This window comes from Balaenoptera musculus, chromosome 15, assembly GCF_009873245.2.
Source record: "Balaenoptera musculus isolate JJ_BM4_2016_0621 chromosome 15, mBalMus1.pri.v3, whole genome shotgun sequence".
In the NCBI taxonomy this organism is placed as follows: Eukaryota; Metazoa; Chordata; class Mammalia; order Artiodactyla; family Balaenopteridae; genus Balaenoptera; species Balaenoptera musculus.
In genome coordinates, this window is record NC_045799.1 from 30,342,380 (window position 1) to 30,630,737 (window position 288,358).

General features: G+C 43.0%; 5 protein-coding genes across 12 annotated transcripts in view; 2 read left to right on the plus strand and 3 right to left on the minus strand.

The window, feature by feature from the left end:
- Positions 1–4,895: 4,895 nt before the first annotated feature.
- DDRGK1 (DDRGK domain containing 1) lies at positions 4,896–15,412 on the minus strand. Its single transcript, XM_036827152.1, has 9 exons — positions 15,229–15,412; positions 13,804–14,010; positions 12,729–12,841; positions 12,399–12,500; positions 9,145–9,267; positions 8,775–8,813; positions 6,105–6,161; positions 5,527–5,575; positions 4,896–5,196 (listed from the first exon to the last, which is right to left on the minus strand). Exons 1-9 carry the CDS (start codon positions 15,317–15,319, stop codon positions 5,030–5,032), a joined length of 948 nt encoding a protein of 315 aa, XP_036683047.1. The 5' UTR covers positions 15,320–15,412; the 3' UTR covers positions 4,896–5,029.
- A 4,735-nt stretch (positions 15,413–20,147) lies between these two features.
- ITPA (inosine triphosphatase) lies at positions 20,148–36,733 on the plus strand. 3 transcript variants are annotated; one of them, XM_036827583.1, is made up of 8 exons: positions 20,148–20,266; positions 29,542–29,599; positions 29,688–29,752; positions 30,369–30,442; positions 31,404–31,435; positions 32,001–32,116; positions 35,000–35,076; positions 36,258–36,733. In XM_036827583.1, exons 1-8 carry the CDS (start codon positions 20,201–20,203, stop codon positions 36,379–36,381), a joined length of 612 nt encoding a protein of 203 aa, XP_036683478.1. In that variant the 5' UTR covers positions 20,148–20,200; the 3' UTR covers positions 36,382–36,733. The 3 variants fall into 3 exon arrangements, with proteins under 3 accessions (XP_036683478.1, XP_036683480.1, XP_036683479.1); XM_036827585.1 differs by lacking the exon at positions 35,000–35,076 and having other exon boundaries at positions 20,169–20,266; XM_036827584.1 differs by lacking the exons at positions 29,542–29,599; positions 29,688–29,752 and having other exon boundaries at positions 20,169–20,266.
- A 1,483-nt stretch (positions 36,734–38,216) lies between these two features.
- Positions 38,217–48,821, minus strand: SLC4A11 (solute carrier family 4 member 11). The gene is made up of 21 exons (XM_036825924.1): positions 48,682–48,821; positions 48,288–48,384; positions 47,266–47,310; positions 44,814–44,966; positions 44,631–44,677; positions 44,117–44,348; positions 43,954–44,038; positions 43,591–43,714; positions 41,963–42,178; positions 41,793–41,886; positions 41,568–41,693; positions 41,375–41,488; positions 41,152–41,284; positions 40,812–40,885; positions 40,113–40,377; positions 39,930–40,036; positions 39,669–39,837; positions 39,405–39,578; positions 38,997–39,192; positions 38,742–38,911; positions 38,217–38,613 (listed from the first exon to the last, which is right to left on the minus strand). The coding sequence occupies exons 3-21, from the start codon at positions 47,294–47,296 to the stop codon at positions 38,550–38,552; spliced, it is 2,574 nt and encodes an 857-aa protein (XP_036681819.1). The 5' UTR covers positions 47,297–47,310; positions 48,288–48,384; positions 48,682–48,821; the 3' UTR covers positions 38,217–38,549.
- An 8,332-nt stretch (positions 48,822–57,153) lies between these two features.
- On the minus strand, positions 57,154–204,560 carry C15H20orf194 (chromosome 15 C20orf194 homolog). 3 transcript variants are annotated; one of them, XM_036826165.1, is made up of 37 exons: positions 204,385–204,560; positions 180,440–180,519; positions 176,279–176,398; positions 173,154–173,278; positions 172,043–172,139; positions 170,993–171,099; positions 156,345–156,422; positions 147,553–147,651; positions 142,118–142,173; positions 139,713–139,848; positions 135,061–135,142; positions 134,050–134,086; positions 128,109–128,193; positions 126,901–126,977; positions 124,895–124,939; positions 124,484–124,529; positions 120,816–120,927; positions 119,735–119,805; positions 118,755–118,805; positions 117,923–118,010; positions 107,421–107,524; positions 101,137–101,283; positions 99,974–100,062; positions 99,452–99,553; positions 99,076–99,193; positions 97,094–97,182; positions 95,116–95,274; positions 89,990–90,115; positions 82,503–82,540; positions 72,233–72,368; positions 69,629–69,715; positions 66,243–66,349; positions 65,842–65,916; positions 63,663–63,868; positions 62,448–62,513; positions 61,106–61,199; positions 57,154–60,529 (listed from the first exon to the last, which is right to left on the minus strand). In XM_036826165.1, exons 1-37 carry the CDS (start codon positions 204,465–204,467, stop codon positions 60,417–60,419), a joined length of 3,531 nt encoding a protein of 1,176 aa, XP_036682060.1. In that variant the 5' UTR covers positions 204,468–204,560; the 3' UTR covers positions 57,154–60,416. The 3 variants fall into 3 exon arrangements, with proteins under 3 accessions (XP_036682060.1, XP_036682059.1, XP_036682061.1); XM_036826164.1 differs by having other exon boundaries at positions 128,109–128,196; XM_036826166.1 differs by lacking the exon at positions 95,116–95,274 and having other exon boundaries at positions 128,109–128,196.
- Positions 204,561–253,926: 49,366 nt separating this feature from the next.
- The window catches only part of ATRN (attractin), a 159,985-nt gene continuing 125,553 nt past the window's right edge, over positions 253,927–288,358 (plus strand). For 2 of the 4 annotated variants that reach the window (XM_036824232.1, XM_036824230.1), the window contains exon 1: positions 253,927–254,481. In XM_036824232.1, coding sequence (XP_036680127.1) covers positions 254,099–254,481 — 383 coding nt within the window. In that variant the 5' untranslated portion in view covers positions 253,927–254,098. The remainder of the gene's footprint in view (positions 254,482–288,358) is intronic. The other 2 variants (XM_036824229.1, XM_036824231.1) reach the window with 2 other exon arrangements.

Below are 288,358 nucleotides of genomic sequence, written 5' to 3' on the forward strand. Positions count from 1 at the left end.
CATTATTAGACTATATTCTCTTTTTTACCACTATTCTTTACTAATGGCACATTTTACCTAAGATAGAAGATGGTTTTATGTTCCCCAGGAATTTTTCTTTTCTGTAACATTTTTCTTTTCTGTTTTTACATAATTGATGCTTTGTTTATATAATACTAACAGACAGACTTATCTGTACCTATATGATATAAACCTCACTGCAAGATATTTAGAAACAAGGTAAAAAGGAATACAAGTCACCACCCCACCTGCCATCTCAGGTGAGTTTTATGTACTCACCTCTATTTGTGAAGCATGTTGGTCCTTCTTAAAGCCCCAAGCAAAACAATATTTTAAATGATTATTGCATCACGGAAATTATGGTCATGCCCAAACCTCTAATCAATTTTATGGAAACTTGCAAACTCCAAAAATGTTACCAGATTTAATTTTTGTAAAATCTGGGGTAAATTTGTCCAGCAGAAAGTCTTCTCTGTAAACTCTGTACATTATCATTACAGATAGGTACACTGGTGGTTAAATGAAACTTTTATAACCTGCCTTGGGGGCCCACATTTCCCATGTGTCCAATACGCGCAAACTAAAAAGGCATCAAGACAACTGTCAAACTAGACATCAAGCGTGTGTCTACACAACTACTATGCGGTTTAGCTCAACAAAAAAGTGACTTGACTTACCTCATTGATGAGGAATAAAGGAAAATAAAACAACAGAAGTATTTATCTCAGTTACTCAGTTACGATACAGTCATAACATTACTGGTTTTAGTTCTGGTGTAATTATTATTATTATGGATGCATTTTTTGTATCATGTTAGAAATTTAAGTCAAATTGTAAAATCATATAAGAAAGTTAAAGTGACTAAAATTGGTCAGAGTAAATCTAGCAGGTTATATAAAGGGATATATTTAAACAAGTTTAGTGTTACAGTATCAGTATTTGGTAGGTTCTCTTATGAGGTTCCTTTACACACTTATCTGTAATGAGTAATCAAATATTGCATTAACCAGTCAAAAATTATGTACGGTGTCAGAAGAAACCAAGCAAAAAAATTCTTTTCAATGTCCCCACTATAGTCTACATTGCTTTTGGTACAATTCTGTGACTACTAAAAGTTATGTATGATACACAACTCTTCACTCAGATACTGCCCTGTCAATACAAAAGGAACAAGCTCCTTAGAACCCTGGTTTTCAAACTGTAGGTCGAGATCTGTGAGTGGGTTAGAGAAACAGGGAGTTCCCTGGTGGTCTAGTGGTTGGGATTCTGCACTTTCACTGCCATGGCCCGGGTTCGGTCCCTGGTCGGGGAACTGAGATCCCGCAGGCTGCTCGGGAAAACAAAAAAAAAAAAAAAAAAAGAATAGAGAAACAAATATCAACACGCATCAAACCGTGACAAGCAAAGGATTACTGTGAAACTTTAGCCTGTTCATTATCTCTATATATGCACACACACGTGTACCAAGTCCTTGATGTAAAACGGATTTCTTAGTAAGAGATACTGTCAAAAATTTTTGAAAAACACAACATTGGTAGAATAGTTGTCTCCAATCTTGGGGCCAGGGCTTAGGACTGGAGGTGTCTGGGGCATGCACTTGTGAAGTCTTGCTGCAGTGCCCTCCAACAGTACAACGGCGGCATGGAGGGAGGAGGTAATAGAGTAATAAAGATTTGTGGGATATGAAGATTGCGAAGAAGGCTTAAGAAATGAGTTAGTGATTTAAAACACTAATTAAACATTCCCCCGACACTTCACCAAATACAGCCCAAATCTCTGGGCTCAGTATTTACCACCCTTCCCAGCTGGGTCCCAAGCTTCCTTTACACCCTGTCTCACCTTTGCCCCCACCCAACACTCCATGCCCCTCAGTGAACCACAAACCTTTACATTCTGCACACCTGGCTTCTCCTCAGCCCAAAGGCCTCATCTTGTAATTACAGGCCGTGCACCTGTTGGCTGAATGATGGGCGGTATCCCTGCTATATTAATAGCATTGCCCTGCCCCCACTTGTGGATGGGGCCATGTTTTGTTTACTGTGATTCCCTGGGGTGCTTAGCATCCTGCCTCATACTTAGTATTTAATAATTTTCCAACTCTTGACCAATTTTGTAAACAACCATTTTGATAAGACAAGTTTATTATATGGCTCTCCAACCTCTGCTTGTCAATATACCTTGAAGGTGCCTTAAAAAAGAAAAGTTGTGGCACTTCCTGGCAGTCCAGTGGTTAAGAATCTGTGCTTCCACTGCAGGGGTGCACGGGTTCAATCCGTGGTCGGGGAACTAAGATCCTGCATGCTGTGCGGTGCGGCCAAAAAAAAAAAAACAGTAGTGATAGAACCGAACTGAACCACACTGGACTCTATTGGGAGCAAAATGCTTTCAAAATAGACCTGTTGGGATGGGCTGTGAAGATAAGGCACCTAGAACTAGCACAACAAGCACTGTGTAATTTAGGGGTTACAAAAATCAAAACTTATCTGATTGGTTGAAGCCATCAGTCTAGAGTTCCTGATGGAAGGGGGGAAATTTGTGAAAGAGGAGCCACACAACAGGTTGAGGACTCAGATAGGTCCCTGGCTCTGAATCACCATCCTTCAGTCATTTATATTCTCAGCCACCTGAAATAACCACCCTGGTGCTCCAGGATAAGTAAAAACTGTACCCTCAGGAAAAAATAAAAATAAAAATGGAGTTAGTGAATAAGCAAATGGAAATCCATGGTATTTAAATGTTTAAAATCAGTTTTAGCATTGCATGTACAGATCAGTAATGTAATCATTATGATACCTTGTGTGTTTGGTCAACTTTTTAAGGTATAAAAGTATGTAAAATAATTTCATATACAGCTGACCCTTGAGCAACATGGGTTTGAACTGCTTGGATCCACTTACACACAGATTTTTTTCAGCAGTAAATACTACAGTACAGCACAATCTGTGGTTGGTTGAATCCGCAGGTGCAGAACCACAGATAGGGAGGAACTTCCGTATAGAGAGCCAGCCATAACTTATATGCAGATATTTGCCTGTGCAGAGGGCCAGCGCTCCCAACCCCCCGTGTTGTTCAAGGGTCAACTGTACTAATTTGGGGGTTTAAATGCTTAGAAATATTTAAGTAATAATTAATGTTTACACACTTGAAAATTTGTCTAAGCGGTTAAACTTGAAAGTTTTATTAGTTGTTAAAACAGTTTGTACATATTTAGAAAAATGTTAATCGCTTACTGTCTGAAGAACTATTCATTTGATACTTTTATTAGACTAGTGGATTGATTACTAAATAACGCACAAAGGGTTACAGGTTTTCCCCCTCTACACTAAGCCTCTGGGACATTAAGAGTCTTAGAAGCCTTCTGGGATATGAGGAAGGGTTGTGCCTTTTTCTCACTCCTGGCCTGTGGGCAGTGTCCTGAAGGTAGAATGTGGCGGCTTGGGCCGCCATAGTCATCTTGCTACGTGGATGGCAGTGGCTGAGGATGGTTGAGGGAAAGGATGGAAGAGACCTGGAGCTACTGTCTTGCTCTTCCAGAGAAGCTCCTTCCACTGGGGATTTTAATTACTTGCAACTTTACGGCCTGCCTTTCCACCCCACCCTCACTTCCTTCGCTGGCTCTCAACCTTGGCTACACATTGTAATCTCTTACTTATGTTCACTGGACCCCAACCCCAGAGATTCTGATTGAACTGGTCCAGGGTGCAGCCTGGCACAAGACTGCAGTAAACTCCCCAGGTGATTCTAACAAGCAACCAGGGCTGAGAACCACTGCTCTAACTGTAAGCTCTTCTTTTCCCTTTGGAATTTTATCTTTCTATTTCATACTGTGGTTATCTATGTCTATTTCTTCCTTCTTCCTAGACTGTGGGCTCCCAAATGGCCTTCCAAACAATGCATGTGGCCCTTCCCAGCTCCAGGGGACTTCAAGTGTCCATCGCTGATAGAAGTAGCAGAGTTATGCCTTATTTGGAATTTAGGTTCTATAGTCTATGTTTATGGCATCAAATGAGTCAAAATCACCCTTGACAATCCCTCAGGAAGGCTCTGTTCTGGGAGTCTGATGTGCTGTCTCCCCATCACCATCTACATAGACCGTTTCCTCCTAGACCGGAACAGAAAGCTGCCTCCTCCTCCACCAGGCACCAGAGGAAGTAGGTGGTTGTGTTTAGGCGCCATCTTGCATAAAAAATACACATTTAAACACATGCCTCACCGTCAGCACAGCAGGAAGCTCATGCCATGAACAGCCCACAGGAACCAGAGTGCTGACCCTACAGGAGACACACATCTCCCATCTCAACCCACTCTCGAGCATATGGTCCTTACATCCACCAGTGCGTGGAATCACCCACACCATTCAAACTTTTTGTCAAGGATGTAGAGCTGAATTCATGTGAGGTACTATATGAAGCAATGTCCCTCCACTGCACAATTCTATCCAGCTCAAACAGGTCTTCCCCTTTCTTCTCCCTGTCCCACAAGCAGCTGGCCCAGCCTCTCTCCTCCCTGACCTCCCTTCCGTCCCTCTTAAGGCTGATGTTCCCTAGGACTCTATCCTTGGCACTTCTCATTAACTCTTCTTCCTAAGGGCTCTCATGGTGAGAACTCCTTCCTCAGTTCGGGGAGATGTGGCCCAAGAGGATTCCCACTTTGGCTCTGGTAAGGTAGGGGAGGAGGAGTAAGACCTCATCCAGGCCTTGGGGGCTGGGCTTGCAGGACACAAAGGAACAGAGTAAACGCTTTTTTTTGAATGAATGAATGAATGCATGCTTGATAAGAACGGAACTTGTATCTGCCTCCAAAGGACCCCACCCCCACCCCCAAGATATATTCTGAGGCTGAGATTTTCACCTGCTCATCTAGCACCTCTTCTGCCACACCAAGCCACACCAAGCTCACCAGTGCTCATAGACCTTTAATCTTTAACTGCCTGGCCACACTCCACCACTGCCCCAGGATGGAAGGGAGGGATAAAGATGTATAGCCAGCTAGACCATGCCAGCTCTGAGTCCAAGAGGGAAGGGCTAGGTCAGGCTGGGACCTGGGCAGGGGGCTCCCGGCCCCAGGCGATGAGGGAGTTGCTGGCCTGGGCAAGCTCGGTGATGGATACCCGGCCCCGCTGTCGGATGAAGTTAGCCATGGCAGCCAGTTCCTCCGGGGTTATGTAGATGAACTTGCCCCGGTCGTCAATCACACCTGTGGGGACATGCAGGTTGTGGGGCTGAGCCCTCCCCACCTGGCCTGAGGATGCCCACCCACCCACCCCTCCTGCCTGCCTACTTGGCCTCTCCTGGCTGTATCCAATCTTGGCTAGGTGAGTCAAATCAGGCTTCCTTGCCTGTCCTCGTCACTCAAAGCCATCCCCAGGCCTTAGCGTGTCCTCCTTGTAACTGCATCCCCCTCCTCAGTACACTGCTCCCCCAACCCGGGGTGGTCATCCTACCTCTGCAATAAGTCCCTGCAGCACCACGTGGCTAGATACTCCCCAAGGCCAGGGCCCGTAATGACTGATTCTTATCCTCTCACCTGTAAGAGTTCCCTCAGTCAGCAGGTCCTGGATGCGGTTTATGGTGTCCTATGAGGAGAACAGTTCTCAGAGCAGAGATGGGTGCTGCCGTCCCCAGAAAAGGCACTCGCAACCTCCCTCCCACCACAGCCAAATCTACTCCTCTCCTTCTCGTGGCCACCCTGCAATGTGACTCCATGTTTCTCCTTTGGAGGGACCGAGAGAGAAGGGGCTCTGGTCCTGGGACCCTGCAGGACCCCTGAGAGAGGCTCTCTTCCAACCAGGGCAGAACCGTTGGTGACATTTGACCGAGAAGGCTGGTATAGCCTGTTGTAAGACAGCTGTCAAGGTAACTGGATTTGGGCTGCTAAGAGTGATGGGGTTTAGACATTTTTCTTTTTTCTCCCTGCCTGTTTTCCAACTAGTTAGAAAGGCAGGATTCCTGGGGTGCCAAGAGATTCCTACACTCTACTCATTCTTGGTTGGGGGCAAGGTGGAAGGGGCATTAAGACTTTCCATCTTTAGGGCAGGCCCTCTCTTACAACCACACAGACCCCATGGCCACACTCCATGTAACAGGCCACCTTGTAGGGCTTACCTGAGTCCGCAGGCCCACCTGGGAAGCCAGGTCTTCCAAGAGCACAACCTTGGACTGCTACAAACAAAAGGAGGAAAGGGAATGAGGCTGAGCTTGAGCAAATCCTTCTCAGCACTGGAACCCTCTGAAGTTGGCATTCTGATCCGATCTGCTCTGGGTGGCTGGATAAACACTGTGTAGATTCCTATGGGAGAGCCTTGCTCCCTTCACACACGACTCACGCACTCTCCCAACTACCCATATGGAGAGACACACACATTCATAACCTCTCTCATTCCCTTGCTTGTGGGCAGAGATCTGCCCGAAACTACCACCTGCCCCCCAGGCTCCTGGACCGAAGACCACCCTGAGACAGACTCACAAGTGGAAAACCAAGCACAGCTGCCACCTTCTTCTCTGCAACCAGACGTATCTTTCTAACATCTTGGGCAAGTTGGAAGGGGAAGCACCATAGAGATGAAGGGGAGGGGTGACAGTCACCAAAAGCTATTTAAAAAAACTTTTTCTAGGACTTGTATTTGCTGAGAACCTGCCAGGACAAGGTACTGAGAAGGTGTTGGGGAAGCAATGTTGAAAAAGACATAGCTCACAGCCCCGCCAGGAGGAAGGTGAGAATGTGGAGAAGAACAGAGCAGATAAAAGGCCCCAATAAGCCAGGGCCTCGGTAGAAGCTCATTCTTGCCTCGCCTTTGCTCAAGGACCCCTGGCCTGGAGAGTACCACAACCCTGACACGCCCATACTTCTTTTTACCCATCCTCTTCACACCGTAGGAGCCCCCCCTTAAAATAACTGTTGATAACACTGCTCAGTGCTTTCCACACACAGCCATGTGCCACGTGCCTCCCTCACATCCTCAGGAGAAACGTTAGTTCCCAGGGATGCAGCTGAGGGTCCACTGCTGGATCCTACACATGCACCTGCCCCCGCCTCCCCCGCCTCTCTCAGCATATGACTTGAGAGAAGGCGGTCTTTTGCGTTTCTGTGCATCTTCCATAGCAAATGAGCTGGGGTAGGAGTGACACGGTGACACCGCCCCAGCTGCAGATGGCATGTGACTGTTTGAAATGCCAAACCGAATACGTAAGCAGGGAGGCAAGTGAGCAGCAGTTGGGCCACAGTGTGGGCAAGCACAAGGTGACCTGGCCAGCCTGCCTCTACCTACAAAGCAGGGAGTGGGTGCTGGGCTCCGAGCGACAGCTCGGAGTGGGAATATGGAGTCAGAGACCAGGTGGTCTCTGAAAACCTGGCCTGAGGGGCTGCTGGAGCCAAAAGTATGTTTGGCAAAACAAACCAATCAACCCAGCCTCAATCAGAGAGAAGAGTGGAGTAACAAGAGCAAGCTATGCCTGTGCACATAACTGCTGCGCACAGAAATGTCCCTCCAGTACTGAAACCCTAAGACGAAAGGGCCCATCCCCTTGGAGCCAAGAGGAAGGTGGGTAGGCTGAATTTTGGAAGTTCTCCTTCTCCCTGCAGACAGCAGCTCTGGGAGAATCAGCTAGCATAGGCTGGAGAGACTTCTAAACTCCAAAAGAGTTTGGAGAACCCCCAGAAAATGGCCCCTCCAGAGAGGTACTGAGAGCGAGGGCTGGCACTGCCCTGGGTACCTTTTCTCAGGCCTCTGCCTTGGAGAGAGGGACCTGAAGCTGATGCAGGAGGGCTTCCTGGAGGAGAGACTCAGGACTACATTGCTGCCCACCGGGTAGGTGGGGACAGTGAGCTCCAAACAGCAGCAGGAAAATGAGAGATACCCTGCCCAGGGTTGCAGCCCTCAATCAAGTGTGCCAGGGTGGAGAATGGGCTCCATCAGAGGGGAATGGCGGCAGTCTGAGGGAGCCTTCTCCCTCTCGGGAGCCCTGGCCCCCAGCTGTGAGCCTAGCCCCTCGCCGGCTGGGAGGTGTCTAAACCCCGCTCTCTTCTGGGAGAGGTGGGGGAGGGTTAGCAAGCCCCCAGCTCCTTGGTGCCCCTGGTTACCACTCCCACTACCGCCTCCGCTCCCTCTGCATTCCTTCCCTCAGCCGCCTCTGCACCCCTTAGCTGCACTTGAAAACCTCTCCCCTCATCGCATCCTTTGTGGGAGAGGAGAAGTTGCTTAGCAGCAAAGCAGAGCAGGACGTGCTTATGCAACACAACCCGGAGCAGTATCCGGGAGGCCTGCGCTGCAGCTGTAGACAGAAGGGGGCACACCTGCTGCCCTGCCCCAGATTCCAAAGGAAACATCATCCTATATCCCCCGGAAGACCCAAGTTCCTGGTTGGGAACACACGGCAGGGGATACTTGTTTCACCTCAGTAGAGCCTCAGTATGACAGAACTGGCAGAAAACACACGTGAAGAAACTTGAAAACACAGTGACTCACTGAGCATGGGGTCTGAAGATGAAGAGCAGGGAAACTGTCAAACCCTAAGCGTGAGGAAGCGATCATAGACTCGCACCTCCCACACAGACCAGGTGCTTCTCCACCTTTGGGGTCAGAGAAGAAGGGACTCTCCTGTCGAGGACCCCAGCAGCTCAGCCTCTCTTGGTCCACCTGCCCACTCCTGCACAAGCTTGAGTGAAACGCCTGCAGCCCCCGCTCAGGCCTACTCCCTCCAGGTCCTGAAGATGCCTCCAACATGCACACAGGAAGCAGGCAGCTGACACCCAGGTTCTGCTCTGTGGCTTCTTACCTTAATGTAGTTGATGAACTCGGCCAGGAAGCTGTGGGACTGGAGGAGCAGAGAAATCAAGGTGAGTGTCCCTCTGGCAGGGGCCACAGGGTCTATGCCTACACACCTGCCCATCTGAGTGCCACTTGCCTGCCCTGCCTGTGTGCCTGTCCAACCACCTGCGTGAGCAGTAGAGCCTCCTGTGGTGTGGGGATCAAGGCACCACTTCTCCCAAAAACAAGGTCTCAGCCGCTATAGCCTGCTGATCCTGATGCCCACCCGCCTCTCACTGCCTGACTGGGGAGGCAGGTGAGGAGCAGCGGGGTGTCTGGGATGGGGTGGCTCGTCTTTTTGGGCACAGGGAGGGGTTTCCTAGGGGTGGTGGGCCCACCTGCTCCTCAGTCATGGTCTCGCCCACACCCTCTTCCTCCACCACGAAGGCCTCCTTCAGTTTCAGATACTCTTCATGCTCCCGCTGGGCCTGCTCCTCCCGGGCTTTCCTCTCCTCCTCCTCCTGTGGACACAGAAGAGGCAAGAGTCAGATATTTTAGGGTGAGTGCCCACCCTATCCTGTTCTGGTCTCTGCTGCCCCCACAGGGCAGCAGAGCATCCAGCCCAGCCCTTTCTCAGGGACAGAGCTCCGTTAAGACCTTGATCCCTCTGGCCCCTAAGCTGAACAGCAGGATCCCTCTTCTCAATCAGTTCCATCACCTCCCAGAAGAATGCTGCTCAGCCCCCCTATCCCTGAAAATCCTGCCATGAACCCCCCCATAATATCCTCCAGTCACCCCCCTCCCACTTCCTGTCCTGTCATGTCCAAACTTCGTGAACAAACACCCAGTTTCCCTTTCCCCCCAATCATCCATCCATCCAGCCCACTCCAATCCGGCTTCTGCATACTCAGCTCCACCAAAACAAGTCCTGCTATGGTCTCACCCATGTCCTCCAACCACAAAAGCCAAAGGACAACCATCAGGCCTCATACCCCTGTCTTCTCAGTGGCCTGGGGCAAAGCCAACCATCCCTTCTTCCCTCCCTTGGCATCCAGACCCTACCCTCTCCTGGATTTCCTCCTGTTCCTTGGGCCATTCTTCCCGCCTCCTCCATCACTCAGCCCTGTCCCTTCTTTCTCCTTCACTCTCTGGGCCACCTCACCATGCCCACAGCATCAACAATTATGTCCTTGCCAGTGGCTGCCACAGTTGTATCCCCACCCAAATCTCTCCTTGCAAACGCACGACTGCCCAAGTGGCACACCCACTGGGCTGTCTCACAGGCACCTCAAATTGATTATGTCCCAGAAAGACCCTGTGATCTACTCCCCACACATCTGGTACTCCTCCTGGGCCCCTGGCTCAGTGAATCACACAACCATCTGGCCAGACGCCCTGGTCAGAAATGAGGCCCCATCTACTTCTTTCTTTAACTTCTGGAAAACTTGATCCACCCATGTCACTCCATCACCAGCACAACCTAGTGCAACAGTCTCGCCCCAAATCAACCCATTTTCCAGAATTCTCAGAACGATCTATTTTAAACATGAAGCTAAAGCTGGGACACGGAATATACAAGATGAGCCTGGAGCATTTTGCAGTGTCAAAAGTAAGAAAGTACTTAAAAAAACAAAACAATAAGGGTATGTCAAAGGTACACAGGAGCCAACTAAAAGAGCTCCCAGTGGCCAAAGCTGGAACAATCTAAGCAAAAAAGTCAATAAGATAGCATTGGATAGGACTTCCCTGGCGGCTCAGTGGTTAGGACTTTGCACTTTCACTGCTGAGGGCCCAGGTTCAATCCCTGGTTGGGGCACTAAGATCCCACAAGGCACGTGGCGTGGCCCAAAAAAAAAAAAAAAAAAAAAAAAAAAGATAGCATTTGGATTATAATACTAAGTTCAAATAAATATCCATAAGTCCATGTGGATACAAATAAACAATTGGGGACTTCCCTGGTGGCACAGTGGTTAAGAATCCGCCTGCCAATGCAGGGGACACGGTTCAATCCCTGGTCCGGGAAGATGCCACATGCCGTGGAGCAACTAAGCCCATGCACCACAACTACTGAGCCTGCGCTCTAGAGCCCACAAGCCACAACTACTGAGCCCATGCACCGCAACTACTGAAGCCTGTGTGCTCTAGGGCCTGTGCTCCGCAACAAGCCACCGCAATGAGAAGCCCGTGCACTGCAATGAAGACCCAATGCAGCCAAAAGATAAATTATTTAAAAATAAGAAAAAAATTTTTAAAAATTGCTTTAAAAAAATAAAACAATTGAATAAAGAAAGAAGAAAAGATAAATCTGTACAAAAGAATTCCAAATACTTTATGTAAATACTCTCCTCTTAAGAAGGTGGAACATAGCTCCCTACTCCGTAAGTGTGGGCTGTGCAGTGACTTGTTTCCAAAGAAGCATGGGAAATGGGGAAATCTGGCAAATGTAACCTTAGCCAGGTGATCAAGGTTAACATACTAGTGATAAGTCAAGTTGATAACATGTACCCTTGCTATGTTGTGGTGAGGATGACACTTCACCTCCGGTCTTCCTTCCAGAAATCTATAACCCCCAGTCTAACCGTGACAATAACATAAGCCAAATGCAAATAGAGGGACATTTTACAAAATACTCGCCCAACAGTTCTCAAAACTGTCAAGATCATCAAAAGCAAAGAAAGTCTGAGAAACTGTCACAACCCAGAGGAACCTAAGGAGATATGACAACTAAGTGTAATGTGGTATCCTGGATGGAACCCTGGGAAAGAAAAAGGATATTTGGGGAAAGCTAATGAAATCCCAATAATGTGTCAAATTCACTTAATAATAATGTATTAATATTAGTTGTGAGAAATATACCACAGTAAGGTATGATGTTAATAATAAGGGAATCTGGGATGCAGGGGAGAAGAGTCCCAGAATATTTAAGGTGCATTATTAGGATCAATATTCAGAAAGGTAAAAAACTCTCTCAACTAATGCCTCCCCTCTGCTATGTTCCAGCCCATCTGCTATAGCACCCATAGCCAGGCTTCCTGCCATCCAGTGTCCCTGGACAATAGGGCCAGTAGAGGCCAAAGGCACCATGCTATGGGGTCTTCCCAGCTGGGCAGCCCTGGCTCTCACCCTATATACCCCACATCTTTGTGATGTTGCCTTTCTTCGGCACCTGATTCTCAGAAGGAAGGAAGCTTCTGGCAAACAAAGGTTGATTCACCGCCCTTATTGCAGTGGCATCCATTCCCTGAGCATCTTCTCTATGCCAGGCCCCAAACAGAACCTGGTACAGATACGATCCACCATCTCTTACAATGTCCTTTAACAGCCTCAAGACCGTTGGGATCCAGAACCCCCACTCCGCCACCTTACCTCTCTGACCCCTTTCCTTCTTCCTTCCCCTGCTCTAGCCACTCTGTCTCAATGTTCTTCAAATGCTTCAGGTGTGTCCAATAAATCACATGCATAAAATTTCAGTCTCAGGCTCACTTTTCAGCAGCAGCTTTACAGAGGCTGCACCTAGAGCTCAGGGACCAAATAAACCAGGGCCTGCACCTAGCTCAAGGCCCCTCTTCCAGGCTGGAGGTGTTGGGAAGCGGCGTGGGTATCAAGGCTGCCTGGGCAGCTGTCAGAAGTCAGCATCGGGGGACTGGCTCACCTTCTGTTCCTCCTCCAAGCGAAGCCGCTCCTCCTCCTTTTTCCACTCTGCCTCACGCTGCGACTCCAGGCGTTTCCGCTCCTCACGCTCAGCCTCCTCTGCCTGGAGAAAGGCCTTCATAGGGGGCACATCTCCACCCCCAGTTAGAGCTTGCCCACCTCCCAAACAGGCCAGGCTAGGCCAGGCCTGGCCACAGATGAAGGTTGCAGGAGACGGAGACAGGCAAGCATCAAATACCAGCCCAGCATGCAAAGAGCCTCAAGGGGAGGGTCTGCCATTTAGAAGACCCTTTCCCACTTCTCAGAGCTGCACCCCATCCCTCCTGCTTGCCTCACGCTGGGCTTTTCGTGCTTGTTTCTCCTCCAGCTTCCGTAGTTTCTTAGCTCCAATTTTCCCTAACAGGTGAGTTTCCACTGGCTTCTCGATGTCTTCTTCCTCTTGGGCTGAGTATGGTCAGAGAAAGACACTGCAGGTCCTGACCATGGAAGACTGATGATGATGGATCCACCCTACCCCTTGTCCCTCTCCTTATGGGCGGATCTCCTTCCACTCACTTGCAAATACCACTAGCCCAGCTCTGTCCTCTAGAGGCCTCTGCCACGCAGAAATTCATCTGGGTGTGTGTGTGTGTGTTAGGTGTGGGGGAGGGGTGAGGGAATCATGAGGCAAGAAAACAGACGATAACTTTAGATCTGCATAGCCATAAAGAAAGCACTCTAACCCAAGCGTTAAGCCCTCAGGAAATGAGGAGAGTGGAAGAGAGAGTGTCCTCTCCAGCACAAGGAGAGTGCTGGAATAGAAGGAGTGGACTGAAGAACTCTCTAGGTCAATCTAAAGACTCCTGCCCTTGGACTTCCCTGGTGGTGCAGTGGTTAAGAATTTGTCTGCCAATGCAGGGAACACAGGTTTGATCCCTGGTCTGGGAAGATCCCACATGTCCGGAGCAACTAAGCCTGTGTGCCACAGCTACTGAGCCTGTGCTCTAGAGCCCGTGAGCAACAACTACTGAGCCCACGTGCCGCCACTACTGAAGCCCACGCGCCTAGAGCCCTTGTTCCGCAACGAAGAGTAGCCCCCGCTCGCCGCACTACAGAAAGCCCGCACTCAGCAACGAAGACCCAGTGCAGACAAAAATAAATAAATAAAAAGACTCCTGCCCTCCTGTTTGGACACTGAGAGCCACAATGAAGGAAGAGGGGGTTGGCTCAATGGAATAGGGATCAGGGTCCAGAGCTGCTAGTCCCCGGGAGCAAAGCCTGGGTCCTAAGTCTCCCCTAACTACATGCTATGGCTCCCAGATATCCCTCCCACACTATGGCTTCACACCCCACTCTTCTGCCCAGCTTTGGAGGTCCCCTCACCCTCTAACCCAGGCCCTTTCTCCACCAGGCTGGGCCCCTCTCACCTGGGATGACGGCCTCCCCCTCATTCTCAACTTCTTCTGCCCAGGTCACCCGCTGGGCTCGACGCTGGGCCTGCAGGCGGCTGCCCAGGTCCCTGCGGCGCCGGGGCCTGCCCCCAGTTCTCTGCTCCTCGGGCTCCAGGGGCAGAGGCTGGGCCACTCGGCCTGCTACTACTGCCTCCTCTTCATTGTGCAAAGGCTCTTGGACAGCTGTAGGGAAGAGAAGAACCATGATTCTGTCCGGCAGCCCAAACCACCTCATGACAGGGGGAACAGCGTCCTGGAAGCCTCACCCTCCTCTGCTCAACTTCCTCCAGGCTCCCGCTGCCCATAGCACAAAGTCCCAATTTCTCAGTCTGACTGTGGAGGCCTTCATAACCTAAACCCAGACCTTGGTCCTATGCAGCAAGATCACCCCATCCCTCCCACCTGTGCTGATATCTTTCTTTCCTCTCAAGGCCCCACTTTTCCAGTTGACCTGTCAGGAAACTACCATCCTGCAAGATGGAGCTGAAGCTCTACCTCCTCTAGGAAGCCCACCTTGACCTCTCCAGACCTCATCTGAATGCCCACGGCAGGACTGCATTTATCTGTTGCCTAACACCACCTGGCATGGTTTTATCTGGCACCCCAGTCATAGAGCACACCCGAGGGCTGAGTCTCTCCTCTCAGGAAGATTTCTTGGCTATTTGCCTTACCTCAGCTTCTCTGTGCCCACCCCCCTCCCGCAGCTGCTCTGAAGTAGCTTGTGGGCCCAAGGAGGGGGAGAGACATATACACAAACCCATATGCTGATAAGAAATGATGGGGAGGGGGGCAGGATGGAGGATGACAGGTGTATCTGTTCTGTGCCCTGGAGGATGACATGGCCTTCCGGGCGGGGTGCAAAACAAGGAGGAAGGTGCATGGCCACATGGGTATTCTCCCTGAAGGTGAAGGAGCTTCCTGGAGCCACCTCATGCTCTGTTCAGCTCGTGGGTAGGTAGAAAACTTAGGTTTCCCCTTCTCGTCAGCTGCTCTGGAGCCCGCCTGGGAGGGATGGGAAACCCCTGTGGATCCCCCAACGGGCGCAGAGAAGGGCTGCCCGGATGAGGGATGGGAGTGCCCGCCAGGGCCTGGCCCTTCTGCAGTGCCAAGGGACGGGGGGGAGAGGTGAGGCGAAGCTCTCTTTTGGGGCCAGGAGAAAGGCGTAGGTACCCCGCTACTCAGTCCGCGAGCCGCAATCCTGCTCTGCGGCCTCCGCGCTGGTTCCCCTTCGCGCACGTATGCGCATGCGCGCAGCCTGCCTGCCGCGGAAGGCGCGGTTATCTCGTCAGCCCAGCCAGGCAAGCCGGCGCATGCGCAGGAGTCGCGGCTCGACGGCCTACAGAGGCTCTGGAGTCAGAGGACGCGCGGCCCCACCGGCCATGGCGTGGCGACGTCTCCTACCTGCTACCACCCGGCTCCGGCTGCGAGTCAGGAAGAGGATAAGGCCGACAAGCAGAGCCGCCGCCACCAAGTACACCACCGGGGCCACCATGGCAACGCCTTCCAGGTGGAACCAGCGCGTCCACTCTGAGGCCCGGGATCTCCCAGGCCCCGCCTAACGCCCATGTGGCCCCTCCCGTTTCCCATTCTAGGCTCCGCCCACCACTCGGCCCCGCCCAGGCCGCACACTAAATTTAGAGGCCCTAATTTTTTTCTTAATCTGCTGTACAGCAATGAATGAATGAATTAATTAGCTGTATAGCAAAGTGATTCAGCTATACATATATATCCTTTTTTTTTGGCCTTGCTGCGCAACTTGCAGGATCTTAGTTCCCCAGCCAGGGACTGAACCTGTGCCCTTGGCAGTGAAAGCGCAGAGTCCTAACAACCGGGCTGCCAGGGAATAACCTACTTTTTTTTTTTTTTAATATTCTTTTCCATTATGGTTTATCATAGAATACTGAATATAGTTCTCTGTGCTATAGGAACACAGAAGGTAGGAGCTTGTTTATCTATTGCATATATACCAATAATAGCTTACATCTGCTAACCCTAACCTCCCACTCCATCCCCCCCAACCCCTCCCCCTTGACAACCACAAGTCTGTTCTATATGTCTGTGAGTTTGTTTCTGTTTCATAGATAGGCTCATTTGTCATATATTAGATTCCACATATAAGAGATATATGGTATTTGGCTTTCTCTTTCTGACTTACTTCATTTAGTATGATAATCTCTAGTTGCATCCGTGTTGCTGCAAGTGAGAGGCCCTAATTTTTAACTTTAAAATGAATTCTGGGGGAGTAAAAAATGTTAAGTGGAAATTATTGCAAATAGTTATGTGCAGCGTGACATTTATGTATGTTTAAAAAGCACTAAACAATACCACAGTGTTTATGGAAGCATACATATGCAGAAAAAGTAAAAAAGTTGCTTGGGAATGATACATACCAACTTCAGAATAGCAGTTACCTTTGGGGAGGGAAGAAGTTGGATGGCATTAACAGCAGAGATTTGCCTATATCTGTGACATCGATCTCATTAAAAGTGGAGACCAAGGGCTTCCCTGGTGGCGCAGTGGTTGAGAATCTGCCTGCTAATGCAGGGGACACGGGTTCGAGCCCTGGTCTGGGAAGATCCCACATGCCACGGAGCAGCTGGGCCCGTGAGCCACAACTACTGAGCCTGCGCGTCTGGAGCCTGTGCCCCGCAACAGGAGGGGCCGCGATAGTGAAAGGCCCGCGCACCGCGATGAAGAGCGGTCCCCGCACAGCGATGAAGAGTGGCCCCCACTTGCCTCAACTAGAGAAAGCCCTCGCATGAACCGAAGACCCAACACAGCCAAAAATAAAATTAAAAAAAAAAAAAAAAGTGGAGACCAAATCTTCTATATAAATAAATTGTAATATACTTTTGTACTCAGACTTGCAATTTCATACCATTTTAAAGTAACTTATTGGGTTGTACAAGAATTATTGATCCAGTTTTCCATAGTGAGCACTAGGAAATTAAATACAGGGAATTTAAATTTTCTTTTAATTCTTGACACTGTTCAAAAAGAAAAACAAAACTGGGACTTCCCTGGCAGTCCAGTAGTTAAGACTCAGCACTTACAATGCAGAGGGCGTGGGTTCGATCCCCGGTCTGGGAACTAAAATCCCACATGCTATGTGGTGCGGCCAAAAAAACCCCAAACAACCAAACAACAAAAAAAAACTGGGGACAAATTCTACCTCAATAAAGTTGTTTAAAAAAAAAAAACCTAGGGACAGGATGTAAACTCAAGATTTTTTAAAAAGCAAATAACAACTAAACTACTAGGAATTTGCTATTACAGTAGTATGAAGATTTTGTGTATATGATGACATAAAGATCCCAGGACCCATGATGTGTGTATAGGGGAGGATTTGAAAAAATATGGACACACGTTAACACTTTAACATGTTAAATTGGAATGGTGGGAACTTGAGCATTTATGATTTTCTGTAATTTTGAAATAGTTCATAATTTATAAACAAGCAAAAAGGGCAGGACAGTGCTTTTAAAATATATAAATGTTGATGATCGTTGAAGCTGGTCAATGGTTATATAGGGGCTCATTATACTGCCTTTTTTTTTTTTTTTGGTAAGTTTGTCATTTTTGTGCAAGTTTGAAATTTTCCATAATAAAAAATATTGTTAAAAAGTAAAAATTAAGACTTGATACATTTTTGTGTGTAATTTGCATGTGCATAGAAAGTTGTTTGGAAGGGCAAAACAAGAAACTGTCAATAGATATAACTTCCTTGCTGCCTCAGATTATATCACTTTCACAGCTTTCATTTGGAGTTCTCAGATTGTCAGGGTCCTGGACCCTAAGCATGTTGCTTAAGGTTTGTGGGCAGACTGAGTGGGGTGGAAGATGGCAGGGAGAACAACAGTGAGACAGCTGCTGCCCTGGTCCAGGTAAGAACAGAACAAGGCTGGATTCATGACAGTAGCATTGGAGTGGTGAGGAGGGGACTGATTCAAGAACTATTTCAGAGGCAGAATTGATAGGACCTGACAATCTCCTTCGAGGGCATGAATTGTCCTTCTTTGCTTAACTTGGTTTCCTCCACATGAGGGAAGTGTAATTCCAAAGAGATTTTCTGTCATATTCCTTGCTAAAGGAAATAAAAATTTACATTTTAGGGACTTCCCTGGTGGCGCAGTGGTTAAGAATCCGCCTGCCAATGCAGGGGACATGGGTTCGAGCCCTGGTCCGGGAAGATCCCACATGCTGTGGAGCAACTAAGCCCGTGTGCCACAACTACTGAGCTGTGCTCTAGAGCCCACTAGCCACAACTACTGGGCCCATGTGCCACAACTACTGAAGCCAACGCGCCTAGAGCCCATGCTCCACAACAAAGAAAAGCCATCGCAATGAGAAGCCCGCGCACTACACTGAAGAGTAGCCCCCGCTCACCGCAACTAGAGAAAGCCCGCACACAGCAACGAAGACCCAACCCAGCCAAAAATTTTTTTAAAAATTTACATTTTAATTCTAGCATAGGCTACTTAATGAATGAATGATGCAGTCCCCTTCCTTTCTGCTCAGAGAAACTAAGAACCTATCTACGTTGGCTCACCAGTTAAGTGAAGCAATCGATACATTTCTTTTTTGTTTTGTTGTTGCCTAAGAGGATTTCTGTCACTTGCAACCAAGGATCCTAACTGAAGATCACACATACACAAACTTCTGCATACAATTTTAGGTATTCACACATCTCCTTCCTCCCCCCCCCCCCCGCCCCCAACCCTGCCAAGCTCTTGGGCTCCAAGACCTTCAGATTTATTTATCTAACTATTTACTATTTATTTATTGGCTTGCGGGATCTTAGTTCCCTGACCAGGGACTGAACCCGGGCCTTCGGCAGTGAAAGAACAGAGTCCTAACCACTGGACAGCCAGGGAATTCCCCAAGACCTTCAGATTTAGAGTGAGGTCTATCTAAAGTGAATACTCATTTCCAATACTCCATGCTTAATAACTCTGTAGCTGAAGCTTTCAACAGTCAGGAGGTCGGCTTTGCTGAGGGGAACCTCTTCTGCCCCTCCACCTCCCTGAAGATTCACCATGACTTCATGAATTAGGAAGACAAATGACATAGAGGGAAGGCAACCACTTCCTGATGTAACCCACTACTTCTCAGGTCAACTCCAAGGAGCCTCGCAAATCACATGGTAGAAAGGGATCACATGGTAGAATGGGAAACTTCAGGACCTGCCTTAGGACACAGTGAGGCCTTTTGGCCTATGCAATACTCCCGCTACGGTAAAGTTGAGCAACAGGATTTTTTCCCCCACGAGGACAAATTCTGGGGTCTAAAAAAAAAAAATCATCCAGATTATTAGAGGTCTTTAACATTAACAAAAATAACTCATCCAGGCATTGACAGCCCTCCAGACTTCCGATGACACTCCTCTGACAGGAGTTGCCTCACCAGGAGTAGAGCTGGCCCTGAATCTGCCCTTACTGTTAACCTTCGGTTGCTGAGTCCATGAAGGAGGGAGACAGCTGAATTGCCCAGTGCGGGTGTCAGCAGTGGGTCAAGGCCTATCGCACAGGTGGGTCTGCTGGGGCACTTTCTGCTCTTTGCTGTGTTGGGGATGAAAAGATGTGGCTGAGAAGGGATGATGGACTTAAAGGACTGGAGGGATGAGGTAATAAGGGAGTCGAAATACTGAAGTCGCAAATCTGGGAGATGGGGGAAAAGACCGGGCTAGATTTAGGCTATGCCAAGTTTAAGATCACAGTCAAGTAGATCAGAGCTGGCAAGCAAGGAGGAGCTAAGGAAGCGAGGCTGAAGGTGAGGTCAGGATAAAGTCCCAGGTTTGGGGGCCCTTGTCCAGAAGGAAACAGTTTCCAGAGACAGCTTTAGAGTGCCCGCGGTTAAGGCGAATCGTCCAGAGCCTAGGCAGTTCATCACCAGCCTCGAGGTAGCTACGCTGGGCTTCTTTGCTTCCTCGGTGTCCCTGTCCCAGAGAGGGGCGAAAGCAGGGGTGGGGCAGGTGGTTGGAACGGTCTCTTCTGGCCTTGAGGAGAGCGTCTCTTTGCGGGAGGGACTGGTCCCGGCGTACGCAACCTCCAGCGTTGGGAAGACCCCAGCAAATCCGACGCAGGAGGGCCGAGCCCTTCTCCTCCCTTCTAGCGCTCGGGGCCCCAGGCTGCTCAAACGGAAAAGGGCGCTGTGCTCCCGGGGATCTGAGCAAGGATTCTGGGCGCCCAGCGCAGCCTTCCCGCCCCTAAAGTGCCCATACTACAGCTGCCGCCGCCACCGGAGCGCGCAGCACGCAACAAAATCCACAGCCGGCCTTCCTGGGACCCCCGGCCGGAAACCGGGCCACCCCCTTCCGCCTCCAGGCGGAAGTAGAGGGGCTTCCGCTGAGCCTGCCAGGTACTTGTGGCTCACAATGGCGGCCTCCTTGTCCGGGAAGAAGATCGTGTTTGTCACGGGGAACGCCAAGAAGCTGGAGGAGGTGACGGGAGGGGTGGGAAGCCGAGCAGGAGGCGGTTGGGGGGTAGCGTGTGGCAAGGTTGGCTGGGGAGAAGGCGGAGAAGTGGCTTCCAGGCGGAGGGAAGCACGCTGGTGGGGAAACAGAGTCCGACCCGGAGGGATGGGTTGGATCGGGAAGGGGATGGGCCGCGCGGAGTGGACCGGCACATGTGCGGAGTGGGGGCGACCCGGGGTTGGACTCGATAGAATGAGGGCCTTGACAAATCCGGGCACGGGGCTTGTGAGCTTAGGGGCATCGGGAGCTGAAGGAGTGGTGGGGTCCTTAACACTTCTCCCAAAGGTCACCTCTTAAGCTAGGTCCCAAACCGGGACCCTGACACCCCTCTGGAGCTGATCCAGACCCCGCTGCTGGCCTGGGGTTGGCAGGGGTCGGACACGGTGTGGGGCCAGGCATCCAAACTGAGTTCCACACCCCACCACGGTCCAGAAATGTGGTCCTCAGCCTATCCCAGCCTCTTTCCGCCATCTGTTAAATGGCCATTATGCAGGAGGTCTGCTTCACAGCGCAATGGAGAGGAGGAGTGAAGGGGGCAGTGGATCCAAAGTTCCTGCCTACAGGGACTTTGTGGCCAGCTCTGAGAATTCTGGGGGTTGATGGAACCGCTTTGGCTGCAAATAGTAGAGAGACACAGGGAGCTCATGTAAACAACCAGGTGACAATCGTGGGAATACAATGGTATGCTGTCCCACAGGGCTTGAGGAGTCTTTCTTAGGAGTCCCTATCGAGGGGTTTATTTGTCCTTCTAGTTCTCTCTGGATGCTCATCCCTTTTCCTTTTGAGGTCTTTCTGCATTTTTCCCTTCTGATGGAGGAGGCAGTAAGGCTTCTGCCAGACATCAGCTCTGATTGGCCTTGCTTGGATCAAAGGTTTGCCCTTACTTAGTCAGCCATGGTCAAGGAGGTGGGTCATGTGTGGGGAATCAGGATGACACCTACTAGATGTCTGAGGCAGACCAATGGGGTGCAGTCATTAGGGTCATTTGTCTACAACATAGGGACCAATGACACTTGCACGCTGTTACAGGGTGGCCTCAGAAGTCAGAGCCCTGTGCTGATAAAAGGTTTGTGATCTTGAGGCCAGACCAGACAAGCAGACAGGCAGTGCCACACTGAACAGAGCCCCATGCAAGATGGTGGGTGCCAGCTCCCAAGGCCATCTCTACCTCTGGTTGAGAATGTGGCCCTCCCACATTTAAAGAAGAGGGAGGGAATTCCCTGGAAGTCCAGTGGTTAGGATTCGAGCTTTCACTGCCGGGGCCCGGATTCGATCCCTGGTCGGGAAACTAAGATCCTATAAGCCATGTGGCACGGCCCCCCAAAAAAAGGAGAAAAAAAAAGAAGATGCTGGAGTGGCCAGAGGAGGCTCACTGGAGAAAATAGACTTGAAGTTGGCCTAAAATAGGGAGTTTTAACTCTTCATCTCATGGTACCCCATTGGCAGAGTGACGAAGCCTCTGGACCCTTTCTCAGGAAAATATTTTTAAATGTACAAAATAAAATACATAGGATTACAAAGGAAATCAAGTCTACTGATTTACAATTCTCAAAATATTATAAATATTTGTGATCCAGTTACATATGCTTTATTAATGCGTACCGAACTGATCTCCCTGTGCTATGCCGCTGCTTCCCACTAGCTATTTTACATTTGGTAGTGTGTATATGTCGATGCTTCTGTCACTTCGCCCCAGCTTCTGCCTCCCCCGCTGCCGTGTCCTCAAGTCCATTCTGTATGTCTGTGTCTTTATTCCTGCCCTGCCACTAGGTTCATCGGTACCATTTTTTTTTTTTAGATTCCATATATATGCATTAGCATATGGTATTTGTTTTTCTCTTTCTTTACTTTTTTTCTTTACTTCACTCTGTATGACAGACTCTAGGTCCATCCATCTCACTACAAATAACTATTTTGTTTCTTTTTATGGCTGAGTAATATTCTATTGTATATATGTGCCACATCTTCTTTATCCATTCATCTGTCAATGGACATTTAGTTTGCTTCCATGTCCTGCCTATTGTAAATAGTGCTGCAATGAAGATTGTGGTGCATGTCTCTTTTTGAATTATGGTTTTCTCAGGGTATATGCCCAGTAGTGGGGTTTGCTGGGTCATATGGTAGTTCTATTTTTAGTTTTTTAAGGAACCTCCATACTGCTCTCCATAGTGGTTGTATGAATTTACATTCCCACCAACAGTGCAGGAGGGTTCCCTTTTTACCACACCCTCTCCAGCATTTATCGTTTCTAGATTTTTTGATAATGGCCATTCTGACCGGTGTGAGGTGATACCTCATTGTGGTTTTGATTTGCATTTCTCTAATAGTGATGTTGAGCATCTTTTCATGTGCCTCTTGGCCATCTGTATGTCTTCTTTGGTGAAATGTCTATTTAGGTCTTCTGCCCATTTTTTAATTGGGTTGTTTCTTTTTGTTTTAAATTTATTTTATTTTATTTTATTTTATTTTTATTTTTGGCTGCATTGGGTCTTCGTTGCTGTGTGTGGGCTCTTCTCTGGTTGCGATGAGTGGGGACTACTCTTTGTTGCGGTGCGCAGGCTTCTCATTGCAGTGGCTTCTCTTGTTGCGGAGCATGGGCTCTAGGCGCGTGGGCTTCAGTAGCTGTGGCATGGGGGCTCAGTAGTTGTAGCTTGTGGGCTCTAGAGCGCAGGCTCAGTAGCTCGGTAGTTGTGGCGCACAGGCTTAGTTGCTCCGCGGCATGCGGGATCTTCCCAGACCAGGGCTCAAACCTGTGTCCCCTGCATTGGCAGGTGGATTCTTAACCACTGTGCCACCAGGGAAGCCCGGGTTGTTTCTTTTTTTGATATTGAGCTCCATGAGCTGTTTGTATATCTTGGAGATTAATCCTTTGCTCGTTATTTCATTTGCAAATATTTTATCCCATTCTGAGGGTTGTCTTTTCGTCTTGTTTATGGTTTCCTTTGCTGTGCAAAAGCTTTGAAGTTTCATTAGGTCCCATTTGTTTATTTTTGTTTTTATTTTCATTACTCTAAGAGGTGGGTCAAGAAACATCTTGCTGTGGTTTATGTCAAAGAGTGTTTTTCCTATGGTTTCCTCTAAGAGTTTTATAGTGTCTGTTTTTACATTTAGGTCTTTAATACATTTGGAGTTTATTTTTGTGTGTGGTGTTAGGTGGTGTTCTAATTTCATTGTTTTACATGTAGCTGTCCAGTTTTCCCAGCACCACTTACTGAAGAGGCTGTCTTTTCTCCATTGTATGTTCTTGCCTCCTTTGTCGTAAATTAGGTGACCATATGTGCATGGGTTTATCTCTGTGCTTTCTATCCTGCACCTTGATCTGTATTTCTGTTTTTGTGCCAGTACCATAATGTCTTGATTACTGTAGCTTTGTAGTATAGTTTGAAGTCAGGGAGCCTGATTCCTCCAGCTCCGTTTTTCTTTCTCCGTATTGCTTTGGCTATTCGGGATCTTTTGTGTTTCCATTACAAATTGTAAAATTTTTTGTTCTAATTCTGTGTAGAATGCCATTGGTAGTTTGATAGGGATTGCATTGAATCTGTAGATTGCTTTGGGTAGTATAGTCATTTTCATAATATTGATTCTTCCAGTCCAAAAACATGGTATATTTCTCCATCTGTTTATGTCATCTTTGATTTCTTTCATCAGTGTTTTATAGTTTTCCAAGTATAAGTCTTACACCTCCTTAGATAGGTTTATTCCTAGGTATTTTATTCTTTTTGTTGCAGTGGTAAATGGGATTGTTTCCTTAATTTCTCTTTCTGATTTTTCGTTGTTAGTGTATAGGAATGCCAGAGATTTCTGTGCATTAATTTTGTATCCTGCAACCTTACCAAATTCGTTGATTAGTTCTAGTAGTTTTCTGGTGGCATCTTTAGGATTTTCTATGTATAGTATCATGTCATCTGCAAACAGTGACAGTTTTACTTCTTTTCCAATTTGTATACCTTTTTTTTTTTTTTTTTTTAAAGAATAACATCAAGGAACCTCTAGAGTAGGACCCCTTTAATAATTTGTATGAGAGGTGATTCTTTTTTTTTTTTTTAATTATTTATTTTTCGCTGTGTTGGGTCTTCGTTTCTGTGCGAGGGCTTTCTCTAGTTGTGGCGAGCGGGGGCCACTCTTCATTGCGGCACGCGGGCCTCTCACTATCGAGGCCTCTCTTGTTGCGGAGCACAGGCTCCAGACGCGCAGGCTCAGCAATTGTGGCTCACGGGCCCAGTTGCTCCACGGCATGTGGAATCTTCCCAGACCAGGGCTCGAACCCGTGTCCCCTGCATTAGCAGGCAGACTCCCAGCCACTGCGCCACCAGGGAAGCCCCAATTTGTATACCTTTTATTTCTTTTTCTTCTCTGATTGCCATGGCTAGGACTTCGAAAACTATGTTGAATAGGAGTGGCGAGAGAGGACATCCTTGTTTTGTTCCTGATCTTAGAGGAAATGCTTTCAGTTTTTCACCATTGAGTATGTTTGCTGTGGGTTTGTCATATATGACCTTTATTATGTTGAGGTAGGTTCCCTCTATGCCCATTTTCTGGAGAGTTTTTATCAGAAAATGGTGTTGAATTTTTTCAAAACCTTTTTCTGCATCTATTGAGATGATCACATGGTTTTTATTCCTTAATTTGTTAATATGGTGTATCACATTGATTGATTTGCATATATTGAAGAATCCTTGCATCTGATGTATGATCCTTTTAATATGTTGTTGGTTTCTGTTTGCTAGTATTTTGTTCAGGATTTTTGCATCTATGTTCATCAGTGATATTGGACTATAATTTTCTTTTCTTTTTTTTTTTTTTTAATATTTTATTTATTTATTTATTTATTTATGGCTGTGTTGGGTCTTCGTTTCTGTGTGAGGGCTTTCTCCAGTTGCGGCAAGTGGGGGCCATTCTTCATCGCGGTGCGCGGGCCTCTCACTATCGTGGCCTCTCTTGTTGCAGAGCACAGGCTCCAGACGCGCAGGCTCAGTAATTGTGGCTCATGGGCCCAGTCGCTCCGCGGCATGTGGGATCTTCCCAGACCAGGGCTCGAACCCGTGTCCCCTGCATTGGCAGGCAGATTCTCAACCACTGCGCCACCAGGGAAGCCCTAATTTTCTTTTTTTGTGATATCTTTTTCTGGTTTTGGTATCAGGGTGATGGTGGCTTCATAGAACGAATTTGGGAGTGTTCCTCCCTCTGCAGTTTTTTGGAAGAGTTTGAGAAGGATCGGTGTTAGCTCTTCTCTAAATGTTTGATAGAATTCGCCTGTGAAGCCATCTGGTCCTGGACTTTTGTTTGTTGGAAGATTTTTTTTATATAAAAATTTATTTATTTTTATTTATTTATGTTTGGCTGCGTTGGGTCTTCATTGCTGCGCGTGGACTTCTTCTAGTTGCGGCAAGCCAGGGCTACTCTTCATTGTGGTGCACAGGCTTCTCATTGCAGTGGCTTCCCTTGTTGTGGAGCATGGGCTCTCGGCAGGCAGGTTTCAGTAGTTGCGGCACATGGGCTCAGTAGTTGTGGCTCGTGGGCTCTAGAGCACAGGCTCAGTAGGTGCGGCACATGGGGTTAGTTTCTCCGTGGCATATGGGGTCTTCTCGGACCAGGGATCGAACCTGTGTCCCCTGCATTGACAGGCAGATTTTTAACCAATGCGCCACCAGGGAAGTCCTGTTGGAAGATTTTTAATTACAGTTTCAATTTCATTACTTGTGATAGGTCTGTTTATATTTTCTAATTCTTCCTGGCTCAGTCTTGGAAAATTGTACATTTCCAAGAATTTGTCCATTTCCTCATGGGTGTCCATTTTATTGGCATATAGTTGTCTGTGGTAGTCTCTTATAATCCTTTGTATTTCTGCAGTGTCAGTTGTGATTTCTCCTTTTTCATTTCTAATTTTATTGATTTGCGTCCTCTCCCTTTTTTTCTTGATGAGTCTGGCTAAGGGTTTATCAATTTTGTTTATCTTCTCAAAGAACCAACTTTTAGTTTTATTGATTTTTGCTGTTGTTTTCATTTCTGTTGCATTTATTTCTGCTCTGATCTTTATGATTTCTTTCCTTCTACTGACTTTGGGTTTTCTTTGTGCTTCTTTCTCTAGTTGCTTTAGGTGTAGGGTTAGATTATTTATTTGAGATTTTTCTTGTTTCTTGAGGTGAGATTGAATTGCTATAAACTTCCCTCTTAGAAAAGCTTTTGCTGCATCCCATAGGTTTTGAGTCGTCGTGTTTTTGTTGTCATTTGTTTCTATGTATTCTTTTATTTCTTTGATTTCTCTAGTGATCTCTTTGTTACTTAGTAGTGCACTGTTTAGCCTCCATGTATTTGTGTTTTTTACAGTTTTTTTCCTGTAATTGATTTCCATTCTCGTAGCAGTGTGGTCAGAAAAGATGCTTAATACGATTTCAATTTTCTTAAATTTTCCGAGGCTTGATTTGTGACCCAAGATGTGATCTGTCTTGGAGAATGTTCCATGTGCACTTGAGAAGGAAGTGTACTCTGCCACTTTCGGGTGGAATGTTCTATAAATATCAATTAAATCTGTCTGGTCTATTGTGTCATCTAAAGCTTGTGTTTCCTTATTTATTTTCTGTTTGGATGATCTGTCCATTGGGGTAAGTGAGGTGTTCAAGTCCCCTACTATTATTGTGTTACTGTCGATTTCCCCTTTCATGGTTGTTAGCATTTGCCTTATGTATTGAGGTGCTCCTATGTTGGGTGCATAAACGATTATAATTGTTATATCTTCTTCTTGGATTGATCCCTTGATCATTATGTACTGTCCTTCCTTATCTCTTGTAACAGTCTTTATTTTAAAGTCTATTTTTAAATAAATTTATTTATTTTATTTATTTATTTTTGGCTGTGTTGGGTCTTTGTTGCTGTGCATGGGCTTTCTCTAGTTGCGGCAAGCAGGGGTTACTGTTTGTTGTGGTATGCAGGCTTCTTATTGAGGTGGCTTCTTGTTGCAGAACACAGGCTCTAGGCATGCAGACTTCAGTAGTTGTGGTACACGGGCTCAGTAGTTGTGGCTCACGGGCTCTAGAGCGCAGGCTCAGTAGTTGTGGTGCATGGACTTAGTCGCTCCACAGCATGTGGGATCTTCCTGGACCAGGGATCGAACCTGTGTCCCCTGCAATGGCAGACAGATTCTTAACCACTGCACCACCAGGGAAGCCCTAAAGTCTATTTTATCTGATATGAGTACTGCTACTCCAACATTCTTTTGATTTCCATTTGCATGGAATATATTTTTCCATCCCTTCACTTTTAGTCTGTATGTGTCCCTAGGTCTGAAGTGGGTCTCTTGTAGACAGCATATGTACGGGTCTTGTTTTTGTATCCATTCAGCCAGTCTGTGTCTTTTGGTTGGGGCATTTAATCCATTTACATTCAAAGTTGTTATCAATATGTATGTTCCTATTACCATTTTCTTAATTGTTTGGGTTTGTTTTTGTGGGTCTTTTTCTTCTCCTGTGTTTCCTGCCTAGAGAAGTTTTTTTAGCATTTGTTGTAAAGCTGGTTTGGTGGTGATGAATTCTCTTACCTTTTGCTTGTCTGAAAAGCTTTTGATTTCTCTGTTGACTCTGAATGAGAGCCTTGCTGGGTAGAGTAATCTTGGTTGTAGTTTTTTCTCTTTTATCATTTTAAGTATATCCTGCCACTCCCTTCTGGCCTGCAGAGTTTCTGCTGAAAAATCAGTTGATAATGTTATGGGGATTCCTTTGTATGTCATTTTTTGCTTTTCCCTTGCTGCTTTTAATATTTTTTCTTTGAACTTAACTTTTGTTAGTTTGATTAATATGTGTCTTGGTGTGTTTCTCCTAGGGTCTATCCTGTATGGGACTCTCTGCGCTTCCTGGACTTAGGTGGCTATTTCCTTTCCCATGTTAGGGAAGTTTTCCACTATAATCTCTTCAAATATTTTCTCAGACCCTTTCTTTTTCTCTTCTTATTTGGGACCCCTATAATTCGAATGTTGGTGTGTTTAGTATTGTCCCAGAGGTCTCTGAGATTGTCTTCGATTCTTTTCATTGTTTTTTCTTTATTCTGCTCCTTGGCAGTTATTTCCACCATTCTGTCTTCCATCTCACTTATATTTGTTCTTCTGCCTCAGTTATCCTATTATTGATTCCTTCTAGTGTATGTTTCATTTTCAGTTATTGTGTTTTCATCTCTGTTTGTCCTTCAGTTCTTCTAGAACTTTGTTAAACATTTCTTGTATTTTCTCAGTCTGTGCCTCCATTCTACTTCCGAGATTCTGGATCATCTTTACTACCATTACTCTGAATTCTTTTTCAGGTAGATTGCCTATTTCCTCTTCATTTATTTGGTTTTATAGGTTTTTACCATGCTCCTTCATCTGTGACATACTTTCTTACCCTCTCATTTTTTCTGATGGGTGGGATTGTGTTCCTGTTTAACTGGTTGTTTGGCCTGAGGCTTCCAACACTGGAGTTTGTAGGCTGTTGGGTAGAGCTGGGTCTTGGTGCCGAGATGAGGACCTCCGGGAGACCTCACTCCAATGAATATTCCCTGGGGTCTGAGGTTCTCTTGTTAGTCCAGTGGTTCAGACTCAGAGCTCCCATTGCAGGAGCCGTTCACTTGGGGGTTCTTCCCGTCTCCTTGGGCGTCAAGGTCCCCCACCAGCATCTGGCAGGCGCCCGAGTTGTAGGGTGACACAAACTCTGCGTCTTCCCATGCCGCCATCTTGACTCTGCCCCTTGTAAATGATATTTTGAGATATCTGCTACAACTGTAATGGGATATGACAGCATCTGTGATTTTAATAGGTTTAAATATCACAGGAGATGCTGATGCTATTTGTGTTTGTTTTCTATATTCACTATTGAAAGGGATGCTAAATTTCAGGTAGGGGTTAGTGAAAATAAAGCAGTTTTTTTTTTTTCTAATCCAAGTCACAGACCTCCTGAATTCTGGGTAACCCCTGATAGAAAATTCCTGGCCCAAAGGATAGGTTTTGGGAGCACTGAGAAGGGAAGAGGTTGTTCTAGGTGGGTGGTTAGCATGAACAGAGACCTGAAGTAGGAGGGAGGGATCGGAGAGTAAGCAGATGGGGGAGCTGACCTGCTGGGGTGGGACCCTGAAGGCTGGGGTGAGGCTCGTGGGCCTGACTTGGTAAGCTTTAGGGGACTGACAGGAGAGTTACCTGACGAGAAAGGTGGGTGATAGTTTGTGTAGTAATGGGGAATAGTTAAACAAATGGTGATAAATGTTCTTTCATTTTGGAACAGGTCATTCAGATTCTAGGAGATAAGTTTCCATGCACTTTGGTGGCACAGAAGATTGACCGTATGTCTCTGTTTAGTTCTATTTTTAAAAGATGATTCAATTTCTCTCTCTCTCTGTGACCTGACTGTGTGTCTGTTTCTCTGATAAGTGCCAGAGTACCAAGGAGAGCCTGATGAGATTTCCATTCGGAAGTGTCAGGAGGCAGCTCGCCAGGTGCTTGCTTCACACATGTCCTGTGCTTGCGCCTCTTGTCCTGGTGGCTCCTGGGGTCTGTGCCTGCTGGGGATGGGTAAAGAATATGGTGGGCCAGTTTATAATGACTTGAAGGACCTTTCCAGGCTTAGCTAGGCTGGAGTCAGTTAATGTTGGCTCTGGAATACTGCCTTCCTTTCTCAGCCTTAACTGCATAGTATCCCCCTAGATGACCACACACACATATAATTCACTCTTCCCAATTCTCAGGTACATACATTCCACCCCTGCATTCTCCCCACATACATCCACCCTGCACTCACACATCTCTGTGGAACTGAAAAAGAGTGCTTTGTAAACAGTCAGGCTGCTTGAGTATGAATCCCAGCTCTCCTGTCACTGTACCTGGAGCAAACTTTACAAGCTGCCAAGGCTTTGATGTCCCTACCTTTAAAATGAAGATAAGAGATTAGTCAACGGCTGTTACCCAGAGCAGATGGACCTCTATCTGATGCTGCTCTTGCACATCCCAGCTAGCTGTGGGTATGGCCTTGGCCTGGGTGGCCGGGGAATTCAGGGTGGAGATGGGGCCTGCTGCTGGGCACAGGTCTCAGGGCTGCATGTCCTTGTGCTGCAGGTGCAGGGCCCTGTACTGGTGGAGGACACCTGTCTGTGCTTCAACGCCCTTGGGGGCCTCCCTGGCCCCTACATGTGAGTGCTCCCCCATCCTTTTGCAGGGCCCTGGCCACAAAACCACTTGAACTTTGAAATGATTGGTTACTTGATACTGCGGGTCATTCACTGTCTTGGCATCAACACCAGTATGTCAGATTGTCTTGAGGGAGGATTAGGGATGGGGAAGAGGCATACCTTTCTTTTGTAAAATAAGAGAATGTGATTGTGTAAGTTGAGATGGGCAAGGGGAACTCACCCATTGGAGAGGTACATTCGTGGGCAGATCAGTTTCAGGAAAGAGGAAATAAGTTGAGATCTGCAGATGGATTTCCTTAAAGCTATCCAGTACCCTGGACCCCCTCAGAAGGTCTTTGTGTATCTCTAGGGTACAAATACCCCAATTTGTTAGGTCTTGGGTATGTATACAGTTGACCCTTGAACAACTCGGGGGGGTTAACCTGCGTTTAACTTACAGTTGGCCTTCCATATCAGTGGATTCAACTGTATACTACTGTAGTACTTACTACTGAAAAATATCCATGTATAAGTGAACATATGCAGTTCAAACTCACGTTGTTCAAGGGTTAACTGTATCTTTAACTTTTGGATTGCTAATTTGTTTGCCAAGGCAGTAGCACCGCTACACACTTATAGTGTACATTGCTCCATATTCTTACCAGCACTGTTTTATGACTTTTTAGTATTTTGTAATGGCGGGAGTGGGAAATGTTACCACATGCAATTTTAATTTGCATTTCCCTAATTACCAGTGAGATTGAGGGCTTCACTGGTTTATCGATTCTTCTGTGGATTGCCTCTTTGTCTCCATTTCCTTTGTCCTATTGGATTATTTCTCTTCATTTTGAGTTGAGACATTCTTTATCTTTTCTCCTTGGCTGTCCCAGGGCTCTAATCCCTGGGGGACGCAGCCCAGAAACAAGGTGGTAAGAATATCCATCTGCTTGTGGTGTCTGACTCACCTTTATTTCTCTTGCAGAAAGTGGTTTCTGGAGAAGTTAAAGCCTGAAGGTATTATCCCCATTTGTCTCTTTCTTTAGACCTGTTTGAAATTAAGAATCTGTGGGTTCTAGGGGAGGAGCTCCAACTAGTAATCAGGAATCTCAGGTTCCATCCCCTTCACGGAGTCTCCATTCACCTCAATTTCCCCATCTATAATCTACAGCTCACACTCTCCCTATACACCCGGTGCCAGGGAGCACTGAGATTTGGGAGGAGTGGATGGGGTGGGGGTGGGTGGTGAGAGCATTGAGTTTGAGGGACAAAGGGGCTCTAGTTGATTCTGGCTCTGAGAGGGACTGGCCCCACTGCTTGCTGTCCTTGCATCAGTGGGGGGCGGGGAGGAGGACACCCTGCTGCTCCTCCTGGTCCCAGCAGCGCATACCCTGAAGCCCACAGTGGTAGAATAAGGAACCCCACGTCCCCATCACCCAACTTCCTGGGTTATCAGCGCAGGGCCTATTTGGTGATATGTATAACTCCCCTCGCCACCTGGGCCCCTTGAGTGTGAAGAGGGGGCTGGGGCTGAGGCTGGGCAGCATAGAGTGCGCTGAGCCCTCACTGCACCTGCCCGCAGGTCTCCACCAGCTCCTGGCTGGGTTCCAAGACAAGTCGGCCTATGCACTCTGCACGTTTGCGCTCAGCACTGGGGACCCGAGCGAGCCTGTGCGTCTCTTCAGGGGCCGGACCTCGGTGCGTACCCATGCTCGTTCCCCCGCGTGCCGCCAGAGGGCGCTGTGACTCGCGATGATGCTGCAGGACTATGGTGGGGAGGGCGCGCCCCTGGGTACCACAGCTAGAAGTGCTGTCAATCCCGACACGTATTTGACTCCTGAGTCTGTTGTTTGGAAACGTACAATGGCTTACAGCTGTTGGGGCCTGGTATACCCAGAGCTCTGCACTGTATGCTCTCCTGAGAAGCAGATGTGGAAACTGAAGGTGACAACTCCTAGAGCTACATCTATAGCCCAGACTTCTCCAAGCTTGAATCTCCTCATCCCACTGCTGAGGCAACAGCTTCCCTTGAACATCTCACAGCCTTTCCAACTTCTTATGTTCATATAGAATCTTCCTTCTCCCCCCAACTCATTCCTTTCAGAACTGCCCTTCAGTGCCCCCATGCTTACCTATCAGACCATAGGTTCAGCTGCTTCTCACAGGGTCCAGACCACCCTCTGGGCTGGCCTGCTCCCCCCCCCCCCCAGCCCATCCATCCCCTCCCCGTGGCAGGAGTGTACCTTCAGGCACATCATTTCTCTGCTTTGTCCTTTCTGCTCAGGATAAAATCCAGAGTCCCACCATAGCTCACATAGCCCTATGCCAGTGGCTGCACCAGGGACTGTCCACAGATGTTTTACTTTACCCTCCCTGATTAGATTTTTAATTTTTGTGGTGAAAGAACAGGTAACAGAAATTATCATCTTCATTTTTAAGTGTACAATACAATAGTGTACACTGTTGTGCACCAGATCTCTAGAACTTTCTCATCTTGCAGAATTGAAACTATGCCCATTGAATAACGACTCCACCTTCCCCTCCTCTCTGCAGCACCTGGCAACCACCATTCTACTTTCTGTTGCTAAGAGTTCAGCTACCTCAGATACATCATATAAGTGGAATCCTGCAGTGTTTGTTTTTTTGTGACTGGCTTATCTCACTTAGCATAATGTCCTCAAGTTTCATCCATGTTGTAGCATGTGACAGGATCTCCTTTTTTAAGGCTGAATAATATTCCATTGTATATATATACCACTTTTTCCTTTATCCGTTTACAGGCATACCTCGTTTTATTGAACTTCACAGATATTATGTTTTTACAAATTGAAAGTTTGTGGCAATCCTGCATTGTCAGATGATGGTTAGCATTTTTAGCGATGAAGTATTTTTAAATTAAGGTATGTACATTTTTTTTTAGACATAATGCTATTGCACACTTAATAGATTACAACATAGTGTAAACATAACTTTTATATGCAGTAGGAAACCAAAAAATTCATGTGACTTGCTTTATTGTGATAATTGCTTAATTGCAGTGGTCTGGAACTGACCCCGCAATATCTCCGAGGTCTGCCTGTATTCATCGATGAACACTTGCATGGCTTCCACTTTTTGGCTCATAATGCTGCTATGAACGTGGGTGTGCAAATATCTCTTCAAGATCCTGTTTTCATTCTTTTGGATATATATCCAGAAATGGGATTGCTGGATCATATTGCCTGGTTACATTTTTAACAGTTAGTTTTAGTTGTCTGCTACTTTCACAGAAATGTTCTGTCAAAAATCAAAAGTATGAACAACCACAGGCCCAACTTCCTGCACCATGACTGACTAGCAGCTATGCTGCTGACGGGGCCTGATCACTGCCATCCGACCATTCCCTATTGTCTCCCCGGCTTGGGCTGCTGTTTGTACTTTGTTGCTGCCAGCCCCGACTTTAACTGAGGTAGCCTTGTTTCTCCTTGTTCTGTTCTCCCCTGTGCTTTCTAAACCCCAGCCACATTGCCCTTTCAGCAGTGCATATGCTAAGCCCTTCTCCATCTCTGGACCTCGGCACAGCTGTGTCCTCCACCTAGAATGTTCCTGCCCTAGTCCTTTATGTGGCCAAAGTGTCCCCTCCTCACTGAGGCCTTCCCTGAGCTCCCCATCTTGTTATTCTTGAGCCCAGCTCCCAGTTTGTTGCCTCTAAGACACTTTGCATTTGGTAATCATTAATGTGTTTACTGATGTAATGCTTGTTTTGCTTAAGAGATCCATTCTGTGAAGGCAAGGCTAAGGCTTTCTGTTTTCCTGGTGCCTGCTTGGCTGAGGTGTTCAAAAAACAGTTGTTGCATGGGTGAAGTTCAGAGTGGTTCAGTAACTGGCCTCAGTCACACAGCTCCCCATTAGCAGAAGCAGAATTTGCCTTTGGTCTGAATGACTTGGAATGTATATGGCTAATCCCCATCCTCTAGTACCCCCTTGTATTTTATAAGTTTTGTTTTTTGTTTTTTTTTTAAACTCCCAAGGTAGCCTGACATCTCATGACACTGGTTGTCTTTGTCACATTTTCCTTTTGGAATTTGCCTCTTACACCCTGTATTTATTGAGCTCATTTTTGTGTTGAACATTGTGCAAAGTAATTTCTATTTTGTTATTTCATTTAATTGTTAGAGCCTCCCTTGTATTTTGAGAAATGCAGTAATAGTAGCAGGCACAGGGCTTGGCTGCAAAGTTCAGGGCCCTCAAACTTCCTATTAGGAGAAAATGTTTTCTGTCAGTCTTTCAAAGTTGATTCTCTTCTTCAGTGAGGTCACAGTTTGTCAAAGCTTCAGAGAGGGAGGCTGGTCCCAGGGGTATCGGTGGGCTGATTAAGCATGTGGTTCCTCCCTGTCTGTGGGCAGTGAGCCGTCCTGCTCTGCATTTTATCTGTGTTCAGCAAACATTTGCCGGCACCATGGACCCCTTGAAATAATATATTTTGAGTAAATAGGGTTTAACCAAATTCATAAACTAACCAAACTCAAGCTGGCTACTGCCCTCCTCATAGTGCATCTCCTCCACACCCAGTGGCACACCTGTCCCCCTTTCCTCTGGCAGGGCCGGATTGTGGTGCCCCGTGGCTGCCGGGATTTTGGCTGGGACCCCTGCTTTCAGCCTGATGGATATGAGCAGACGTAAGGAGCCCCAGTTTCTTTCAGGGGTGTGGGGTCGGGATGGCCGTGGTCTGGGTTGGGTCAGTGCCCCGCCCAGGTGCAGGCACGCGGATACAGGCGGGGCAGGCTCTGAGGTGCCGTTCTGGCTGAAGGCAGCTCTGCTGGGGTGGATGCAAGGAATCTGGGCGGCCCGGTCCACAGCTGGGAGGCAGCTGGGCGTAGCTGAAGTCCTGGGCTCTCGGGCTCAGCTCAGCGCAGAGCAGCTTTGTAGCTTCAGTGGCTTCCCCCCTCTGACCTGGGCTTGTCAGATTTGTTGGATGATTATCTGACCCCCATTTAGTCTGGAAAAATGTTAGCACTTGGCCACCACGTTACACCCCCACAGTGCCAGGTGTTTTCAGTATTTCATGCTAGCCCCCGCTTATTTACACGGGACATGTTGGCCATTATTGGAATCGGGCTTGTCAAGCTGGAGGGGGGCCCTTAGGGAGTGTGGCCTGAGGCCTCACAACAGCCAGGCAGGGCTGAGGACAACATGAAGCAGCACTTTGGTGACACAAATGCTCTGTACCTGCGCTGTGCAATCCGGTAGCCATTAGCCACATGTGGCTGCGGAGCATTTGAAATGTGGTTAGAGCAACTGAGGAACAGAATTTATTTTTATTCAGTTGTAATTGGTTTAAATGGCCACAGTGGCTGGTAGCCACCATACTGGACAGCATAGATGTGAAAGTGACAACTGGAGTAGGGATTCTCAGCTCACTGGAGTCCTGCCATGGATGGCAGGCCACTGGCTGGCTGTTCGAGGCTCACCTGCTGCCCCCTGCCCACACCTGCCCGCCCCACAGTGCATTGGAGGAGATTGCTGTGTTTGACTGTCAGGCCCCACTGCTTCCCGTCAACAGATGACAAAGCTGATCAAACATGCAGCTCGTCCCCCTGTCCCCAGCTTCCCTTTGATGACTTTTGGACACACTAGAACAAGTTTAAGATCCTTTCACACTCATTAATATGGGTTTCTACCTACAGGGGAATTTAAGACTCTGATTTTTAAAAAATTAACTCTGGTGGCCAGGAGCTAGTGGCCCCACTACCCTTTCCTGGGGACTCTTTGAGCTTTGGGCTCCAGGATGAGGTGAGGTGTACCTACCCTCCCTGAATCCGGGCTCCCTCTTCTCTGAGCTGCTACTGTTGCCCCTTAGGTACGCAGAGATGCCCAAGGCTGAGAAGAACACCATCTCCCATCGCTTCCAGGCCCTGCTTGAGTTGCAAGAATACTTTGGCAACCTGACTCCTCTTGGAGCTAGTGATGACCACTCTGGCTGAGGATCCGGGGAGGGCTAGCCGGAAACCGCCGCTATCAGGCAGGCACCCGTCCAAGTACTGCCTTCAGGGGTACCACTTCCTGGGGGTGTTACCAGCCGTCAGGAGCAGCTGGCTCTGCCTGGAGAAACTTTGGCCAAAGGACACCATCCTCCTGCCCTCAGGGATTCAGTGGCTTCCTACAGCCTCCAGGCCTGGAATCCGGAAAGGACCTTGGGTGTTAAAACTGGCCTTGGCAGGGTTGAGGGTTTGGGGAAGAACCACACAAACAGCCTTAGATGTTTTTTAAATGCAGCAAATAAAAATTCGGGAGGGTACTTGCTTCCAAAATAAACTGGGTATATTTGCTTTGAAACCTGCCCCAGGCAGGCGTCTTGTCTCCTGAGTCCCCTTTGACACGAGCAGGAAACCTCTCAGGTCGGCGGTGGGGTGAGGGGGGGCAAAAGGGGTTGGGGGGGGTGGCTGGACGAGGGCAGTGCTGTGTCGAGGCTGTTCGTGTGCCCTTGCTAGCTGGAGTATTATATCTTTCTTTTTGTCCTTGAAGTCTCTGATCATGGGCTGAACTTTTCCGTGCCACATCCCTGCTGCCTGCCCACCCACCCACTGAGCAATGCCACCACCCAGCTGGCTTCTATTGTGTTTGCTGGGTTGGGGGGCCGGGCAGTGTGGGATGTTGAGTGCTTTTGCTTTATTCTGGTGTACATTAGAGCAGCTAAAATGTTGGTTTATGGTTATAACGCCAGGTTCATTTTTATGGCAGGGAGGAGGGATGGAGTTCTTGACCCCAGTTGGGTTGACATGCCACGGTTCAGCCTGGGGGGCCAGCTGAGTTGAGCCCTTCAAGCGGCCCGGCTCAGCTACCCCAGACCATTACTGTGTCCTGGTGAAGCCCTTCCCTGGGAGGGACTTCAGAGGCCCGGGGTGGCTCCCTTGCCTTCCTGCAGGTGTTACTCTGGTAGAGAGGAGGTGCCCAACCCCAAGGACAATCAGAAAAGCGTGTTGTGTGCAGCAGGTTGCGGGGTGGGGGTCCTTAATGCTGGTGTGTCACTCCCAGGCTTAAGCTACATCCCCTCCTCAGTCCTAGCAGCACGGCCCAGGGCCTAGATTTAACAGTTGTTTCCTCCCCTAAAATTCATCAGCACGTGTGGGTGAGGACCGGACCTCATCCCTTTGCTCCCCTCTCGTCTGTGAAGCCCAGCTGGGTTGTTTCCTCAGGAAGTGCCGGTGGTGGTGCTCAGCCTCCGCTGAGTTGTCTGCTTGGGGTGGGTGGTGTCCGGCTGGAACTCAGGTGTGGGGTGCTGGGGGGCCTGCCTACTCCTTGCCTGGTGATCCTGGACACAGCCCCACCTGCAGGAAACACACAGGCTACTGGGGTGGGGGCCCCAAAGAAGGATCACTTGCCACGTGGCACTTGGAGCAGGGCACCCCTCTGTGTCTGCTCCTCAGCTGCTTCCTCAGAGTTCTGTCCTGGATGCACAGTACACTTTCTGTCCCCTTTAAACTTTACCCATCCTGCAAGCAGCACCGTGAATGTGCTCATCCCACCGTACCAGCCACTGGGCTCTTCACTGGCCCCAAGCCCACTTTCCCTGCAGGTTCCTGGCAACATGGCAGAACAAAGGCCTCCTGGATCTTCCACGTTTCCCTGTTGAGCTACTGTGTGGAGCTGGAAGTAATAGCCCTTAGGCGGCACTCAACAAATCAGTCCCTTTTATCCCACTTCCCCTGGGAGGGTTTCTCCCTCCTCAGGGCCCTCAGGTGGCCTTCAGTGGCTGGGGCAGGGCAGCATGGATGGAGGCGGTATGTAGAAGCATAGAAACAGGAGCTTTATTCTCTAATGCGCATACAGCAAGTTCCTTACACAATCAAGGAAATGGTTTCTCTTTCAGGCTCTTTTATCAAAAGAAAATCCGTCCTGCTTAGTCCCACCCTGGGCAGAAGCTGCCCTGAGCAGAGTTCCGGACCCAAAGCAAAAGGCTAATGGGAAGAGGAGCAGACACACACCTTGGAGCCCCCTCAATGCCCAGACACCCTAGGCCAGTTGGGACAGCTGTGAGGGGGTGCAGCACAGAGCAGCACCCCAAGATACCCACACACAGCCACAGAGCCAGCCTGGGAAGACCCAGAGGGATGGGCGGATGGGGTGTGGCCAGGGCCTGGTAGCCAGGACCTCAGTGCTCAGCGTCCATGGCGTCCAGGTACTTGGCTTCAATGATTTGGGGCAGCAGGTTGTAGCTGAGGGGAGGGGGAACAGGCAGGAAGATAAGCACTGGGTCAGGGAGGAACAGGCTGAGGGTAGCCACTCCAGCCCACCGTCTCCCGCCCAGCCTAGTCCCTCCTGCCTGCTGTCCACCCTCCCGTACCGGATGGGGATCATGGCGATCATGATGAGGGGAAAGATCATCTTCATGTAGGGCAGGGTGCTCATGCCAAAGGCACAGAGCAGCAGCAGCTGCAGGACCTGCAGGCCTGTGAAGTAGTGGATCTTCCTCTGGGGCACCCTCCGGATGTAGTGGGTGGGTGGGTACGAGGTCTGTGGGTGGCAGGGGCCAGGTGTGGGCAGGTCTGCAGCCAGATTCCCCCACCCCCACCCCTCACTCTCAGGGCCAGACACTCACTTGGTCCTTGAGCAGCAGGACCATGCGTGCAAACAGCTGGTTGCCGTCGATGGAGGTGAGCGCGATGTAGAGAAAGAGGCCGTAGAGCACAGGCTTGGGGATCCACTGTAGCGGGAAGGGCAGCAGCAGGAGGGAGAAGCCCACCAGGATGCTGGCGCCCAGGGTGGTCAACCGCGTCTCCTTCACACTCACAATCCTGCGAGGTTCCAGTGCACTGGGTCACCTCCGGCCTGGTCCACAGGGCCGTGTCCATCCCAGGTCACATGTGCTTCCTGGGCTCTGTTACTTCTGGGCCCTTATCCCACGAGCCATATCCTTCCTTAGGTCATATGTGGCCCAGGGCTACCCCCCACCTCAGGGTCCACGTGACTCTGGTCTCACGTCTCAAGGGGCCACTTTCACACTCACGTCTCATAAATGTGCCCATTCTCCACACGCTCCTCCACCAAAGCTAGTGCCCGCACGTGCAACGGGGAGTGGGGGTAGGCAGCGTGGATCCAGGGCAGCCCAAACAGAGACAGCCCGGTGTTGATGATGGCGACGAGCAGGAGGTCCCAGTGGTAGGCAGTGCCCTTTACCAGCCTGCAGCAGGCAGGGTCACATGTGGACAAAGCCCCGTGGCCCCTGGAGGGCTGGACACATGCTTACCCCTCCCTCCCCAGCCCTGCGAACCTGTTCTCCGGGGCATTAGCCAAGGCAGCCACCAGGTTCTGCTCGATGAAGAAGAGCATGGAGAGGAGGAAGCCGAGGCCCATGGCGCCGCTGACGGCCACCAGGGATAGCGAGTGCATCTCGGCCATCTCGAACAGGCTCTTGCTTGGGTTGTAGCGGAACTTGCCCACTGCAGCCGGGTACAGGCCCCTGCTCAAGCCTTCCTCCCCCACAGAGCGACCCACCCCACCCCACACCACCCCACGCCTAGTCCCAACTCACTCTTAATCTCCTGGAAGCCGTAGGAAGAGATGAGGGAGAAGGTAAGCACTGAGATGGGCAAGGCACAGTCTGACAGGATCTCACGCATGTAGGGGTGCAGGTAGGGGCTAGGGAGGCAGGTGGGTGTCAGCGTGGCCTGCGGCTTGTGCTCCCTTCCCCTCACCCTGAGGGGGCACCCCTCACCTCTTCTTGAACTGGTAGAGGGTGTAGCTCAGCCAGAGTGTCCCCAGCATGATGAGGAGGCTGAGCACAGCCGTGTCCCGGGCCAGGGGCTCGGGGCCCTGGCTGCCCACTGAAGGCAGCTCTGGTGGGCCGGCCAGGAGGCTGGTGTTGAGGGCAGCGTGGAGGCTGCTGTTGAGGCTGGGGCTGAGGCCCAGCAGGCTCACCGGGGAAGACCTATCTTCGTAGTAGTTCCCGGGGTTGTGGCCACAGTAGTACTTCTGGAAGACTATGGATACAGGCCAACAGGACTCAGCCATCTGGGCTCTGGGAGCCTGGGGCCCAGCAGCTTCCTCCTGGATGTGGGGGTGAAGGAGCCCCGAGGGGAGGAAGGGATTCTGGGGGGAGGAGGGGAGAGAGCTGGCCTTCTGTCAGCCAGGACCCCTTGACCTGCCTGTCTACCCACCACCCCACAGCCTGCCCTTGTCCACTTCTGACAGCGAATCCTGCTTGGCCCAGTGCCTCTGATCCTGCCTAGGGCAGCTCTGTCATCCTCTAGCATGTGGGCCTGCTGCTCTTGGCCAGTCATGGCTCCCAGAGCACCCTGGGCCATGGAAGCAACCTTAGCGCTTGCATGCTTCTTGGCTGCTCTGGGCACAGTCCATAGCCCCCCATCTCAACCCAGCTTCCCCTGCAGCAGGTGGCCGCCAGCAATACACTCACTTTTGACCATGCCCTTGACAGCATCCAGCACGAATGTGATGGAAATGAACAAAGCAATGATCTCCTCCGTTGACCTGCCAGCAGGGGATATGCCTCATAAGAAGGGGTGAGTTGTTACTAGGGGGGAGGCTTCCCCGAGCCTCAGCATGGCCCCCTACCTCCTGCCATGAAGAGGACCAGGGTCCCAGGCTTTCCCCTTGGAGCAGTGATATGGTGGGGGCACCCCATCTGCTCTAGGGTTAACAGGGCCTCAGAGGCTGGCATGGAGGCTGACCCAGGCCCCTGGCCTTGGTCTCCCTCCTGCTTGCGAGTCCCAGCAGCTTAGGGAAGGCCCTGTCACCTCTTGAAGAGACTCATGACCAGGCTGAGGTTGAAGAGGGCATAAAGCGTGAGGAAGAAACTGTTCCACAGGCCTGTCCATGCATAGAAGGTACTGAAGTCCAGATCGTAGTCATCACAGATGCCACGGATCACTGCAGGCGGCGGGACAGGAGTGAGCAGTCAGGGCCAGGCTGGGACCAGGGACCTCAGGAAGCATCTCCCCGCTGCCGCCCCCACTGCACCGTGGATGTAGAGGGCCAGGGGTGCGGTCGTCAGCAGCACCACCAGCGGCTGCCCAGAGAAGAGTGCATACAAGAGGCCTCCGATGCTCTGCCCAGCTATGGTCTTCTGTACATCTGAGGAAGCGGGCTGGTCAGGGGGGAACCGTGGCCCTGGGCTCCACCCGGCATGCCCCACCAGGCTCCAACCCCTCACCAATGGCCCCATTCGTGTTCTCATCGTTGAGGGACCCAAAAGCGATCGTGGGCAGGAGGCAGGCGAAGTAGAGGAACAGGGTGGTGGTGATGTATTTGCCCACAGCTTTGTTTTTCCCGATAATGCCTAGGAATGGGAGACAGGGCGGAGGGTGTGTTGGGGACACAGGACAGGCCTGGGGCCTGAGCTACAGGCTGAGCTCCAGGAGGGCCACGGGCCACTTACCATCAGTGAAGTCCAGCGGGTACACAGGGAATCTGCGGGCGATGTCTTCCCGGATGCCCCTCCCCATGGGGAGAAAGTCCTTGTGCCGTGGGGGCTGGGAAGAGGACATGAGCCCATCAGCCCTGTGTCCCTGCCCCGTGCTGCCCGCCCAGGCCACCTCTGCCCTGCACCTGCGGGGGTCTGTGGGTGCAGGCGGAGCTCATGCTGTAGTCCTTCATGCTGATGCTCGGACAGTGGCTCATTACGGTGAGCAGCTGTCTCTGATGTACCAGGGCCTCCTTGAATTCCTCCTCCGTGCGGGTCTTCAGGAGCTTCTGGCGGAAGGTGATGTCTAAGAACATGGTGGCAAACGTGCGTCCCACCTCCGTCGCAGTCTTGGTGCTTTTCTGGGGATGGGGCAAGAGAATCACATCTGTAGCCACTGTAGAGCGAAGGGTGCCCAGCCCCGGCCTGGCCACTCACGGACAGACATTCCCACACACGTGGCAGGTGCTCTCCCCATGACCTGGGTGTAGTCCCCCAAAGTTCAAGCATAGTGGACCCTGCCACGATTTCCACCAGGTCAGCAGATCACTAGAACTACCATCAACCTAGTATTTTTTTTTTTAATAAACTCAGGTATTAAATCTGTGTAATTGTGGATAATGAAATCATGATGATGGAAAAAAATGTTCACCCAGCTACTTTACACTGGTGGCATTTGCACGGTCGGCTGGTTTATGATTTGCAGAGGGGTTCCAGGCCCATCCAGCCTTCTGCCTCTTGCCTGGCCAAGCTCAACCCTGTCCATGAACTCAATGTTCAACCTCTACCACAGCAGCCTGTCTCACCTCCCCAACCTAGGTCCCCTGGGGGCAGCATCCACCCCCTCCGTGCTGTCCAAAGCGAGTCCCGGGGCTGCACCGTGCACACTGTGCTTTCTGGTAGCTTTAGAGCAGGCTTGTTCCCCCAAGGAGGAGCCAGGTGTCAGGATGGCTGGTCTGTCTCAAGGCACCAGTCTAGCCACTCAATCCTAGGGATTCTATTCCTTCCAGCTGTTCTGGCCACCTTGTCAGCTGTCACTCCCTCTGACCCATGAGCTGCCCACTGCCCTAAATGCCCTTCCTCTCTCCCCAGCACAGTAACATCTGGAGAGATTCACAGCATGTCTATGAAAGCCCTGGGAGGGACGATCCCGTTAGCACCCCCTTTGCTTAGAGAAAGCCTGGGGAGGGGCCATCCGAAGCTCTGAGTCTACACCAGAGGCAGGGGCAGAATCATCAAGAAGCCAATGGATTCTTAAGCATTAAGGCCCTTCCCAGGCCTGGGGAGGGGCCCTAGCCATTTTCTATTCATGATTTTAAAATCCTTTTCCATAAAAGAAGATTCCCCCAATTGTATAAGTCTCAGCCCCCACAAAAGCGAGATGCCCCTGGCCAGGGGGTAAATGCCCCAGGAAGGAGTAGGGATCTTTGGTCAACAAATCATAGCCAACTAGAAGAGTTAGGGTTGGGCAGGCCAAAGAAAGGCCCCTATGTTTGAACAGTAATAATCTTAAAAAGTATCTCTTTTCAGTCAGGAAAGAAATACAACTTTTTGGGCAACTTCTGGGGAAATTAGGGCTTGATGAAGACCTAGCAAGTATGCTTCAAATAAACCCCAGTAGGGCGGAGATGAACAGAGGGGGTGAGAATGTGGCCTTCAGAGGCCAGGACTGTGGTGCCTCCAGCACTGGGAGAGATGCCCCCAAGAAGAGGGCAGGGTAACCTGGAACCCTCCTTCCTGGGAAACAGAGCAGCCACCCGAAACCCCTCCTCACCATCTTGGGTGGGGCCAGCACCAGGATGACAAACCGCACCTCACAGGAATTCTCCCCCCAGTTCTGCGGGCGAACCAGGCGGCTGATGCACACATGCCGCTTCAGCAGGGCCTTGGAGGTACAGCTGGCAGGGACAGAGAGGGCACATAGCACACAGTTGCCACCCTTGGGAGCTGGGGCCCCCCCTCCCCTAGCCCCCAACTATGACCCCAGTGACCTCTGTTAGGGAGGAAAAAAAAGACCAAAGGGGATGGATTCCTCACTCTCTCTCCCCCCAAACTGAGCGGACCAGCCTCCACAGGGACTGGATGCCTGGCTCCAAGGTGACGTGGGGAGGCCAGTTGTGGCGGCCTGGCAACTCACATGATGCAGAGCCACGACTGCTGGTATTGCACCCCCGTTACTGTGGCAGTGACCCCTTGGATGGTATCTGACAGTAGGTGAACTGCTGACAGAGTGGAGGAACAGGAGGGTCAGATGGCCCCACCTCTCTGACCTCCCACCCAGGCAGAGGGACAGCCCTTACCTTTACCCTCCGTGGGGGCCCCAGCATCAGTGAAAAGCATGGCCATGAGCGGGTCCAAGTTGCAGTCGGGCTCGGTGTTGTGGGAGTCTTGGGCTAAGCGGCACAGCATGGCCCGTAGCACGTCATCCAGGGAGGTGGCTGTCTCGTTCAGGATGATGCTGGCCCGTGCCAAGAAGCCGTCTAGGTCCCGGTGCGCTCGGATCTCTTCCTCAAAGTTCTTTAACTTCAGATACTGTGGGGACCCCACACACAGAACCACACAGGCCCATAAATAAGAAAGACCTCCTGTCGCTGTCTGGGTCCTTCCTCTGTGGTGGTCCCCGGCTGACCCTGCCCACCAGGACCCGACACCCACTTCCCGGAGAGAAGACCAGTGTGGCTGGCCCCAGCAGCCGGGCCCTGGGCTAGTGTGAGATCCAGCAGCAGCGTGAGCTCTCTCAGGGAAGCAACCATCTCCACCCCCAGCTAGTGGCCCAGGACCAAATGTCTCCCATCCGGTCGAGGGGCCACTCACCTTGCGGGAGGTGTGTAGGAGCCCGTAGCCGCCAGGCGATTCACCCTCTGCTGGAGGAAAGCGGGAGGGCTCAGGGGGCGGCCCCAGCCCTTCAGGTCTCTCTTGGTGGAGCGGGGCCGTATCTGCCCAGTTCCCAGTCCCCTGCGTGCCTCCCCTGACCCGTCCCTGCTACAGCCCCCATACCGGACTGGGTGGGCTGCACCTCGAGGTTGACGTTGACAAAGAAACGGATGCTCTCGCCAGACACAATGGAGGAGTTGACCGTGTCGAAGGCCTCATCCCCCAGGCTCTCCTCACGGGTTTCAGAGGCATCATCCGCGTCACACTTGAGGTAGCCTGGAGCCCCAACCACCACCAAGAGAGACCCCCGCAAGAGGGCCTGGCTACACACAGGACAAAGGGGCTCCAAGCCAAAGGAGCAGGGGTCCCTGGGCTGTCCCACTTGGTGCAATCTCGGTGAGTGGTAAGGGAGGCCTCTAGCAGGCTAGGAAGTAAGCCTCAGCTAGGCCCAATATCTGGTCCTAGCCCAGCCCCCTGAGTATGGCAGCCAGCTGGCACCCCCCACCCAACGGTTTTCTCCAACATTCTTCAGCAGCGGGAACCCTGCACTGTTCTGTGCCACACATATCCTTTAGCTAGAGAAAGAACATGTTCATTCCACAGACACTGAGCCAGGCACATGGTACAATGATGTAGTTAAGACTGACTGGCCCCTGCCTTCTCAGAACCTCCAGGTTGCGGGACCTGGACCTGTCTGGCTCCCCAGAAGCGACTCAAGGAAAGCCAGAGCCCTGCAGTATGCGGACCTCATTGGCACAGGGAGGGCATGTGGGGCAAAGCATCGAGGCTGAGAGACCTTAGTCCAACATCAGACAAGGCCCAGGAAGCAAGAGAGCCAGACAAACAGAGCCAGAGACAGAGGTGACAGGACCCCAGAGGAGGCCTCATCTCAGGCCTCCACCCATGGTGGGTGAGGGGCATGTTATGGCACCTTGGGACTCCAGAGCACAGAGCCTGCTGCCCCTTTCTTTTGGTCTGCCTCTCAGTTCCTGCAACTGCCCCCCAACACAGGCCCCCTCCTATAGGAAGCCTTCCTGATGACATGCAAAAGTTCCAATCTGCCCTGAGTCCTGCTGGGGCTCCCCACAGCCTCTGGGATGACAGCCTGAGCCAGCCCTGTTTCCCCTGGCCCCTCAGGCCCAGTCCCACGCCGCCCATCTCAATCTCTCACTCCTCAGGCCAGGCGGCCAGCACCCCAGGCATGCCAGCTCCTGTCCTCCAAGCTGAGGGCTTCCCTCCCTGGAGGGCCTTCTTCAAGGCTTGACAGACCCTTCCTCCTCTGGCAAGTCCACCTAGGGCCCTCCTTGCCTTACTCTTGGCCCAGCTGACACCTCTTCCTCACTGTCTTGTGGGTCCACTGTGGTCCACCACTTGTGATTCACCCAGGAGCCCTTGTAGCTGAGACCCCCACCAATGCCTGAAAAACACCTGTGCAGGAACAGGGACGGGTCAGCAGCATGCCTCCACCTGCCAGGCAGTGACTCACCCTGACTCACTTCCACTCCCTCCCACTGGTTTCCTCTGCACATCCCAGGCCCTGTTCCCCCAATGTGCTGTGCTCAGCCTGGGCCCTTTCTGGGTAGGAGGCACTAGGCCTCCTCTGTCAAGGCCCTCATGGACTGGTGACCCCTAACTCCAGGTCTGCACTGCACCCAGAGCCCAGAGAAGAACTATTAAGTCAAAAGATGTCATTCCCCCATTTGTCATGGAGCTCATGTCCATGAAAAACACCTTCCTCCCCAATTCTAGACCTGCTTTGCTTAGAATGCTTGGTTCCCCAGCCCCAACCTGTCCCAACCTCCCTTCTGTCACCCCCACCAGCACCCACTATTCCCCGGCATGCCTCTCACACTGTCCCTCTTCTCCCCTATCCTGGGCTCTATCTAGGACCTACCCAGCAGACACTACCGGCTCCCTGCAAGGCTCCTGGGATGCCATGCGTGCCCTATCTCCACCCTATAGCCCAATCACATACCTAACCTGCCCACCAGCAGCCTGGCACATGCAGTCACCATGCTCTGGGGACCCTGGGTAGGAGCACATCACCACTGTGTCCAAGCACTGTCCCACTAAACACCCTTCTGAGGCCAGCTCCCGAATCCGGGCTCAGGAGAGCCAGCCCAGAGATGTGGGGAGGGAGAGAGCCAGGCTGGTGCAAGCAGGGAAAGCTGAGGTGCAGAGAGGTTACAATTCTTTAGAGGGACAATGGCAGCTCCTCCCTCACAGGGCTCAGCGGGGTCTGAGGAATGTGGGCACACACAACACTTAGCCTAAAAGCTGGCCAGACAACCAGAGCATTGTAACAGCAAAACCATGGGCTATCAGATGGTCCACATAGTGCAGGATGGGAGCAGCTTGCCCTCCCAGGACCACAGGACCACCAGAGATCTGCCAGAGTCCAGGGCAGTGTCAGCTGCCCCTCTGACCACATCACAACCTTCTGGAGGGTAGAATCCAAAGGCATCCCAGCCCCAGCAGAGGATCATGAGTACCCAGGTGGATGGACTAGGTCCCCTAGAGACTTTTGACCAAGGAGCTCTCTATATACACACACCCATACCTGAAATGTACTCACCTGCATCCTCAAAGTATCCATTCTGCGACATGATAGAAGAGTTTTCTGCAAGGCAAGCCAAAGAATTGTCACCAGCTCCATGCACCAGCCCCGGACAGTCTCCAGGGCACATCTGCTGCCCACCCCACACACCAACCCTGCTGAGTCTTTCTTACCCTTCCCAGAGACCCTGGGAGAAAAAGGAGCAGGGGACAGTACAAGACAGGGGCTCCTTGAGGAGCCAGAGGAAGCCAGGCCTGTTATTCTTCAGCCCATCTGCTAGGGGCTGCCCAGGTGGGAAAGGACCGAGGCAGACGGGGAGATGTTCTCAGCATGTTTTCTCCAGGAGTAATTAACAATACCCAGGGAAGGAAGGAAGGATTCGCTGGTTGCAGGAGTCTGGAAGGAGACCTGTCTGGCCACCTTCCCTGTGGAAGCCGGCCTCCCTCTCTCAAGCCTTCGCTGCCAAGCCCAGTAACTGGGCTGGGGCTCTGCCAGCACATTTCGGCTCTCACTCTCACGTCCGTCCCTGGTGCCATCAACACCCATCACACGTGCAGTTGCCCCCAACCTCACGCGCCAGGGGTCAAACGGGGGCGACCCGGCAACGGCCTCCTGCCCTCAGCACCACCCACTTTCTCCTGGGAGGCGGAGCCGTTGGTCCTCTTGGGAGATGCCGCAGGGTGGGGGGCGGGTGGGGGGGGAGGAAGAGAGCTGTCCGCGCTCTCAGCGCCGGGCCCCGGATGGATGGTCCGGGCTGTTTGTGCCTCGCTGTGCGAGGAAGGAAGCGACAGGAAGGGCCGCGTGCACGAGAGGAAAGCGCCTCCAGACTCGGAGACCCTGGGGGTCGGGGGGCAGGATGCGGACGGACTCCCGGGGCGGGAGCCCGGGCGGCATCCAGAAAGGAGGGGCGGGGTCAGTAAAGCTAGCACCGGAGGCTGCAGGGATGGACAAAGGACGAGGATGACGAGGGTATGGAAGGGTGGAGATGCTACTCCCATGCGGGGCGGTTCAAGTGCACATAAATAGATGGTCGTACAAACCCCGGGCTGGCCCTCAGGTGTCAGGGCGGCGACGGAGAGACTGCTGCGGCCGCGCAGGGGACCGTCAGAGGCCCAAGGATCCCTAAGAGTGGGCAGGCTGCCGCGCAGCGCCAGGGGCGAGAAGGTGTCGGGTAGAACGTAAAATGAGGCTTTCCGAGGTGGCTGCACGCCCGGCCGCTAAGACCCTGGCGCTCGAGGTGCTAGGGACCCCGCAACTCCGCCCCGCCATTTGCAAGCCCCCCACCCCTCCACCAGCTACCTCGTAGGTTCAAAAACTGTTAAGAGTTTCAAAACGGCGTTAAGTCAAGCGCGCAGTGCCCACGAAGTCGTCCTGGGCTTCCCCCAGCCACCCGCGTACCCACCCGGGCTCCCACTCCCTCGCGGCTGAACTCACCCCGGGCACCCCCGTCCCGGTTGGGAAGCCCCCACGACCCTCTCGCCCACCACGCCGGGGGCCGGTGCAGGCCGGCGGCGTCCGCATTCCCCCCAGCGCCTCGACGGCTCCGCGTCCCAGCTTAGCACGCCTCTGCGACGGAGACCGGACGGCCTTCCAGCCGCAGGCACCCACCGCATGGCTGGAGATGGAACACGCGCCTGGTGGCCGCGGCCATGGCCCCAGCGATCAGCCGCGGGACGGCTGCACACCAGCGCGCACGCCCTGGCTCCTCACCAGGTGCCGCGGGACCCCAACCTCGGCGTCCAAGGCGGGCCGGCGGCTGGAGCCGGTGACACAAGCCTGCGCCGCGCCTGGGTCCTAATGCCGCGCCGACGGTCCTCCCCAGCGCGGCCCGGACGAGGTCCCGTCCGCCCGCCCCGCGCCCTCACCCGCGCTCCTGTTCAGCCCGGGCGGGCTACTGCCGGGAGCCCGCGGCGACTTAGCCAGAACGCGTAGACCGGGCTTCTTCGGGCCCGCGCGCTGAGCGTTAGGGGCTGAGCGGGGCTGCGAAGTTTCCGGGAAGAAGCTCGGTGAGCTCGGAGACCCTCAGAGTTGAGGCAGTGAGGCGGGTCTGGGTAGGGCCTCCCTGCCGTCGGCTTTAAGCTCTTGGCCGGGCCCCCACCTCCTCCTCTCGGCAAGGGGCCTCCGCTGGGCCCAGCCCTCGTGGGCCCCGCCCCCTCCATTCATCCCGGCTGCTCGAGCGGTAAATCCTCCTAGTCCTCCTCCAGGAAGCGCGCCCCGACTAACTACACGGGCCGGCGCGCGTTCTCTGGGCTACGCCCTGCCCCGCGGAGCCCGCTGCCCTCCCGGCTCGGCGGCGTCGGGTTTACTGGCAGCGCGCCTCGAGGTTTCTCTCCCGGCCTCGTTGCGCCCTCGGCCTTCTCTTCGGTCAAGGTCTTGGCTTGCGGCTTATTTCCTTCTCAAGATGGCCCCGCCGCCCGGTTTTCCTTCCCGGACACGAGGGAGCCCGGCCCGGGGACGCGCCTTCTCCGGCGCCTGGTCCTCTGCAAGCAGAGTATGTGTTCGGGGGGAGGGGTGCGGGGTGGGGCGCGAGCTCTCTTGTGTAGGGAGGCGGTGGTGCGCGCGGCCAGGCAAATCCAGCCCATGCGATGAACCCCTGGTCTGACCCTTGGTGGCTTCTCAGCAAATGATCACACAGCCCTCAGGCCCCGGATTGACCCAGGAACTCTCCCCATAACAAAGTGTTAACCCCCCCATCCCCTCCACACTGGCCACCAGCCCGAGGAATAGCAGCAATCCCCCCATCTGACCTCCTGTTGGAAAGGAGTTCTCCGCCTCTGTCCCCCAGGCATGGAAGAGGGCAGGCGAAGCAAGCCCAGGGTGAGCCCACCTCTACGGGGGGGGGGGCTTCCCTGCGGCCCCCAAGGGTTCCTGGTGCGTTGGGGCAGCCCCATGCATAGATCCGGTGAGGCTGACCTGGTTTCCCCTCCCAGCGAGATAAGAGAGCATTAGGAGCAAAGCTCCATGCGGTGCCCTCCTTGGCAGATGAAGGCCTGGGGGTCAGGATGGCTCTGAGAACCCTGCTCCCTACTGCTGCAGAAGATGCTGCAGAACAGACCTGTGGAACTCTGACCACGACTGACTCGGGGCTGGCCACATGCTTCTCTGGTTGTGGTGAGCAGAGCTTGGGTGGAGACATGGGGTCTCCTCCATTCAGGGGTATCCCCTCCACTCAGCCTAGGGACTGTCTCTAGGTCACCGTTTAGGTAGACCTGCAGCCCATGGCACAGACTCCCCCAGACAGCGGGGTGGGGGATGGAGGTTTGAAGGGGAGCTGAAGACAGGCAGGCTGATTGCCCAGGAAGCAAAGTTCCATGTGGGAGGTGCAGGGGCTTGGACCCCTGAAAAGACACCCATTTTGCCCTCAGCCCCTCTCATCTCAGAATGCCTAGGCTTCTACATCTGCCTCCCCATGTCATCAGCAGCTCCCAAACACCTGGACATTCCAACCCAGCTGTTCCTGGAAGCCACCGTGGAATGGAGGGGACACCTCTCATCCCCTTACTGCAGCCTCCTCCCTCATCTGAGGCCCTCACCACTGAGCTCACTGAGGAAAGAGGAGCCCACAGTCAAGATCTCCTGCAGTGGTCTATGGACCTGACTCTCACAGAAACTGACACCAACCCCTTCTGACCCCTTCCCCACTATAGCCTCCTGCGCTCTGCCCCTGTGGTTTCTATTCCCCTGGTTGTCCTGGAGAGAGCCCCTGACCCCCACACCCCTGCTGCAAAGTGAGAAGCTGTTTCCTTTAGTCCTCCCACCCACCACCTGCCCTCTGTGGACCAGAGGCTGAGGGCAAATACAGGTGCTCCAGGTCTCCCTCCCCCCACACTCCCCATCCTACCCCCCCACCCTCCATGCCCCAGTGGGTCCTTACACAGGGGGTTTAGGGACCTGGACATAAACACACACATTCCCTCTCATTCCCATCCTTGAAGTCTCAGACTTTACTGGGCTGTGGACACAACCTTGAATTCTGGGTTCCACAAGGCGCTTAATGGCTTTCCGAAGTACTTCCAACTGAGTTTTCTCCTTTAGCCACTATGCCTATAAATTTTAGAACCTGGAGAAGTAACTCTATAGTATCTCATTAAAAAACAAAAACCAAAATACTCCCTTGAACTCCCCCCTCCAGGTACCACCCATTTCCTCAGCTGCACTTCAGAGCAAATTTCTCCAAAGAGTTGTCTCTAGTTCTCTGTATCCATGCCCCTCCTACCTCTCTTCCACCGATGCATACAGATCTTTTGTCCCCACTACTCCACTGAAACTGCTCTCAAGATCATCCTGCCTCAGCTTTCTGCCAGCCCCTCCCCCACCCCCTAGCAGCACCCAACACCACCAATCCCTCCTTTTTAAAAAAAATATTTATTTATTTTGGCTGCACCAGGTCTTTGTTGCAGCATGCATGAGGGATCTAGTTCCCCGACCAGGGATCGAACCCAGTCCCCCTGCGTTAGGAGAGCAGGGTCTTACCCACTGGACCGCCAGGGAAGTACCCTTCCTTTTTTCTTGCAACATTTCCTTCTCTCTCTCTCACCTCCTCGGACCTAGGAGTGTTGGCCTGCCCTGGATCTTTCCCTGGATCCATGGCTCTCTACCAGCCACAGCTGGCCACCAGATTTCATGACACCTGTCACTGAGCTCCTGACTTCAACATGACATAGCCTACTTACCCCCTCCCCCTTACCTGGATGACTAATAGGGAATTCAGATGATATTCAGGCAAAATAGAGCTCCCGAGTCCACTATCCGCCACCATCCACCTGGCTGCTCTGGACCTGGGAGTCCCCCTGACTCATTCACCTCTGATCCATGAGTAAGTTTTGTTGGGTTTACCCTCAAAATAGAGCTCAGTTCTGCCCACTTGCATCCCCAGCCTGGTCCATCATCTGGCCCTCTGACTTGCCCCCACCCACCCAGGGCTCTCTGACTTGCCCCCACCCACCATCCATTCTCCACCTCCAATGGCTTCTCATGGCATTTAGGAAAAAAATAAAAGCAAACTCCCTGCTATGGCCTAGGGGAGTAGGGGTGTGGGGTAGGGGGTGCTGTACAACCTGGCACCTGACTATTTCCCATCTCGTCCCAGACCTCCTGCTCCCAGGGGAGCACTGTTCCAGCCATGTGGCTGCTAACAGTTCCTTCAACACAACCGGCCTCCACCTGCCTCCAGGCCTGGAGAGTCTGAGTGCCTGGAAGGTGTGTCCACAGCTCTTATTGTGGCTCAGTTCATCCTTCAGCTCTCAGAGAGGCCTTCCCTGGTCACACCATCTAAAGTAGGTTCCTGTTTTCTTCCATCACAGATCCTCATGGCCCCTAACTCTGCAGCACAGCCTTCTTACTTTACTGCCTGGGCTGTCTCCCAGGCTAGACTGGGATCTCCCTGAGAGCAAGGCTATGGTGTCTTTCACCAGTGCAGCACCGGTGTAGTAGGTGCTCAATAAATCCATGACATATTGAACGCATGACCAACACCTCCATGTACAGTTCCTGGAGGCTTTCAAGCCGTGAAGCCCCCCAGATGACCTCTTCAGCCACCATCCTCCACTCCCACTCAGGTTTTCCAGCCAGATACTCCTGACTCCGTCTGCCTACTTCCTGTCACCTGGACTCTTCAGATGTCCAAGTCCTTGTATTTCTACTTCCAATCCGCCCTCTCCTACTGCCCTCACCTTCCTTGGACCCTTGGCAAGCATGGCTTTCCACACCTTGCAGCCTTAGGCTTTCCCTGGAGTCACAAGCCTCTTGGGGCTCCTTGCTGCCCAGGGCAGGCAGCCTTGACCAGCATTCCCAGCCCCTTAACAGCCCTTCTCCAGCTGCGGCTGTACCGCCCCCTTGCTGTTCCTGGGAGGAGAGATGATATTCCCACACTATCCCTCCAGTGGTGCTGGAGGGGGCTGAGGGAGGGAACAGGGCCTCCACTGGCCTCCCCTCTTTCCTGGGGGACTCCTCCAGGCCCCCTGGGTAGGTGAGAGGAAGACCTTTTGGTGCTCAAATATCACAGCATGAAGCCTTCTCCCAGTTGCCATCTACCCCTACTGAGAGGAAGATCCAGGTTCCTATAAGGGCAGCCAGGAAGGCAAGGAGCCCTGTGGAGGGCCAGAAGGACCTGCTCCCCTCAGGACAATATCCCTCTGTGCCCCCCATACTCAGAGTCAGAATCTAGTGCTAGACAGCAGGCTGTTGAGCAGGAAGGTTCCAGAGCTGCGCCACTGCCCTCATGCCTTCTGACCTGGGTTCCAGTTCCACAGCCCAGCTTCTCAGCTAAGAAACCCCTGGCAGATTGACACCACTAAACACTGACCTACTTTCACTCATCCTGCTCCAGGGTATCCCTATGAGGGGCCAGGAATCTGCATTACCAGCAGAGCTGGCCCCAAACTTCCCCTCCCTCATCTACCCCCAGGCCCCACTTCATTTGAACCCCATCAAAGGCCACCTGAGTCCTTCCAAGTGGTAAGTCCAGGTGGCCTATCACCCTCCTTAGCCTTTATGTGTACCCCACATCCTCCTTATCCATAGCTCTCATTCTCACTGGTCCCCTGTGTCAAGGAGCTGCCCAAGGTTCTGCTTCGAGCTCACTATTCAGGGCTGACACTGCCTGCCGCCCCACTTCAGCTGTCTTTCAAATGACCACCAGCTCCTCCCAGCTCCTGCAAGGAAGCTGGATGCACAGAAAGGAAAAGTTAGTGGAGAAGGCATATAGGGCAACACCCTCGGGCAAGACGTTCAGCCTCTTTGGGTCTCTGATCCTTTTTATCTATAAAACAAAGAGGTTGAAATTGAGTCTTTTTTTTTTTAAATTTTTATTGGAGTATAGTTGACTTACAATGTTGTGTTAGTTTCTGCTGTGTAGCAAAGTGAATCGGTTTTACATATATATATACCCACTTTTAAAAATTCTATTCCCATATAGGTCATTACAGAGTATTGAGTAGAGTTCTCTGTGTTATACAGTAGGTTATTATTAGTTATCTAGAAATAGTTTTTTTAGTTAGAAAATTCCATGAATTTTTGGTTATCAAACCATCTTTCGTCTTCCTGTTGTCCTTATTTTGCTATTATTTGTACATTCACCCAGGCATGAAATTTCAGAGTAAAGATGTAAAGTTTCTTAAAATTTTGAAGCTATGAAGGAAAAAAATTAAACTTGTTTATTGGTATGGGAAAAACAGTAGTAATGGTAGGATAAAATGGAAATATAGTCACACTTTATTTGGTTAGCTTTTTTTTTTTTTTTTTTTTTTACTGATTTATAATCATTTATTAGTTTGACATAAAATTTGTTGACCCTGATGCAAGTTTTTTAACCAAATTATTTTGGCTAGTCAATTTAGCAATGCTGAGGCCTGGGCAAAACAGGAATAATTTGTGGATAAATTTATTTTTCTTCAAATTTCTGGAGAATGAAACAAAAGAATTTTGGAATTGTTTCAAAATGTTGGGTTTTTTTCCACTTTGGCTTTTTCCACTTCTACCTTGAGGTCATCCCTTTGGCTCTTGTCTAATTAGTCATTTCGTCTTGTCAATTGCTCCTTCAGAATCACTCTCTAGTTGGTCCAGTTCTCACCCCCACCAATGTGGAGTAGCATTACAGTCTACATGATCTTTTTTTTCTTTTGGTTGGGTCATTTCCCTGACCAGGGATTGAACCCGGGCCACAGCAGTGGAAGTGCAGAATCCTAACCATTAGACCACCAGGGAACTCCTGATCCTTCTTTTATTTAGGAAAAAAAAGTATCAAACAGGCTCCCATGGAACACTGGTGTCCCTGGGTATACAGAGGCAGTAGGGAGCCTTTTCTCCATCTTCAGGGGGGCAATTATCTTCGCGAATAGAATATTTTCAAGTTAAAAATTTTCTTCCCTTGTTTAAAAGTCACTACTACCATCACCACCACCACAACAGAACAACTATGTTTGCTATCACTTGTACTAGAAAAGACTAGCAGAAAGCAAAAAAAAATTAAATCAGATAGGTATCTGACTTTAACAGAAAAGCTCAGAAATGGCCTTCAGGTGGATGTGCAATGCTGATCCAGGGGAGCAAACCCCTCTTTGGGAACCCAGCTCCCAAATGATGTTGAAACGCCCTCATGTGTGTGCAGTGACCCCTGGCCAGGCCAATCAGAATACTCCTGACCATTGTGACTGATTCAGGGATGAGAATGTGACCCCTGATTTTGGGCCTGCCTTTGGAGAGAGAGGTCGGGTCTTGCCTTTGGGGTGTTGGGGCTGTTGGGTGGCACAGAGGAAGCTTACTACCAGGGGAGAGTGAAGCCATTAAGGATAGAGAGGGGGCTCTGATGACATCTGAGACCAGCTGAACTTGACGCTGGTACCACCCTGGACTCCTCTTAGAGCAACTAAGCCATTCCCTTTCCGTCATGAGCTGGCAGTAGAGCCGTGGTCAGATTTTCTTCGGGCATGACTGTTCCCTAGATTATATGATAGAAATTAATACATCAGCATTTCTCTGTGCTCCTCAGAGAGCCTTGTGACTTTCAGCAGCTCCACCTTCTGCTTCAAATCACTTTCCACATGTCTATCCCACCAGGATTCCTTGATTCTGGGACTCTGTCTTGGTCAAGCATGCCCTCAGGGTTCAGTTCAGTAGTCCCCGGCCCCTACTGTGGGCCACTGGTGGGGAGGACCCCTTTCCCCATCCCCAGACTTCTTGGCCTCCAAGTCCTCCTGTCACTCAAAGATCATCCAGTTCTGGAGCTCTTTGCCATTTACTGTCTCCCCCTTCTCTCTGACAATCCTTTGGGGGTAATCCCCAAACCCTGGCGGTTTCTGGGAAGTGCAAGCACAGGAGCTCCTTCAAGGTTCAAGCCCTGTAGGATGGCGCGTGTGGTGGTGTGTCTGGGTGGGGGGGGGGCGCGTAGCGGGGAGGGAGGGGGCGTGTTGGGAGGCTCTGGGTAAGCCGGTGCTGAGGAGGGTGTATAGTACTGAGGCCAAGACCCCTCCCCCAATTCTCTCGGCTCCTCGCAAGGTTTTGCGATCACATAGAGCCTCCAAACCCAAGACCACCTTCCCAACCATTTGAGGGAGGCTGCCTGTGGAGCCTGCACCCTCCCCCTCGGGCCAGCTCCCAGATCTTCCCAGTGGGTCACTTCCTTCGTCCGGAGGCCCCTGCATTGAGGGTGGGATAGGAAGCAGGGTCTCTGTGGACGCCGGCGGTGCCCCTCCTCAGTCGGCCCTTTTTCCGAAACGACAGAAGCCCCTGCACGGGGTGGGTCCTTGAGAGCTCCGGGGATTCCGGCCGACCTCTCCCTTAGACCGTGTGGTTCCAAGGCCCGCCGGCCTAGGGAGCGCCAGGAGGGGTGCTCGGATCTAACCCGGCGAGGGCAGTGACTCTGCCACCCGGGCCAACTACTGTCCCTTCGCGCCTTGCTCATCCCCCGACTGTAAAGCGGGACCGAGTGGCCACCTGACGGAGCTTTGGCCGGGATTAAACCAAGCTACCAGCCTGTGAAGCAGTGGTTCCTATGGCAGCCTGGCGCAGGCGGGGTGCCCCGCAGGCCAAGCGCCGGGGCTGCGGATGCGGCTTCTCTGGGTGAGGGTGGGAGAGCTTATCTCTGGGGCCCCGGGAGACCCCCGCGCCCACAGCCAGCTTCCTCGAGCCCCTCCTTGGGATCTGGGACTCCCAGAGAGTGCTCACTGCAAGCCACGGTGGTCTCCTCATATGAACTGTATTCTCCATGGCCGCTCAGGGGTCTGGCGAGGGGAGTGGAACTCCCGAGGATCCCTCCTGAGGCAGCCCCAGCAAACAGGCGTCCCGGGGAAAAACTGCGGGGAGGTCCCCAGTCCCAGGGGGAAGGCCACCTCCTGAACCCCCAGGGACACTTCGGGAATACAACAACAGGCAACTACTGGAGGCCCTGCTTGTTCAGTGATAAGTTTATTGGTCCTCAGCATTACATCTCAGGTAACAAGATAAATTCACATACACAACTGCAGGTAAAAAACATGAAAATAATATAAAAATAAATTGAAGGCTACTTTTATATATTTACTGAATTAAGTAGTGTAATAAATACTATAATAAGCAAAAAGCTTCAATCACACAATTGTTTCACTGAAGTTACAGTAGTGTTTGTAAATAGGAGTTTTAAAATTTAAGTTATGAATATTAAAGCACTGAAAAACTAGTATAAAAGTGAATTTTGGCACGTAAGTGAGCTCTTCTGTCATTAGTATTTGACAACCTGGAACAGTGAGGAAGCGATTTCTCACCTACTTTTTGAGGTACAACTATCCATCTAGGTCAGCAACACGGCTGGAATACTTAATAGCTTACAATCTTTGAGTTAACTTTTCCCTTTTGACAAGCCCAAAGAGCAAATCCAGAGCTTATTACTGTGCAAAAAATTTCCGAAATCCTAATAGAATTTAGGAGGGTACTTTTTTTTTGAGACCCACAGGGCCTAGTGTCCAGGCCTCAGGTCACAGCCCCCAGGACTCTGTGGGGCCAACTCCACTCCTTGCCAGTGGCCCCTTCCTAGGGTGATCCCTTTTCTCCAATTTCTGCCTCCTTCCAATCAAAAACAGAAAAATCCCACATCAAAATGTAAAATAACCTATAACTTCAGCGACTTCAACACTATCACACTCACTCGGGGTGATATAAAACTGAAGCTGCTAATAGAAAAGTGGGCAGAAAGCATGTAAGACCCTGGAGGACTTCTGCCTATCCCTAGGAACCTGATGTCTTTGGCTGGATCCCTGGTATCCACTTCTAAGGTCAAAATTTCAAACACAGTGTCATGGCCCTTCCTCTAGAGACAGTCTAAGACCCCACACCTCCACCTGGAGTGTCCAGAGGAATCAAGTGGATATTAATGTTCACATCCAAGACCCAGAGGCCCCAAAGGTTACAGAAGGGGCAGTGTGGGGAGGAAGCATCCTCCCAGCCTCAGTCCTCAAAGAGCTCACACAGCGCACCGCTAGTGTGCCTCTTCACCAGGGGCACAGCAAGTACGCCCCAAGGAATGCCCTTTCGCCAGTGTGCCCTTCACACTCCCAAGCAGGCTGAGGAGTGTCTATGGAAGCCTCAGCCAGCTTTGCCTTTTTGGCTTTGAAACTTAACATTTTGACTTTTTTCAATCACAGTTTCATATTCAAGTTGAGGTAATCACAGTTTCCCCTCTAACAGGAGAGGAATTGGGACAGTGGGGCAAGTTGGTGAGAGAGCATTTCTATGGACAATGGTCAGAAACCAAGACCATCAGGAGGTATAACCCCATGCAGTGTTTAAGACCCACTTTTATGGCGGGCTCCGACCCCTCTTTAAAAACTCTTTTGTGCAGCAGCCAGGAAATGGCTCGAGCTCCTAGAAAGAGAGCTTTTATTTAAATGTTCACAGCAACCCACCTGGAGGAGATGGCCTGTCGTCTCCCCCCCGCCACCCTCCCACCCCTGGCTCCCTTTTCTAAGGCTGCTTGAGTTTTTAAAAAGAGCTCGGCAGAGCTAAAGGAAGCTACAGTAACTCATTATTATTTCATCAATTGCACTTAAGATCTCTGTTATTGATTCTGAAGCAGAGGCAGGCCCACTGTGGACCCCAGCCTCTGGCCAGCTAGAAGTGAGGAGCTCCCAGACTGGGGCTCCACACCTGGGCCCTTGTCACCAGCAGCTTTGGGAGCTGGGACTGGAGCACATGGGCCTTTCAGAAGCCTTTCTTCAAGCAAGAGTTCTTATTAAATGGTATTTGGAGTATTGTTCATTTGGCTTCAAATGAAAAATTTTTTTCTAACATAAGTACATTTTACTAACAAGCCTTTAACAACTGCTTTACTACTTGCATGCAGGCCTCTGTGTGACAGACTACATGTGCTCCATCGGTTTTCTGTCTCTCCTCTGTGCCAGGATCCTTTCTCAAAAACCCCTCTACATTACTAGAAACTCTGCTGGTTTTGCCTATGTGCTCCTTCCTAAGGCATGCAAAAAAATACGTGAAATTCAGAAAGCATTTACAATCTAGGCAGCTGAGGCGCTGAAGTCCTAACAGACATCACCTAAGTATCTGTGCCTGCGACCTTCCTCTTCCCCACACTAATTCTGGAGGTCAGGCATGGGATACACTTGAAATTCCCCTCTGCTTTTTAGTCCAGCTGAAAACAAAGCTACTAGAAGGAATTCTAACTTGGATATTGGAAATTCCTGGTCCCCTGGAGCCAAACAAATACAAGGCTAGCAACGATACTTGGAGACATGAGATTCCTGAAGGTTGGGCTGAAAACCAGGCCTTCCCTGGCAAGACTGAGGGGAGGTATGGGTGCTGAGACTGAACCCCCTTCAAGTGAAGATGCCCCATAAGCGACCAGAACCCTGGGCCTAAGACTATGCAGTTGCAGGACACTGCCCTTAACAGTGAGGCAAAGCGTCACCAAGGAGGCCTGAGCAGCAGTTTTTCTCGTCCCCGAATGAGGTAAACCAGAGTGATGACATGAGGAGGCTCAAAACCAGTCCCAAGGGGGGCTGCTTGTGTCAATTCAAAAGCCACATACTTCTGGAAAGCAACAAGTCTTTCCCCTCTGTTTAGTCCGTAAGTGAAATTCCCTCATTTTAGAATAAGCTGCTGATCTCCGCCCAAGCTGTTGGCTCTGTGGGTTGGGACTGACCAGGGCTTGTGCTGTTCCCTCTAGGACTGGGAGGTCCTGGGTCAGCAGGGCCCAAGCCTTCAGTGGAAGGGGCCTAAACAGGGAGGCAGGCACTCCACTGGGGTGAAAGGCTCTCCTGGGGTGATGTCTGAGGCCCAAGGCCTGTGGTGGCCTGGGCCCCCAGGCATGGCCACAGTTTAGCAGCCAGAATTCTTTATGTCCCAGCAGTCACTCTGTGCAATCCAAACGCTCCTCCCCACCCTCACACACTGCTGCAACAGCCCAAAGGAAATACTGTTATCAGAGACCCAGAGGTCCTGGACTGCTGGCTGCACACAAAGGGCAGCCCCTGTCTGCTCATCCTCCATGAGGACCCCCCTCCCCCGCCAAATCAGTGGTGCAGGTGATGCTCTTCAGCGCTGTATGGAGAATAACGACAACATGCACTCAAGCCAGCACACAAAGGCCAAGGAGAACAAAGACAGCCCCTCTAGGGAGAGGCCTCTGGAAAAGCTGAGGTTAAGACACCCCGTTTTAAAATGTCCATCTCCAGGGTCTTCTTCCTCTAGGGCTTCTGCTCAAAGAGGTCATGATACTCCTGCTGCTCCAGCTCGCGGTTATACTTCTCGATTTCCCGGTTGGCTTCTTCCACGTAGTCATTCATGAACTGGTCCATGACTGGCACCTCATTAAGGAAGAAGGCCCTGAGCCTGGGGGCCAAGGGAGCTGCCAGGCCAGAGGAATATGTGGACAGATGAAGTAGGGGACACTGAGGTAGTGAGTGCTCAGCCTGCACAGAAGGTACCTGACTGGCTTTTTTAATATACTGGCAGCACCACAGCTGCAAAGAATGTGACAGGGATTGACAAAGGGCCCATCATGAGCTCTCAGAACTGAGCCCTTCAGCTTTCACTAGCCCACAGCAGCACCCCATCCACCTTTTCACAAATTAACTACTGTAATCAGACCCAGTCTCCAACTTGTAAATCATGACTCCCTGATGACCACAGGATGTCACCACAGCTGCATTTAAACTACAACCCACAGAGTAACCTCAGCCATCATTGAATGAAGAATAAATGTAATTTTAATGACTCTAAGAGGACAAAATGAAAAGTCAGCCTCTGTGGCTTGCCGTGTATTCCCAAACCCAGCCGGCACCAGGGGCTGGGCTATGATGGCTCTAGCAGATACCCTCTTTACAGCCAGGTTTTCACACATCCCCAGCCTCTCTGCCCCAGATTCCAAGGATACGTGGGTGAAAATCAGTCTTGTCACCAAAGAAGTTGACAAACTGGGTGCCATTATAAAAGTAACCTGCAGGTAGGGGGTCCAGGTGGCGTTTCACCTGTAGGAGAAGAGTCCTGTTAGAATTATCTGACCATTTCCTATCATTCACTCACTCATTAAAAACAAAAACAGGGACTTCCCTGGTGGTCTAGTGGTTAAGACTCTGCACTTCCACTGCAGGGGGCGTGGGTTTGATCCCTGGTCGGGGAACTAAGATCCTGCATGCTGCGTGGTGTGGCCAAAAAAAAAAAAAAAAAAAAAAAAACCCCAAATCAAACAAGCCTATTACCCTAGCAAAATAGCCCACTTTGCCCTGTGGAAGGCTAGGTGTGCCAGGGAATTAACACCATCCTCACAGCAGCCATCAAACAATGACTGACGGAGGTCCTCCCACCTTTCAGGGAGGAACTCTGGGATTATTCATGGGACTAAGCCCCAGGTGCCCACAGTGGTACTGGTTTGACAATACACGATTCCCTTCTCTTACTTTCCCATTTTCCTAATAGTGTTTTCTAGAATCACTTCCAAAATAAACTACCTGTGCTCAAATCCTTGTTTAAGGTGTGCTTCTGGGGAAACACACACTGCCTGCCTTCTGAGGTGCCCATGGTGTTCTCACCAGGAACACCCAGAGATGCCCAGGCCCTGGAGTCAGAATAAAGGGGCCCTCCTCAAATCCACATCAGGGGCTCCTGGAGGCCCAGAGTCCTGCCCCACCTGCTCATTACTGGGACTTGTGACACAGCTCATGCTGAGACCTGGACTCTCTGTCCCTTTTAACCTTTGCCCCCAAACCCATCAGGAAAAGGCCTCAGTGGGTATGGGAACTGGGGTAGACCCTGGGAGTCAGCCTGGAGTCTGAGAGGGCTCCTCAAAGGGCCTCTCGTCCTGGCCTCAGGATTTCACAACCTGCCCATGAGCAGCTTCAGGATCTAGAGTTTTTACCTGGGCCCTCGCTGGTTTCTCTGTGGTTTATCTAGGACAGAGGAATGGGAGGAAAGGACTTCTGCAGCTGCTTGAACACGGTGACAAAACAGACCTCCACGTCACCTGTTTCTCCCACAGGCACTAGTTCTCCTCAATTTCATAACCACATCACACCAGAGGTCACCCCGCCCTTCTGAGGTTGCAAGGCCAGGTGAGCTGAGGTTTCTCTTTACCCAGCTTCCCTCTGTGGCCTGAGAGAAGCAGGACCTCCAGCATGCCCTACAAACAGCCACCTCACGCAGGAATCCTAAAGATACAGCTGCGCAAGAACAGCCTTGGGACACCGAGGGGACTTAGGCCTCCAGGGCAGGGTACTCACATGGATGTTCCTGATCTCCTGCTGGGTCAGCATCCCCCTGGTCTTCAGGGCCTTCCTCTGAGGCTTCTGTGCAGAGATGTAAGGAGGCGTCAGTTTCCAACAGAGCTGATGGGTACACGGGAGGGTGAGGGCTCAGGGCTCTGGGGGCCAGTTACATGACTGAGATGCCAGCAGAAGGGGAAGCACAAGCATCGTCATGGACTGGATACAATATCCTGCCTGTCTGCCCCTGAGAAGACCACTTTCCCACCACAGAGCCCTGGGGGCCAGGGGGGAACAAACGGCAGAAGAGAGACTGATGCATTTGCAAATAGGCATGTTTCTGCCTCTTCGTAGATTCTCAATCCTAAGCCCCACCAGTGACAGACATGCAGACAAAAGAACTGGAGGTCTCACAGTCAAATACCATTTAAGAGTTTATCTAATGAGTCTGAGAAAGACCCAGTCTGCAAGCAGTCATTCCTTAGTATAAAAGACAGGTCCCAACTGAGCATGTACAGAAGACCCAGGCCCCAGCCAACTCTATTTCCAGAGCTCTAGAATAAGCTTAAGCTCAGACCGTGCTAAGAGACTTAGAACCCAAAGCTAGCAGCATATTAGAGGATTTTAACTCCAGTCCGGATTTTTTTTCTTTGTAGTATTGGACTAAAGATGCTTGTGTGGATCTATAGGCAAGCCTCCTCTTCCCCTGTACATCTCTCCAGGGCCTCCAGGCTCACTGCTGTCTATGCTTGGAGTCTTGGTTTGCAAAGGACTCTAAGCATATCTTTGTTGTTTTTCCTTTCTAGAGAGAGAACCAAAGTACAGGAGATGCTGGGCTCAGAAGACAGGAGAGCCTATGAATTAGGTTCAGCTAAGAAGACATTTTTGAGTTTAGAACACTAAGCTGATCCAGGGTCCACATGGAAGAACTAAGTTTCACCTAGGTCCTGGTTAAGCCTTCTGATAACTCCAGTCTGCCTTGGGAAGCAGGACTGGAAATGGCTTTGAGAACCTGGGCTTGCAGGGTAGGCAGCAAAACAAGTCTGCCTGGAGTTTGCCCCAGGGGCTTCCTCCCACTCTCAGAGTCCCTGAAAACACTGGCTGAGCCTGTGAGGGGTGAACCAGTGGGGAGAAAGCAGGGAGAAGGTGGAGAGGCTTCTGCCTCAGGTCCAGTAGCAACTCTGAAGTGTCTGGTCATATCAGTGCCAGGTCTGTCTGGGCTTTGGAAACCACCTGCTTAGCTGACTGCCGCAGCCAGTCCTTGACACTTTCTTCCTTCAGGGAGCAGCCTATGAACACGAGGTAGCATTCCTGCTGCCCACTGCTGCCTTGAGGTGTGCTTCTGGAGTCAGGCGGTGGCGTGGGTCCCTCCAAAACTGGCACGATGCTCAAGGAATTGGCCAGAGTGTTGTGGCAGACCTCCATGGTCCTCTCAGAGTCTGCAAGGAGAACACTTTAGTCCCTGAGACCCTGCCCCGAAAGGAGAAGGTTACACTAAGACTGGATTAATGCAGCTGTGGGGGACAGATTCACAAGATATGCAGGAGGGAGAACTGACATGACTGGCAGCAAATTATAAAGGATGAAGTAAGAGAGGGAGGAACAATGTAAGTTTCTAGCTAAGCTGATTGGGTTATCAGGTAGACACCATTAACCCAGAAGGGGACTACAAGAGGAAGAAAAGGTTTGCAAGTGGGAGAAGAAGAGTTTGACTCTGCATCTGTGGCATTTGAAAGACTGCAGGACCCTGAGTGGGAGACATCTACACAGTCGTTAGAAGAAGGGAATGGCTGGGGTCACCCCTATGGAAGAGGTAGTTGAGGAGAAGCAAGGAACGCTCCTTTGGTAGAGGTGGAGGGGGTGGGTCTCAGCTGAGGCCTGAGAGTCCATGGGAGGAGGGCAAGCTCAACAGTACAAGTGCTGCAGGAGGGACACATGGGTGGGAACAGAAAAGATGTAATCGGGTTTATAAGCTGAGGAGCTGGGGGCTAAGATATACTGAAGACACAAGAAAAGGGTAAGGTTCCCCAAACAGGCATGATGAGAAAGAGATCTAAAACAAAGAAAAGTTTACCTTTAACAAGAAAGGGGTCAAGAGTCAGTTTAAATAAAAAAGAAAAGGAGGTGATGATAGGGGAGAGGGAAGAGCAGGTGGGGTCTGTCAGAGCCTGAGGGAAGGAAGTGGGCTTGAGTAAGGGGCTTGTAGAGAGGGGCCAAAGTTTCAGATTCAATAACATAAATTAAGCCAAAGGTTAAGGACCTTGAGAGATTCTTTTATAGAGGCTCTGCCACCTAATTCTCCTATCTGAACCCAGATGATTCCATGCTTACAACTCTCAGTGGCTCCCTGCTGCAGACACCCCCAGTTACCTGCCCAGCCTCCCCTTCTTCCTCCAATACCAATTCCCCATGGGCAATGGCAACTTGATCCTGGCCAATGAGAAGTCTGCTGAGGAACTGATAAAGACACCCACAGAAGAGCCAGCTTCTTCCATCAGCTGGCTGTTGTGTCTGGATGTGACACCTAGACCTGCAGCACTACCTGGCAACCATGAGAGGTGGGAACCTGAGGAAAAGCTGACACCAAGAATGTAAGAACACAAAAGCCATACATTACCTGGGTCTTCAGTGGCCTTGCTATGCTGCCAGATCTCTTGACTTCTTGCTATGTAGCTAACACCTGCTAGTTGAGCTGGGGTTTTCTGTTATAACTGCCAAAGATGCCCTAACAGACACACTCCCTCACTTCCTCCCCTGGGACCCAGACACAGTAAACCCTTTTTGGTTCCTGAAACGTGCCTTTTTTTGCCTCACATCCACAGCACGTGCTCTGCCTTTTCCCTGGAACATTCTCCCCTTTCTCAATGTTGAGTTAACCGGCTCCTTGTTTTCACACCTTCCCTGAACCCCAGCCCAGGACTGACAGACTTCAGGTTGCAAGGGCTCCAGGGGTCAAAGGCTGATAAACAGGTTTACTGAACAGAGGGGAGGAGAAGGCAAGTGGAAGGCTTGAAGACTTTGGCAGAAACGGATCCAGAGTTGGAAGGCTCAGCATTGGGGTAGCTCCTGGTGACAGGTCTAGGAGGAGGCCATGGATGGCTCAAGAGGGGTGGAGTGTGAGTCTCTAGAACAAGGAAGTCAAGGAGCTGTGAGGAGAGGCCCTGGGCAGGTTCATCCAGGGGCAGGAAAACAGATCCTCCACTGCAGAGCAGAAGGACCTGGAGAAAGATTGGGACCCTGACTGAAAGGGATGACTGGAGGAGCCTATGGTGTAAGACCCAGAGGGGAGGGTTTTTTGAGAGAGTCTAAGAGGCATCAGTGGTCTGCAAAGCACCAGCAGAGGCTATGAACTCACATCATGAGATGTGAGCACTACACAGAGTAGCGCTCCCAAATCCAAGCGCCCAGTTACCTGAAAACTTCACTTTGCCCAGGATGTGGTAGATGTTTCCAGAGAAGGGACTTGGCTTGATAGAGGACTGAATTGCTGGTGGAGGAAGAGGACAGGGTTGTTACTCACCTGGGGGCAGAGGCCAAGTCCAGGGTGGCACAGCTGGGAGGGTTAGGGACTGGAAAGGCACCTCCTCTAGGGTCCAGGGTTCACAGGTACCCCCACTAGATCCTCCCCCAGTGGCTCTGCCACTATTCCCAGGGGTAAGGGACTCCTGGGTCCTCAGATTCTTCTGCCTGCTTTCAGACCCAAATGGTGAGAAGAGACAGCACACACAGAATGCTAAAATGGTGCCAGGAAGTGGGGACAACTCTGGGGCATTCTTTTACCAGTGTCTGGGACACGTCCCGGTCAAGGCTTACCTTTACACTTGGCCACAAAGCGAGTCTTCTCCAAGGGACGACCAAACCATACACAAATCTGAACCATTAATGGAAAGACCGATCCAACATCAAATTTACCTTCATACCTTAAAAGGTTTAAAAAATTATAAATACAAGTAATTGGGGCTTTGAGTGTTACTACATACTACATTGGAAAGAACTACATATCACTTATCATATTTGAATTCTCCCTTAATTGTACGTCATTTTGTGTACAAAGCACTTATTTGAAAGCATTTATGTCTCTTTCATCTTGAGACTGAGAAGCATGTTTGTCCCCTTAGAGCAGGAAGGTCTTACCTTCTTTGGACTAGCAATTCCTTAAAGTCAAAGACCCCCTCTACCTTTGAAGCTTGCCAGTATCCCAACTGGGATTAGGGGTCCCTCCTGGTACCCTTGGAGCTCTTCCTCAGGATCCCCTCCCACTCTCTTCAGGGCTCCCACTATGCCCCACCCTCACTGAGGGCAGTTTAACAGACTACATTTGGATGTGCAGTCTCGCCAGAAGGAACTAAAGGGCTGGGGCATCTCTGATCTATTTTCTCAGTTTTGAGTTCAGCAGACATACTGACTGCCAAAGACTCATTAAGAACGCAGCATTTTAAAAATTTAATTTTTTATTATGGAAAATTTCAAAGATATGCAAAGATAGAAGGGTAGTGTAATGAATTCCTACCACCCAGCTTCCAAAGTTATGAAACTGTCATTCCTTCTTTTGAATGATTTCATTGAGATGAATCCCTTGATTGGAATCAGTCCAGGAGGGCATAACATCTCATGGGTAATTTATACCACCACCAGCAGTAGATGAGTGTACTAGTTTCACAACAATTCCCCCAGCAATGAATTTTATAGATATTTTTGCCTAAATGTAACAGGTGTCAATCAAAGCAACAGTGAGGCACCATTTTGCATTTGAGTATTACCTACATGGAATTCTGTTACCACAGTTGCCATTTATACTTGGTCTCAAGTGGACTGTTCACAGCTATATAATATGGGTTACTTTTCTTAAGTATCTAAACAAGCTTCCCAAATACTATATTAACCCTTCGTCACATTTGATGCAAACACTTCCCTCCAGTCTACTGTATTTTCTTATTAGTTTCCTTTGTTGAAAACTGCACTGCAGTTTTGAATTTTACATTGTTGAAAGTATCTTACTCTTTAAAGCAACTTCTTTAAAGTAAGGTGGTGGCATAACATTTTTGCAAGACTGACATGTTCTTTTTGTTCTCTCCCCATCCAAACATGAGATTTGGAGACCACGGGCTTCTCAGGCTTCTGTGTTCAGAGGCTGTATCCTTAGGGGAATTTGGAGGGGCCAGGGGAAGAGTACAAGGTTTCCTTACAGACTAGGAACAAGCCCTTCTACCAGGGGAGGTGGGGGTGGGGTCGATGACAACAGAGGGCTGTGGGAGGGGAATGGCTGAGAATCTGCACAGCACAAAGCTGAGCACATCCTGCAGCTAAAGCCTGTTCACTCTGAGGTGGTGGCCCTCACCCAAGGAGAGAGGGGAGTAATGTATAGCGATGAGCAAGAATCTGATGACTGCCATCTTGTTAAAAGAGTAAATCATCTGATTCCTAGGAATGAACTTGGAAGGGAGGGCCTGAAGGGTGATTCTGAGGCCCCTCCATCTCTGATTCTCTACAAGGACTGATCTTCCTGATAAAGGAAGATTTCAGACTCTAGATTCACAGAGACTTCTAATGAACTCCCTCATACCTGGCTCTGTCCTAGATCGGTCTGCCTCCAGAAAAGTCTGTGCCCTGAACTAGGTTAATGTATGCCATGCCCACAATGAGTTGGTATGGACTGGAGAATAGGTGCTTCCCTAGGCACCAGGTGGAGATGACAGAAGTCTCAGGACCAGGCCCAGAGGTGTGGGCAGCAAAAAGGTCAGTAGCTGCAGCCACTGGAGAGGAGAGTTTCACCCCAGAAACTCCATCTTTTTCTTTTTAGCTAAGATATTATTGTCTTGTTCAGGCATAAAGAATGATCCACTTACTCACTGTTTAAGTATGATGTGACTCAAACCAGAGGTTCCTTCTAAAAATAAGCCTGAAAACCTTCAATTTTACATATTGACCTTTTTTTTTTTTTTAAACAGGATAGTACAATCAGTTTTTTGCTGGTACAAAATACTGGTGATGTAAGGGGTGGTTGGAGGACACACAGAGGTAGCTGAGGGAAGTGAGTGAGGATAATAAAGATGATCCAAATCAACATGAGGGATCAATTTTGGCTAAGCTTTAACAACTGTCTTCCCCTGAACCTTCAACAGAGCAAAACTAGTTATCCATTCCATACAGGGACAAGTGCAGCATGGTGGTTAAGAGTACAGGCTCTGCTGTACAGCAGAAATTAACACAACTTTGTAAATCTATTATACTTCAAAAAAAAAAAAAATACAGGCTCTGAAGCCACACAACCTGGGTTTGAAACCCAACTCTTTCATTTACTTGGACAAGACATTTAAGTCCTTGCTGCCTCAGTTACCTTATCTCTAGAATGAAGAAAATAATGGAATCCACCTTGCAGGCTTGGTTTGAGGATGAATGAGATAACACAGGTTGAACTCTTAGAGTGGCACTGTGAACAGAACTTTCTGTGATGATGGAAATGTTCTGGATCTGAACTGTCCAAGACAGTAGCTGCTAGTCACAGGTAGCTGTTAAGCACTTGAAATGCGGCTTGTGTGACTAAAAGGCTAAATTTTAAATTTTACTTTATTTTTATTAATATACATTTACATTTTATTAAGTAGCCAAATATGGCTAGTGGCTGCCGTACTGGAGAGCGAAGTCTTAGAACAATGTGTAGCACACAGTAAGTGCTCAAGTGATGCTGGAAATATGATTACAGTGTACTTCACACTCTCTTTTCTCTTCCTCTCCTATCTGGAGGACAGGTTCAGGCTAGGAGGCCACCTGCAGAGCACAGAACATCCCCTGGGCCACAACAGCAGGGAACCTACCTGTCAGATGGGAACCCTAGAGGACTGACTATTCTCAGGAGAGACTCTCTCACCCGGGAGGGTCATAACTCCTTGGTTCCATGGCGGCCACCTCACCCTCACTAGAGGCTAGAGGAAACAAAGGATACCATTGTGCTTAAGGCCTATAAGATGACTCCTTAAGTCTCAACATCCAGCAAGGGTCTCAATTTGGACCCCAAGATGTGGATCACTGGGCTTCCAGCAAGGCCAGTGGTTACTGGGACATGGCAGGTTGTTGCAGCTGCCATTGTCACCCTCCTAGAGCACACCTGGTATTTTCACTTTCTCTTTTTCTGTCCTGTAAATAAATAAATCACTGAGTTTATAAAGAAATCTTAGCTACTTTTCAATGATGATACTTGCCAGCCAGGGTACATTAGATATCGAGATCGTAGCATCTGAGGACTCGAAAAACTATTTTCTGAGAGAATCAGTTCAATGTCTTCATTCCTTTGAAAACATACAGAAAATCCAGGTTAATTAGACCTATTAACCTTAACCTGTACATTCTGCTTACTCTCTACACCCCCATACACACATACAAGTACATACATATATTTTTTTTTCTGTTATTTCACCCCTAAATACTTTAGTATGCATCTCTAAGAACAAGCACATTCTCTGGAAGAACCGCAACAGTATTATCACACTGAGGGAATTTAATACTGAGGACAAGCAGCACTGGTACCACATGGGAGCTTGGTGGAAATGCAGGATCTCCAGCCTACTCCAGACCTACTGAATCAGAACCTCGTTTTAATAAGATCCCCAAGAGGTTCATATGCACATTAAAGTTGGAGAAGTATTGATCTAATATATATCCATTTTCAAATTTCCCCTTTTTGGGGGGATAGGGCACTCAGGATCCAATCAAGAATTGCTCATTAATTTATAATCTTTATTTTCCTTCAGTCTGGAATAATTCCTCCAACTTTTTTTTGTTTGTTTGTTTCTCATGGAGTTGACATTTTTGAAGAGTACATGCCAGCTGTCTTGTGTCCCACAACCTGGATTTGTCTGGTTGCTCCTCATGATTAGATTCAGCTAAACATTTCTGGCAAGATTAATGGCCAAGTGATATTGTGTCCTTTCCACAGTGTCACAAAGGAGGCACATGACGTCAGTTTATCCCATTAGTGGTCTTGCTAAGTTTAATCATTTGGTCAATGTCATGTCTTCTAGATTAGAGCTCTCCATTGTGAAGGTACTTTTCCCTCTTTGTAAGTAGTAAGTAGTCTGTGGAGTGACAGATACTTTTTATTTATTCATTAATTAATTTAATTTATTTATTTATGGCTGCTTTGCATGTTCGTTGCTGTGCACGGGCTTTCTCTAGTTGCGGAACAGCGGGGGCTACTCTTCGTTGCAGTGCGCGGGCTTCTCAGTACAGTGGCTTCTCTTGTTGCAGAGCATAGGCTCCAGGTGCGCAGGCTTCAGTAGTTGGGGCACATGGGCTCAGTGGCTGTGGCTCGCGGGCTCTAGAGAGCAGGCTCAGTAGTTGTGGCACATGGGCTTAGTTGCTCTGTGGCATGTGGGATCTTCCCGGACCAGGGATTGAACCCGTGTCCCCTGCATTGACAGGCAGATTCCTAACCACTGTGCCACCAAGGAAGTCCCGTGACAGATATTTCAAGACAAGTGAGTATCCTTTTCCTCAACAATCTGTCATCCACTGCTTTTAGCATCCATTGATAATTCTTGCCTAGATCAAGTATTATATGAAAGGTTACAAAATGCTGACTTTCTAGTACTATAAATCCTTATTTATTCATTAGCTAGCATTCTTCTATAAAGAAGAGTTTTACTGTTCTGTCCCTCTCCCTTTTTTTAGTATCACCACAGACTCATTTTACTCCACGTGCTATATAATCCATTATTATCATGGTTCTCTCATATACTCAAGTTGTCCCAAATTTGCCTAGTGGGAGCTTCTTAAGCTAGCTTCTGTATCCTTTCGACATATCTCCACTAATCTTTGAATACTTCCCTGCTTTTCTGTCATAAAATGTACTAGGCTCACCTTGTACTTTCACTCCCTAAACCTGCAATCAGCCAATTCTCCAAAGAGTGCTGATACCTTGTAGCGGAGATTGGTACTTAGAAATTAAGATCTAGAGGTAGAAGTATTAATTGTTATTATTATTTCTAGTCCCTTTTAATGGAAAGAGTATTATTTCTGGTCCCTTTTAATGGAAAGAGCTAGGGAATATACTTTTTTTTTTTGAAATAATGAATTTATATCGAGTCCCCCAATTCAACTCCAACATTTGCAGGGTTTTTCCTTACCTTTCCCATTTCATATTTATAATCTCCCTTCTCTAATCAGTGATGTTGTTTGGAATCAGGGTTCCAACAGAGGATTATGCTCAGAAGCTACTTGAATTATTTTGCATATGTACGGTTCTTATTACTTTGGTATACAGATGGATTCACTTTTTTGTTTGTATTTTTTCCCTCCTTGTTGACTTAATTTTTGAATGTGTAAAATATGTGCAATGCTCAAAAGTCAAAACTATATGAAAAGTATACACCTTTTAGCACCTTATTGAGCAAACAAAACTGCTATATGACAAGATGTTTTCATACATACATACACACAAAGTCACTAATTCTCTATTTTTAGTTTGTAATTTGAACCCAGGTCTATGAAGTAAAGATATAATTTCCCTATGTTTCTATGCCATTTCTCTCACATCTTAACACAAAGAACATTGAGAGAGTCTTGACTTCCATCCTTTAATGATGAGAACGTGAATGCATCAAAACAAAACATCTCAAAACAGTACAGGATATTAACATGTGGGGTCCTCTTGGTGATTTTTACACAGTATCAAAAGCACTTCAAGACCTGACTTTTATAAATGCTCAGGTCTTTGATACAGTGGAAAGACCCAGTGGGCCATAGCCAGACTGCTGCATCTGAGAAAGTGGCTGGTCCTGCAGAGTGAAGTGAACTGGTAAGTTTACCTGGTGACAATCCCATTTTCTGCAAGAATGAAGGCTGCGGAAGGATTGGCAGCTCTGATGAGGCTCTGCAACTGAATGAGGAGAGGGTGCCTCTGCTCTGTGGTGTGACTGGTGAACACAACATTACTCACCAGGCCTGGGGAACAAAACCAAAAACAGTTCAGTCTTTATAGAGTCCTGACTGGGGCTGAGGGTTTGCACAAATGTGAGCCCTTGCTCCCTCCCCTGATCATCCCTTCTAGCAGCCCCCTCATGTAGACACCCCTGACACCCAACACTGATATACATAGCCATCATTCTGCTCCTCTTTCTGCCACTGCAACCTCTTGGAGTGAGTGGCCTCAACTCTGTAGCTGCCTCACCTCCTAACCTCCTCTGTCTTCTTAATTCCGCTTTGATACCTGGAGCTTTTTCATCTAAGGGCCCTTTCTATATCCCACGTACTTAACCTCATCAGGAACTGGTGCCAGTGACTTTTCACCAGTTCAGAACACAGACGTGTACTAAGCACAAACCATATGTCAGGTGCTAACCATTCTCAAAGACTGCACAGTCAAGAAGTCTCACCCATGGACCCACAGTTCCAAGGTAAGTGCTAACAAAGATATTCACAGAGTGACACAGTAAGGAAGGGTGGCGCATGTAAAGAGAGGTTGTGGAGTGGGCCACAATCACTCTCAACCTTCCTGTGAAAATATAGAAGTAAAATCCACAGCACTACAGATAATTTCGAAATCAGAGAATTTGCCACATCCCACCATGCCAACACAATTGTAATACCTCTTCCATACTTATGTTTACATGGCTAGGATCACAGCATATACACCATTTCTGCTATAGTATCATTTGCATTTGTGCTATTCAACCATTTTTATTCACTTAATATTGTGAAAATTTCAAACATATACAAAAGTAGAAAAAAATAGTATAATGAACGCCCACGAGCCCATCACTTGGCTTCAAGAAAGATCAACATTTGGCTAACTATTTCTTCTATACCATACCCCAACCTTTTCTCCTTTCCTCTCCTTCCCCACTGGATGATTCTGAAGCCAATAATAGGCATCCTATTATTTCATCCAAAAATATTTCAGTATGTATTATCATAAGATAAGGACTCTTTAAAAAAATGAATGATTAACAATAAATTCTTTAATATAAAATATCTAGTCCATATTCAAATTTTTCTGTCTCAAGAATATTTTCTTAATTTTTTGGAAACAGGAACCAAACAAAGCCTATACATTATATTTCACTGATGCATCTCATAATTCTCCTTCAATCTATAGTTTTCTTCTTACTTCTTTGTGATTTATTTGTTGAAAAACTGCATCTTGTATATTTCTCTCAGTCTAGATTTTGCTGATTGCATCTCCATAGTGTTGCTTAACATGCTAGATATATCTGGTTTATAGATTCAATCCTTTTTATTATAATCTAGCTTTAAAAAAGTTCTTGTTCTTTTTCTAGCTTCTTAAGTTGAATGCTTAATTCATTATTTAAAAAAGCCACAATGAGACAGCATTTCACACCTGTTAGAATGGCTGTTCTCAAAAAGACAAGAAATAAGTAGTGTTGGTGAGGATGTGGAGAAAAGGGAAACTTGTACACTGTTGCTGGGAATGCCAATTCCATAGTGGTACAGACACTATGGAAAACAGGATGGAGATTCCTCAAAAAATTAAAAATAAAAGTACCATATGATCCAACAATTCCACTTCTGGAATATACCAGAAGGAACTGAAATCACTATCTTGAAGAGCTATCTGCACACCCATGTTCATTGCAGTATTATTCACAATAGCAAGATATGGAAACAACCTAAGTGTCCATTAGTGGATGAATGGATAAAGGAGATACAAGATAGATATATCTTATATATTAAGATATATCTATCTTATATATGATATGATACATATATGAATGTTACTCAGCCATAAAGAGAATGAAATCTTGCCATCTTGCCATGGATGGACCTCAAGGGCATTATGCTAAATGAAATAAGTCAGACAGAGAAATACCATATGATCTCATTATATCTCATTTATATGCAGAATCTAAAAACAAAAACAAAAAACAAAAACAAAAACCAAGCCCACAGATACAGAGAACAAACTGGTGGCTGCCAGAAGCAGGGGGTAGAGGGTGAGAGAAATGGGAGAAGAGAGTCAAAACGTACAAACTTCCAGTTATAAAACAAATAAGTCATGGAAATGTAATGTACAGCATGGTAACTACAGTTAATAATACTGTACTGAATAACTAAAAGTTGCTAAGAGAGTAGGTCTTAAAAGTTCTCATCATAAGAAAAAAATTGTTTTGTAACTATGTAAGCCAATGCATGTTAACTAAACTTATTGTGGTTATCATTTTGCAATGTATACAAACATCAAATCATTCTGTTATACACTTGAAACTAATACAATGTTATATGTCAATTATATCTCAATAAAAAAAAATTATTTCTTGTTTAGTAACATAGTAACTTAAAGGTATATGCTTTCTTTTGAATTATTTGGTACAGAAATATTCATGACAGGTTGTAGATGGTGTCCTTTATCATTAAAAATTGCCCTTTTATTTATTTATTGGCCGTGTTGTGCAGCATGCGGGATCTTAGTTCCCCGACCAGGGATTGAACCCGTGCACCTTGCAGTGGAAGCACGGAGTCTTAACCACTGGACCACCAGGAAACTCCCAAAACTGCCCTTTTTAGACTCTTCAATATTTTGCCTGGTATTCAACCCTGCTGTTACTAATATCAACCCCATTTCTTTCGTTTGTTATATCTTGTCCGTTCTTTTATCACCATCCTTACTTAGTTTTAGATGCTCCTCTTGTACAGAACATCATATAATTAGATTCTATTTTTTGGTTTAATCTGAGATACTTTTCCTTTTAATAGGTGTTTATACCATTTATATTTACTGACACCTTGTTTCTGTTACCTTGTTTATGTGGAATTCTATTCAAAAAAAATTTTTTTTTTAACTTTTAGCAGTATGATTTCTGCATTCTGTTTTCTGCTTTCCTTCTGATAAGTGGTGGGCTTATAGTCTGTTTTATGTTCTTACGATAGCTATCCTTATGTCACCTTTAGACAATGTCTTTTGACTTTTCCATATGACAGACAAGGAAGTTCATATACCCTTAAATTTGTCCCACTTCTCCACTATCACGTTCTGGTTGGTTACATTAATAATTTTATAGTTCCTCTAGTGGATACTTACTTTTTTTTTAAAGTTTTACTGTTCTTATAAATTTATTTATTTATTTATTTATGGCTGTGTTGGGTCTTCGTTGCTGCGCGCGGGCTTTCTTTAGTTGTGGCGAGCGGGGGCTACTCTTCATTGCGGTGTGTGGGCTTCTCATTGCAGTGGCTTCTCTTGTTGTGGAGCACAGGCTCTAGGAGCGTGGGCTTCAGCAGTTGTGGCTCGTGGGCTCTAGAGCACAGGCTCAGTAGTTGTGGCGCATGGGCTTAGCTGCTCCACGGCACGTGGGATCTTCCCAGACCAGGGCTCACCCCCGTGTCCCCTGACTTGGCAGGTGGATTCCTAACCACCATGCCACCAGAGAAGCCCGAGTGGATAATTTTGTATCTTTAAAGAGTATAACTAACTCTTTACAACTTGACTTAACAGCTTTGAAATTTACTGATCTCCCACTTGAGAAGATGTAGAGGTAATATCTCTCTCTTGTTGCCTCCTAATTTTTTATTAAATATAATTTCATTTATAGGTTTTTGAGATTTTCAACATTTATATTCTATTTTGTAATAGCATTCTCATAGGTGTTATAATTAAATTTTTTTCTCATAAATTTATTTATTTTATTTATTTTTGGCTGCATTGGGTCTTCGTTGCTGCGCGTGGTCTTTCTCTAGTTGCGGCAAGCGGGGGCTACTCTTCATTGCGGTGCGTGGGCTTCTCACTGCGGTGGCTTCTCTTGTTGTGCAGCACGGGCTCTAGGCGCACAGGCTCAGTAGTTGTGGTTCGCAGGCTCTAGAGCACAGGCTCAGTAGTTGTGGCGCACAGGCTTAGTTGCTCCGCGGCATGTGGCATCTTCCCGGACCAGGGTTTGAACCCGTGTCCCCTGCATTGGCAGGCGGATTCTTAACCACTGCGCCACCAGGGAGGCCTATAATTAATTCTATACCTAAGAAGACTCAATGCTCATCATCAATCTTTTTACTAATAGAGACTAGTTTTATAAACGATTAGTTCATAAGTGAATGTCTCTAAATTATGAGACTTCAGCTTTCCTAAGTAACCCTGTAATTGTAGGATCCTGAATAATGAATATTCAGTACAGAGGACTCTTACTAATACTGTTTACTTCAGTCAAGTGTTTTGTTTTTTAAAGAATTAGCTGTACTTAGTTTTTGAGGGCAAAACTCATAATGCACAGAAGGGTTCACAGAGAAAGTAAATTCCCTTCCTATCCAGCAACCTACTTCTTTCCCTGGAGGCAACCATATTTATCAGAGTTTTCTTCCAGATATGTGCTGAGTATTTACAAGTAAATGTGTATGTATACATTTTTCCCACAAACAGTGGCATACTATACCATTCTGTACCTTGTTTTTTCACTTAAGCCCTTTTAAAAAATTTTTTGGTAAAGCTTACTTCTTCCTTACAATCTTCTCTAATACCTTACCATCCCAATCCTCCCCTCATGCCACCTTGCTGTCTCTCTTTCTCTGAGCTACGAGAGCTCCTTTGAATAACACAGGCAGTGCTTAAAATATAGGGCTTATATTTTTATTTATCTTCTTCATGTATGTAAAAAGATAGCATAAGGTAAAGATTAAAGCATGGGTTTTAGAGCCAAGTAAACCTGAGTCTGAATTTTCGGTTCCACTAATTATTCATAGGTGACATTAGGCAAATTGCTCAACTTTCTCTCTGAGCCCAAATTTCCTCCTCTGTCAGATGGGAACACATATCTCCAGGTTATCTGTGAAATGCTTTATCACAGGCTACAGAGAGTAAGAACTCATTAAATGCAACCTGACACTACTACCACCACCATCTCATCATTTGGGAATGGGACCCCTACATGTACACCAAGGAGCCTGGACCGATCCATTCCTCAGACTGACAGAGGTGGCTGTGGCACACCTTAGCCACAGCAACAAGCAGGAAGGTAAGTCACATGACTCTCACCAGCCTAGGCTGCTGAGCCCATGGTTTAGATGAGTGGCTATCACTGGTTTGAAGGCAACTTCCAGGACCCCTGGCCCCTGCCTCTGGTCTGAGGCAGAAGTTAGTGATACTTCCTTCCTCTCACCAATCATACTTATAAAAAGTGTTCCAAAACTCTAAAGACTGAATCTAACCTCATAAACACATTCCATTCGCAACCAGGGAACAGGGGTTAGGAGCTTCATGTCAATGGTCGTGTGTAACAATGGGGACAGGGCACACACAAAGGGTATACAATATGCCTAGGATCATAGATGTCAGGAGGTAGGGCTCGACTGCTGAGCACACAATCTGCTTCCTGAGTGCTTACACACTGTTTGGGAATCTATTGGTTCCTTGGTTCTGAGACATGAGTCCTGCTCTTCGCAGGTATCTGTTAGTGCTCCACAGCAAGTCAGTCGGCCTTAGGTAAATATGGCCCATATGCCTCTGCACAGTGCTTGAGAGACCTCTGAGGATTCAAGGGTGAGTTTCCTCAATGGCTTCCCCTGACATCCAAGTGGTCACTTGGTGAAAGGCACACCGACTGCCCAGTTCCCCAAACCTGGGCCATCGTCCATCCTCCACTCTCAGTCCCTGCTACCATCTGCCTGGTTTAGACCACTGCTCTCTCTTCACTAGGTTACTGCTCATTCTACTTCCAGGCTTCCTTTACAATTCATTCTTCCTACTGTAGTAAGAGTAATCTTTCAAAAACATAAATCTGATCAAGTCACTTCTCTACTTAAAATATTTAATGCATTCCAATTATTTTTAGGCTGATATCTAAACTTCTTGGCCTGCTTGATCTATCTGCATGCTGCACTTCCTCAGGGCCCTAGTCGTACTCTAATCACCATCAGGCCTTCAATCTTGCTGTTTCTTCTGCCTGGAGCCATCTTTTCTCTCGTTTTTTGGAAGGAGGGCCAACTCCTCCTTCAGGGTGTAGACAATCTGAATAGCACCTCTTCCAGAAGCCTTTCTTAATCCCCCAGGACTGGGTTACAGCAGGCATTAGATAAAGATTTGCTGAAAAAATGAAAGAATGAATGAAGTGTAATAAAAGACACATGCAACCTGACCTCCGAGGCAGCTGCCTAAGAAACTAAGCTGTGGGTGCCCACATGCCAAAAATTCTCCCACTTGCAGGTCTGAGCAAGTACCATTCATCAGACAGCCATCTGGAAAGGTTTCTAAGATTTATTAGTATATATATATTTTTGGTGCAAAATTGATAAGGTACAAAAGGGTGTTCAAGTTTCTTCTTCCTTTCTCTGGCACCCTGAGCCTTATTTCTCCTCCCCAGAGGCAACCACTAATAACCAGATTTTGGGTATGCCTCCTCAGATAGTCTATGCATATACAAGTATATAGGAATATACAGAACCACATTTTCTTAACAGCTTCTCCTACACTTAAAACTTCTATTCTCAAGGTCTTCAGGTATGGCCTAGATGTGGTAACAGCACAAGACTTAGGAATTCAAATGGAGAATATGTCTGCATTTTGTTTATTCTATTTTAAAAAGGTTCCTCACATGCCTTCCTTGTTCATAAGCTTTAACATTAAGATGGACCACCTGCAGTTAGAGTTTCAGGAAAGCCTCCTAACAAAGGTGACACTGGTAGTGCCTGTGCTCCCATTCCCATTTAGAAAGGTCACTCTGGAGGCTGTGGGGAGGCAGTGAGGACAGCCTGCTGAGCCTACTGCCAGAACCCCATGTCCTGGTGCAGCCACAGGAAGTGGCTGGGGCCTTTGGAAACTGAGCAAAGCAAGGCCAGGCAGCCAGGCCCAGAATGTGGCACAGTGGGGTAGCAGGCAGCGTTCTAGAAGGCTCAGCACATTCCAGAGATGGCAGTTATGGGAGCCGGCTCCTGCAAGAGGCCCATGACATTCCCAGGGGTGGAAGACAAGAATAGCTGTGGTGGATCTTGCAGTGAGGAGTAAGGAAAGGCTGAGAGAAGATCTATAAAGGCCCTAGGACACTACTTAGCATCTTCTTGGGCAGAGAAACTGGAGAGTCAGACTACTGCAAATGTGCCAACCTGAGTGGCATGCAGCAGGGTCACAAGCACAGGCTTGGCCTGCCTGAGAAAAGGCTAGGGTCTGAGTCTCTGACAGACACCTTGCCCAAAGTCCTGTCTGCCCCATGAGTACCATGTAGACAAACACTGTGAGCTTTGGATTCTAGGTCAGGAATTGGACATAGAAAAGGGGCTTTGCTTTGTGGAGAAACAAGCAAAAGGATTATCCCCAGCATTCCTTAGGCCAGCTATGCAATCTGCTACCTGCCAAGAGGAAATGCCATCTTCAAGACAAGGTACAGCAGTTATCTGGAGCACAGGGTGAAGAGGCCATCATGAGCGGTTTCATCTTGCTTGGGCCGGGAGCTTCCTTCTGCTCTGTTATCAAGGAGTGGATACTCTGATTTGGCCAACGTCTCACCAGTCTGGGCTGTGAGTGAGCAGGCAGCCTGGACTGGCCCGTTCCCAAGAGTGGAGAAACATCTCTGAGGTCTGTTTGACCATCCCAGTCTGGCTAAAGACTTCCAGCAGCCCAGAAGAATACAAATCTCACTTCTTTTGTCTATCTACAGATACATCTAAAAGCAGGTCATGGTAGTAAATTATCTGCGCTCTGTTTTAAAGCCAGCATTATAATGAGCCTTGCTTGTTGTTTAAGGATTGAGATTATTTCCTAATCCTTGGATTTCTGTAATACACATCATCTTGTGGCTGCAATACAGTGCTTTTCTCATTGTAAAATAATCCTTTGTTGTAAAAGCAATGAATCAGGGAGCTTGACTCATGAACAGGAGCGAAGGGAGGCAACTGCTCCCTTGGGACATGAAATGTTTGTCTACCAGTGGCAGATCCTACCTCTAAGAAAGCCACCAAATCTCTGAGGAGGAAGAAATACTTGCATTTTATCTCCTCTCTCCCCAGAGGGTCCATGCCCATGGTGAATTAGGTCAGATCAGTCTATAGGGTCCTCTTGGCCCAGATGTAAGGGGAAGATGTCTACTAAGGCACTATCACTTAACAAGCCCTTTGCAGTTCAGAAAACAGCATATATGGCCTCAAGGTTACCTGTCTACATCTGATCACATTCCCAGCTTTCTTTTTTTTTTTTTAGTCCTCCGACCAGGGACTGAACCCGGGCCGTGGCAGTGAAAACGTGAGTCCTAACCACTGGACTGCCAGGGAATTCCCCCAGCTTTCTTTTTTTTTTTTTTAAATTCTTTTTTTATAAACATGTTTATTTATTTATTTAATTTTTGGCTGCGTTGGGTCTTAGTTGCGGCACGCGGGATCTTTTGTGGTGGTGCACAGGCTTCTCTCTTCTTGTGGCGTGTGGGGTCCAAAGCGTGTGGGCTCTGTAGCTGTGGCATGCAGGCTCTCTAGTTGTGGCTCGCATGCTCAGTAGTTGCAGCGCATGCGCTTAGTTGCCCCGCGGCATGGGGGATCTTAGTTCCCCGACCAGGGATCGAACCCGAGTTCCCTGCATTGGAAGGCGGATTCTTAACCACTGGACCACCAAGGAAGTCCTCCCACCCCCACCCCAGCTTTCTTTATATAAGCACAGAATTGACACACATTGCCTTTGAACAATGAGTTGGAAGGCAATGTTAATGAAATATGCCTACAAAATCCCAGACAGAACTCATTCTGTCTTTGCCTAAAAGAGCTTTCCTCTTGTAATGCTGGCCCAGGTTCATGGACAGTAAAGACAGAACACTTGCTTAAGGTTCTTTGCCAAGGTAGCCTGATCATCTTTTTCCCACATGCAAAAAAAGCAGAGGGGCACTGAAGGAGAAAGTGTCAAGAAGCCAAGGGGCACTAGGGTGGCAATCGTCATGTGATCGATCATGTGATCGATCACTATATGATCGATCATATAGTCAGAGGGGCTGACTATAGCCCACACCCTTGGCTTTGATCATGACTTCCAAACATTTATCGAAGGACCAGACAGCTCTCTTTGGTTATCTCCTGGACCTACGTTTTCTTCTATGTAGTCTATTTCAAGGATAGGTACCATGAACCTTCCCAGTCTCCCAAGCTAGAAACCTAGGAGTCATTCCAGATACCCCCTTTTGCAATGTCCCCCCATCTAGTCTGTTACCAGATCCTACTGACCCAGCCCCTATAAAATCTCTTTAATCTACCTGGGGTGGACACTGTAGATAGACCCAGCCAACCTCCATTCAACTCTGCTTCTGGGGTGCAGTGCCTAGAAAGCAACAGGGGCCTCTAAAAGCTAGACTCGAGACTCCCTGGTGCAGCAGTCCAACACACACATTCTTCTCTCCAGTGACCCGGCCTCCTGCCCTGCACAGCCTCCAGCTCAGCTCTTTCCCAAGACAACAGCTCTACGAATGCTCTATTGTCTCCATTCCCTGTGGATTGGCAATGGGATCAGCAGGGCAAAACTGTGCTGGTGACACTGAGTTATTTTCTTCCATCTGATTTCTACTTGCTGGGCTGTTTCAGGAAGCCCAGACCCCAGGTCTTCTGACAACAATAAGTATTTTATCACTAACTGTAGGAAACTTAGAATTTATTCTGGGTCTCCAGCCATCATAGCTAATATGACTAAAAAGTGCTGCTCCCAGGCTGCCAGATGGTAGGACAATGCAAGGTTGAGTATAACCTACAGGATGGGTGGATTTTTCTAAATGTTATAAAGGAGACGTGGAAAATTTCAGTATATGTAGCAGGGGACTAAGGGAGAAGGTTCTACTCAGCCATACTCTCACTCATGGGACAGGAGAAATGCATCAAAATCTTGCTAATCCACAGGCTAGGAATACCTATTCAGTCCACTGACATTAGCTGGAAGGCCAGGGCAGACTTAAGCCCAGCTCAGAAGAGGTGTTGCCATGGCAATTTATTATCATTAAGAGACAAACTCTTGGAAGAAATCTGCCTATCAAATAAGATAAAAGCAAAAAATGCGCAAGTTTTCCCTGGATCAGTTTTATTTGCTTTAGATTTCAGAATGGTAGGTGGGAGCATGAAGAAAAGTCTGTTGCATCTAAACATAATTTGAAGGGCATGCAAGCGAAAATAGAGCATATTGCTTACCTTGTGAACACTGGTCGAGACATTTAGGAAAGAGAAATCTAGGGAGAAAAAAGAAACATTTTAAAACCATTGATCTCAGAATTTTCATTGGTTATTTCTCACAAAAATGTGAATATCACTAACATACAAGATGACTTACTCAGTGGGGCAACTGGCAGGCAACACTGAACATTAAGGATAGCCATGATTATACAAAAGGTTTTCATAGCTTTGAACCAAAGTTCCCTAAGCCAGAAACCCCATAGAAGTCCCAAAGTGGTCAACTCTTGGTGGAATGTTGAAGAGGGGATACTGAGGACAGGGCCAGCTCTCAAGACTATAGGAAATGGAGAAAGAGAACTTGGTCTTCTTTTCCACCCTCCCAAAGAGATACTGTCCTGACAGTAAAGGGGAAATTTCAAGGGAAAATGAGAATTATTTTGCCTAATTGTGCCAAGGGCCTTCAGTACCAAAGTTGCCATATTTCCCTTTATGTGCACAACAGAATCCTGGTTTCCCTTTAATCCTATTCTGAGCTCAAACAGTGAATGAAGTGTAGGAAACTGACTGATTGGATTGAGGATGACTAATCCGAAGTGTGAGTTAACAACGGTAGCTCTGCAGTAAGCTCCAGAGAAAAGCCCATATTCTCAGTGCTTTAAAACTTCTAAAACACCACAGTGCTCTTCTTAGAGAAGAAAGCTAACACTAATGAGAATAGCTGCCTTTTATCAAGTTCTTACCATGGGCTGGGCACTGTGCAAGCAGTTCATATGTACAATTTTATTCTCACATCCACCCTGTGCCTTGGGTACCTAAAAACCACAAGGAGTGGGTTTAGGTTGGCTAAGCAAGCTAAGCACTTGGCCCAAGGTCCCACATGCAGCTAGGAAATGGGAGAGCTTATACAGGGAGCCAGGTTTGTCTGGCACCACAGAGCTCCTGTGTCTTCTATCCCTGCAAATAAGATGCTTGATGAAGCCACCCTCTGAACTGTTGCTGGTGTAGTTGGCAGGTATTAATGCTGTTCAAAACACTGAGGGGAGTTTCTCTCCTGCAATTCTCTTGGTGGTGGCAAATCCTCATCTTTTAATTTGATTTCTGACAACAGCCAGACACACACCGTTTGGAACCAAATTTGGTGGATGAGTGAGCTGGATGAATACAACTTTGGGCCGTGGATCTAGTTCACGTGCCTGACTCCTTCATGGTTTCTAAAGAATTCCATGGGAGAATCCCCACGTGCTATGACCGAGCAAGGTCAGGAGCCCTGGAACAAAGGAAGAGACATCCGCACCAGAGTCTCCCAAGAATACAGCTCACTGATTTCACTGCACTCATAGTCCACTGAATGGCCAGCCACACAGCAAACGCATTCTTAGAAAAATGTCTGTCCCCATCAAGTAAGTGCCTGTGACTTTAGAGTACATGCCCTTAAAAGCCCTTCTCAGCGTCCTGCTTCCTTTCTTGCAGCAGCCCACAGCAACTCACACCAGTGGCATCTTAAGACAAGGTTGAGCAATGTTTCCCCTCAAGGCATCTTATACAATCACAGGTTGGATGCTCATGTTTTAAACTTCTGACAGGGTAGAGGGCCACTAAGCTGCTCACTTTAAACAGCTGCAAAGAAAATACTCAGAACACATGGACTTGCACATACACGCAATTTCTTCTCATATCTTGGCATCTCTGGCATCCCTGTCCTTCAAATTCATATGCTGGCTTTCTTTCCTAATCCAACTATGAGTTATCATAGCTTTTTTATAATTCTTATAAAATTACATGAATCTTTTATCACAGCACTTCCTACCCTATATCATGATTAATTGTGTACATGTCATGGGTGTGGCATTTGGAAAATTATTTAACTTTTCTGAGCAACAGCTTCCTCATGGTAAAACATGGTAATGATGCCTACCTTAAATGCCTGCCAAAATACCTAAAGGGGATTTTGAGGTTTGAAAAGGGTAAAGCATCACAGTGTCTAACAAACAGTGGAAAACAAATGTTGGCTCACTCCTTTCCTTCTCTACATATCGTCCTCCCTACTAAACTGTAATATTATTGAAGACAGACAATAACAAGTATTGGTGAAGATGTGGAGAAATGGGAACCCTCATACATTGTTGGTGAGGATGCAAATGGTGCAGTGGCTTTGGATAAGTTTGCAGCTCCTCAAAAAGTTAAATATACAGTTACCATATGACCCAGTAATTCTACCCAAGAGAACAGAAAACATACAACCATATGAAAACTTATACATAAACATTCATAGCAGTATATTTATGATAGCCAAAAGATATAAATAACTCAAATGTCCATCAACTGATGAACGGATAAAAAAGATATGATATATCCATACAATGAAATATTTGTCAATAAAAAGGAATGAAACACTGACACATGCTACAACATGAATGAACCCTGAAAGAAGCCACACACAAAAGGCCACATATTATATGATTCCATTTATATGAAATGTCCAGAGTAAGTATATCCACAGAAACTTCAATAAAGCTGTTACATTAAAAGAAGCAATATACATGATACTATAAAATATCAAATGGTTTCCCTATCATCCAACATTTGCCCCCAAGGAACTGGTCATTTCCCAGAAGGAACAACTAATCACAGTTTGGCATGTATCCTTCTAGATATTTTCTCTGCGTATACAAGTAAACATTTAAAAAATACACATTGTTTTGGTAATTTGTTTTTCTCACTTCATAAAATATTATGGCCATTTTCTATGTTAGAAGATAAAAATCTACTTGATTTTAAAAAATGCCTGCATAGCAGTCCATGATATGAATATCCCCAAATTTAACCAGTCACTTACTAATTGAGCATTTGGATTATTTCCAGTTCTTTGATATTATTAATAGTGTTGTCTTGAACATTGTAGAGCACATCTGTCATATTTCAGACTGCCCAGTACCTTCTAAACACCTTTCCCAGACTTGGAATTAGGAAGCCCGTCCCTGGTGTAAATGGCAGAAAACTGCTTTTCCAGCCTTTCTTGCCATCTGGTGCAGGCATATGGCCGAAGTTCTACCAACTAGACTCCAAGTGGCAATGAGCATGGTGAGTGAGGGAATGTATGGTAAGCAGACTCCATTTTCTGGTGGAGGAAGTGGCTGAGATATCCCCTCCACTGGGGCAGCCCTACAGGAAGTTTGAGTGTTCCACCTGGCTGCCTAGCCAATACAGCCTGACCCTCCTAGAGACTCTGCAAGCTATAATGTACATTAGTAAATTCCTCCCCAGCTAGACATGCTGGAGTGGGCTCTACTGTTTGGAATTAAAAATTCTGCCTGAAACAAACACCCCTATACATATATATCTTTGCACATTTGTAAAAATATAACTGTATGATAAAATTTGAGCAATGGAATGGCCATATTTGTTTCCAAAGAGATTAAATCATTTTACATTCCTATCAACAGTGTATGAAAAAAAAAAAAGAGTGTATAAGTGTACCTATTTTCTTACACTGTTGCAGTATAATAAATCACCCCAAAACTAAGTGGCTTAAAATAATGATGATTTATTATTTCTCATGATTCTATAGGTTGAATGGGCAGTTGTTTTGGCCTGGGGCAGCTCAGCTGGGGCTGATGATTATCTAAGATAATCATCAAGGTCTCACTCACAGGCCCAACTGGGGTCTCAGTCCAAATGGTAGGAATGGATGGCTGGGCCTCTCTCTCCACATGGTCTTTCATCCTCCAGCAGCCTAGCCCAGGCTTCTTCATATGGTGGTCTTAGCTCCCAGAAGCAAGAGAGGGCAAACCCCAACGTGTAAATGCTTTTCAAGCCTTGGCTTGTTTCATGCTTCTTGATGTCCCACTGGCCAAATCCAAGTCACGATGCCCAGGTGAGTAGATTCGACTCTTCAGGTCTTGATGGGAGGGGCTGTTTCTGCTGTGGCCATAATTTTAATCCACCACAGTTGGCTAGGTAAGGATGGATGGATTCCTTCCTTCCTTCCTTCCTTCCTTCCTCCCTCCCTCCCTCCCTCTCTTCCTTCCTCCCTCCCTCCCCCTCCTTTCTTTCTTTCTTTCTTTCTTTTGGCCATGCCGTGCAGCTTGCAGGATCTTAGTTCCCCAACCAGGGAGCGAACCCAGGCCACGGCAGTGAAAGTGCCAAGTCCTAACCACTGGACTGCCAGGGAATTCCCAGATTGTTTTTGCTTTTTAAAAATTTATGGGCTTAACACTGGCCCACTTAATTTTTTTCTTAATGAATGGGATTAATGTTATTTAATAACTTTCTATTCTTTTTTTTTTAAACCAGATTTTTAAAAAAATATATATTTATTTATTTACTTGGCTGAGCCATCGGGTCTTAGTTGTGGCACACGGGATTTTCTAGTTAAGGCATGTGGGATCTAGTTCCCTGACCAGGGACTGAACCCGGGCCCCCTGTGCTGGGAGTGCAGAGTCTTAACTGCTGGACCACCAGGCAAGTCCCAATAACTTTCTATTCTTGATCATGAGTCCCATAATTCTCTTATTCTATTCCACATGCACCCCCATGCACATGAAACAGAATAGCTCCCCAGCCCATGCACAGGAGCTAATCATTAGTTTTCCAACAGAGAATTAGTAAACCAATATAGTAAATTACTTTCTGGAATGGATTCAAAAGTAAATTTGGAAATTTCTCATTAATATCTAAAAAATGAGCAAATCAGTAATTTTGATTTACTGACAAATATTATTAGTGATCTCTTATACTTTTTTTTTTTTTTGGCTGCCTTGGGTCTTCATTGCCGCACGCGGGTTTTCTCTAGTTGCGGTGAGCGGGGGCTACTCTTCTTTGAGGTGCGCTTGCTTCTCATTGCGGTGACTTCCCTTGTTGTGGAGCACAGGCTCTAGGTGTGCGGGCTTCGGTAGTTGTGGCTCACGGGCTCTAGAGCGCAGGCTCTGTAGTTGTGGCGCATGGGCTTAGTTGCTCCACGGCATGTGGGATCTTCCTGGACCAGGGCTCAAACCTGTGTTCCCTGCATTGGCAGGCAGATTCTTAACCATTGCACCACCAGGGAAGTCCCAATCTCTTATACTTTTTAACCCACCTGATTTTGTCATTTATATTTTTATATTCCATAACTATAATTCATATACTTTACCCTTATTTCTATATTTAAAGAGATTATATACTTATCTTTAGCTTGTTTATTGATTTATTTATTTAAATTCTCTTCAAGGACACTTATTCCTCACATGCTGGCACACTCATTTATTCCACAGACACTTCATGAGCACTTACTATGTACTAAGCATTAAACAGAAATGATTTCTGTCCTCGCAAAAGCTAAATCTGTATTCTATAATTCCTCTCTTTTCTCTAATTGTCTTCATTTCTTTGTCTATTTCCTCTGAAAATTTTTTTTTGGCCGTGTGGCTTGTGGGATCTTAGTTCCCCGACCAGGGACTGGACCTGTGCCCTCTGCAGTAGAAGGGAGGAGTCCTAACCACTGGACCTCCCAGGAATTCCGTATTTCCTCTCCATTTTGTTTTAGCAGTGTCTACTTTACTTCTCACTGCTTTGAGATTTTCATTTCTATAGTGAAATTTTTATTTTCTTTCTAGGACTCTAACAGTTTATCTTTCAGCTGCTTTTGTCAGCTAAATTCCTTTTCCCCTGATCTTTTCTATTTAACTGCTTTATTTATAACCTGCACAAAATTTACTCATTTAAAGTGTACAATTCAATGATTATTTTTAGTAAATTGTTTACAGAGTTGTACAACCATTGCCACAATTCCGTTTTAGAACATTTCCACTACCCCAGGAAGATCCCTCCTCCCCATTTCCCCAGACCTTTTATATCTCTTCCTTGAGCTCTTCCCTTACCACCCTGTTAGTTTCTCTTCTCCTTAACTTTTTCTTGATGGTGTAGAAGAGAACTTGTCTAGAGTGTAACCTTTGTCTGTTCTTTGTTTATTACTATCTTTTCTTACCTTTCTATGTTAATATCTCTGGTAGTGTCTAGTCCCCTGTTAGACCCCTTTCTGCTTTCATTCATCTTTAAGTGAAAACTTCAGAACAAGAAGAGACATGGATGGTAGAAAGAGTGGCATGTAAGACTCAATATGGCATTCTGAAGTAGAATGGGGATGCTCAGCATTCACTACAATAACCTAACCTAAGGCAGAAGGAAAAATAGACCACCTTAGCTTTATTATGGGAGAGCAGAACCTAGGTCAGAGCTAAAGAGAAGGGAGAATGGTGAAGACATTTCTTGGGATCAGTTAAGGTGACTAGGGAAGTAACTTCTAATGTAAATTCTATGTGAAGTCTAAAGATATCAACTTGGGACTCAAGAAGGGAGCTTTTTCAGATGAAGATCTAAGGATAGATCAATCAGTTACCAGGAGATGATAATAATATGGACTAGCCAGAAAAACCACATGATTACAGACCTTGGATACATTCTACTAGGCTAAAGGGAGAGGAAGTCAAATAGCTCTATGAAGGGACACTATAATGTTTGAAACTTCCCAGTGAGGATTTCTCTCATGATGAAATAGGTACTTCCAGACACCACTGGGGCAGTATAAACTGCAAAACCCACTCAGAAAGCAATTTGGAAATATGAATAAAGAGTAATAAAACTATCATACAATTAATTAATAATATATCTTTGAGGAATCTATTCTAAGGAAATTATCTGAAATTTGAGAAATTTATATGGATAAAGATGTTCTCATAGCATTATTTATGATAGTGAAAAGTTGGAGTCATCCTATGTGACTAATAGTGGGGAGCTGGTTAAGACTATTATGTCCATACATGCACATAATTATTACATACCCAATCAAAATGTAATTACCACTGTAATTGCAGGAACATATATATGTTCACTTACATAACATGTCTATATGTTAACCTAAGAAGAAGGATATAAAATTATATGTATACCACAACTGTAAAAAAGCATGCACATAAAAGACCAGGAAGGAATTCACAAAAATTATAATAGTTAACATTGAGTGAGATTATGAGTGAATTATACTCAATTTTCTTTGTTGTTGTTATATTACTTCCAAAGTAGAAAAAAAAATTACACCTGTTTGTAATGAGGATAAGTGTCATTAACTGAGGTAAGATGCTTTAAGATGGCTTAACCACATGAAAAAGTATCTGTGAGGTACTCCAAGTGCCTTGGGACACAAAGTCCCTCCCCTGCAGTGAAGAGGAAAAGAAAAGCCTGCCATAGGCATTCTTTTTTTCTGGGAGAAGCTATTTCAAGTCCCACTGTCCTAGAAGGGTGACTTTTCAGTGCACAAAGTGGTGAGAAGCTGCCAGTCCAAACAGTAGCTCTGAGGACCTAGCACTAATCAAATGACAACTGGGCATTTATTACATATAAGGTAGACTGATGCATTTCAAAACATAAACACACATAAAGATGTGTCTCCTACTGGCAGGTGGGAGAAAACTGCTTCCTGTACACTTAAACACAACACACCCTGTGGGCCAGAGGTGGTCCTAAGTATGTACCTGTGCTCCATGTAGCAGCTCAGGGGCTCCACGCACACTGTGATGGCACCAATGGTGAAGGAGGACTTGACATTTGAATCTGGATGTATCTGCAGGGCCTGGACAACATCAATAACATCTGTGTAGCTGGCGGGAAAAAAGGGAATAATTAGTTTACTGATTGGCGCTTTAGAGTGTGGGAAGAGGGGTATGCTTGCTGCGTGGCTGAGTGAGCAAGGTGGAAGGAAAACCAAAAGGGGGAGACTGCGACTGGGTTCCTTGGGGTCACCCCACTTCATGATTTAGAGCCCCTGGAGTCCACAGTGGTTCTGTATTTCCGAGTTCCATTAGTTCTAACTGCAATAGTGAGTGGAAGAAAGAACCCTACTGCCCACTCCCCTTAGAGAAGACTGCAGGTGACCCTGGGGCTCTGAGGGTGGGATTTGGTGTTTTCTAATCAAGTTAGGAGCTCCCGCATTGGTATATTTTCTTTAATAGTTCTTTCCTCTCCTTTCATCTCACAGAACATGCAGGCAAGAGAAAGAGGGATTATGAGACATATCTCCAAGTCAGTAGACACATGTCAAATACCAACTGCATTTGTATCTCCTGCCTGGAACTCCCTCCAGGGCCAATTTGATGTTTTCAATTACAACTTAATATGTTCCTGATCCAACTCTCCCACATCTGCTCCTCTTGAGGTCTTGTCCTTCTCAGCAGAGGAGATTCCACTCTTTCAGCTGCGAGGCCAAAGGTTTGTTTGGCATCTTCTTTGACTCCATTTTTCCTTAATCTTTAAAATATAACTATGCTCATACTCCCACTCTACCACTGAGTCCAAACTGCTTCTGTCTTTGTATCTCCCTAACCTGTTTTCAACACAAAAGTTAGAGGGGTCATGCTAACCCCATCAGGTAAGTCACTGAGTGAGTGGCTTCCATACCCCTCAGCCTGAAAGCCAAAGCTCTTACAATGGCCCACACAGCCCTCTAAGATCTGACCCGCACTGCAGGGATGAGTTTCATTTCTTACTATTTCTTCCTGTACCTCAATCTAACTACTTTGACCTCCTGGCTCTTCCCTGAACGTGCCAGGTATACTTTCACCTTTGCACTCTCTGTCCCCTCTCCTGTAATGCTCTTTTCCTCAGATGTCTGCAAGCCTCACTCCCTCAACCCCCTTCGGGTCTCTGCTCAGTTGGCATCTTATGAGAGAGGTGTCCTCTTGACTTCATACAGCCTATGGGATATAGCAATCCTCTCTCTTGATACTCCCCACCCCCACCCCAATTCTTCTCCAAAGCACTGAACATCAGCTACATACACTGTATTTTCTAATTTGTTTATTGTGTGTCTCCACAATAAGAATGTAAGGTAGTTGCTGGGTGCTGTAATCAATGGTGCCTAAAGCAGGGTAGGTGAATGAACTGGACACTGAACTCCAGGCAGACCCCTGGCCACTCCAAGAACATTTTCCTGACTGACCCAGCCTATCACAAAAGGTCAATTCTTACAGAGGAAAGGCAAATCTGATGGGCAGCCTTGCTGATCATACAGACCTGGGTCTTAGCCTGGGGCTGGGGGGATAGGTACAGCCTGCCTGGGCTATTTCCTGAGTTCCTACAAACAATTCATCTGTACAACGGTATTTGATTTTACTCCACACAACAACATTAGCACCCCCAACCCCAGGTCTGCCTCAGTCCTGACCAAACAGCAGTGGGTGCTTCAGTAGAGAACATGGTGTGCTAGGTTCTACAAAGAGCGAGCCCTCTGCTCCCTGGCTTCTCTTGGAGGCTTCTCCCACTGCCTGGGCATGTGTGTATATGACCATGTGGAGTGCTTTCCACTGGTTCTGTAGTGTCTGGATGGTCCTAGATGCTAGGAGAGCCCCTCAAACTGCAGCAACACTCTGGTAAGCAGGCCTGAAGCTTACAAACTGCCCTAAATCTCTTTGTAGTTGTGTTTAATGGCCTTAATGCTCATGGTGAAGTGCCCTAGCCTTGCTCCTCAGCATCAGCTTTTTCCTCCTCTTCTAAAAAAGTGTCTGGGGGCTTTTTACTTTCCATGTTTGGTACAAGCTGTAGAGACTCTCATTTCTTAGGGTTAAAAAGACTTCCCTGGTGGTGCAGTGGTTAAGAATCCTCCTGCCAATGCAGGGGACATGGGTTCGATCCCTGGTCTGGGAAGATCCCACATGCCGCGGAGCAACTAAGCCCGTTCACCACAACTACTTAGCCTGCGCTCTAGAGCCCGCGAGCCACAACTACTGAAGCCCGCGCACCTAGAGCCTGTGCTCCGCAACAAGTGAAGCCACTGCAATGAGAAGCCGGCGCACTGCAACGAAGAGTAGCCCCCGCTCACTGCAACTAGAGAAAGCCCGTGCGCAGCAACGAAGACCCAACACAGCCATAAATAAATAAATAAATAAATAAATAAATAAATAAATAAATAAATAATCTTATTTAAAAAAAAAAGAACTGAAACATTTATAAGTCAGTCCTGAGGATTTTGGCAATTTTAATACAATAGATTTCCCTTAGACAGGGTGACTGGGGAATTCACAAGTTTTCAGAGCATTACATTAATTTTCACTGATTTTAATGGAAAAAAGTTAGAGTAAAAAACAGGCCCCAGGCTTCTTGGTGAGGCCAATGTATCTAGGTGAAGCATCTGGGCACTGCAGCCAGGAGCCACTGAGGCAGACAGCAGGTCTTTGGTGTCAATCACTCTACTTGTTAATGGGGTGCCTGCTAATGCCCTCCCTTATTGCCCAGCCCCTGCCTTATAACCATCCTGGGCATGGCTTCCAGACAGCAGGAGGCAGCCCTCACCTCAGAAGGATGCACACTGATGCAGCTGCTGAAGCCTGTACCTGGCCACTCTGGCTAAACTGCCCCAACTGCATGATGAAGGCAAAAAACTAACTCTTTGTGTTGCCTCTTTCTTGTCAGTATTCTCTTTATTAAAAACAAAAACAAAACAGAAACGAAAAAGCCAGCAGGGCTTTAACTTTCTTTCCTTTGAAACAACAGATATTCCATACAATTGTCTTTCGGGCTCTATTTTACATTTGCAATTTAAGCCTACAATTTTACCTCGTTTTACATTAATTCAATTTTTGTTTTGAGCAATACTGTTTTAAATGTAGATAATGTAAAGAATAATTTTACAATGTTCCAGAGTATGAACAAATACAGCCCCTCAAATTCCTTAAAATTATTAAAACTCAGATTTCTGCAGTTTTACTTATTTGTGTATGTATTAAGTTCTATACAATTTTGTCACCTGTGTAGGCTCCACCACCACGATAAAGATACTGAACAGTTCCGTACCACAAAGCTCCCTCGTGTTGCCCTTTTATAACCACATCCACCACCCTCCTGCCCCCAACTCCCACCCCTAACTCCTGGCAACCACTAATCAGTCCTCCATTCCTAAAATTTTATCATTTCAAAATACATTAATTTTTAAAACAACAACCTAATAATCCACTTGATGTCAAAGCTCAGCACCACTGCCCACCTGCTGCAGTAAGTAGAATGGGACCAGGCCACTCTAGGGGCGAAAGAAAACTCTGCCCTACAGCACAGAATCCTGTAAATCAAAATAAGGCCACATTCAAGGAATAAAATTCTCAACTTGAGAAGCCTCTGGGGTGTCCCCTCACCAACAACCTCAATACTGGGCTCTAAGGCCCAGCCCCAAGGAGATGGACATGCTACAAAGAGGCTGCCATGTGTTCCCTGCTGAGCCTCAAGAGAATGGGCCCAGCCTGTAATAACGGTGTCATAGTGAGCACCACAGCAGGAAATCCATCTGAGGTTCCTAGTGTCCTGGGGCTATGACTGGGCAAGAACTGGGTCTGAGAGTACAAGTGGGCTGGCCATACACTGTCACTGCAGTCCAGAGCAGCCAGGACAGCTAGCACTTTTGCAGACTTGTACAGTTAGAGACAAGGAGTCAACAATGCTTTCTGAAGTAATGGAAGACGGAAATGACCTCAGCTGCACAATGTCAAGCTACCAAATTTGACTCCAGGTCCACACCCCCAATGACTCTCAACTCTGGAGAAGCAGCAGGAGGTGATGAAGCTAGGCCAACCCATTCCTTTGACCATTAGAGGCGATGGAAAACAAGTGGTTTCTAGCCTTCTGGCTCTGTGGCTTCCACAACCTCAGTCCACTAGTAGGACAAAAGGGTCAACAGAAGGGAAGCCCAAAGCAGGTGTAAGAACAAGATCTAAAGAAGAGGAAAGATGGCCTGGCAGGGCACATACTCCCACCTGCCTACTGCAGCACCATCGGCCTGGCTTTCCTCCAGTTCTCACCATCACACCCCAGAGACCAAACAGGGCTTTGGATCCAGGCCTATTCTCTACTGGAAACAATTAGCCAGTTGCAAATACTAATTATTACGAGCACAAAAAAACACAGCATGGCACAAAAGCACTTTGTGAGAACTGCCAAAAGCTTCTTTATCACCAACTATAATGACAGCAGCAAAGAGCACACCCTGTTTTCCTGATCTGGCACGTTCTCCTCTGGGCCCAGGGGATGATGGGCCTGCTTCCTCCCTGGAAGCTCTTAGAACAGGTCAAGGGAAGCTCCTTGCAGCCAGGGCTCCCCAAGCAGTGGTACACACTCCGAAACTGTCCTCACAGGGAGCTCCTTGCCCAACTGGATTATTCATGCTCCTCACTGAGGGTCCAAGGAAACCCTCCTGCACTAGCCATTCCGTGGATGATGGGGCTCGAGACTAGAGTGTGGGGACTGTCTCTGCAACTCCACAGGAGGGAGGACTGAAAACACTGAAGCTCTCTTGCCTCGGTGGCAAAGGAAGAAGCTTAGGGACCACTACTGTTAGAAGAATTATCAAAGAATCTTGCCCAGAAAACCGCCTCCCTAACTCTCTGCCTTCTGAGGATATTATGATGTTGAGGCCAAACTTAAAACTTGTGTGCAATCTTCACCAGTCACTCTGGGCCACAGGATGGCAACGGTTCTTGTTGAAGGCATATCTGTGTAACACAGACACTTCTCATGCATGTGTGTTTGTTCTGTGCCCCAAGTTAGCCACACATGAAATAACAATAATGGCAAGGTCACCACCCTACCCCACTATCCCCAAAAGACTTCCAGTGCTCACCCTTGTAACACCACCAGTAGTCTGGTCTTCTTGCGGATGTAGGCTGACTGGCGGGCAGAGCGGTTCTGTTGGGCCTCCAGGGCACTGGAAAGGTATCTCTGGAAGTGGGCAGCATGAAAACATTCGGAGCTGTCCATGACTTGACGGTATACCATCCACCTGGAAATGGCAAGTGTAATCTCAGCATGAGGACCAGGCCCATAGGCTCTGCCAGTGGATTCAAATGTGACCAGTACTCCCACAGACTCTCTGTCCAGTGAACCCATACAGGAGAAATCAATCCTGGCACCACAGAAACAGGAAGAGTGCACTGGCTGGGTGGGGAGCCCTGTATCCTGCAATCACTACCACTGGAGCTTCTGGCAGGAAATGCCTTGCCACAGGAAAAAAGGTCAGATAAGCACATGACCAACAGATTTCAGAGTCGAGAAAGACTCCTGAACAGGCAGTCACTTCCTGAAGGATCATTCAGTAAAATGGCTTCAGTCCAGTTTTCAGTAAAATTCTTGCTAAGAATAAGTAATGGGGGGAGGGGGAGTTCCCTAGGGGCCTAGTGGTTAGGATTCGGCACTTTCACTGCAGTGGCCCAGGTTCAATTCCTGGTTGGGGAACTGAGATCCCACATGCCACATGGCACAGTCAAAAAAAAGAATAATGGGATAATGGGTAGGGTGAAGAATTCAGATTCTTTACAGAACAAAAGCAATGGAAATGAGGGAGGAACTGGTTAGCTATTGAGTACTTATGAAGGAGGCCTAATATGTCCCCATATCTCTCCAGAACTCACCTCCCCACTGCCCCCCCCACAATCTCCCACTCTAAACTCCCAAACTTCTAGGTGATTTCAGTCTTCTCAATTCTGCTATATGGCCTCCTGCAAGATGCCTTGCCTTTTTTTTTTTTTTTAAATAAATTTATTTATTTTTGGTTGTGTTGGGTCTTCGTTGCTGTGTGCGGGCTTTCTCTAGTTGCGGCAAGCGGGGGCTACTCTTCGTTGTGGTGCGCGAGCTTCTCACTGTGGTGCCTTCTCTTGTTGCGGAGCACGGGCTCTAGGTGCACAGGCTTCATGAGTTGTGGCTCGTGGGCTCTAGAGCGCAGGCTCAGTAGTTGTGGCACACGGGCTTAGTTGCTCCACGGCAACTAAGTGGGATCTTCCCGGATCAGGGCTCGAACCCATGTCCCCTACATTGGCAGGTGGATTCTTAACCACTACACCACCAGGGAAGCCCAGGATCCCTTGCTTTGAGGTAGACCAACTAGTTATTAAAAGCCTGGTCGGCAAGGGTTGTTTAGCAATCTGCCAGCCAAATGGAAGTGATGGATGAATGATTTCCCCTATTTTGCCTAAGCCAGCATGTCCCAGTTCCACCTGAGCTCACGCAGTCCCCTTGTGGTCACAGAAGGATCACATCCACCAGCTCTCAAGTTCTAACCACCCTGGTCCTGAATTCCCCTGCTGACCAGGCATATTCCCAGGCCTCTGCCCATGCTGGTCTTGCTGCTACAGGGCTCTTGCCCAGATATCCAAGGGTTCATTCCTCCATTTCCTCAGGCCTTTGCTCAAATGTCACCTTCTCAGTGAGGTCTTTCCTGAATACCCAATTTAAAAATGGAATCCCTCCCCCAGCCCAGCACTCCCTATAGCCTTCTCTGCATTCATTTCTCCATAGCACTTTTCACTAGCTAATACACTGTTTTCCTTATCTGGTTAACTGTCTATCTTGCCAAACTAGAATACAAGCTCCATGAAGGCAGAGATTTTCTAGTCTGTTTTGTTCATTTGTCCCCTACAGTTAAAACAGTACCTGGCATACAGAAAGTACTCGGTATAAATGTGTTAAATGAATGGATGGATGGATGACCACTGCGCCGATACCAGTAACACCAAAGGTCAGTGCAAGTTGAAGGTTTCCCAGTGCCAAGGCAGACCCAGACATAGAATCCCTTTCCCCAAAGCAAAGGCAGCAGCCATACTAACCTGCCGTATTCCTTATGCAGAGTGACCAGAAAAGCACAGAGCTCGCTAGCATGACAGCCTGGGAGGCCAGTTACAATGCTGATAATTACCTACATGAAAGAAAAGCCATGTGGGTTTGTGATTCAACTGGGAGGCAGCGTTGTGTAAGAGGTTAAAAGAACTGACTTCTTGAGCCAGGTTCTATGGGTTTGAACCTCAGCACCAGCACTCACTAGCTATGTGACCTTGTGCTCACAACAGAACCTACCTTGCAGGGTGGATGTAATGATTAACTGAGTTAATATATGTAAACAAAATGCGTGCAGCAGTGTCTGGCACATAGCAAACACCATATACAACAATGTAGTGTTACTATAATAATTTCCATGGAGCAGGCTGTGACTAGATCAGTCTATGTGTGGAACAGATAACTAGTGAGAGCCTGCTGTATAGCACAGGGAACTCTACTCAATGCTCTGTGGTGACCTAGATGGGAGGGAAATCCAGAAGGGAGGGGATATGAGCATAAATACGGCTGATTCACTTTGCTGTACAGCAGAAACTAGCACAACATTGTGAAGCAACTATACCCAATAAGTTACAAAAAAAAAAAAAGTATAATGGAAAATACTGGGCAGAAAGGAGGTTTGGGACAAAAATGCCACAGGCTAAATTGCTGTCGTAAATTCAGCGAAGGAGGGGAGTGGCCTGTGCCTTCCAAGCCACAGGGCCTGAGCTAAGGAAACAAACTGGGTGGAGGAAGCACTTCTCAATCTTGATGGGGAGAAGAGGTGCCAGGCTGCACTTTCCTAATCTTGGCACATGACCACATGAAAACAGGGCCCTCTGCAGGCAGACACTCCAAAGCAACTCAAGAAATTCACCGACAAAGAAGGGGTCAAGCAGAGGAGGAAAGGAACCATGCATTTGCTGAAGGATAACGATGTCAGTGACATAGCATGGCAAGGGCTTCTTTAAGTATGTTTTATTTCACAGTACACAAGACTCACTGGGACAGGTCTGGAGTGAAGTTCAACTTGCTGGCACTCATCACTTGAGCTAGTCCCATCAGGACAGAGATGGCTATGGATGCCTCTTTTATGGGAAACAGTTCTCCCTCCTCCCCTCTGACCAGACCCTTAGTCTGTATCCCTTTCTGTGCCTGTGGGCAGTACTCCATGTAACTGACTTTCTGTTTATACTCTTCCCATCCAAATTTCTCCATCTTGCTTCCCATTCCTCAGCACCCACGCCTCAGCCTCTCAAATCCCAGCAAACATGCTCACAGCCAGATACCCTCTTACTTTAAGGCCAGTCCTGTAGCACTTTGTTATATGAAATATCAATACCTATATTAAAAAAATATTTAAAATATGTAAAATATAACATTTTCATTTTTAAACTCTTGCTTAAGGGAAAAATGAGGCTTCTGACTGCTTAATGTTTCTATTTCCTTTTGCAGCTGAGTGTCTTCTAGATTTGCGCAGAAATAAATGCCCTCTTTGAGCATATTATGACATATGGTTCCAAAGAAATGTTGGGGGGAGTCAAGAGGAGAGGCGTGTGAAGCAGGAGCAGATGAAAATCCACTCTTGGGAAGACAGTGTTTATAAAGTGTCACCTTATCCTGGTGGTGCTAGCAAGGTCTCGCTAACACTTCCCCTTACGAAGCTCAATGTGCCAGGTAAGTCCTTGCAAACCAGAAAGAGCTGATGGCATGAGAGTACTGAGCAGGAGTTTGGAAGACCTGGAGGAGCAAGGGGAAGGCACAGCAATATGCCAGGGTTCATCACTGCTATGGGGCTCAGCTGGGGTTAATGCAGATGCCTGTACACAGTCATTATACAGAGCAGGTTTCATGTGTATCATTACATCAGTATCCAGGGAGGTGGAGAGTCTTATAAAAGGGACTCCGCCTGAGCTCCTTTTGTTAATTGACACTGAAGATTAAGGGCAGAATTATCTTCCCATGAATTCCCAGCTTATTTGGTGAGCTGCTGTACCTTGTCATTTTCTACTCTGTGAGTAGGGTTGATTTCAGCTTGCTGCAGCAGGACAGGGAGATGGGTCCTCATCACGGGTTCCCGACTAATGCTGCTGACGGCAAAACGCTGGAGAAACCTAGAAAAAGAAAGACAATGCTATTATGTTACCATCACCAGCCTTGCCTGAATGTGCCCATTCACATGATAAACTTATTTCATTGCTGAAAAGAAACCTTAGTGAATATCTCTAGAGAATAAAATTGTATATGGTGTGTCACTACTACTTTTTATAATTATTCTTAAGAAGCTATAAAGAAAGAAAATGGAGCTTAGAAAGCACCAACTCTGAGGTTTCTGACATTTCATAAGTCAGAAACAGAAAAACAGAGCTCACCCATCCAGCTCTGGGAGTTCGGCTGAGAGTAGCTTTAGAGGACTCCGTTTCTCCCCAGCAGAATGGCTCAGGACACTGAAGAGCTTCTGTGCACTGGAGTGTCTGGAATATCAAAGGCTCACAGATTAGAATTCCATGTCTCTACAGCAAACATACGTTACATAACTTGTTCTGATATTTTCAAGCCAAAGTCCCGTGACAGAGTCAATACTTCTAAAACAAGCATCTCACTGACTTAAGCAAAATTCGGCATTAATGCCGGATGATTGGTTTGCCCACATAGGAAGCCTGGCCTAAAACCTTTGGTAATACTACAGGTTTCTGATTCTTGGTGGATTTCATCTCTCTTGACTTTTGTTCCCCAAGGGCACTGGCTACCTGCAAGTTGGCAGCACTGGAATGATTGTGTCGGCCCTTTCAGAAGCCAGGACCCCTATGTTACATAACACAAGTCATCCTGCAGAGAGAGCAGACACACACAGCCTAGGGAAGCAAGCATAAACACTGAAGGCAGCCACTTACAATCTCTTTTGTTCCACAGATAATCCATCTTCCTGGATCACTTTTAAAGACAGCCCTGAGTTAGCCTGCTGTTGCCAGGGGGAGAAGACCTAAACAAAACAGAATTTGAGCAAAGAACACTTTAAACCCAACAACAGGATATAGAATCCACATGGGGATTTGATGGCTGTTGAAAATCTAGACTGTCAGTACAGAGAAAAACTATCATAACAAACAAGTTTGTTCCAAAAATATAGAGGCCTGAAGCAATTCTGTTCTGTATTTTTAAAAACTAGAATTTCTTTCTGGGTTCTTCTCCCAGGGATTCTGCTCCTTAAGAGGCCAGGAAGCACAGAGGAAGGTATCAGGTAACACTGTTCTGGCAGCAGGGGCATGTCTTCCCTGGTGATAGGGCCAGACAGAAGGAGCAGTTCAAGCAAATTCTGCCTAGAGGCAGAGGAATAGCTGAAGAGAATCTCTAGGTTCCTAGACTGAAAGGACAAGCACAAGGAGGTAGAAGGACCAGCTGGCAGTAAGATGGAGACACAGACAGGCCCTAAAAGCCGCTCTGCAGCCAAGGCCAGTTCTTGCCTCTTCCCTGTTCTACGAATCTATCCTGAGGGAGGGACTGTCCTCTCAAAAGCTGTTGCATCACACCTTTCCAAGCATTTACACCAGAATAAGACTGGCCATTTGTATGACTCTGGCTACTGCTTGGTCTCTAAGTAGGCTGTATAATTCTTGGTGAGCTCCCTCACTCGTAAAATCTGTGCTGAGAGCCTATGGTGTGCAGCCTGCCAAGTGGAACCACTTGCAAGGGCAGGGCCTATGAACCATGGGGAGGGAGATTTTGGGGTAGGGTAGAGAGCTCTGACCCAGTAGGTAGGGCCCAACAACTCAATAAAGTAGCTAAAAGGAAAATGAGTCTAATTATGACTTATAAGGGACAAAGAAGATTTTTCTTAGAAGTTAAAAAGCCTTTTGTTCAGTTCCTTTAGGTTCTCACCCTTCAATGGCAAGAGTACTATTCCAGGACCCCAAAAGATCAGAAGCAGCCACACTCACACCAGCCCTCCCAACTCTCCCTCTCAGCACCTCACTGTTAGCCCTGAAACATTGCCTTACCAACTAAATTACTAGGAAAAAGGGTAGTAATTGTTTTGCTGAATAATGATTGATGTTACCTCTGAGTAAAATGTCTGGTATATCTTGGATTTGGGGAAAAGGGCAATCATCAGAAAATTGCTTGATCCACAGAAATGAACTGGAAGATGGGGAAGCAATGAACTTTTGAAGTCTATCAGAAGGGCAGCAACAATACTGGTGGAATCCTAAAGAGAAAAAGAGGGAGCATCACTGAGAAAAACCATATGCATGATACAAGCCCTCACATCTACTGTCAGAACACATATGGTGAACGTCAGTCCAGTTATTTTCACATTACGTGGTTTACTGGGATTCAGTTATAGATGTGCTTGCCCACACCCAGTTTTAGGAGATACAGGAAGTGCAGGGTCTTTTCTCCTAAACTGAAAATATCATCTCTTCCTAGGATATTAATCCCTTATCAGATAAATGATTTGCAAATATTTTCTCCCATTCTGTGGGCTGCTTTTCACATTCTTAATAGAGTCTTTTGATGCAGAGAAGTTTTAAAATTTGATGAAGTCCAACTTATATATTTTTTCTTTTGTTGTCTGTGCTTTTGGTGTCATATCCAAGAAACTGCTGCCTAATCCAAGGTCACGAGGATTTACTCCTATGTTTTCTTCTAAGAATTTAATAGTTTTCGTTCCCATATTTAGGCTTATACTCCATTTTGAGTTTTTTTTTTTTGTATACAGTGTAAGGTAAGAGTCTAACTTCATTCTTTTGCATGTAGATATCCAGTTTTTCCAGCACTGTTTGTTGAAAAGACTGTCCTCTTCTCATTGTATGATCTTGGCACCCTTGTTGAAAATCATTTGACCATATAAGCAAGACTTTCTTTTTGGGCTCTCTATTCTGTTCCACTGGTCTACATATCTAATCTTACACCAATACCACACTGTTACAATTATTGTAGCTCTGTAGTTAGTTTTGAAATTAGGAAGTGTGAGTCCTCCAACTTTCTTCTTTTTCAAGATCATTTTGGCTATTTTGGCAGGGGGGTCCCTTGAGATACCATATGAATTTCAGGATGGGTTTTTTCATTTCTGCAAAAAACGCCATTGGGGTTTTAACAGGAATTGCCCTGAATCTATTGATTGCTTTGGGTAGTACTGTCATCTTATTTTAATATTAAGTTTTCCAGCCCATGAACGTGGGATGTCTTACCATTTATTTAGGTCTTCTTTAATTTCTTTCAGCAATGTTTTGTGGATTTTGGTATCTTAAGTCTTTCAACTCCTTGGTTAAATTTATTGGAATTGTTTCCTTAAGAACCTTTTCGGATTATTCACAGTTTGGGTACGGAAATGCAACTGTTTTTTTATCGGTTTATTTCGTATTCTGCAACATTGGTGAATTCGTTTGTTAATTCTAACAATTTGTGTGTGTGGGGGGGGGGAATCTTTAGGAATTTCTACATATAAATCATGTCATCCATGAACAGAGCTACTTTTACTTCTTTCGTTCCAATTTAAATGCCTTTTATTTCTTTTGCTCGCCTAATTGCTCTGGCTAGGACTTCCAATGCTATGTTGAATAGACGTGGCAAAAGCAAGTATTTTCGTCTTGTTCCTGATCTTAGAGGAAAAGGTTTTTTTTTTAAAGTTAGTTTATATATACTTTAAAATTTTTATTTACTTTTGGCGGTGGGCTTCTCTAGTTGCAGCACATGGGCTTAGTTGTATTCTGTGGGATTTTAGTTCCCCAACCAGGGACCAAACCTGGGCCCACTGCATTGGGAGCATGGAGTCTTAACCACTGGACTGCCAGGGAAGTCCCTTTTTTTTTTTTTTTTAAATCATTTAAGATTTCATTATGAAAGTCATATGTTCATTAAATAAAAATTTGAGAAAAATATAAAAATAGAGAATAAAGGTTAAAAAAATTAATCCAAGGTCCCATCACCCAACTCCAACTACAGCTAACATTTTAGTACTTTTCCTTCTAGTCTTTTCTTCCTACTCATTCATTGACTTCCCTTTTTTATGTACTGGGAAATCATATTCACTTTTACAGTTTCATATCTTGCTTTTAAAACTTAATCTACCATTAGCACCTACCATGTTGTTGTAAACTATCTGTAAACATTTTCAAAGGCTGCATCCGACTCCCCTCTTAGCCCACCCCTATGACTGGACATTCATATTATCAATTCCACTTCACTTTTTGTCTACTTCACTGTACCTTTTATCTACTCTTTACTAATTTACTAATTTACTGTTATACATGGTAGCATGCATCTGATGTGCTTCCACGTATCTGTTAACTAACCTCACGTCCTCTGAACACCCATGACCTGGCACTCAGTGTTTTCATGTTGATAAAGTTAGAGCTCTTCATAGAAAAGAAACAGCAACTCATTTTTTTTTAATCACCAAAAACAGTTTTCCTGGTTTGTGTTTTTGTCTTTTAATTCCCCTTTTGAATATTTTTTAGAGTTTTAAATTATTAGTGTGATAAATTTTATGCTACATCCATACAATGGAATACTACTCATCAATAAAGCAATAAAAAGGAAAAACTATTTTTTTTAACATCTTTATTGGACTATAATTGCTTTACAATGGTGTGTTAGTTTCTGCTTTATAACAAAGTGAATCAGTTATACATACACATGTTCCCGTATCTCTTCCCTCTTGCGCCTCCCTCCCTCCCACCCTCCCACCCTCCCTATCCCACTCCTCTAGGTGGTCACAAAGCACCGAGCTGATCTCCCTGTGCTATGCGGCTGCTTCCCACTAGCTATCTATTTTACATTTGGTAGTGTATATATGTCCATGCCACTCTCTCACCCTGTCACATCTTACCCCTCCCCCTCCCCATATCCTCAAGTCCATTCTCTAGTAGGTCTGTGTCTTTATTCCCACCTTGCCACTAGGTTCTTCATGACCTTTTTTTTTTTTCCTTAGATTCCATATATATGTGTTAGCATACTGTATTTGTTTTTCTCTTCCTGACTTACTTCACTCTGTATGACAGACTCTAACTCCATCCACCTCACTACAAATACCTCCATTTCATTTCTTTTTATGGCTGAGTAATATTCCATTGTATATATGTGCCACATCTTCTTTATCCATTCATCCGATGATGGACACTTAGGTTGCTTCCATGTCCTGGCTATTGTAAATAGAGCTGCAATGAACATTTGGGTACATGACTCTTTTTGAATTATGGTTTTTTCAGGGTATATGCCCAGTAGTGGGATTGCTGGGTCGTATGGTAGTTCTATTTGTAGTTTTTTAAGGAACCTCCATACTGTTCTCCATAGTGGCTGTATCAATTTACATTCCCACCAACAGTGCAAGAGGGTTCCCTTTCCTCCACACCCTCTCCAGCATTTATTGTTTCTAGATTTGATGATGGCCATTCTGACCGGTGTGAGATGATATCTCATTGTAGTTTTGATTTGCATTTCTCTAATGATTAATGATGTTGAGCATTCTTTCATGTGTCTGTTGGCAATCTGTATATCTTCTTTGGAGAAATGTCTATTTAGGTCTTCTGCCCATTTTTGGATTGGGTTGTTTGTTTTTTTGTTATTGAGCTGCATGAGCTGCTTGTAAATCTTGGAGATTAATCCTTTGTCAGTTGCTTCACTTGCAAATATTTTCTCCCATTCTGAGGGTTGTCTTTTGGTCTTGTTTATGGTTTCCTTTGCTGTGCAAAAGCTTTTAAGTTTCATTAGGTCCCATTTGTTTGTGTTTTTATTTCCATTTCTCTAGGAGTTGGGTCAAAAAGGATCTTGCTGTGGTTTATGTCATAGAGTGTTCTGCCTATGTTTTCCTCTAAGAGTTTGATAGTGTCTGGCCTTACATTTAGGTCTTTAATCCATTTTGAGTTTATTTTTGTGTATGGTGTTAGGGAGTGTTCTAATTTCATTCTTTTACATGTAGCTGTCCAGTTTTCCGAGCACCACTTATTGAAGAGGCTGTCTTTTCTCCACTGTATATGCTTGCCTCCTTTATCAAAGATAAGGTGACCATATGTGCATGGGTTTATCTCTGGGCTTTCTATCCTGTTCCATTGACCTATGTTTCTGTTTTTGTGCCAGTACCAAACTGTCTTGATTACTGTAGCTTTGTAATATAGTCTGAAATCAGGGAGCCTGATTCTTCCAGCTCCATTTTTCGTTCTCAAGATTGCTTTGGCTATTCGGGGTCTTTTGTGTTTCCATACAAATTGTGAAATTTTTTGTTCTAGTTCTGTGAAAAATGCCAGTGGTAGTTTGATAGGGATTGCATTGAATCTGTAGATTGCTTTGGGTAGTAGAGTCATTTTCACAATGTTGATTCTTCCAATCCAAGAACATGGTATATCTCTCCATCTATTTGTATCATCTTTAATTTCTTTCATCAGTGTCTTATAATTTTCTGCATACAGGTCTTTTGTCTCCTTAGGTAGGTTTATTCCTAGATATTTTATTCTTTTTGTGGCAGTGGTAAACGGGAGTGTTTTCTTAATTTCACTTTCAGATTTTTCATCATTAGTGTATAGGAATGCAAGAGATTTCTGTGCATTAATTTTGTATCCTGCTACTTTACCAAATTCATTGATTAGCTCTAGTAGTTTTCTGGTAGCATCTTTAGGATTCTCTATGTATAGTAGTATCATGTCATCTGCAAACAGTGACAGCTTTACTTCTTCTTTTCCAATTTGGATTCCTTTTATTTCTTTTTCTTCTCTGATTGCTGTGGCCAAGGAAAAACTATTGATACACACAACAACATGGATGACCTAAAAATCATGCTGAGTGAAAAATGCCAGGCTCAAAAGGGTACAGAATGTATGATGTCCATTTATATAACATTTTAGAAAATGCAAACTAATCTACAGTGACAGAAAGCTAATAAGTGGTTGCCTGAAGCCAGAAGCTGGGGGGAAAGATGATCTGCAAAAAGGTATTAGAAAACGTTTGGGGGGTGACAAAAATCTGTATCTTGACTGTGCTGGTGGTTTCATGAATATATACATCTGTCAAAACTTTAAACAGATACAGTTAACTGTATGTATGTATGTATTTATAATATATTTTATTCAATCCAACATATCCAAAATATTTTAAATGTAATCAGTATAAAAATATTATGAGATATTTTACATGCTTTTTTTTAGGTATAGCTGGTGTACAATATTATATAAAGTTCAGGTGTACAACATAGTGATTCACAATTTTTAAGGGTTATATTCCATTTATAGTTATTATAAAATATTGGCTATATTCCCTGTGTTGTACAATAAGTCCTTGTAGCCAGTTAATTGCACTTAAAGTATACTTCAATAAATTATCAGCAAAAAGTTAAAAAAATCCTTAAGTGGTCAAATCTGACAAACTTTTTCTTTAGAATTTCTTGTATCATTTCTAAGCTTAGATTAGAAAGTCTTCCTGTCCCTAAAGATTTAATAAATATTCATTTTTATATACTCCTTAACCGGACTTACTGTGGTGATCATTTAATAATATATATATGTCTAAGACAGTAGATCTTAAAAGTTCTCATCAGAATCTGAAAAAGAATGGATATATGTATATGTATAACTGAATCGCTTTGCTGTACACCTGAAACTAACACACTGTAAATCAACTATACCCCAATGTAAAATAAAAATTAAATTTAAAAAAGTTCTCATAAGAAAAATAATTTGCAACTATATCCTTCTTTTTACTTATGAAATTTTAAAATATTTAATTTTCTCAGAAGTTTATTTTCATTTTTGATATGAGTTAAAAATCCATCCCCACCCACCCCAAAACTAGGTAACTTATCATTCCAGCCCTTAAGTCTCACCCTTTCCTTCCTGATGTTGGAAGACTCTTTAACCTAATTAATATCAAATATCAAAGCTTTCACCTAATATAGCCATCTAACCTGTCTGGTTGGTCTGCCTGCATTTTTGAACAGCCTTTAAGGAACCAGGTTCTATGTGGAAGAAAGACATAACTCTTTCTGACTTGCTCACAGAATTCATTTTCAGAGCTATCTGACCAAACCACTTTACCCGGTCTCTGTCCCGGCTCCCGAACAAGCTGGTTTTGAGGCTGAGACCACACAGGGTGGAGGGCCTGCCCTCTGCTCTGGTGTCACACTGTGATGAGCTGTGCCCTGGCCAAAGGGTATAGGCTAGGGGAAACTCATAGCTACCTCTATGGCTCACAAGAGCCTCTCCATGACTTTCTTGCCTGCCTGCCTCAAGGGCAGCGCTGGTTCCTAACATCCTGCCCTGTGGTGGTAGAGGGAGGACAGGGAGTTATCTGATTTTCCCTCAGAAGTGTGAGTATCTTTCTGAACATCAAAACCATGGACTGTAAAACACCTACCCCATCATAGAACAAAACGGAATTCATGTGATCCTTGGAAATGATGATATTTCCGTGATGACGGTCAGAAAACAGAAGTCCACCAGAGAAGAAATGTACTTTCCCTGGAAGGAAAAGAGAGCTGGTAAGAGCTGGAGGGCTGGATTCTGGGGGCCAATATCACAATGTTCTTCCTGCAGGTTCCAGGCCAAGACAGAGGGGTAGCTAGAGACCATCTGAAGTGGTTAAGTTAAACAATCTTTATGCTGAGCCCTGTGCTCTGAGAAAGCCAATGTACCCTCCTAGGGCCTCAGAGAGAAATGAGGCATCAGATACAGCCTTTGCATAAGAATTAGAAAAAGCAACAAGTGAGTAAGTTATCAGCTGATGGAGAGAGGCAAAATTCACATTCACTTATGGGTTTCTTTCAGGGAAATACACTAAAAAAGACTTTGGGTATGTCTGCTCCATTACTGAGTTTATAGATGCTCCTTTCTACTATTTTGGCAGAAGCCGGCTCAGCTCTGAAGTGACCACATCTCTCACATAAGGCCCAAGAAAGAGCACTAGGGCATCAGTTGTTGAAAGACTGGTGAAGGGTGCTTAAGGGCCCCTTGCCAGGAAAGGAACATGTGAGTTAGGCAATAAGTGAATTCTACAGACACTGGAGGCTGCTGTTCTGTAGTTCCCAAAAGCAAGATGGGTGGGACATGGACACTGAGTGTGGGTTCCTTAGAATAAGGATTCAGGTTTAAGGAGAGCTGCTTGTTTCCTGGGTGGCCAAGGTTACACAGCAGCTGAATATGGGCCCTAGGGAGTAGATGACAGAATTGATGGACACTAAGGTGACAAGGGTTAAGGCTGGGCCTGGGCTTGCTTTGGAAACCCAAATGAAGCACCCAGAGCACCCATAAGACCCCTAGGTGAAGCTGCTCTCTGGAATGGTCCAAGCTGGATCCTTCCTATTCCTGTAATAGCCTTTCTTTCCATGTTTTCACAAACAGAGAAGAGATAAAGTATTTCTTAGAGCTCAAGGCACAGGCTTGGGGAAAACCGCCAATATCTTATTGCTAAGGCAGAGGACATGAGACCAAGAAGAGGGACTGATTCCTTGAGCTGTAGTTCTAAAAAGGCAGCCCCAAAGCTGTGTAAGTTGTAATGACAAGAAGAGCAAAGGCCAAGTTTTGAAGGTTTCCTGAGAAGGTGGGGTTTCAGGAGGCAGAGAGGGGCCGAGAGAGTATGTGTGCTTGTGTGTGTGCATGTTAATGGGGGGTGGGGAGAAGTGGGGGAGGTGGAGGCAGTTTTTAGGTACTAGAGGACGGTTTGAAGCCTGAATATCAACAAAAGAACAAGACAACCAGTCAGAGGGAACTAATGCCAACCTTACCAGCCAGCCCAGTTCAAGGCACTCAATGGTTCAAGTCCTGTAAGGCTCCTACCCTCTAAGAAGTATAACCTAGCCTCACCTACACACAGTCTTGCCCTATGGCCCTCTTGAGTGGAGGCTCCTCATGCCCCAGCCTCATCCTGCACCCATGCCAAGGTTCATCACTGCTGTTCCCAGACCATTCCCTCCCACAATGGCACAATATTTTCATTCCCTCAGAGACTCATGCCCCTCCTTTCCTTCACTGCTCACATCTACTGCCCTCCTAATTATGCTACAACACTTCAAACAGCTTCTGAATGTGTTCACAGTCTTCTCTTCCAAAGCCGAGACTCCCATTCCCTCTGAGAGATCAGGGGGTGGGCCATGCCATGCTCTGGCCTTGCTGCTCCTCAATGCCAGTTCCATACCAGTAAAGCAGCACCCAGAATGTCTTAACTTCTGAAATCTTCAGCTCCAGAACCTACTCTCTGACTACAAAATGCCATCATACTTTTAACTATCTCACTCCCCAAACCTCATCCCGTGATGTCACTGAGCCTTTGAAGCCTTCAGTTCCCCCATTTTCCCTTATTGCTCAGAAATTTCTGACTTTCCTCTCATCCACATTCAGGGCCAATCCCCAGGGACAAGACAAACGTTTGATCTCTGTTTTGTCAGGGAAAGGGATGGGAACAGATTTTATTTAGTATTTACTAAGCACCAACCATGTCATATACATTACAGTTTTCCATCTTTGCAACAATTGTAAGAGGTAGTATTATTTTTAGAGGACTGATGGGAAACTCAAGCTTAGAGAGATCTTCCCAAGTACAGAACACAGGTTTGTCTGATGCCAGGGCACTGTACCATGCTAGCCACTTCGGTTCTCTTTTTTCCTTTACCTCTGCTCTCTCCACAGCCCATTTGTGGCTAATCTGATGAGGTACCTTCTCTGCTTGCTCAACCTCAACAAGCCCTCAGTGCTGCCTGGCAGTCCCACCACTGCCATCTCCTTCCATCAACTCCTCCTGGGCCCAACCAAAGCCCTTAACACTCTCCTAACACCACAACTTCTTAAACTCCAGCCACAAGATGACTCTACCTACTGTTAGAGGAAAGAGGGGTCAACAGGTGTAATCAGGTAGAAACTGCTCCCCTACCTACTGCTTAGTATCTGGACCCTTCCATGTCCTGGGCTCACCGTCCACCTGTATACCTCTAACATGAAGCTTCTCAGGAACAAGTACCACTCAAAGGCCTCCTGGACCCAAAATCACTCAAAAGCTTCCAGAAAACAGCCTCAAAATCACTCCAAAGCTTCCAGAAAACAGCACATATCTGAGAGTTGGTACATTCCAAGTAGTCACTGGGAAGATGGGAAAAGAAGTGGATCAGGGAGGTCATCTCCAGCACTTCTTCTCCCTCTAGATTCTAAACCCTCAAAACAAAATGGAAAAGAGGCAGAGAGAAATTCACAAGGCAGTGCTGGAAAAACACTCACTATGGGGCCTGGCCCAGGGCAAGAGCTGATTTTAGTACTGGTGCAGACTGTTCTGTGTTGCAACTACCCTTTGCTCTGGGAATAGTAACTCTGTTATTATTCTCAGGGCACACATGAGATAACTGAAGTCTCTCACTGGGTGGTCCAATGCCAGTGCCCCAGTCTCTTAGATCCTAATCCACTTGAAGTAGTAACACTTCCAGTACCTGTTCTGGACTTGTGACTGTCAAACTGTTGTCTGATAGGACATGTCTTTGCAAGGGCTTCTCAGTGACTGGGGGAGCCAATTCCTGATGAGATCTCTCTGGCTCCTTAACCAATCCCTGGTGCCTTGCTTAATGGGCTCTTTCATTCCTTCTCCATTCTGTGAGTCTGAAAACCCAAGGTAAGAGGAAGTTCCCCCTCAGTACCCAAGAAGTAGCAGGGGACTACAGCAGGGCTGTCTTTGAGTGACCTCTACATCCCCGGAAGTCTAACAGGAATGAGCCCTCAGGGCAAAATAAGACACCAAGTGTTAATGAAGAATATGGCTTTTCCTCCTTCAGACAACTGGCTGTACAAATAAAAACGTTTGGACTTCCCTGGTGGCGCAGTGGTTAAGAATTCGCCTGCCAATGCAGGGGACATGGGTTCCATCCCTGGTCCGGGAAGATCCCACATGCCGCGGAGCAACTAAGCCCGTGCGCCACAACTACTGAGCCTGCGCTTTAGAGCCCTTGAGCCACAGCTACTGAGCCCACGTGCCTACAGCCCATGCTCCGCAACAAGAGAAGCCACCGCAATGAGAAGCATGTGCACCACAATGAAGACTAGCCCCCACTCGCCACAACTAGAGAAAGCCCTCACGCAGCAAAGACCCAACACAGCCAAAAATAAATAAATAAATAAATAAATAAATAAAATAAAAATCCTCCAATGGTCCAGCCTGTGTAAAGAGGGAACATTATCACTGCTGGGAAAATATTATGATGCAATGGCTGGATAATTTTCATTCTGTGTGTGTGACAGTATGTGAAGTATACACACATGATTTAAAGAAAAAAACCTAAACAACAACAAACCCTGATGCCTGTATATGCACCACTCAGCTTAATAAATCAAGTATTCCTAGTGCCTTTGAAGCCTACTCAATGCCCTTCCGCAAAGGCCCTCTCTCTTCCACCCAGAGGGAACCAACATCCCAAATTTTATGTAGCTTTACCATACTTCAATGTATCTATAAACTATATATGATTTAGTCTTGTCTCTTTTATTTTCATACAGATGGAATCTTAATACGTGTGTTCTTCTGTGACTTGCTTACTTCTTTCAGCATCCTGTTCCTGAGAGTCATCCATGCTGTAGGTAACACGCAACTGTGGGTAATATGTATGTTGTAGGTATATGCTATATAATTCATCCATGCTCAGTGCTGCAGAGAACTTTCTCTTTTAAAGTGTCCCTCAACAGTTTCATATCAGCACAAGGGAACACATGAGAGGGTGCAGAATGAAGCAGATGGCCACTGCCTGGGCCTTCCCATCACAGGAAGGTGAAACTCAGCTTGGTCACCAGAGTTCTCAGACTTTATGTGTCAATGGTACCAGCATCTCTGCTCCTCAGTGCTAAAAAATCTCTGCCTGATGGAAAAAATACTCTGGAATCTGTAAATTGCTACAGGGATAATGAAGGTGCTGCCTGAGGGCCAACCATTCACTGAGGCTTGCAGGAAATAGTAGATATATGGTCAACTGATATTCAACAAAGGTGCAAAGACAATTCAAAGTAGAAAGGAGAGTCTTTTCAACAAATGGTGCAGGAAAAAATGGATATTCCCATGTAAAACAATGAACATCAATTCATACCTTGCACCAGATATTCTGCCCATTCGCACCAGCCACAGTGGAAAACCTCATACTTCATAGGGATGGCAGGTAGAGTTCTCAAGATGATTTTGCCTCATTACCGGGGTAAAATTAGTCCTAAACTAAATGCTGCTCTGCTTCCTGCCTAACAAAGCTTAAAAGAAAGGCCCAGAAGATAAGAGTAGAAGAGAAATAGAGCAGTTATTATCACTGTATTCCCTATGTTCGCGGCTAGAGAAAAGACTGAACCATGTTAACCTGAGACATGAAAGATGTAAAAAATGTCTAAATTGAACTTCTAGAGATGAAAAATACAATTTCTGAGAAGAAAAAAACACTGGATAAGACTAATGACATGACAACTGTTGAGAGCTTAGCTACTCCGTGGTACTGGTGCCTCAGCATCCATTTTGTTTGGCCAAGCGGGCTGCACAGGCCTTAAACTGACACTAGCCCCCTCATGTGAGCACATGCCCTAGACAACAGCCTGCAGAGTCACAAGCAAATGTAAGTTCCTGATATGACTTTCCCAGCAACCCTTGTCATCAACAGTCTCCCCTGCCTCCTTAGTGCCTTCCCCTTGTGTGCCCCTTATATAAGACCTCCATGGAGCTTACCAAAACCCCACTCTTTTTGGTTTGAATTGACCAGTTTGGCCTTAGTCAAAAGGCTAAGGAATCCCAAAGCACTCCAACCCACAGACCTTAATAAAGGCATGTACCCAGGTCCAGCCTGCACCTTGCCTTGACCACTGCCCCCTGCTCCCCGCACCTCTGTGTAGCCCCTCAAGGCATGCCATGTACTTCCTCCTGGACCTGTAAGTAATAAACTTCTTTATTTCAATTTCTTTCGTGGTCTTTTGCTGAATCTGGCTCACCATTCAGCAGCCTGTGTTCCGTTTAACAAATGTTAATTTAACAAACTCGTAACAACAATGCAGAACAAAAGATTAGTAAATCAGAATATGTAGAAACTATGCAAAATAAAACACAAAGAGAAAAAAGACTAAAAATAATTGTACAGAGCATCAGGTAGCTGTGGGACAACTTTAGGCAGCCAAATGTATGTAATTGGAATCCTTGAAGGAGAGGGGAAAAACTGAAGAAATAATGGCCAAAAAAATTTCCAAATTTGAGGAAAACTCTAAATCCATCAATTCAAGAAACTAAATGAATCTCAAGCATAAGCAACATGAAGAAAACCACACCAGTCACAAAAAGATCAGATTGCTTAAAAATCTGTGATAAAAAGAAAGAAAATCTTAAAAGCAGCTGGTAATAAAAGACACCTTATATAGAAAGGAACAAAGATAAGAATGACCGTAGATTTCTGCTCAGAAATAATGTTAGCAAGAAGACAGTGGAGTGGAGCAACATCTTTGAAGCACAGAAAGAAATGGTCAACCTACAATTCTTTACCAAGTGAAAATATCTTTCAAAAGCCTCAGGGTTGGGACTTCTGAAATGGCTGTGAGGAGTCTGGAAAATTCTCTCCCCAGGAAGCAGCCATAAAACTGGACTGTCAAAAACAACTAGTTAAGGACTCTGGAAATGGACCAAAGTTATACAACAAAACTGAGAAGCATTTAAGGAATTCTACTGAAGCTTGGTAAGAACAGTGGAAATCTATGGTATTTTAGCTTGGGGCTATTCACATTACCTCCCTTCCAGCTCTGTGGTGCAGAAGTCTTATGAAGGAGAGAGGCTGGCCTGTTGGAGTGGCTGACTTTATTTGGGGGCAAAGCACAGAAAATTCCATACATAGAGATATCAAAAACCAAAGCAATCCAAGTGGCAAACATGGGACTTCCCTGGTGGCGTGGTGGGTAAGACTCTGCGCTCCCAATGCAGGGGGCCCAGGTTCGATCCCTGGTCAGGGAATTAGATCCCACATGCATGTCGCAACTAAGAGTTCATATGCAACAGCTAAGGAGCCGGTGAGCTGCAACTAAGGAGCCCGCCTGCCGCAATTAAGACCTGGTACAACCAAAAAAATAAAAAAATAAATATTAAACAACAACAACAAAAACAAAGTGGCAAACATTCAGAGAAGACCAACATACCAGAGATCTCAATGCTGGCTGGTACAACCAGACAGAAATGTAACAGGAAAATCAGAGGATTGAGACCATAGATGACAATTTTGTCTTTACATACCACAAGAAAGATGTGTTGTAAGGCACTGTCCTGGTGCCAGGTGCACCAAGAGACATGTACAAGAATGCTCATGAGAGCACTGTCTGCAATAGCAAAAAACTATAAACAACCCAAATGTCCATCAAGAGTCAAAAGGATAAACAGCATATTTTCATACAAAGCAATCCTATGGAACCACGAAAATGAATGAGCTATAAGGCTACACACAATAATCTGGATGAATCTTAGGAACAGAACACTGAGCAAAAAGAGCAAGTCCCAGAAGAACACGATAGAGTATAATCCTAATTTGTGTTAAATTCAAAAATAAGACATTGTTTAGGGATATAGGCATATGTGGTAAAACTCAAAAGCAGGCTCCTGAGGATTAGGTACTGGGCAGCCTGCCTGACCAAGGTCAGCAGGGTAGGGAAGAAAAGGGCATATAAAGGAAATGAATGAAAAGGAAGCTGCATAACAAAAAGTCTTTTGATAGCAGAAGTCACTAACTGGGAAAGGGAAAAGATACCAGAGCTGGAAACATTTCAAGGTAAAGGAAGTACTATTCTTTTTGCCCATAAGTAGTTCACTGGGCCATCCCTAGACCAAAAATCAAAAGACCTGGACCACCCCCCCAAGTGTCACCACTAACTTGTACTATAACCTCAGACCCATTTTTCACCTTCTATGGGGCTCAAGATACGAAGATCAATCAAGATAATGCATGCTGATGAGCTCTTTAAATGCCTTCAGAGGATGGGAACAGATAAATCTCAGTCTCAACTCCAGGCAGATTTACCTAGACCCTAATGACATTTAAGCTTCAGGACCCCTCACCTGCTCAAGCCCCTTTTTCAAGGCCCAGAGAAGAGACCTAACCCTTCTGTATGTACTATTTTTCCTTAAGAGAGCCCTGAAGTGGTATAAACTTCAAGCCCTATAAAACTGACCTGAGCCCTAATGCTTAATACACAGCCAGAGGATACTCCTATTTAAATTCTCTGCTCTATTGAAATTTCCTGCCTCAGAAAACCATCTCCTAAATTCAAACTACATTTTCCTCAGGAACTAAGAAAGTGTGAAATCTAAGCTCTCAAGTGTGTGACTAACAAGGCCCCAGAAATTCCTGGCTTTATTCGTGTGTAGAGACCTCAGGATACACTGAATCTTGCTGGATAACTCAATACAGTGTAAGATTATTTTTCTAACAAGGACTTTTGCTAAGAAGGTGCAAACTAATTTTGGCAAATATCCTTGCTAAATATTATAACTGGCTCAACTATGACACAGCACAACCACCTCTGTGTTGTGTCTACAAGCTGATTTTAAAACATTACGCAGCTTTGCCTCAAGGCTGGGAGTACTGTCACACACTCTCCTGTCTTTAGCAAATGTTCCTAACTTCCTGGTTTTTTGCACCAGGATCTGGAGAGGCAGAAATGCAGGGGGCACAGCATGATAAAAAATGCTACCTGGCATTTTGTGGATCGAAAACCAGGACTCCTTGTGCTTTATCTTCTATGACAACAGAGGAGCCAAGTTTAACCAGTGATCTGAGACCATGGAGAGCAACTTATCACTGGAGAGAATATTTTCAAGAAGAACAAATTATCCAGAGAGGGAATTTGCTTAGTAAAGGATGAGGAATTTGTAGAGTAAGTCACAACTCCTCTTCCACAAAAAAGGCTTATCTAACAGGGAAAGAATAGGACTCATAAGAAAATGTTATTTTGAGGAAACCAAAAAGGAGCATGGAATGAATCCCCAGGAAATCCATGTAAGACCAACACAGTTCTTGAGAATTTTACATCAGCAGAAACACTGCCAGCTTGGACTGAAAGGGATAGAGAGAATAGAAAAATGAAAGGAAAAAAAAAAAAAAAACAAGAAAAATGAAAGGAGACTGTTGGACCCCCAAAATTCTAGCGGCAAGAAGCAGGCTGATAAAACTAGTCAGCTACAAAGCGCCACCTTCATGAAAAGGAAGGACGACAGAGGCATAGCCACAGACAAGAGGGCAGAGTCATGAGGCTAGAGGGCAAAACTAAGAGTTTAGAGGGTAGAACCAAGAGCCCCGGGGGCAGAACTAAGGGCCATGGAGGACTATTCCTAGGCCTTGAAACCTAATCTTGGAACTGGAGTTTGTCTAGCTGAATTTCAAAGCTGCCTTGGGGTTCGGACTCCTTTTTACCTTTCATTCCCCCCCACCTTTTTTTTTTTTAAATTAATTAACTAATTAATTTATTTTTGGCTGTGCTGGGTCTTCATTTCTGTGCGCGGGCTTTCTCCAGTTGCGGCAAGTGGGGGCCACTCTTCATCGCGGTGCGCGGGCCTCTCACTGTCGCGGCCTCTCTTGTTGCGGAGCACAGGCTCCAGACGCACAGGCTCAGTAGTTGTGGCTCACGGGCTTTGTTGCTCTGCGGCACGTGGGATCTTCCCAGACCAGGGCTCGAACCCGTGTCCCCTGAATTGGCAGGCAGACTCTCAACCACTGTGCCACCAGGGAAGCCCCCCCCTTTTTAATATGAATGTCTATAACTGTTATCCTATGCCAGTCCTACCTTGTATGTTGTGAGGGCTGGGGCAGATAACTTGCCTCTAATTTCACAGGCCTACAGATGGAAAGGAATTGTGTTCAGGACCTGTACTTTATGAATTAGCTCCAGAGCCTCACCTACAGCTGATTTAAACAATCTTGATGATGAGATTATGGATTTTTCAGTTGGTGAGATTTAAGACTCTGAATTGTTACCATAATGGAATGAGGCTCTTGGGTGGGGGTGATTATATCTTGCATGTGAGAATCGTGGGGCCCAGAGGGCACACTGTTATAGGCAGAAATTTAAAACAGCCCCCATGATCTTCATCCTCTTAGGTTACTCCTGTATTCATGTAATATTATATGGCAAAAGGGAGATTATTTGATTGGGCCTCCTCTAATCACATGAGCCCTTTATAAGCAGACTTTTCTCTGCCTGGTAGAAGAGGAGTTCAGAGAGATTAGAAGTGTGAAAGAGATTCAACACAATTAAGGTTCTTTGTTGCTGAGATGGAGGGGGTCACAGGGCAAGGACTCCTGGGAGGAGGAGCTAAGAGTGGTCCCAGTTGATAGCCAGCAATGAAAGAGGCCCCTCAGTCCTACAGTCTGAAGGAAATGCACTCTGCAAACAACCTGTATGAGCTTGGGAGCAGGTTCTTTCCCAGAGCCTCCAGATATAAGCCTGGTTAATGCCTTGACTTCAGTCTTATGAAACCCTAAACATGAATCCAGCAAAGCCTTCCTGGACTTCTGACCACAGAACTGTGAGAAAATAAATGCATGTTGTTTTAAGCTACCGAATTTGTGGTAATTTGCTACACAGCAGTAAAAAACTAACCCAGGTTTTGTTTTGGCCCAACAGAACCTATTTCTGGACATGTTGCTGCTCTAGCCCATTCTGAGAGCAATCCTCAGGCAGCAGCAAGAGGACCAGGTGCAGTTCTGGCACCAGTCCTTTCTAGCACAAGTTTCCTCATCTGGAAAATGGACAGATCAAAAGAGAAAAGCTGTAAGAAAACACTTCTACACCAACAAGTTTTTTCAGATATCAGATGTATTATTACAACACTCATGTTGAAACCTATGAAAGAGGTACCCAGACAGAGTCAAAAACAGATAAGTCAGAGCCGCTCACCTTCCTCAGGCCAAGACTGTGGATTACTAGAATAAAGATACGCCCCTTCTCCTCTAGTTAGAAAAGTGCCCAGGAAACACTCATCTCCCTTTAAAAAACAAACATAAAGAGCAGGTGATTTACAGCATAAACATTCAGAGAATCAAAAGTCCTGCCCAAGTTAGTCTGTCTACAGAGGCTGCTAAGTCAGCCTCAGATTTACCCAACTTCTTTCATGGCCTTTGGCACTGCTTGGCTCTTTGCCATGTTACTGGTATTCGTGACTCGTGCTGAGAAAAAGAATGTTAAGGTCCTCTCTGAGTCTAGGCACCATGGTCTGCAATGCTTGTTCATGTTCCCATAGATTTATATCCTCTGATAAAAGAGGCAGCTTCTCCTTGGCCTAAAGCCTTGACCTCTTAGCTCTACATGTCTAGGCCAATTTGAGATCTGCATGTATGTATGTATGTAATTTATTTATGCCGCACCACGCGGCATGTGGGATCTTAGTTCCCCGACCAGGGATTGAACCCGCATCCCCTGCACTGGAAGTGGGAAGTCTTAACCACTGGACAGCCAGGGAAGTCCCTGAGATCTGCTTTTAAAAGTACTGGGAGATTTTGAAAAAACATCTAAAGGTTTAAGTGGCAGAAAGAATCCCTCTAGTTTGTACCCCATACATGGTTATTTCTAGAGCTCTGCTGGGAAGAGGAAGAATACAAAAAGGAACTGAGACAAGAAGGTACAGAACCTTTAGATTAGCAGTAAGAGGAAATATTTTAAGTTGTTTTTATAAATTGTTTACATTTCATTTTGATATGATGTTAACATTAAGAATAAGAAGGCTGCTTACCATAACCGATTGCTGGGTTTTCTCAGAAAATTTTGCTTCAGTATCTTCTACCTGTGTCCAAAAGGAGTGCAGATTTTCAGTTTACTACTTCAAGGGCAAAACTCTGCTAGGTCTCCCTTGTGTTCACATATTTCTAAGAGAGCAGTCCCTCCACCAAATCCAGTGTTCTCAGGCCCTGATGGCTGGCAGAGCTGGCTGCTGGTCACAAAGCTCAGAGCACCAGGCCATGATGGGCTCTCTCATGGGGACCTGAAGTCCAGCTAAATGACCCTATGATATGTGGAGAGGATATGTTAGTCTCCACTTACATTTCACTTAGGAGAAAACTATTTTTAGGGATGAAGGAAAGAGAACATTTTAAAGTATTTTGAATGTGTTCTCATTTAAACATGTTCACATTAGAGGATGACTCTTGCTCTTCTCTATTCATGTCAGGATTGTAGAAACAGAATATAAACAGATTCTGAAATAGGTACTTAGACCATTACTAGACTCACTGCTGTCATATTTTCTGTGTCCCAAGGCACCAGAGTTTCAGACCAAGTCCCACAGATGAAGATGGGACCATTCCACATGTAGAGACGTGGTTGTAAAAATTCAGCAGCAACTACTCTGACCAGAAAAGCGAGCACATGATCCACTTCTCACCTTCCGTGTGACCTTGGACAGGTTGGTCAATTTCTAAACCTTAGTCTCCTCATCTGTAAAATGAGGGTGTTAATTTCTTCCTTTCACAATTTAACCGGGACCCAGATAACTGAGTTCCTTTCTTTTGGAACTTTTCCAAGATTATAAGAAAGTTAAAGAAACTAGATTCGTCTGTATAAAGAAAAAGAGCAGAGATAAAAACTTCTATTCCTGAAAAGTGGCTAGGTAAGGATCTGACATCCCACCAGGACCCAATGAAGAGGCTCTTCCTTAAACGTTCTCCCCAGTTTCTCCACGTTTATGTCCACTTTCACCTGATGAATGACACTAACCAGCCAGGAGCAGAATCTGGGTATGGCAGCTGTCAGGATTATGAAGCTGGTTTCTGTGGTAACAGTGCCATCTGCAGGAAGACCACAGATATGCCGGTTACTGCCCACCACCAGAGCCCACCATGCAGGCCCCAGACTACTTCCCTTCTCAGGAGTGAGGGCTCCTCTTATTAGTATACAGAGTCTGAGGCCTTCAGAAAATGAAAACTTACTCATCTGGGTACAGGGAGTCTAATGAGGGGATGGAGAAAGGCTTCCCCATGTGATTAACTCTATTCTTTTTACGCCAAATAGAAATACATATTTAAATAAAGAGTCCATTTTATCTATACTTTTAATTTTTGTCAAGGTAGTACAGATGTATATATTAAAAACCAAACAAAACATTATCAAGCTCATCCTACTAGCACTGGATATTATCATTCTCTAGAATTTTTTGCTAACATAATGGGTAAAAAAACCAGATCTAATTATTATTTCAAATTGCTTTTTTCCTACTAGTAAGGCTGTACATATTCATATATATATATATATATATATACATACACATACAGTGGACCCTTGAACAATGTGAGGGCTAGGGGTACTGATCCTCTGCACAATTGAAAATCCATGTGTAACTTTACAGTCAGCCCTCTGTATCCACAGTTCCACATCCACGGATTCAACCAACCATGGAACATGTAGTTCTGTAGTATGTACTTACTGAAAAAAATCTGTGTATACGTGGACCTGTGTAGTTTAAACCTGTGTTCAGGGGTCAATTATGTGTGTCTGTGTATGTATAAACATTAAAAAAAATATATTTTTAAAATATTAAAAAATTTTTTTTGTTTTCCACTCTGGTAAACTGCCTGCTCATATTTTTTGCCCATTTACCATGGGGTATGTCTTTTTCTTATCAATTTATAAAAGCTCTTCATAAATTAGGATATATACCCTTTGTTTATTTTAAGTATTCTAATATTTTCACCAGTTTGTTGCTGGTCTTTTGATTTAGTTTATGGTTTATTTTGCCAAAAAAATATATATACATATAAACAAGTTCAAGTTTTGCCTTCCAAAGACGACATACACTTACCCTTTTCTTTAACCAAGATCTGAGATGTCAAAAATGATTCTGAGAAGACCACAGATCCTAAGCACCCACTTCCTCCCAGCAAGTCAGGAATGTCATAGATGGTCATACAAGCCTGTATCAAATAAGAAACCAGAGTTAGTCCAGTTGTCAGTCCTAAACATACAGGGAAAGATCCATAAGAAACAGACCACAAAATACTAAGGCACATGGCAAAAGAATACTGGAGAATTTCTAAGGAAAACTCAAGTATATCTTGAAATACATCTCAAACTGGGAGATGACTTCAGGATCACCCAGGCTTCTTGCTCCTTGGTCAGAGGCACACGTGGGCTAGATGAAGAATATCTTTATGTTTCTGTAAATTCCCTCAAATTGCTTATCCTCCCTAAAAGGCAATGCAACAGCCTTCCTTCTTAACCATGACCAGTGTCACATCCCAGTGTGTCCACATGCTCATCCACTCATTCTTTGGTTTGGGCTCGAGTTCTAAACAAATCTGGAAAGGGGGATACATGTCTTCATGGATATTTCTGGGTACCTGTCAAAACATGCAAATGCTCCTTTCAGTACCAAAAAATTAAAAGAAAGCTGTTTGAGCTTTAATGGCCAAGACAAATAAAAATAGAGGCTTCAGTAGGCCAGAAAAAAACTAGAGCAACTCAGAGAAAGCTCTGAATGGCTGGTAAGAAGGCTATAATTTAGTTAAAAACCAGTGAAAATGGAATAATTCTGAGATGAATCTAGCAGAGGAAATGCAGAAATTGGTACAAGCCAGAGTTAGAGTTTGAGATGACCATGAAGATCTGGTGAAGGACATAGGATAAGCTGCACAATGAGCACTCCCAGGTCCCTGCCCTTCCTGGCCTGACGATGCTGAATGGCCAGGTATAGAGCTCCTAAAGCCAAAGCTCATTTTCACACATTGTTGTCCTCATATGGGATCCCTGCTCTATCCTCAGTACAGAGATAAAAGACCTAGGCCTCTTGATGGGACTGCTAGATTCTCAAATAAAAACAGATGGCAGGGGAACTCCCCTGGTGGTGCAGTGGTTAAGAATCTGCCTGCAAATGCAGGGGACATGGGTTCAATCCCTGGTCTGGGAAGATCCCACATGCCACGGAGCAACTAAGCCCATGCGCCACAACTACTGAAGCCTGCGCGCCTAGAGCCTGAGCTCTGCAACAAGAGAAGCCACTGCAATGAGAAGCCCATGCACCACAATGAAGAGCAGCCCCCGCTCTTCACAACTAGAGAAAGCCCGCGCAGCAATGAAGACCCAACGCAGCCAAAAAGAAATAAATAAAAAATAAATAAATTTATAAAAAAGAAAAAAAAAGATGGCAGAAGAGTTGAAAGGAAAAAAACCATAGTTAAAGTCCTTAATCATCCATGTTGTCGTGATAAAGGAAAGGAATGTACAAAAGTGACAGATAGGCTTTATATTTCAGTTAACTTTCTGATTAGGCATGACAACTGGAAGGTTTATTTAAATTTGTTTCAAAGAATTTTGAGTATCTGAAGACACAGAACCTTCCTGGGCTACATGGTTCCTCTTAAGTGACAATGATCAGTTAGGTTCCCAAATCAATTAGGAAGACAAATCCTGTGGTTTCCTAATCCCCCACTTCCCTATTTGGCCTCTGGTGTTGAGGAAGGGGAGAGAGGACATTAAAAAGAATACATGTAGTAGTTTTTAGACACTTGCTATGTACTTCCCACATGTGGCATGGGGAGAGAAAAAATATGAAGCATGGTTCCTATCTTCAGGAAACCTATAATGTATAGCTGGGGAGACAAGAGCATTCTTACATAGAAGTCATCATGTGACACATTACTATAGAATTACTCCCTAATTTATGTAATTTACTCCCTAATTATGTATTCCTATAGGAATACAGTACTTGTAGGGAGAAATCAGTAGGGTAGGCTTGGAGGAGGAGGCAGAACTTCATCTCTGCCTGGAAGGGAGGATAGGATTTGGACAGAAAGCACCAACATCCTATCTTTTCTTTCCTACTTCATTAGCTGCTGCTGAATGTGTACTTAACACAGTAGTATGATTCTACTGGACCGCTAATCACCTTCTCCAGTGCAAAGCATATTCCAGAGCACTGCACAAGAGTCTAAGAAGAGAAGTCAGGGAAACTAAAGTCCAGCAAGGAGACAAAGTATTATTACCTAAATATCAGAAAGTATTTCCCAGTGTCTTAATAATGTCACAAAAAAGTCTCCATTAGTTCTAAAAGAACATCACCACAAAATACTGACAGAGACAGGGAGCAGGTATGTCATAAACACAGAAACTACTCACAACCTCAAAAAATTACCCATGTTGTACTACTCTCTGTAGATGAGATAACACTATGCTTGTCCCCTGGTGATGGCAGTGGGCATGCATTTGCACCAAGTCATCCACACCTGCCCACCCAGTTCCCTATGACCAAAAGCTCACTGAAATTAAGGTTCAGGCAGTAGCCACAGAATGGACTGAAGGTACAACTTGTACCATATATACTACAACCAGAATCTTGGCTGGAAAAAAAAAAAAAAAAAAAAGAATCTTGGCTGGATGTCCACCATCCTCTTATGCATTGCTTGCCAATTTTCTTCATATCAGGATACACTGGGGTAAATAGAGGATTTGGATGTGGCTGGGAGCAACTGGTTTAGAAACCCTGGCTCCCCAAGACCATGCCAGCTCACCCCAGGGACCAATATTTCTGCATCTCTAAACCCATTTCCTTGGCCCATTAGTTCTGCCTTCAGCACGTAGGTCAGAAAGCTCTGCTCTCACTACCCCACTTCACAGGAGACTCAGGCCCGGTTTTTTTTTTTTACGTTAGTTTGTTTTTATTTTCATAAGCGCCTGTTAAATAAGGGCATAAGGACTTCCCTGGTGGGGCAGTGGTTAAGAATCTGCCTGCCAGTGTAAGGGACACGGGTTCGAGCCCTGGGCCAGGAAGATCCCACATGCCACGGAGCAACTAAGCCCGTGTGCCACAACTATTGAGTCTATGCTCTAGAGCCCAGGAGCCACAACTACTGAAGCCTGCGTGCCTAGAGTCCGTGCTCCACAACAAGAGAAGCCACCGCAATGAGAAGCCCATGCACCGCAACGAAGAGCAGCCCCCACTCGTCCCAACTAGAGAAAGCCCGCACGCAGCAACGAAGACCCAATGCAGCCATAAATAAATAAATAAATAAATAAATAAATAAATTTATTTATTAAAAAAAAAAAGGGCATCAACACAGGCCTTGGAACACAGAGAAGCCACTGAAAACTTGGTCTGTGTTGAGGTAGGCTTGTCATCAGCTCCCATATAGCCTTCCATGTGAGGTCAGAGAAACCTCAGTCACTTGGAGGAAGCCTTTCTAATCTCAGGAAGAGGTGTCTACCACCCCCACCCCCTCACCCCCCCAGCTAAGACTCTGCACCCAAGGGGCGCCTAGACATGGGAGTGTGGATGTGGTAAGCCTTGTACAGCTGCTGGACACCCTCAGAAAGCACAGGCTCACCACCACTGCAGCTGGAACAGTCCTGAAAGTAGACTAGTTTTCTCAGGTAAGGGGTGGGCTGCCTAAGACTCCCACCCACTCCTACCTCACCCCTTGTAGATGTCCTCTACAGGCCATTCCCTGCCAGCTGACCTGTAACAGCTCTGCTTACCGTCTTCACAAAGTATAAGCTATCTTCACTGTCCAGAGGCACAAGTCTACAAAAGGAAATTGATGGGAGAGACATATATTAAATTTACAGTGTTCTCTTTTTTTCAACTTGGAAGCAACTCACACTCAGCTCTCTCTCAGGGATTTTCAAAACACTGGGTTGCATGTATGCAGAATTCCACTTGGAGGGAACTAGGTCCACCCCCCAACCCACCCTAGTCTTTCAGTGGGAAGCATTCAGGGCAAAGGGTCTCATCTGAGCACAGCCACCTCCAAGCCCAGCCCTGGAGTGATGCCACTGCCAGGTGTAGAAGGGTGAAAAGATCATCCATGCCAGCAGTTACAAGGTAGCTGCTCTTCTTTTTGCTCCTAACTTGCCCCCAGTGAGGACACACCATAAACATATACTTACCTTCCCTGATTATTCACAGCATGTATATGAAAAGCCATCTTGGAGCTGTAGACCCAAAACAAAATAAAACAAAAGTCAGTCTGCTTTTGTGACCACTGTGTTGGCATCCTCCCCAGACACCTGCCACTGCAGTGCACCTGGGCTGTTCTCGCACAGCCACCAGTGCGGTGTGTGCCTTAGGGTATCATGCCATCAGCAAACATGGGGTCAGTGTCTGACTCCAGTCATGGCCCTGCCTCTGTGCAGATTCTCAGGGCTATCTTGACTCTTGGACAGAGCAGGAGAGAACTATGTGACTGCTGTCCATGGCAGATTGAGAGTAAACCTCTACTTGCCCCAGGCCTCTGGCCCACAGCTTGACATATTCTCCTGCTCCTCCTCCTCTTCACCACCTTTGAAGTCAAGCTGCCATCCCTGCTCGGAGTCAGACTGCTACCCACAGTCAACTGCTATGTAATAACGGGCATGGTCAGGACTTCAGAACTGAGGAATAACCAGGAAACCCTTTTGGCATCAACTCTTTTTGTAAAAGAAAGTTTCTAAATTGAATTAAGTTTAATTTTTTTGCCTTAACAAGTACTGGTCAGTCATATGCTAACTTCCCATGTTCCTCTTGGGAGAAGATTTGCTAATTTCGTGCAGTTTGAGGGAAGTGACCACGTGAAGAGAAGGAAGTGGGGCTCTTGGGTGGAGGACTGGCCCTGGAAGACTCTCCTCCTATTGCCTGGAATGTATTCTCTCCTTGTTCTTTCCTCCAGCCAGGGTGGTACACCCCATGCATAGGAGGCCATGGGATTGAGAGTGTGGCCTGCCCTAGAAAGGCAGAGTGGGTTAGGCAAGGCCCCGAGGACAGGAGGAATGGAATGACTTTGTCAGCCATGCTGATGGTAAGAGAGGAGAACCCACTGAGACAGCAGCTACCATTCACTTGCCCAATCACTCTACAGGGCAGGAAGATGATGAAGCAGATGCACAGAGAGCTCCCTATCTTGCCCAAGGTCACACAGCTGGAAAGCAAAGAAGCTTCCTTAAACTCAGGTCTGCCAGGAACAGACAGTGCAGGTCAGCACACAGTCTTAAGGGACCAAATTTCCTCTAGCCCTCCCCTCTCATGGTCAGAGCTACAAGATTCAGAAGACCCAGAAGAAAGGAAAAGAAACCTGAAGCAAGCCTACAGCTTTGCACCAAAGAGTTCTGGCTCTTTCCTACACTCCTGGAGCTATAGCAATAGAATTCTTCTTGTTAGATCATAAACTAACTTAGTTTTCCAAATGTTCCTTCTCACTACCCAGGGCTGCAGATGTAAGAAAATGTGGGGTATGGAACTGACGTACCACAGGGCACATCCCAGAAGTGTCCTTAAAGAAACTCTCTGATATTGGTGTCTTTTGTCTCCTTCACAAAAAAGTACACCAAGTCGTCCTCATATGGGACAGAAGGTTGAGAGGACTGGGTTCAAGAAGGTTTAGCTATGGACAAAGACTACACAGAGATCCATTGTGATATGCCAGGAGATGTGTGATGGGAAGACTGCCAGGAAGCCAAATTCCCAGACCTTCTAGACCCTGAGACATGGCCAGGCTCAGGGGTTTCTACCATCTGAGAGGCAGATGAGGCCCAGGGCAACTCTCTTCTAAGCAGTGACCATCTTCATGTGCCCAGGGCCCCTAATCCTAACAAACCTCACCACTCATGCCCCCAGCTTCATCTTTCTAACCTCTGAACTGTCTGTCAGAGGTCTGAACTGTCTGAACAGTTCTAATACTGATCTGCCTCCCATTCCAGCCTCAGGCAGTGTGTCTGACTCTCAAACAGTTCCTCCATCCTTGGCTCCTTGGCCTCTCAAATAGAACCCTGATCATGAATGACTCTCCTTCACATATCTTATTGATTTACTGGAATATTTCTCAAAGGGGAGACAGAATATCAAATACAAAGGACAAAAGGGTTTTTAAAACACAAACATTAAAGAAAAGCTTTTATAAACAATATCAGCTATTGCTTACCGTAGGGCTGCCTTAAACTGCATCAACTCAAAGGAATTTAACCCAGATCCAAAGGTCTGCTCAGCTACCTCCTTGGCCTGTAAAATCAGTAACGAAACAGAGACAATTAGCTTTCACAGCAGGAAAGAATACACTTAGAAGGGCCCTTCTCACATATGGCCAGGAGAACACTTCCCATCCCCTCTAAGTGACTATTTTGTATACATCAATAGATTAAAGTGAAAACATCTTGTTAGGGGAAACAGGAGCCTGCTTTCTTCGGGCTGGGTTCACATGAAAACACTTCATTCAGGCAGGTGGGCATTGGAACCTGATCTGGTGACCTGTAACCAGCTGGGACGGTGCCATTATGAGGCCTGGAAAAGTGCTTTCTCCTCCCCTCGAGAGATCACTGCCCTCAGTGTTTCTGCCCAGATGCTAAGCATATTCAAATAACTAAAGTTATAAAAAATCAGTTAAAAAACAAAGGTGCAGAACTGATACTGAAGAATAACCTACTGTTTTGCATAAGCTTTCATCTAAAGGGCTGAGAAATCCCAAGTACTGGGGGAATCAAGTTCAGTGAGGAGGGAAGGTGACAAGGAACTGGTGACTAGGCGATAGTCTCTTTGATATCTACAACACAACCTTTCCAATGTCAAACGGTTTGCTTCAGGAAAGGTCCTATTGGCACTGGGAGGCATCAAGCCAACTCGTTCTCATCTGTCACTGGGTCAGATATAGAATCCAACTCAGCACAGCAGGTTAACCACAAAACAGCAAGGAAGTAAACGGTCAGAGAAAGGAAACACATGTGCCTGTCTAGGAAAGACAAGTCAGAATTTCTAATCTTCAGTTAATTTTTTAAAACACAAAATTATAGGAAATCAAACTATGTAGCTCAAAACAAACTTATCTAACTTTATTAAAATTCACAGTAGAACAATCTATATTTTTATTTTTTAACTTTTGAAAGCCTTTTAAAAAACTACTAAGTAAAACAATATACTACAGAATGATTTTTTTTTTTAACACAACCAGATATCTACAAAGAAGTGCTGATTAGCTGTCATTCATAAGGCAAGCTCAGCACACTAAAGGCATCTCTTTGGTGCCCAAGTTCACACACAAAATTAAGTACTATAAGGTGTCCAAATTAAAAACAGATCGATAAAAAGTTTCACATTAAAATAACTACTAAGGAAAGAGAAATGCGGTATTTAAATTACCTTTGTTAGACTGGAATTTTTAGCATAACATACAATGGCAGCCAAAACAGCCTCAATAACAGCAGCATATACCTGTGACAAGAGCCTACTTTAAAAACAAAAAATAAGGGTTAACTACAGCATCACAAGGTTTCATCATAAGCTGCGTGCACATAAATGACATTCTCTAAGAAACAGATTTTTAAACAGAATGAGAAAAGTATAATAACAGAACTTGTTGATTTCTAGACCTTTTAAAAGCTATGTGCCCCATTCCAATTTTTACTTTGCTCTTGTTAAACCATGATAAGAATCACCTTTTCTTAATTCTGCTCAAAAGACCAACCCTCCCTGTTCGTGATCCAACAGAAGAAAACAGTGTAGATTCCCTGACCCTCTATGAGGACCCAAAAGGTATCATGACACAGACTTGCTGCTTTTCCAGGAACCAACCACAGCACACCTTCAAGTTGTCTCCTCCCCAGGCCTGCTAAGGGCTGGCTGCTACTGGAACCTCAGGGTGGGAACCCTCAGGGGGCAAAAGAGATTATCCAATTGAGGAGAAGACTCGCTCCACTTAAACGAAAATTTTTTTTTTTAAATTGGGGTATAGTTGCTTTACAATGTTCTGTTAGTTTCTGCTGTACAGTGAAGTGAATCAGCTATACATATACATATATCTCCTCTTTTTTGGATTTCCTTCCCATTTAGGTCACCACAGAGCACTGAGTAGACTTCCCTGTGCTATACAGCAGGTTCTCATTAGTTATCTGTTTTTTTTTTTTTATTTTTGGCTGTGTTGGGCCTTCGTTGCTGCACACGGGCTTTCTCTAGTTGCAGCGAGTGGGGGCTACTCTTCGTTGCAGTGCGCGGGCTTCTCATTGTGGTGGCTTCTCTTTTTGCAGAGCATGGGCTCTAGGTGTGCAGGCTTCAGTAGTTGTGGCACGTGGGCTCATTAGTTGTGGCTCGCAAGCTCAGTAGTTGTGGCTCATGGGCTCTAGAGCACAGGCTCAGTAGTTGTGGCACATGGGCTTAGTTGCTCTGCGGCATGTGGGATCTTCCTGGACCAGGGCTTGAACCCATGTCCCCTGCATTGGCAGGCGGATTCTTAACCACTGCGCCACCAGGGAAGCCCTAGTTATCTGTTTTATACATATTAGTGTATATATGCCAATCCCAATCTCCCAGTTCATCCCCCACCTTCCCCGCCCCCCCACCCCGCCTTGGTGTCCATACGTTTGTTCTCTATGTCTGTGTCTCTTTTTCTGCCTTGCAAACAGGTTCATCTGTATCATTTTTCTAGACTCCACATACACGTGTTAATATATATTTGCTTTTCTCTTTCTGAGTTACTTCACTCTGTATGACAGTCTCTAAATGCAAATTAATAGCCGGAGACCACTTTCTAAATAGCTCACCTGATCCAGAGAATAGAGTATGCTTTTGAGGGGAAGCATCCCCTGCTCCTGCCCAACCTTGCTCTTCCTATCTGACTTCACACTTCCCAAAGACATTATAAGAAGGTTTTTTTCTTGGGACTTCCCTAGTGGCGCAGTGGTTAAGAATCCGCCTGCCAATGCAGGGGACACAAGCCCTGGTTCGAGCCCTGGTCCAGGAAGATCCCACGTGCCGTGGAGCAACTAAGCCCGTGGGCCACAACTACTGATGCTGCACTCTAGAGCCCGCGAGCCACAAATACTGAGCCCGCGAGCCACAACTACCGAGCCTGCATGCCACAACTACTGAAGCCTGAGTGCCTAGAGCTCGTGCTCGGCAACAAGAGAAGCCACCGCAATGAGAAGCCCACACACCACAGCGAAGGGTAGCCCCTGATCGCTGCAACTATAGAAAGCCGGCGAGCAGCAACTAAGACCCAACACAGCCAAAAATAAATAATAAATAAATAAATTTATTTAAAAAAGGAAGGTTTTTTTCTTTGCCAGACAGGGAATGCCATGAAGATTCCTAGAAAATCCAAGTCTGGTTCCCTTTTGGGCAGGGTTTCTCAATCTCTGCATTTTGGGCCAGCTAATTCTTTGTTGAGAGGTCTTCCCTGTGCATTATAGGATGTTCAGAAGCATTCCTGGCCTCTCAGTAGTAACCTCAGTTGTGACAAGCAAAAATGTCTCCAGACACTGCCAAACATCCCTGGGGGTGGGGGGTTGGGGAGGAACTGGTGGGAGTGATGTGGTAGAACTGCCCTCGGTTGAGAACCATTGCCTTAGGGGAAGGAGACCCAGGGTCTTATTAGGATAATTACAGAGAGAAGGGGCTCATCCACAAGGCCTCAAAGGCAAGGGAGGTGTTTGGCAAGTAACTGCCTCATCTAAGAATATGTTTATTTTTAAGCCTGAGAATCTCGTACCAGGTAAAGGAAGGCGAAAGGACTTTTGTAACAGGGAAGAGCAAATTCTGACTCCACATTGGTTCTGTTTCTTTTACTTTAACCTTTGCTTTTCATTGCTTTTGTTATTATTATAATCACTATCTATAGCTGTAAGCATACATAATGGCCTGCCACAGGGAACCCTGACCCTCTGCCTGACTGTTAAACTAAAAGGCCTTTGTTCAGCTCACAGAGAGACATTCTGACCCTGCCCACCTGTGAGTGGCTGCAGAAAAGAAGAAATTAACACAACCCCTTCCCAGTGCAGGAGATATTCTGCAAGACAAATGGCCTTTTTACTTTACTTCTTCACCACATCTCCCTCTCTGATTCTATAAAAGAAACTGGCATCCAAACCCCGGTAAGATGGTTTTTTGGGTACACTAGTTTGCCACCTTCTTGGTCTGCCGAATAAAGTCTCTACTCCTTGCCTCAACACCTCATGTCCCGATTTATTGGCCTGTTGTGCGGCGAGCAGACCGAGCTTGGACTCGGCAACAGTTTGATAGCAGGAAGAACACAGAAATGATCTGGTCTAACACTCTCATCTTACAGAAGAAACAAGCAGGGCCTGTAGAGGAACTCAGGTCTGCTCTCAGCCTGGTGCCTTTCCATTGCGCCACACCACACTGCCAACACCTTCAATTTCCTCCTTGGCTCTCACACCACACCTCTGCATTGCAGGTAAGAGATTTGAATAAGGTAGAAGAAAAAGAGAAACAACACATAACAAAATGACAGCTCCAAGGTTCAACATATCCTGAAGATTGTTGACCAGGCCATGGCAGAGGGGTATGTCTTGGCAGGAAAGTGCCCGGCAGGGACACTGCCAAAGAGCTTGGCCACTTCCAGGTATGACAAGAATCCTCCACATCTCAACACTAAGGGCAAAGATTTATAGACGTCAAAGACATATAAAGAAACCCTTACTCCCTCCCTCACCCAGCTTAATTCAAACATCACTCAGTACCAACACTGGTCAGGCCAACCCCCTGCTTGGCCTTGTCCTATACAGACCCTTAGGCAAGAGTTCAGTACAAAGCTATCTGGCTTCTGACTCATAAAAAGGCCTGGACAGGAGGCCTGAGACCCATGATTGGGGAAGGGCCTGCTCTATGCCTGGATGGTGCTGCTGTTGCCTTCAGTAGGACTCCATTAGGCCCCAATTCTACCAGCCCTGTGATTTAACAAGTCTCCTGATGTGGGCCCAAGCACCTCTCAACACCAGTCCCTGAAGTGGAGCACCAGTGACTTTGGTTTAAGCAAAATGTCTACGGGTCTAGAATGAGGATCCAGGGCAATGGCTAAGCACAGATGGCATGGAAACACAAACAGGTACAAAGCAAGACTATACATATCCACCAACACATGAGAATGTGGTTGACTTGCTGCTAACGTAAAGAAAACCCACACAGAAAAATTGTATACACACTACAATTACAGCTACACAAAACCTAAATGTATAATTTAAAAAAAACAACAAAAAGATACACATTAAGATACTAATGCGTGGGGCTTCCCTGGTGGCGCAGTGGTTAAGAATCCACCTGCCAATGCAGGGGACACTGGTTTAAGCCCTGGTCCGCAGGGGACACGGGTTTGATCCCTGGTCCAAGAAGGTCCCACATGCCGCAGAGCAACTTAGCCCATGTGCCACAACTACTGAAGCCTGCGTGCCTAGAGCCCATGCTCTGCAATGAGAAGCCACCGCAATGAGAAGCCCGCCCACCGCAATGAGGAGTAGCTCCCGCTCACCGCAACTAAAGAAAGCCCATGCGCAGCGACAAAGACCCAATGCAGCAATCAATCAATCAATATATTTTAAAAAAGAGATACTAACGGGTGGTGTCTAAGAAGAGGAATTATGGTTAATCTTATTTTTTCCCCTTATTTCTCAAATTTTCAAGTGTGATTATATTACTTTATATTTTTCCAACAGAGCCTTACGGGTTCTACCCTAGAGATTCTGATTCAGTAGTTCTGAGAACTACTATAGCCTGGGAAATGTATCTTTTTAAAAAGATCCTTAAATGATTCTCTGTGGCCTGTCACTGTTAGCCTTTGGGAAGCACAGACCTAACTAGTTTATGCTAGGATATTTAATTAGGTAATAACAGAACTCTATTACCTTCATAATTCTGAAAGAAAATCCCTTTATGGAATTCAGAAATTCCTGCATTATTATGGACTGATTACATCTTCCCAAAATTCATATGGAATCCCTAATCCCCAATGTGACTATATTTGGAGATAGGGCCGGGCCTTTAAAAGGTAATTAAAGTTAAAGGAGGTCATAAAAGGTGGGTTCCTAATCCAGTAGGATTGGTGTCCTTATAAGAGGAAGAGACACCAGGGACTTCCCTGGTGGTCCAGTGGTTAAGAATCCATCTTGCAATGCAGGGGACACTGGTTCCATCCCTGGTCGGGGAACTAAGATCCTACATGCCATGGGGCAACTAAGCCCACGTGCCACAACTAGAGAGCCCGTGTGCCACAACTAGAGAGAGAGAAGCCCACATGCCACAACTAGAGAGAAGCCCGTGCACCTCAACGAAAGATCCCATGTGCCAATGCAGCTAAAAAATAAATAAATATTAAAAAAAAAAAAAAGGAAGAGGCACCAGAGATCTTTCTCTCTCTCCATGTAAGCACAACACTAAGAAGTTGGTGGTCTGCACTCAAGGAGAGAAGCCTCACCAGAAACCAACTCTGCTAGTACCTAGATCTTGGACTTCTAGTCCCCAGAATTGTGAGAAAATAAATTCTGTTGTTTAAGCCACCCAGTCTGTGGTAATTTGTTACGGTAGCCCAAGCAGACAAGCATTAATGAGTTTACTTCTTGTCTTTGGTTTCCTGCTATATTGGGGGAAGGGGGGGAGAAGTCAACACTAGGCCCTTTCTAGACAGTTGCATGGCCTGAGTTGAGATCCTAGCTCTGTTCCATAAGTCTGAGTGTCAAATTCAGAGAAAACACCTCTCAGACCAGATGTGGTTTCACACAGGTTCTACCAATGGGTTTCAGGATGTTTTATTTTTTGGAAAGCCCCTATTATAAAATGCACTATATAGAAAATATATTAAGAAGCGTTATGCCACTTAAATGCATGGGTGCGCAGGCAGGAAGTCTCTGAGTCTGGAGAGAGGAGCAGATGGCAAACCTGGCAGAGTCTCTAGCCTAGACTTCAAGATGAAAGACAGGGGCTGGGACATCCTGGGAGACTACACAGCCCTACTTTACTTACTTATTTTACTTATTTATTTATTTATTTATTTGGCTGCACTGGGTCTTAGTTGCAGCAATGTGGACTCCAGAGAGCATGGGCTCGGTAGTTGTGGTGCGGGCTTAGTTGCCCTGCAGCATGTGGGATCTTAGTTCCCCAAACAGGGATCGAACCCACGTCCTCTGCATTGGAAGGCGGATTCTTAATCACTGGACCACGAGGAAAGTCCCTCTGCTCACCTCTTAAGCCAAATGTCCTACCCAACGCTGATCTCAAAAGGAGGTAGATGGGACAATCTCAACATCTGAGTAACTCAATGTGAGGAAGAAAAAATGTAATAGAAATGAAGACTTACATTTGTTCAGTTTTCTTGGGCAGCTTGTTGTCATCTCCTGTGAAAGAGGACCATGTATTAAGAATGTGACAAGATTACAGGAGATGCAAACACTTCACAAGGAGGCTAGAATTTCCTAATTTGAAGGAGATGTCAAGAACTACATTTTTTTCTTTTGAGTTAAATACTGTACAAGCACAAACAACAGTGAAACCTAGCTTCTGCCAGTATCTTCCCAGACCATCATCCCTGACACTGACCTTGACAACCAATCAGCATCACCACTAAACACCAGAGAAGACATGTGGAATCTTCAGCTCTGGAATGTTTTTGCTTTCATTTTTAAATTTTTGAATTAGGAGGTGTAAGTAAGCAGGCTCAGTTCTGCCTCTTTCTTCATCTCCTTAATTATCCAACCCAAGTCATGCTTCTTTCAGAGTTTCCTGGTTTATATAACAATGCTCAGGAGAAAACCTGGTTTCTGATGTATACTCCTCTGTGGAACAGTGCTGGGACCCTCATTCATTCAAGAGTTCTTCTCTGTGTCTCTCTGGATGTCTGCAGCTTCTGGTTACCACAGCAAAGAGGATAGCCTCAGTCAGCCTAGCCTTTCTGAATGGCTCCTCAGCATGGAGCACTTGCTCCTGTCAATGTTCCCAGCTTATGGGTACCCTTCTACCATGGCTCTTCCTCACCTTCCTCACTAGAACAACAGGCACCTGGCTGAGTCATCCAAACTCCCCTTGCAGCCCATATCTCTTCCTGCTATCTCCAACTACAGCTGACTCATCTTTGCCTTCCCTCTGATACCAAGCACATGGTCTCACACATGATTGGACCTAATATATACTGAGCTGATAGTTATTCCTCCTGAAATACACTCTGTGAGAAATGTGTTAGGCACATCAACAGGGAATTACAGGCTACAAAATGAGTTTCTGAGGAAAGTAGTAAATCTCAAGTCCACTTCTAGTTCATGGGAGAAACTTTTCATTAGGTAAGTTGATGAGATGACAACTTACATGGACTTACCCAAGTAAGGAACATGAGTAGCTCCAAAAAAGTATGTTCTTGAACAAGCAAGGGGTCCCTTTGGTGAAACACACTGTACTACCTGGATGTCAGAAAAAAAAAAAGTAAAAAAGGAGCAGGGACTTAAGTGTGTACTGTTAGAGAAACAAAAAGTGTATAGTTAATAGAAATCCATTTTATTTTACCAACAGCTGATTTATTATTTTTTAAACGCATAGGGGAAAAGGTCACCTTTAATTGTTGTTTTTTCTAAGGTATCTTGTGTGTGTTTTATAACTTTGGCTACATTGTGAGGCTGCTGTTGGGTCAGCCCAGGATGCTAAAGAATTAACAACTTAGAAAGAAGACAAAATGTGCTTGGATTTTGACTGTCATTAATGTTTAGTGCAGAACTTTCAAAGTTTGGACCTTGGCTGACATGATATGCAGATGTGGGAAGGCAGCTACAAATTCAGGAAAGGAGGTGATACCCAGGTCCCCACCTTCACTTGTATTTCATCTCTGTACATAGGCCATCCAGAAGAGAAAATAAGTTCTCTAGATTTTAAAATTCTTATTTTTCTTCCCTGCTTAGTTGTTCATTTATACAGATGGAAATGGATGTCCTTTTCTCTTTTGAAAATCCAACAATCTCATCAGGGGTCCTAGGATAGTAGGTACAAAATGCAAAAATGCTACCACAAGAAACAGAGGAAAGGAAATTAGCACAGTATCTTTTTTTTAAAATTAATTAATTAATTAATTTATGTCTGCGCTGGGTCTTTGTTCCTGCGCAAGGGCTTTCTCTAGTTGCGGTGAGTGGGGGCTACTCTTCGTGAGGTGTGCAGGTTTCTCATTGCGGTGGCTTCTCTTGTTGCACAGCACTGGCTCTAGGTGTGCAGGCTTCAGTAGTTGTGGCTCACGGGCTCTAGAGCGCAGGCTCAGCAGTTGTGGTGCATGGGCTTAGTTGCTCCGTGGCATGTGGGATCTTCCCGGACCAGGGCTCAAACCCGTGTCCCCTGCATTGTCAGGCAGACTCTCAAGCACTGTGCCACTAGGGAAGCCCAGCACAGTATCTTAAAAACAGCTAAATATGACACAAGTATTCATTCCTTCTATTTTACTCTATTAAGGAAGTCACAAGAGAATATATGGAATTTTTCTGTAATCCAAGTTATAGATTTGAAATAAAAATTTAATTCTGACTAATCTAAACTATACCATAGTGAATATGATCAATACTGCCACGATCCTAAATGAAAAATCATGTACATAATTCTAATTGTTGGTTAATAGGCTTATTTCCTCAAAATATGTTCCTTGGATTTCCAAATTTTCCCTAACTAAAGGCTTTTTTTTTAAGGTGCCATGTATTTCAAACCCACTTCCTTAGATGAGGTCACAAATTTATGTAAGCCTATATTAACATCAAATTTATTGATGTTTAGATGCAACTGACAAGGGATTAATCTCCAAAATATACAAACAGCTCATACAGCTCAATATCAAAAAAACAAACAACACAATCCAAAAATGTGCAGAAGACCTAAATAGACATTTCTTCAAAGAAGACATACAGATGGCCAAAGGGCACATGAAAAGATGCTCAACATCACTAATTATTAGAGAAATGTAAATCAAAACTACAATGAGGTATCATCTCACACTGGTCAGAATGGCATCATCAAAAAGTCTACAAATAATAAATACTGGAGAGGGTGTGGAGAAAAGGGAACCCTCCTACACTGTTGGTGGGAATGTAAATTGGTGCAGCCACTATGGAGAGCAGTATGGAGGTTCCCCAAAAAACTAAAAATAGAGCTACCATGTGATCCAGGAATCCTACCCCTGAGCACATACTGGAGAAAACCATAATCTGAAAAGATACAATGCACCCCAATGTTCATTGCAGCACTATTTACAATAGCCAAGACATGGAAGCAACCTAAATGTCCATCAACAGATGAATGGATAAAGAAGATATGGTATATATATACAGTGGAATATTACTCAGCCAAAAAAAGGATAAAATAATGCCATTTGCAGCAACATGGGTGGACCTAGAGATTATCATACTAAGTGAAGTAAGCCAGAGAGAGAAAGATAAATACATATGATATTATATGTGGAATCTAAAAAAAAAAGATACAAATGAACTTATTTCCAAAACAGAAAGAGATTCACAGGCATAGAAAACAAATTTATGGTTATCAAAGGGAAAAGGGCGGTGAGGGGAGGGATAAATTAGGAGGCTGGGATTAACATATACACACCACTATATATAAAATAGATAACCAACAAGGACCTACTGTATAGCACAGGGAACTATACTCAGTATTTTGTAATAACCTATAAGGGAAGAGAATCTGAAGAATATGTGTGTGTGTGTGTGTGTGTATACACACACACACACACACACACATATATATGTATAACTGAATCACTGTGTTATACACCTGAAACTAACACAATATTGTACATCGACTATACTTCAAAAAAAAGGTTATTGACATTTACATTAAAAAGGAAATTGGTACAACAGAATTTGCATGTGTAATGTAAAACTGCTCAGATAATCTGGATTTTCAGATTTAGTATCACCTATTAATTTGTAAATTATTCACAAATGGCACAGAAATGGAAAAGATAAGTATGTCACCTAGAAACAGAGCTGAATGAAGATGAAAGTTCATAACTAGGGCCCCCACCACCCCAGGACCAGGTCTCCGTAAGTTCCTTGACTTCATTAGGTTTTCATGTTTGTAAAATAAAGAACCCCAATTATTACAGAAAGTTGTATAAATAACCTGCTACATTTTTGTTTTGTTAATAGACTATTTTTTTTTAGAGCAGGTTTAGGTTTACAGAAAGACTGATCCAAAAGCACCGAGAGTTCCCACATTATCTCCTGTCCTTCCCTCTGCCTCCACAATTTCCCCTATTATTTGTCTTGTAATATTATATTTGTTACAACTGATGAATATTGATAAATTATTATTAACTAGAGTCCATAGTTTACATTAGGGTTCACACTTTGTATTGTACATTCTATGGGTTTTGACAAATGTATAATGACATGTGCCCATCGTGACAATATTATACAGAATAGTTTCACTTCCCTAAAAATCCACTATGATCCATCTATTCTCCCTTCCTCGCACTGCGTGGCTTGTGGGATCTTAGTTCCCTCGACCAGGGATTGAACCCAGGCCCTCGGCAGTGAGAGTGGCAGTGAGAGCATGGAATCCTCAACCACTGGACCGCCAGGGAATTCCCTTTACTGTCTCCACTGTTGTACCTTTTCCAGAATGTCATGTAGTGGGAGTCATATACTATGTAGCCATTAAAGATTGGCTTCTTTAACTTAGCAATATGCATTTTAGGTTCCTCCATGTCTTTTTGTGGCTTAATAGCTCTTTTTATCACTGAAACACAGTCCACTGTATGGATGTACCACAGTTTATTTATCCAGTCACCTGCTGAAGGACATCTTGGCTGCTTCCAAGTTTCCAAGTTTTGGCAATTATGAAAAGTGATGTTATAAGAAAAAATTCCTTGTCTAGGTTTTTGTGTGGATGTAAGTTTTCAGCTCATTTGGGTAAATACCAAAGAGCATGACTGATGCTAAAAGTATGTTTAGTTTTGCAAGAAACTGCCAAACTGTCTTCCATAGTGGCTGTACCATTTTGCATTCTCACCAGTAATGAATGAGAGTTTCTGTTGCTCCACATTTGGTGTTGTCAGTGTTTCAGCCATTCTAAGGTGTGTAATGGATGGCTAAATTATTGCTCCAAACATTTCACAGCACCATCCTCACTGACCCTTCTACTAGTCTGTGAGATCCTTCAAGGAAAAGACTATGACTATATTTTCCCTGCACCTAGCACAGTGATTGGCACACAGTAGACACTCAATAATGATTACTGAGTTAATGACTGAAAGCCCTTGGCTTTGGAGTCATACAGACCTAAAATCAGAAATTGGTTAAGTCATCCACAATGTGGGTGTGCACTGGGGTTGGGTTCTTTTTTTGCAATTTTTTTGAGATAAAATTCACTATTTTAAAGTATACAAAAAAAATGTACTGGTTTTATCATTGTGTTCTTTTGTCCTCCTTATTGTTCCAAGATTCCTTCTTTTTTTTTTTTATCATTTCTTCTTTGTTTTGACCAAACTTCCTTTAGTCATTCTTTTAGGGTAGGTCTGCTGGCAACAAATTCTCTTAGTGTTCTTTCATCTGAGCATGTCTTGATTACCCCTTCATTACTGAAGGAGGTTTTCACTGGATATAGATTTCTAGATGATAGTTCTCTTTTAACACTTGAAATGTAACAGTCAAGACATAACAAACTTAGGCTTGGAATGACTGCCTATTTTCAAGTTAATTTAAAATTCTTATTCTACTGTTGATACTACTTGGATAACTAAAAGTTTGGTTCGTGAAAGTATTTTTTTAACCTTTTCCCTTCAAATATTTAAAAATTAAATATGATACTTTCAAATCGTGTCTAGTACTTATATAAAAATACAGAGTCAGTTTTTAATCACTTTTCACACCAAAACAACTTCAAGGTTAAATCAATACACTAGTTGGAAAGGTTCCATTTATCCAGCTCCCCTCCTCCCTATTTGATAATAAAACCAATTAAGCACCAGGTAGTCAAGCCACTCACCATGTGTTTGGCAAAGCTCCCGCTGGGACCAGTGCTGCGTACCAGGTGCCCTTCAGAAGGGAAGTTAAAGTTGCCAGCATTCAGGTTTTCTCTTGTGGAATGATTACCAAAGAGAACAAATGGCTGCCTATTAGGGCTAGAGTGGCAAATCAAAAACATGTGATTAGTGAAGAGATTACTGGCTAGGGAAACTTCCAAATGACTGAGTTCTTGGGCTTCTCTGACTGTCATCCTGCAGTTTGAGCAAGGTGATTAGTACAGTCCACCTAATGCTCCCTGCTGGTTGGGAAGAGATACCAGATTATCTTTGACTCCTCCTACTGACCCATAGGGATCAGTCATTTAGGGACATAACTAAACCCAAGCCATGTTTATATTTTTAGCTTGTCCTGCTGCTTAAGGAGAAAGTTATGTAAGTTTGCTGTCCATGATGCAGAGATGGAGCAAAATCTCAGTTTTATACAATAGCATTTTGATAGAAATATACATTTTCAAGAATGATAGCAGTTGTGATACTCACACTGTAGACAAACAATAGAGCTGTTAACCATTCCCAAGTAGCTTTAGGAAGGAAGGAGGAAAGCAGGGTTGCAAATGTTCTCACCACACCTACCCGTCCCTGCACCCATCCCTCTCTTCCCTCTTTCCTCTTGGCTGCAATGCTTCCTCATAGTTTCCCTACTTTCCACTCGGCTTCCACTCTGCCCTCCTATAATCCATTCTCCACATTGCAGAGAGGATAATCTTTTAAACATGCAAAGGCTTTATTTTCAGGAGACGGGCTGAAATCTTTCACATGGCCAACAAAGACTAACATGGTCTGGCCTGGCCAACTTCTTTAGCTCCATATAAGGCCACTCTCTCCCAACTTCCACACTCCAGCCAAACTCATCTTCTTTTATGTTCCTCAACACACATTTCTTTTATGTTCCTTACATTCTCAAGACCACTGCTTTTGTCCCTTAATTATCTTTACTAATCATTCACATCTCATCTCCCCCCAGAGGTCAGCTCTCCAGTGTGGTCTTCACAGTACCATGTTCTTTTCTCCTTCAAGGCATCAATCAGAGTTTGCAATTACATATTTCTTTGTGAGGTTGCTTGATTAATGTCTTATTTCTCCACCACACTATTCACTCCATGAGGGCAGAGACTGTGTCTGGTTTATTTTTTAATCATGTATCTCTTGCTTAGTATGTCATACCTATTTGTCAACAAATAGTCAATGACTAAAGGATATTTTAAAAAGATAGTTTCTGCTATGGACTGAATGTTGTGTTCTCCCAAAATTCAACATGTTAAAATCCTAACCCCCAAAGTGATGGTATTAGGAGGTAGGGATTTGGGGAGGTGATTAGGTCATAAGGATAGAGCCTTCATGAATAGGATTATAAAAGAAACTCTTATAAAAGAGGTTCCAGAGAGATTCCCCCTTACCCCTCCTGCTATGTGAGGTTAGAGTGAAATGACACCCATCTATGAGAAAGTGGGCCCTCACCAGACACCAAATCTGCCAGTGCCATGATCTTGGACTTCCCAGTCTCCAGAACTGTAATGGAGAATTAAATGTTTGTTGTTTATAAGCTACCCAGTCTATGGTATTTTTGTCACAGGAGCTAAAACAGACTAAGACAGCTTTCTTTATCCCATACCCTTTCCTTAAATTGCCCTTAGAGTACGTTATGTTGAAAATCCTTTGTATTTCGTTTCATTGTTCTCAAACATACTTCCTTAAGCTTCAGGCAAACTGGGGCTCTTAAAAGTAAAAATGACTCTGATTCTATTCTGATGCTTGATTCAAGTTAAGTGAGACTCTGAGCAGAAAAAGATGACTCTGAGTCCCAGGCAGGGTAGTCTGTCTCATTACCAGATTGGACTGCAGTTGGGGAAGAAAAGAAAGGAAAGATCTACTGCATTCATCCATCAGAGGAACTATCCCCTGCTGGGCCCTCCTGATTATCATGGCAAGAGAGGTACTGAAGGAAACACTTCAAGAAAACAAATGCAGCAACCCTCATTGCTCCCATGTCTTCCTGGGGCTGGACCTTTATGCCCAATCCCTTTTACTCCCCAACAAGCCACTGTTGATCCCTGCCCAGCCCTTGGACACTCTGCTTCCTCTAGCTTTGCTGGGTTACAGATGGAATAAAAAATTCCTTTCTTTAGATTTTAGCAAGTTAACAATGTTTTAAAAGCCACCTTAATATAAAACTGTTTTTAATACAAAAATACAAAAGCAGTGAAACAGACAATTTTATAGAGTATGGATTTCTTACTCTGTGATGACTAAAGTCAAACCATATTTTCCTGACTCCAGCTTCTGTACTTAGATTCTCCCCCATTTCCACCACCTTGTCAACCCCATTTTCTCTATTACCATTCAATTTCTTTCCCAAGAATCTTACCTATTTTCAGTTATATGACTGGAAATCATTCCATGACTAAAGTAACTTCTGAATGGCTGAAAAAGAAGCCAACATTATATATATTAAGATCACAATTTTATAAAACAATCACAAACCCCTCATATATGCATGTATGTATGTATATAGTGTGTGTGTGTGTGCATGTGTGTGTGTGTGAGAGAGAGAGAGAGTGAAAGAGAAAGAGAGAGAGAAAGAGGGAGAGATGCATGTTTATAGATTGTTATAAGAACATGGGAGGACATATGTGGTGGATAACAACATGAATTTTGGGGATAGAAAGCAAACAAACAACAATTAGCAAAGAAAAAAAAGACAAAAGTCTGCAAAAGAAAAAGAAAGGAAAAGGAAGGTAAAGAAAAATCCTTGTCAAGTTTTACAGTTTTTAACTACTGAAAGGAAACTGGACAAACCACCATCTGTGTTCTAAGTTACTAACCATATAGGAATCTTTTTCTTCTATTAAATTTTTTTCTACATTTCCAATAATTAGAATTATGTTAATTCTATAAATTATAATATATATTAATTCTAATATACTAATTTAAAATGAGTAATGAGGGAGAATCCAAGGGACTTAGAAGTACTGACAGAAGTTTCCCAGGAAACCACAGAAGCACTTCTCAGCTTTGATGTGCATAGTGCTAGGCTAAACACTAATCAAACATTGATATGCAGGGTCTTTGTCAAGAGTTCAAAACTTCAAAAGGCGATTCTAATCCCCTTAAATAATACTGATTGTTTTTCCCCCCAATTAAATAAATAATATATGCTTATTTTAGAATACAATAAAAACCACCTACAATCTCTAAGAACTATTAACGTTCTGGTACATTTTCTTCAAATCTTTCTTCTATGGTATATTCATAGAATATATATAGATTGTACCAAAGTTTGTTAAATAGTCCTTTATTCTTGGAAATTTATATTGCTACTAACTCTTATATCATAAATAATACTGTAATGAATAACTTTTCATAAATTTTATCTACAGCTCTGATTATTTCCTTAAGGCAAATCTGGAAATGAAATTATAGGGTAAAAAGGCAAAACTATATTGCCAAATTGTTTTTCAAAAAAGTCTGATCAATGTACACTTCCACTTACAATATCTGAGCGTGCCTATCTCAGGGTAAGCACTGTCCAATAAATGTCCTTTTAAAAATATATTTGTCAAGTTGACAAACGAAAAATGGTACCTCGTTGTTGTTTTATTTTATACTCCTTTGATTTTTAATGAAGTAGAATATTTCAGATATGTTCAATGGCCATTTGGATTTCCCTTTGGTAATTAACTATTTATTTACATCCTCTGTATGTTTATCAATTGGAGTTTTGGAGTTTGTCTTACTGATCTGTAAAAACTCTTTATATATTAAAGGAATAATAGCTAAAGTTTATTGAGGGTTTACCATGTGAACTGTGACAGGCATTTAAATGTATTATCTCAAGTACAGTTGACCCCTGAACAACAAAAGTTTGAACTGCACAGGTCCACTTATATGTGGATCTTTTAAAATAGTAAATACCACAGTAATATATGACAGGCAGTTGGTTGAATCTGTGGATGTGGAACCGCGGATGCCAAGGAACCGCAGATATGGAAGGACTGCATATAAGGAGGCGTTGTGTACACAAAGGGCTGGCTATAAGTTAAATGCAGATTGTCGACTGTGTGGAGGGTCTGGAGGGTCTGGGTCCCTAACGCCAGTGCTGTTCAAGGGTCAACTGTAATCCTAGTAACAACCTATGCAGTTCATTCTTCATGATCCCCTCTTTACAGATGAGTTGGCTAATTTAATTAACTTGTCCCAGGTCACAGAGCTAGTGAGCTGCATAGTCAGGATTCTAACTGGATTTGGGAAAAAAAGATAAAATTAGATCCATATCTCACATCATATACACAAAAAATCCCAAGTGAATTACGGATCTAAATTTAAAAAATTAAACCATACAAGTACTAAAAGGGTAAAATTCCTCTTTAACCTTAGATTTATAAGCCTTTCTGTATATGACTCAAAATCCAGAGGCAATAAAAGTAAATATTAATAAATTTACATAAAGATAAAAAGTTTGCATGGCAAAATACCACCATAAACAAAGCAACTGATAAATAAGGAAGAAATATTTGGAATATATATCACAGACAAAAAGGTAATAGCCTAAATATATAAAGAACTCGTAAAAAACAAGGGACAAAAGACCTAAAACCTGTGCTCTATAGCTCAGTTAATAATATTGTACCAATATTAAAATGGGAAAAAGACATGAAAATAAAATATAAAATGGCCTTCAAACATATGAAAAAGTGTTGAAGCTTAGTCATAATTAGAAAAACACAAACTAAGATAATACCAAGATACCATTTCTCTTCGATGAGACTGTCAAAAATTAAAAAGTATGACAACACATTCTATTGGTGAGGCTGTGGTAAAACAGGCACTCTCATATGTTGCTAGTGGGAATGCAAATCAGTACAACCTTTCTGAAGGGAAATTTGGCAATAGCTAACACAACTACATATGCACTTACCTTTTGACCCAGCAATCCCATTACTAGGTATACAAACCTCCAACAATATGAAAATACATAAGCACAGAGTTATTTACTATGGCACTGTTTGCAATAGCAAAATACTGAAAATAACCTAAATACACATACATAAGACAGGGGTTAATCTGCATATAACTTATAGTTGGCCCTCTGCATTCGCGGCTCCTCTGCATCCATGAATTCAACCAATCTTGAACCGTGTAGTACTGTAGTATTTACTACTGAAAAATATGCAAGTGGACCCAGGTAGTTCAAGCCTGCGTTGGTCAAGGGTCAACTGTATTATGAATTATAATAAAGAATGAGGACGATCTCAACGAACTGACCTAGAAAGAGTTCCAGGATACACTGTTAAGTGAAAAGAGCAAAGTGGAAATGACTACATATGGTATGCCACTCTTCAATGAAAGACAGAAGAGGATATAAGAAAATACCTATGTATCTGATCATTTGTGCAAAAGAGACAGAAAAGATAAACCAGAAACTGAAGAGATTTGTTACCTACTGGTAATGGAATGGGTGGAAAAAGGGTGGGAAGAAAGTGGGAATGAGAACATGGTAGTAAGAACCCAGGAGTGACATGTCACTGAGTACACCTTTTTGAATATTTTTTACTCTTAGAATCAGTAATAAGAAAAAAAGAATCAAAAAAAATAAAAAACTGAAATGGGCATCAGTGAGAGGTGGGACAACTTCAAGTGGCCTAATATAGAGGTAATTGGAGTCTCTGAAGGAAAAGAGGACAGAAAAAATAATGGCCAAAAACTTTCCAAACTTGATGAAACTAAAAATCCAGATCCAAAAAGCTCAACAAAACCCAAGCATAGGAAATATGAACAAAATTATAGTGAGACATACCATAATCAAATTACTCAAAACCAGTAATGAAAGAGAAAATCATAAAAGCTACCAGAGGGAAAAATGACAAGTTATGTACAGATGAACAAAGATAAAGATGAAAGACTTCTCATCAGAAATAATGCAAGTGAGAAAGAGTGGAACAACATCTTTCAGGTACTGTAAGGAAAAAACTGTCAACCTAGAATTCTATACACGGCAAAAATACTTTCAAAAATGAAAGTGAGGGACTTCCTTGGTGGCACAGTGGTTAAGAATCTGCCTGCAAATGCAGGGGACACAGGTTCAACCCCTGGTCTGGCAAGATCCCACATGCCGCGGAGCAACTAAGTCCATGTGCCACAACTACTGAGCCTGCGCTCTAGAGTCCATGAGCCACAACTACTGAGGCCCAAGCGCCTAGAGCCCGTGCTCCGCGACAAGAGAAGCCACCGCAATAAGAAGCCTGCACACCGCAACGAAGAGTAGCCCCCACTCGCCACAACTAGAGAAAGCCCGCGTGCAGCAAATGAAGACTCAATGCAGCCAAAAATAAATAAATAATTAATTTTTTTAAACAATGAAAGTGAAATAAAAATTTTTTTCAGACATACAAAAGCTGGAAGAATTAATCATCAGATGATTTGCACAACTAAAAATGTTAAATGATATCTTCGGGGAGAAGGAAATCATACCAAATGGATATCTGTGTCTATACAAAGAAATGAACAGCACCAGAAATTTTAACTACATGGGCAGATATGTAAGATTTTTTAATTATTTAAATCTTTAAAAAATATTTTTAAAGATTTTTAAAAGACAAAAAAGACAATTGACTGTTTAAACAAAAATAACCCCAATATATTGTGGGATTTATAACATAATGTAAAAGTAAAATGCACAGCAACAAAGATCAACTCCAGTTGCAAAGGTCAGGAGTAGGGCCTGTCCTGGGTCAAAGTGGAACACAGCAGAACTGAGGACTGGCAGTGCAAGCCCAAAGTAAGCTCAAGTGCAAGCTCAAGATCACTCTTTTGATCCTTCCTGTTGACTAGTTTTGGGAACTAGTTTGGGAACTAGTTTTGTGCCTTTCTTTTTTTCTTCTTTCTTTCTTTTCCTTCCTTCCTTCCTTCCTCCCTCCCTCCCTCCTTCCCTCCTTCCTTCCTTCCTTTCTCTCTCTCTCTCTTTCTCTCTCTCTCTTCTCTTCTCTCCCTCTCCCTCTCTCTCCCTCTCTTTATTTTTGGCTGTGTCTGGTCTTAGTTGTGGCACGCGGGATGTTCGTTGAGGCATGCAGGATCTTTTGTTGCAGCGCACGGGCTCTTTGTGTGGTGCGCAGGCTTCTCTCCAGTTGTGGCCTGCAGGTTTTCTCTTCTCTAGTTGTGGCGCGCAGGCCCCCAGAGCACGTGGGCTCTGTAGTTTGCAGCACGTGGGCTCTAGTTGAGGCGTGCGAGCTCAGTAGTTGTGGTAAGTGGGCTTAGTTGTCCCACGGCATGTGGGATCTTAGTTCCCTGACCAGGGATCAAACCCATGTCCCCCGCACTGGAAGGTGGATTCTTTACCACTGGACCACCAGGGAAGTCCCTGTGCCTTAGTTCTGGATTTACATACCTCAGTTTACTCATGGAGTGGGTCTTATCCTGAACCTAGTAACCTCACTATTGTTGTTTGCCTAGAAAGAAAGCTTGGCATTACCTAGAGGTTCAACTGACAAAGGTGTGCTATTCACATGTGGAGAATTATTCCTAGGCTTATTAACTGGTGCCCAACAGAATTCCTGGCTGACAGGGGCACCACCTCTGACAAATGAGTATCTTTCTTGTAGAGAAACTGGCACAGAAAAAAATACCTTCTTATATAGGGGTTGGCATGGGAGTTAAAAACTTCTTTACAGCATGCAACAAATCTTAAGGAAATGATAGCCAAATTCAGATTGGTAGTGCTGTATTCTGAGAAAATTTTTAATAAAAATAAAAACAATAAATAAACTAGCCAATTTCTTCTTTCTCTTTGACCCTTCCTTTACATACTTCACCCGCCTGAGATTCGGACAATTCCAGCAAGAAGGGAATTTCTGTGTCAAAATTGGCGAAGAAGTTAGTCCACTGACGTTCAAAAGCCACCAAATCCTAGAAAGAAAATGAAAAGATAATGTGGTCATTCAAGGAGGTACTTTAGAAAACCAGAATCATGAAACCGCATCTGATCTCAAAATACCAGACCATTTAAATATGTTGTTCAAAAGGTAGTAGCAAAGTACTGATTCATGTTACCACGTGGATGGACCTCAAAAACATTATGCCCAATGAAAGAGGCCATGTATAAAAGACTACAGTATACGAAATACTCAGAAAAGACACATCTACAGAGACAGAAAGTAGATTAGTGGTTTGTTTAGGGCTGAGAGTGGGAATGGAGGTTGACTGCAAGTGAGGACAAGGGAACTTTCTGGGTTGATGAAATGGTCTAAAATTCAAATTGTGGTGATGGTTGCACACATCTGTAAACTTACTAAAAATCACCAAACTGTACACTTAAAATGGGTAAATTTTATGGTATATAAATTATATTCCAATAAAGCTGTTTTTTTTTTTTTAAAAGAGCAGTAATGTCCTTTAAAAGCTGTTTTTAAAAAGGACAGTTAGCAACCCTTGTTGAAGAGGGAGTTATTTATGAGGCACCTAAAGCTATTTATGAGACACTACACCTAGTACCATAAGCTCACAGCAGTGAAGCTTTGTTCAAGGACAAATTAGTTGACTTTAGTTAGAAGTTCAGTGGGGCCAGAGGTGGCCCAGAGCCCTTTCCTCCCTCATCCTCTCCTCCTAGCAGGAAAGCAAGTATGAGGAACTCTGCACCTTCCCAGCTGACTCTCCTCTACATACAGCCTGCCTCCCTCCCCCATCCCAGCTGCTTTTCAGCCTCCTCTCTGAACTCATTCCTGTTCCCAACCACTACATGTTGCTTTGTGTTCCTGGCTTTTCTTTAAGGCATCATCAGTTAACCCAAAGTATCAGCTATGACTTGCTTGATTGAGATACTCAAGTGACATCTTTGTCCTTATTTTGAAGTTGCTGTTAATTTGTACTCAAATTGGATAGTTGTCTTTACTGTCCATCTCACACTGTGTAAGTGTACATGACAAGCACCCAGCCTAGTGCCTTGCTTACAGCAGGCATCCTGTTTGCTGCACTAAAACTGGCTGTCTGGATCTATGCTCTTCCCTACTCTTCTCTTTAAGGATACACGAGTACTCATACCTATGAACTCTGTGTTAGCCATGCAATGGCCCTAGGCATAAGGCACAATGGATCTCTGCTGGGAATACTTAGTGTAAACAATATTCTCAAGTGACTTCACTATTTGCTGCCCAGAAAATCTATATTTTGTTTATTTTATATATATATATATATATACACGCACATTAATGTCAATATATGTCTAAAATTATTTTCAGTAATATGTAGGAGACAGTGCTGATACTGTTTTCTGAGTATGTTTTATACATAACATAGGATAAAAAATCAGGTATATGTGTGTGTACATATGTATGTATATACATGTGCATGTATATATAAGTATGTATATGATGTGTATACACACATACACACACACAAGGAGAGAAAAGGCGAGGGAGCAGGGAGAGAGAGAAGAGAATTTCCTAGTTTCGTCCACTGAAGAGATCTAGAAACAGTGACCAAACCAGGAGCAAGGAGCATTTCTAGCACCCAGACTGTGGTGCTGAAATGTCATTTCCCACTCAAAGAAACCATAACTTACTAGAGAAATGACCAATTCCAGGTGTGAGACAGGAAATGTACAAGATAAGCCTGGAATATCTCGTCACAGTGTATAGCAGAGAAGTTATTGAGGACTATTAAGACTGTGTTAAAAGGATGTGTGACCAACTTGAAGTGAGACCACAGCCCAAAGATGGAACAATTTAGAGCATCAGTAAAGATGATAACTGCAATGGACAGAAACATATCAAATATGTTTAAATCTATGAGTTCAAAATGAGATATATTTTAAAAAACTATTTTTTTTACTGGTTACTTTTGGAAAACGGTTGGGAACCAACCTTATTTTGAAAACTTATAAGTAAAAGCAAGAATTCAAGCATTTATCTTGCTTTTCCTACATGAACGTCACCACTGCATAAACAATATTAGCAAGCTGAATATTTCTCTTTAGAGAATATAAATGAAGAAGGAATTATAGAATTAGAATACCACCATTTTGCAATAGTGAATTAAGACTAATTAATGAAGTAAAGATCTGAAGATTGCATATCAATGGCTGTTCACAAAATAAAGAGAATCAATTAGATACACGTACTTCTTGGTAAGGAACACAACACCCTCTATGAAGTTATCTTCCCTCTAAAAATCAATCCTGAAACGGATTAAACCTCTAGATTCAATTACTAATAATCAGGGAATACAGAAGACAGGGAAACTGTTAAACTACATCATGGGAATGCAATCAACAAAATCCCAGTAAGGGGTTTCCCTGGTGGCACAGGGGTTAAGAATCCGCCTGCCAAGGCAGAGGACACGGATTCGAGCCCTGGTCCTGGAAGATCCCTCACGTCGTGGAGCAACTAAGCCCGTGGGCCACAACTACTGAGCCTGCGCTCTACAGCCCGCAAGCCACAGCTACTGAGCCCGTGTGCCACAATTACTGAGGCCCGCGCACCTAGAGCCAGTGCTCCGCTACAAGAGAAGCCACCGCAATGAGAAGCCCAGGCACCACAACAAAGAGTAGCTCCCACTTGCTGCAACTAAAGAAAGCCCGAGCGCAGCAAAGACCCAAAGCAGCCAAAAAAAAAAAAAAAAATCCCAGTAAGGACAACCATATGACAATGATCTGGTTTCTTCAACAGACAGTTAGCGAGGGATGGGTGGGAACAAAGAGGAGGGGGAATACATACATGAGAAGAAACCTAAGACACACACAAGCAGGCAAAGCTAAACTATGATTAGATTCAGAAAGACTTGTGCTGGAAACTTTGTTTTGCCTCTTACTGGCTGTGTGACCTTGGGCAAGGGAGCTAACCTCTCTGAGCCGCAAATGCCTTATGTGCATAATGGCGGGGGCTATTATTTACCTTACAGAGATATTATAGGAATTAAATGAAATAACCTGTAGAAAGTGCTTATTACCAGGCCTTACACACTAGATGTCTGCAGTACTTGTCAATTTCTCTGCTTCTACTGTCGGCTAGCTGGAGTTGGCTAAGAACATCTGAGCCTCCACCTTGATTTCCTGGCATTTGTCTGCTCTATCTCTCAGACACCCATAATGCATATCACTGGCCTCAGGTAAGTCACATCTGAGGCTATGCACCCCAGTGTGGGTCTGTGCTTTCCTTGCTTGGCTCTGTCCAATCCCTTGGGCTATACCAGAATGCTTCACTTTGTGAGGCTTAGGAAAACAAAAAGAACCAATATAGCTATTAGTACAGAATACACTTTATTCTGTTTTCCAATTCTATTTAGAAACAAACTCAGAAGTTTGTTTCTATTTTAATGGCCTACATGGTGATACTCACCTTGGTTTGGGTCTATGATAAGAAGTAGAGTTATACAGTTGAGCAGTCACCATTTTCTGGCTATCTTCTACGTGAAAAACACTGCGTGCTTTGGGGGATACACAGAAAAGATAGGCATTTTGCTCCCAAAAAAGTTCCCTGATGGAGGTGGATATGTCAGTACTAACTACACAATAAGGTGGAATGAATCATTAAATACTGCCTTCAGCTCCATGCTATGACCAACAGTGATAAATCCTAACCACTAGACCATCAGGAATCCATGCTATGACTGAAATGGAAGATTTCACGTGTGTGTGTGTGTGTGTGTGTGTGTGTGTGTGTGTGTATTTAAATCTTCCTAATATCCTCATGTACTTCTCTATGCCCACTTTATAGATGAGGAGACTGAGGTACTAAATGGTAAAGTGACCTGAGGATGCGATACTAACAACTAGCAAAAGTGAAAATATATCTAGGTAAGAGATACCCAGAGCCTGTGTGGTTTCCACCAGACACACTATTCTTCAATTTTTCCCCAGCACAAACAGTGCATTTGTGGAAATGGATACTGTGTATGGAGGTAGAATCGGTTCGTTGGATCTGATGATGAAGAAGGGAAAGTCTATCTGCTCAGACTCCTGAAGGCCGAATCCAGAAGACAGGCCCAGATGGATATCAAGATCAGATAAGCAGCAGAAGTCTGCAAACCCCAAGAAACATGCCAGTGTGCCTTGGCCTTTGGCCACCAGGGAAGGATCCTGAACTTCAGACAGAACTCTTGCCCCTAGGCTGGCATCCAGCAGTGTCTGATCTCAGGTGACTCAAAGGGGGAAAAGAAGCTTAATTTCAATATTTAAAAGTATTTTTAAGAATTACACGAGGTAGGACTTCCCTGGTGGTGCAGTGGTTAAGAATCTGCCTGCCAATGCAGGGGACACAGGTTCAAGCCCTGGTCCAGGAAGATCCCACATGCTGCGGAGCAGCTAAGCCCATGTGCCACAACTACTGAGCCTGCGCTCTAGAGCCCATGCGCCACAACTACTGAGCCCACGTGCCACAACTATTGAAGCCCGTGCACCTAGAGCCTGTGCTTCACAACAAGAGAAGCCACTGCAATGAGAAGCCTGTGCACCACAATGAAGAGCTCCCACTCACTGCAACTAGAGAAAGCCCATGCACAGCAATGAAGACCCAATGCAGGGAGGGAGGGAGGGAGGAAGAAAAAGATTTAAAAGAAAAGAATTACATGATGTAATAAATATAAGAAAATGAAAATACGTAAAATAATAACAACAACCAGTGAGACTACCATCTGAAGTTTCTAAGACACAGAACACAAATTATTTTACAAAGATGGAAATATACTCTGCTTTTTTACTTTTCTCACCAAACATATTTTGAACATCTTTCTAAATCAAATCTCAGAGCAGTCTGCACTTTCTCTTTGCAGGATCTGACCAAGAAGCATGGAGCTGTAGGCTCCCTGGCCATCATAGAGCTGCCAGCAGTGATTGACCAGTAAAAATTAAGGCCTAGATGCTAATTCTGACTATAAGATTACCAGTCTTAGCAAAGAGAAAATACATGTGAACAGAAAATGCATTTGGATATTGAAGAGAAAAAGAGTTTTTAAAGAGAACTTTGGAGGCTATGAAGCAGCTAAGCAAGAGAAGAGAGAAGAAAAAAAAGTAGATTTTAAGAAGTAATATGGGTATAGATTGGCTTCCTTTTTAATAATTTTTTATAGGCACAAGTAATGACCTGAATTGCATTTTAACTTCTTTTGGTTGTTGGATTTGAATTTTATTAATACTTGTAGACTCACCACAGAGATCCCTGCACAAATTTATAGTCATTTTCATACATATTTATTTTATCCTACTTAGGGTTTACTGAGCTTCTTGATCTGTGGATTGATGTATTTCATCAATTTGGAAAGTTCTCAGACATTATCAACTTAAATTTCCAGCCCCATTTTCTCTCTACTCTCCCTTCTGGGACTCCAATGATCTACTATGCTAGATCATTTGACACTGTTTGGCAGACACTGGATGCTCTGTTCCACCCCTTTTGCTCTTTTTCTCTCTGTCCTTCAGTTTGGAAACTTTCTATTGACTTACCTTCAAGTTCACTGAACTTTTCTTCATTCATGTCTAATCTGATAAATTAGACAATCTAATAAATCCTCCATTTCTATACCATATATTTTTCATTTCTAGCATTTCCATTTGGTTCTTTTTATAGTTTTCAGGTCTCTGCTAAAATTCCTCAACTCTTCACACACGTTGTCCCATTTTGTTCCAGATTCTTTAGCACTTTTATCAGTTATTTAAACAGATCAAATTTTCTTGTTTCTTCCGGTCTTATAATTTTAAAAATATCATATGCCAGACATTTTGTATAAAAGACCAGTAAAAACAGTGGTAAATAGTACCATTTACCTCTAGGAAAGGGCCACTAGATCCCTTTCTTTTGTTAGGCCACTAAAGCAGGGATCTAAGTCAATTTGATCTATAATTGATCAGGGTCTGCGTTTTGTAGCATTTGTAGTTTGGTTTACTTCATCACTAAATTCAAGTATTTTGAGGGTGGGGTGTGAACTTTGATAAAGATTTTGCTCAGAGCACTGGGACAAGATTCTGGAAATCTCTTTGCATTTTATAGCTGAGCCACCAGCTTGCGGAATCATGGACAATCTCTCCCTGCTTTACAAGCTGGCTACCACTTTTCTGGGTGGCTAAGGAGTTCTCTTTGCTCTGTAGTCCCCTTGGCTCTGTCTGTGTAGAGAGATCCTTGCCTTGCTGCCTTGCACCCAGCCTTAAGAGGGCAGCTGCTTATACTCTGTAAAGACCTGGAATGCCTCCAAATGACTGCTCTCAGCTCTCCTGCGCTAATCCAGGTTATAGTTGAGTGTCAAGTACCTCAGGGGGGATGGTTCTCAGCGCTCCAACCTGGCGCCTAGTCTTTGGTGGATTACCCCGAGCACTTGTGAAGACCTATGGTTTAGAGTTGAGGGGTAGGTGCTGACTCACTCACATACAGCCATTAAAAGCTCTTTAAAAGGTCAACTGATTTTTACTTATCCCTGTCTGTGATAGATTTCTCTTCCTCCTGCTGCTCCATTGGAAATGAGAACAGTGTCCTATGAAGGGCCCTACGTTTTAAGAAACAGAGTTCTTTGAGGTTTCCTTGCATCTTCAGCTCTCTAATGATTTTACACTATTATTTTGTTGCATATTCAGATTGTTTTGGTTATTAGGGTGAGAATAATGGTCTCTTTTGACTTTCTATATCCCTAACTGGGAGTGGAAAACCATGGTCATTTTTATTTCTTATTTTGTGAACAGCCAATTCCAGTTGTCTCCCAGTTCCCCACTGTTGTATTTTTCTTACCAATTTGTAAGAGCTCTCCATAGTGTAGTGGGTATAAATGTACTCAATCATATTTTGGTATAAGAAATATCACCTTACTTTATTCTTTCTAAATAAAATTAAATCTGGCCCTGAGTCCTCCTCACTCTTCCTGCTAGATGGGGAGTCCACTATCAGACATTAAAAGGGCTTCCTTTCTACTTCTTCATGGTACCACCTAAGAATACCAAGCTCACTGGAAGTCAGAAAACCAGGAAATGGCCTGGTCTACAGCCCATGATGACTACCACTGTTGCTTCTTCAGTTGCATGATGTCACTGCTGTTCTAGGTGTAATTAAAGATGCTCTCTTGAGTGGTCCCATTCCACTGACTCCAGAGATGCTTGCGATGTTCTCAAAACTACAATGCTATGTCTAGCTTCCATGTGTGACCTGAAGCGTCCTCACATTCAGGGCACTGCATGCAAGTGGGGCATGGGTCCCAGATACTATGCAGAAACTCCTAAACTACTTATCTCTTTTATTTGTCTGTAGTTAAATTTTATTTAACATTCTTACACTCTTTTTTCCTTTTTTTTTTTTTTTTGTGGCCATGTCACGCAGCTTGCGGGATCTTAGTTCCCCGACCAGGGATTGAATCCGGGCCCCTGGCAGTGGAAGCACAGAGTCCTAGCCACTAGACCGCCAGGGAATTACCATCATTCTTACACTCTTACTGTTGTAATTTTTGCATTTTCACTTTTTCCCATAATTAGGCAAGCCATGGATTGATGATGATGATTAGGTCTTTTTAAAGAACAAAAAGTTCAGGTTTTAATTTTCTTTTATATTCCTATTTTATTAGAAATGTTTAACGGAATGGATGTTCAATTTCATCAAATGCCTTTTCGGCATCTATGGAGTTATCATAAATGGTTCTAAGGAGAAAAATCAGTAGTGATTACATTAATAGATTTCCTGATATTAAATTAAATACTAAGCCCTTAATAAACTCTGCTTTATCACAGAATGTTCTTTTAATATGATACTGTTTGCTACCATTTTACTTAAAGTATAGGCATTAATATTCATGAGACTGATGTGCAGTCTTCATTTTTTGAATTAGTTTTGTTGGGTCTTGATTTCACAGCTCATTTCATTAAAAGGCTACATACAAGCTGTTCTTTTTCCATGCATATCCATCCATGACCCCTGAGAGACCCTACTGAGCTGTTTAAACAAAGTACTTATACCTTAGTTTTGCTTGTTGCTCCTCATTGCAAATTGCTTTGCCCACTGTGAATTTTTTCTTCAAAGTTCAGATGAAAAATTAATGCCTGACCCTTTAATCTAGGAGTTAGTAAATTATGGCCTGCCGGCAGGCCATATATTTTTATAAATAAAGCTTCCTTGGAACACAGACACACTCGTTCGTTAAAGCATTGTCTATAATGGCATTGCTGAGTAGTTTGAACAGAGACACAGGGCCCACAAGGCCTAAAATGTTACTGTCTACCCCTTTACAGAAAAATGTTGCCAACCCCTGTCTAATCCTTGATTCCTTTAAGGCATACACCAACTTTTTAATCTTTTCATGCCAGAGAAAGAGTGCAAAAAGACACCCTCTTTACTGTTTTTCTAAAGTCCAGCCCAATGGAAAGAATGTCTTTAGGTGAAAACCTAAATCTTGGACCAGGCAGGCAGCCTTGGTCTCATCTCAGGTGAGGTTTCCTCAAGAGTGGAAGAGGTAGTGTCTCTTTTCCAGGTCCCCTTCCACTCCCCAAGAAGTTCAAGATAATAATTGGGGAAGAAACTGCTCAATTCTTTGACTAAAGCAAACTAAAATATATCCTGCATTTCTACAAGTTAAATACCAGTAGTGGATAATTGAGCTGATTCTAATATTTATAAGTTAAATACAGTGTGGCTCCTTACTTCTGAAAGCAAACTCTCCAGAGACATAGGATCCATCTTGCTGTAGACATTCCATAGATTCAAACTCACATCCTGCAACTGCAACACAAGGGAAAAAAACATTGAAATAACTGAGTCAGTATCAGTAGGACGATCAGAATTATTTCCTGACATTTAGAAATGACTATCTTGGTGGAAACTCAGTGATTAGAATAATAAATAAAAGTTTTATATTATATTAGAACCTATACATATTAATAAATGTGTCCCATTCAAGGAAACTATCTGTTCAGAGACTTTGGTATATCTTTTGAATATCTTCAATGATGGGCATATATATATTTATATACATATACACACAAAAATATTTTGTCTTTGTTTAGAATAAAATTTTAATTAAAATAATACATTCCTATAGTTTTAAAAAATCAAATACTAGTCCTAAAGGCTTGTAATAAAAAAATTTTAATCCCTACTCCAACCTTTCACAAACCTCCGCTAGTCTTAATCCTCAGAGACAACCACTTTGAAGTGTTTTAACATCTTCTTTTTGGTAATTACCTCCATATTTTGATATAAGCTTCTATCACTATTTCTTGATTTATCAATTTAGAAATTAAATACTGACTTATGGCAAAGATGTAGCTCTGCTACGCTTATCCCCATTCTCATACGTTTTCTCACATATACACCTTAACATTATCTAATATCATAATATGACTTTTTTGGTTATACCAGTAGTTATTGTTTATAATATTAAGAATATATATATATATATAATATAAAATTTACTGCAGGCCAAGTGCATACCATACTCATATTTGCTTTCTTAAACAAATTTTGTTTTTCCAAGAGCTACCAACAGCTTCATTCTTTTCACTTGTGTAATTAAAAAAATCAATCCTAAAATTTTTTCTACCTTTCCCACTTAATTTGCTAGTATGCTTACACTAGGGTTTCTGAATAGCAACACTACTGTCATTTTGGGCCAGTTATTCCTTTGTTGTGAGGGACTGCCCTGTGCATTGCCTCGTGCAAAATCCCTGGCCTCTACTCACTAGATGCCTACAACCCACCCCCCAGCCCCGGTCCAGGCAAATCAAAAGCATGTCCAAATATTGCCAAGTGACTTGTGGGGAGGGTGAGGATGGGACAGCAAAATCACCCCAATTGAGAACCACTGGCTTAAAGGTATCAGATAATCTATCATTTCTTTTACTTCTTGCTTCATTTTGGGATGCCTGTTATGTAAGCTTGCTGTGCAACTGCAACTTTCACTATGAGACTTCTCTTTGCTATCATCCTGGTGCTCTCACGTGCTGGATCTGATTTCATGGCTTAATTTGTCTCCTGTTCCTTGGTTAACTTGTTTGCTGGAGAACATCCTCCAACAGCTTTCTAAGAAAAGATTAATGGGAGGAAATTGTTTTTAGTTTTAAAATGTCTTTATTCTGTCCTTACGACTAATTTGGCAATCACTGATGCTCTTTCTATTCTTCTGTGTTCTTTAGTCTCTCTGTGCTTCATCTTGGATAGTTTCTACTGCTATGGCTTCAAATTCACTAATCTTTTCTTTGGCAGAGTCTAATTTAATGTTACTGCCATCCAGTGTATTTTTTCATCTTAGATATTGCAATTTTCGCTTCTAGAAGTTCAATCTGAGTCTTTTATATTTTCTGTTTCTGTTCAACACGTTCAGTCTTTCCTCTAGCTTCTTGAACATATGGAACAGTGAGAATAACTGTTTTAATGTCCTTGTCTGCTAATTCTAACATTTCTGTCAATTTCAGGTCAATTTTGATGAACTGATTACCTTACTATCAGTCATGTATTCCCACTTCTTTGTAAACTGATAATCTTTGGATGCCGGACACTGTGAATTTTACCTTGTTGGGTGCTAGATATTTTTGTATTCCTATAAATATTCTTGTGATTTGTTCTGGAATGCAGTTACTTGGAAACAGTTTGATCCTTTCAGTTCTTGCTTTTATAAATTGTTAGGAGGGTCCAGAGCAGTGCTCAGACAAGGGCTGATAATTCCCCACAGGAGACAAAACCCTCCTGAGGACTCTATCCAATGCCCCCTGTGAATTATGCATTTTTCGAGTCAAACTGGTGGGAACAGGTACTATTCCCAGCTCTGAGCATGCATCAGGCACTGTTCTGGAATACTTTCAGATATTTTTTTCTTCCTCCACTTTCAGTAGTTACATCACACATGAACACATAGATCAACAGTCTGTTGAATACTTGGGATGTGGGGGTGGGGAGAAAGAGGAATCTTGGCAGATCTTGGGAGTTCTGTTTTGGAGCAAATATTTCCTCTTTAGTACTCCAGCCGTCTTGGTCTCACCAGACTCTCAGCTCCATCTACTCAGCTCAGGAAGTGCATTGGGATCTACCTGGGTACCCCCTTCCTGTGCCATGGCCTGGAAATTTTCTCAAAGTACAGCTGACCCTTGAATGAGGGGGTTTGGGGAACTGACCCTCTGTGCAGTCGAAAATCCATGGATTCAACCAACTGTGGATCGTGTAGTATTATAGTATTTACTACTGAAAAAAATCTGCATATAAGTGGACCTATGCAGTTCAAACTCCTGTTGTTTAAGGGTCAACTGTAGTAAGCTAGGACATTCATGGGGCTCACCTTGTTTATTTCTCTCTCTCAAGGGAATCACTATTCCTCATTGCCTGATGTCTAGTGTCTTGAAAACCATTGCCTCACATGTTTTGTTTAATGTTTGTTTGTTTGTTTTGGTTGGGGAAGGAGAGAAATCAAGCTTCTGTTGTCTTATTGCATAAGACTTATTTTTTCTGCTTTTTATGATATTCTTTAATCATCAGTGTTCAAAAAAGGCATAGATAGATTTAAGGTTTTTCTACTCTCATTGAGGCTTGCTAAAAGCTTTTCTTTTTATCACTGGAAATGTTTACTTTTTTTTTTTTTTAATTTCCTCCCTTCTGATATCTCTGCTCTATTTTTCTAGAACTCCTACTTAATGGCTATCAAACCTCATGGATAAGTTCTCTATGACTGTTAAGTTTTTTCTCGTATTTTCTACCTCTTTTATTTCTAAACTTTTATATTTTGAGATTTTCCTAACTTTACCTCCCAACTTCTCTGTTAATTTTATCAATTATCATTTTCCAGAGGTCATATTTTCCTTATATTCATTTATCACAAAATAACACTTATTCTAATAAGTCACCAAATCTTACATTTCTCCGGGCATCCTAAGGAGAGTTTTGTATCTTAACTTTTCCTCTATATCATAAATCATCTTTGGCCTTAATCAATCAGAGTTTTAAAAGAATCTTGATCTTTTTCTTTCGAATTACAGGTATTTAATCAAATGTGTGGTGAACTTTCACTGCCTGTTTATATTTTCAAATGAAAAGGCTGATTGGAAGCTTTCTGCTCTCAGCAGAGCTTGTCAACTACCAGGAAGTTTTATAGGGAGAGTAGACAGGCAGGAGGCAGTTATTATAGGATCTCTACTCCCTCATATTCTAAGTGTGAAAGTGTAGATAGAGAGCTTTACCCTCAGCCATCAAAAGCTACACTACCCAATGAGTTCTCTTTGTTTTTTCAGTTTCTATAGAGAAACCCCACCCATCCACTCACCTTGTTCCTTGTTTTTCCTAGTGGGTGGCAGTTGGTAAATTTCTGGTTGTTTATCACTCGGGAGGTGGGGAGGACGACACAGACTACTACATAACCTTCAATTAATTCATTTTTGATATCACCAATTTCCACTCTCTATCCTCCATTTTATCACCTTCTTCCTCACTGACTTAACCTATTTGGCTCCTTCCTCTGTACTGTGGAACAGGTTTACAAGTGTGTCAACTGATTAGATTTTTGAGGTACTGAATTTGATTTCTATTTTTAAAATTTATTTATTTACATTGAAGTATAGTTGATGTGCAAAATCATGTAAGTTACAAGTGTACAATATAGTGATTCACAATTTTTAAAGCTTATACTGCATTTACAGTTATTATAAAATATTGGCTATATTCCCTGTGCTGTACAATATATCCTTGTAGCTTATTTTATACATAATAGTTTGTACCTCTTATTCCCCTACCCCTAATATTGCTCCTCCCCACTGGTAACAACTAGTTAGTTCTTTATATCTGTGAGTCTATTTCTTTTTCATTTTATTCACTAGTTTGTTGTATTTTTTAGATTCCACATAAAATGATATCATATTTGTCTTTCTCTGACTTATTTCACTTAGCATAATACCATCCAAATCCATCCATGTTGTTGCAAATGGCAAGTTTTCATTCTTTTTTTATGGCTGAGCAGTATTCCATTGTATATATTATATACACCATATCTTCTTTATCCATTCATCTACTGATGGACACTTAGGTTGCTTCCATATATTGACAACTGTAAATAATGTTGCTGTGAACACTGGGGTGCATGTATCTTTTTGAGTTAGAGTTTTGGGGGTTTTTTTCGAATGTATACCCAGGAGTGGAATTGCTGGGATATAAGATAGTTATATTTTTAGTTTTTTGAGGAACCTCCATACTGTTTTCCACAGTGGCTCTACCAATTTACATTTCCACCAACGGTGTATGATGGGTTCCCTTTTCTCCACATCCTCACCAACATTTATTTGTGTTCTTTTCGATGACAGTCATTCTGACAAATGTGAGGTGATATCTCATTGTGGTTTTGAGTTGCATCTCCCTGATGATAGCGATGTTGAGCATCTTTTCACATGCCTGTTGGCCATCTGTATGTCTTCTTTGGAGAAATGTCTGTTTAGGACTTCTGCCCATTTTTTGATTGGGTTGTTTGTTTTTTGGATGTGGAGTTGTATGAGCTTTTTATATATTCTGGATATTAATTCTTATCAGTTGTATCATTTGCAAATATCTTCTCCCATTCGCTAGGTTTTCATTTTGTTGATGGTTTCCTTTACTGTGCAAAAGCTTTTAAGTTTAATTAGGTCTGACTTGTTTATTTTTAATTTATTTTATTTGCTGTTACTTCCTTTGCATTAGGAGGCAGATCCAAAAAACTATTGCTACAATTTATGTCAGAGTGTTCTGCCTAGGTTTTCCTCTAGGGGTTTTATGGTTTCCAGCCTTACACTTAGGTCTTTAATCCACTTTGAGTTTATTTTTGTATACGGTGTTAGACAATGTTCTAATTTCATTCTTTTACATGTAGCTGTCTAGTTTTCCCAGCACCACTTATTGGAGACTGTCTTCTTTCCATTGTATATTCTTGCCTCTTTTGATGTAGATTAATTGCCCATAAGTGCGTGGGTTTACTGCTGGGCTCTCTATTCTGTTCCATTGATCTATGTGTCTGTGTTCCAGTACCATACTGCTGTTATTACTGCAGCTTTGTAGTACAGTCTGAAGTCAGGGACTGTGATTCCTCCAGCTCTGTTCTTCTTTCTCAAGACTGTTTTGGCTCTTTGGGGTCTACTGTGTTTCCATACAAATTTTAAAATTATTTGCTCTAGTTCCGTGAAAAATGCCATTGGTATTTTGATAGGGATTGAACCGAATCCGTAGATTGCCTAGGGTAGTATGGTCATTTTAACAATATTACTTCTTCCAATCCAAGACCACGGTGTATATATCTTTCCATTTGGGTCATCTTTAATTTCTTTCATCAGTGTCATACAGTTTTCTGAGAATAGGTCTTTTACCTCTTTAGGTAGATTTATTCCTAGGTATTTTATTCTTTTTGATGCAATGGTAGATGGGATTGTTTCCTTAATTTCTCTTTGTGATAGTTCATTGTTAGTGTACAGAAATGCAACAGATTTCTGTATATTAATTTTGTAACCTGCAACTTCACCAAATTCATTGATGAGCTCTAGCAGTTTTCTGGTAGTGTCTTTAGGATTTTCTATGTATAGTATTATGTCATCCACAAACAGTGAAAGCTTTACTTCTTCCTTTCCAATTTGGATTCCTTTTTTGTCATAAATGGCCTTTATTATGTTGAGGTATGCTCCCTCTATGCCCACTTTTTGGAGGGTTTTTAATCATAAACGGATATTGAATTTTGCCTTTTCTGCATCTGTTGAGATGATCATATGGTTTTTAGTCTTCAACTTGTTAATGTGATGTATCACACTGATTGATTTGCAGATACTGAAAATTTCCATTGATAGATCCCACTTGATCATGATGTATGATCCTTTTAATGTGCTGTTGGATTCAGTTGATGATTTTGTTGACGATTTTTGCATCTATGTTCATCAGTGATACTGGCCTGTTATTTTCTTTTTTTATGATATCTTAGTCTGGTTTTGGTATCAGGTGATGTTGGCCTCATAGAATGATTTTGGAAGTGTTCCTTCTCTGCAATTTTCTGGAATAGTTTCAGAAGGACAGGTGTTAATTCTTCTCTAAATGTTTGGTAGAACTCACCTGTAAAGCCATCTGGTCCTGGGCTACTGTTTTCTGGGAGTGTTTTTGTTTTGTTTTGTTTTTTGTTTGTTTTTGATTCAATTTTAGTAGTGGTAATTGGTCTGTTCATATTTTTTATTTCTTCCTGGTTCAGTCTTGGGAGATTGTACCTTTTTAAGAATTGGTCCATTTCTTCTAGTTTGTCCATTTTATTGATGTATAGTTGCTCGTAGTGGTCTCTTATGATCCTTTGTATTCCTGTGGTGTCGGCTGTAACTTCTTCTTTTTCATTTCTGGTATTATTGATTTGGGCCCTCTCCCTTTTTTCTTGATGAGTCTGGCTATAGACTCATCAATTTTATCTTTTCAAAGAACCAGCTTTTAGTTTCATCTATCTTTTCTATTTTAAAAAAGAATCTCTATTTCATTTATTTCTGCCATCTTTATGACTTTTTTCCTTCCACTAACGTTGGGTTTTGTTTGTTCTTCTTTCTCTAGCTCCTTTAGGTGTAAGGTTAGGTTGTTTATTTGAGATTTTTCTTGTTTCCTGAGGTAAGCTTGTATCGCTACAAACTTCCCCCTTAGAACTGCTTTTGCTGTGTCCCATAGGTCTTGGATCATCATGTTTTCATTTTCATTTGTCTCTAGGCAATTTTTTATTTCCTTTTTGATTTCTTCAGTGATCCATTCATTGTTTAGTAGCATATTGTTAACGCTCCATGTGTTTTGTGGTTTTTGCAGTTTTTTTCCTTGTAGTTGGTTTCTAGTCAGTGTTGTGGTTGGAAAAGATGCTTGATATGATTTCAATTTTCTTAAATTTACCAAGGCTTGTTTTGTGGCCTAGTATGTGACCTATCCTGGAGAATGTTCCATGGGCACTTGAAAAGAATGTGTATCCTGCTGCTTTTGGATGGAATGCTCTATATCAATTAAGTCTATTTGGTCTAATGTGTCATTTAAGGCCAGTGCTTCCTTATTGATTTTCTGTCTGGATGATCTGTCCATTGATGTAAGCGGGGTGTTAAAGTCCTCTGCTATTATTGTGTTACTGTTGATTTCTCCCTTTATGTCCATTAATATTTGCTTTATTTAGGTGCTCCTATGTTGGGTGCGTATATAATTGTTATATCTTCTCCTTGGATTGACTCCTTGATTATTATGTAGTGTCCTTCTTCGTCTCTTATAACAGCCTTTATTTTAGGGTCTATTTTGTCTGATATAAGTATTGCTACCCTGGCTTTCTGTTAATTTCCATTTGCATGGAATACCTTTATCCATCCCCTCACTTTCAGTCTGTGTGTGTCTTTAGACCTGAAGTGAAGCCTCTTGTAGGCAGCATATATAAAGGTCTTGTTTTTGTATCCATTCAGCTACTCTGTGTCTTCTGATTGGAGCAGTCAGTCCATTTACATTTAAGGTAATTATTGATATGTATGTTCTTACTGCCATTTTGTTAATTGTTTTGGGATTGCATTTGTAGGTCTTTTTTCCCCTTTTTCTTCTTTTGTTCTCTTGTGACTTGGTGACTATCTTTAGTGTTATGTTTGGATTTTTCTTTTTTGTGTATATGCATTACAGACTTTTAGTTTGTGGTTACCATGAGGTTTTTATATAGCAATCTATTTACATACTTGATTGTTTTAAGTTGTTGATCTCTTAATTTCAAATGCATTTTAACAATCCCACAGTTTGTACTCTCCTCCCCTCACTATGACTGTTTTTGGTATCTGTTGGGAAAATTAATAAAGTAGTCTTGTTCAGGCTTCAGATGCAGAAGCAGGCCTCTGACTGACCCGTGACCCAGCCTGGACTGCACGCTTGCTTGCACACCTAACAATTGCTGCTAGCAAGGCAAGTAGCACTCACAATAAGAAAGGGAGGGCTTCCCTGGTGGCGCAGTGGTTGAGAATCTGCCTGCCAATGCAGGGGACACGGGTTCGAGCCCTGGTCTGGGAAGATCCCACATGCTGCGGAACAACTGGGCCCGTAAGCCACAATTACTGAGCCTGCGCTCCGCAACAAGAGGTTGTGACAGTGAGAGGCCCGTGCACTGCGATGAAGAGTGGCCCCTGCTTGCCGCAACTAAAGAAAGCCCTTGCACAGAAACGAAGACCCAACACACCCAAAAATAAATAAATAAATAAATAAATAAATTTAAAGTACGTGCCGAAAAAACCAAGAATTAAAAAAAAAAAAGAAAAGAAAGGGAGTGGGTCTTGGAATTTCTTGAGCCCTGGGACCTGGCCAGTCCCCTGGGGTCTGGAAAATCTTGTGACCCACGTGGTGAAACAAACAGCATTGCTAAAGTAAATCCAGAGCTGCATTTTGGCACGCAAACTGATATCAGTTTGTGGCCTGGAATTACAAATGGAAGCCCCTGGAACTCTGATCTGAAGTCTCACCCATGGGATGGATGCACCGCCCGGGACCTTTCCCAACTGGAGCTCCAGACTGCTGTTCCTCAGGACTTCCCAGCTGCTGTTTGGATCTGGAAGTAGGTGTCGGCCCAATTCTGTGACGTATATATACCGTGTTATGTTTCTCTAATATTCTTATTCCTTTCCTTCTAATGATTGTATATTAAAATTAAGCTAAGTCATCTTTCATTAAAGGATTAAAGCTGTTTATTTGTGTGAAACAAGTGGTAATTTTGCCAGCGAATCCAACAAACCTTAAAACTGAAAGCAGGCTTTCGGCAAAACAACATCACATTTTACATCTAATTCTTCTGTGTATCCCTTAAGTGCTTATTGTGTATATTTGTGGATATTGTGGATTTTACTACTTTTGTCTTTTCAGCTTTCTACTAGGTTTGTGCATGGATGATTTCCTATCTTTACTGTATGTTTTCCTTTACTGATGAGCTTTTTCATTTCATAATTTTCATGCTTCTAGTTGTGGCCTTTTCTTTTTCACCTAGAGAAGTTCTTTAACATTGGTTGTAAAGCTGGTTTGGTGGTGAACTCTTTTAGCTTTTGCTTGTCTATAAAGCGTTTGCTCTCACCAACAAATATGCATGAGAGCCTTACTGAGTAGTGTATTTGTGCTTGTAGGTTTTTCCCTTTTGTCACTTTAAATTTATCATGGCACTCCCTTCTGGCCTGCAGAGTTTCTGCTGAAAAATCAGCTCACAGCTTTATGGGAGTTCCCTTGTATGTTATTTGTTCCTTTTGTCTTGCCACTTTTAATATTCTCTCTTTAATTTTTGCCATTTTAATTATACTGTGTCTTGGTGTGTTCCTCTTTGGGTTAATCCCGTATGGGACTCTGCATTTCCTGGATGTGGATAACTGTAACCTATTCCAGGTTAGGGAAGTTTTCAGCTATTATGTCTTCAAGTATGTTCTTAGCACCTTTCTCTCTCTCTTCTCCTTCTAAGACCCCTATAATGCAAATATTAGTGCGCTTGATGTTGTCCCAGAGGTCTCTTAAACTGTCTTCATTTCATTCTTTTTTCTGTTCAGCATCAGTGATTTCCACTACTTTGTCTTCAGCTCGCTGATTCATTCTTCTGTATCACTTAATATACTGATGATTCCTCCTAATGTATTTTTCATTTCCGTTATTGTATTCTTCATCTCTGGCTGTTCTTTATATTTTCTAACTCTTTGTTAAAAACTTCTAATTTCTCGCTCTGTGCATCCATCCTTCACCCACATTCTTTTTTTGTTTTTAATTTAATTTTTTTTTTGGCTGTGTTGGGTCGTTGCCGCGCGCGGGCTTTCTTTAGTTGTGGCGAGTGGGGGCTACTCTTCATTGCGGTGCGCAGGCTTCTCATTGTGGTGGCTTCTCTTGTTGAGGAGCACGGGCTCTAGGTGTGCGGGCTTCAGCAGTTGTGGCATGCGGGCTTCAGTAGTTGTGGCTCGCGGGCTCTAGAGCACAGGCTCAGTAGTTGTGGCCCACGGGCTTAGATGCTCCACGGCATGTGGGATCATCCTGGACCAGGGATCAAACCCGTGTCCCCTGCGTTGGCAGGATGATTCTTTACCACTGAGCCACCAGGGAAGCCCCACCCACATTCTTTGATCATCTTTATGATCATTACCCTGCACTCTTCCTTGGGAAGATTGTCTTTTTCACTTCACTTAATTCATCTTCTGGGGTTTTATCTTATTCCTTTGACTGGAACATGTTCCTCTGTCACCTCATTTTGCCTAAGTTGCTGTTTGTATTTTTATTTATCTGGTAGGTTAATTATGTTTCCCAACTTTGGAGAAGTGGTCTTCTGTAGGAGACATCCTATGCATCCCGGCAGTGCACTCCCCTCGTCACCCAAGCTATATGCTCTAGGGGTTCTCCCATGAGGGCTGTGTGGGTCCTTCTTTTGTAGAGGGCTATTTGGGTGATGTGGTAGGCTTTGTTGGCGCCTGGTCCAGTTGGTTGCCAGGCCCTGCCTTGTGCAGAGGCTGCCGGCTGCTGGTTGGTGGGGCTGGAAAACCTCAGGGAGCCCCAGAACTAGTGCTGGCTCACTGGTAGGTAGAGTCAGGGTCCAGAAGACTCCAGGGTTGTTGCCTGTCCACTGATGGGTGAAGCCAGGTCCTGGAGTTAGTACCAGACTACTGGCAGGCAGACCTGGGTCCTGGAGTCTGGTTTCTAGGCCTAGGGATCCCAGATGCAGACAGATCACTGGTGTGTGTGTGTCGGGGGGGGGGTCCTGACACAGTTGGGTTTGGGGTCCAGGGTGTCCTGAAGCTTGTATTTGGCTGCTAGTGGGCAGGGGGCCGGGGCCAAAGTGGTCTCAGGGCAGGGTCTGGCCTGCTTTGGGCAGGCTGGATTCACAGGCTGTGGGAGTCTGGTTTTCTTGCAGCTGGTGTCTGCCCCTTGGTTGGTGAGACTGGTCCAAAGGCCGCAGCAGGCTTCCTGGAGGGCAGGGCTGGGGCCCAGAGGATTCTGGGACTGGTGCCTTCCCACTGGTAGGTGGAGCTGGGTCCTGAGCCTCTGGTGGGCAGGGCCATGTCTAGAGGCGGCTGTGGGTTCAGGAAGTCTTCAGGCAGCCTGCCTGCTGATGGATGGGGCTGTTCCCCTGCCTAATTTGGCTTGAGGCATCCCAGCACTGGCCCCTACAGGCTACTACTGAAGCCAGGTCTTGGTGCTAATGAGCCAGAGGGAGGATTCCACAATGGCGACCACTAGCATCAGTGTCCACGTGATAGAAGGGAGCTCCCAAGGAATGGCTGCCATCAGCGTCTATGTCCCCAGGGTGAGCTGCAGTTGCCTCTTGCCTCTCTGGGAGACTCCCCAAGACCAGCAGGTAAGTCTGGCCCGGGGTCCTATCAAATTACTGCTTTCGCCCTGAGTCCCAGGGCATGTGATATTTTGTGCACGCCCTTTAAGAATGAAGTCTCTGTTTCCCCCAGTCCTGTGGGACTCCTGATATTAAGCCCTGCTGGCCTTAAAAGTCAAATGTTCTGGGAGCTCATCTTCCCAGTGCAGGGCCCCCAGGCTGGGGAGCCCGATGTGGGGCTCAGAACTCTCACTGCTGTGGGAGAACCTCTGCAATGTAATTATCCTCCAGTTGTGGGTCACCCACCTGGGGGAAAAGGACCTGACTATGTCGCAAGTCCGCCCTTCCTACCTGTCTTGTTGTGGTTTGTTCCTTATGTCTTTAGTTGTAGAAGGTCTTTTCTGGTAGGTTGTGGTCTTTTTTCATCGATGGTTGTTCTGCAAATAATTCTGATTTTGGTGTGCTTGTGAGAGGAGGTGGGCTCAGGATCTTTCTACTCTGCCGTTTGGCCAATCTCCCTGATTTCTATTTTGAAATTCAAATCTTAATTCTACTAATGAATTTTGAGACTTATAACAATATTTCCTCATGTCATCCATCTCCCTTTTTAATTCTGCTTGCTCTACCTACCATATCTCATTTCTCTTTTTACAAACTGCATTCTTAAAAAGTACAAAGAGATATTTTTCTCAATTTTTATTTTATTTCCTGGAGAAAATATTTTTTAAAAGCATGCTGATCTATCCTTGCATCTAATATGCTATGGTCTCTTTCTTACCTTTTGAATTTTTTCATAGGGTTTATCCCACCTTTCAGTACAAAAATCTTATGTTTGTCCATAAAAAGGTGAATGAATGTTTACTCTGTAATTATTCTCATTATTCAGAGGATTATTTTAGAATCCTCCCCTTGGGGAGCTGGCTAATGTAAATTTACATTACCAGATCATACAGTTCCAGCAGCTGGAGAGTAAGAAGAAGGAAGTTGGAGACAGGGAAAGCCCTAGAAGAGGAACTTCCCTGTACTGCTTCCAGGAAGAAAAAGTTCCCTATATCCATAACTTAGTTTGGCTCAGCCTAAGTACCAAGTAAATGCTGTGTGGGTCTGGCTTCCTTTCTCATGCTGGCACCTACCACATCAGGGATAAAAACATCCTCTGAATTAAGGATTTTCTTCTGGGTATGAGCATACAGTAAAAAAGTTTAAAAAATTAAGTTGTAAGTATCTGTAGTTCTCCTCCTAGCTTTCAAAGGAGGCAAGAACTTTTCTGGCTCAGGCAGTTATCAGGCCTTTAATATGTGAATCAGAGAGAAGTACAGTATAATGGCAGAGCTGATCAGTAGGCCTAACTGCTCCATACCTTAAACGACCAGGAAGGACAGGGTAAGGAAGAGAAGTGAGGTCAAGGGAAATGAGATGGAGACGAAAGGAAAGTATCTGAGAGAATGAAAATTAGTGGCTACAGAGAAGGGCAGGATCTGAAGAAAGGGATCTGGAGAGAAGACTTATAGTAATAACTCTTAAAATATGATGTGTGCTGTTTCCTCCTCACTGCCCATCCCATCCCCTAAAAACACCACCCTACAGGAAAAATCTACATTACCTGGATTTGACTTCATGGTGTGATGCACTTTAAGGCAGAAGCCAGAGGCCTGCCCCATTTGAGCTGCATGAATTGTACAGCCTCCTAGTGCACTGCTTTCTAACGCTAATCTAGTGGCAGCCCAGGGGTTAGGAGCACAGGCTTTGAAGCCAGACTCTCTTGACTGGGCCCTAGCCCTGCCACTCACAGGCTACTAGCTCTGTGACTTTGGGAAATTCATTTAAACTTCCCATAAAATAGGGATGGTAATAGTACCTACTTCAGAGGATTATTGTAAGAATTAAAGTTAATTCATGCAAAATGCTTAGAACAGTGCCTGGAGTATACGAGGCAGTAAAAATGCCTAGTTTATACAATTAATTAAAAATAAACATTACCATTATCACTAAAAATTTTAAGCTTCCTCTCTACCTCCTGTGGCTTGCCTCCTTTCAAGTCCCTCTTCTTCTAAATTAGAGAGCATTAGATGCTACCAGGGGCAGCTCCCACAGCCTTGTTGATGTTCTGCTATCTGTGGTCAATGTGAGAAAACTGGTTTGGAGCAAGAAAAGTAGGGCTGATGTGGTGTGTGTCTCTTCATCCCTACAGCCCATGTTCCTCTACATTACAGGGTTTGTCAGGTGAGCCTCCAAACATTTCTTAGGGACACTGCTACTTCTCAGAAGGGGGTAGGAATTAGCCCTGGGCCTTGCTTCCAAAGGTCCCACTTACTTCTATCCCTAAGAGTATGTCCCCATTTCTAGCATGTCAATGTTCCTTCTCCCTGGTTTCCTGTACTGGGGGCAGGTCATTTCATTGGGGATCCTATGGAGGCATGTGGATACCAGGTCATCCGCCCTAATATGTACCCTGGGTGATCCCCTCTCCCAGTCTCATTCATTAATTCACTTAACAAATATTTACTGGTCATCTTCTAGATGCAAAGAATACTGAAATAAAAGATACTGTTCTTACCACAAAAGCTAATCCTTTTATTCCTCTAGTACACAGTACTTATACAAAATTCTCATTGCTCCTTTCATTGCTCTTGAACAGTTAAATTATACGAACTTCTGAGCTACAAACAACAAGAATGCTTTTGTTCTCAAGGAGCTTCTAATCCAGAGACCAGGGGTGGGTGAATGAGTGAGTGGGTGTGACAAATGTGGGTGACATAGGAAGATAAAAGCTATAAGAGGAGTCAGCCTAGGGTGCTACAGTGAACTTAGAATGGGGAAAGAAGAGGAAGGAGGACAGAGAGGAACTCCAAGAATAAAGGGCACAGGAGCTCAGTTTGGGAACTAGCCTTAAATAGCAACTATTTTCCATTTCAAGTCTTTTAACTTGCTCCATGCCCTTTGCAGTCACTGCCAGCTTTTCAGAGTGTTATAATGAACACCCACATTGTGGGCCTTCATAAAAACAGCCCAGTGGTAGACAAAAACCAGGCACACTGTTTTTCATACATACCTCGTATTTCATGGTAAAAAATCCATCCCCTCCAATGCCCTCAAGCGCAAAGGCCTGTACAATTGGCCATTTCTCCACTACAAACATATCAAATATCTGCAAGTGACCTAGAGGAATCAAGTACAACATGTATCAAATACCGTCCTGGATACAGCAGTCTAAACCTGATCTAATGTGGTCATTAGACATCATTTCTCACAAGTTCACCACAGCCTCATCAAGCAAAATAAAACTGAACCAGATACACAAACAAGTTACAAAAATTCAGATTTCTCTACAGTATTTTTTCACATTCTGGTTTCCTAAGTAAGTAAATAAGTAAATAAATAAATAAATAGTGGCCTACTACATCTGACTTGTATCACTAACAGACCAAAACTTGGCTCCTTTCCCTTAAGAAACACAGCTAACCAACTTCCTCAAGGGAAAATTACCAAATCAAAATTTTTCTTTTCCTATAACAACAAGCTTCAATGTGCAAAGTTTTTTTTTTTATAAATAAGATACAAGCACTGCTAAGCTTGTTGATTTTTTCCCTCTGTTTTCACACTTTTTTTTTTCGGCCATGCCGTGTTGGCATGTGGGATCTTAGTTCCCAGACCAGGGATCGAACCCGTGCCCCCTGCACTGGAAGCACAGAGTCTTAACCACTGGACCACCGGGGAAGTCCCCTACACATTATTTTTGAGTCTCACTGCCAGCATATTTTTAACAGCTACCCAAATTACTATTTCTTATTAGCAAGAGGCCCCACATCTACACTTCAAGTATAATAAGTGGTATAGCATAGATGGCAACTGTGGTAAATCCTTTATCAGTTCTTCTGACTGCTGCTGGTAGCATGCTGTGTTGCTGCAGAAACTTCAGTTATGAACACAAGCTTGCATAGGAAAGTTCCCAAATTTCATTCTGCTTGATCCTCTCTGCCTTTAGTGAAAACAGATCAACAGGTTTCCCAGCTGAATGCCTCCACTGAAAGGAGAAGTAAGGACATTCGATTCACACACCATCCCAGCAAGGTTCTAAAATGGCTGACTGTCAGATACGCACCTTGGGAGCTGTAAGGAATGCCAATTCTACTACAGTCTCGAACCATGTCTACAAAACTGGCAATTTTAAATTCTTCTGCAGCTTCCTCATCTTCATACTAAAGAAGGACATAGAAAGGAAACAGGCTCTCATGAGACATCATACAAAATCCCATATTTTCTGTGCATTTTTATTAGTTGTCCCAAATGTCCCTAGAGGGTTTTTTGGTTTGCTTTTGTTTTGTTTTGTTTTTCTTGGCCGCATTGCGTGGCTTGCAGGATCTTAGTTCCCTGACCAGGGACTGAACCCACTTCCTCGGCAGTAAAAGCACAGAGTCCTGGAACGCTAGGGAATTCCCATCAAGAGGGTATTTTTAAAGGCAAGTTTTAGTGTTTGCTGGTCAGAAACATGTCAATCCCTTACCTTACACCACACACAAAAATCAACTCAAAATGGATCAGAGACCTAAATGCAAGAGATAAAACTTGTCCTCAAAAGTCCCCCAAATGCTCATATGGAAAGAAGGGTTCTGGACCTACATTGGGTCACAATTTCCACGAAATCCTAAATCTCAAGTCCCAATTTGATTTCTAGCCAAATCTTTGAAAAGGGTCTAAAGGGAAATAGAAACAAATACCAAGAAATCCAAACATTGAAATGTCACAGAGCTTATCAAATTCTCCTGGGGCAGTTCCTAGGCCCGAGAGAATGGACCCAGGCCGGGGATAAAGAAGCAGGGCAGGAAGGCAGGTTCACAAGTCCACTATTAGGTCCCAATTTTAATAGTCCTTTTTGTCTCTTTCAGGCATATAATTTATTGCTAGGGTAGCCTCATAATGAAATATGAAAAGTTCCACTAAAACAAATAACCTTTTTTGTGTAACCACATTTCACGAATTTTTTTTTTTTTTGGGGGGGGCCGTGTCGCGCAGAATGTGGGATCTTAGTTCCACAACCAGGGATCAAACCCATGCCCCCTGCAGCGGAAGCTTGGAGTCCTAACCACTGGACCACCAGGGAACTCCCCAATTTGATTTCTTTAAGGACCTCCTGTTCCCATTCTATCAATACATTTTCCTGAACGAATATCCTTAGAGTGTCTCTAAGCGCCTATTTTATCGTTTCTCCTCACCTCATTTTCAGTCATGCAGTGGAAATGCAGATTTCTCCAATGTGCCACATAGGGTAAAAGATAGCGATAATTTATAGGATTACAGTACAGGTGGACACTATCTGATTTAATCAATATAATCACATCTGTAAGAAAAACAAAATTAAAACACAAGATTGTCAAAAGCATTTCCTTTAGACATCTTCTGCCCACATAATCAGTAAAACCATTAAAACGACAGAAACAATGTAACAAAACTCTAAACTGAAAATTCTTTAATTAGGCAACGTGCTTCAAAGTGACTGTAGAACACTCAAGTGTGGACAGCAAGCATTTCCTCATCCCCATGCTATGCTTCCACTACTGTGGCCCTCTGGTTATGGTAGAATAAGTCAAAAGAACAGCCTTCAGGGTGTTTCACAAAGTTCAACACAGCAAAATTTGTTGTACCAAACTCAACTGTGTACTTTGCTGTGGAGATAGATAGTAAATGGAAACTCTACAGGTAAAAGCCACTGAGGCAGGAAGACAGCACCAAATATGGCCAGTGACTGGTTCTCCTGCAGACATCAGTCTATAAAGCTCTTGGCTGCTGGCTCATCTGGCTCAAGGCAAATCGTGGGCCCGAGGATACCCCTTTCCTTGCAACCTGGGAAGGGTTATTGTATACAGATGTAAACTCTGTACACAGGAAAGGCTGGGAGGAAGAAAGTAGAGGCAAGTGATCAGCAGCTCACAGATTTAGGGAATAATCATTGATGTTGGTGGGTCAGATAAATAAAGCAATCCCAAAGGTGCAAATAAAACCAAGTAAACTAACAAACAAGCCATGGAACGGGGCAGGAATATTAAAACAGTTTGAACACTGAGAAAGAAAGCAGTCACACTTCCAGAAGAAAAGCAGAGGCTCCATTCTACGGCTCCTCAGAAACCAGAGTCATTAGGCCTCTTTCTAACAAGATGACACTAGGGAAGGGGCTAGAGGAGATGGCTGGAAGTGAGAGAGGAGCGTGGGGGCAGGAAGCAACTGATGCAGCAGGCTTAGGGCAATGCCAACACAGTAACACAGTGTGACAGACCATAATCTACAAAAACATAAGCCCAGTGAATACTGATCTCAGCTGACTGCACAGCTGGGTGGCCTCATGAAATAAAGCTCCATGATGGTGGCCTTTTAAGCCACTCTGAGCTCCACACCTGGTCAGACCCTAGGTGTTCTAGGCAACACAGTATGGAGCAGGCTCTTCACTGCTGACTCTCAGCTAAGTCTGGAGTTAAAAGGTAGCAAGGGATGAGAAAGAAGCCCCGTCTCATTCTGCTGGGAGACCCACCCTGAATCACCTGTAGGTCACCTGCTCAATAGTGAGAGTTTGATGTCACTGAGGGCTTCCTGTATACACTGTACTCTATACCAATGTGTAACATACTGCAAAGAATTAGGATCCAGTAAAAGAAATAATGCAACAGCTACTAAACCTAATGAAGCATGCTAAGGATCTCACAAGACTGACGTCATCACTACAAATAAATTTTAACAGAGTACACAGTCAGGTAAAAGAAAGCATAAGAGCACGTAAACTATTTTAAAAGTTTCTTTTTAAAATAAATCCTTCATGTTTGCCTCTTTTTCTCTCAGATAATTAGGGATTGTAATGTAGAAGATAAATCTGGTGAACTCAGTTTTCCAGCTACTTGGATTTAAAAATGAATTTATTAATTTGGAAGAAAACGCTTACTTTATAAGCACGCATTGTGCTAGGTGACAGGATAAAGAAAGACAAAGATAAGCAAAAAGGAGCACCTTTGAGGATTTAAACTACTTCCTTAATTTCAGTACTGCAATGTCCTTAGCAACCTTGACTGCAGTGAAATGTGTGGTTGGTACAAGTATCTGCCTTTTTGTAACTGTCTAAATGAGCTGCCAAGATGAATTCTTTCCAAACCAGTGTATGTTTTACAGTGTAAGAAAGCATTTTTTAAAATCAAAATCTGAAACTAAATTTGAATTGAAAAAAAATTAACAGAAGGAATAATTTCACCCTGTTTTCTGCACTTCCTAATAAAAAGAAAATCTTTCACCAATCTATAAGGATAGATACTATTAAGGACTTTACTACAGAAGAATTTTCACATACACTAGGCCAGGGTTCTTCACCTTCAGCACTACTGACAGTTTAGACCAGATCATTCTTTGTTGTGGGGAGCTGTCCTGTGTATGCATTGTAGGATGTTTAGTAGCATCTCTGGCCTCTATCCACTCTGCCCAGTTGTGACAATCAAAAGTGTCTTCAGATATTGCCAAATGTCCCCTGGGGGATAAAACTGCCCCCAGTTGAGAATCACTGTATTAGATCCACAGCAAGATTATTTCAACATCAGATGTTTGCTTTCACGCGTCCCCCAGCTGCTTCACAAGAGCTGTCTCTCATCCATTTTGATTTGTCTATTCCTGTGTCTCCTGATCCACCTGGCAGACAAGTCATAATGCTAAGTATGTGATATCAGAGATAGCTCCTGGGCATCACCCCATAGCAGCATGAACACAGGGTGAGTGTCTCAAGAGCCGAGGAAAGGGGAATGTAAGCAGAAAGTCTGCATTGTAGTCAGAGGCATCGTCATAAATTACAGCTCACAGCAAACAATTCCCAAAGACAGAGCAGGACAAAGAGGCTTTGTTCCTAAGCTGAAGATCCACATGAAGTCCTCCTTGCAGGAGTAGCCTGCAGGCTTATCCCTGACTCACAGCTGAAAGTGCTTTCATAGGACAACGGCACATAATGTGAACCTCCCAGCATGTAGAGGCAATGGAAAATTCAGAGGAAAACTAGTACCTTGCCAAGAAGATATAAAGCCAAACACTGATGTTTACTTTTTTCCTCTAAAACCTATTTATCTAGTAAACATACTCTGAAAACTACTTGTCACTAGTCTCTTATAATCCAGCAGGTAACCGACAGAGCATATTACTTAACGTATCAGCAAAGAAGAAATGTCGCTTTTCATTAATAAAAAAAGCAAAAATTTACTGGATCTTCAGGCTATTTTAAATTTGATCATATTTTTCCATAAAAAGGCCATGAAATAAGAATCCAAAGTACTAAATCACTTACTCCTCTCTCACACAGAGTTCACCAATATATACTTACCATCTAGAACTTCTTCAGAAAACCCTGTTTTCTCAAAATCACTGGTATTCTGATTGTACAAACCAAACAGAAGATAATTTGCCAGCTCTCTGCAGCCTTCATTGTACCTGCTATCGATTCCTGCAAGGCAAAAAAGGCTCTGATCAGCTGTACTGTACTACGGGGAGCATATGAGTCCCAACAGTTTGCCCCTGCTCAGCAAAACCCTAATGGTTAAGTTAAAGGCAGCACCTCAGACCAGTTTTGTGCCAGAAGCCAAACTAAACAACTCAAAGAAGCAGGCCTCAGCATCAAGTACTCTTACATGGATTCAAGATCTATATAGTTGAGACAGTCAAACATCACAGAACATAGAAGCTGTTAATTTAATCAAAAGCAATTCTTGAGGATAGAAGGAACCAGAAAATATAGTCCAAGTCCTGCCATAGTTGGCTAAAATTTTTTAATACTTTCAGTTAGAATAGGAATAGGCATCAGAAAAGTATTCTCTTCTCAAAGAGACCTTTACCAAAACACGTGGAATTAAATAAAGGAGGATTAAGGTGGTTTGAAAAGAACTCAAAGAAGTAAAAAGAGGACAAGTGAATGAAACCGCAGACATCCATCATTTCACAAATATTTATCAGGCCCAAGGCCTAGCACTCTGCTGGGTGCTGAAGCATGTAGTAAACATGCCTACAAATGGTCTTACAGTCTAGTAGGGCTGGGTCAGAGACTAATAAAAAGGAAATTAAATACTGCCTTCACAACTGCCTTTCAATGCCACAGGCACATATACTACCTGGTTCCTGGATATCTGTGAAGGCCCAGAGCTATGACTCTGGGCAAGAGGGACATGTCAAGGGCAGGAGGCAGCTGGCTACGTGAGGCTAAGAGGAAGGGGTTGGGGCAGAAGAAGCTCCAAGAATGGAAATATGGCTGGAGCCTGGGAAACAGGACTGCCAGTTGTTATTCAGACCAGTGAAAAGTAATGGGCATTCAGACCAGAGGGGCTTAGGGACCACCTGTGGTAGGGGACTTCAAATATGGGAAGATTACTTTCTCAGCTAGATCAGAGCAGCACAGCCCTCTTTTATGCCATTCAACACTTTAGTGAAGAAAGATGAAAAAGAATCAAAAGCAGAAATGACCTGGCCTACATAAGGCCTGAAGTAGAAAGGGCTACAGAGTTAAAAATAACCAGTGGACTGGGCAGCATGTCCTCTGCTAAGGATTCCAGCTACATAAACTGCCACAAAAAATGCTAACATTAAAAAGACTGACCATGTAAAATTAAAGGCAAAAGATACTATATGTAACCACCATACTCTAGTTAATAAAGTTGTTTCCCATGGGGGAATTTTGGACTACAAATCTGATACTGCTAAATATGCATACTGGAATTAAACAAGTAAATGGATGGTAGACAGTAGGTGCCAAGTTTCTCACTGGTGGAGTGGAAGTTTACAGATAAGCAAGAGAAGGAAGCTAGAATGATCCATGTAGTAATGGGTTAGAGCTAGAAGCACTAATATGAATTCATGTTTAGCTTAATACAGTAGAGACAGTTACATAACATATACAGATGTATATATATACACCACTTAAGGTACACACATATATTTCCTTACTTTGTCAGCTGAGAGGGCCTAAAAGCAATGACATCCCAGTAGCAAAGAGCATACCCAGTCCCCAGATCTTGGTTTCTAATACCTTTCTCCAATAAAAGAAATCAGGGCTCCTTAGAGAAATGGCTGATTCTAGGACTGAAGCAGGTAATATACAAAATAAGACTGGAGCATCTTATAGTGTCAGAAAGTACAGAAGTACTAAACAAACTATAACTTTTATGGTGACATATCAAAGGGAGGGATGTAGGAACCAACTGAAAGAGCCCCAAACAGCCAAAGCTGGAACAATTTGAAGTAGTAGTAGATTATAACCTAAGGTATAAATGAAGTAGTACTGGATTTTAACTCAAAGTATAAAATAAATCTCCATGAAGACATACAAACAAACGATTGAATAAATAAATAAATGGGGGAGAAGAGACAAATATCCCATGCAGAAGAATTTCAAATAATTTATGTAGACACTACCCTCCTCAAGGCAATGGAGCATAATCCCGACTCCTTAAGTGTGGGCTCATAGTGACTTCCTTCCAAAGAGGACAATATGGAAGGAGGGGTGGGGAGAGTACTTTACAATGCAGAACCTGACAAATATTATCTTAGCCAAGTGATCAAAGTCAATATAAACAGTGAAAAGTCTTGTTGTTAGTATGTATCCTTGATATCGTGTGATGAAAATGGCATGTTACTTCATTGGTCTTGCACTCCAAAATCCATAACCCCAGTCTAAGCATGAGAAAAACATAAGAAAAATCCCAAAAGAGGGATTTCACATATGTCAAAACTTATCACATCGTACACTTTAAATATGTGCAGTTTACTATACATGAATTATACCACCATAAAGCTGTTTTTAAAAAAAGGTTAGCAGAAATTCAGTGAGAACATCTCCTACACCATAATAACTAAATGAAAAATGCCAAAGTGGAGGGAGTTGAGCCAGAGTTGCTCAGAAGGATACTGTTGAGGCTAGAAGGCTAGATTAAACCAACCAACCAACCATGAGATGCTATGATAACCCTAATTACCCAAAAAAGCAGAATTCACTAAACCCCAGAAGCTGTTTAAAAACATACAAGTGCCTCACTGATTTCTTGCTTCACGTTCACATACAGCTGTTTCACATTCAGCTGTCCTGAAGGTTTTTTTTTTTTTTTTGGCCGCACCACGCAGCATGTGGGACCCTAGTTCCCTGACTAGGGATGGAACCCACGGCCCCTGCATCAGAAGCACATAGTCTTAACCACTGGACCGCCAGGGAAGTCCCTGTCCTGAAGGTTTATTAAGTTTTTACCTCAATCTTCACACCCAACTTCAAACATCAATTTCTGCAACATTTGTGTTTTCATTAAAAAAATATATATATATGTATATATATATATATATATATATATATGGTCTCGTGATATTCTTATAAGTTGACCTTTTCCTCAATCCTTTAGTATTCTATATTCAAGTAGCCCACATGATCAATTTTATGCTGCCTATTTTTACTAGGTTGAGCCTTAACTAACAGAAATAATAGCATAAGTCCAGTAACAAACAGGTGATTTTATTCATAAGTAAATTCATGGCAAAGACAGCCCCCACACCCTTGATGGCTGCAGCTGGAAAGAGAATCCAGTGAGTGTTGTTTCAGCATTTGACTGGAATTCTAGGCCCACCATAAACTATGTCTCTTGGCTAAGTGAGTGATGAAGCCAAGATTCAAACCCAAAACCTGCCTGGCTCCAGAGTGCACGTTTTTAATCACTCTGCCCACTGCCTATCGTAAGTTTAAATGCAAGTGCTATTAAGTGAAAAAATAAAATTATGCATAGACTATCTGAGGAAGGACAAACAAGAAAGTGGTTCGCTTCTGGGAAGGAAATTGGGTGGTTGACAGACAAACAACCTGAGCTAAGCAAGTTTTATGACTCAATACTGTGAATGTAAATGAAAGTGAGATAAAGAAGGAGATTGACCTGACATAGAAAAAGCTCCAAGATATACTTATCAAGTGAAAAATTTTCAGTTAGATTAACAACAATATACATAAAATGTTCCCTTTTGTGTTAAAAAAAAAATACGGTTGATATTATCTCTGGGGAGTGGGACTGGGAAACTGGGATGATTAGAAAATTTTGTTCATTATTATTTGTGTAATGTCTTAATTTTTAAATTATATGATGTATTTTCATAATAAAAACAGTGTTAAAGAACAAATAAATGCCCAATTCTGCCACTCTATGGCCCTGAGCAAGTCTGTTTGATCTCCCAGAGTCTCAGTTTCCTCCTCTGTAAAAAAGGGACAACACTGCTTCTTGTAAGGTTGCTGTGAGGAGAAATGAGATAACATGTACAAAGTGCCTGCTCTGTGGTACAGGCCCCCTATCTCACTGATATCTCACCTGACCTCATTAAAACAGCAACAGATCTCAGGGGAACAAAAGCTGGGAGAAGAATACTAACTCACAGCTTATCTCACAGTGATGATACTATTATTATATCTTCCTGTGAACAGAAGCCAAGTTGCCCCAGCCCTGAGTCCCACCTTGTTAAAAGCACTGACCTAGGATGCAGAGGATCCCGTCGGGTTGAGACTTGCTGCTCTGGGTCAGGATGCTCTGAACCTGGCGGAGTCGACTGCAGCTGCAATAAGAACAGAAATCAGCTTCCTGAGTGCCAGCACATGAAGGCATGAAGAAGAGAACGACTGCTAGGGATGGAAACTGGTCCTTGTCTGACTTTGGTATCAGAATCATAACAAGAAATTAGGGAGTATTCTTTTTTTTTCTATTTTTTGGAAGAGATTATGCAGAAGTGGTCTGAAGACTAAGTCTGAACTGCTGATTATAAACCGATGGTCAGTGGCTCTCTGGCTCAACAAAGGATGGAGCCAAAGGCCCTCTCATGATGAATGTTGGACAGGATTAGAACTGAGCAGCTGACCAGAAGGACTTCCAATGACTTCTCAATTTTGAAGTTTAATCAAGGAAGAGTTTCTACACTTATCTGTCCTAACTGTGGTCATCATTGGTCTGTTAAAAACAAACCAAAAAACAAACAGATAAAAACCAAAAACTGGCCTAAGGACCTAAAGGAAGCTCTGATGTATCATCATCAGAGAGTGTCAGTAGATGGTACTTGGTCCCATTTCTGTGCAGATCTCTGATTCCATTGGTTTTAGGCATATGCCCTTCCTCCCAAACAAAGCATAAGAAGAGACACGACCAGACATTAATATCACTTCTAAGGACCCCATGCTTTCCATATCAATCCCTCCTCCTTCCCAGAAGTCCGAGAGAGAGCTGGTCACTTTCCTGCTTGAGACTGATCTTTCCACAGGGTCTGTCCACATCACCTTCAGGTCCAAGATCTGTCTCCAGTATTCATTCCCTAACACTCCTATATTAATTTTTTTCCCCTACAGTAAACATATTCCCAGCCCTACCATATCATTATTATCTAAGATCCTCCACAAACCAACTACAGTAACTGTTCCATCCATAACAATCAGATTTCATCCTCACCACTCTGTTCCGGTACACTGCTCTACACTCACCCAAGCAATAGTATTTCCAGTCAAACAACACCACTTCCCTTCCTTGGATTCTCTTTCCCCCCCTGGATTCTTTCTGATGTCCCCATACCCCAAGTCCTTGACTTAGTGGTCATTATCACTGTCTTCCCTCAAGATGTTCACAGTCTTCCACCTAATACCAAAACCAAAGATAGCACCAAAAAATAGAAACCTACAGATCAATATCTACCATGAATATAGATATAAAAATCCTCAATAAAATATTAGCAAATAGAATTCAAAAACATACAAAACGAATTGTACATCATGACCAAGAGGGATGCAAGGCTGTTTCACTACTGGTAAATCAATAAATATAATCCATCAGGCTAAAGAAGAAAAAAAATCACACAACCATATAATTGATGCAGAAAAATCATCTAACAGAATTCAACACCCATTCATAATAAAAACACTTAGAAAACCAGAAATAGAGTTTCCTCAACTTGATAAAGAACATCTACAAAAAACCTCCAAAGCAAAGTTTGGAATATACTTAACGGTGAAAGACTAAATGAGGAACAAGAAAAAGATGTCTGCTCTCATTACTCCGATTCAACATAATACTGGAAGTTCTAGCCAATGCGATAAGGCAAAAAAAAAAAAAAGGAAATAAAAGGCATAAACATAGAAAAGGAAGACATAAAACCATCGCTATATGCAGATGACATAATGACCTATGCAGGGAATCTCACAGAATCTACAAAAAAAAAAAATCTGAGAACTAATAAGTGAATTCAACAAAGTCACAAGCTCAACATATAAAAACCAACTGTATAAATGAACACACAGAAACCAAAATTAAAAATACAGTATCAGGCTTTCCTGGTGGCACAGTGGTTGAGAATCTGCCTGCCAATGCAGGGGACACGGGTTCGAGCCCTGGTCTGGGAAGATCCCACATGCCACGGAGCAACTGGGCCCGTGAGCCACAATTACTGAGCCTGCGCGTCTGGAGCCTGTGCTCCGCAACAAGAGAGGCCGCGAATGGTGAGAGGCCCGCGCACCGCGATGAAGAGTGGTCCCCACTTGCCACAACTAGAGAAAGCCCTCGCACAGAAACGAAGACTCAACACAGTCATAAATAAATAAATAAATAAATAAAAGAACGTGAATTTCTTAAAAAAAAAAAAATACAGTATCATTTAAATATATATCTAACAAAACATGCACTGGACTTACATGCTAAAAACTACAAAACACTGATTAAAGAAACCAAATAAGATATAAGTAAGTGGAGAGACGTATTTACAGACTGGAAGACTCAACATAATATAGATGTCAATTCTCCTCAAATTAGTGTACAAGTTTAACACAATTCCTATCATAATCCCAGCAAGATTTTTTGTAGACATAGAAAAGATTACTCTAAAACTTACATGGAATGGCAAAGGAACATTCTAGAATAGCTAAAACTTTTCTGAAAATGAATAAAGTGGGAGAAATCACTCTACCTGATGTCAAGACTTATTACAGAGACAGGTTCAAGATGGCGGAGCAAAAGGACGGGCACTCACTCCATCTTGCGAGAGCACTGGAATCACAACTAACTGCTGAACAGTCATCGACAGGAAGACACTGGAACTCACCAAAAAAGATACCCCACAACCAAAGACAAAGGAGAAGCCATAATGAGACAGTAGGAGGGGCACAATCACAATAAAATCAAATCCCATAACTGCTAGGTGGGTGACTCACAAACTGGAGAACAATTATACCACAGAAGTCCACTCACTGGAGTGAAGGTTCTGAGTACCACGTCAGGCTTCCCAACCTGGGGATCTGGCAAAGGAAGGAGGAATTCCCAGAGACTCAGATTTTGAAGGCTAGTGGGATTTGTTTGCAGGACATCGACAGGACTGGGGGTAACAGAGACTCCACTCTTGAAGGGCACACACAAAGTAGTGTGTGCATCAGGACTCAGGGGAAAGGAGCAGTGACCCCACAGGAGACTGAACCAGACCTACCTGCTATTCTTGGAGGGTCTCCTGCAGAGGTGGGGGATGGCTGTGGCTCACCGGGGGGAGAAGGACACTGGCAACAGAAGTTCTGGGAAGTACTCCTTGGCATGAGCCCTCCCGGAATCTGCCATTAGCTCCACCAAAGAGCCTGTAGTCTCCAGTGCTGGGTCGCCTCAGGCCAAACAACCAACAGGGAGGGAACTCAGCCCCACCCATCAGCAGACAAACAGATGAAAGTTTTACTGAGCTCTGCCCACCAGAGCAACACCCAGCTCTACCCACCACCAGTCCCTCCCATCAGGAAGCTTGCACATAGTCTCATCTACCAGGGGGCAGACAGTAGAAGCAACAATAACTACAATCCTGCAGCCCGAGGAACAAAAACCACATTCACAGAAAGACAGACAAAATGAAAAGGCAGAGGGCTATGTACCAAATGAAGGAAAAAGATAAAACCCCAGCAACACAACTAAATGAAGTGGAGACAGGCAACCTTCCAGAAAAAGAATTCAGAATAACAATAGTGAAAATGATCCAGGACCCTGGAAAAAGAATGGAGGCAAAGATTGAGAAGATGCAAGAAATGTTTAACAAAGACCTAGAAGAATGAGAGAACAAACACCCAGAAGAATTAAAGAACAAACAAACAGAGGTGAACAATACAATAAATGATATGAAAAATACACTAGAAGGAATCAATAGCAAAATAACTGAGGGAGAAGAACGGATAAGCGACCTGGAAGACAGAATGGTGGAATTCACTGCTGCAGAACAGACTAAAGAAAAAAGAATGAAAAGAAATGAAGACAGCCTAAGAGACCTCTGGGACAACATTAAACGCACCAACATACGCATTACAGGGGTCCCAGAAGGAATACAGAAAGGACCCAAGAAAATATTTGAAGAGATTATAGTCGAAAATTTCCCTAACATGGGAAAGGAAACAGCCACCCAAGTCCAGGAAGCGCAGACAGTCCCAGGCAGGCTAAACCCAAGGAGAAACACACCGAGACACATAGTAACCAAATTGGCAAAAATTAAAGACAAAGAAAAATTATTAAAAGCAACAAGGGAAAAACAACAAATAACATACAAGGGAACTCCCATAAGGTTAACAGCTGATTTCTCAGCAGAAACTCTACAAGCCAGAAGGGAGTGGCATGATGCATTTAAAGTGATGAAAGGGAAGAACCTACAACCAAGATTACTCTACCCAGAAAGGATCTCATTCAGATTCGACGGAGAAATCAAAAGCTTTACAGACAAGCAAAAGCTAAGAGAATTCAGCACCACCAAACCAGCTCTACAACAAATGTTAAAGGAACTTCTCTAAGTGGAAAACACAAGAGAAGAAAAGGACCTACAAAAACAAACCCAAAACAATTAAGAAAATGGTAACAGGAATGTACATATTGATAATTACCTTAAACGTGAATGGATTAAATGCTCCAGCCAAAAGACACAAGCTTGCTGAATGGATATAAAAATAAGACCCATATATATGCTGTCTAAAAGTAACCCACTTCAGACCTAAGGACACATACAGACTGAAAGTGAGGGGATGGAAAAAAGAAAAAAAGCAAAAGAAAGCTGGAGTAGCAATACTCATATCAGATAAAATAGACTTTAAAATAAAGAATGTTACAAAAGACAAAGAAGGACACTACATACTGATCAAGGGATCAATCCAAGAAGAATATATAACAATTAAAAATATATATGCCCCCAACATAGGAGCACCTCAATACGTAAGGCAAATGCTAACAGCTATAAAAGAGAAAATCGACAGTAACACAATAGTGGGGGACTTTAACACCTCACTTACACCAATGGACAGATCATACAAACAGAATATTAATAAGGAAAGAGAAGCTTTAAATGACACAATAGACCAGATAGATTTAATTGATATTTATAGGACATTCCATCCAAAAACAGTTTACACTTTCTTCTCAAGTGCACACAGAACATTCTCCGGGATAGATCACATCTTGGGTCGCAAATCAAGCCTCAGTAAATTTAAGAAAATTGAAATCATATCAAGCATCTTTTCTGCCCACAGCGCTATGAGATTAGAAATGAATTACAGGGAAAAAGACATAAAAAACACAAACACATGGAGGCTAAACACTACGTTACTACATAACCAAGAGATCACTGAAGAAATCAAAGAGGAAATCAAAAAATACCTAGAGACAAATGACAATGAAAACACAACAAGCCAAAACCTATGGGATGCAGCAAAAGCAGTTCTAAGAGGGAAGTTTATTGCTATACAAGCCTACCTCAAGAAACAAGAAAAATCTCAAATAAACAATCTAACCTTACACCTAAAGGAACGAGAAGAAGAGCAAACAAAACCCAAAGTTAGCAGAAGGAAAGAAATCATAAAGATCAGAGCAGAAATAAATGAAATAGAAACAAAGAAAACAATAGCAAAGATCAATAAAACTAAAAGCTAGTTCTTTGAGAAGATAAACAAAATTGATAAACCTTTAGCCAGACTCATCAAGAAAAAAAGGGAGAGGACTCAAATCAGTAAAATTAGAAATGAAAAAGGAGAAGTTACAATGGACACCACAGAAATACAAAGCATCATAAGACACTACTACAAGAAACTCTATACCAATAAAATGGACAACCTGGAAGAAATGGACAAATTCTCAGAAAGGTATAACCTTCCAAGACTGAACCAGGAAGACATAGAAAATATGAACAGACCGATCACAAGTAATGAAGTTGAAACTGTGATTAAAAATCTTCCAACAAACAAAAGTCCAGAACCAGATGGCTTCACAGGTGAATTCTATCAAACATTTAGACAACAGCTTCTCAAACTCTTCCAAAAAACTGCAGAGGAAGGAACACTCCCAAACTCATTCTACGAGGCCAACATCACTGATACCAAAACCAGACAGATAGTACAAAAAAAGAAAATTACAGACCAATACTACTGGTGAATATAGATGCAAAAATCCTCAAAAAAATACTAACAAACAGAATCCAACAACACATTAAAAGGATCATACAGCATGATCAAGTGGGATTTATCCCAGGGATGCAAGGATTCTTCAATATACGCAAATCAATCAATGTGATACACCATATTAACAAATTGAAGAATAAAAACCATATGATCATCTCAATAGATGCAGAAAAAGCTTTTGACAAAACTCAACACACATTCATGATAAAACCTCTCCAGAAAGTGGGCACAGAGGGACCCTACCTCAACATAATAAAGGCCACATACGACAAACCCACAGCAAACATCATTCTCAATGGTGGGATGAATTGGGATTGACATATATACACTAACACGTATAAAATAGGTAACTAATAAGAACCTGCTATATAAAAAAATAAAATAAAATTCAAAAAAATTTAAAAAACTTATTATATAGCTAAAGTAATCAAGACTGTGGTTCTGGCTGAGAGACAGACACATAAATCAATGGAACGGAACAAAATAGCCAGAAATAGACCCACAAAAATATAGCCAATTAATATTTGACAAAGGGTGGAAAGCGATTCAATAGAGGAAATATAGTCTCTTCAATAAATGGTGCTGAAACAACTGGATATCCAAAGACAAAAACATGAACCTCAACCTAAACCTTATAACTTTCACAAAAATTAAGATAGATCATAGATTTAAAATTTTTAATGTAAAACTATAAAATCTTCAGAAGAAAAGAGAATAAATATTCAGGGCTTAGGATTTAATGAAGTTCTTAGGCTTGATACCAAAAGTATGATCGATTAAAAATTTGATAAATTAGACTTCATCAAAATTTTAAACTTTTGCTTTGTGAAAGAACCTGTTGGGAGAATGAAAAGACAACCTACAGATTGGGAGAACATATTTGCAAATCACTTATCTAACCAAGGAGAATACATAAGGAACTCTCCAAACTCAACAGTAAAAAAAAAAATCCAATTAGAAAACAGGCCAAAGGCATGAAAAAACATTTTCTCAAAGTGGATATAGAGATGGCACATAAGCACATGAAAACATGTTCAACATCATTATCCATTAGGGAAATGCAAGTTAAAAACCACAATGAGATATTACTACACATCTATTAGAAAAGCTAAAATATCCATAACAAATGGTGACGATACCGAAATGCTGGTGAGGATTCAGAGAAACTGAATCATTCATACATTTCTGAAGTAAATTAAAGAAGGCACCAATAATGGAAATACATTCATGTTCATGCATTGGAACACTGAATACTGTTAAGCTGTCAATACTACACAAAACAATCTACAGATTCAATATAATCTCCATCACAATTCCAGGAACTTTTATATATATATGTATGTTTTTTTAATTTTTATTGGGGCATAATTGATTTACAATGTTGTGTTAGTTTCAGGTGTACAGCAAAGTGAATCTGGTATACAAATACACATATCCACTCTTTTTTTTAGATTCTTTTCCCTTATAGGCCATTACAGATTATTGAGTAGAGTTCCCTGTGCTATACAGTAGGTCCTTATTAGTTATCTATTTTATATATAGTAGTGTATATGTGTCAATCTCCACCTTCCAATTTATCCCTCCCGTCCACTCCAGAAACTTTTTTTTGAAGAAACAGAAAAATCCATCCTAAAATTCACAGTAATCTCAAGGAACCCAGAATAGACAAAACAATATTGAAAAAGAAGGATAAAGCTGGAGGACACACTTCCTGATTTTAAAAGTTATTACAAAGCTAACCATAACAGTTTGGTACTGGCATAAAGACAGACATATAGAAGAGGGGTCCCCAACCCCCGGGCTGTGGACTGGTAAGCGTCCGCGCCCTGTTAGGAACCCAGCCGCAGAGCAGGAGATGAGCGGCGGGTGAGCGAGCAAAGCGTCACCTGCAGCTCCTCATCGCTCACATTAATTACCCCCTGAACCATCCACCCCACCCCTGGTCCGTGGAAAAACTGTCTTCCACGAAACCTGTCCGTGGTGCCAGAAAGGTTGGGGACCACTGATTATAGAACAATGGAATAGAATAGAGAACCCAGTAATAAACTCTTTTAGTGACTGGCTTATTTCACTTACTATAATGTGCTCATGGTCAAATGATTTTTGACAAGGGTACCAGGATTGAGAAAGGGGAGTTTTTTCAACAAATGGTTTTGGGAAAACTGTATAGTCACATGCAAATTAAAAAAAAAAAAAAATTCAAACTCTGACTTTACACCATATACAAAATTTAACTCAGAATAAAGACCTAAATGTAAACCTAAAACTATAAAATTTTTAGAAGAAAACATATGGGAAAAGCTTCATGACATTAGAGTTGGCAATGATTTTTTGTCATTTTCCAATGACACCAAAAGCACAGATGACAAATGGAAAGATACATAAATTAGACTTCATCAAAATTAAAAACTTATGTTCATTAAAGGACACAATTAACAGAGTGAAAAAATAACCCACAGAATGGGAGAAAATATTTGCAAATCATATATCTATTAAGAGGCTAATATCCAGAATACATAAAGAATCTCTATAACTCAACAACGACAAACAACTCAAAATGGGCAAAGAACATGAATAGACATTTCTCCAGAGAAGATACATAAATGGCCAATAAGCACATGAAAAGATAAAAGATGCTCAATATCACTAATCATCAGGGAAATGCAAATCAAAACCACAACGAGGTATTACTGCCACACAAATTAACATGGCTACTATCAAAAAAGCAGAAAATATAAGGTTTAGCAAGGATGAGGAGAAATCAGAACCTTTGTGCACCATTGGTGGGAATGTAAAATATTGCAGTTGCTGAGGAAAACAGCACAGTGATCCTCAAAAAATTAAACACAGAATTACCATATGATCCAGCAATTCCACTTCTGGGTATACACCGCAAAGAAATGAAAGCAAGACTCAAAGAGATATTTGTACACCCATGTTCATAGCAGCATTATTTGCAATAGTCAAAAGGCAGAAGCAACCCAAGTGTCTACGGACACAGATAAACTGTGGTATATACATACAATGGAATATCATTCAATCTTAAAAAGGACAGGAAATTCTGACATACGCTAAAACATGGATGAACTTTAAGGACATTATAATAAGTGAAATAAGCCAGTCACAAAAGGACAAATGTTATATGATTCCGTTTTTATGAGGTACCTACAACAGCCAAATTCACAAAGACAGAAAGTAGAATGATGGTTGCCACCGGCCAGAGGGAAGGAGTGGGGAGTTACTGTTTAATAGGTACCAGAGTTTCAGTTTTGCAAGATGAAGAGTTCTGTGGATAGATACTGGTGAATGTAGCACAACAATGTGAAAGTACTTAATACTACTAAATTGTACACTTAAAACAGTTAAGATGGTAAATTTTATGTGTATTTTACCATAATTTAAAACATTTTAAGTTAAAAGAAGCCAATGTGATGTAAAACAGAAAGAACAGAGAGGGAGAACTCTTCTTATGTAAAAGAGATTAAAGAATAATAAGACAATGCAATTTATGAACCTTAATTCGATTTAAACAAACAAACAAGCAAACAAAAACCCAGGGAAACATCTATGAGACATCTGAGGAAATTTGAATATGCCTTGTATAATAGGTAATAATTATATTATATATTATTATAATATTATTATCTATTATCCAGGGCATATTCAAATTGACTATTAATTTTCTTAGCTGAGATAATATTATGGTGGTTACGAAGTAGAATGTCCTTTTTCTTTGCAGAGTCATGAGGCAGTACTTAGGAGCAAAGTGTCATTATACCTGCAAATTGAAAAACGTTTAACAGAAAAGAAGAATGAAAAGAAAAGAAAAAGTAAAGACAATGCACATAAGGTAAAAGTTAAAATTGGTGAATCTAAGCGACGGGTACAGAGTATTCATTGTACTATTCTTTCAGCTTTTCTGTATTATTCAAACATTTTCATAATAAAAATTGGGGGCTGGAGGTAAGGAGGACATGTGGAGTAACTCAGTAACTACTTTGGAAGTAGCAGAATTTAAGCCGCAAGATGATTAAGATTAAAACTTCTTTCCCTGGGAAATGGTTGCCTGTCCCTCCCCACTTTCTCATGTTTAATATAAGATTCATTTTGCAATCATTCTCTACACGACAAATATTTTATTAAGTTGGTCCTTTGGTCCATTGCCCAACCCTAGCTGACTACCAAGGTTACCAAGAGCTCTTGGGCTTTCACACTTAGAATCAGCCAGTGACAAAAAGCATTAACAGGTCATGTGACCAGGAAACAAACAGCTCCCCAACTACTGCAGTGGGAAGCCAAGACAATACTGAAGACAGGAGCAAAAAGAGGATTTTTTTCCCTGCAAGTATTTTGGGAAATAAATAAAGTGAAAAGTAAAACAAAGTGAAAGCATATAAAACGTAGAAAGACCTTCCTCTTCCCAGAGTAAAACATTATCATAGTATTTTCTTGTCAAATGGGTAGAACTAAATTTAGTTCTTTTTTCCTTTGAATATTTTCTTGCTTCCCAAATTTAATTTTTAACCAGAACATAGCCTATTGTTTGTCACTGAACCATTAAACTTTTCACTTACTGAAATAGCTACCTATTAAAAAACACCTGGTAAGTATAAAGAAAACCACAACCACTCATATTTCCAGCACCCAGAATTAACCTATGTTAGTGCCGTTTTGAATTATGTAAAATATTAATTTATCATCCTTTTTTATTTAAAAAAATGGAATATGACATATAAAACTAAAGTCTTCACTGTTCCCCACCCCCGGAGGTCACCATTATGAGTTTGTTGTGCATCCACCCACTCTTTTTTTCCTTTTTTTCGATAGAAACTTTCAAACACACACCAAGCCCAGCAACAGCACTGCCCTGTAGCTTCCAGGTCTACCTGAGCACAGCTGGCACATCCTGGGTAGATGGCCTGTGGTCACCCACGACTTTACAAAGTTCCTCCTTTAGAATACCTGTAGACTCAACAGACCCAGTAATATTGTTTATATCAAACATGCTGCTTGTATACTATACTTTATTTCTCACTTTCCTTGGATTCAGGCTCAAAATCTAGACATGACAGATGACAAGACGAAAACAAGACCCAAAGAGAAGCAGTTTGCCCAAGATCACAAGGCTGAGTAAAGATTAACAGCCCCAGGACCTGAGTGACCAGGCACCCTGACTCTGAACTTCTCCTGATATACCTCACTGATTTCCTGACAATAAAGTTAGCCTCAGATACAATATTTCTGAATTCTAAACAATCATCTCTGTTCTCCCCATCTTCCATTTTATACATAATAGTTAATTCACTGCTCATTGCTTTTATAACAATTACTGTATACATAGCCAGGTATATTTTCTTGTTTGTTTGTGTTTTATTATCCTGGTTCCCTGGAAATGAAGGAGAAAATTTGAAAATTTTATTTCTGCCTGTTTTTCCTCCATAATTTATGCTTTTTGATTTTCAAAATTAAACAATTAAAACATGAATAATTCTCCTTATATTCTATATGCTTTGTGCTTTGAATGTTTTACAAAGTGAATCCTCATACCAATCTGAATCACTTCATCTTAAAAAACTGTTGTGAACAATCTGATGTGAATCTCTCAGTAACACATAGTTTGGGTGAGTTTTTTGGGGAGAGAGTTGTTTTACATAAAATCATAATAACGACATATGTAACTGCTCTGCAACGTGCTTTTTTCACTTAACATTGTACCTTAAGATCTTTCCAAGCTAGTAAATAGAACGCAACCTCATTTTTAAAACTGTTGTACTATGTTCTTTTGTTTTTATTTAACCAGACACTATAATTGAACATTCAGGATTTTTATTATTTTTGCAAATAGCAAACAATGCTTCATTGAACAACCTTATATAGCCATCTTTGGCATCAGTACTAAAGTTTCTGCAAGGTAGAGACTAGCAGTGCCAGGTTAAGAGGTATCTGCATTTAAAACTTTGATAGATCTTGCCAAATTGTCTTCTTAAAACGTTCACCTACAATATACCAGAGTACCTGTTTCCCCATAACTTCTAAACCATGTGTGGTTAGAATTTTCATTGTTATACAGTTGTCCCTTGTTATCCATGGAGGATTGGTTCCAGGACCCCCACAGATACCAAAATCTGCAGATGCTCAAGTCCCTTATATAAAATGGCATAGTATTTGCATATAACCTATGCACATCCTCCGGTACACTTTAAATCATCTCTAGGGACCTCCCCGGCAGTCCAGTGGTTAAGACTCTGGCTTCCAATGCACGGGGTGCAGGTTCGATCCCTGGCTGGGGAACTAAGATCCTACATGCCACACGGTGCAGCCAAAAATAAAAAAAAAATCATCTCTAGATTACTTATACCTAATATAAATGCTAAGTGAACAGTTGTAAATACAGTATAAATGCTATATAAATAGTTGCTTGTGTGCAGCAAATTCAAGTTTTGCTTTCTGGAACTTTCTCAAATTAAAAAAAAATATATATATATTTTTTCATTTATTTATTTATTTTTGGCTGCGTTGCGTCTCTGTTGCTGCACCTGGGCTTTCTCTAGTTGCGGCGAATGGGGGCTACTCTTTGTTGTGGTGCGCGGGCTTCTGATTGCGGTGGCCTCTCCCGTTGTGGAGCATGGGCTCTAGGTGTGCGGGCTTCAGCAGTTGTGGCACATGGGCTCAGTAGTTGTGGCTCATGGGCTCTAGAGTGCAGGCTCAGTAGCTGTGGCGCACGGGCTTAGTTGATCCGCGGCATGTGGGATCTTCCTGGACCAGGGCTCGAACCCGTGTCTCCTGCATTGGCAGGCAGATTCTTAATTGCTGCGCCACCAGGGAAGCCCAAAAAATACATTTTTGATTGGGGTGGTTGAATCCATGGATGCAGAACCTGTGGATGTGAAGGGCTGGCTGTAATATTATTTTATTTAGGAGTTTTGCATTTGTAGTTCTCCTTTGTACTCTTCTAGTCAAACACCAGCATTATGCCAGCATGAGAGAACAAATGGGAAAGCTTTCTGAGGTATATACTTCACTTAGCATGCTTTCCATTTTCATTTCCCTTGGTAACATACACTGTGCCCCTTCTCTGCCACAGCATCCAATCATGACTCACCCAGAGGCAAGCCAGGTCAGCTGGAGTCCTTTCCAGGGATTTCCTATTTTAGAGGTAGAAGAGAAATGGCCTCTAGGGTCACAGTGCAGGAAGAATGTGGATTTCGGGCTACATAGATAGAGGCAACTATTTTGATAGCAGAGTCTTGGTTCCAGTTCCTGAGGCCCTAGTTCTTACAGGTCTTCCTACAAGTCTATCTCCCCACTATTCCTTCCAGCCAAGTAAGCCAATACATTCACTCCCTTTTTTACTTTAATTTATTGAGTTGGGTTTCTGTCACTTGAAATAGAGAGTATTCTTCCTATTATGAAATCAATCCCAGGAAATGTTTAGGGTTGAAGCATACCAATGTCTGTAACTCACTTTGAAAAGCATTAAAACATAGGATGAATTGATGGATGGAGAGCGGGATGACTATATGATAAGGCAAACAGAGCAAATACATTAAGCAGAGAATCTAGGATGAATATACATGAATGTCCACTGAACAGTTCTTTCAACTTTTCTGTACTTCCAAACAGTTTTATAATAAAATATTGGGGGGAAAATCAACAGCAGGAGTAATACAACATATTATTATATCAGCATTAATCCAGACTTCAGATACTGATTACAAGGAGCTACTGCAGGACTGCTAAGAAAAGGGTTTAAGGACTTAAGAAAGCTGGCCCTGCATTAAAGTGGCAACTATTTATTCCCTCCATAAAACAGACTTGGAAGAAAGCCAAGAAGGCAGGATGTGTCTCAAGTCAATAAATGTCCTTTCCCACTGATGTCCTTTCTGGAGCAACAATTTGCAATGGAAAAAGCAAAGGCAACATTACTGCCGTCATAACCAATACATGGTTAACCAGTGACCATAAAGTGACTCAAACTGAAGGGATACACACACACACACACACACACACACACACACACACACACACGACTGAGAAATGTGTTGGCATCATTTAACTATTCGATGACTTGAATTTTCTCCCAGCATTTTCATGTAGCTCATCACAGCCACTAGTAATCCTAAGCAATATAACTTTCAATCCACACAGCTACCTCTCTGTGGTAGAGACAAACAGGTGCCTCATCCATATCCATTCTCCACCCCCCCTTTTTTTTTTTTTTTACTAATATTGGGTTGGCCAAAAAGTGCCTTCTGTTTTTAAGTAAAAATAAAAACATTTTTCATTTTTGCCAAGAACTTTACTGAACAACACAGTCACCATTTTGTTCCACTACTTTCTGTCATTTTTCAGGCAACTTCATAATTAATTCCATCTTCCCAAAACTTTTTATCTTTTTGAGCAAAGGTTCCCGGTGTCTTTTACAGTCTTCCAGGGAACTGAAATTTTTTCCATTAACAGAATTTTGTAAAGACCAAAATAAATGGAAATCTGAAGGTGCAATGTCTGGTGAATACGGTGGATGAATCAGAACTTCCCACCCAAGCTGTAACAGTTTTTGCCTGGTCATCGAAGAAACATGTGGTCTTGCGTTATCCTGATGGAAGATTATGCATTTTCTGTTGACTAATTCCAGATGCTTTTTGTCGAGTGCTGCTTTCAGTTGGTCTAACTGGGAGCAGTATATGTTGGAATTAATCGTTTGATTTTCCGGAAGGAGCTCATAATAGAGGACTCCCTTCCAACCCCACCTTATACACAACATCACCTGCTTTGGATGAAGACCGGCCTTTGGTGTGGCTGGTGGTGGTTCATTTTGCTTGCCCCACGATCTCTTCCATTCCACATTATTGTACAGTATCCACTTTTCATCACCCATCACAATTTGTTTTAAAAACAGAACGTTTTCGTTATGTTTAAGTAGAGAATCGCATGCAGAAATACAGTCAAGAAGATTTTTTTCACTTAACTTGTGTGGGACCCAATCAAAGCGACGAACATAACCAAGCTGGTGCAAATGATTTTCAACGCTTGATTTGGATAACGCTTGATTTGGATATTTTGAATATGTCAGCTATCTCCCGCGTGGTATGATGTTGACTGTTCTCAGTTAAAGTCTTGATTTGATTGCTATCAACTTCAACTGGTCTACCTGACCGTGGAGCATTGTCCAGCGAGAAATCTCCAGCAGGAAACTTCACAAACCACTTTTGACACATTTGATCAGTCACAGCACCTTCTCCATACACTGCACAAATCTTTTTTTGCGTTTCAGTTGCATTTTCACCTTTCTTGAAATAATAAAGCATAATATGCTGAAAATGTTGCTTTTTTCTTCCATCTTCAATTTTAAAGTGGCTACACAAAAATTCACCAATTTTGACACATTTTTAACTTTTTATTTATTTAAATAAAATTTATTTATTTATTTATTTATTTACCTATGGGTGCGTTGGGTCTTCATTGCTGTGCACGGGCTTTCTCTAGTTGCGGCGAGCAGCGGCTACTCTTCGTTGAGGTGCACAGGCTTCTCATTGCAGTGGCTTCTCTTGTTGTGGAGCACGGGCTCTAGGCGCGCGGGCTTCAGTAGTTGTGGCACACGGGCTTAGCTGCTCCGCGGCATGTGGGATCTTCCGGGACCAGGGCTCAAACCCGTGTCCCCTGCACTGGCAGGTGGATTCTTAGCCACTGCACCACCAGGGAAGTCCTGATAAGTTTTTTTTTTAAATGCATGCTGATATGACAGCTGTCATAACACAATCTAACAAAATTGTTTCGAATAAGTTAAAGACAACTAAGCACTACTAGAGCCACTTAAGGAAAAAACCAAACGAACCTTTTGGCCAACCCAATAGTATCCCAATTTTATTTGGAGCAGCAATTGGCACAGCTCCTTTGCTTCTAGAGCTGACCAATGAGACATGCAAAAGCCATCAGGTGGAGGCTTCTGGGAAAGTTTTCTGAAGGGAAAGAACTGACTCAACTAGGAAAGCTGCCGCTTTTCTTTCCCCTTCTTGCCTGACAGACCGGATAGCTAGAGTTCCTGCAGCCATTTTGTGACCATGAAGCTATGGAGAAAATGGAATCCATTTGCTAAATACAAACACAGAAGAGGCCTGGTTCCCTGATGACTTCATACCAGGCCTAGCCTGCCCTCCTCTAGACAGACATCTTTTGCAAGAGAGAGTAAACCTCAAAGTTAAGTCATTATTGTTAAGCATCTTCTACCAACTGCCAAACATGGTTCCTAACTGACAGGTCACCTTATCTAAAATGGTTAAAACTTGTACCCAATTGCAATTCATGTCTATGCATATTTCACAAATTGGGGTATATAAGACTCTCTACAAACTAAATCTGAGAACTTCAGAAAATGCTACCCACCACAAATGAAAAATGTTATTTCAAAGTCTGTCACTATGCTCCACTGTAACAATATATTATTTCCCATTTTCTTCCTTTTCTCCAGATTTCTCTGAGCATTTCCACACACAGTCTGCTCTTTGTAAAGTCAGTTTCACAGGTCTTCATTCAAAAGGCATCCACAAGTACTTTCCCTCACCTCTCTGACTATTAAAAGCATGCCAAATATAAATGCACTGTGGAATCCTGGATTGGATCTTGGAATAGAAAAAAGACATTAGTGGAAAGACTGGGCAAATAAAGTCTGGAGTAATAAACTCCAAATAAAAACAAATGTACTAAGTAAACAAAGTTTACCTAGTAAACTAATGTACGGTACAAATATTAATTTCTTAGTTTTCATAAATGCACCATGTTAACATTAGAGGAAGCAGAGTGAAGGCCATATAGGAACACTGTGTACCATATGTACAAATCATCTATAAACCTAATATTATTTCAAACAAGTTGAAAGCAAAAAGCATGCCAAATTAGCTAACTTTCCCTCGAACTAGGGTTCAAAATCACAGAAAACAGTTTTAAATACCCAAGTAGCAAACTCTGCTTTTTCTTTTCTTTTTAATTTCAGGGCAAAGCAGTATTTAAGCTGTGGAACTCTTGAGGGCATCTGCATCTCATCTACTCCCCCTCTCCAAAAATTAGAACATGACAGAAGAGCCCAAGAGCTAGGAAACACTGTTACAATACTGTGCACTATTAATGCAACTATACTCACTAAATAAGAGTCCTCAGAACACAGTCATCCCAGACATATGTGAAAATGCAGACAGGGGCATCCCCTGCTTTTCAAAGTTCGCTTTTACATAAGACCTACCTGTTTTCACTAACTGAAAGAAATCTGAAGAGGGTTTTTGCTTTTATGAAAAAAGGTGAAAAACAAAGATAGCCAGCATCTGTTTTGCAGTGGAGCAATGAGAGTGGCACTGCCAAGCTCCTTCCCTGGTAACTACACTCAGCATAACAGCAACAAGCCTCCATAGCTTTGAACTGTGTCTGTGAGCATCTGTGCTTTATCCTGATTTATTTTGTGCCTCTGTTAGCAAGATGTGTTCTAAGGTAATTGCTCCTTCGCTTTAGGCTGTTTCACCTTACAAAAGGTTTCCTAGGAAGGCTCTACTTTCTGACAGCAGGGGGAAACCCATACTTAGACCTCCACCCTGGGCCAGAAATAAGGCCATAAAAACGTAACTAAGCAAACCCTTTTTACTTCTATAGCACCAAACCAAGCCTCCCTGGCCAGCATCCAAGCAAGTATACTGAAGGTGAAACTTCACATTTTCAGACACACAAGGTCATAGTCTTGCTCTGTATTTTGAGTTTTCTTAAGGCAGGGACAATTACCACTTCTGTAGATCTGTAAACCCAAAAGAGAACCACGGGTATTGGTACCTGACCAATAAACATCACCTGAAGAGATAACCTGCCTCTGTGAGGCTTTACGTAAGCGCTCTCTATAGAAAATCACTATGGTGACCCACCTTCCCACCATCTAGCTTCCAACTGTGATTATTCATTCTCTGAACACCCATAGCCCACAGTTTCACCTGTAATTATTCTTTATTCATTCAATAAATAATTAGTGCAAGCAGTGTTTCATAATAGCTAACAACAGCAGTTCACATTTAGTGAGTACTGACTATGTGCCAGACACTGACCTAAGCACTAGGGCAAGCAATATGGGAAATGGCAATAAAAAATGGTCCCAGCCCGGGGCTTCCCTGGTGGCGCAGTGGTTAGGAATCCGCCTGCCAGTGCAGGGGACATGGGTTTGAGCCCTGGTCCAGGAAGATCCCACATGCCACGAAGCAACTAAGCCCGTGAGCCACAACTACTGAGCCCACGTGCCACAACCACTGAAGCCCGCGTGCCTAGAGCCTGTGCTCCGCAACAAGAGAAGCCACCACAATGAGAAGCCCGCACACCGCAACGAAGAGCAGCCCCTGCTCGCCGCAACTAGAGAAAGCCCGCACGCAGCAACGAAGACCCAATGCAGCCATAAATAAATAAATAAATTTATTTTTTTTTTTAAAGAAAAAAGGTTCCAGCCCTTTGGTAATTTCCAGAAGCAACAAAGGTCCTTCCTTATGAGTCCCTTAACAAGAAAAAAATCCCACCTATACATGGTATAGAAGAACTCCAGCACAGGAACTCCTCGGTCAGAATTTTTTGCTAGAGCACACGCCACCCAGTGAGTTCTTAATAAAGGGCGCGTGGAAAGTCAAACTATGAGACCTCGCATGTGTGAAATGTCTTTATTGTTCCCTCACACCTGCCTGAGAGTTTGGCTGGATACAGAATTCTGAGTGGGAACCCATTTTCTTTTAGAAGGCACTCCTTGCTCCATTATCTTCTAGTGTCCATTCTTGCTACAATCTAATGATTCATGACTCTATGTGATTTGTAGATATTCTTTTGTCTTCATAGTGCTCAAAAATTTCATGATGTGGGGACTTCCCTGGTGGCGCAGTGGTTAAGAATCCTCCTGCCAATGCAGGGGACACGGATTTGAGCCCTGGTCCAGGAAGATCCCGCATGCCACAGAGCAACTAAGCCCATGCGCCACAACTACTGAGCCTGTGCTCTAGAGCCTGCAAGCCACAACTACTGAGCCTGCACGCCACAACTACTGAAGCATGAGCACCTAGAGCCCGTGCTCCACAACAAGAGAAGCCACCACAATGAGAAGCCAGTGCACCACAACAAAGAGTAGCCCCCGCTGGCTGCAACCAGAGAAAGCCCACGTGTAGCAACGAAGACTCAATGCAGCCAAAAATAAACAAATAAAAAATAAATTTCTAAAAAAAAAAAAATTTCATGATGATGTGCCTTGGCATGGATATTTTTAAATTAACTGTGCTGGATTCTTGGAGGGTCCTTTTAATCTAGAAACACACCTTTGTTTGTGAGAAACTGTATTTTATTTTGGATGATTTCTTCATGCCAGCAAACAATAACCACCCACTATCCCTCCTTGTTACAGACATCTACAAACCTGTAGGTCATTCAGTCCTCCACATTCCCTCAAGATTTAGCTTCTGGATCATTGTCTCTTTGCTATTACTACTCCCATCTTAATTCATGATGATCTCAATGTGCACTGAGATAACCCTTCCACTATCCTTACCTCTCAGTTCCTTTACTCCTATTTTCCAATTACGTCCTCTATCCTACCCCAGCCACTCCCTCCCACAGTGCCCACATCCAAGCAGCTCAACACAGCTGAAGGGGAAGCATTCAACCATGCTAACTGGGTCTCACCCACCTTAAATTTATGACCACAAATGCCAAATGGGCACCTGGTGCCCTAAACTATTTCCTTATTCAACTCATTTTTTCCCACTCTCTTGGATGAATTTTACACCTTCTTTCTCCTCAAACTTCCAACACCTCCCCCACTCTTCATTTTTAGCTAAAGACCTTCCTTCTTATTTAACTGAGAATATGGAAGTAATCAGAAGAGAACGTTCACTCTGTCCCACTACCAAGCTACCAATTCACCAGTATTTGGGTCAATATAATCACCACAGATGAACTGTCCATGTAGCTATCGAGCTTAAGGTCAACATATCCATTTATATTCTAGACGCCATTCCCTCTCATCTACTCAAGGACTTCACCCCTGCAATTGTCCCTTCTCTCTCTTTAATCATCAATTTGTCTCTCTGTACTCCACCATTCCCATTAACTTACAAATATGCTATCTGCCCACCTAAAAACAAAAACAACTCTAACACTTCGTGCCCTTCCAGTCACAGCCCTATTACTCTGCTCTCCCTAATAAAAATCCTTGAAACAACATCACTGTGACTATCTATACTCACTGTCTTCAACTCCTCTTCTATATCCTCTTGAACCCACTGCACCAAAACTGTTCTTGTCAAGGTCGCCAATGACCTCCACATTACCAAATCTAATAGTCTATTCTTGCATTTATCATTTGATTATCCTTGATTCTTCCCCTATCTCAGAGGTAGGAAACCATTTACCCTCAGAATTTGGAAGACATTGCTACACTGCCTTTTTTACATGGGATATCCCAGGGCTTGGATGTTGGTCCTCCTCTCTATCTACATTTACTCCCTGGGTCTCTATCTAGTCTCATAACTTTAAAAAAAAATTTTGGAGTCACCAGTATTATGGGTGGTATTTCCAGTTTCAATCTCTCTCCTGAACTACAGACTAATATATCCAACTGCTAATCCAATTTCTCCACTTGGCTATCTATTAGGAAACTCAAATGAACAAGGCCAAAATTGAACTCTATTTTCTCCACAAATCTGCTCTTATTCCAATGTTCCCAATATCAGTAAATGGCAACTCCATTCTTCCAACTGCTGAGCCCCAAACTGACTATGCTTTCTTACATTATTGTTCCTTCAGCCCTATTTCCTCCCCAATATTTATTTCTCACCACACTGTATTATGATTTTTACCTCTCTCCACTTACAAAGGAGCTCTTGAAGGGCAGAGGCCTGCCTTACTGCTCTGAATCCACAGTACCTAGTACAGTGTATGTTGGATTATTTGCATAAAGAGGCAGTGAAATTTAAACTGTTAAACAAGTCCTGAGCAGGATCAGATTCCTCTGCAGGAAAAGATCTTAAGTAGGAAAGCATATTTCAACTATTTCCACTGGTTCCTTAGTACAAGTAAAGATAGTTATTTGGTAATAACTCCAAAATCTCAGTGGCTTGAAACAAAGGCTTACTTCTTGCTCACTCTACGTGTCAAACATAGGTCACCTGGAAGCTTGCTCTGGTTCCCAGACTGAGACTAGCCACCATCTGGAGCACCAACAATCACCAAAACAGAGGGAAAGAGCGGCAAATTACACACCAGAAGTTTTTACCATGAAGGGATGCACATCATTCCTGTGCACATTTCACTGACCAAAAGCAACTAACAACGCCATATCCATCTTCAAGGGTGCAAGCAAGTACAATGGTACCACATGCCCAGGAGACAGAAACCAAAGATATTTGATGGACAGCACTGATGACCACCGTATCATTAAAAAGAAGCTTCTAGATCTAAGCAACAATATTTTAACTCCTGATCTCTACTGCTCATCTGTGAAAATGAACTCCATTGCTAGAAGAGAACCACTCACCTGCAAAGTACTATCTATGCGTCTTTAGGAATGTAGCTTCACCAGTTAGGCCCGCCTCTTTCATCACTCAGGTGTCAGAGTGCAGCAAAGAAGCCAAATATGGGTGACAGGAAAGTGCTGAGCACAAACCTTCTAGAAACGTTCAACGTCAAAATCTGGGAAAGGCTTGACTGAATGAGTAAGAAAAGCACGTTCAGTTAAAAACGGCAGGGAAAGGAGGGAAACTTTCACAAAATTTCTTTTCCCAAAGGTATACAACCTCCAGGCCTTGGGGTTCCTTGCACTACCCTATGTCTGAAGACTAACAAGTTTCACTCAAACCACGTGATGGAAAATTCGGAGTTTGAGTATGATTAGTAAAGTTAGCCAACACTGATCTTTTTAACATAAAAACACTACTTACAAAAAAAAAAATGTATACTGACATGCTACCAGAAACAAGGAAGGAAGCAGTTATTTTAGAGATGGATTTTATTCAGAAGCTCTTTTTTCCCTAAAAGTCTCAAGGACTCCAGACTTCAAAGCTCAAGATGATATGGGATGAACCCCAAGTCTACATAGACCCTGGATTTAAAGTGTGGCTGCTTCAAGTTCTAAAGTATCCTGTGCAGTTTCTATTTTTTTTTTTTTTTTTTTTTTTTTTTTTTGGGGGGTTTATTTTATTTATTTATTTATTTATGGCTGTGTTGGGTCTTCGTTTCTGTGCGAGGGCTTTCTCTAGTTGTGGCAAGCGGGGGCCACTCTTCATCGCAGTGCGCGGGCCTCTCACTATCGCGGCCTCTCTTGTTGCGGAGCACAGGCTCCAGACGCGCAGGCTCAGTAGTTGTGGCTCACGGGCCCAGTTGCTCCGCGGCATGTGGGATCTTCCCAGACCAGGGCTCGAACCTGTGTCCCCTGCATTGGCAGGCAGATTCTCAACCACTGCGCCACCAGGGAAGCCCTGCAGTTTCTATTTTATTCAAAGTTTAAATACTTTCTAACAGTGAAACTGGCTGCCAGAAACGTTAGGACAGACTGGAGATGGTTACCACAAGCTGCTAAACACTTGGAACTGTAAAGCCCACTGAAATTCCACTGAAGAGCAGAACAGGAGTCCAAATATGTCACCTAACGTCACCTGCCAAATCAGAAGCAAATTAGGACTCCCAAATGCAACCAAGGGTATCTAGTCCCACCTCCCCATCCTTTATTTATTCAACCAACATGTGTTAATAGCTGGGGTGGAAGAAGGAATGTCAGTAAGTAAGAGAGGGACTGGATTTTAAGATTTAGTTCTTGTTCTCCATGAATCTGGTGGAGTTAAAACAAAATAAAAACAAAACAAAGAAAAAAAAGATTTGAGAGCAAAAATTCCAAAATACAATGCCTTAAATACCATAACAAGGATACAGGAAAGACCATTCTCACATGTAAGTTGACAACCTTCTTTCAAGGAAACAACACCGTATTTGCTTTGTTAAGTAGCTAGAATAAAGAAAAAGCAAACAAAACAAATAAAAACCCTCTTCTGGTTTAATGACAGTTTAGCAGAACCAAAGCCCATTTCTCTCTCTTCCTCCCTTCCTCTCAATGGTCTCTGCTACAACCCCTCCATCATTCCAACCTCCACACTCCACTGGCGGCCCCAAACCAGCTCCATCACGAATAATACCGAGACTATCAAGGTCAGCCCCAAAGGCACAGGAAGCAGACAGCAGAAAAAAATCTTCATATATCGAAAGGGGGCGGGGACCCTCCCTATAATGAGGCATCCGGGGGCTCTATCTCTAGGCTCTGAGGCCTGGGATCCGCAGCTTTCAGGGATTCTGGCCCCTTTTTCCTAATCCAGGCCCCTAATGACCTCCACCTGTCCTCAACCTGAGCTCTCCATCGTGGAGTGAGGGAGAGGCTCGGGCTGGGGCAGGGGGAGGTGGGGAAACGCGAAACAGGGAAGATGCTGTCCGTGTGGGTGTTTCTAGGGGGCGGGAGGGGAGTACTCTCTAGGGAAGGCACAGTGAGAGGGAAAGGCTCTAAAGGAGACCTACTGTAGGGGAGCATGAGAGGTAAGCCATTTCGAGGGAAACCCATTTAGGGGTTCTATAAGGGGCGCTATTGTGAGGGGACGTCTCCATAGATGGCCATTTCTGGGGGAAATATCCTATGGGGAAGGCAAGTGAATTAATCATACAGAAAGCACTGTGGAGGTTCTCGATAGGCGAATCTTTCCGGGGGGAAATGTTCTATGCGGTTGGGGATGTTATAATAGGGGGTCTTCACAGAGGAACCATTGTGGGAGCCTCTGCACCGAGAGCCGCTCCTCGGGAAACGTTCGTCAGGGAACCGTTCAGGAAAAAAACGTCCGCAAGGAAGCCATATCGGGCCACGCCCTTCGGCGGGAGGCGTCTCCAGACCCCAACAGCCCGCAACCGCCTGCCCGCCCGCCCGCCCGCCCCTCTGCGGCCTCGGCCCCGCGTACCTGACGGAGGGCGACCCGCGGCCAGGGCCGCCGGGGGACCGTGCGCGGGGCAGCCCCAGCCGGTGTGGGGGGTACACGTCCATGGCTGCGAACGGCGGAGGAGGACAGCGCCGCTGCGAGGGTCACTCAGGCCTGCGGGGCGTCTCCGGGCCCGCTTCGGCCGGGCGGGGCGGCTGGGCGTGCCGGGTGGGCGGGGGGCGCGGTGCGCGGGGGCACGTAGGGGGCGGGGGCACGTCGGGGGGTGGGGGCGGGGGCGGGGGCGGAGCCGGACGCCTGCAAAGAGCGCGGATGGGGGCAAGCGCACGGCTGCGGGTCGAGTCCTCCTTAAGCTTCGAGGCGGCCGGGTTGGACGTTGGGATCGTGGGTCCCCAGAGTGAAAGCTACCGCGCCGCCGCTCTGCCCTGTCTTCAGGCTTCGCATCGTGGAGTGGGACTCTGCGGCGCCCCCAGCCACGCACACGGGCGCGCCCGGGGGCGGGGCCTCGTTCCACCCCGCCCAGTCCACTTCGGCCTCCAGCAAAGCCTTCGGCTGCCGCAGCAGGTCCCTGGCGCGGAGATCTGAACCGCCCTGGTGCTCGGCTTTCGTGTCCCGGTCTCCCAGGCCGGTTCCTTGCTGCTGTTTCCTCACCTGCTGCTAGTCAATTGTGCACCCTCCCTTCATTCAGCCGATTTCTAGCCGACCTATGGTTAGCGGTGCGCGCCCAGCCTTGCGCAGACGTTAGGGGCTCACAGGGGCCCAGAGGATCCCTGCCCTTTACAGTTCAGATTCTGACTCGACCCGTTTCCGACTGCAGGGCCGTATGCAAGAAACCCAATCCCAGCGAGCGTCAGTCTTCTGTGTAATTGACAGTTTCCAGGCATCCTGTATATATAGGACGTATTTAATGATTTTGTCCTGCGTCGTATATTGACTTTGTCAGGATGCCTTAAATGTCCTGTATTTATCTTTTTATAATCAATTAAAACCTATTAGAGCTATTTTTCCGCCACAGTAATTGGTGCTTAAATCACTAACTGAAAATCCTACTTTTACAAATAAACGATCTGTACAGTGTCTACGGTGTCTCCAGCGAGTTTAGCTGAGGGAAGACCAAAAGAAGGAACTAGAAATTAAAAGTACTTATTTTTCATATTCAAGAAAGGAAAAGACTTTTTTCCTCAAGTTCTAAGTCCTGATCAAATAACCACCATTATTTAGAGATAACTTCACATCAGTACACAGGCTCTACAAACCAGCCAATCAGCGACAGCCTCACTCCAGTGGCTTCTGAAAATCAGCCAGTCAACAACAGCTTCACTCCGGTAGCTAGGCTTCTGAAAGTTCGTAAATCAACGACAGTCCAGAGCTTCTGAAAGTCAGCCAATCATTGACAGCTCCACGCTTCTAGACAACAACCAATCAGCAAGTGCCTCACTCCAGGGACCAGGCTTCTGATAGTTTAGCAGGTACTCAGCTTCCTTACTCCAGTAACCATACTAACAAAGCTGGAAGCCCGTCAATCGCTGGACGCTCACGCTTCTGAAATACTGCCAGTCCCTGAACGCTAGCTTCCCAAAAGATTGGATTGGGTTGGCCAAAAAGTTCGTTCGGGTTTTCCGTAAGATGATACAGAAAACCCCGAACGAACTTTTTGGCCAGCCCATATTGGCTCAGCTCCGACTTTGTTAAGGGAGACTGTTCCTTACAAGTACAGCTCTCCTTTGCAGGCAGACTAGATATTCACCTTTGAGTTCAATTTGCTTTTCGTAAAATCAAGTTAGCAACCCTTTCACGACTCAACTCCCACCTTACCGTTAGATATGAATTTGGGCTTATGACAGATGCAATGATGCAGCCATGAGATTTATTAAATACAACTTTTTCAGTTCTTGCGTTGGTCGCTATTACCAATTTTTCTCTTTTATAATTCAATGGGTGTATTCACAAAGTTGTGCGATCACCACCACAGTCATTTTAGAACATTTTCAGCGCGCCCAAAAGAAACCCTATACCTTTTAGTAGTCATTCCCCCATTGCTTCCCAACCATCCCAGCCATAGGCAACCACTAATCTACCTTTCTCTCTCTCTCTCTTCCCGCCCCCCTTCTATGGATTTGCCAATTCTGAACGTTTCACATAAATGGAATCATACAGTATGTGGTCCTTTGTTACTGACATTTCATTTAGCATAATGTTTGCAAGGCTCAAACGTGTTGTAGGATGTACAAGGATTTCATTTTTTATGGTTGAATAATATTCTATTGCATGGTTATCTCACATATTTCTTATCCATTTATCAGGTGATGAACATTTGTGTTGCTTCCACTTTTTTACTTTTTTTTTTTTTTAGCTAATGGTGCTGTGAACATTCGTGTACAAGTTCTCCTGTGGACACATGTTTTCAAGTCTCTTGGGTATATAACTTAGGAGTGGAATTGCTGGATAACTCTATCTTTTGAGGAACTTCCAAACTGTTTTCCAAAGCAGTTGTACCATTCACAGTCCCACCAGCAATGTATGAGAGTTCCAGTTTCTCCACCTCCTTATCAACACTTACTATCTGTCTTTTTGTTCATAGCCATCCTAGTAGCTGTGAAGTGGTATCTCACTCTGGCTTTGATTTGCATTTCCCTGACAGCTAATGATGTTGAGCATCTTTTCCTATACTTACTAGCCATTTTTATGTTTTTTTGGAGAAGTGTCTGTTCAGATCTTTTGCCCATTTTTTAATTGGGTTGTCTTTTTATTAAGTTGTAATAGTTCTTTATATAGCCTAAATACAAGTCCCTTATCAGGTATACAATTTGCAAAAATTTTCTCGCACTCTGTGGGTTGTCTTTTCACATCCTTGATAGTGTCCTATGAAGCACACAGTTTTAAGTTTTGATGGTATCCAATTTATTTTTTTCTTTTGTTGCTTGTGCTTTTGGTGTCATATGTAAGAAACCATTGCCTAATCCAGGGATTTACCCCTACATTTTCTTCTAAGAGTTTAGTAGTTTTGGCTCTTACATATAGGTATTTAATCCATTTGAGTTAAATTTTGTATTTGATATGAGGTAGAAGTTCAGCTTCATTCTTTTGCATGTGGCTATCCAGTTGTCTCAGCACCATTTCTTTTCCCATTAAGTTGTCTTGGCACCCTCGTTGAAAATAAATTGTTACCTCATTTTTATTTGCTATATTTGGACCCCTAAATGCCAAAATACAAGTGTGAATTTCATGATACATTTTCTGAATTAAATGAGGAAAATTCCCTTTGAAGCTCTTTGTGCAGTATGCAAGTGTTCATTCAGTATTGAAAATGGTGGAAAGTCAGATATAACCCAGCATCTACTAACAGCTAAGAGTAAAAGATGCGTGATTTCTTCAACTTGTATCAAAGAAAGTGATAAAATAAAATTTTGATTAAAAGAAAGCTAGATGAAGAACATAAAATAATCACAGCAGAAGTTGTAACAGTCTCCCACATTGTATATTGTCATCAGTCTTTCAGCTCAAATGACTTTGAATGTACTGCTACCAGCAGGATTTTCTAATTCCAAAACTGGAAGCAAAATGTCAAATGCCAGGACAAAGCCTACTGCAATAATTAAAAATGTAATAACTCTATTTACTATTGCAGTGATTATCAAAGCCCTAAATGCCTCATCTTTTTATGGATGCAAGTAATGACAAAGCAGAAAAATTTGCTTGTGCAATACCCTTCTTGTGAAAAGGCTCACTTGTAAGGTTATTTTCAGTAAAGACTCTTCCAGATCAGACTTCAGAAACAAGAGCAAATTTTTGCAGAGACTCTCTTATTGACTTAGGAGTTAACGAAGAAAATTGTACTGCTTTTGGTGGAGATGATACCAATACAAATGTTGGTAGATGTTCGCATAAAAGTGCAGACATTGTTTATTCAAAGTTGAAGTAAAGCACGAATGGTTCTTCGGAAGCCGTTTGGCTATCTGGCTCATATTCTGCATGGTGCTGCTCATACAACATCTGATGTCTTTCCTGTTGACTTTGATGTAATTGTCATGAAATTGTTCTCTTAAGCGCCAACTGAACAACTGAGGAATTTTTGTGATTTTGTTGGCATTCAGTACTGTTCATTTCTCTTGCATTCAGAAACTTGTTAGCTTGCTTTAATAAATGGAGAATCCTCAGTTCATTTGAAGTACTGAATCATACTTTAATCCTAAAGAAAATGCCCCTCAAATTCTTACTGACTTTAAGGGAAACTTAGTTACCTCTTGTTCATAGTTTATAATACCTCTTTAGCAATAGATTATGCAAAGTGAAAGAAGAGAAACCAGTGTTGTTGAAGCACTCCATTGCTTAAGAGAACTGTAAAGTACACTAAAGAATGGTTTTTTTTAACATCTTTATTGGAGTATAATTGCTTTACAATGGTGTGTTAGTTTCTGCTTGATAACAAAGTGAATCAACTATACATATACATATATCCCCATATCTCCTCCCTCTTGCATCTCCCTCTCACCCTCCCTATCCCACCCCTCTAGGTGGTCACAAAGCACTGAGCTGATCTCCCTGTGCTATGTGGCTGCTTCCCACTAGCTCTCTATTTTACAGTTAGTAGTGTACATATGTCCATGCCACTCTCTCACTTCGTCCCAGCTTACCCTTCCCACTCTCCATGTCCTCAAGTCCATTCTCTACGTCTGTGTCTTTATTCCTGTCCTGCCCCTAGGTTCTTCAGAACCTTTTTTTTTTTTTTTTAGATTCCATATATATGTGTTAGCATACGGTACTTGTTTTTCTCTTTCTGACTTACTTCACTCTGTATGACAGACTCTAGGTCCATCCACCTCACTACAGATAACTCAATTTCATTCCTTTTTATGGCTGGGTAATATTCCATTGTATATATGTGCCACATCTTCTTTATCCATTCATCTGTCGATGGACACTTAAGTTGCTTCCATGTCCTGACTACTGTAAATAGAGCTGCAATGAACATTATGGTACATGACTCTTTTTGAATTATGGTTTTCTTAGGGTATATGCCCAGTAGTGGGGTTGCTGGGTCGTATGGTAGTTCTATTTTTCATGACTACCTTTTGAAATGGATTTCATCTCATGAAGAATTTGAAACTTGTACAAGAACTAAATACTCTTCCAGCATGGTAACCAGTGGAATCATCGTGTGTAGTGTTGAAGAAGAAAGGAAGAAAAATTGATGACAATGTTCTTTTTCTGTTACTGGATAATATTTTTTAAAGTTATTGATCAGGGGCTTCCCTGGTGGCGCAGTGGGTGAGAATCCGCCTGCCCACGCCAGGGACGTGGGTTCGAGCCCTGGTGCGGGAAGATCCCGCATGCCACGGAGCAACTAAGCCCGTGCGCCACAACTACTGAGCCTGTACTCTAGGGCCCATGAGCCACAACTACTGAGACTGCGTGTCACAGCTACTGGAGCCCGTGCTCCACAACGAGAGAAGCCACCACAATGAGAAGTCCGCACACTGCAACAAAGAGTAGCCCCTGCTCGCCACAACTAGAGAAAGCCCGCGCGCAGCAATGAAGACCCAATACAGCCAAAAATAAATAAATTTATAAAAAATAAAAAATAAATAAAAAGTTATTGATCAAGAGATGCAACATAATACTGAAAAATAAAAAACCATCTCATTCCATGAAAGATGGTACTTGCTTCAACAAGCCATATTTGAAGAGCAATTTTCAGGGTTGTTAACTTTATCCTAGTATATGTTCAGTATATTGGCTCATAATACTAATGTTGAGTATATTTTCCCATTAATGAATGTTCAATAGACAGAAGAACTAAAGAAGTTAGATGTGACCACTGTAGAGCTATGATACAAAGAAAATGAACATAGACTGTGTCTGCAAGGAATTTTGTAAGCAAATACCACAAAACAAGGAATTATTGAAAAGAACCAAATGATCAGAAGAATATAATTACAAAAATGTATAATTTAGATACTTATAATTTATTTTCTATGAATAACAAATACTTTTAAAGTATATGTACCACGCAATATTTTTCTTTTCTATCAATGTAGATATGCATAAGCAATTAGATATAATTCAAATTTAACTGGGCCCCCCTGTTTTTCATTTGCTAAATCTGGCAACCCTACTCATAAATGATCTGAGATACTGTGTGTTACCCACTTAAGAGGATCTTCTTAAAAGTTTTTCCCCAATAATCTTTTTTTAATAGAAGTCTAATTTCCTTACAATAAAATGGATAATAAAATACAGTACAGTTCAATGAATTTTGACAAATGTTTACAGTTTTAGAATCATTGCCCCCCCCCCCCCCGGTTAGGATACAGAACATTTCCATGACCATAGAAAAGTTCCCTGAGACCCCTTTGCAGTCAAATCCCCACCTCGGCCCCAGACAATTACTGATTCGATTTTAATGGCCATAGATTAATTTAATCTGCTGTTGAAATTTATATAAATGGAATCAGTATAATGATTTGGGGATTTATTCATTTTGTTATACATATCAGTAGTTTGCTCCTTTTTACTGACGAGTAGTTTTCCATAGTTTGGACAAAACGTAATTTGTTTATCCATTTACTAGTTGGTAGACATTTCAGTTGTTTCCAGTTTGGGGCTATTATGTGTAAACTCCTATAACATTTATGTATAAGTCTTTGCATGACCATATGTTTTAATTTTTCTTGGGTAAATACTTAAGAGTGGAATTGCTGGGTCATGTGGTACATATATATTTAGCTTTATAAGAAACCATCAAACAGTTTTACAAAGTGTTTGTTTTCATTTTACATGCCCACCTGCAGTGCAGGACAATTCCAGTTGTTCCATATCCTCACCAACACTTGGTGGTGCCAATCTTTAACTTTCATTCTCCTGGCTATGCAGTGGTATCCCAGTGGGGTTTTAATTTGCATTTCCCTAATGATAATGATGTCGGGTACCTTTTCATGTTCTTATTTAGCATCTAAATATCTTCTGTTGTGAAGTGACTTTTAAGTATTTTGCCCACTTTTTAAAATTAAGTTGTATATATTTTATTACTGAATGAAAGGAATTTTTAAATAGTATTTTGAATATGATTTGTTTCCCAGATATATGCATTGGGAATTTTTTCTCCTAGTCTGAGGGTTGCATTTTCATTTTCTTAAGGGGTATCTTTTATGAAACAGAATGCTTTAATTTTCATGAAGTCTAATTTATTTTTACTTTTTCATTTATTTAAGAAGTAAATGTGGCTAGCTATGGTATTGGGGCTGTAGGAACAGGAAGAGGTAGGAAGGCCTGGACCAGCTATGAGACCTTACCTGAGGTATTGATCCCCACCCCCCGCTCAAAGCCTCTAATCACAGTCTTGAACATGCAGAATAATAAAAGCTTGAACAGATTCAATTTTGATTCTTTTGGTAAAGCTATTACATAACTACTTATAGTGGTCGGGAAGGCTTCTCAGTAGAAGTGACGTTTGTGCAGGGGGTCCAGAAAATAAGTGATAATAAAAGCTATTATTTAAAAACACACTGTGTTCCAAGCACCTTTCATGTAATTCTTTGTGGTAGCCAACCTCCAAGCTGGCCCCCAGCGATTCTCACTTCCTATATTCAGGCCTTTGTATAGTCCCCTCCATTATACAGGTAAGGAAACTGGACTTCAGAAAGGTTAAAGAACTTGCCCAAATAAGTATCAGAGTAGAATTTTTTCCCTTGACAAATAATTTAAATTTTTTTTTGCAATTTCCATGAAGAAATAATAAAGGGAAACATCACAGCTTAGATAATAAATCTCTTCAGGCTTTCTTGAACCTCCTTAATTTTTCTCTAATGTTGTAACTTCTCTCAAAAAACCCAAGGCTGGGGACTTCCCTGGTGGTGCAGTGGTTTAGAATCCACCTGCCAATGCAGGGGACATGGGTTCGATTCCTGGTCCGGGAAGATCCCACATGCCACGGAGCAACTAAGCCCATGCGCCACAACTACTGAGCCTGCACTCTAGAGCTTGTGAGCCACAACTACTGAGGCCATGTGCCACAACTACTGAAGCCCGCGCGCCTAGAACCCGTGCTCCACAACAAAAGAAGCCACCACAATGAGAAGCCCGTGCACCGCAACGAAGAGTAGCCCCCGTTCGCTGCAACTAGAGAAAGCCCAGGCGCAGCAATGAAGAACCAACGCAGCCAAAAATAAGTAAATAAATAAAGATTAAAAAAAAACACAAAAAACCAAGGCTGCCCAACTTTACACACTCCTCTCTATATCCTGTCATGCATTTCCCACTAAGCAAAGCAAATACTGGCACTATTAGAACAGAGTTTTGATTCTAGCTCTATCTTTCTCCAATGCTCTGCCTCTTTGAAGGGTTTTCTAGTAAGAGAATAAGGGAAGAGCATTAAAGGCAGAGAAAACAACAAATGCAAAGAACTGAGGGTTTGGCAGGATCCAGCTGCTTCAATATGGCTAGAGATCAAACTTCTTGGGAAAGGAGCTGGTATTTGGTGTATAGAAATCTGTAAGTAAGGACTTCCCTGGTGGTGCAGTGGTTAAGAATCCTCCTGCCAACACAGGGGACACGGGTTCGAGCCCTGGTCCAGGAAGATCCCACATGCCGTGGAGCAACTAAGCCCGCGCGCGCCAGCTACTGAGCCCGCGTGCCACAACTACTGAAGCCTGCTCACCTAGAGCCTGTGTTCCGCAACAAGAGAAGCCACCGCAATGAGAAGTCCACGCACTGCGATGAAGAGTAGCCCCCGCTTGCTACAACTAGAGAAAGCCCGTGCGCAGCAATGAAGACCCAACACAGCCAAAAATAAATAAATAAATAAATAAATTTATTTAAAAAAAGAAAGAAACCTGTAAGTCATGCCAACAATTTTGGATTCCTCTACAGTAAAAACAAAAAACAAAAAACAAAAAAACCTTTAGGCAGGGGAGAGACATGCTATATCTGAACCTTCAAAAGACCTTTTGGTGGTTTAGCAGACACTGTTGGTGCTCCTTGGCACTTACCATTTCCTTGCATGCTAGCCACCTTCCATGTGAGAAGGCTGGAAGGGCTGGGGAATTAATGCTTGCTGGAAGCCCTCAGTGACTGAAAGGAGTTGTTGTATAAATACCCCAGCTTCTCACTCCTCAGGTGGGATGACTCTGAGGCATGTGTTCTACAACATTTCTCAGGATTCCCCAGAATTAAGCTCTAATTGCCCATAGTGATAACTTGCTTGAGAATGGGTACTCCATTGACTGCTTTCCCTTCCCTGAGTCTCTTCCCCATTCTCCTGATGGTTTTTCCTGTGATTACCTCACAAACAAGGTACAGTTATCCACCCTTATCCATGGGGGATATGTTCCAAGATCCCCAGTTGGATGCCTGTAACTGAGGATAGTACCAAACTCTATATATAGTATATTTTTTCCTATACATACATATAAAGTTTAATTTATAAATTAGGCACAGTAAGAGATTAACAACAATAACAATAAAATAGAACAATTATTACAATATACTGTAATAAAAGTTATGTGAATGTGGTCTCTCTCTCAAAATATCTTATTGTACAAATTTAATGCCTTTTTCATCTTAACTAAGCACTTATGCACTGTGGCTGTAACTTTTGCAGTTTGAGGTGTGACAACAAAACTAGAACGGATTTCTTTTTCCTTCACAATTTCACAGACGGAAGATTTGTTCTCACTGAGATCTTAGCAACCCCAGCGTCTGACTTTTTTTCTTTTCTTATTAAGTCGAGAATATTCACCTTTTCACTTAAAGGAAGCACTCTACGACTTCTCTTTGGCGTATCAGAATTGCCGGTGTCACTACTCTTGCTCCTTGGAGCCATTATTAAGTAAAATAAGGATTACTTGAACACCGCACTGCGATGCTGTGTCAGTCAGTCTGATAACCAAAACTATTGGGCAGGATATGCTGGACAAAAGGATGATTCACGTCCTGGGCAGGACGGAGTGGGGCAGCATGAGATTTCATCACGCTACTCAGAATGGGATGCAATCTAAAATTTATGAATTATTTCCAGAATTTTCCATTCAATATTTTTGGACTGAGGTTGACGGCAGGTAACTTAAACCTCGGAAAGCAAAAGTGAGGATAAGGGGGGACTTGCACTCAAATTCTTATCTCAGGGTCTACTTCTGAGCAGGGGGAAAGGGAGGACTACAGAGTACAACAGATGGAATAAGAGGTAATGTAGCCAATGTTTACTCAAATGCAAATTAAAATGTTGATTCTTCCCAAATTACTCTATGAATTAAATGAGATTTCCAACAAAATTCTAACAGGATATTTTTAATGGAACTTAAAAAACTGATCCCTATATGGTCATTAACAGTAAAGTCAGTTGCAAAAAAGAAGAAAAAGGAGAGGACACTTGCCCTACCAAATTTAATGCCTTTTCTGTCTTAAGATTTACTATAAATCTATCATAATGGCACAGGGTAAACAGTCCTAAACATATATGAGACCTTATTGTATAATACACGAGGCATTACAAAACAATGGGGGAATCGATGGACTATTCAATAAGTAGTGCTGGACAGTTGACTTTCAATATGTAAATGAATTAAATCTTTATGTGACATATGCAAAATAAACTTCAGGTAATTTAAATATGAAAAACAAAACTTGCAATTATTAAAGAATATATTAATGTTTATAACTCAGAGAAAGGGGAGGATTTCTTAAGTAAGACAGAAAAATCAGAAATCTAAAGAAAAGACTGATACATTTGATCAAATCAAAATTCAAAACATATGTACAACAACTTAACTATCCATGCTATAACATGGATGAAACTTGAAAGCATTATGCTAAATAAAAGAAGCCAATTGTAGAAGACCACATATTGTTTGATTCCTTTTTTCATATATAAATTTATTTTATTTATTTATTTTAACATCTTTATTGGAGTATATTGCTTTACAATGGTGTGTTAGTTTCTGCTTTATAACAAAGTGAATCAGATATACATATATCCTCATATCTCTTCCCTCTTGCATCTCCCTCCCTCCCACCCTCCCTATCCCACCCCTCTAGGTGGTCACAAAGCACCGAGCTGATCTCCCTGTGCTATGCGGCTGCTTCCCACTAGCTATCTATTTTACATTTGGTAACGTATATATGTCCATGCCACTCTCTCACTTTGTCCCAGCTTACCCTTCCCCCTTCCCGTGTCCTCAAGTCCATTCTCCAGTAGGTCTGTGTCTTTACTCCCGTCTTCCCCTTAGGTTCTTCATGACCTTTTTTTTTTTTTTAGATTCCATATATATGTGTTAGCATATGGTACTTGTTTTTCTCTTTCTGACTTACTTCACTCTGTATGACAGACTCTAGGTCCATCCACCTCACTACAAATAACTCAATTTCATTTCTTTCTATGGCTGAGTAATATTCCATTGTATATATGTGCCACATCTTCTTTATCCATTCATCTGTTGATGGACACTTAGGTTGCTTCCATGTCCTGGCTATTGTAAATAGAGCTGCAATGAACATTGTGGTACATGATTCTTTTTGAATTATGGTTTTCTCAGGGTATATGCCCAGTAGTGGGATTGCTGGGTCGTATAGTAGTTCTATTTTTAGTTTTTTAAGGAACCTCCATACTGTTCTCCATAGTGGCTGTATCAATTTACATTCCCACCAACAGTGCAAGAGGGTTCCCTCTTCTCCACACCCTCTCCAGCATTTATTGTTTCTAGATTTTTTGATGATGGCCATTCTGACTGGAGTGAGGTGATACCTCATTGTAGTTTTGATTTGCATTTCTCTAATGATTAATGATGTTGAGCATTCTTTCATGTGTTTGTTGGCAATCTGTATATCTTCTTTGGAGAAATGTCTATTTAGGTCTTCTGCCCATTTTGGGATTGGGTTGTTTGTTTTTTTGATATTGAGCTGCATGGGCTGTTTGTAAATTTTGGAGATTAATCCTTTGTCAGTTGCTTCATTTGCAAATATTTTCTCCCATTCTGAGAGTTGTCTTTTCATCTGGTTTATGGTTTCCTTTGCTGTGCAAAAGCATTTAAGTTTCATTAGGTCCCATTTGTTTATTTATTTTTTTAATTTCCATTTCTGTAGGAGGTGGGTCAAAAAGGATCTTGCTGTGATTTATGTCATAGAGTGTTCTGCCTATGTTTTCCTCTAAGAGTTTGATAGTGTCTGGTCTTACATTTAGGTCTTTAATCCATTTTGAGTTTATTTTTGTGTATGGTGTTAGGGAGTGTTCTAATTTCATTCTTTTACATGTAGCTGTCCAGTTTTCCCAGAACCACTTACTGAAGAGGCTGTCTTTTCTCCATTGTCTATTCTTGCCTCCTTTATCAAAAATAAGGTGACCATATGTGTGTCAGTTTATCTCTGGGCTTTGTGTCCTGTTCCATTGATCTATATTTCTGTTTTTGCAACAGTACCATACTGTCTTGATTACTGTAGCTTTGTAGTATAGTCTGAAGTCAGGGAGCCTGATTCCTCCAGCTCCGTTTTCCTTTCTCAAGATTGCTTTGGCTATTCGGGGTCTTTTGTGTTTCCATGCAAATTGTGAAATGTTTTGCTCTAGTTCTGTGGAAAATGTCATTGGTAGTTTGATAGGGATTGCATTGAATCTGTAGATTGCTTTGGGTAGTATAGTAATTTTCACAATGTTGATTCTTCCAATCCAAGAACATGGTATATCTCTCCATCTGTTGGTATCATCTTTAATTTCTTTCATCAGTGTCTTATAATTTTCTGCATACAGGTCTTTTGTCTCCTTAGGTAGGTTTATTCCTAGGTATTTTTGTTGTTGTTGTTGCAGTGGTAAATGGGAGTGTTTCCTTAATTTCACTTTCAGATTTTTCATCATTAGTGTATAGGAATGCAAGAGATTTCTGTGCATTAATTTTGTAGCCTGCAACTTTACCAAATTCATTGATTACCTCTAGTAGTTTTCTGGTGGCATCTTTAGGATTCTCTATGTATAGTATCATGTCATCTGCAAATAGTGACAGCTTTACTTCTTCTTTTCCGATTTGGATTCCTTTTATTTCTTTTTCTTCTCTGACTGCTGTGGCTAAAACTTCCAAAACAGTGTTGAATAATAGTGGTGAGAGTGGGGAACCTTGTCTTGTTCCTGATCATAGTGAAAATGGTTTCAGTTTTTCACCATTGAGAACAATGTTGGCTGTGGGTTTGTCATATATGGCCTTTATTATGTTGAGATAAGTTCCCTCTATGCCTACTTTCTGGAGGGTTTTTATCATAAATGGGTGTTGAATTTTGTCAAAAGCTTTTTCTGCATCTATTGAGATGATCATATGGTTTATTCTTCAATTTGTTCATATGGTGTATCACATTGATTGACTCACGTATACTGAAGAATCCTTTCATTCCTGAGGTAAACCCCACTTGATCATGGTGTATGATCCTTTTAATGTGTTGTTGGATTCTGTTTGCTAGTATTTTGTTGAGGATTTTTGCATCTATGTTCATCAGTGATATTGGCCTGTAGTTTTCTTTCTTTGTGACATCTTTGATTTTGGTATCAGAGTGATGGTGGCCTTGTAGAATGAGTTTGGGAGTGTTCCTCCCTCTGCTATATTTTGGAACAGTTTGAGAAGGATAGGAGTCAGCTCTTCTCGAAATATTTGATAGAATTCGCCTGTGAAGCCATCTGGTCCTGGGCTTTTGTTTGTTGGAAGCTGTTTAATCACAGTTTCAATTTCAGTGCTTGTGGTTGGTCTGTTTATATTTTCTATTTCTTCCTGGTTCAGTCTCAGAAGGTGACTTGTGCTTCCTTCCTTCCAAAAGCAAAAGTCTTGTGCTTTTCTAAGAATTTGTCCATTTCTTCCAGGTTGTCCATTTTATTGGCATAGAGTTGCTTGTAGTAATCTCTCATGATCGTTTGTATTTCTGCAGTGTCAGTTGTTACTTCTCCTTTTTCATTTCTATTTCTATTGATTTGAGTCTTCTCCCTTTTTTTCTTGATGAGTCTGGCTAGTGGTTTATCAATTTTGTTTATCTTCTCAAAGAACCAGCTTTTAGTTTCATTGATCTTTGCGATGGTTTCCTTCATTTCTTTTTCATTTTTTTCTGATCTGATGCTTATGATTTCTTTCCTTCTGCTAACTTTGGGGTTTTTTGTTCTTCTTTCTCTAATTGCTTTAGGTGTAAGGTTAGGTTTTTTATTTGAGATGTTTCTTGTTTCTTAAGGTAGTATTGTATTGCTATAAACTTCCCTCTTAGAACTGCTTTTGCTGCATCCCATAGGTTTTGGGTCGTCGTGTTTTCATTGTCATTTGTTTCTAGGTATTTTTTGATTTCCTTTTTGATTTCTTCAGTGATCTCTTGGCTATCAGGTAGTGTACTGTTTAGCCTCCATATGTTTGTATTTTTTACAGATTTTTTCCTGTAATTGATATCTAGTCTCATAGTGTTGTGGTCGGAAAAGATACTTGATACGATTTCAATTTTCTTAAATTTACCAAGGCTTGATTTGTGACCCAAGATATGATCTGTCCTGGAGAATGTTCCATGAGCACTTGAGAAGATAGTGTGTTCTGTTGTTTTTGGATGGAATGTCCTATAAATATCAACTAAGTCCATCTTGTTTAATGTATCACTTAAAGCTTGTGTTTCCTTATTTATTTTCATTTTGGATGATCTGTCCATTGGTGAAAGTGGGGCATTAAAGTCCCCTACTATGATTGTGTTACTGTTGATTTCCCCTTTTATGGCTGTTAGCATTTGCCTTATGTATTGAGATGCTCCTATGTTGGGTGCATAAATATTTACTGTTGTTATATCTTCTTCCTGGATTGATCCCTTGATCATTATGTAGTCTCCTTCTTTGTCTCTTGTAATAGACTTTATTTTAAAGTCTATTTTATCTGATATGAGAATTGCTACTCCAGGTTTCTTTTGATTTCCATTTGCATGGAATATCTTTTTCCATCCCCTCACTTTCAGTCTGTATGTGTCCCTAGGTCTGAAGTGGGTCTTTTGTAGACAGCATATGTACAGGTCTTGTTTTTGTATCCATACAGCCAGTCTATGTCTTTTGGTTGGAGCATTTAATCCATTTACATTTAAGGTAATTATCGATATGTATGCTCCTATTACCATTTTCTTAACTGTTTTGGGTTTGTTATTGTAGGTCTTTTCCTTCTCTTGTGTTTCCCGCCTAGAGAAGTTCCTTCAGCATTTGTTGTAAAGCTAGTTTGGTGGTGCTGAATTCTCTTAGCTTTTGCTTGTCTGTAAAGGTTTTAATTTCTCCATCGAATCTGAATGAGATCCTTGCTTTGTAGAGTAATCTTGGTTGTAGGTTTTTCCCTTTCATCACTTTAAATATGTCCTGCCACTTGCTTCTGGCTTGCAGAGTTTCTGCTGAAAGATCAGCTGTTAACCTTATGGGGATTCCCTTGTATATTATTAGTTGTTTTTCCCTTGCTGCTTTTAATATGTTTTCTTTGTATTTAATTTTTGACAGTTTGATTAATATGTGTCTTGGCATGTTTCTCCTTGGATTTATCCTGTATGGGACTCTCTGTGCTTCCTGGACTTGATTAACTATTTCCTTTCCCATATTAGGGAAATTTTCAACTATAATCTCCTCAAATATTTTCTCAGTCCCTTTCTTTTTCTCTTCTTCTTCTGGGACCCCTATAATTTGAATGTTGGTGTGTTTAATGTTGTCCCAGAGGTCTCTGAGACTGTCCTCAATTCTTTTCATTCTTTTTTTCTTTATTCTGCTCTGCAGCAGTTTTTTCCACTATTTTATCTTCCAGGTCACTTATCCGTTCTTCTGCCTCAGTTATTCTGCTACTGATTCCTTCTAGAGAATTTTTAATTTCATTTACTGTGTTGTTCATCATTGTTTGTTTGCTCTTTAGTTCTTCTAGGTCCTTGTTAAACGTTTCTTTTATTTTCTCCATTCTATTTCCAAGATTTTGGATCATCTTTACTATCATTACTCTGAATTCTTTTTCCGGTAGACTGCCTATTTCCTCTTCATTTGTTTGGTCTGGTGGGTTTTTACCTTGCTCATTCATCTGCTGTGTGTTTCTCTGTCCTCTCATTTTGCTTCACTTACTGTGGGGTACTGTGGGGTCTCCTTTTTGCAGGCTGCAGGTTCATAGTTCCTGTTGTTTTTGGTGTCTGCCCCCAGTGGCTAATTTGGATCAGTGGGTTGTGTAGGCTTCCTGGTGGAGGGGACTAGTGCCTTTGTTCTGGTGGATGAGGCTGGATCTTGTCTTTCTGGTGGGCCGGTCCATGTCCGGTGGTGTGTTTTGGGGTGTCTGTGACCTTATTTATGATTTTAGGCGGCCTTTCTGCTAGTGTGTGGGGTTGTGTTCCTGTCTTGCTAGTTGTTTGGCATAGGGTGTCCAGCACTGTAGCTTGCTGGTCGTTGAGTGGAGCTGGGTCTTGACGTTGAGATGGAGATCTCTGGGAGATTTTCACCGTTTGATATTACGTGGAGCTGGGAGGTCTCTGGTGGACTAATGTCCTGAACTCGGCTCTCCCACCTCAGAGGCACAGGCCTGACACCCAGCCGGAGCACCAAGACCCTGTCATCCACACGGCTCAGAATAAAAGGGAGAAAAAAGGAAGAAAGAGAGAAAAATAATAAAATAAAATAAAATAATATAAAGTTGTTAAAATAAAAAATAATTATTAAAAATTAAAAAATAATTTTAAAAAAAGGAAAGAAAGAAAGAAGGAAGACAGCAACCAAACCAAAAAACAAATCCACCAATGATAACAAGCACTAAAAACTACAAAAAAAAAAAAAAAAAAAAAAGACAGACAGAACCCTAGGACAAATGGTAAAAGTAAAAAAAAAAAAAAAAACAGACAGAAAGAACCCTAGGACAAATGGTAAAAGCAATGCTATACAGACAAAATCACATACAGAAGCATACACATACACACTCACAAAAAGAGAAAAAGGAAAAATATATATATAGTTGCTCCCAAAGTCCACTGCCTCAATTTGGGATGATTTGTTGTCTATTCAGGTATTCCAGAGATGCAGGGTACATCAAGTTGATTGTGGAGATTTAATCTGCTGCTCCTGAGTCTGCTGGGAGAGATTTCCCTTTCTCTGTTCGCACAGCTCCTGGGGTTCAGCTTTGGATTTGGCCCCGCATCTGCGTGTAGGTCACCTGAGGGCATCTTTTCTTTGCTCAGACAGGACGGGGTTAAAGGAGCAGTTGATTAGGGGGCTCTGGCTCACTCAGGCCGGGGGGAGGGTGGGGTACGGAATGCAGGGCAAGCCTGCGGCGGCAGAGGCCAACATGAAATTGCACCAGCCTGAGGCGTGCCGTGTGTTCTCCTGGGGAAGTTGTCCCTGGATCACGGGACCCTGGCAGTGGTGGGCTGCATAGGCTCCCGGGAGGGGAGGTGTGAATAGTGACGTGCGCTTGCACACAGGCTTCTTGGTAGCTGCAGCAGCAGCCTTAGCGTTTCATGCCCATCTCTGGGGTCCGCGCTGACAGCCGTGGCTCGCGCCCATCTCTGAAGCTCGTTTAGGCGGTGCTCTGAATCCCCTGTCTTTGTGCACCCCGAAAGAATGGTCTCTTGCCTCTTAGGCAGTTCCAGACATTTTCCTAGACTCCCTCCCGGCTAGCTGTGGCGCACTAGCCCCCTTCAGGCTGTGTTCACACAGCCAACCCCAGTCCTCTCCCTGGGGTCTGACCTCCGAAGCCCGATCCTCAGCTCCCAGCCCCCACCCGCCCCGACAGGTGAGCAGACAAGCCTCTCAGGATGGTCAGTGCTGGTTGGCAGCGATCCTCTGTGCGGGAATCTCTCCGCTTTGCCCTCCGCACCCCTGTTGCTGTGCTCTCCTCAGTGGCTCCGAAGCTTCCCCCCGACCCTGCCACTCCCTGTCTCCGCCAGTGAAGGGGCTTCCTAGTTTGTGGAAACTTTTCCTCCTTCACAGCTCCCTCCCACTGGTGCAGGTCCCGTCCCTATTCTTTTGTCTCTGTTTTTTCTTTTTTCTTTTGCCCTACCCTGGTACGTGGGGAGTTTCTTGCCTTTTGGGAGGTCTGAGGTCTTCTGCCAGCGTTCAGTAGGTGTTCTGTAGGAGTTGTTCCACTTGTAGATGTATTTCTGATGTATTTGTGGGGAGGAAGGTGATCTCCACATCTTACTCTTCCGCCATCTTTAGAAATCTATTTATTTTATTTTTGACTGCGTTGGGTCTTCATTGCTGCACGTGGGCTTTTTCTAGTTGCAGCAAGAAGGGGCTACTCTTCGTTGTGGTGCGCAGGCTTCTCAGTGCGGTGGCTTCTCTTGTTGTGGAGCATGGGCTCTAGGCACGCGGGCTTCAGTGGTTGTGGCGCGCGGACTCAGTAGTAGTGGCTGGTGGGCTTAGTTGCTCCGCGGCATGTGGGATCTTCCCGGACTAGGGCTCGAACCCGTGTCGCCTACATTGACAGGCAGATTCTTAACCACTGCACCACCAGGGAAGCCCTATTTGATTCCTTTTTAATGGAAGATCTAAAATAAGCAAATCCATAGTGACAGAAAGCAGATTATTAGTTGCCAGCGGCTTGGAGGAGAGGGGGAATGGAGAGTGACTGCTTCAGGATTTCTTTGGGGGATGATGAACATACTCTAAAATTAGATTGTAGTGATGATTTTACAACTTTGTGACTATAATTAAAACCCAGTGGGGACTTCCCTGGTAGTCCAGTGGTTAAGAATCCGCCTTCCAATGGGGGGGACACAGGTTCGATCCCTGGTTGGGGAACTAAGATCCCACATGCCGCGGGTGACTAAGCCCACACGCTCTAGAACCTGTGCACCACAACTAGAGAGCCAGTGCACCATGACTACTGAGCCCTCGTGCTGCATTGAAGAGCCTGTGTGCCCAAGTAAGACCCAATGCAGCCAAATAAATAAATAAATATTTTTTTAAAAAAGCAATGGATTGTATACTTTAAATGGGTCAATTTCATGGTATGTGAATACTTTCTTCTTTTTTTTAAAAAAATTTTTGGCTGCATTGGGTCTTCGTTGCTGCGAGCGGGCTTTCTCTAGTTGCGGTGAACCAAGGCTACTCTTCGTTGTGGTGGGCCGGCTTCTCATTGTGGTGGGTTCTCTTGTTGCGGAGCACAGGCTCTAGGTGCATGGGCTTCAGTACTTGTGGCACGCGGGCTCAGTAGTTGCAGCTCACGGGCTCTAGAGTGCAGGTTCAGTATTTGTGGAGCACGGGCTTAGTTGCCCCGTGGCATGTGAGATCTTCCCGGGAAGACCAGGGCTCGAACCTGTGTCCCCTGCATTGGCAGGCAGATTCTTAACCACTGAATTATTTCTTAATAAAACTTTTTTTTTTTAAAGGTAAGCCACACACTGGGAGAAGATATTTGCAGTGAATATTATTGACAGATTATATCAAAGAATTCTGTAAAGCAATAAAAATGACAAACAACCCAATATAAAAATGCATAAAGAATTGGAATAGACATTTCAAAGATGAGGAAATTCAATAAACTTATGTAAATATGCTCAACATCATTAGTAATGAGGGAGAAGAAAATTAAAATAATGAGATACCATCACACCTATTAATTTGGGAAAAAAACTTTAAAAACTTCACAGTATTTAGTGTTGCCAGGATATGGAAAAATGGGACCTCTTGAACACTTCTGGTGGGAGTATTAATTCATATAACCACTTTGCACCACAATTTAGTAATATCTAGTAAAGATGCTTACATGTCCCTATAACCCAGCAATTCCACTTCAAAAATTTTTTTTCATGTGGGAATATATGAAGTAAGTCCATAGATGTTTATGCCACATTGTAATAGTAAAATTTGGGAGGGGGTATTTAATATCCATCAGTAGGGGATCAGATGTGAAATATGAATCAAATGTGGAATATTCATTCAATGTTATATTATACAACAATTAAATGAATATGGATAAATCTCAAAAACACAGAGTTCAGTAAGCTACAAAAGAATATTTTCAATATGACACTTGTAATAGTCTTGGTTTTCCAGAGAAACCAAACCAGTTTTATATACATATTATTATAAGGAATTGGCTCATGCAATTATGGAGGCCAAGAAGTCCCACAATTTGCTGTCTGCAAACTGAAGACTCAGCAAAGCCTGTAGTATAGTTTCAGTCTGGTTCCGACGGCCTGAGGGCCAGGAGTGCTAATGGTATAAAAATTCTGGTTTGAGAGCAGATGACTGATGTCTTAACTTAAGTGGTCAGGCAGAGAGAGTGAATTCTTCCTTTCTCCACCTTTTTTTCTTCTCAGGCCCTCAACTAATTGGATGATTCACACCCACCTTGCAAAGGGCAATTTGCTTTACTCAGTCTACTGATTCAAATGCTAATTTCATCCCAAAACGTCCTCCCAGATAAACAGAGAAAGATTATTTAATCAAATACCTGGGCACCCTGTGACCCAGTTAAATTGACACATAAAGTTAACCACCACAACACAATTAATGTAAATTAAAATAAACATACCTGAAATGATATCATGTATATTGCAGCAAAAGTATAAAAATATGATAGTTGTTGTATCTGAGACTGGGGAAGGTAAACTTGGTGAATATATCTTCATCTACAATGTTTTATTTCTTTAAAAGAAGATTTGAATCAAATATGACAGAATATCAACATTTGTTCATTTGGGTGATTGGTACCCAGGTATTTTTTTATATCAACCTTCCTTATTCTTAACAACATATTTATATTTTTTCAGATAAACAAGAACCTCTAAATCACTATGAAAATATAACCCCCTCCCCCATAGAAAATGGACAAATGATATGAACAGGCAATTTACAAAGGAAGAAATGAAACTGTGCATCTCAGACTGGGACTTGAATCCAGCCAAATCCCAGATTGGGACTCAAACTCACAGTCTTTTAACTGAGATCAAACACCTGGTCTCAGGACTTAATGAAACTCAGGTTCTGAGCTTCACAGAAAGAATTCAGTGAGAGACAAAGTGATAGTTAAGAAGTAGATTTATTTAGAGAGAAACAAACTCCACAGAGTATAGGCCATCTCAGAAGGCAAGAGCAACCCCAGGGTATGGGGTTGTCAGTTTTTTGGGTTTTTTTAAAATTTATTTTTGGCTGTGTTGGGTCTTCGTTTCTGTGCGAGGGCTTTCTCTAGTTGCGGCAAGCGGGGGCCACTCTTCATCGCGGTGCGCGGGCCTCTCACTATCGTGGCCTCTCTTGCTGCGGAGCACAGGCTCCAGACGCGCAGGCTCAGCAGTTGTGGCTCACGGGCCTAGTTGCTCCGCGGCATGTGGGATCCTCCCAGACCAGGGCTCGAACCCGTATCCCCTGCATTTGCAGGCAGATTCTCAACCACTGCGCCACCAGGGAAGCCCGGGTTGTCAGTTTTTATAGAGGTGGGTAATTTCATAGGCTAATGAGTGGGAGGAATATTCCAGCTATTTTGGGGAAGGGGTAGGGATTTCTAGAAATTAGGCCATTGCCTACTTTTTGACCTTTATGGTCAGCCTTGGAACTGGCATGGCTCCTGTGGGTGTGTCATTTAGCTTGCTGATGTATTTGCAGTGAGTGTATCCTGAGGCTTAAGGTCTAGTGGAAGTCAACTTGTTTGCCATCTTGGACCTATTTGGTTCTAATCAGTTTATGACATATCTTTGGGCTGTGGCATTCTTTTAAAGGTTGTGCCCTGCCCCCTTCCCTCCTGTTTCACAAATACAAACGGCCAAAATAAAAAAGATGAAAATATGTTCAACTTGACCAGAAATCTGGGAAAGGAAAATTGAAACAACAGTAAGATGGCTTCTTGCTTATTAAATAAATCCATCCTAAAAAAATAACAAGCAGTGTGGAGAAATAAACACTCTGATATCTGCTAAATGGAGTAAAAATGGGTCAATCTTGCCAGAGGGCTCTCTGGCAAAGTATATGTAGCAGGTTCTCAAATTCATTTTCAATCTGGCTTGAATATTGGACTGATTAGGATTACACTACTCTGTGAATGAATTTTACCCTGTAAAAGTTAATTAACAGTAGTTTAGCCTGGGTGGAAGAGTCTTTCTATGTTGAAGGTGTGGTGGCTGTGGCACAGTGATGTCAGAAACCAAGGTCCCTTCTAATTGTGCATCTGCTGGCTTTCATTCCCTAGATGTCTGTTCATGCTCCAGCCATCACACAGCAGAATAGAGGAAAGGACAAAGAAGAAAGAGCAAAGGATGACAAAGCTGTGTCTCAAGGAGGCTTCCTGGAAGCTTCCATATGACATTCTGCCTTCATCTGGTGTCCTGAACCTAGTTATGTGGACATGCCTAGTTAGAAGGGAGTCTGAGAAATGTAATTTTTATTCTGATTCAGCTAAGTTATCTTGTTTGTTTTTCTTTTCGGTAAAGGAAATAGGGAAGAATGAATATTAGGAAAGAAATAGCAGTATTTGTTATGGGTGTGTAGAGAAAATGTAATTTTATTTTGATATGGTCTTTCATGAACGATATGTTAGCTGTTGTAGGTGCCCTTCCCAGATTCCATTAACCTAGGTAGTGCATACAATCCCTAGCTGTTGTGAGTTTTGGTTGATCTCAGATCACAGCTGCTACCTTCTTCAGAGAATTGTCTTTGGCCTACAGCTGCTACCTCACAAAGAAGTGCCTGGGAGGTTATACCCACCCCAGGGGAGAGAGAGACAACCAATGGTTTACTGACATGGGGTAAAAGAGCCCAACTGTTGCCTCATGGCGGATAATTCAATGGTACAATTCTCACTCAAGAACTCCCCTGTGGAATCAGGCTGAGACTAGACTCCAGCTGAGACCATATTCTTCACTGCTTCCCTGATATACATCTTTCATTATGTGTACAAGAATCCCCATCTCAGGCTCTCCTTCTAGTGAACTTGACCCAGCCACAAATTTTAACCAGAATTTTAACCAGACTTTTGGTTAAAAAAGTCAGCCACAGGGCTTCCCTGGTGGCGCAGTGGTTGAGAATCTGCCTGCTAATGCAGGGGACACGGGTTCGAGCCCTGGTCTGGGAAGATCCCACATGCCGCGGGGCAACTAGGCCCGTGAGCCACAACTACTGAGCCTGCGCGTCTGGAGCCTGTGCTCCGCAACGGGAGAAGCCGCGATAGTGAGAGGCCCGCGCACCGCGATGAAGAGTGGCCCCCGCTCGCCGCAACTAGAGGAAGCCCTTGCACAGAAACGAAGACCCAACACAGCCATAAATAAATAAATAAATAAATAAATAAAATTAAAAAAAAAAAAAAAAAGTCAGCCACAAATCAAAGAATTACACACTACAGGCAAGCTTATGAAATGTAAGGATGGTTAAATATTAGAAAATTTATTAATATAATTCACTGTGCTAGTAACGCAAAGACGAAAAAATATCTGATCATGTCCATAGATGTTGAAAAGGCATTTGAAAAAATGTAACATCAGTTCCTAACATAATTCTTAATTAAGCAGATATTAATTGATTCATCTTAGTATGACAGATAAATTTTTTTTTTTCTGACTGTGCCATACGGCTTGCAGTATCTTAGTTCCCTGACCAGGGACGAACCCCGGGCCCCAGGCAGTGAAAGCACTGAGTCCTAACCACTGGACCACCAGGGAATTCCCAAATGACGAATAATTTATATCTAAAAACAAAAACCAGCAGTGTAACACTAGAAGCATTCCCATTAAAATAACAAGCACCCATTATCACCACCATTATTTAATATTGTTCTTGACAACTAGCTAATAACTTAAATTTTTAAAAAATCTAAAGTATAAAATTGGAAAAGAAAAGATACGTATAAAAGAGAAAGATAAAGGATATAAACAAACTGTACACAGGAAATATATTCAACATCTTTTATAATAGAAATACAAATTAAAATTTAATTTTTGCTAAGATTAGCAAACTTAAGACAATGGGCACTCATATTTGCTGGTAATGTGGAAACTGGTACTACTGGTCTATGGAGGGCAATTTGACATCTAAAGAAATCACAAATATACACACTGGACATGTCTTTTGACCTAGAAATTTCCACTTCTTGGAATCTATGCTATCGATTTGTTTCATATATGTGTGAAATTTTATCTGTTTAAGTATGTGGCAGATACTGCTATTTACCAATATCCATTTTACTTTCTTCCTTATAAAAGAAACTTGATTTTGTTCAAGGTGACAATAAACCCAATAAAAACATATCACCTTGCAGCCTGGGTAGCCACATGGCTCAGTTATGGTCAATAAGCCAAAGACATTGGTTGGAATTCAAGGAAAGGTCTTTAAGAAGGACAGAAGTCATGGACCTGTCTTTTGGCTCTTCGCCCTCTGTCTTTTTTCTGGTCTGGAATGCAGAAACAATGCCTGGAGGAGCAGCAGCTATTCTGTAAGTATGAAGATGAAAGTCATACACTAAGGAAGGCAGAGAGGGGAGGAGGAGCCTGGCTTCCTGAAGATGGCATTGAGCAACTGTCTCTGTTCTGGAATTCCTTCCTCTGGACTCCTTTCTGTAAGAGAAAAATACACTCTATTTAAGTTTTTTAAAGTTGAGTTTTCTTTTACCTTGAGCCAAAAGCAATCCTCACTGAATCAAAAGATTTTGATGGTGATGTCAATTGCTGCATTGTTTGTAATACCAATAAAATTGAAAACAATCTAAACGTCCATCAATAGAAGACAGGGTGAATAAGTGATGGTACACACATGCAATAAAATACTCTGTAGCAAGAAAGATGAATGAGGAACACCCACAGGTATTGATAAGCAATGATCTTCAAAATACATCATTAAAAGAAAAAAATCAAGATGTAGAACCATGTGCCTATTGTCATATCATTAATATAAACAAAAAGGGGAGGGGTGTAGTTTTGATAACCGAGGGAAACAGGGAATTTGCAGGAAAGCCTGTGTCTTGAGGTCCCAGGGAAACACAGAAACGTCCTGTTGGAGGAACAGAGAGAAATGAGGGTAAAGGAGGCTGCTGCCCACTGAATCTCTCACTTTCCACTCTTCTGCTTTGGCAACCGTTCCATCCACAGGCCGCTGTGTCCTCTTGTGGAACAATTCCTCGGTTATGATACTCTAAGGTGTCAAGTGGGCTGGTGAGAGAGTTCCAGAGTGAGCTGGGTGACTGGGGAGGGGTAGATGGAAGGAGACCCTGTGCCTCAGAGGGCAAGTCTAAAAGACAGTGCTGACTAAACCACTTTCCTCTGGCAAGTGCCCATGGACCCATTCTTCAGTCCTAGGGACACAGGAGAGAGAACAAAAACTGAGTGGTTGTCACATAAAATCTTGGTGAGATGCTGCAAGTCTAAAGTAGTCCTTTTAGGACCATCATGTAAGAAAGTGGCCTCAAGGTATATTTCAGCAGTTTCAACACAGAGTGATCTTGTCATTGGACACATTTCACAAAGATATAAGAAATGGGACAGAGACCATGCTCATTCTTTTCATACGACAGAGGCCTGGAGGGTAACACTTCCAGAGGAAGAATGGAAGATTCTGAGAGGATTACACAAGAGTCTTCCCTGGTTTTTTCCAGAAAATAAAGGAGGCTATGGTAGAAGGGAACTGAAAATTTCAAAGTATTGATCATATCCATTAAATAAGACATTGTGTTTAAAAGCACTGTGACATCATGATACACAGGGCCTTGATTTCATCTGATTTTATAAAAAATAAATCTGGATTCAGATTTTTGATAGAAATATTAAGTGATACTGTATCCATCTCAGTGCATCACGTTAGTTAGCTTGTCACATTAGTGGTGATGCTAAGTGTAATCCCTTGATCAAGATGGTGACTACCAGATCTCTCTACGGTAATGGCAGCTTTTCCTCTTTGCAATTAGTAAATATCCTTAGGGTGACACTTTCAGACCTTTTCAATATCTTCTCCCCAAACTCTTTCATTGCAATGGTTTTATCTTTCATTGATGATTCCTGTCTGAATCAATTATTACTAGAATTCTTATAAAATGATTTTTCCATTTCTATCATTCGTTCCACATTGACTAGTTGATAATCTTCTATGAAGAACTTTCCTTTTTATCTCCCTTAAAATGTGTTTTGTTCATATCAATATAGATGGATGGATTCCTTTTTACTCAATATATTGTAACCCATTCTGCATTATTCATTTGCGGCTGGCATGACCTCAGATTTGACATGGGGTTCTCTTTAAAATGTAGATTCCAAGGCACCTTCTCCATTGTCTGAGAGCGGAGTCTGGGGTTCTGCATTTATAACTGGCTCCCCCTAGTGCTACTTATGCCCATTAAAGTTTTAAAGGCTGAAGAGAAGCCCTTCCAAAGGACCATCTGAGGGGTTTATGTTAACAGTGGTTCCCCCCCCCGCCAAGGCAATAATCCTAAAATGTGAAAAGGCTGCTCCTTTGAGGCAAGGAAGACCAGAATACCAGCAAAGGCAAGTCTGTCTTCCATGGGTAGAGAGGGATGAGTAAGAAGTGGAGAGGTTGGGAGGCGAGATAGCTACTATTTCCTCTACAGCAATGTTTTTTTGAATAATGGGAACCATTTGCTTCTATCCCCAAAGGTGGGGATGATATTTGGAGCCAAACATTGATATAATTAAGAAAAAGCCTAGATCAGGATGGCATATAGAATGCATGAGTATACACTGTCATCCCTGCTGGTATCCCAATGAAATCCAGAAAACAACATGAAAAAGAGAAACTAATAGTTTTATAGAAGCATCAGGAAACTGAAAAACCAACAGGCCAGACAGTCTAAGAAACTTCTGGAAGATAGAGAGCAGAAAGCAATGTGTGGTTAAAAAAAGGAGGAATTGAGCTCATGTGTTAATGCCTGCTTCCTCTCCTAACCTCACTAAAATAACAGTAAATTAGGAAAAACAACAACAACAAAAACAAACACAAAACCCACAAGGATAAAAGAACAGGCATTGAGGCAAGACTGGGTTAGTGATGCCCATAGTATTTTAGATGTTTTTTGCCTGGCATAGGAGAGAAAGAGAAAATGATTCCATGCTCAGAAAAAAGGCAAAATTATGATTGATAAACTCCTGATACCTCGAGGAAACACCTTAAACACCCAGTTTGAATGAAAGCTGAAACTAGAGTCCTGAGGAATGTAATCCATTGCTACAAGATGTCTAATTGATTCACAGCTATTGAAGGAACAGACAGTTTTATGGTCCACTATAGTTATAGTTTAACGTTAGAAACCAACAGATTCTATGATTTTACAGCCTGGTTGTGTAGTTAAACACAAGGATTTTAATGCTGTGTAGAAAGTTAACCAGTCTCGAATCTTACCGAGCAAACTGTCTTTGGAATTCCTTTCATTAACTCTAACTCAGTGTTTGTTTATACACATACACACTTCTGTTTTTCAAGCACTGGAAAACCAGCCTTTTTTGTTTTTTTCTACCTCCTGTTTTTTTCCTTAAGGAATTAAATCCAGTTTTGATAAATGCTCACAATCTCTTCATTTTAGAATTTTGCTTTAACATTGCTTTCAGTTTTCTCAGTTCTGCAAAGTAAATGGGGGTGAGCCAACAAGAGGAAAAACCAATTTGTGCTCTAGTACTCCAGAAAGGCTCAGAGATTGGAAATACCACATCTCGTAGTGGGAATGGGGGACATAGCTGAAAATCCTTGTCCTCATCTATCAGGACAGAAAACTAGAATTTGCCATCTGGAAAGGTTGGATCCCAAAGCTCTTGGCTTAGGGAGATCAGGCACAGTTGAGGGTGAGGCTGCTGGAGTGGATATGGAGGAATTGAGTGAAGTCATCCCCTGCTCTGAGCCACCCAGATTCTACCACTATCTACTGTCTCCCTTCTACTCACACATACACTGCCCCCTACCAGGCAGATCATAGGAGGAGCCTTCTCTAGAGAAACTGGCCAGGCCAGAGAAAAATACCTACAGAAATTGACCTTTGGGGGAGTTCCCCTAGGAGATTTCCAGGGCCCTACTCATCTGTTACTATGAGGCCACAATCAATAAACTCCATCCACAAATCTAAAACTCTAGTTCATGTGTATATGAACAGATGGCCATAGGTCACCTAACATGGAAAGCTGCTAACACGGAAATCAGAGACCTAAACAAACTGAAAAAAGGAACTTGAGGAAATTCTTCCCACCTTCCAGTCTCCTGCCAGTGCCTCCCACAGGCCAAGGGAGCTTGAGAAGCTATGAGGGTCAGTCCCCTGAAAGCGCAAGATGGGCAGGCAGGGAGTGGATATATAAGCAAATAGGCACCTGACCAGCACATTCTTGAAATACCAGCTAAATTCAGACAGAGGGAGACAGAGACAAAGATAGTGAGATAGAACAGAAAGAGAGAGAGGAGAGAGAGAGAGAGAGAGAGAAGGACGAGAGACAGAGAGAGAAATAAGAAAATGGTGAGAGGAAACTTTCAAGAAGATAATCCAAATCTCAAAATTGAAGCTTCTGGTTGGAAAGGTCTCCTCATGATTCCAGCATAATGAATGAATTTAAAAATATAAACCCATCCAATCAATATGAACTCATGTTTAGCTTAACACATATACAGATGAATAGATACAGAAATAACTTTAGAAATAAATGCGTGTCTACGTGGGTTAGTATACGTATGTATATTTCCCCTTTCTACTGAGAAATCCTGGGAGCACTGACACTACAATAGAAACAAGTACACCCAGTGCTGAGATCTTGGTTTCTAATACCACTCTCCAATCAAAGGAACCAGAATTCCTTGGAGAAATGGACTGAATTTAGGTCTGGGGCCAAGAAAATACAAAATGATCCTAGAGAATTTTATAGAACGAGAAATAAAGAAATAGCTCAGAAACTACAACAACAACAACAACAACAAAAGATGGGGCAAGTCAAAGGGATACCAGAGCCAACTTGGAGGAGTTCCTAATGGCCAAAGCTGAAACAAATTGGGAAACAAAATAAATAATGTAATACTGAATTATAACACAGAGTATAAAATAAATATACTTGATATATATATTTATTGATACTTTGTATCAATAAAGTGATTGAATACATAAACAAATGGGGGAGATGGGACAAATCTCCTTTAAGGAATAATTTCAAATAATACACATAGACATGCTTCCCCCTTTGCAGAAGGTAGAGTTTAATTCCTTTCACTGTCCCTTTTGAGTGTGGGCTGGACTTGGTGACTTACTTCCAAATAATAGAACATGGAAGGGGGAAAAATAGTAACTTTACAATGGAGAACACCACCTTGACCAAGTGATCAAGGTTAATATCATCAGTAATAAGTTGTGTTGATATGTGTCTCTGATATGATGTGATAAGAAGGTTACTTTTATCGCTGTGTTTTTTATCCCCAAATCTTATAACCACAGTCAAGTCATGAGGAAAACATCAGACAAGCCCAAATTAAGGGACAAAATATTCTACAAAATATTTAGTCAGTACTCTTCACAGAGAAAGTTCAAGAAAACAAGGAAAGACTGAGAAAAGTTGAATAAAAAAGGATGGGAAATACATACCATGCAAATGTTAACCAAAAGAAAGTTACTGTAGCTATATTCATACCAGACAAAATAAACTTTAAGGCAAACAGAATATCTAGAAATAGAGATTTTTTTCATAATGGCAAAATGTGCAATTTGCCAGGAAGCTATAATAATCATAAATTTGTGGGCACCTAATAACATGGTCCTCAATGTTAAAAGCTAGATTGATAGGACTTGAAAGCGAAATAGATATGTGCACAATCATGGTGAGCCATTTTAACATACTTCTCTCAGGAACTCTCTCAGGAACTGACAAAACAGACAAAATAAGTCAGTGGGTCTGTTGTTTGTTTGTTCTTTCCTTCTCTCTTTCTCTTTTCTTGTCTTTTTTTGTTTTGTTTTTAGTTCCCCTTCCAGGGATTGAACCTGTGCCCTGTACAGTGAAAGCACACAGAGTCTTAACCACTGGACTGCCAGGGAATTCCCTGAATGAAATTTTAAATTATTGAATAAAGAAAAATTGAAAGAATCAGATTAATGGAGATAGGATCAAAGAGAACCAGAGCCCAAAATATGCCTGCCAGAAGTTTAGGGGCAGGTGAAAAGCAGGGCTTCTCAATGAAGTTAACTCATTTAAACAACATGGAATTATTACAGGGGTAGAAAACCAGGTCAATGGAGCAATACATAGTCAAGTAACAGAACTATATAAATGTAGAATCTAGTTTGTAACGAATGTGACATTTACAACTGGTGGGGAAAAGATAGACTATTCAACATATGGTTTTAGGACAATAGGTTTTACATATGGGAAAAAAATTAAGTTAGATATCTACCTCATGCCATAAATAAAAATACATTCGGATGGAATACAGATCTGAAATAAAAAACAATTTTTTAAAAGTAAAAAAAATGAGCAGATTAAAAAATATATAAACATACATATATATATAAAATATATACAAATATAATTTGGGAAAAGGAAGGTTTTCATAAACAAGACACAAAAGATGGAGGTGAGTACGGTAGCTATCATACGCTTACCAGGTTTTCCCTTCCTCCAGTTCTTCCATAACCAAACTCTTTCAGTCCATGTGGAGCACATTCTGAATAGTCTGAAATGACTGAACCAGCCACCAGACACAGGAATAGATATATAATACATACTGGTCAGGGTGCTCATAATAGCAAGCAGGTTCTCCTGGGATTCCTATGCCTAATCCATCAGGAGAGTCCTTCTCCCTTCCTTTGGAACCAGGAAGTGTAATAATATGGGCCATGTTTCCAAAAAGATGAAGGAAGCTTCAGTGGGAAAGAAGCCCAGGGAACTGATAGACTGAGAGAGAAATGGTCCTAATGACATGGTTGGAGTTATGATTCTAGTTGTGGCTTAGGACTAAATACCTCTAGAATTCCCAATTTTGTTAGCCAATAAATTGTCTTTTTATCAGAACTAGATTGAGTTGGGCTTGCATCACTTTCAACCAAAGAACCACGTCCAATAATCCAAAGATGATAAAGGTGAAGCTTGTTGATTTAAACTCCATAAAACCACAACCTTCTCAATAATGAGAAATAGCATAAACAAAGTAAAAGATAAGTGGTAAAATAACTTATTTACAGCAAACAATGGACAAAAGATCAAGTCCAGAATATATACAGAAAGCCTTCAAATCAGTAAGGAAAAAATAAAATGGCTCAAAGGAAAAATGAGAAAAGGGTATTGTGTTAGAACTCTTTCCTTTGAAAGTAATAAAGCTTAACTCGTACTCCTTTAAGGAAAAGAGTGGGGAATTTTTGTGTTCAAATAATTGAGAACCCAAAGGAGCAACATATTTCAGGAATGGCAGCATTCTGGTGCTTAGATATTGCCCATAGCAATTGCTTGCTCTCCCTCTCACCATCTCTTAGTTTGAATTCTTTCTTTCTTATGAGTAGGTTTTGTTGTCACCAAGGGTCTCTTTACATGGCAGCAATATATTTTCCTGCAGCTGAGGGCTGCCCTCATTGTATTTGTCATAACTGTTTTGATTGTGTTATAAAATCCAGCCCAAACTGGTTTAAACAAAGAAGGGAACTCATTAGCCTGTGTAATCAAAGAGGTGTAATCTAAAGTAAGACTGTCTGAGTGGAGCTTGAACCAAGAGCTCCAACAGCATCAACTAGGACTCATTTCACTCCCTCCACAGTATTCTGCCTTCTGCTGTGCTGGCTTTATACTCAGGTTCCTCATTATGGCCTCCAGCAGCCCTAGGTTCCCCTCATCCTTGATGAGGAAGAGTGAAATATATGTTAGGGAGTAAACATGTATCTACCACAATGTTCTTAAATGTAGCTCATAACTTTAAAGACAGACAGATTTTCCAGAGTCCATATCAATGTGCCCAAGGACTCTAGCAATGCCAGGGCCTGTGTCTTCCCCTGGGCCAATCCATCATTGTATCTCACTGAATGTGTTTTTGGTTGGGTATCCTAGGAGCAGAGCCTGAGCCAGGGATTCAGCTGCACCTGATTGATTGAAGAGGGCTCTCAGGAAAATCTTATAAGGGAGTGAGGGAAACAGAATAGGGCCAGGGAAGAGACTAGGCAAAGGTGAGGGTCCAGCTGCAGTCTAACCTGATCTCTTGGGGAGCACTGAAGCATAAATTGTTATGCAGAATTGTCTCTCCCCTCTTCCCTTGGGTCTCCTTATCGTTAGATGTGGAATGGGAGTGGGGGGTGGGGCGGTGGTGTGTAAATCGGCCCTCTCCTGCTGCAGGCAATTCTCTGAAGAAAAGTGCAGTTGTCAGCAACACTCACCTGAACTGAAGGATGGGTGCCCTGATCAGTAAAGGGAATCTAACTGGGGTGCCAACAGTGTCTACTACAATGATTTAGCATGATTGGCCTACTTGGGTCATTTGTATGCCTTGTGACAAAGGAGCTAAGGCTTTTGAGTGACAGCCCCACCAGAATCATATGCAATGGGAGAAGGGCGATTCTGAAAAGCAGAATCAGATATTGTCTGCTGTTCCCTTCAGAACTTACACACACATGCCTACAACTTTTTAAATGCCCCCATCTGAGATAATGCAGTTAGCTCACAATTGAAGAGAAACTCTTTCACTTCTTGCAGCAAATGCTGTCATTGCCTTTCCCAAAGTCCCTTGTCCTTACCACTTTAGTGCATACTGGCCTGACTCCCAGCTGCCAGTATGTGTGTTTCTCTGAATAAGGGCTTTCTCTGATTGTTCCCTATTTTGTCACCTAAACAGCAGGCCAGAAGTACAGAGAAATTAATGTTTTTCCCTCCCTGGGAGCTGCTCTCAACCAATGAATGACAGGAGTTGATGTACAAACACTTCAGCTCCCTTACTCTTTGTAGTGGAATAACACTGTGGTGCATGTCCTACAGTGGCTCCCAGAGTTTACCGTGGGATTAAGATCTAATTGTACACAATGGTAACTGGCATGATAATACACCCTATATTTGTTCTCTTACTTTTCCTGTGTCACTTCCTTACACTCCTACCAGTATTCTCCTTTACCTCCCAAATAAACGACTACTTACAATTGATACAAGTGTTCTTTGCTTTGACAGCTGACAATGTTCCTGGTCAGTCCATCTCACTGCCTCCTGGCTACTCTCTGTGCTGTCCTCCATGGCCATATCTAAAAGGTTTCTGGCATGGATCCCCTTCTGAATTCTGTACAGCTTTAGCAGGTCATTTCCTGTTGATGTGAGGTCTGAGGCCTTAGGATGCTTTAAGGCACTGTCAGCCATACTTGCCTGATCATAAGACTCAATTGGGGTGCTTATTAAAAACCTAAATTCCCAGCACTGTTCTTCACCGTTCTAAAAGAAAAGATCCTGGGAAATTGTCTTTGCCTGGATTCCCTAAGGAACAGAGCAGGAGGCAAAGGTTTCATAGTGGGGCCTTAATGGGAGGTACAATCCCAGAGCAACAAAAGATAGAAATAGGGGAAGGAAAGATAGCAAATGCAAGGTGGTCTATTACTGGGCTCACCAAAGCTTCAAGAAAACATACCTGGTTGCTTAATTACACAGGAGTCTTCTTTAAAAGTTATGCAAACCCCCCATGTCTTGGAATGTTCCACTGAGGGGTGAAAAAGAAAGATTATTTCCTGGTTCTCTCCTGTCTCTTATCTTACACTGGCCAAAGTTCACACATGGGGTGTTAACTCCCTCATGACCTGGGATTCTTTTCCACACCTATAGAAGGGGAGGCCAAGTTCCTTGGCTGACAGGTTTACTAAATCATGGGTAGGAGAATAGCAATTCTCCCCAAATGAGGAAATTCAGGGAGAGAATAATTAACTCACAGAATTTGAAGGTCATAGGGTAAGGGTGATAGTCAAGATATCTAACAATCAGTACATTATGGACACAGCTCAATCAGAAATTATTATAGGTATTATAGGACAAAGAAAATGAGTACTTGTGTTGATAACATTAGGAATCAAGATTCTCAGAACAGAATTTCTCCTGTATCTCTTTTCAGAGATACAAACATAGAATCAAAATTTTGTGAAACCTGTTGTCCTAAATTTGAACTTGGAAATCGACATGAACTTAAGATGAATTTTCTTTAAAAAAACAAACACAAAAATTTTCTAGCTCTGTATACTAAAAAACAAAAACAAAAACAGCCATGTCTCTAGGAATGAGTACCCCTAGCCCCTAGATTGTGATCTCTAAATACTGTTTTTCTCTAAAAGGGACCAGGACTATTTGAAAAAATGATTCCATGTCTAGGGCAGAAAATGTACAAGATGACCTGAAACATCTTGCATTAGAAATGTAAAACCTTTAGGGAATTCCCTGGTGGTCCAGTGGTTGGGACTTGGTGCACTTTCACTGCCGTGGCCTGGGTTCAATCCCTGGTTGGGGAACTAGATCCCACAAGCCTTGCTTGGCTCAGGCTGGGGGTGGGGGGTGGGGGTGGGGGCGGGGGGGGGCGGACTTTAAATACTACTGTAGGAGCTGACTTACTATATGGGACAATTTGAGAATCAAAACGAAGAGTGATTACAATGAACTGAAAGACATCAAACATGTTGCACATGAGTTCATAATGATATTCAAAACAATAGAACAACAAAATGCTTTGATCAGCTTTGGAGGATGCCAGGGAATTATTTCATTGTTCTGAATACTGGTAAACAAAGGCTCATAAGCACTTATCATACTTCTACTGTACAAACTATACCTCAAATAACTAAATAGTTGATGGAGGAATATTATTCTTTATAGAACAATCACAGTTAACAAATGCATAAAGGATGATAGAATGAAATATTAGAAATTATAAATATAATTAAAATGAAATAATGACTCTAGGCTAGTTCTGTCTAATATAGCTTTCTGGATGATGGAAAAACTCTATATTTGCATTTTTCAGTACAGTAGCCTCTGTAGCTACTGAGCACTTAAAATGTGGCTAGTGTGACTAAGGAACTGAAGTTTTAATTTTATTCAGTTTTCATTCAATTTAAATAGCCACATGTAGCTAGTTGCTATTGTATTGGACAGTACAGTTCTATGGCATGATTAGTTTTGGCTGTTAAAATCATTAGGTGAAAGACTGGTGGGGAGTTTATATGGATGGATTAGAGTGACTACCCTTGAATTTACTGATTGGGACTTCCATGGCGGTCCAGCTGTTAAGACTCCGAGCTTCCAATGCTGGGGTTGCAGGTTCGAACCCTGGTCAGGGAACTAAGATCCCACGTGCTATGCAGTGTTGTGTGGGGGGCAGAAAAGAATTTACTGATTAATCTTAAAATCACAAAAAGAGACAAACAGACATTATGTCTACTGATGTGATAAAACAGGAAGTATGTAATACTACCCATGAAGTATTCTTGCCAAAAAATGAAACCAGAATCTGATCTGATCAAGCTTCTAGATCTAACTATCAGTTTAGGAAACACAGGGAACAGAGGAACATGATAAACAACACCATAGCAAGAGAGATCAGCAAAATCTAGAGTATGGTAAACTCATCAGAACAAACAATATGATTTATTACGATAACCAAATAAGTGCAAGAGACAAGAAGTGGAAGGGCATGAAACCTGTAGATTAGAGAGCTAAAAGACAGACCAGTCAAATGCAAAGGGTGGACCTTATTTGGAACCAGTTTTGTCTTAGTCTGGGTCCCCCAGAAAGCATAACCTGATTTTTAAAAAAGCTATGTGCGGGACTTCCCTGGTGGTGCAGTGGTTAAGAATCCGCCTGCCAATGCAGGGTACACAGGTCTGAGCCCTGGTCCGGGAAGATCCCACATGCCAGGGAGCAACTAAGCCTGTGCACCACAACTACAGAGCCTGCGCTCTAGAGCCCCCGAGCCACAACTACTGAGCCTGAGTGCCACAACTACTGAGCCCGCATGCCTAGAGCTGGTGCTCCACAACAAGAGAAGCCACCGCAATGAGAAGCCTGCACACCTCAAGGAAGAGTAGCCCCCTCTCGCCACAACTAGAGAAAGTCCGCGTACAGCAACAAAGACCCAATGCAGCCAAAAATTAATTAATTAATTAAAAAAAAAAGCTATGTGCAAACACATAGCTTTTTTTTTTTGAAGCTGAGAATTATGTTTTATTCAGCAGACACACTGAGGACTTAAGCCTGGGAGGCAGCCTCTCAGATAGCTCTGAGGGATGTTTCCAAAGAGGTAAGTGAGGAGCCAGGATTATAGGAGTTTTTGCAAGAAAAACCAGGTAGTCAGCATCAATAGATTACTGTTAATTAAAGAAAACTAGATATCTCAAGTTAATGAATTTAGCACTTTGTATGGGAACATGCAAGAGTCTGGGCTCATTGAAATCATTCCTTTGACATGCACCTTAACTATCTAGGGCCAGTATCCTGTTTTTTTCCATACTGAATCCCCTCAGGGTGAACATTCAGGGTGGCTTTAGTGGCTGATGGCTAGATGGACGCAACATCCTTTGTTCAGTGATATGGCAGGTGACTTTCTTCAACCACAGCTGGAAGGAACTAGCTCTTCTGTCTCAGTCATGGGTCCTTTTGTGTGTGTCCCTCTTTCTGTTTCAATTTTTTTTTTTTAATTTTTATTGGAGGGACTTCCCTGGTGGTGCAGTGGTTAAGAATCCACCTGCCAATGTGGGGGACACGGGTTCGAGCCCTGGTCCAGGAAGATCCCACATGCTGTGGAGCAGCTAAGCCCATGTGCCACAACTACTGAGCCTGCACTCTAGAGCCCGTGAGCCACAACTTGTGAGCCACATGCCGCAACTACTGAAGCCCGCATGCCTAGAGCCCGTGCTCCACAAGAGAAGCCACCGCAATGAAAAGCCCGTGCACTGAAATGAGGAGTGGCCCCTGCTCACCGCAACTAGAGAAATCCTGCGTGCAGAAACAGAGACCCAATGTAGCCAAAACTAACTAACTAAATAAATAAATTTTAAAAAATATTCTTTTTATTGGAGTATAGTTGATTTACAACATTGTGTTAGTTTCTGCTGTACAGCAAAGTGAATCAGTTATACATATACATATATCCACTCTTTTTTAGATTCTTTTCCCATATAGGTCATTACAGAGTATTGAGTAGAGTTCCCTGTGCCAAACAGTAGGTCCTTATTAGTTATCTATTTTATATATAGTACTGTGTATATGTCAATCCCAATCTCCCAATTTATCCCTCCCACCCTCCATTCCCCCCTGGTAACCATAAGTTTTTTTCTTACATCTGTGACTCTATTTCTATTTTGTAAATAAGTTCATTTGTAACATTTTTTTAGATTCCACATATGAGGGATATCATATATTTGTCCTTCTCTGACTTACTTCACTCAGTATGACAATCTCTAGGTCCATCCATGTTGCTGCAAATGGCATTATTTCATTCTTTTTTATGGCTGAGTAATATTCCATTGTATATATGTACCATACCTTCTTTATCCATTCTTCTGTCTGTGCCAACACACTTTATTGAGCAGTGTGACCTCAGGGGGCAGGAGTGAAGGATGCTAAGTGAAACAAGGAAACAGGGAAATCCAACACAAGAAAGCATGATCAAGATGGCCACCACTAAAAGTGATTCCTTAATCCTATAGACCTCCTGAGAGGCTGCATGTACTGTGTCTTAGGACTGTTGCTCTGGGGATGAAAGGGAAACAGTTGTTCATTGGTTCTCATTCTCCATTGGTCAAAGTTTACCTCTAAGAGTGTTAAGTCCTTGGCACTTCTGGGTTGTGCATGCCTGGGTGCCAAGCAGATTTCCACAGTAGCCCACACTGCAGCATTAAAGAGAAGCCAGGAGCAGGTTCCGGGCTGTATCTGTGTGTTGAACTGCTCAGAACTGTGCAGAACTGATCGAGGCAACAACTGCTGAATTAAGAGACAGGTGATTCCCCAGAGGATCTGGAGTTATGCACAAAGGTGTCTGGTACAAACTGTATAAAGGGAGAGGGGCGGGGGAGAAGGGCAAAATAAATCAGGGAAGTTTCTTTTAATTAATTAATTAATTTTTGGCTGCATTGGGTCTTCATTGCTGTGCGTGGGCTTTCTCTAGTTGTGGCGAGCAGGGGCTACTCTTCGTTGGGGTGCGCGGGCTTCTCATTGTGGTGGCTTCTCCTGTTGCAGAGCACGGGCTCTAGGCACGCGGGCTTCAGTAGTTGCAGCACGCAGGCTCAGTAGTTGTGGCTCACGGGCTCTAGAGTGCAGGCTTAGTAGTTGTGGCGCATGGGCTTAGCTGCTCCACGGCATGTAGGATCTTCCCTGACCAGGGCTCGAACTCGTGTCCCCTGCATTGGCAGGCGGATTCTTAACCATCACGTCACCAGGGAAGTCCCTAAATCAGGGAAGTTTGAATGCTACCTGGCTATTGGGTGATACTAAGCAATTATTGTCATATTGTTAACTTTTTGTGAGATAATGGTATAGTCATTATGATTCTTCTGGGCTTACCTTTTAGAAAATCATACTAAGGTCCTTATATATGAAATGATATAATGCCTGGGATTTTCTTCATAATAATCCAGTTGGTAAGGGAAAGTGGATGAAAGCATAGCTGAAACAAGATTAACCATGAGTTATGTCCTGGTTTTAAAAATGTCCAGTAACTTTTCAATATTCCTCTCTTCAAAAGGTAGAACCTAACACCTCCCACCCCCAACCTTGGATGTGGATGGGACTTAGTGACTCATTTCTAATGAATACAATGTAGTAGAAGTGATCTTGTATGTCTTCCAAGACTACATTATAAAAGCATTGCAACTTCCACCTTGCTGTCTCTCGGATCATTCATTCTGGGGAAAGCCAGCCACCATGCCATGATGACACACCAGCAGCTCTAAGAGAGGCCCAGGCCACAAGAAACTGGTGCCTCCTGCTAGCACCTTACCAGCCATAAGTATGAGCCACCTTGAAATAGATCCTTTAGCCTCAGTTAAGGCTTCAGATGACTGTAGCCCATTTGCAGCCTCATGACAGAGCCTGAGCCAGAACCACCCAGTTAAGTCACTCCTGAAACCCTGACCCACAGAAATTGTGTGAGATAAAAATGTTTATTATTGTTTTAATTTGCTAGTTTGGGGCGTAATTTGCTGCACAGCAGTGATCAACTAAAACAAGTTAATAATTGTTGAGGCTGGGTATTGGGTTCATCGTACTATTCCATTTTTGTGTATGTTTAATATTTTCCATGATAAAAATTAAATATTGAATCTCTAAAAATTAAATACTGCATCATCATATAAATACTTTCCAGGTGTGTTAAAGACTATCTGTAAAAAGCAAAAAATGCCTGGCAAATTATCATCTTTGTAACTACAAGAAAGGAAAGGATTTAAAAAAAATTTTTATTTATTTATTTGGCTGCGTCGGATCGTAGTTGCGGCATGCGGGATCTTTAGTTGTGGCATGCGGGATCTTTAGTTGCGGCATGCAGGATCTAGTTTCCTGACCAGGGACTGAACCTGGGCCCCCTGCATTGGGACCGCAGAGTCTTAACCACTGGACCACCAGGGAAGACCCAGGAAAGTATTTCTTAAACAAGACGCAAAAAGCACAGGCTATAAAAATTGATAAATTAATCTACACTCTATTTATTGAGTGATACCATAAAGAAAGTGAAAAGCTGAACAAAAATCTGGAAAATGGTATTTGTCACACATATAATGAAGAAAAGATTAGTATCTAAATATATCAATCAATAATAAAACTATAAACCAATAGAAAAATGGGCAAAGGTCGTGAACGCACAATTCAAAAAGTATATGAACGCACAATTCACCTAAATGACCAATAAACAAAAAAAGATTGATCAACCAATATCTGCAACTCTGTTTTGGTCACCACAGTAATTGACACCTCTTCCCCTAGCAGCTCTCAACAATGGCTGACTGGAGTTGGTGTATAAATACCCCCAGATACGCCAGTCCTGTTGCCTCCCTGGGGTTTGTGTCCTACACCATTTCCCAGAGTTTCCCTTGAAACCAGAAACTGGTTTGGTAAAGCACCCTGTGTTGACTTCCCTTCCCTTCCATGTCTCACTTCCCCACTCCCCTACCAGCTTCCTAGGATTACATCCCACAGTAACCTTGAATACTCGCCTCAGGGCTTTCTTCTGAGGGAACCTAAGCTAATATAAAATGTTCAAGCTTCCTTGCCAGCATGGGACAAAGTCTGAACCCTGGCAACTCTGTGGGGAGTTTCTCCCACATGAAAAAAAACCTTTAGACTCCCTTGAAATGTATATGGGAGAAGGGCCCTGATGGTTTCAAGCCAGCCCTGCAGGTGGGGAAGCCCAGACCATGGCCTTAGGCACAGACTTCAAAGCTGCCCCATGGGCCTCCTGCAGGTCTGCTTTTTTTCTGTCTTCTTTGAATCTTGTCCATAATCCATGCCCTTGGCCCTGACTTGCTGGGGTTCATAGCTAAACTCTCCCTGTTCCTTGAGCCATTTTTGATATGCTGATCTGGCTTTAGCCTGTTTAACTTGGTAAACACTGCAATCTGGGCCATACCTCTAGTCACAGGCCAGGCTTTTGGTCAGCTGGCTCTGTATACAGGGTTACCTGCCGCTCCTCACCCACCTTGGGGTTCCTGCCACAGTCACAGTACAAGTGAATGCAAGAACCACTTGGCTGTTAGGAAGTCTGCATTACTACCAGTGGCTTTTCAGATGATGGGAGTTGGTGCCAGTGGCTCAGCAGCAACATAAAATTTGGACCTCTGCGTAGGCATCAGAGGCCTTGATCACAACCCTGGCAATAATCTGTATTATGGCTTTGGGCGAGCTCTAGAAATAGAGATGGTGTTTATAGTGGCACCAGGACAGTGGACTTTGATGGGAGTCAGCTCGGAGAGGAGACGGCTTCTCTCTGAGCCAAAGCAGGAAATGAGGAAATGGACATCTTCCATGGATTTGCCATGTTGTCTGAATGCTAATATCTTCTGTTATGGCATTGGTTGTATGCAGGGGGACTTCCAAACTCTTGTTGCCTGTATAAGTTATTTATTGCCATGAGATAAATTACCCCCAAATTCAGTGGCTTACAAGAACAATTTACTATCCTCATGGTTCCTGTGGGTCAGAAATTTGAGGGCAGCTTGACTAGGCAATCCTGGTTTAGGGTCTTTCATGAGGTCAGTTAAGATGTTGGCCAGGGCTGCCATCATCTGAAGACTTGATGGGGACTAAAAGGTCCACTTCCATGTTGGCTCACACAGGTATCTGGCAAGTTTATGCTGGCTCTTGATGGGAGGCCTCAATTCCTCACCACCTGGGCCTCTCCACAGGCTGTTTGAGTGGCCTCATGATACGATGACTGGCTTTTTCCAAAGCAAGTGAAGAGAGAGAAAAAGAAGTGGGATGGGGGGGAGAGAGAGAGAGAGACTGACTATCCTTTGTATGGTCGCATTCTACCACATTCTATTTGTTGGAAGTGAGTCACTAAAACCTGGCCTACATTCTAAGAGAGGAATTAAACTCCAACTTATAAAGATAAAGGGAGTATCAAAGAATTTGTGGACATTTTTTTAAAAGTACCACATTGCTTTTAGTTCAATAGCTAACTATAACTTGGATTATAAGGTCTTTTCCAGCTTCTGTTTCTGACTAGCTAACTCCATTTTTCTATTCTTTCCTTAAGTAATCAGTAAGGTACAAATCATCAGTTAGGAATATAGTATGGTCAACTCCTGTTACTTTAATTAATAACTAGAACACTTCTCTGCCCTTATTAGGAGGAAATCCTATAATGTCTTCCTCTAGAATCTCTCTCTTTCAGTCAATTACCCAAGAAACCTGGGGCTTATTCAGTCTAAAATGGCCAGTCCAGCTTCCAAACAAGTCAGCTAAGTCAGGGTTGTGCATCTAACTTGTGAAAAGTAAGATGCGAAAAGTAAGTGTAGAGAAGACACTGATTGAGAAGCCATCCCACTCATCTCCAGGGAGGTGGCACGAAGGAATATTGTCAGGTGTGGAGATCATGAAAATACAATGGTCAGATCTCCTGCTGTGTGGCGTGTAACTGACTGGCAGCCCAGCGGCCGCCAGTCTGGCTCCACCACCACATTTGTGCTAATGTAGGCCTCTTCCTGCGAAATTCAGGGCCACTCCAACAGGAAACTTTGGCTCCAACACTCGCCTTTGGCCTGGACAAGCCTTTCTTGGAACTGCACTGCAGTCTGAGACTCTTCTTAACCAGTCCTGCTTTCCCCCTTTCCTTCACAGCTGTCAGTTTTTTATTCCAGTCTGATTCCTCTCCCTGCCTTTTCCTGCTTCCTTTCTCTTTATCCTTCACAGATGTTTCTCCTAATAAGTCTCTTGAACTAATTCTGTTCTGGGATCTGTTTCTTGGTAGGCCTCCCAGGCATTCACAGTGCTGGAGCTGATTCCCACTGGCTTGTGGGAGCAGATTCTGTGCACCACCTTCCCAGCTCCACATTCAGTGACATCATGTTGGTAGCTTGAAATAGGTCATGATGGGAGTATTTACACTGTAGGAATCAACAAATGCTACACATGAAAGCTTTTTTTCCCCCTAGCAAGCTGGTTGTTAAACATTTATCAGTATATCTCTGGTATATACCCAACAGAAATGTGTACATATGTTCACCAAGAGACCTGTGCTGGATTCCTAGACTGTTCATAGTAGGGAAATGAAAATAAATGACCTACTAGATACAACAATATGGATGAATCTCACAAACATAATGCTAAGTGAAAGCCAGTCACAAAAGAGTCCATATTGTAGCATTGCATTTACATAAAGTAAAAAACTGGCAAAACTAATCTACAGTGTAACAAGTCAGGAGAACTTCCCTGGTGTTCCAGTGGTTAGGACTTGGCACTTTCACTGTCAGGGCTGGGGTTCAATCCCTGGTCAGGGAACTCAGATCCCTCAAGCCGAGTGGTGCACGAAAAAAAAAAATATGTGTGTGTGTGTGTGTGTGTGTGTGTGTGTGTATGCCTAATTAGTTCTATGAAGGCAAGGATTTTTTAACACAATTTTTAAATTGTTGTGGTTAAAAAAAACCCACATATAATAAAATTTACCATCTTAACCATCTGTAAGTGCACAGTTCAGTAGTGTTAAGCATATTCACATTGTTGTACAACAGCTGTCCAGAACTTTTTCATCTTGCAAAACTCAAACTCTATATGCATTAAACAACCACTGCCCACTTTCCCATCCTCCCAGTTACCTCATGTAAGTGGAATCATATAGTATTTATCTTTTTGTTCACTTAACATAATGTTTCTAAGTTTCATCCATGTTATAGCATGTGTCAGAATTTCTTTCCTTTTTAAGGCTGAATCTATTGTATTTATTTACCACATTTTGTTCATCCACTCATCCACTGATGGATGCTTGGGCTGCTTCCACCTCTTGGCTATTGTGAATAATGTTGCAATGAACATAGGTATGCAAATATCTCTTCAAGAGCCTGCTTTCAAATTATTTTGGATATATATATATCCACAAGTGATATTGCTGGATCATACGGTAATTCTATTTTTAATGTTTCCAGGAACTGCCAAACCATTTACCATAGCGGCTGTACAATTTTACACTCCCGCTAACAGTGCACAGTGATTCCAATTTCTCCACATTCTCGCCATTTGTTGTTCTGGATTTTGTTTGTTTGTTTATTTGTTTGATAGTAGCCATTCTAATGGACGTGAGGAAGAGCAGGGATTTTCTTTCATATGCTTTTTCACTGCTGCCTCCCCGGAGCCTAGATCAACCTCTGGTACATAGTAGCCACTCAATGAGTATTAGTTGCATAAATGAATAAATTGAATGAGTTGAATTCATGTATAGGGTTGTGTAGTGGGCTGAACAGTGGTACTGCAAAAGATCTGTCCACATCCTTACCCAAGAACCCGTGAATGTTACCATATTTGGAAAAGGGTCTTTGTAGATGAAATTAATTAAGGATCTTGAGATGAAGGGGTCATCCTAGATTACCCAGGTGGGCCCTAAGTCTAATGACAAGTGTTCTTTTTTTTTTTAAAGGGAACTTTATTTTTATTTATTTATTTATTTATTTACTTTTCGCTGCGTTGGGTCTTCCTTGCTGCGCGGGCTTTCTTTAGTTGCAGTGAGCGGTGACTACTCTTTGTTGTGGTGCACAGGCTTCTCATTGTGGTGGCTTCTCTTGTTGCAGAGCATGGGCTCTAGGCTCATGGGCTTCAGTAGCTGTGGCATGTGGGCTTCAGTAGTTATGGCTCATGGGCTCTAGAGCTCAGGCTCAGTAGTTGTGGCTCATGGGCTTAGTTGCTCCACGGCATGTGGGCTATTCCCGGACGAGGGTTCGAACCCGTGTCCCCTGCATTGGTGGATTCTTAACCACTGTGCCACCAGGGAAGCCCGACAAGTGTTCTTATAAGAGAGATACGCACAAGAGAAGACAACACAGAGGAGAAGGCAATGTGATGACAAAAATTGGAGTGATGTGGCCACGAGCCAAGGAGGACAAGGAATGCCAACAGCCACCAGAAGCTAGAACAGTCAAGGAAGCATTCTCCCCTGAAGTCTCCAGAGGGAATGCAGCCCTGCTGAAACCCAGAACTGTGAGAAAATAAATTCTTGTTGTTTTATGCCACCAAGATTTTGGTAATTTGTTACAGCACTCACAGAAAACCAATACAGGCTGTTACCCATAATTCTGAGAAGTTTTTATCAAAAAGGATGGCTTCGGGAGTGGGGTGGGAGGATGAAAGAAATAGATGAGGGAGATTAAGAGGGACAAACTTCCAGTTACTAAATAAATGTCACAGGTATGAAATATACAGTGTGGGGAATACAGTCAATAATAATGTAATATCTTTATGGTGACAGATGGTAACTAGACTTATCATGGCGATCATTTTAGAAGGTATAGAAATACTGATCACTATGTTATAGCTAATGATACTGAGTTATATACTTGGAAGTTGCTAAGAGAGGAAATCTTAAATGTTCTCACCAACAAAAAAAGAAATGGTAATTATGTGATGGGATGGAGGTGTTAGCTAATACTATGGTGGTAATCATTTTGCAATATATAAGTGTATCAAATCAACATGTTGTACACCTTAAACTTACATGATGTTATATGTCAATTCTATCCCAATAAAGCTGCAGTAAAAAAAAAAGAAATACTGAGCACTATGTTGTACACTAGGAACTAACAGTGTTGCAGGTCAATTACACTTGAAAAACAAACAAATAAACAAACTTATAGAAAAAGAGATCAGATTTGTGGTTATCAGAGGTGGAGGTTGTGGGGTGGGGGAATTGGATGAAGGTGTCAAAAGGTACAAACTTCCAGGTATAAGGTAAATAAGTGCTGGGATGTAATATACATCATGATTAATATAATAAACTACCTTGTATGTTATATGAAAATTGTTAAGAGGGTAAATCGTAAGAGTTCTTATTATAAGGAAAAATATTTTTCTATTTCTTTAATTTTATATCTATATGAGATGATAGATGTTCACTAAATTTATTGTGATAATCATTTCATGATGTATGGAAGTCAAATCATTATGCTGTACACCTTAAACTTATACAATGCTGTATGTTAACCATATCTCAATAAAATTGGGGAAAAATGACTTTAGTTTGGGAAGCTCTTATTTGAAGTCATTCTTCATGGGTGTACTATTTAGCAAGGCCAGTTGTCTTTTAATGTTATTATTGTTTTCATAACATCTAATCTATGTACAGAAGAAGCCTTTTAGTTCTCTATCATAGAAATTTGGGAAAAGGGGCATGCATCCAGCTCATCCAATAGAAATTTCAAGTCGTCTGCCTTTAAATTGGTTATCGCTTCCCAAGACTGGGTTTTGTCCCTTGAACTGATGTAAAGGTCACTTCCTATATTTGTGGGGTTTGTCTATGGAGGCCATAGGGGCTCTGCCATAGCTCAGGGGGCTAATTCTGTGCTCCCAGGTCAAGGATCCCTACTTTCCCTTAGAGCCTGCCAAAGAGTATTGGGATCTTATGTTTGTAAGTTGACCTATCCCTCACATGGTAGCTGCTACCCAATAAGCTTCATTCCTACATAGAACCCTCCCAGTTGTGATTGTTCCGAAGTTTCAGGATCAGCCTTTTTCACAGGCAATATAGTACCTTACCTGTTAGGTGAGCTCCTGACACCTGTAATCAAGGAATTACTTCATTTCATGTATACTAAAAGTATAAGAAGACCTTTGGCATACTAAAATATGTTGATGTTCCAAACAGTTCAGAGAAAGCTCTTTTGATACTTAGGGAAGGTCAGACAGCTGATCAGATAGATCTTACCAGGGAAGCATTCATCCTTGCTATATAGTGCTCAATAAATATTCGTTGTATGTAGTAAACTGCTGGTACCCCTCCCAAATTTCCTTTACTGGATCCTTCTTACTGCTGTGAGTGATGGCTGCTAAATGAGATATGTGTACAAAATCCTGGCCCTTTTGCCTCAAGGTGGGATCAACTCTATGGTACAATTCATGCTCCACAGCTCTTCATAAGATCAGACTGAAGCTCCAGATAAGACCACATCTTATCAGCTACCTTCCCTGCCCTATCCTGCTTCCTTCATTGCCTTTCTCCTAAGAGTACTCTCCCAATAAATTATGCACTCAAATCCTGTTTCAGGGTCTGCTCCTAGGGAAACAGACCTAAGACACTGCATGAATAAAAAAATATAAAAATTCATCCACGTCCATGACCTGGAGACAATGTTATAATGCAAGCAAAGATATAGAAAATGATGACATGAAATCAGAGAGAGCAGAAGGGCCACACAGAGAGAATGCTTTTCTTGAGTGAAAAAAACAAAAAACCAGCAGAGGCAACTTCAAACCATCTTAGTGGCAAATGTCCCTGGCCATGCAGTTAGTAAGAACTATGTTATTTAGAGTCTGGACTTAGAACAGTTCCAGATCAAAGGCTAAGAATTCTTTGCTGTTGGCATTAACGTTTCTGGGACCTGGAGGTGGCTACTTTGATAAGGACTAGAGGAGAAAAAGGTGGCATGGGATTTCAGGTAGAACAGCCACAGTACCCTGGTGATATGGAATAAGGAATCCAACAGAAGTGCTTCCAGAGCTGCAGTGATCCTTTTCGTTAGGAGTGACTGGATATTATACCAGAACCCACTTAGTATTATATACAGATGACTAGCTATACATGATATTTGTATACATAATTATACAGCCATTCTTGACCAATTCTTAATCAAGTTTACCTCACAAGACTTGTCCTTGGCGGAAGCAAGTTACACAGTATTCTGGTAATCTATTGCTGTGTAACAAATTTAGTGCCTTAAAAAGTACACTTATTTATTTTGCTCGTGTACCTGTAATTTGGGGTGGGTTCAGCAGAGATGATACCCCTCTGCTTCATGAATGTCTGGGGCCTCAACTTGGAAGGCTTGAATGGCTGTGGGCTGGCTTCCTCACAGCATGGCAGTCTTAGAGTAGCTAGACTTCTTTTAAGGCAGCTGGATTTCCCCAGTGCAAGTGTTCCAAGACACTCAGGAGGAAGCTGCAAAACTTCCTATGACCTAGACTCAAAAGTCTCAACACATCACTTCCATCATAGTCTACTGGTTAAACAAATCATTAAAGCCACCCCAGATTCAAGGAGTGGGGGGATTAGTCCCCACCTCCCCATATAAATAGCGTAAAAGAATTTGTAGCCATCTTTAATGCACCATACAGAAACAGAAAGTGTAGTGGACTCTGACAACAACAGCAAAGGAGAAAGAAAATATCAATACTTTCTGTCACAAGAAAAGATTTTGTTTTTTAAGGACAAGATAATTGGAGCATGTCTGAAGGCTAAGGAAAAAGAACCAGAGAAGGGAGTAGATTAAAGAAGTAAGAAAAAGAATGTTTGCTGCAGCAAGGTTTGAGAGCTTTGGAGAGCAGCCATACTGCTGCTGTGTAGACGCGAGCCATTTCCTGTTAACCTCAAGTGTTGGTAAAGTCACATGAAACTTCACAGCCTGGGCTCAGTTTTGCTGTGGGGAGTGGTGGAATAGACTGGTTCCACTTCTGGCCTGGAGGAGCAGTGCCTCCTGAGGCCAGGGCATGGCTCCATGTCAGCCTGTCCCATGGTAGGGCCATGTCTTCCATTTTCCTGTCTCATCCTGCACATCCCCATGTAGGAAACTGCAGCAAAACATAACCTGCAAACCAGAATGCCAGTGCTAGGGCCCAGGCTGAACAACAGGTTTCACGTAGGAATAGGAGGGATGTGTGGGTGGAGAGCTGGCTGTTGTGCAGTTCAGCTTCACCAGGCTTAAGGGGATGCAGAATGAGGAAGGTCAGGACCTGGCTATGAGGAACATCGTAGAATTTTAGAATTCTGTGCTCTGTGAAGAGAAGCTTCACAGGTACATGAGGGCCTTTCTTTGTTTCCCACGGACTGCAAGGTGCCCAAACTATGAGATAGCTGCCATGGGAATATTCATCCCACCACAAGGCTTATGTCAGACAATGTTCTGGTTATCTATTGGTAACAAACCTCTCTAAAACTTGGAGGCTTAAAACAGCAGCCAGTTTATAATTTCTCAGGATTTTGGATAAGGCATAGTAGGAAAGACTTCTCTCTGTTCTACGTAATGTGGAACGGCCCAGATGGCTGGAACAATGACTTCTTCCCTCAGTGACTTTGTCCCTCAGCTGGGATGGGTCCACCAGGTTCTTGTGTCTGGGATCTCAGCTCTTGGTGATAACTGGGCTCCTGCTTTTCCTCCATGTGGTCTCTCTGCAGCAAGGTGGAAGAGCAGCTGCAGCTCAGGGCTACCAAGAGCTCAAAATCAAGATTGCTAGGTTGTTCTTAAAGGCTCAGAACTGGAACCGGCACATCATCACTTGCCCCACATTCTTCTTCAGTGAAATCGAGTCACAGGTCCGTCCAGATCCCAGGGTCGGGGACCACACAAGGTTGTACCGCCAGGAGGCATGTTTCACTGGGGGGCACCAAAGTAACAAACTACCTGACAAGAAGGGCTCCAGGGGCACTACTGTGTGTGAGGGGGGGAGAGGGGGGATGCTCCAGTTCCTAATTTTATGCTGCCCTTTCTTCAGAGATGATTGGAGGGCAAATAGCGGGGAGCAAGGTAACCTCAAACTTCCTGTACAGAATTAAAGATGTGTGGTCTGGTCTGCTACTTAATCAGCCTGTATCAAGGGAGGCCGCACTACGTGTCTTTCGTTAACCCTATACTACAGAAGACAAAGCAGAGGCTCAAAGGCAGCACTGCTACAGTACCGCACTTAGCGTCACACCACGACGCTGACTCCTAGGCCCTTTCTGCCCCGCAGCGAGAGTTGGGGTAGAGCGATGACCGGCGCCGGGGTCTTCGGGACCGCAGCGCTCAACTGTGCCGGCTTGGTTAGCAGAGGGACCGGATCCGAGGCAGCCAACGGGAATAGGGTGCTTCAGGACCGCTACGCAGGGGCCGCCTCGCCGGGCGAAGGAATAAAACTAGAGCAGTAGGGCGCTTCGTTATAGAGGTCGGAAGGGCCTCGGTTAAGCCCAGAATCCGCGTTAGCGGTCCGCCTCCAGGGCCGCGCGTGCCCCGCCCACGCACGCATGCGCCGGCCCCGCCTCCCGCGCAGCTCTGGCCCCGCCCTCAGGATTGACCGCCCGAGCCACCGTCCGCACAGCCCCGCCCCGCACGGCCAGGCGAAGGAGAGCCGGTCGTGCCCTGTGGTGTGCGCGGGTGCGCGCGCGCGCGCGCGCGTGTGTGTGTGTGTGTGTGTGTGTGTGTGTGTGTGTGTGTGTGTGTGTGTGTGTGTGTGTGTATATGTGTTCGTGGGGCACCGTCTCAGCCCCGGGAAGATGGTGGCGGCGGCGGCGGCGACTGAGGCGAGGCTGAGGAGGAGGACGGTGGCGACGCCAGCGCCCGGGAGCAGGAACAGCAGGCGGTGCCGGGACTGGGACGCGACCAGGGCTGGGAGGCCAGGGCTGGGGACCCGGCTGCGCCTCCCACGGCGGAGGCGGCGGCTGCTGCTGTTGCTGCTGCTCCCGCCGCTGCTGCTGCTTCCCTGGGCGGCTGAGGCCGCGGCGGCAGCGACGGCGGTATCGGGCTCAGCCGCAGCCGAGGCCAAGGAATGCGACCGGCCCTGTGTCAACGGCGGCCGCTGCAATCCTGGCACTGGCCAGTGCGTCTGCCCCGCCGGCTGGGTGGGCGAGCAATGCCAGCACTGCGGGGGCCGCTTCAGGTGAGTTGGGGGGGGGGTGTCGGAGGGTAGGGCTCAGCCAGAGGCCAAGGCTTAAGGGCCGCTCGAGACGGCCCCAGGCCGGAGGCGGCTGCCCGACAGAAAGTGGGGGGGATAGGGCCGCCCCATGGTGTTTGAGGACCATTTGCTTCCGGGGAGATCATCGTCTCTGGCCTGGGGTCTTCCTGTAAGAGAAGTTGAAAAGGTTCGAGGCAAGGGTGGGGGCACCCCAAAGGGGTTTGGGCGCGGCGGACTACATGGGACGAAAGCTTAGGATCCCGAAGAGTTTCAAAGCCAGTCTCTGAAACTGGGCCTCTTTCGGAAAAACGAGGTATAAAAGAAAAGGTGAGAGAGCCAGTCTTCCTTAAACACTTCTTTTGAACATTCCCTCGTTCTCTAGAGCCTGATGAGTTCCTGGACTGATTGGAGATGTGGGGTACTCCGAAGAAACAGGGCCCTGGGAGAGATTCGTTGTCTGGAGATAGAAGGGAAAAGGGTAGGATTGTGAGATATTAGAGATAGAAGAACCAGCGGTTATTGGCTAAAGGAAAGTGAAGAAACTAGCCTTTGGAAGCTCACTGGAGGAGGCAGATTGGAACAAGGTCTGTCATGGAGAGGGCATCGAAGGAGGTTCCTGTTTGCTCTGGTTTCTGGAGCATATGGAGTTCTGAGTTGGCCTGGTTCAGGGTAGTACCTCTTGGAGAGATCATTCATTAATTAATTAGTAGTTAGCTATTATTTGCTTTAGTTGTGCAAGGATTTCTGGATAATACAAACAAATAGATTAGCCAGACTTTGGCCTAGTCCACAAGGAGTTTGGAATATAGCTAGAGAAAGATTTGTACATAGATAATCATAAGGGCTACAGAGTCATTCATGCTTTTGGCAGATATTTACTGAACTTTTTTGATGTCAGATGTGGAAGAGTGGGGAAATATGAAGAACAAGACGGACAGGGTCCCTGCTCTCATAGATCTTACATTCTAGTGGGGAGACAGACAGTTAAGAAGTAAATAAATAAATGAAAGAAAAGAACAAATAATTTTAGGTAATGGTAAGTGCTGTCAAGAAAGTAAGTCAGGATGGCCTGATAGACAATTATAACCAGTTGGTAACTTTAGGAGAAGGCACTCATTTGAAATGACATTTGAGCTGAGACCTGAATGAGGCAAGGGAGAACCTGTGGGAATTCAGGGGCAGAGAGGGTGTGACTACCTGAGGGGATACAAGGCATATTTTGAGGAGGAGGTGACGTCGGATTTGAGCACTTGAGGATAGTAGGATTTGGAAGTGTGGCGCTGGGAAAAAAATTTCAGATGGAACAAAGGATGCAAACAGAATTGTGGAGACCAGAAAGTATAGTATTGCTAGTGCCAGGGTATATAGAAGAGAATTGCGAGAGAGAGGTTTGGAACCATAGAATTATAGACTCACGTAATGTCAGATCTTCAGGGGAACACAGAGAACGTTGAGGAGCTGAGCTCTTTGTCGTTGTGGAGAAAGCGAGTGATTTCAAGACTAGTGTACTGTAGGGCCAGCCTTGTACCTTTAATTAGGGTTCTGGGTAATGTTCTGGTTTATGAACTACATTAATCTATACAAACTTGTTGAGGGCTACTCTGGGTTAGGTTATGAGATTATAGTGGTTAGCAAGACAGACACAGTCCTGCTCTTACGGAGCTTACATTCTAGCTTGGGAACAGTAATCAATTTCTTATGATTTTTCTTAAAGCTATGGAAGTGAAGAGGAGGGGGCAAACGGAGGACTTGATTTAGTTTGGAAAGGTAAGGTTAGTGTCTGAATAAGTGGCTTTTGAGTTGAGATCTGAAGGGTGAAATGCCACCACCTACATGGGAGGTGAGGTGCTGAGGGGCCAGTACGTACAGAAGCTTGGAGATGAGAGGGATCATGGCAGGATGGATAGAAAGCCAGGTGGCTGGAGCAGAGAGAGCAAAGGGGAGCATGGCAAGACTGAAGAGATAGGCAGGAGCCAGGCCTTGTGGAGCCCTGTTGGTTGGGTTGAGAATTTTGACCTTTAGCCTGTGAGCAGTAGAATAGCATAGTTCATCTTGTTTGCATGACATTACAGGCTTTTAGATTGGCGCCAGAGCAGGAATGGCCTTTGAAGATGGGGCCAGAGCATTTTGAATTTGAGGAACTTCCACGATCAAGTGAATGGATGGTTGGGTCAGAGGAGAGTTCTTCAAGTTCTGAAAATCTGGGATGCCTTAGTAGACTGGGGGGGCCCACAGGGTGGGGAGGGATATATTATAGCTAGATCAGTCTGTCTGTAATGTTCAGAGAAGGTGGACTCACTTTAAGCATGAGAGATGGTGGGCAACTAGATTGGAACTGGTGACATGGGTCAGGACAGCAGTAATGAGAACTTGAGATAAGCTGTGGGAATGGAGGCAGGGTTAGGTGCTCGGTGAATGACAGATCTTTCTTTGAAACTGGCTTGCTCTTGGGAAGAGAGAGGGGGATGGTGAAGGAAAGAAAACTAGATCCTATCTTAGGTGATTGAGAGGACGGTGTTACCATTAACAGACATAGGGACACAGGAGGAGCAGATTTGAGATGTTTAATTTTGCACATACTGAGATTGGAGGGTTTACAGGGTTTCTGCCTTGTGGGACAGGTGTAAGCATTGGAGTCATCTACATATAGAGAAAGCAGGTCCAAGTGTCCATGTGGACAGTCCAGAGGATTGGAGAAAATCTACTTGTTAGGGGGAACAGCCGGTCCTGACACTGGTTGTCTCAAATGGCGTCATCCATGAGTGAAGGGGCTCCCCTGGTTGTTGTGGACACTCCACTTGAGCCAGTTCCAGCTGGTGTCAGTGCTCTTTCCTGGGCAAAGAGTTATGACCTTTAGTCTGATAATTTCATTATATTTTGTGGGCTTCTGGAATTTGCATTTTAAAAAAAGGAAAGTAAGGACTTCGCTGGTGGTCCAGTGGTAAAGAATCTACCTTCCAATGCAGGGGACGCAGGTTCGATCCCTGGTCAGGGAACTAAGATTCCCATATGCCGCGGGCAACTAAGCCCGCATGCCGCAACTACTGAGCTCGCACACCTCAACTAGAGAGCCCGCATGCTGCAAACTACAGAGCCCACGCGCTCTGGAACCTGCACACCACAACTAGAGGGAGAAAACCCACACACCACAACTAGAGTGAAGCCTGCGCGCCCAACAAAAGATCCCACATGCCTCAACGAAGATCCTGCATGCTGCAACTAAGACCCAATGCAGCCAAAGATAAATAAATAAGTAAAAAATAATAAATCTTAAAAAAAAAGAAACAATATTAAAAACAGTGAAAGTAAGAGGAACTTACATTTCTAGGCTTTAAAAAAAACCTTTCATTAAATTTTTAGTTGTAGGATTTTTTAGGGGAAGAGTGAAATGTTGGTTTTCATTATGTGTTGGTATATGTCTTGATTTAACTTACAAACCTCTTTGTTATTAAACTTCGAGACATTAGAATGAATACCTTTCTGGTTTGGGTCAGCATTAGGTTGGTGTGATTTTTAAGCCTTTTAGTTCCATAAATCCTGTGTTACAATTGCTGTTATAAGGTCCTTTTCATTAATTGAAAGGAACGGAGGATAATAAGAGGGTTAGATTTCACTGAAGTTATCATACTGAGTCCATACTACATGCCACGGACCCGGTCAGGCATTTTCATGTATGTTGTGCCATTTAATCTTCAGGAGAACTCTGAGGGTGTTGTTTACAATTTGGATTATTGTGTGGTCATAGTTAGAAAATCACTTAATTTTTTTTCCAAATGTAAGATACTATAGAAATGATTAATTACAGAGGATAAGGTTAATGGTGTCAGTTTAATAAAAATAACTATGAAATCTTTGGTGGATGATTTCTAAAGCAATGCCACTTCCATTCATTTTTATGTGATTCAGTAATCATGTTTTTCTACTTGTGATATCACCATCGAAATTTTTCTTTGGAGGATAAATATAGTTTAAGTTAGAAAATAAAGATGTTAAGCTCATTTATGAAATTAATATGCATTTAATTCTTTTAAGTTCCTGTATATAACTTCTGGGAGGTTAGAATACAATAACCTGCTGAATTAGAGCCTTATAGTTACCCATGATATTAATACTGTCTATAGAAGAAAAAGAAAGGCATTTATTGAGCATCTGTTTTGTGCCCAGCACATTGCAGTAATAGTAGTAGTAATAGTTGCAGCATAGCTGCTTCCATTTTTCTAGCGTTTCTCCATTTTTTCCAGGTGTTGTGTCAAGGGCCTTTTAGAAATTATTCTTTTTAATCCTTAAAGTGAAGTTATTCCCATTTCACAGTTGGGTAAACTGAAGCTTGGAGATACAGAGTAACTTGCCCAAGGTTACACAACTTGTGAAAAATTGAGATTTGAACTCAGGCCTTGTCTAATTCTCAAACATATGCTTTCCATTGTACCATTTGGCCTCTCATTTTTTCTGAGTCTAGTCATCCTTTATGGACATTAGTTGGAAGGGCTGACATAATCCCAACACTCTGAGAAACAAAGGAGGGAAAATAGGTTCGTTACAATAGGAAAGCTAGCATTAAAAAAAAAATCTTAATTTACTTGAATCTGTCTGGCTACTGGCCTGAGGACATAAATATGCTTTTCTAACTAGTGAAGTGAAAATTCTGGAAAATAAAATTTGATAAGGTAAAATAAATACTTATTTTGCTTACAGTAATTACTAAGAAGTATTAACCTGAAGCCCTAAATTTATGTTCATGAATCAAATTTAGACTTGTCTTTTTCCCAGTAGAATATAAGCTCCAAGAGGCAGGAATTTTTATCTGTTTTGCTGACTGTTATATTCCCAGAGCCTAGAGCAGTGGCTGAGACATAGTGCTCAATAACTGTTGTTGAATGAAGGAATGAAGTTCTGCTATATATTCTTTATGACTTAAAAAAAAGTTATCTGTACCTATATGACTGCCGTGTTTGTCTTTTGTCCTTTTATTTCTCCTGAATTTCATTGTCTTGTCTTCCACTGTTTGCTGGGCATCTTTATTGGGATGTTGTGCTGTCCACCTCATACTAAGCCACATCGAAGACCAAACTTCTTATCCTCATTGAAAAAAATAGTGTATTCCTTTGTACTTCCTTATTTCAGTAGCAAATTCTACTTTAGATAACCAAAGGTCAAAACTTAGGAGTAATCTTTTGCTCTTTCTGTTTATTCTCCCTTCTCTAAAGTCTTAGAAATATGTTCCTTTCCGTTCTTCCTGCTGCCATCCTAGTGCACCTGGCCCTTCACCTCATTGCTGACCTGCCTCTGTTGCACCCTGGCTGGTTTCTTGCACCTCCAGAATACATTCTACCCTGTGTCATATAATACCCTGAGAACATGTATCACTGTCTTGCTCAGAAACCTTCCTAACATACAGAGGGACATAGGGCCAGATCATTAAACTCCATACCAAGGAGTTTGGGCCTTATCCTCTTGTTTTGTTTTTGTATTTTATTTTATTTTGTTTTATTTTATTTTTTTATTTATTTTGGCCGTGCTGCCCGGCTTGCAGGATCTTAATTCCCTGACCAGGGATCGAACCCGTGCCCTGAAAGCACGGAGTCCTAACCACCGGACCACCAGGGAATTCCCTGTTTTTGTTTTTTGATTGAAATACAATTTATGTACAATGTTATGTTAGTTTCAGGTGTACTACATAGTGATCTGACATTTGCATACATTATGAAATGATCACCATGATAAGTTTAGTAACTATCTGTTCCCATACACAGTTACTGTAGTATTATTGACCATATTCCTTATGCTGTATATTACATCCCTGTGGCTTATTTATTTTATAATTGGTTGTTTGTAACTCTTAATCCCCTTCACCTATTTTACCCCTACCTGGGCCTTATCCTCTTGGAATTGACAACATGGTCTAAATTACTGACTTTTTAATACTGAATCTCCCAATGTTCCAATCATGTTGGGCACATGATCCAAACCCTGAGTTACCACGGGCAGTAGTTTTAACTTGTTTCTTTGATACCGCATAACTGGGATTGCCAATTTCCAGCTCAGGATCAGGCTGTTCTCACTGCCCTGTACTTTAGCTCTTTTTATCTAGTTTCACATTCAGAGGCTCATTAATTGTCACTCTATTTGTAAATTGTATTGGATACAATTTCTATCAGAGTTCTTTTAGTGACAGATGCCCAACTCAGACAAGCTTAAGAGGAAAAGATGGGAGAGATTTATTGGTTTATGTGACAGAAAAGTCCAGGGGATATTGTTGGCTTCATATGTGGGTAGATCCAGGTGACCAGTTGGTCTCTCTCCTTCTCTCTTTACTGGCCTCACTTTCAGGCAGGCTCTCTTCATGTGATGTCTCCAGGAGCTAAATCAAACTGGAAAAGAGTAACTTTTCCTTAGGAGCGTGTAACAGATAAGGAAGGGTGAGAGTCTCGCTGGTTGGTCCCTTGTCCTTTACTGAAGCAGTCACTGGCTAGTGTCCTGGGAATGTTCTGACTGATCAGACCTGAGTTGGGTACCTCTCTGGAGCTGGGGGATGAGGGTCCAACTCCACAGATGGCAGGACTGAGAAAGGGGAAGGAAAACGGAAAACACACTTATTGTCACCAGAAAGTGGGGCCAGTACCGGGCAGGTGAGGACAGTGACATCCCTGCCTATTCTTAGAACCTGCTGTTTGGTGAATACTCAGTAAGTGTTGATGATGACAATTGGGAATGGTCTGGAAAATATCGTATCATGTAATGAGATGCTGGTCCCCCAGTTTATCAGAAATTCACTCCATGAGGGACCCACTATGTGGAATGTTGAGGTTACTGCAGTGAAGACTGTTCTGTGTTGAGATTAAGTGTATTGATAATAGAGCCAAGTCATTGAATGGCAGTTATTCATCCCTTGATTTTGTGACAGGGAAAAAAAGAGAGGATTATGGGAGGAATCAACAAAATATGTGCTTATGTTGTGTGAATTTATGTTATTTTGGGTGAAAACTGTATATAAAATACATAATAGACCTTTCAAGTTTTTGGCGGATTCCTGGAAGAGTTTACTTAGATGAAAAGGTAAAAATATGTTTATTGAGTAAAAAGAAAAATTTAGCATGAATGTCTTAATATAATTGCCTAATATGTTTGAAAGCAGGTATCTGACATTTAAACTTTACCTCTGTGAAAGGTTCCCAAGATAGGCAAATGCATTTTATTTACTACAATATAGAAGACAGATGAATATATAGGAAAAAAGCAGAGTATGTTTATGATCAAAACAGTTTTTACTAATTGTGATTAACTTATTTAATAAATTTGTAGGTTATCTTTATCTTGAGAATTAAATATAGAAGTAGGAACCTGTTACTGTGGTTGAACAGAAATCATATTGGTTTTTCTCTTTAAATACAATCTTGTTTCTAAAACTGAAATGAAACTGTGGTTGTACTTTCCCTAATGATTGTATCTAGAAATTCATCAGCCACTAACCTATTATGAAACTTGTTTCTCATTTATACTCTACTATTTTCTGTGATTTCCCAAATGCATTGTGGCAAAAGTGACTCTTATTCATATACTATATACTAATGTAATCCTTTGTTTTGTTACTTTCTTCCTTCCATTTTTCCTTTTCTCCCTATACTTTCAAACTGGCCCTTTATTGTTAGCCTGACTTTTTCTAATTTTTCCTCCTTAGGGTGACTTTCTTTTATTTACCTTGCTTTTTTCTTTCTCCTCATTTTATTGATGTCATATCCCTTTAACTGCTTTTCTTTTAACACGTGAGACCCTGGTTCGATTTTATCCTTTCAGTTTTTAATTCTTTAAGTTTTCTGTTTTTTCAAGTACATTTTGAGTGAACCTTAATTCAGGCTATTTATTTACGTGTGTACTTATCTAGAATTCTCTTTCACTTATAGAAGTTAATTTTAGTTACGGCTGAATTGCCTCTTTATTTTTTTAGAATTTGACATTAACGGTGTACAGTTATTAAGTTGAATGAATTTTCCAATTAATTCCTCTTGGTACTTTTTGCATTCTAATTAAGAATTTTCTAATTTGTTTATTAATAAGCCTATAAGCATTAGAGGCTGAAATTGTGTCAGGTGCTGTTAAGGGACACAAAAGTAACCTCTTGACCAGTGTTTCCTATATTTTTTGATTCACAAATCCTTTCACAAAAATGTGTAATCTTGTGGACTATCTTAATTACGCATTAAAAAAATGTATCCTATTTTTGATATGGTGATTTTAAATAGTAAAAAGTAATTTCCTATTAAACATTATAACATACATTTTGAATACAATTTGTAATGATATTCACAATATAAAAAGAAAAATTTCTTTTCACTCTTTAACATGTGGGCGCATGTTTAATGTATTTTAAATTAATTGAGTAAGGAGAAGCATATATTTATACAAAATAAAAAGTGACATTTAGTTTTGGAATCGAATATATATTAAAATAGAGATTGTATTTGGCTCTGCTTTATACTATAGAAGTAGACAACTTTCCTGTCCTCATGTTTGTTATTCCTGCATTTGTGCTTTAAAAATTATTTCTTAGAATTTTTTTGTGTTTTGTTTCTAAATGATAAAATGATAGTAGTTTTCAGCTGTTTGTAAGCATTCCTTTGCAAATAGCATACTTCCGGTGTGGATGGTTTTTCAAAATTGAATGAAAAGGCCAAACTGGCTGTAATTGTCACTTAATTTTCCCCTTTCACATTGGTTTTTGAAATACTGGAGACATCTTACAAAGTTACACAAGGATTTTAATCAGAAGGTTTAGCAAGATGATCTTGAGGCAAATTTGCAGAATTAGATTCATTTCATGCCCTTCCCTAACATGTATTTAAATATCATGTCTTATGCATCTCTTTTAATAGATGCCATTACTGTCTTTTAATTGGAACATCATTTGGACTACTGGTTGAGAAACACTGACCAACCCTGACCGAGTAACTGGTTGCTTTGGTGCGTGTATTTGGTGCTGGTTCAGTCTCTGAACTAACTTTAACTTCCTTTTAACATGAAATATTTTAAGCTTGTGGAAGAGATACAAAGAATAATAAAATGAACATCTGTGTACCTGCAACCTAGCTCTTCTGAATTTCCTTCATATTAATATTATTATTACTACATAATAAGTTGTGTAATATAAAATATTCCAGATATCACCAAGGTTCCTATATTACTCCTTCCTAAATCTGTTTACCTTAACTCTCCCCAGAGGTAACTAGTGTGGTGAAGTTGATGTTTAGTATTTCTCTTGCATGTTTCTATTTCACTACAGATACACACAGTGTCTTGTTTCCAAAAACAAGATCATGTTTTCAAACTTTATAAAAAGTAATCATTCTGTAACATGTTATTTTCCCCACTCCCAAACCTAATTTTTTATGCTTTTGAGATGTTTGTGTTGATAAATGTAGTGCTAGTTGATTTCATAGCTATATTCATTACAGAATTCCAATTTATTTACCTATTTTTCTGCTGCTGGGCATTTAGATTTTTCCAGCTTGTGCTGTTACGAATAGTGCTACAATTAACATTTTTACATATCTCTTTGTGTACCTGTGTATGATTTTTCTCTAGGGCTTTGATCTTCAAACTTTTGAAGCACCTCCAAAATATTTAAAAATTCTATTTACTTCCTTGAATACTTTTAGGTTGACATGCAGTTGACATACACCATTTTTTAAAAATGTCTTTATGTAGTTGCAAAGAATGTCATTTCTGGTGTATTATAAATAGGGTTACTGAAAAAACCCATGATATTACTTTACAAAATTTATTGGGTACCTGCAAATTTTATAGCAGTTTGTTAACCATTCTCACTCTTTAAAAATACGTATTTAGGGTCTTCTTTGACAGTCAACTTTTGCAGTGTCCCTTTTTTTTTTTGCCTAAATTCTTATTTTCATTCTAATTCTTCTGTACAATTTTTCCCCCCTGGGTTATGAGTTCTGTCCACTGATCTAGATGTCAGATAACATAAAACTCACCATTTTAAAGTGTACAATTACGTGATTTTTAGTGTATTCATAAAGTTGTGCAACCATCATCACTATCTAATTCCAGAATATTTTCATTATGCCAAACAGAAACCCTGTACCTGTTAGCAGTCACTCCCCATTCCTCCTTCCTCCCAGTGCCTGACAACCACAGTCTACTTTCTGCTGATGGATTTTCTATCCTAGGCATTTGTGGTCATTTGTGACTGACTGCTTTTACTTAGTGTAATGTTTTCAAGATTCATCCATGTTGTATCATATATCAGTACTTCATTCCTTTTTATGGCTGAATAATATTCCATAGTATACATATACCACATCTTATTAATCCATCCATTAGTTGATGGACATTTGGGTTGCTTCCACCTTTTGCCTATTATGAATAATGCTGCTGTGAACATTCATGTACAAATTTTTGAGTGGACATATGGGTATGTCTCTTGGGTGTTTGCCTAGGAGTGGAATTGATGGGTCCACGGTAACTCAATGTTTACTTTTTGAGGAAGTGCCAAACTTTTTCACAGCAACTGTACCAGTTTACATTCCTACCAGCAGCGTATGAGAGTTGCATTTTCTCCACGTTCTCATCAATACTTATTTTCTGAGGTTTTATTTATTCATTCATTCATTTATTTTTTAAAAAATATTTATTTGGTTGCATTGGTCTTAGTTGCAGCACGCAGGATCTTCGTTGTGGCATGTGGAATCTTTCGTTGCGGAGCGAGGGCTCTTCGTTGCAGTGCGCGGGCATCTCTCTTGTTGTGGCGTGGGGACTTCTCTCTAGTTGTGGTGCGCAGGCTTGGTAGTTGCGTCACGTGGGCTCTCTAGTTGTGCGCACATGCTTAGTTGCCCAACGGCATGTGGGATCTTAGTTCCCCAACCAGGGATCAAACCTGTGTCCCCTGCATTGGAAGGTAGATTCTTAACCACTGGACCACCAGGGAAGTCCCATTCATTTATTGTTATAAAATTATTTATATAAATAAATGAATAAATGGCCATCCTAGTAAGTACAAACTGATATCTCATTATGGCTTGATTTGTATTTCCCTAATGACTATTGGTTTTTAGTATCTTTTCATGTGCCTGTGTGGCCATTTGTATATCTCCTTTGGAAAAATGTCTACTCCAATCGTTTGACCATTTTAAAAATTATTTGTCTTTTTATTGTTGAGTTGTAAGAGTTCTTTATATGCTCTGGATATTAGACCCTTGTCAGATATATGATTTGCAAATAATTTCCTCTCATTTTGTTGGTTGTTTTTCACAAGAACAACCTTGATAATGCTTTTTACATATAAAAGTTTAAAATTTTGATGAAGTCTAATTTTTCTATTTTTGTTTGTTCATTTGCTTGTGCTTTAAGTGTCTTTCTTATCTAGGAAACCATTTCCTAATCCAAGGTCATGAAGATTTATATCTGTGTTTTCTTTTTAAGAGTTTTATAGGGTTAGCTTTTACATTTTGGTCTTTGATCCATTTTGAATCAATTTTTGTACGTGCTGTGGGGTAGTGGTTCCACTTCATTCTTTTGCGTGTGGATATCCAGTTGTTCCAGCACCATTTATTGAAGAGAATGTTTTTTCCCCATTGAATGGTCCTGGTACCCATGTCAAAAATCAGTTAACTCTAGATGAATGGGTTTATTTCTAGACTCTCAGTTATGTTCCCTTGACCTATATGTTTGTTGTTATGTCAGTACCAGACCATCCTGATTAGTTTGTAATAAGTAGTTCTGTAATAGGTTTCAAAATCCTCATATATAGTTTTAAAAAAGTTTTATTTTGAGATAATTGTCGATCCATATACAGTCCTAAGAAATGATAGATTTCTTACATCTGTCACCCATTTCTCTTAATAGTAACATCTTGCATAACCATAGTACAAGAGCACAACCAGAATATTGGCATTGGTACAGTCCATCAACCTTATTCATATTTCACCAGTTTTATGTGCACTAATTTGTGTGTGTATGTGTATTTCCCCCATAGAAGTTTATTCTAATATAGTTCTATGCTTGAAGATAGTTTGAGTATCCTATCTTTTCTGTAATAAGGATTTGTAAATAAATGATTTTTTTTTCAGCTTTCTATGACCATGAGACTTTACATGCTGAAGATTTTCTTCTGAATTAACTAATTATTACAGTTATTTGTAGTATACAGCTGAGCAAACAACACAAATCTAATACACATTTTTTGAAAAAGCTTTTAAACATTTTTTATTGGAAAAGCATCTCTTGTTGAGATGGATAGTACTTTTAAAGATCTGCGATGAGGGACTTCCCTGGTGGCACAGTGGTTGAGAATCCGCCTGCCAATGCAGGGACACGGGTTTGAGCCCTGGTCCGCGAGGATCCTACATGCTGCAGAGCAACTAAGCCCATGCACCGCAACTACTGAGCCTGCATGCCTAGAGCCTGTGCTCCACAAGAAGGGAAGCCACCACAATGAGAGGCCCGCGCACCGCAACAAGGAGTAGCACCCGCTCGCCGGAACTGGAGAAAGCCCTCGCGCAGCAATGAAGACCCAACGCAGCCAAAAAAAAAAATCTGTGATGAAATAATTTACTGTTAGAATGAGACAGAGTTTAGTGTAAATATTAATCCCTTTTTTCCCCTTTGGTAAATGTAAAACTAATAAATCTTGTTAACATAAATAAGTTTTTTTTATTATTTTTAAAAATATTTATTTATTTATTTTTTGGCTGTGATGGGCCTTAGTTGTGGCACGCGGGATCTTTCATTAGTTGTGGCGCACAGGCTTAGTTTCCCTGTGGCATGTGGGATCTTAGTTCCCTGACCAGGGATCGAACCTGTGTCCCTTGCATTGCAAGACGGATTCTTAACCACTGGACCACGAGGGAAGTCCCAAATAAGTATCTTTAAATGGAAGAAACTTTGTTGTGGCAGGGTCTCTCAAGTATTTGAACTCCTTTAAAATTATATGCCAAAAGTCAAATGATAGTCCTTCATCGAAAATTTGTTTTAAGTATGTACCAGGCAACAGCTGAGTTATATCTGCCTTCAGTTTTGTTGTAAGCAAAAAATTGGAAACCACCTGACTTTCAAAAGGATTTATTACTTAGTCATTATAGGAGTAAAATTGCTGGGTCAGAGCACTTCAATTTTAGATATTACTAAATTGTTCTTAAAAGGGATTGGTCTAGATTTTACTCCCATGTTGGGATTCATTTCACTCGTTCATGTTTGGGTGTTCTAGTTCTTTTTTCACTCCAATCTGATGGGTATGAAATTGTATATGGTGGTTTTATTTTGCATTCTCTTGATTACTAGTAAGAGTGACTATCTTTCAATATGTTTAAAGGCCATATTTGGTTTATGTTCATTTGAATTGCTTTTTCTTGCCTTTTGCGCATTTGTCATTTGGGTTGATTTTTAAATTAGTTCATAGGAGTTCTTCATATATTCTGTATATTAATTGTGGGATTGTATATGCAGCAATGATCTTCTTTTAGTAAATGGCTTATTTTATTTCACAGTTTAAAAATTTTACCTATAATTGATTGGATAAATAATTGATAAGAAGGAACAAATATTCCTTCTTATCAATAAGAAGAATTCTGAATATTATAAGCAGATACTTCCCCGTCTAGGATGTGGAGCTTAATTTCTCTCCACTGCCCTCCTTGAGTATAGGCTGTATTTAGTGAATCTTATCCAAAGAGTAGAATATGGAGAGGGGAAAAATAGCAACTTTACAGTGGAGAAACTTGGCAAGCACTACCTTGACCAAATGACCAGGGTTAACATTGCTGTGGTAAAATGTGTTGATATCATGTGCCCCCTGATATGATGTGATTAGGAGGGTATATTGCTTCTGTGGCATTTTTCCAAAAGCCCCATAACCCCAATGTTATCATGAGAAAAACATCAGACAAATTGAGGGACATTCCGCAAAATGCTTGATAGTACACTATCTCAAAACTGTCAAGGTCATGAAAAACAAGGAAACACTAAGAAACTGTCATAGACCAGGGGAGACAAAGGAGACATGATGAATAAATGTAATATGGTATCCTGGAACAGAAAATAGTATATTAGTGTAAAAACTGGAGAACTTGGAATAAAGTCTGGCGTTTAGGGAATAGAAAAGTACCAATATTGGTTTCTTAGTCTGGCAAATGTATCATAGTAATTTAATATGTTATCATTAGGTGAAACTGGATAAGAGGTGTCTGGGAATTCACTGTATCATCTCTGCAACTTTTCTGTAAATCCAAAATTATATTTTAAAAAAATTTATTAAGAATTTTTTACTTAATTTTGTTGAATCTAAGATGCCATCAATTATAAGATACACCATTATTTTATGTACTACTAAGAAAAATGTTTCTAGTATTATTAAGATATTGGTATCAGTTCTAAGAAGCACCTTGATTTCAGAGATATTAAATGAGAAAAAAAAGGCATATCTTAGAACAGATGAAATATGGTCTTTTTTTAAATTGGTAATGCATTCAAAAGCTACAAAGGGGTATATGGTAGAAAGTTTTCCTTTCCCTCTCTGGGAATAGTCTGTCATCAGTTGTGTAGCTTTCCAGATATGTTAGCAGCATATATAAACAATTGCATATTTTGTATGTTCTTCCTCCTTCCTTTTTACATAAGAATGGCATATTTCCCCAATGATCTGTACTTTGCTTTTCCCTCTCCATCCTCACTGAGCAGCATATCTTAGAGATTCATACCAGTACATTTGAAAAAAAAATTCTTTGGTATTCCATTGTATGGTTGTGTCTTAATTTATATAAAGGTGTTGAATGACCTTGTACACATGTCATTTCACACATTTCTGGATGTATCTTTAGGTTTAGTTCTCAGAAGCAAAATTGCTTTATCAGAGGGATATGTGCATTTTAGATTTTGTTAGGTATTGCCAAAAAGCTTTCCATAGAGATTTAGCCAACTTACATTACCAGCAGCAATTATGGCTTGTCTTTAACTTTCTTTATGGTGTCTTTTTAACAGAAATTTAAATTTTAATGTAGTCAATTTTATCACTTTTTTTCCTTTATGGCTTGTGCTTTTTTTGTTATATTAAAAAATTCCTTTCCTTTACTCACCTTGTCAAGATATTCTCCTGTATATCTTCCTCAACATTAAAAAATATTTGCTTTTTCACTTTTTGATCTTTCTTCTGCCTGTAATTTATTTTTATGTATAGTTTGTTGTAATGACCTAATTTAGTTATTTTTATTTGGTAAGCAGTCGTCCCAGTCCCATTTATATAATAGTATACTTTCCTCCCTACAGATTTGAAATACACCTTAGTTACATAAAACTTCAAATTTCTCTTGGTTGTTTTTAGCCCTTTGTTCCTTTTATTTCAACAAAAATCCTTGTTGAGATTTTTGATTGGAATTTCACCTGATATTGAGATTAGCCTGGAGAAGTTCGTCATCTTTATCAATAGAGTCTTCTCATCTAGAACATGCTTTATATTTCCATTTATTTAGGTATCTTTTATGTCTTTAAGTAAATTCTTATAACTTTTTTCAAAATCGTCTCACATACTTTTATTGGATTTACCCCTAGATATATAATTCTGTTGCTATTGCTAAACCTAATTGATTACTGTAGTACATAGGAATGAAATTTTTGATTTTGATTTTTATCAGTATTATCATTATAACAGTAAGCAATATTTAGCTCATAAGTCTCTGTGGTTATCTGGGTGACTTGGCTGATCTCTAGTGAGCTTACCTGTATGGGTCTAGGCAGGAGCTTAGCTGGGCTTATCTGGTAGGGATGGGGTGTCGAAACTCTCTAATCCTCCTTGAACCAGAAACTGTCTGATTCTTACCATCATTGTGATGGTAGAAGTGCAAAAGCAGAATTGATTTTCTTATATATTGAACTTATATCTAGGAAACCTTCTGAAATTCTTGCAGTACTTAGAGCTTGTGAATTCTACTAAGTTTTCAATGTTGATAATCATGCTGCCAATAAATTGTAATAGTTTCTTTCTTTTTTTAAAAATACATTTATTTATTTTATTTATTTATTTTTGGCTGCACTGGGTCATCATTGCTGCACGCAGGCTTTCTCTAGTTGTGGCGAGCGGGGGCTACTCTTCGTTGCGGTGCACAGGCTTCTCATCGCGGTGGCTTCTCATGTTGCAGAGCACGGGCTCTAGGCGTGTGGGCTTCAGTAGTTGTAGCACATGGGCTCAGTAGTTGTGGCTCGTGGGTTCTAGAGCGCAGGCTCAGTAGTTGTGGCACATGGGCTTAGTTGCTCCTCAGCATGTGGGATCTTCCCGGACCAGGGCTCGAACCTGTGTCCCCTGCATTGGCAGGCGGATTCTTAACCACTGCGCCACCCGGGAAGCCCGTAATAGTTTATTTCTGATTTGTATACTCTGTGCTTCTTTTTCTTGTCTAATTATTGAATTGTTTAAGGTCTATAGGACATTGTTGAACAGTCTTGTTTCTGACTTCAAAGAAATCTTCTAGAATAGGTCCTGGCACATAGTAGGTGACCAGTGATCATATAGCTTTTGTCCTTTAATCTGTTAATGTGTTAAGTTACACTGATAGACTTCCTAATTGTTTGACCATCCTTATATCCCTGAAATGAACTCAATTTGGCCATGATATATTTTTTAATATAGATTTTCTGGATTTGATTTGGTAATATTTTGTTTTGGGTTTTTATATCTATGTTCATGAGGTTTTCTTTTGGCAAGGGTATCACATTTTGTCTATTGTCTTTATTTTGTCTTCACCCTTAAATGCTGATATGTTTGGGGACAGAATTTAAGACCGTCTCTATAGAGAACTGGCCAGATCAGGGAGTTGGGCTGAGCTATTGTAGGAGAATAAGCTTGGATGAGAATTTAATCTGGGGCATCATTGGCCTAGGGATAGAAGAGGGACAAAATGGGGAGAGAAGAGGGACAAAAATGGGAGTGGTTTTGTAGGCTGAGTGAATGGGGTGAGGTAAAGGAAGAGTTGATAAGTTTTGAAAGATAGGGTGGATGATGACAAAATTGTGGGGGGAAAAAAGAAAAACCAAGAGGTAAAAAGAAGTGGATTTAATTACTTAAATTTTTAATATAGGAAATATTGGTTTGAAACGGGTCTAGCTTTGTGCTAGAAATATAGTTTGGGCAGTTATTATCATATAGACGCTAGAGGAAGCTGTGAATGCATATGGGATTGCATTTAGGGGGATCATAGAGAACTGGATTCAGGGCAACTCCAAGGACAGAGCCCAGGATTTGAGCAAAGGAATTGTCCCTTTTATGGAGTCTTTCAAGGTAGATGATTTATTACTTTTTACAAATGTGAGGGATCCATATTACTTTGTGGTAGTTTTGATTATCATTATGGATGGTTATAGTAGGATATTCTAAACATTAAAGCATATAGAACTCATAATAGTTATAGATTTATTATTTTTAAATAATTAGGATGTGTTTAATCTGTTACATTTTAGGGCTATTACTATAAATTTTCATGATGAACTTTTCTCATTGTATGTTGATTTTAAAGAATTATTAGGTCAAAAATTTCTAACTAAAAATGAAAGTTTAGAATGTAGAAGTATTTTTAGTATTGGTGTCAAAAATTCAGCCACTTACTTTAACACCTAGAAATTCCAAGATTGTATGTGGAAGATTTGTTCTTAATTCGGAGTATGTACTAGAATCATTTGTGGAGCTTTTAAAGACACTAATGCAATGCTGGGTCCCAACTGAGAGTGGTTAGTGTTGTGGCCCTATCATTTATTGTTTGTTTTTTAAGCCTCTGTGGGTGATTTTGTTGTATACTCCAGTTGAGAACCCTATATCATGGATTTGGGCAGGGGCTAAATTTGTTAGTGTATTTTGTTTCTTGGTTATATAGTTAACTTCTTTGCTTAATACTGTGACAGTAGAGGCCAGAATACCAGCAGATTAGTTGATCTGTCCTCCTGAGACTATTTGCATTTTTATGTGAACTTGAATTATGAAACAAAATTCAGTAGCAGGTTAGTCTGGGCTCAGATCACTAAGAGGACTAGTTAAATAAAATATGGTATGTCCACACAATGGAGTAGCTATAAAAGGGAATGACGATAATCTACATATCAGCTATGTGGTCATCTCAAGACTATATTGTTAAATGGAAAAAGCAAGGAGCAAAACAATGGCATTGTATGCTACTAGTTTTCAAATAAAGAGGCTATACAAATATATACACCTACATTGTTGTGTATATACATAGACCAAACAAGGGAATGATAAACCAAAAACTAAGAAAAATGATTACTCTATGGAAGGGAGGGAATGGGGTGCAGAAACAGGTATAGAACCTAGACTTCTGAATGTACTTTGTGGATTAGGTTTTAGAATCATGCAAATGCCTTACCATATTATAAAACAAAAATGAAATAAAATTAGAGAAAAAAGGTAATTCCTAAAAATCAAATGCAAAATGAAATGTGAACCTAAATGTATATCAAGTTTGAGGCTGAAGCACATAGAGACTATTTCAAGTCACCTTGAAGCATAGTAATTTGGATTTTTCTAGTGGTATATACTCCCAAAGATAAGGAACTGCAAAGATATCATAAACTGATTTTAGTAATCATATAACTGGTAGTAATATTGGTATTGTTATTCTGGAGGTGTGTATCATAAAGTAAACAAGTGAATACTCATATTGGATTGAGACCCTAGATTTTTGAATGGAAAAGAGATATAATCAGAGAGTTGGGTAAGAATTCTAGGATCCTAAATTTGAGTTGGAAATGTCAGTATGAGCTCATGATGTATTTTTTCCCTTTTAAAAATGTATTTCCTAATTCTCTCTGCTGAAAAATCTCAGAAATTAAGCTAAGTGACATTAAGCACTTCTAGTGTCAGACTTTGTTCTCTTAAAAAATAATTCTCACTAGAAGGAACCTGGGGTACCTTGGAAAAATGACTTATTTCAGGTTGGAGTCAGAAAATCTATAGTATGAGCCTGGAACATATTATCATATCACATCACAAGCTATTGGGGAGATTTCTGTTTCTATCAATGGTAGAATAGCTTTTTCTAAGGCAGCACTCCAACTGAGAACAACTAGAAAAGCTGGAAAAATATTTTTTAAAAGTCTGTTTGGAAGCTTTGGAGAGTGAGCAAGGCAAACAACAAGGACTTGAGAGGCCAAAATTTTGGAGAAAAGGAGAGCACAGAGGGGTGAGGCCAACTTTTGGTATAGGTTTCCCCATGGAGTGATTGGCCGATTTGAAACATGTAGCTAAGAGGTTGAGCAGAAAGTGGTGGCAGAGAGGCTGAGATACTAAGCAGAGTTTTTGGTAGTCATGCAGAATTGGGAGACAGAATTGGAGTTCAGAGCTTGCAAAGAATACTGGAAAACACCCCAAGCTTTTAACTGGGAACCCTGAAGGATAGACTACACTTTATGCTTAAGGGTGAACTCAAAATAGATCAGCTCTCAAAAAAAGCTGAAGCCAAGCTTTCAAATCACCTCAATCCTTGATTGGATTAAGATCTGTTCCTAGCTTTGTTGCTTGCTAGAAGCAGATATAAAACTTCTCTGGAGGAAGACACTGTCATCAATCATTGATTCAGGTTATCTGTATGGTTTTTATATACTTAGTGATAATATATGATATATTTATATGTAACTAGAGTATATATTTATAATGTGGTAAATATTTATAAAACTTAGTCTGGCATTCAATAAAAAAATATATATAAAAATGAAAGAACTGACTGAAAATCGAGAGAAAATAGATAATTGAAAAGACCCATAGGGAGACTTCCAGTACAAATGAGATAGTATATACCCATTTTCCCCCGCTAAATCCAACTATAAGTCCTGGAATTTGTGCAGAAGACAACCAAAGGAGAACTGTGAATGGTTCTAGGAAGGTGATCTGGTTCGGGACCATAGGACTGAAAGAACAGCATAGCCATAGCATTTTGCATTCCCCCAACAGAAGAAGGCCACCTAGTTCTGGTGTTTCCTGACCTCCCCACCCTGACCTAACAACAGAACACAGTCCAGGTAGGTTCATGCCTCCCCTGAATCAAATGGGAGTCCCTCTGAAAACATCATGCAGATTCGATACCATTGGCAAGGGGGATCAACTATGAGCCCCCACTGAATATGAGTGCTGAGGAGAAGCATACTCCTTCCCACCTGTCTTGAGATTTCCCTTTTCTGCTGAGAGATATCAAGGCAGGTGGGCAGAACTGACAAGAGAGACTCTGCTACAGTAAGCATTCTAGTCTGAGAAGCGTCTTTCTCCTTGAGGGCTTGAGACTCTCCTCCCCAACCCAAAGACCCCAAGGTGGGCACTACTGGCAAAAAGGACACAGCTACAACTGGCCTAGTCCTAAGTCTCTTTGGCTATGTGGGCCTGAGCTGCTTCTCCCCTACCCAAGAGACACAGGGGCAGATGGGTGGAACTGGCAAGAGGGGTCCAGCTGTAGCAAAGGGCACATTCTGGGAAGCCTGTTTGTCTCTGTGGGCTCAAGACTTGCCTTCACTACTCAGAGACACTTGGAAACTGAGGGGCAACCTAGGGCCATCACAGACTTTCCCCACCAAGAGACACTTGGCAACACTCCTTTTGCCCCCTCAGGCAGCACTAGCAGGGACCAGCAGGAGCCCAGTGGCACCAGATAAACAAAGCAAGCCAAATAAGACCACAAAGGCTCTGAAAATTAACCTGCCATTTGAACAATAGCCCAGAAAAGTAGGCCAAGATCCACATGCTAAAACTAAACAGGGTGACAACCTGCTAAAATAAAAGATTTAATAAGACCCTATGTTAGTGATGTTCTAACATAATAGACAAAATGTTCAAGATACAATAGAAAATCACTCATCATACCAATAACAGGAAACTGCAACTTGAATTAGAAAAGGCAACAGACACCAACACATGGTGAATCAGATGTTGGAATTTTCTCAGAATTTTAAACTAGCTGTTATAAAAATGCTTCAAAATCAATTTAAAATATCTTGAAACAAAAAACCAAAATCTTAGCAACAAACCAAATAAAATTAATTAGAACCAAATGGAAATTTTAGAATTGAAAAACACAGTAGCAGCAACAGCAACAAAAAAGTGGCTGGATGGGCTCAATAGTAGAGTGACCATGAATAATAGATGGTAGCATCAGTAAACCTGAGAACAAAACCATAGAATTCACCCAATCTAAACAGAAAACCGACTAGAAAAAATGACCTATGAAGGACAAACGATATAGCATTCGTGTAACTGAAGTCCCGGAAGGAAAAGAGAAAGAGAATGGGGCTGAAAGAGTTTTTGAAAGAAATATGGCTGAAAATTTACCAAATTTGGCAAAAGAAACAAATCTACAGACCCAAGAAACTGTGCAAGTCCCATATAGGATAAACCCAAGGAAATCTACACCAAATGCATCTTGAATTAAACTCTTGAAATCTAAAGGCACAGGACACAAGGTTAATACACAGAAGTCAACTGCTTTCCTGTGTATCAGCAATGAGGAAGTAGAATTTGAATTTAGGAACAATGCCATTTACATCAGCACTCCCAAAAGTGAAATACTGGGGATAAGTCTAACAAAATATGTATAAGATCTGTATGAGGAAATCAACAAAACTCTGATGAACAAAATCAAAGAAGAACTAAATAAATGGAGAGATGTTGCTTGTTCATGGATCAAAAGACTCAGTGTTGTCAAGATATCAGTTCTTCCCAACTTGATCTATAAATTCAATGTAATCCTATTCAGAATCTTAGCAGATTATTTTGCGGATATTGACAAACTGATGCTAAAGTTTATATGGAGAGACAAGAGACCAGAATAGCCAACGTAAGATTGAAGGAGGAGGGCAAAGTTTGAGGGCTGACACTACCTGACAGCAAGGCTTACTATAAAGCTACAATGGTACCACAAGACATTGTGGTATTGGTGAAGGAACAGACAGATAAGTGGAATAGAATAGAGGGCCAGAAACCTAAAGACAAAAAAAGTCTTGAAAGTAGCCAGATAGAAATGATGCAGTACCTATGGGGAATACCAATTCAAATAACAATAGATTTCTCATCTGAAACCATGGGTACCATTGGAAGTGGCACAATATTTCAGGTGCTGAAATAAAAGAACTGTCAATTGTGAATTCTGTATCTAGCACAGTTGTCACTCAGGAATTAAAGGGAAATAAAACATTCTCAGGTGATGAAAAACTAAAAGAAGTTGTTGCTAGTAGACCTAAAGAAACAATAAAGGAAAGAATCTTGGAGCGTCAGGAAAGAGATGATGGAGAGGGTAGAAATATCGATGCATACAATAATAGACTCTCCTTTTCCTCCTGAATTTTATCAGTCATTGATGATTGAATCAAAAACATAAAACCGTTTGATACTAAATATGATGATAGAAAAGATAAAGGACCTAAATGGAAGTGAGGTTTCCATACTCCACTCAAAGTGGTAAAACGTTATTACTAGAAGATTTTTGGGCTTCCCTGGTGGTGCAGTGGTTAAGAATCTGCCTGCCAGTGCAGGGGACATGGGTTTGAGCCCTGGTCTGGGAAGATCCCACATGCCACAGAGCAGCTAAGCCCGTGTGCCACATCTACTGAGCCTGTGCTCTAGAGCCCACAAGCCACAACTACTGAGCCCGCATGCTACAACTACTGAAGCCCACGCGCCTAGAGCCTGTGCTCCGCAACATGAGAAACCACTGCGATGAGAAGCCCGTGCACCGCAACGAAGAGTAGCCCCCGCTCGCCACAACTATAGAAAATCCGTGTGCAGCAATGAAGACCCAATGCAGCCAAAAATAAATAAATAAAATAAATTTATTTTAAAAAAAAGATTGTTATAAATCACATATGTATATTCTAATACCTAGAGTAACCACTGAGAAAACTATACAAAAAGATAAAAACTGTATACATAAATCAAGGTAAAATCTTTTAAAATGTTCAGATGACTCACAGGAAGGCAAAAGAGAGAAACAGAAGAATGAGATCCAGAGAAAAATATAAAACATCAGATAGAGTGGGAGACTTAAGCCTTAACATATCAGTAGTGATGAAAAAAACGTGACCAAGTTATATGCTGCTTGTGAGAAAGTCACTTCAAATTCAACAATGTAGTAGGTAGAAAGTAAAAGAATGGAAAAATTATACCATAAAAACATTACTTTTAAAAAGAGCAGGAATGGCTTTATTAATATTTGATAGATTAGATTTTAGAGTATGGAAAATTACCAGAGACAAAGAGAGACATTACATAAAGATAAAATTAACAGATTAAACATTGGCAGGGATTAAGGATAGCGAGTGTGTGAGGAAGATGTGGGAGGCAGGTGTGTGTGGTTATTAAAGGGCAATATGAGGAATCCATGTATTGTTGGAACTGTGCATATCTTGACTGTGGTGGTGGATACATGAATCTACACAGGTGACAAAATTGTACAGAACTTACACAAACACACGTACACACATGAGTATAAGTAAAATTGTGGAAATCTGAATAAGATTTATCAATGTCAGTATTATGGTTGTGACATTATACTGTAGTTTTGGAAAAGTGTTACCATTCGAGGAAATTGGTTAAAGTGTACAAGGAATCACTGTATTTTTTCTTATAGCTGCGTGTGAATCTATTATTTCAACTAAAATTTAAATTATTAAAAAAGAGGCTCAGGGAGACTAAGAAGACATAACAACTAAATGCAGTGTAGGATTCTGGATTGGCTCTTGGAAGAGGAAAAGGACATTAGTGGAGGCACACACACACCAGGAAGCCAGCAGTCATAATGATTAGAAACAGGCTTTGAGATAAATAATAACTATCTTTAAGAATTTAAATGACAAGATGAACAATTTCATCAGAGAATTAGAAAGTATAGAAAAGAAGTTACTGGAAACTGAAAATACATTTACTGATTTTAGGAACCTTAGACACAGATGAAGAGAGAATCAGTGGATTGCAAAATATATTGGAATAAAATACAGACATATTGGACAGAAATACAAAGAGACAAAGGGACGAAAAATACCTAATCATTCCCTCTCTCTGTATGTGTCTCTCTGTCTCACACACAAACACACTACCATACACAGTTTATTTCCTTGAAGCATTTGAGAATAAGCTGTATATGTGTGTGTGTGTGTGTGTGTATGTATCATGGCTCTTGACCCTTTAAAATACTTTAGCATGTATTTTCTAAGAATAGTGATTAAGAGACTTAAGTCTTAAGGTATAGTTTTCACCGTCAGTAAATCTGACATTGATATAATGCTTTTATCTACTGTTTGTACTCCCCATTGTCAACTGACCGACTAATGACCTTTCTGTCATTTCCCTGCCTCCAGTACAAGATCCAGTCTAGGGTTAGGTATTGCATCTGATTGTCATGTCTCTTTAGCCTGCTTTAATCTGGAACAGGGGTCAGCACACCTTTTCTGTAAAGGACCAAATAGTAAGTATTTTTGGCTTTGTCTCGATCACAACTGCTCACTTCTGCTATTGTAGCACTGAACAGCCATTGCCAGTAAGTGTGCAAAAGATTGTGGCTGTGTTCCAATAAGATTTTCATGAACGAATGGCAGGCTGGATTTTGCCCAAGGGCTATAGTTTGCCAGCCCCTGATCTAAAACATTTCTACTGCCTTTCTTTGTTGTTGTTTGTTGTTTTTAATGATATTGGCATTTTTTCATACATACAGCCCCCCAGTTTTAATTCAGTTTTAAAAATTTTGCTTTTGTTTCATGTTTCCTCATGGTTAGATTCAAGTTATGCATCCTTGGCCGGGATGCTGCTTAGGTGGGGAGGTATCCTTCTCACGGTATCACATGTGGAGGCATACAATGCCTATCTGTCCCTTATTTTTTATATTTTATTTTCCTGTTTGAGATATTGTCTTATTTTTCCACTAATTCCTCCTTGCAACCGTTAAGCAGTATGTGAGGAGATGCTTTAAGACCATGCACATATCCTGCTCCTCATCAGATTTTCTTCCTGCTTTTTTACATCCATTGATGTTAAAAATACTCCTCTCTCAGTAACTAACAGAAGAAAGATTTGAAAACACTTGGCCTAATTGACATAAAGAGAATACTGCACTATACAGTTACTGTACTCTTCTAATGTTCATGAATCGAAGAAGAAACCACCCCAGTAATTTGAAAATATTTCAAACCAGATGGTAATGAAAATATTTTATCTCAAAGCTTTGGGATACCACTAGTGCCGTGCTGAGAATGAAAGTTACAGCTTTAAATGCATACATTAAAAAAGAAGAAAGATTGCATCAGTGATCTAAGTTATCAACTCAAGAAAATAGAAAAAGCACTACAAAATATACTTAAAGTCATGGGAATGAAATAATATAGGTAAGAGAAAAATTAATATAAAACCTATACAATACAGAGGATTAACAAAGGTAAGTGTTAAAAGACTAGTAAAATTGATAAACTGCTAGAGAGATTGATAAAGAGAAAAAGAAACAGAAATTACTGATATCAGTGATGATAAAGGGGCCATCACTATAGATCCTACAGACATTGGAAAAATCATACGAGGATATTATTAACAAGTTTATTCCAATAAATTTGAAAAATTTAAATGGAATGGCAAACTCTAGTAAAACTAATTTACTAAAAAGACAACTCCAGGCCCAGATGGCTTCAATAGTAAATTCTTGCAAACTTTTATAGGACCAGTCTTACACAGACTCTTCTAGAACATAGGAAGAGAGGTGAAATCCATTGTTTTTATGCAGCCAGCATATGTTTATTATCAAAACCTGACAAAGAAGGAAAGCAACAGGTCAGTCTAACTTACAAACATATTAAAAAAAATTAAACAAAATATTTGCAAACTGTATCCAGCAAAATGTAAAAAGAATCATGACCAAATTGAACCCAACTTTGGGTTTCTTGGATTTGAGAAATTCAAGGTCGATTTAACAGAATAAAGGAGAAAAACCAAATGATCATTTCATTAGATGGACAGTTCTTTAAAAAGAAAATAGAGTTCAGTACTCATTAGTGGTAAAAAAAAAAATCTTTGGTTTAAAGAATAAGGACTTCCCTGGTGGTCTGGTGGTTAAGACTCTGCACTCCCAATGCAGGGGGCCCGGGTTTGATCCCTGGTCAGGGAGATCCCTGGTCAGGGAACTAGATCCTGCATGCTGCAACTAAGAGCCCGCATGCCACAACTAAAAGATCCCACATGCTGCAACTAAAAATCCCGCATGCCGCAACTAAAAGATGCCATATGCCACAACTAAAGATGCCACATGCTGCAACGAAGATCCAGCATGTGGCAGTGAAGATCCCACGTGCTGCAACTAAGACCCGGTGTAGCCAAACAAATTTTAAAAAAGAAAGAAAGAAAGAAAAAAAGAATAGAAAATTACTTCCTTAATCTGGTGAAGACTTCATACAAAGAATTTAGGGTAAATATCACACTGTAGGGTGAAATTTTGAAAGCTTTCCCCTGAGATTGGGAACAAAACAGGGATACTTACCATTACCAGTTCTTTTCAGTGTAATAATGGAGATCTTAACCAGTTGTAATAAGACAAGAAGATAATAAAATATAATGAAAATGTTAGAAAGGAGAAAATAAAATATAATTTTTTTTACAGATAATATGCCTGTATTGTTCATAGTTTTTGCCTGGGATAACCAGGAGAATGGTGTTCCAATCATAGAGATGATAGTTTTGTTGTAAAAAATATATGCAGTTGGTACTTAAGGCTTTGAGACAGTTTGAGATCACTTACCCAGTGACCCAGAATTTAGGTATAGAAGCAGACTGAGGTTGGAGCCTTGGGGCATTCCTACATTTAGATATTGGGATAAGCAGTTGGAATTACCAAAGGGGACTGAGAAGAAGCTGCCTGTGAGTCCAGAGTGTAGGGTTTGGGAAACCAAGTGGAGAAAGTGTTTTAAGAAAGAGGGAGGCTCCCTGGTTTCAAACTGTATTACGAAGCTACAGTAATCAAAACAGTATGGTACTGGCACAAAAACAGACATATACATCAGTGGAACAGAATAGAGAGCCCAGAAATGAGTTCACACTTATATGGGCAATTATCTATGATAAAGGAAGCAAGAATATACAATGGGGAAAAGACAGCCTCTTTAATAAATGGTGTTGTGAAAACTGGACAGCTACATGCAAAAGAAACTGGACTGCTCTCACACCATGCACAAAAATAAATTCAAAATGGATTAAAGACTTTAAGACATGAAACCATAAAACTTCTACAAGAAAACATAGGCAGTGTGCTCTTTGACATCAGTCTTAGTTTTTTTGGATATGTCTCCTCAGGCAAGGGAAACAAAAGCAAAAATAAACAAATGGGACTACATCAAACTAAATATCTTTTGCACAGTGAAGGAAACTATCAACAAAACAAAAAGGCCACCTACTGAGTGAGAGAACGTATTTACAAATGGTATTTTCAATATGGGGTTAATATCCATAATATACAAAGAACTCATACAACTCAATATGAAAAAACAAACAACCTGACTAAAAATGGGCAGAGGATCTGAATAGACATTTTTCCAAAGAAAACATACAGATGGCCAACAGCACATGAAAAGATGCTCAACATCACTAATCATCAGGTAAATGCAAATCAGAATAACAATGAGATGCCACCTCACACCATTCAGAATGGCTATTTTCAAAAAGACAACAAATAACAAGAATTGGTGAGGATGTGGAGAAGAGGGAACCCTGTGCACTGTTGGTGGCAATGTAAATTGGTGCAGCCACTATGGAAAACAGTATGAAGATTCCTCAAAAATTAAAAAGAGCCACCATATGATCCAGCAATTCCTCTTCTGGGTATTTTATCCAAAGAAAAGAAAACACCAATTAGAAAAGATACATATATCCCTATGTTCATTGCAGCATTATTTACAATAGCCAATATATGGAAGCAACCTAAGTGCCCATCAATAGATGAATGGATAAAGGTGTGGTGTATATATGCAATCAAATATTACTCAGCTGTAAAAAGAATGAAATCTTGCCATTTGTGACAACGTGGATGGACCTAGAGCATATTATGCTAAGTGAAATAAGAGAAAGACAAATACTGTATGAGTTCACTTACATATGGAATCTAAAAAACAAAACAGATGACACAAAACAAAACAAATAGAGTTGTATATACAGAGGACAAACAGGTGGTTGCTAGAGGGGAGGGGAGTGGAGGAGGAGAGAAATAAGTGAAGGAGATTAAGAGGCACAAACTTAGAGTTGCGAATGAATCACAAGTATGAAATGTACAGTGTGGTGACTATAGTCAGTAACTATGTAATATCTTTGTATGATGACATATTGTACCTGGACTTATCATTGTGATAATTTTGAAATGTATAGAAATATTAAAACACTGTGTTGTGTAACAGGAACTAACATAGTGTTGTAGGTCGATTATACTTCAGAAACAAACAGAAAAAGAGATCAGATTTGTGGTTACCAGAGGCAGGGGGTGGGGAGAGGGGGAATTGAATGAAAGTAGTCAAAACGTACAAAATTCTAGTTATAAGATAAGGAAGTACTAAGGATGTACATGATGCATTTAATTAACACTGCTGTATGTTATATATGAGAGTTATTAAGAGACTAAATCCTAAGTGTTCTCATCACAAGGAAAAACTTTGTTTTCTGTTTCTTTAATATTGTATCTATATGAGATGATGGATGTTCACTAAATTTATTGTGATAATCATTTCATGAAGTATGTAGGTCAAATCATTATACTATACACCTTAGACTTATATAGTGCTGTATGTCAATTGTATCTCAATAAAATTGGAAGAAAACAAAAGATTAAATGCAAACAAAAAAATAAAGAGGGAGTCATCAGCTACTTCAGATGTGTAGGAGAGTGAAGTAAGAAGGGATCTGAGAATGAAATAAGAAGGGATCTGAGAATTTACTCCTCTATACCTTAACAGAAGGATTTCAGAGGAGGGGTGAGGGTTAGACCCCATTGGAATGGGGTTAAGAAGTTACAAGGTAAGAGTATTGTCAGCGAGAGTAGATAATTCTTTGTGGTTTTTTCTTTGTTTGTTTGTTTTTTGGTTTGTTTGGGGTTTTTTTGGCTGTACTGTGCAGCTTGCAGGATCTTATTTCCCATACCAGGGGTTGAACCCACACCCTTGGCAGTGAAAGCATGGTGTCCTAACCAGTGGACCTCAGGGAATTCCCAACAGTAGATAATTCTTAAGAAGACCTTTGCTGTGAAAGTAAAAAAAAAAAAAAAAAAAAAAAAAAAAGTAGGGAATAGCTTGAGAACATGAGAAGGAAGTTTGTTTTTTAAGAAGGGAATCCAACAGCCAGTCTTATGCTGATCCAGTAGATAGAAAAAGTATAGCGTGGGGTTTAGAATTAGGTTTGTTCTGGTGAGGCCCTTGATTGAGTAGAGTTTTAGAATTCTGCACCCAGGTAGAGGGTGTGACCCTATCCATTGTAACTAGGGGGAAGGCAAAGTACCTGCATTTAGTAATGGTAAGAAAATATAGGTCTCCTGATTTATTTCTTCTTTCCACAGCTATTCACTTTGTGTCATTAGGATGCCAGACACACTTCTAGGCACTAGAAATAATGAACAAAACAGACAAAAGTCCTTGCTGTCATGAAATTTACATTCCACTGGTGGTAAATAGATGTGAAACAGGTGAAGTAATCAATTGATCATCAGCTAAAATTGAAGAGAGGGAGAGGGTTTGGAAAAGTGAAAGATAATAAGGTATAACAGAGAATTGGCCAGGGAAATGAAAAGATTGATTGTCCCACAGTGCTGGGAACCTACTTGAGATATGTGTTTATAAATGTGAAGTGAGACCAGTCAGCACAGTGTTGTGTCACTAGCCTTATTTAGCTGCTTGGTTTCATATACAGAGTAAGCAGAGAGTTGGAGTCAGTCAGGTTTAGGGTTTGCCATATGTATAACTGCAGTTTATTAAGATACCATTGAGTGTAAAATGCACTCCTATGTACTTCTAAGAAAGAAAAAACATTTAAACTATGACCTGCCATTGGTTTTACAATGCATCGTGATTTCTGAGCTGTTAAGAAAAACATGTTCATCTTGGAGTTGGTGAAATAAGTAGTTGGGATGCTTTTAGTTAGAAGCAACAAGAAAACCCAGACTCAGATGGCCTTTGACAATAGGGAGAAAGGACATGGCAGCCTGAATGAGGCTTGCTTCCTTGGCTTTTCTAACTGCAAGCTCCCTGCTTCTCTTGAGCCAGCTTGCTTGGGGACCTATTGGAAACTATAACATCCACATTCTGTTGTGATTCTTCTAGACATAGAGAGCAGTGTAGCTGGGCCAGTATAGCAAGGTGCAAGGACCACAAAGCTGCAGATTTGGAAAGCAAGATGCTGCATCCATGGAGTGCAGTAGGTCTTCCTGACTTCCACAGTCCAATATATTGCTGAAGGGGTATATTGCTGAGGCTGTGGGAATACTGGGAGACCTGAGGGCAGAGAAGAATTATACCTAGATGATGGAAGTGTATGATGGTATAACCACTTAGGAAACAATTTGGCAGTTTCTTTAAATTTACGTGTATATCTATACTTTGATCCAATGATTCCTTTTTTATGTTTTTATCCAAGAGAAATGTCCACACAAAGGCTTGTGCACAAGTGTTCTTAGCAGCTTTGTTCATAAGCGTCTATAACTACATAATCCAAGTGTCTGTCAACGGGAAAATGGATAGACATGTTGTGGTATATTCATACAGTAGAATACTACACAGCAGTAGGAAGGAACAAACTATTGATACACACTATACTCAGAAACATGCTGATCAAAAGAAGCAAGGCACAAAAGTGTCTCTGCATGATTCCATTAAATCAGGTTCTATAAAATCAGGTTCCATAAATCAGGTCTGCAATGATAGAAACAAGATCAGCATGGAGAAGGATTACCTGCAAACAGGTCTGAGGGAACTTTGGGGGGTGACAGAACTGTTTTATATCTTGTTTGGGGGTTTTATATGTGTATAAATTTGTCAAAACTTACCAAATTGTACATTTATGATGACTGCATTTTATTATATATAAATTACTCCTCATTAAGGTTGATTTAAAAATTTGGTTGGAAGGAGTCAAATCAGTATAGCACTCATTATACTAAATGTGAATAGATTATATGTGTCAGTAAAACTGTCAGACTAGGTTGAGAAACAAAACCTAACCACGTCCTGTTTAGAAGAAACAAACTTTTGCTCTCTACCCTTGACCTCACTGTGGCCCCCAGGTGTGCCATGTGCTTTCCAGGACCTATGGCAGAGTAGAAGGACATGACCTCCCCCCTTCTCATGGAAAAACCAAAATCACGGCTTACTGCTGAACAACCACCGACAAAAAAATTCTGGAGTCTATCAAAAAAGATACCCTACATCCAAAGACAAAGAAGAAGCCAGAACGAGATGGTAGGAGGGATGCAATCACGATAAAATCAAATCCTATACATGCCAGGTGGGCAACCCACAAACTGGAAAATAATTATAAAAATAATTATACCACAGGGGTGAAAGTTCCGAGCCCCGCATCAGGCTCCCCAGCCTGGCAGCCTGGCAACGGGAGGCGGAGCCCCCAGAGAATCTAGCTTTGAAGGCCGGCGGGGTTTGATCACAGGAATTCCACAGAAGTGGGGGAAACTGAAGCTCCACACTTGGAGGGCATACAGAGGGTCTGGTGCACACCAGGACCCAGGGAAAAAAGCAGTGACCTCATGAGAGACTGGGCCACACTTACCTGACAGTATTGGAGGGATTCCTGCAGAGGCGGCGGGGGGCGGCTGTGACTCGCTGAGAGGACAAGAACATTAGCGGCAGCTCTGGTTAGGATTCATTGGCGTGAACCCTCTTGGAGACTTCGGTTTTCTCACCAAGACCTGGCCCCACCCAATAACCTGTAGCCTCCAGTACTGGGATGCCTCAGGCCAAACAACAGGTGGGAACACAGCCCCACCCATCAGCAGACAGGTTGCTTAAAGTCTTCCTGAATAAACAGCTGCCCAGTAAACACACCCCCTGACATAGCCTTGCCCACTGGAGGGACAAGACCCAGCTCCCAAGACCCACTGGGCAGGTACCAGTCCCTCCCACCAAGAAACCTGCACAAGCCTCTTAGCGTCATCCACCACGGGGCAGACAGCAGACTACAACTCTGCCGTCTACAGAATGGAAATCACAATCACAGAAAGTTACACAAAACGAGACAGCAGAGGAGTATATCCCAGGTGACGGAACAAGAGGAAAGCCCAGAAGAACAACTAAGTGAAGCAGAGGTAGGCAATCTACCTGAAAAAGAATTCGGAGTAATGATAGTAATGATGATCCAAGGCCGTGGGGAAAAAAATGGAGACACAGATGGAGAAGATACAAGAAATGTTTAACAAAAACCTAGAAGAACTACACATACAAACAGATGAACAATACAATAACTGAAATGAAAAATACACTTGATGGAATCAATAGCAGAATAACTGAGGCAGAAGAATGGATAAGTGAGCTGGAAGACAGAATGGTGGAAATCACTGCCATGGAACAGAATAAAGAAAAAAGAATGAAAAGAAATGAGGACAGTCTAAGAGACCTCTGGGACAACATTAAACAGACCAACATTCTCATTATAGGGGTCCCAGAAAGAGAAGAGAGAGAGAGAAAGGACCTGAGAAAATATTTGAAGAGATAATAGTTGAAAACGTCCCTAACATGGGAAAGGAAATAGTCACCCAAGTCCAGGAAGCACATAGTGTCTCAGGCAGGATAAACCCAAGGAGGAACACACTGAGACACATAGTAATCAAATTGACAAAAATTAAAGACAAAAAATATTAAAAGCAACAAATAATGTACGAGGGAATTCCCATAAGGTCATCAGCTGATTTCTCAGCAGAAACTCTGCAGGCCAGAAGGGAGTGGCACGATATATTTAAAGTGATGAAAGGGAAGAACCTACAACTACTCTACCCAGCAAGGCTGTCATACAGACAACCAAAAGGTAAGAGAATTCAGCACCACCACAACAGCTTTGCAACAAATGCTAAAGGAACTTCTCTAGGCGGAAAAGAATAGGCCACAACTAGAAACAAGAAAATTACAAATGGAAAAGCCTACTGGTAAAGGCAAACATATATAAAGATAAGAAATCATCTGCACACAAATATGATATCAAAATCAGCAGTTGTGAGAAGAGGAGAGAACAAATGCAGGATACTGGAAATGCATTTGAAATTAAAAGACTAGCAACTTAAAACATCTCATTTATATATAGACTGCTATATCAAAACCTCATGGTAACCACAAACCAAAAATCTACAATAGATACACACACAAAAAAGAAAAAGGAATCTAAACACAACACTGAAGTTAGTCATCAAATCAAAGAGAACAAGAGAGGAAGGGAAGAAAAAAGACCTACAAAAGCAAACCCAAAACAATTAACAAAATGGCAGTAAGAACATACATATTGATAATAACCTTAAATGTAAACGGATTAAATGCTCCATCCAAAAGACATAGACTGGATGAATGGATACAAAAACAAGACCCTTTTACTGTCTACAAGAGACCCATTTCAGACCTATGGACTTAAAGTGAGGGGATGGAAAATGTATTACACACAAACAGAAACGAAAGTTGTAGTAGCAATACTCATTTCAGACAAAAGACTTTAAAATAAAGAATGTTACAAGAGGCAAAGGACACTATATAATGATCCAAGGAGAAGATATAACAATTGTAAATATATATGCACCCAATATAAGAGCACCTCAATATATAAGGCAAATACTAACATCCGCAAAAGGAGAAATCGACAGTAATACAATAATAGTGGGGGACT

What these genes read in the sequence shown, in the direction of transcription:
- DDRGK1 (XM_036827152.1), bottom strand. Translation starts at nt 15,319, where the DNA reads ATGGTGGCCCCGGTGGTGTACTTGGTGGCGGCGGCTCTGCTTGTCGGC. An exon ending in AGACCATGACTGAGGAGCAG is followed by an intron (nt 8,814 to 9,144) that starts GTGGGCCCACCA and finishes CTGCTCCTCCAG; the next exon opens with TCCCACAGCTTCCTGGCCGA. An exon ending in AGTTCATCAACTACATTAAG is followed by an intron (nt 6,162 to 8,774) that starts GTAAGAAGCCAC and finishes TTTTGTTTGTAG; the next exon opens with CAGTCCAAGGTTGTGCTCTT.
- SLC4A11 (XM_036825924.1), bottom strand. Translation starts at nt 47,296, where the DNA reads ATGTCGCAGAATGGATACTTTGAGGATGCAG. An exon ending in TGCTGGCCCCACCCAAGATG is followed by an intron (nt 42,179 to 43,590) that starts GTGAGGAGGGGT and finishes CCCCATCCCCAG; the next exon opens with AAAAGCACCAAGACTGCGAC. An exon ending in CGGCTTCCAGGAGATTAAGA is followed by an intron (nt 39,838 to 39,929) that starts GTGAGTTGGGAC and finishes ACCCGGCTGCAG; the next exon opens with TGGGCAAGTTCCGCTACAAC.
- ITPA (XM_036827583.1), top strand. Translation starts at nt 20,201, where the DNA reads ATGGCGGCCTCCTTGTCCGGGAAGAAGATCGTGTTTGTCACGGGGAAC. An exon ending in GGTGGCACAGAAGATTGACC is followed by an intron (nt 29,600 to 29,687) that starts GTATGTCTCTGT and finishes TTCTCTGATAAG; the next exon opens with TGCCAGAGTACCAAGGAGAG. An exon ending in CCTGATGGATATGAGCAGAC is followed by an intron (nt 35,077 to 36,257) that starts GTAAGGAGCCCC and finishes GTTGCCCCTTAG; the next exon opens with GTACGCAGAGATGCCCAAGG.
- C15H20orf194 (XM_036826164.1), bottom strand. Translation starts at nt 204,467, where the DNA reads ATGGACGTGTACCCCCCACACCGGCTGGGGCTGCCCCGCGCACGGTCC. An exon ending in CCAGATTCTGCTCCTGGCTG is followed by an intron (nt 118,806 to 119,734) that starts GTTAGTGTCATT and finishes TTTTGGACACAG; the next exon opens with GTAGAAGATACTGAAGCAAA. An exon ending in AGGAGATCAGGAACATCCAT is followed by an intron (nt 61,200 to 62,447) that starts GTGAGTACCCTG and finishes CTTCTCCTACAG; the next exon opens with GTGAAACGCCACCTGGACCC.